This window comes from Cololabis saira, chromosome 15, assembly GCF_033807715.1.
Source record: "Cololabis saira isolate AMF1-May2022 chromosome 15, fColSai1.1, whole genome shotgun sequence".
Taxonomy (NCBI): domain Eukaryota; kingdom Metazoa; phylum Chordata; class Actinopteri; order Beloniformes; family Belonidae; genus Cololabis; species Cololabis saira.
The window spans coordinates 26,132,011-26,395,126 of record NC_084601.1 but is presented as its reverse complement, the minus strand read 5'-3'; the positions used below and the strand labels follow the sequence as shown (position 1 = coordinate 26,395,126).

The 263,116-nt window shown below is 40.8% G+C and overlaps 4 protein-coding genes across 9 annotated transcripts; 2 read left to right on the top strand and 2 right to left on the bottom strand.

Annotated features, from left to right (window-relative positions):
- Positions 1-1,409: 1,409 nt before the first annotated feature.
- On the bottom strand, positions 1,410-6,155 carry nkiras1 (NFKB inhibitor interacting Ras-like 1). The gene is made up of 4 exons (XM_061742103.1): positions 6,054-6,155; positions 5,558-5,657; positions 3,957-4,198; positions 1,410-2,320 (listed from the first exon to the last, which is right to left on the bottom strand). Exons 2-4 carry the CDS (start codon positions 5,649-5,651, stop codon positions 2,078-2,080), a joined length of 579 nt encoding a protein of 192 aa, XP_061598087.1. The 5' UTR covers positions 5,652-5,657; positions 6,054-6,155; the 3' UTR covers positions 1,410-2,077.
- A 7,993-nt stretch (positions 6,156-14,148) lies between these two features.
- rpl15 (ribosomal protein L15) lies at positions 14,149-21,306 on the top strand. Its single transcript, XM_061742102.1, has 4 exons — positions 14,149-14,192; positions 16,642-16,823; positions 16,906-17,042; positions 20,946-21,306. Exons 2-4 carry the CDS (start codon positions 16,652-16,654, stop codon positions 21,249-21,251), a joined length of 615 nt encoding a protein of 204 aa, XP_061598086.1. The 5' UTR covers positions 14,149-14,192; positions 16,642-16,651; the 3' UTR covers positions 21,252-21,306.
- Positions 21,307-32,459: 11,153 nt separating this feature from the next.
- Positions 32,460-44,048, top strand: nr1d2b (nuclear receptor subfamily 1, group D, member 2b). Its single transcript, XM_061741176.1, has 8 exons — positions 32,460-32,718; positions 37,423-37,629; positions 38,347-38,435; positions 39,106-39,250; positions 40,179-40,879; positions 41,080-41,265; positions 41,365-41,575; positions 42,734-44,048. The coding sequence occupies exons 1-8, from the start codon at positions 32,700-32,702 to the stop codon at positions 42,928-42,930; spliced, it is 1,755 nt and encodes a 584-aa protein (XP_061597160.1). The 5' UTR covers positions 32,460-32,699; the 3' UTR covers positions 42,931-44,048.
- Positions 44,049-56,981: 12,933 nt separating this feature from the next.
- Positions 56,982-213,307, bottom strand: thrb (thyroid hormone receptor beta). Of its 6 annotated transcripts, XM_061741182.1 has the most exons (12): positions 212,971-213,307; positions 160,440-160,451; positions 114,697-114,754; positions 94,233-94,317; positions 92,197-92,247; positions 69,293-69,393; positions 69,061-69,208; positions 67,444-67,649; positions 66,559-66,645; positions 64,622-64,768; positions 63,078-63,336; positions 56,982-58,669 (listed from the first exon to the last, which is right to left on the bottom strand). In XM_061741182.1, the coding sequence occupies exons 4-12, from the start codon at positions 94,249-94,251 to the stop codon at positions 58,428-58,430; spliced, it is 1,260 nt and encodes a 419-aa protein (XP_061597166.1). In that variant the 5' UTR covers positions 94,252-94,317; positions 114,697-114,754; positions 160,440-160,451; positions 212,971-213,307; the 3' UTR covers positions 56,982-58,427. The 6 variants fall into 6 exon arrangements, with proteins under 6 accessions (XP_061597166.1, XP_061597163.1, XP_061597168.1 ...); XM_061741179.1 differs by lacking the exon at positions 160,440-160,451; XM_061741184.1 differs by lacking the exon at positions 160,440-160,451 and having other exon boundaries at positions 66,559-66,585.
- Positions 213,308-263,116: the final 49,809 nt, after the last annotated feature.

Here is a 263,116-nt window from a genome sequence, read left to right as displayed (position 1 = left end):
TTGTCTGATCATTTCACAGGCTTTAATGTGAAGACGCTACATTTGATTTAGTGCAGACAATCAGGGTAAACAGGGCAGATCATATCCTGCTGTTCAACTAGCAGCACGAGGAAACACTAGTCAGCCTTCACCTGCCTACAAGGAAAGGAATGTGGTTCGCTAAAGTGACAAAAATAAATTAGTTAAAAAATATTCCCTGTCAACACTGATTATTTCTGTCAACAGCTGACAAACAAAGCTTTTATAAAGCAGCCTTGTTGGATTATACAGGCTGGACAACACAAGTGCAATTAAACACCTCTCACACTCTCTCTGTCTCTCTCACTCTCTCTCTCACACACACACACACCAGTACCATAACTGAGATGACGTGGACGGAGTGGCTCTGTCCTGCCAGAGGCTCTCGGACCGGGGGATGCTGCGTTCAGGTACCAGGACCGGGGGATGCTGCGTTCAGGTACCAGGACCGGGGGATGCTGCGTTCAGGTACCAGCAGAGGTTCTCGGACCGGGGGATGTTGCGTTCAGGTACCAGTAGAGGTTCTCGGACCGGGGGATGCTGCGTTCAGGTACCAGCAGAGGTTCTTGGACCGGGGGGATGATGCGTTCAGGTACACGCAGAGGCTCTTGGACCGGGGGGATGATGCGTTCAGGTACACGCAGAGGCTCTCGGACCGGGGGGATGATGCGTTCAGGTACACGCAGAGGCTCTCGGACCGGGGGGATGATGCGTTCAGGTACCAGCAGAGGCTCTCGGACCGGGGGATGCTGCGTTCAGGTACCAGCTGAGGTTCTTGGACCGGGGGATGCTGCGTTCAGGTACCAGGACCAGGGGGATGCTGCGTTCAGGTACCAGCAGAGGTTCTTGGACCGGGGGATGATGCGTTCAGGTACCAGCAGAGGTTCTCTGCAGTCACTGCTACATCAGTGCACCAGTTCCACCAGCTGTTCTATCTAGGCTGCTTCTTCACTCCCTCCATGCTGACCTGGTTCTTCAGCTGCCAGTTCCTCCACCCCTTAGCTTTAATCTAGGACTTTGTAAAATGTCATCTTGATTACAGGTAGGTTTTAGTAGGAACGTGGTAAAATAAATCAAAAACAGCTGGACTAGGCTCCAGCAGACCCCTGGGACCCTGCACAGGACCAAACGGCTGGAGAAGATGGATGGATGGATGAAAATAAAACATGAGCCTGGAGATTTCTGGATGTGAGATTTGGATTTTTGGTTTCTGCTTGCAGCCACAGAATGAACCAGTGAACCCCTCTTCTTTTGTTCAGTGCAACATTTTTCTCCCCCCTCTTCCGTTGGGTGGGGGGTGAGGGTTCTGGCCTCAGCATGGATACGGGTTGGAGGTGAAGCCGGTGGCAGCTCCCCCCAGTGAAGGCTGAGGCAGGGACAAACAGCTGAAACAAGTTAAATAAATACAAAACCCACCTCACTAATACGTTGGTAGTACCACACTTTTACCTCGAGTAGAAACTTTTAAGACTACCGTATAAATGTTGTAACCATCATACATGGACAACCAGGAACATGAGTGCAGCACGGTCTGCTACGGGCCGGGATGTCTGAATCTGCACACCTCAATCAGACTGCAGGAAGTACACAGAACCACAACTTCCCGGCGTTGTCTCCAGCTGCTGCAACGCCCACAGTTCCCCACAGCGGTCCCCGACAAAAATAGCAACTCAAACTCAACCCAGCATTTGACATCACCAGGCTCACAGAGGCTTGTGTGAGGACCTGTGTCCGACATAAAACTTGTGTCAAATCAATCCGTGGATGTGATGGTCGACTCTGGGGACCTAAAAAAGCAAGAAGCGATAAGTGTTTTTGTTCGCCTGTAAACTACAAAGATATAATTAGCTTGACATCTGCGTTGAGTCGTTTCTGCTGCTTTTCCAGTCTTTAATGCCGACCTAAACTACGCCGGGTCCTTACTGAACACGCTCATCAACTTGGTATTAGTCAGACATCTCTGTCCTCTCAGTAAACTGAGCTTTTAAACAATGTTAACACTGGGAGTAAACAGATGCGTCGGTCCTGCTGGTGGAGGCAGGGAGGAGGGACGGCCGCCTCACATGTCGTTGGACGAGGTGCCCTTGCTCTTGCGTCCGGGCAGGGGGAAGGCAGACTTGCTCTGAGGTTGCGTGAGGCGGCTGGTCAGCTGCGTGAACGGCTCGATGAGCGAGGTGCGCTCGGCGACGCTCACCTCCCACAGCTTTACCTTCTCCCCTCTCGCCCACTGCTGCGCTGCATCCTGCTCCACCTGCCGGTGCTCCTGCAGGTCCGTTTTATTCCCCAGCACGATGACCGTCACCTGGGGAGACAGCAGCCACAGCTCAGACAAATGCATAATAATAATAATAATAATAATAATAATAATACATTTTATTTATAATGCACTTTACATTTCTGAAAATCTCAAAGTGCAACAGTTTGATAATTAAAAGGAAACAGAAATAATAAAATCAAGAGGAGAGACAAAAGTAGTGATGCACCGATTGTTTGGTAACCGAAATTGTTCGGCCGAAAATGGCAAAAAAACACTTTCGGTGTTCGGTGGAATAAGTGGGGAAAAACCGAACAATTAATAACGGCGTTGTAATATAAGGAAATAGACTGGCCGCTCCGTAATGGTTGCGCACCACATAAATCGTTGGCCAACCAAAAACTAACCACATAAGAATTTAACTAACATTCACCAGCAGGTGGAACCAAAACAACATAAATCATCAATAAAGGTGCGTTTAGATGACGAAATCAAACAGCGAAGAGCGTGGAGTGAAGTGGTGCGGTGCAAACATGTCAGCAGTGTGGAAGTATTTTAGAGTGGCAAAGAATAATACAAGAATGGCTGTTTGCAATGAATGTTCGGCTCAAATATTTAGAGGGGGCACATCTGCAAAGTCTTTCAGCACTACAAGTTTGATTTATCATTTGAAATGATAAAAAACCCTGAGCGCTTTAATGCATTTTTATTGTTTTAAGGCCTATGTTACAATGTTCAGTCAGTTAAGCCTAACGTAAGCTCAAAGATGGCCAAAAAATGTATTTTGCTAATTTTTTTATTTTAATTTATTGTTCTTTGCTGGTATAATGTCTGCTGGAATATTTAAGAAATGCTGGGAAATTAAAAAATTTCAGTTTTTTATGTTCAACAAATGTTTTCTAACTTGTAATTTTGTAAAAGATTTTGTGGCAGGGTGCAGGATTGGGGCGTGGTCTGCAGGGGAGAGAGGGAGTGCGGGGGAGTGGCGCACAGATGTAGCAGGGTGGATGCTACGGGGGCCCGACCGAAGGATGGAGAGGACACAGCGTTTCGTGCAGACCCTTCTTTATTTAATCCAGTTTCACCCAACACGTGCAGAAACACACACAGCTCCTCAGCAGCAGCTTCACAGTCTCCCACCTTATCAAGGCTGGCAGAGTGGAGAGGCTGATGGGACACACCTGTTTCCCATCCACCTGAGTGGCTGCAGCTACTCCACTCTGCCACAGATTTTTTTCTTTTAAAAGCATGCCTAAATCACATTTATTTGATTTATGCAATGGTGAAAAAATTGGCAAAATAAATGAAAAACTGCGAAGGACCATGTTCGGTATTGTTCGGTATTCGGCCAAGTGTTTATTATTTTCGGTTTCGGTTTCGGCCACAAATTTTCATTTCGATGCATCACTAGACAAAAGGGATAAAAAGTCAAGACATGGCAGAAAAGACAATACCGTCTGTCTACTAAACTGGATGATTTTTCATCATTACTTGTAAGCACACAGTACCGCCATCCTGAGGAGAGGGAAATCACTCATATTCATTTCCTTCAATCACTTAACAAAAAGGAATCTGATCTCCAACTGACCTGAGACTATTTATACTGGGTGGATCTTTGTCAAAATAACAGATACCAATGTAAGAGTCTCTGTAGTACAGATTTAACATTCTGAAGCATCCTTACCTCTTTTTTATCTCTAGACTTGTCAATTTCCTTCTTCAAGATGTCCACTTTCTTGAAGGACTCCAAGCTGTCGACACTGTAAACAAGTACGAATCCGTCTGCCACCGTGTAGTAGTGTTTAGGGAGGTCTTGTCCATCACGAAGTCCCTTGGTGTCGTACAGTCTCAGCTGTTCCTTCACGCCTCGGTCAGTTTCCACTGAGGCCACGTACACGTCCTCCTGGGTCTCACTGGACTCGGAGCCTGGAGAGTACAAGCACCACAGATTCTTAGCAAGCTCTGACCTCTGATCAAGTAGAAATGTGAGAATAAACCTGTGCCCTCATAAACTTATGCCATCAAGTAAAAAATGTATTGAACAATCAAGATCAACTGGCAACACGAAAACACTGACTTTGTTATGATGTTGGTCAATGATTCATCTCTGAGCTCTTGATAAGGACCTTATGAGTGTATATATTCCTGTAGATATTTTACCCCAGCGATAAGGTGCTTGAATATTTTGAAAATGACCCTTGAAAGTGCTTGAATTTGACCTTGAAAAATGTGTAGGAACCCTGCTTGGAATAACTAAACTATACAGTCCGATTCCAATTTTGTGAAAGACACAGTTATTATTTCAAGCACTTAAAACTAAAATTCAAGCAATTTCAAGGATGTCAAGCACCTGTAGGAACATATACATTGTATCATGCTGTAAACATCTAGTTATGTTTCATCTTACTGATATTATTTTTCCTTGTAAAACCTAAACTATACAGTCTGATCCCAATTTTGTGAAAGACACTTTCAAGTTCTTTCAAGCACTTAAAACTAAAATTCAAGCACTTTTCAGGGCTTGAAAACACAACATTGAAATTCAAGCACTTTCAAGGATTTCAAGCCCCCGTAGGCAGGGGTGCAGATCCGATGTCAGGATTTGGGGGGGACACCAACGTGATTTTAATTTTAAATTTTTTTCCAATATGCAACTCATACCATGCCATAAATGGGTAAAGGCTCGCCAAAAAATACTGCACAGGGAATCATTTATTGTGCTTACCTTTCTTGTTTGTCCTAAACAGCCAACAGTGTGTGTCACTGCTTACTTAACTGTTATATTTGTAAATCATAATTTTAAGGGTTTTGGGCATGTAGTGTCTACTCATCTCAAATTCTTCTGACCATCTTCCTTTTATCCTATGGGACTACTTTATGCACGATCAACTGATATATGGATGAAATATGGAGCCCTAAACAAGTTGTTTAAACTAACTGATCATGTTTTAACACAGTTGGTGGTAAACAGTTCTAAAAAAAAAAAAAAAAAGGAACCATTGCTTTCATTCTGTACACCTCAGAACGCACAGTGGATGTATTATTTTTTTAGAAATATATTTTTAATAAATATTCTACATATTCAACCTTCAAGTCTGAAAATACATTTATTCAATTTTGAATAATTTAGGGTATTTTTATTGGGGGGGACAATTCATGTTTTTCAGAAATTGGAGGGGGACATGTCCCCCCCGTCCCCCCCGGGATCTGCACCCATGCCCGTAAGAACCCTGCTGTTTGGTATGTACAGTGTAAACAGGTTGTGTTGAGCTGCAGCAGACGCACCGACGCAGTGGCTCCCGTACAGCAGCTGCTCCAGGATGGCCGTCTTCCCCACCGCCGTCTGGCCGCACACCACCACCTTACAGCCCTTACCCATCTCACACTGCAATGCATGGAGACACAAACGTCATCTCGGTCACACCTGGGACATTTTCAACGCGGAATACCAAACATTATAATGGCAAAAAGGAAAAAGAAAAAGAAAAGCGTAAAAATAGTAAAGGCTGATTTATGGTTCCGCGTTACACCGACGCAGAGCCTACGCCGTAGGGTACGCGGCGACGCGCACCGTACGGCGTAGGCTCTGCGTCGATTTAACGCGGAACCATAATTCAGGCCTAACTCTAAATCTAATAGAGGCTGCACCGACAGAGGTTTGTTATTTAGCTGACCGGCTAACATGTTAGCACTTAACAAGTCACCCCGCTTCATCAATAAGCAATAAGCGTACTCCTGAAACACAATTTAAACTACTGGCACGTTAAACAATGTTACTGACTTGAATAAGGTGGACGGCTAGCCGTCTGTTGAAGCCATAGATGCGGTTTCCAGAGCCGGAGCGTCCATCCTGAAGACGGAGACTCGCTCCTCACAGCGCATGCGCAACTCTTCTTCTTCTTCTTCTCTTAGTTTTATTGGCGGTTGGCAAACAGCTTTCGGGTGCATTACCGCCACCCACTGATCTGGAATATGGACTAGGTATCTAACCGATCTCTAAAAATGAATGTATGTCAAACACTACAAACAAAACAAAATAATAAATAAATAAATAAATAAATCAAAACAAACAAAACAAACAAACAAAACAAAACAACCAAATTCACTTAAATCAAATAACCCGGCCTTATATCCTATTCATTAATCTAGTTGATTTTAAAAAATGTATTAGCTTTTTCCAGCACTCATCACCTGAAGATTTCCGTAATATATTTATGATATTGACTTCCCCTAGCTTTCTTATTTCCTGCTTTAACACATCTCTCTCTGTTATATATTTGTTGCAGTCTAATAGAACATGGTCCACTGTTTCCTCCTCTCCACAATGTTCACACTTTCCTGTATTATGTTTTTTAATTAAAAATAGAGATCTATTCAGCCCAGTATGCCCATTCCTCAATCTTGTCATTACTCTTTCCTCGGTCCTGTTCCGCCCGCCTGATCCTGCATTCCCAACTAATGGTTTATTCTTAAAAAGATACCGCCCTTTACTTTCTTTGTTCCACTCATTTTGCCACTTTTTCCTGATTTGTCTCTTTATCACCCCTTTGACTTCTGATTTGCTGATGTTCACATGGAGTTGATGTTCACTCCTCAAAGCCCCTTTGGCTGCTCCATCTGCCCTCTCATTCCCTTCAATCCCGATGTGTGCAGGAACCCACACAAAAATGACGGACAATTGCATATGCTTAAATCTAAATAATTGCATCATTATTTCAAATAATAGGTCTTCTCTGCATGTGGTGTTGCAATACAATAAGCTCTTTAATGCTGCTGCTGAATCTGATAGTATAACCACTCTTTCTGGCCTGCTGTCCTCTACCCACTGCAATGCAATTATTATAGCCATCATTTCGCTTGTAAACACTGATAATTCATCCGATAGTCTCTTCCTGCATACGATGTTCACTTCAGGGATGACTACTGCTGCTGCTGTTCTGCCTGTCTCTGGATCTTTTGAACCATCTGTGTATATATGTAAATGACCATAGTAATTCCTTCTAATGTATGAATTTACACTGTTACTATTTCTCTCTTGTTCTTTTTCCCAGTCCAGGAGGCTCAGATCTACCTCTGCCTGTGGCAGTAGCCAAGGTGGAACAGCCGGCAACACAACAGTTGGCGAAAAACTCAACTCCAGTATTCCCATCTCCCTTGCTCTCCTCTCAACCACCCATCCAAAGCTCTTCATTTGCTTTTTCCCGTGTTCCCAGCATGGCTCAGTTGTACTTATTGTCGGATGATTATTGTGACCTTGCAAATTTGCCCAGTATGTCATCATGAGTTGCTGTCTTCTAAATTCCAGTGGCATCTCCCCCATTTCCACCTGCAATGCAGGTACAGATGTAGTTTTGAAAGCCCCACAACATACCCTCAGTGCTTGAGCCTGAATCCTGTCCAACCTCCCCAACAAAGATTTACATGCCGACCCATATGCAACACACCCATAGTCCAGTACTGATCTTATTAAACCTGTATATATAGCTTTCAAAGAAGACCTGTCAGCTCCCCACTCTGTACCCATTAAACACCTCATGACATTTATAACCTTTTTACATTTCTCACCAATTTTATCAATATGTACTTTCCAGGTGAGCCTTGAATCAAACCATATTCCCAGTAATTTGAATGATTCCACCCTTTTCAGCTCCTTGCCATACAGATATAGTTTGACTTCTGATCCAATTTTCTTCCTTGTAAAGAAAAGGGTGTTTGTTTTCTCTACGGAAAATTTAAATCCCCATTTCAATGACCACTGCTCCACTCTTTTAATTGTTTCCTGTAACTGTTTGACTACATATTTCACATTTCTTCCTGTATTCCATATTGCTCCATCATCAGCAAACAGAGATTTCCCTATAGTTTGTCCAATATCTTCATATACATCATCAATCATTATTGAAAATAACAAGGGACTTATTATGCTTCCTTGCGGTGTTCCGTTATCCACACCATACCTTGCTGAAAATGTTTTCCCCACCCTCACCTCTATAGAACGTTCATACAAAAATTCCTTCACCCATCTGAACATTTTACCTGTTATACCTAAACTTTTCATTTTAATCAATAAACCTTCTTTCCACAATAAATCATATGCTTTTTCTACATCAAAAAATACTGCTACCACCACCTCCTTATTGACTTGTGCCTTCCTCACCTCTGTTTCTAGACATAGTATTGGATCCATTGTTCCCCTTCCTTTTCTAAACCCACTTTGATGTTGTGATCTAAGATTTCTTATTTCCAAATAATATGTTAGCCTTTCAGTGATCATACGCTCCATGACTTTACACATATGAGACGTCAATGCGATTGGTCTATAGTTGCTTGGATTAGTAGGATCTTTTCCTGGTTTCCTGATTGGTACTATGACTGCATGTTTCCAACTTTGTGGTAATTTCCCTTCCTGCCAAATTTTGTTGTAAAAGTGTAATATGACCTCTAATGAATTATCAGACAGATGTCTCAACATGATATAGCATATCTGATCTTTTCCCGGAGCAGTTAGTCCTGCTTTACCTAGCGCCCTTTTCATTTCTTCTAATGTGAAGGGGGTGTTAATTACATCATCCTTCTCTTCCTCTCTTTCCAGCAACTCTTTATTTCTTTCACTTGTTTCCTGTCTTCCTTTTCTCCCCTCTTCAGACATATTTCCAGAGCTATGTACCTCAACCAAAGCCTTTCCTAACATATCTGCTTTTTCTTGATCTTCAATAGCCAGGACCCCAGCATGCGCAACTCATTTCCAGCTCAGCCAAAAATAGATACATAAATAAATAGTGGCAATATCTATTTTAATATATTTGTATGAAAACATGAACTAAATGATTAATTATTAAATAGAAATTAACTTAATGTAAATGCATATAAAATATGATATATATATATATAATGTTGATATATATATATATATATATATATATATATATATCAACATTATATATATATATATTAAACTCTAAATGATTGACTGAGTGATAGCACTTTTATTTCAATGGAATTATTAGAATAGAATAAAACTGTATTACTGTAATCCCACAGAGGAGAAATTTGCTTGTGCAGCAGCAAACATACACACTCTCAACAATTTTACAAAAGGTATATAAAAAAGTATATAATATAATATAAAGTATATAAGAAAAAAAAGAAAAATAACCAATAAATAGCTAAATAATTAAAAAAAAAAGAGCAATATAAATGAGCAATGTACAAAAGAAGTACTAAACAGAAATACTAAACTTGAAAAAAAACGAATAATATATACATGTGCAAAAATACCAGTGAGGTATTTAGAGGCAGAAGATTATTATTATTATTATTATTATTATTATTATTATTATTATTATCAGAAAAACAGTTTATTGCACTCATCATGTTGGTGTCCCCCTGCAGCATAGCTAGCGTATCTAGTATGAAGCTCTGCTTAAGACCAGCTGCTCTAGTCTGGTCCTGCAGCTATGACTACTGACTCTAACACACTAGAGTTTACACTAACTAGAGGTTTACTGATACTAACTAGAGGTTTACTAACACTAACTAGAGGTTTACTAACACTAACTAGAGGTTTACTAAACACTAACTAGAGGTTTACTAACACTAACTTTAGGCTTTACAAAACAGAAAGGTTTTCAGTTTGGTTTTAAAGGTGGAGGTGGTGTCAGCCTCCTTAACCCAGATTGGAAGTTGGTTCCATAGTAATGGTGCCTGATAGCAGAACGCCCGCCCAAATCTACATTTGGATACTCTAGGAACTACTAGTAAACCTGCACTCTGAGAACGGAGAGCTCTGTTAGGAACATAAGGTACTATCAGATCCAGCAAATAATGCAGAGTTTGTTTTATTAGGACTTTATATGCAAGTACAAGAATAATACATTGGGACATAATAGTACAGGAGTAGATTTTGTGACTACAGATGTGAGGGTAATAGGTCTGTAGTCATTGAGGCTTAGCCAGTCAACCAATCATATGGCAGCAAATCAATTTATCTAGGCATGTGGACCCTAGACTTGTTGAGGTTCCAGCCCAGCATCAAAATGGGTTGAAAGGGAATTTGTGACTTTGAATGTGAGGTTGTGGCTGGTGCCAGATGGCTGGTCTACTGGTCTACAGTATGTATCTCAGAAGCTGCTGATCTACTAGGATTATCACACACAACCACATCTTGGGTTTACTGAGGATGGTCCAAACTGAAAATATTCAGTAGCCTGCAGTTGTCTGAATGAAATAGTTGTGTTGAGATCAGAGATCAGAGAGAATGGGGACTGATTTGAGATGACATGCCAGAGTAACTAAACAAACCACTCAGGCAAACCAAGGTACACAACACTAAATATGTAGAACCTGGAGGAGATGATATATGTGCTGCTGGGTCTGTGGCTTGTGCTTTATATCAAGTTAGAAAATGAGAGTGAGAGAAGCTTCAAGCGGCTACGCTTTTTTTTTTTTTGTTTGTTTGTCTCTGCGCTGCTGAAAAGTCAGCTGGAGCCGTGAGCAGCTATGAAGTGACAGAGCTCCTGGTAGATCTGGTCGTTCCTTATCGCCCGTCTAGATCTCTTTTTAATTCTCTCCTCAGCCACCAGGTTTATGAACATCTGCACCTCAGAGTTGGATCATGAAACAGACTTTTGTGCAGCCATTGTCTGTCGAATAAAATGAACAAGAAGCCGTCAGAGTCGCTCTTTCTCTGATTTCCTCCTCCTGACCTAGACGTCTGACTCCAACCCCCCGACCAATCGGTGGCTTGTAGTGAGATGATGTCAGATGCAGCCGACTCAGCCGCTTAGAACCTCGGCAGAATAGTTACAGAAAAAGTATCTACTCAGCACGTTAGACCCCTAGTTGAAATGCGCAAAACCGGGGCGAGTCGAGTCGAGTCGGGCTGAGTAGGTTCTAGTGGAAAAGCGCCATTAGATTCATCATTTAACCTAGTATGCATGTGTTTGGACTGTGGGAGACATTTGCTGACGACACCACCGTGGTTGTACTGATGTCAGGACAGAGGAGCGTTGGCTGTCCTCTCCCCTCCCTGATGGACATCTACTCCCCCCGGGGCATCAGCAGAGCTCACAGCTCACATCCCAGTTATCAGCTGGTTGAGCTGTGGCCGTCTGGCAGGAGCTACAGAAACTTCAAAACAAGGACTGAGAAAAAGTTTCTTTCCAAGAGCAACATCCTGAACAAATACAAGACAAAGGATGTACAGTTACCATACACTTTGAAATACTTTATAATTTTTATTCTTATATCATTATTTTGCATATCTGGACTTTTTTTTCCCTTACTTGTTTTTACTTTAATTGTTTTGCACTGAGTACAGAAGCTCTAGATTATAGTTGTACATTGTATAATGACAATAAAAGGCATTCAATTCAGTTCAGTTAAATTAAATTAAATTCAATCGGAACAAAGTCAAAACGCTTATATATGTATGGTCCATAAACTGCACGCTAATAGTAGTAAGTCTTCTTTTCAACCAGTGCTTTCAACCTCAGAGTGTTTATTTCATGACTAAACACCCCTTTTCTGTTCGGTCAGTATGATTACACTGTATTATTAATTAAATCATTTTAAAGTGGTGCGTTATGCTCTAAATCAGGGGCTTGCAACATAAGGCTCTGGAGCCGCATGCGGCTCTTCAACCTCATTGTAGCTACTCCTTTTGGCCTTGAAAAAAACCCTGAACATAAATAAATGATATTTCTGAATTCATTTTTATTCATATTATTCGTTTATTTTGTTGGGCAGTTATCTTCGAGTTTGAGTTGATGCCATCTCATTTTAAAATAACTATTTTTAAAATCTCTATATTTCTATATTTATTTTTAAAGCTGCTAAGCTGCAGCTAAATGTTTTAATTATATTAAAGTGTGGTAGTTTTTATTTAAATTTTACACAAATAGAATAGAATAGAATACTTTATTGTCATTATACATGGGTACAGTGAGATTAAAAGCAGCATCACCTCTCCAGTGCAAGACAGTGCAAACAGATAAGAAATATAAGAAATATAAATAATATAAAAAGGTTAAGGTGCATTTTGAATAGTGAAATCAAGACCTGAGATCCTATCTTCAGATAATAACATATAACTACACATGTGGTGGAAAATTGCACAGATAGGCCGGGAAAAAGTATTGCACGGTAAAAAACAGTAATGAAGTCATTCACATATTGTTCAGGGCGATTATGGCTTTGGGGAAAAAGCTGTTTTTCAAATATAGACTGAAATAGGCCTACAGTTCACAATTTAATTTATTTCAAAGTACGCCTACAAATGCACACTGCACTTCTGTTGTTATATTTAGTAGTTGTGTTATATTTAGTGGTTGTAATGTAGTGGTTGTAACAGCTAAAATATATAAAGAATTAAAACGTTTAAAATCTCTATTTTTTGCAGCTCCCGACAATTTTTGTGAGGGCAAATTGGCTCTTTTGATAATTAAGCTTGCAGACCCCTGCTCTAAATTGTGTCAAAAGGTCTGTTTATGGTTCCGTACACTGAAAAAAATAAATCTAAGCGCATGTAAATATAACATATTTAAATCTTTGATGTTAACAATTAAAAATGAAGTTTGTTGCTTTACATGAATACATCTAGTTTTGAACTTAATCTGCATTTGTTCAAAAAACAAGACATTGTGCATTTTGTCTTTAACAAGCAGTATTTATGTAATCCCAGGCAATCTTTTCATTTACACACAAACAACAAGCAATGATCTTGTTGTATTTACTTTTCCTTTTAACAATTTGAATCTATTGGGCAGATTGACCAACGTTTAGATGAAACATGCTTTATTTGTTTAAGTAGAACACCACAGTAAAAAATATCTTGCTTGATCTACTTAAAAAAAATTAAAGCGACTTTTTCGCATGAGATTTTTATGTAGATCAAGAAAGACTAGTCTTTGTATAAACTACTTAATTTTTAGTATGTACAAAATTCATTTGCAAGTAAAGTCAACTTAATTTTGGTAAATAAAGTCAACTTGATTTTGATAAATAAAGTAAACTTAACACATTTAAGTTGACTGTATGTGCAAAATGTATTATTCACATACATAAAATTAAGTAGTTTATATAAAGACTAGTCTTTCTTGATTTACATAATAATCTCTTGCAAAAAGTTGAATTATTTTTTTAAGTAGATCAAGCACAATATATATATATATATATATTTTTATAATAAACACAAAATTCCTTTGAGGAAACATTTGTTTGCATCTGAAACATAAGTTCACAACACACAAGCGAATATGTATACCTATACATTTTTTTTCTAAGATAATCTTCTAAGATTAAATAAAAAAATAAAAAATAAAATAATCACTAAATAAAATAATCACAGGGGTTGACATTTCAACAAAGGTGTTTAAGCGTAGCAAGATTGTAACTGAAAGAGCAAGAGACTTTGACATGGTTTCACATAAATCATTCATAGACTGATTTTCTTTTGATAGTACCTTTATGGATGTTATATCATTTTTTATTTCCTTTTTAAAACAGACTATGGAGGGTTTGCTGTTTTTCCATTTATTTTTATGTATATGATATTTAGCCAAAATGAGAATTATGTTCACCATCTTGGATACCTTCTTTGGCAGACCATCCATATAAATTATGACCTGAAGCTTGCTAAACAAACAGTTGTTGATCCCAATATTTAACCACCGATAAACATCTTGCCAAAAAAGCTTTGTGACCAAACAAGAAAAGAATAAGTGTTAAATTGTTTCGTGTTCTGTTTTACAAAATACACAAGGATCTACATCAAAATTGAACCTTCTCAAGCACAATATTTGTATCAGTGTAGGACAAAACTTTCGAGAAGACTCCATTTCCCATCAGCCCCCGCGGACCGGTGTTTCCTTAAAGCATGCTGGGTAATAGACCTCCCTCTTTCCGGCTGGTACGCCATCATGTAAGCGAGATTTTCATACTTCTGAATTGAAGAGAATCCATAAAAATCCTCGTTTTATATTCATCCGTCTGTACATTTGGTTCAGGATGTAACTAAAAGCCTCACCGATGAGCTACTTTGCTGAGTTATTTCTTGTAAAGATGTTGAATCCATAGATTAGAGTGGTATTGTGTCGGTGCGGAGCCGCTGGCTGTGGATGCAGCTGCTGCGGCGGCGCTTTAACGCGCTTTAGCCGGTTCTAGGGACATAATGGTCAAACCAAGAACCTTTAATCCTCGGTTAATTTCTCACCATGCACTCGGGTGTCTATTCCAGTGATTATTTGAGTGGTTTCAGTGTTGTGGTGAGGCAGGGAGATGGGAGCTAGGCGGCTAATGGCAGCATGTGAGCCTGGCCGGATCTTTCATCAATATTAACAGTAAAACACATCTGGACTCTGGATTTAACTGTGTTTGTCCCTCCAGAGTGGATGCCTGTCTATGTCTATTCTGTTCAGGCTTCTGAGGAAATAACTGAGCTGAAGAGATTGACTGAATGTGTAGTTGTAGTTTACTGTAACAGCAGTTTGGGATCAGTGTATAGTTTAGTTATTACAAGGAGAAATACAATCGGTAAGATCAAACACAACTAATGTTTACAGCACAATACAATGTACATAATTCAGGGTTCCTACGGGTGCTTGAAATCCTTGAAATTGCTTGAATTTCAATGTTTTCAAGGCCTGAAAAGTGCTTGAATTTTAGTTTTGAGTGCTTGAAATTACAACTCTTTCACAAAATTGGGATCAAGACTGTATAGTTTAGTTATTACAAGGAGAAATACAATCAGTAAGATAAAACACAACTAGATGTTCACAGCACAATACAATATACATAATTCAGGGTTCCTACGGGTGCTTGAAATCCTTGAAAGTGCTTGAATTGCAATGTTGTGTTCAAGGCCTGAAAAGTACTTGAATTTTAGTTTTAAGTGCTTGAAATTATAACTCACAAAATTGGGATCAAGACTGTATAGTTTAGTACGGTGGCCGAGACCCACCATTGCTGAAAATAAAAGTAACGCTGCAAATAAAAGAAACGCTGCAAACAAAAAAGCCACAACGGAAGTGAATTACTGGGGACTATTTTTGCCGATGCACCGGTGTTTCACATTAAAAATTACACTAGTGACGTTGAACACTAACCTTTTCACTTATTTTCTCGTTCGTTCTTCTTATTCCTCGCTCTTCTTATTTCTTCCTTTTCACTTACGTCTTCTTCTCCTCTCACATAAAAACACCGGTGCATCAGCAAAAATAATCCCCGGTAATTCACTTCCGTTGTGCCTTTTTTATTTGCGTTTTTTTTAAATTTGCGTTTCTTTATATTTCCAAAGCGTTTCTTTTATTTGCAGCAGCGTTTTATTTTTATTTGCAGCGTTTCTTTCATTTTCAGCAATGGTGGGTCTCGGCCACCGTAGTTTAGGTATTATAAGGAGAAATAAAATCAGTAAGACGAAACATAACTACATGTTTACAGCACGATACAATGTACATAATTGTGCTAAAAAGCGGGGGAGAAATAATTGAGTGTATATATTCCTGTAGATATTTTACCCCAGTGATACGGTGCTTGAAGATTTTGAAAATCACCCTTGAAAGTGCTTGAATTTGACCTTAAAATGTGTAGGAACCCTGTTCTCGGGAACAATATTAACAGGAATCCACATCTGGACCCTGGATTTGATTGCGTTTTTCCCTCCAAAGTGGATGCCTGTCTATTCTCTTCAGGCTTTTGAGGAAATAACGTTTGTTGGAGCTGAAGAGATTGACTGAGTGTAGTTGTAGTTTACAAACGACTGTAACAGAGCGGTCAAACCTCCAGACCAAAGTAATGTGTGTTCGCTTTATTCAAGGCTGAACTGTGTTGATGTGTCGACGTCTTGGCAGCATTATGGATTTAATGGAGGAGGATCATCTTCCTGAGATGTTAGGATTTTATGAAATTGTTAAAATGTTTGAAGGGTTTTTCTATAAGATTCTGCACTGGTGGTTTTTCTCTATTTGCAGGTTCAACTCTTGTTTTATGACTAGGCTGTTAAATAGTGTTTCTTTAGGTGAAGAAAATGAAGAGAAACTTAGGTTTTAACACTGATGGGTCTCATTCATTATCTGGGTTGACATCTTAAGTAGGAAACAATAAACAGGGACATAAGGCTGAAGATGATATGTTTGGCAGATGGGGTTCACGTACAAAACACCACTTTTAGTATAAATAGGACTGGATCCATGACCATGGTGTGCATTTCTCTTACCTCTGGTTTGAGAAGTGTACCTCCGGCTGGAAAACATTGTGCATGATATAATAAAGCTTGTAATAACTTTGATTCTGTTAACTGGTTTTCTTATGGTGCACCAGATAAACGAAGACGAGGATCTTTCAGCTGTAATAACAGATGTTTTCTTGTACAGATAAGTCAACATGGGAGCATACAGGTATATGCAGGAGTTATGGCGCAAGAAGCAGTCTGATGTGATGCGCTTCTTGCTGCGGGTCCGCTGCTGGCAGTACCGGCAGCTGTCCAACCTGCACCGGGCCCCCAGACCCACCCGGCCCGACAAGGCTCGCAGGCTGGGCTACAAGGCCAAGCAGGGTGAGTGTCTGCCCCGTCCTCTGATCCCGTCCTCTGTGCTGTTCCTTGTACTCACGTGTTCTTTGTCTTCTGATGAAAACAGGCTACGTTGTGTACCGTATCCGTGTGCGCCGTGGAGGACGTAAACGCCCCGTTCCCAAGGGTGCCACCTACGGCAAGCCAGTGCACCATGGTGTTAACCAGCTCAAATTCGCCCGCAGTCTGCAGTCCGTTGCTGAGGTACGTCAGTCTTTACCTTCAGCCACTGAATGTAATGTATGGCTGCTAGATGGCACTACTTGATTTGTACGACAATCGGGTGGATTGTGTGGCTTTATTGGTAAAATATTAAACATCAGTCGTTGGTTGTTAATATGAGGAATAAAGGTTGGATAGTAGTGATGCACCGAAATGAAAATTTGTGACCGAAAATAATAACTTGGCCGAATACCGAACATGGTTCTTCAGCAGTTTTTCATTTATTTTGCCAATTTTTTCACCATTGCATAAATCAAATTTGATTTAGGCATGCTTTTCAAAGAAAAAAATCTTTTACAAAATTACAAGGTAGAAAATATTTATTGAACATAAAAAAATTTAATTTCCCAGCATTATGTTGTTTTGGTTCCACCTCCTGGTGAATGTTAGGTAAAATTCTTATGGGGTTAGTTTTTGGTTGGCCAACGATTTATGTAGTGCGCAACGGGACGGAGCGGCCAGTCTCTTTCCTTATTTTACAACGCCGTTATTAATTGTTCGTTTTTTTTCCCACTTATTCCACCGAACACTGAAAGTGTTTTTTTTGCCATTTTCGGCCGAACAATTTCGGTTACCGAACAATCGGTGCATCGCTATTGGAGAGAGTTGCAGAGAAGAAAAGTTGAGTAATTTACTGTAATCAGACCCCTGATGCACAGGTATCCCGTAAAGAAGTGGGAAGCCTAGTAGTTACAGAGGTGGGCTTGGGTCTGGAGGACCCAGGTTCAAGGCCCCGGGATAATACCACTTTGGGCCCCTGAGCAAGACCCTTCATCCTAATTGCTCCCCGGGAGCCAGAATAATAGCAGCCCACTGCTCCTAGTGTAACTAGTGATGGGTTAAAAGCAGAGGACAAATTTCGGTGTATTTCCATGTATACTGACAAATAAAGAGATCATTATAAAGAAAAACTTCCCTGGTAGATAATTGGGTTTTTTCCCTGGAAATGAACTTACAGCCGTGTATGCTTGTGGCAGAGCACCGTCCAATCAAGCAGGTCTGTCATCTTGTTACAAATCATCCATTGGCCCCTTTCTCATTTTTACAGCACTTATTCTTTATTGTGAAAAGTGCTGCATTTGTCCTCTGGTATATTTCACTATCAACACGTAACGCTGCTAGCAGCAGATGTAGTGAGGGTCTTCTCATTCCTCAGTCGTGTCAGTAGACGTGTCCTGTGGTTCTGGAATAGGTGGGGAGTCTTAAAATGATCTGTCTGCATTAAGCAACACATCATAGGTGATTATAGTATCTACTCAAAGTGCAGGGAGGTTGGGAGTGATCATCCAAAATCCAGATCCATGTTTGAAAAGCAAACATGGATCAATCAAAGGAAATGTACTTTAAATAGCTGTGTGGTCATAAACTGAGCTTTTCACGAGGTTACAACCAATCTCCCTGGTGGCTTTGTGCTCATCAGGGACAGTTCCAATCATAAGAGGTTGAGGGAGCAGGAGATAATTTTCACACATGGATTGTCCTCCACGGAGTCCAGAACTTAAACCGTACACAATATGTAGAAGACCTCACTGTGCTGCCTGACTGTCCAATACAAGATATGAAAGAAAATATTGACATTACTGGTTTTTATCAAACCAATGCAACCCATTTTTTTGTCAAACAATACTTTAATTGGAGCAGGCATGAGCTGAGGTGGAAACGCTCCAATTGATTGATGCTGTTAATGGACCCACAGGAGTCTGTTTATCTGAGTTAACTGGGTGCTGAAAGAGCAGGGGTGTTTCAGTGTGACTGAAGGAGCTGCTCCGTGCACCCACGGGCTCCTGCAGTGGCTGATGTGGATCTTCCTCCACCACCACAGATATGAAAATGTTATTCGTGTAAATGGCTCTGATAAGGTAGAGCACCATTTCTAAAGACTAATCAGGCCCGTCCTGCAAAAACCAAAAATATTGCGTTTGTGTGACATGATGGGAACGTGAAGGTCTTCTGTGCTTATTTTGTGGGTTACATAAGCGGGGCATTTGAGATGGTACCTGATCAGTGATGTTGAAGACGACTGAGCAGGTCAACAGTGGGAAGAGTTCAGACTTAGACGCGTGAAACTGTGGACCATGGTGCTACTTTTTTTCCCAAATTCTGTTTATTGATTTTCCCCACAAGGTCCTCAGCAAAAGTGCTCGACAGAAAATACGTGAATACATAAAAGAAATAGTAATAATAATCAAAAGTAAAGAAAATAAAAGGACTTAACTCAAGGGGGAAAAAATAATACATTTCCTGTATAAGAACAGCAAAGTCACAAGAAAAGGGGCATTGAAAAAATAAACAGCAAATAACTGTCATCTAATCTTTGCTCATGAGAATCATTGGGCAGATTGTCCATAAAATGTAAAAAGGGTGACCACATGTCATTAAATTCTTCAACTTTACCTCTTAGAATGTATGTTATTTTTTCTAACACTTGGTGTGAAGACATCTCTTTTAACCACTGAGTGGAATTAGGACTCTGAACATTCTTCAACTTCAAGGCTATTACTCTTTTGACTTGTAAAAAGCAAATCTACTAGCTTTCTTTGCAAAGTCTTCAGGGTATATATGTAATAATCAGGGCTGCACATAATTGGGCCGCCAGAGCGCATGCGCCGTCAAAATCCACAGTGCGCTGCCAATCTTGTGCTGCGAAGCGCTTTTGCGTACCAACAGCTGGGGCTCATATTATTGGTTGTGGCCAGACCAGAATACTAATATTAAAAAATCTATTGGGAGAGCTTTTCCCCAGAACTGCCACTCAAAGTTGGTACTGGGCTGGCCAATCACAGCGCGTCCGTTGCTGCGGTGGGTTGCGCAGGGAGAGAGGTAAGGATCAGTTTTACTGAACAAACCTAGACCCCGACAAGTCTCGTCAAAATGTCCAAGAAGCAAGCGCCATTAAGTAATTATTTTGGCGTTCCACCACCACCAACTACAAAGAGACGCCAAACTGGACCACTACCCCCGAATCAAACAGAAAACGTGTGTTCCGCCGAGAAGTGGCTGCATGATGTTACGCGGCGACGCGCACCGTACGTTCGCGCTCCCGCGTATCCTACCCCTTAAGCTCTGCGTTGGTGCAACGCGGAACCATAAATCAGCCAGTGTCCGTCACTGCGTGCAGCAGTTACCTGCAAGACGCTGCTCTGATTATGGCTCACAGTTTATGAAAACCCCAAATAAAAAATAAATTAGAGAATATTTTATGAAATCAATAAACAATTCCATCATCAAAATTATAACAAATAAAGGTTTAACATATCTTGCTTTGCATGTAATAAGACTAGGTAATATATTAGTTTTACCTTTTAAGTTGAATTATTGAAATAGATTAACTTTTACACCATATTCTAGTTGAATTATTGAAATAAATTAACTTTTACACCATATTCTAGTTGAATTATTGAAATAAATTAACTTTGTAAAGGACCGTATTGAGCCATTCATCTTTATAAGTGAATAAATATTGTTTTGCCTATAACTTATTCCTGCATCCCTCTTTTATCGATCCGGCGAGACGGGTCACCGCGTTTTTGGAGGCCCAAGTCACATATCCAGGGGCTCCTCTGAGCACCAGACCAAAATAATTATGTGCAGCCCTGGTAATAATCATCTAGGTTCAACAGGAATTGTACATTCTGTTCATCTTGGAATCAGGCAAAGGGTATTTCCAAAATTCCTGGAGTTTCTTACATTCCCATATAGAATGAATTAAAGTGCCTCTTTCTATGTTACACTTAGGGCTATTGTCTGGAATGTTGGGATTAAAATGATTTAGCTTAACAGGAATAATATAGGTTCTAAGGGCCATTTGTATTGTGGTAATCTGCCTCTTGTGTTAAATGGTGCTACGTTTGATTCTGACCTCCCGCCCTTTTGTTTTTCCTCCAGGAGCGCGCTGGGCGTCACTGTGGAGCCCTGCGAGTGCTGAACTCCTACTGGGTGGGTGAAGACTCCACCTACAAGTTCTTTGAGGTGATTCTGGTCGATCCCTTCCACAAGGCTGTCAGACGCAACCCAGACACCCAATGGATCACGAAGGCTGTGCACAAGCACAGGGAGATGCGCGGGCTGACGTCTGCAGGGAAGAAGAGCCGCGGCCTGGGCAAGGGCCACAAGTTCCACCTGACCATCGGAGGCTCCCGCCGCGCCGCCTGGAAGAGGCGCAACACCCTGCAGCTGCACCGTTACCGCTAGGCCTCGCCACACATGTCTGTACATTTAAAAAAATAAACAGCCCTTTTTATGGTGACTGGTGCATTTTATTTTTTGTTTCATAAAAGCAGCAAGGTTCTAGACTTGTGCTCAGTCCTCCAGCTTGGTTGAGTCCTGCTGACCACGGAGAAAAAGGAAAACCAAGTCAGTTGTTTAGCTGTTCTCTTGTCAGGAAGAAATGACAGCTGCTGCTGTGTTAATATTTCCTTCTTTATTCAGGAAGAGTAATTTATGGACTCTGCTTTGAAAAAGGAATCCCTGTAATTTACTTTTTAAAGCTACACCTCCACAAATAGATATTCAGATAAGCCTGCACTTGGGTTCTTGCAGACGAGTATGAGCTTTCAGCTGAGACGATGGAGATGATTATTAAACTACTTGGAATAATTCAACACTTAGGAAAGCCTGTTCCAATTCACACACCTACGTTTAAAACTCTTGAACAAAATTAAAACCTTTTTAGAGCAGGGGTAGGGAACCCTGGTCCTAGAGAGCCACAGTCCTGCATGTTTTAATTGTTGCCTTGAATCAACACCTGATTCTAATTAAAGGTCTTCATCATTCAGGTCTTCAAAAGTCTGTTAATGAAAGTCATTTGTGTCATGGTGTATCAGATTTAACTGAACAAGTTCTGTTGACAGAGACTAGATTCAATTCAATTTTATTTATATAGCGTCTATTCTATTACAACAGAAGTTGTCTCTAGGATCTTTCCAGACACCCAGAACATGACCCCCGAGCAATTATTACATAAACACAGAGGTGTCAAATGTATTCACATTCATTACTCAGAAGTATAGATACTAAAGTTTTAAAATACTCCTGTTGAAGTATCAACTCAAGTTTTTTACTCAAGTAAAAGTATAAAAGTACTGGTTCTTAAAACTACTTAAAGTATAAAAGTAAAAGTAATGTAAGGGGGAAAAAGCCATTAAGGACAAAAGCCATTGAAAATGAATGCATCTTAGTATAATGCACATATATTAAAGAACCATATATGTGTACTATTGAGCATTAACATGTGTTTCAGAGAGCAGGAGATATGATGACTAGTTGCCTATAAGTATTGTAATGGTGCAAAAAGTCAAACTTCAGAGGCATGTTATCATTTATACTAACCTTTATTGGAATGTACATCCAAGTTTAGTTGCAGGAATCTGAGGGAACGGATGTAAGAACAAAACTGGACAAGAACATCTGAAACAACCACAACCAAATTCACTCTATCCGGATGGAGCAATTTAACTGGATAGTTTTTTTTTTAAAGGCCGAAATGAAATAGAGTAACGAGGCTGTTTTTAAAATGTAAGGAGTAAAAAGTACAGATAATTGTGTGAAAATGTAAGGAATAATAAGTAAAAAATCGTCTGAAAAATAATTACTCCAGTGAAGTATAGATAACCAAAATGTCTACTTAAGTAAGGTAACAAAGTATTTGTACTTCGTTACTTGACACCTCTGCATAAACATATAAACAATGGCAGGTGGATGACTGGCTGACTGAGATCTGGTGGTGAGCCCGCCTCCAGTCTGGTCCTGCTCCAGTCAGACAGAAGCAGCAGGTTGATAACGGCCCGGTGCCCGGTACCGGAGGAGACTGATGCCCCGACCAGTGGTCTCCAACCCTGGTCCTATGGACCCCTGTCCTGCATGTTTTACATGTTTCCTTGCATCATCACACCTGATTCTAATTAATGGTCGCCATCAGCTTGTCATCCAGGTCTGGACAGGTCTGTTAATGACACAGTCCTTTGTATCATGGTGTGGTGAAGCAGGGAAACATGTAAAACATGCAGGACCAGGGTTGGAGACCCCTGACCTGGACCCTCAACGCTTAGATGGTTCCTGTGACTGTCGCCTAACACAGAGGAAGGAACATTAAAACATCCCTTCAGGAAAGATCTTCATCCAAGTGATAATTTCTGACAGTTGGTCCATGACAAAGCTGATGAATTAAGATAAGGTAAGGTAACTTTACTGATACCCGAAGGTAGATTTTTTTTCCAAGTAAAAAGTACAAATTTACAACAACACAAGACAAACGGGAGAATAACAAAACAAAACATTGACGGACAAACAAAACAAATGCTCCAGATTGAATAAGCAATACAATAGATACATAAATAAATAAATAGACCTAGATGGAGGATGGGAAATCATGTCCTATTTAGGGCATTAATAGCTGAGGGGACAAAAGTACATTTAGTTTAGTCCCCAGTTAAAGATAAAACCTGAGTGCAGCAGAACATCATTCTCATCTGTGAAATCCACCAAAAAATAACTGTAAATCAAATAAAAATCATGTTCTGGTTAAGGCTGGTAGAGGTGTAGGAAAGTACAAACTTTGTTTTATAATTCATATTTGTTTCCTCTGTTTGATATGAAAAATGAGCAATAATAAGTAATTGTGTAAGGTGATGTAGTTTTTGTGAGAGCTGCATCAGGAGTGGTGAGCTTTTATGCAGCTGGACCAGTCTGGATGTTTGTGTGCCTAAAACTGATTTATATTTCATGTAAAAGGCAAAAACCCCTTTATCCAATAACCTGCCAAAGATGCTCGTGACGCTCATTTTCTGTGGCGAAATGTGGTTGGAGATCTTTTCAGACAAGTAGCTCGGGGAAGTCAAGCTAGTGAAAGAATCTTCCAGGTCACGATGACAAGACATCTCGTACTTGTGTAGAACATTTTCCACCTTTCCTTGTCAATTAGAAGTGAACATGAGAGAACAAATAATAGTGATACATTTTGAGTTTTTAACACTAGGAATATAGAGAGGTTTAAGAGTTTGATGTGTAATATCTCCTGGGACGATGTTTATGAATGTACTGATGTGCAACTTACTTATCAAACACTCATCAACTTGTTGACTTCTGCCTTTCAGCGCTGCTTTCCCTTGGTTAAATCTAGGAAGAAAGCTGGTAAAGGTCTTTGGAAACCATGGTTTACAACAGGTCTCCATAAATCCTCTATTAAAAAAAAATTATTATATAAAAAATTCCTCACAAATCCCACTCCACTTACCGGTAATTCTCTGATTTATAAAAAATATAAAAATAAATTTAATCATCTACTGAGGATATCCAAGAAAAAATATTTCTCCAATAAATTCAGTGAATCATCACACATCAAGTCCACTTGGAGAATTATTAATGAACTTCTTAACAAAACAAAATCTACTGTTCCCCTACCATCTCAGTTTAAAGATGGGGAAAATTTTCTTAATGATCCTGTGATTATTGCAAACGAATTCAATGTGTTTTTCGCTAACGTCGGTTCTTCTCTATCCAAAGAGCTGGGAAAACCCAATAGTAATCATTTAGATTACATTATGGGTAACTTCCCCACTATCTTGCAGTTTGAAGACACAAATGAAACAGAGGTGTTGGAATTAATTTCCAATTTGAAGATATCAGCAGCTGGTCATGATGGTTTAAGTGCATCTGTGATCAAACCAGTATCTTCCTTTATTTGTAAACCAATTACCCACATCTTCAACCTATCACTGCAATCTGGGGAGGTTCCAAATGATTTAAAAATAGCCAAAGTTATTCCTTTACACAAATCAGGAGACCCAAGACTTTTTAATAATTATCGGCCAATATCGATATTGCCATGTTTCTCGAAGATTTTGGAGAAACTGGTTTACAAAAGAATGTTCAACCATTTAAACAATCACAATATTTTATACGAACATCAGTATGGTTTTAGGAAAAATCATTCCACCGATATGGCCCTTTTACTGCTGGTGGACAAAATGTACTCGGCCATCAATAACAATGAATTTGCTCTTGGCATATTCTTAGATCTTTCTAAAGCTTTTGATACCGTTGATTACAGTATATTACTGGATAAGTTACATATATATGGATTTCAAGATTTAACACTAAAGTGGCTGAATAGTTATGTTTATAACCGTGAGCAATATGTATATGCCAATGGTTGTTCCTCATCCAAAGTCAAGATGTCTTCTGGCGTCCCGCAGGGATCTATTCTTGGTCCCTTATTATTTCTTATTTACATCAATGACCTGGCTGCTGTATCATCATCCTTTACCCCAATTCTGTTTGCTGATGATACAAATTTGATTTTAACTCACAAAGATTTTGAATCTCTTATTAAGGAAGCTAATTCTGGCGTAGCTCTGCTATCTGAATGGTTTCTTGCAAACAAATTATCTCTAAACGTAAACAAATCTAATTTTATAGTTTTTGTAAGTAAAAACAAAAAATACTGGCATCATAGAGCTAAGATTTATATTGGTGGTATTGAAATCAGTCAAGTCTCATCCTCCAAGTTGCTAGGAATTCTGGTGGATGAAAACTTGTCCTGGAAAGAACACATACATACAGTAACCAACAAAGTTTCAAGATCATTTGGTATCATCAGAAGAATTAGGGGCTTGGTTCATCAAGCTTCCCTCTTAATCCTTTATTACAGTTTGATTTATCCATATCTCATGTATTGCAATATTGTCTGGGCAAGTACATATCCATCAAATTTAAACAAATTATTAATTATTCAAAAGAAATTTGTAAGATCTATATATTATATTTATATTTATATGTATATATTTATATATAATTAAGAAAAGAGTAATGTAAAAATAAGAAGGACATAAATAAATATTGTTAATATTTTATGGAGAAGGGGCGGGATTAAATAAGTTATACTTCTTCCCACCCCTTTTCGGACATGCAAGTGAAATTACTGTGCTGTTTTTTTGTTTTATTTTGTTTTGTTTTGTAAAATTGTCTTGATCGGCCATTTTGTATTATTATTTCTGTTTTACTTGTTCATATTTACGTTATATATCATTTGCATGTTCGGAATAAATCACTAACTAACTAACTAACTAACTAACTAACTAACTAACTAACTAACTAACTAACTAACTAACTAACTAACTAACTAACTAACTAACTAACTAACTAACTAAGATCAGCTACGTCTTCTCACTATTTGGCTCCATCTGCTCCCCTCTTCAAAGCTCTAAATGTATTGTCTATTTACGACATTAACATAGTTCAGTCCTGTTCTTTTATCTATAAATGTACTCACTGTCAAAATATCCTACCTACAACTTTCAAAGATTACTTCCAGACTAACTCTCAAGTTCATGATTATAATACTAGACAATCAGACAATATTCATCCTCCCTTCAGGCGTACCACTCTTAGGGCCCGATTTACTAAAGGTTTGCGTGCGTAAAAACCTGTGCAAACTTGACAGCACCCGCAAACCAAAGTGCGAGCTGATCTACTAACGGCGTGCAAAGACGACTGCGTCTCTGAAATGCGCAAAATTGTACACGCAATTCAGTTAGTACTTTTGCCCTGATGAATAATCAATATGGGGCGTAACCGCCAGAGAGCGCTAAATACTGGGAGGGGAAGATGCAAATTGCTCCATTTACCACGCGCAATGAGATTTACCAAGCCTGAAAGTAATTGCGCGTATTGTGATTGCGTCTGTATTTAATACGTTCGAAAGGAAGATGCTAATCTGCTGCTGCCGTTATTGTGGCAAGGAGGCGACATCCAAAATCAAAGAATACGCAGAGAGAGAGTCTTTATTCTGCTGCATGCTATTTTAAAAATGGTTGCACAAGTTTTATTAAAGGCCACTTTTTCTTTAGTTCTCCGCCTTATATCTTGCCACCTTCTCTTATTGTGCCCCCCTCCACTCGCCCACAAGCAGGCCAAGCCTTTGTGCCAAAACTTTGTATTTTATTGATTATTTATCTTATTGAACGTGAAATCATCCTTCTTAAATTACATTTAATTAAAACCCGTGCTTATTAATCACAAAACACAGGTTAAACATCATGACCAAATCCGCTCCGACCCGCTGTGTCAGGATCAGCGCAGAGACTGCAGCTTCGCCTGAATTATGCTTCTGCGTTAAATCGACGGCCATATGATGGTCCCGTCTGTCACACATTTACTGTCAGTGTTTGCTATATAATATATAATATTTGCAATATACTGTGGACATCTGAATAAAAACTTAACTCATAAATAGATGAATCAAAGCGCTCTCCAGCTCTGTGTCTGATTGTCTTTTTCTCCTCAGATCATGCCGAGCACCGCCGGGTCACGCAAACCCGACCAATTAAATATTAAAATCAAATTCAGTCCTGTGGCCCGTTTTTCTGTGCCTAAAATTTAAATATGAAAAACCAGAAGTTTTTCCGTTTTTTGTGTTACCAACTGCATTTATTCTATTGCAGGTTTTCTCCGGTATAAAAGAGAATTTATACCTATTGCTATTGGCCTTGGGAAGCCTATAGCGCCGCCCAGAAGGGAGAGGGACAAACTCTTTTGACAGAGGGTGATCAGGACTGGTCAAGATGTCTTGTGCCTTATTCAGGACTTGACCTTCGTAGATGTCAGTCAGGGAGAGCTGCTGAGTGCCAATGATTTTACTGGCTGCTCTGACAATGTCCTGCATCCTCTTTTTGTTCTGCACTGTCAAGTTGCCATACCACAATACAATACAGAAAGTTAAAATTGATTCAATAAAAGACTTATAAAATAACACCATTAGTGTTTTCTCCACATTAAAAGTGTTCAATCTGCGCAGAAAATAAAGTCTTTGCAGGCCCTTTTTGCAAATGGCAGATGTATTGGGGTCATACTTCAGGTCCTTATCGATGATGGTGCCCAGATATTTATAACATATTGTCTGTCTCCATGGCAGCAGGAACCTCTCACCTGTTCTCGAACATCCTCCAAGGACAGAAAGTTGATAATACCTCTTCAAGGTTTCAGGAAACATGAACTGAGGTTGAAATGCATCAATGTGTGGGGGTGCACCCGAACCATGATTTCTGTTTGGATGAAGACAAGAATGCTGAAGTCCTTCCAGGTCATAGTAACTCTGAAGTACAGCGTGTCTGCGTGGGGGTAGCCCGGACAAGCCCATCCACCAGTCTCAGCTGTGCTCCTTTAAACTTCACCCAAATACTTTGCAAAGACGTCAACAAGGTTCAGAGAGAAATATAGTATGTTTGTTGTAATGCAGTAAATCTACTTTAGTAGTAAACAGTGGGGGGCCGTCAGGGCCAGCAAGGCCTTCTCTGCTGGCCTAACATAACCAGAAATCAGGATCATAATGAGTGCAGTCAAACGATTAAAAAAAGTGAGCGATTAATTAATGAAGATCTTTAATTAATTAATCTGATTAATCTCTTTTTTAATCTCACCTAAAAATTGCTTAGATAAGCCCTCAACTTGAGGTGTATTCCTTTATATTCATTACATTATTGTGGCAGATCAAAAGATTGATATATAACAAATAAAAGTGGCTTTATATTTTTTAACAGACTTGAGCAGATGCAGTCCTAACCATTTACATCCACTTGACAAGATCATTCGCTCTTGGTCGCAGACGTGCACATCTGCGGTGCTCTCCTCGAGTTTAGTTGCTGTGGCAACATCGTTGCTGTGGTAACATTGTTGCTGTGGCAATGTCGTTGCTGTGGTAACATCGTTGCCGCTAACGTTAGCTGTGGTTGCGCTCGCGACCGGGCGCTCTGCGTTTATGTGGCTAAACTTGAGCTGCTTCGGTGGTGAGCAAAGTCCTTTCTACAAAGACACATTCCACTACCTTTATCAAAGTTGCCATCGGGGTGTTTTAGAAATATAAATTCTCCGTTCACTGTACCGACAACTTTCACCTGCTCCTCCATACTCACCTCTCTCCTCCGCTACTCATGTTTAATTTGTTTTTATAATTTATTTCGTTCATATCAAATCCATAATAATGAACTAAAATGACAAATATACTGAAAATGGAACAAAAAAATGTTCTGCAGTGTATGTAATTAATCTGCCGCATCGGCGCGGCTGTGTGCTTGTACTCAAAGCAGCAGGTCACAGAAAGCCACGATACGTCACGTTTTTGACATGAAAAAGTTTTTTCACAAAGACACTTGTTTATTGTGTCGCTGTCGCCAAAGTTTGGCCGTCTTGTTAGTGTCTTTCTGATATTAAACTGCGATTTTGCAATTTATTGTACAATCTTGTTAAAACTTGGATATTCTTTTGTGGACTCATTTAATAAAACTTTTTAGAAAGATTATTTATGTATTTTTTTTATAGCTCAAATGTACCAGCAACAACAGGCCAAAAGCCTATAAGCCAGTTTTCTCATCTTTGTTTGAAGCTTTTTTTTCCAGATATGTTTTAATTGCTGATGCGGGCTTGTTGATTTTTAAAAGGCGCCGGATAACAGCCCATTTTGTACACAACTGAGGTGATGCAATGCCTAGTAGTGCTTAAGTGTGTTTCTAACTTCTCTCCAGTCCTGTTATAAACACTGGCATAATGAAAGGTATTTATTGACTGAGTTGGACATTACTGAAGGCCTAAGTGTGAAATGCAACGACTGCCACTGGTAAATCCACTTTAATTCGGGGGTCATCAGGATATCATTTCTGGCTGTTAGGTTTACAAGAAGTGGCTTTTTTTCCTCAATTTAGTTTTGAAGCTGGGAGACAAATAACTTTGCTCTGACACAAACACATGCAATTAAACAGAACCCATTTCAGAACAAGCATTTCCGCCTCCTCCTCCCAGACTGAGCTGGAAAATGGCTGTTCTGGTGGGGATGAGGTGCTGGAGGGGTTCTGAGGGGGGTGAGGGGGGTTAGGGGGGGCTGGGGCCCGGAGAACCCGCCAAACCCCCGGGGGGGGCCAATGTCAGACCCCCCAGGACCCAAACACCAGGTTACAGGGGGAGAGGAACCAGGACCGGATCTGGACCAGGTCTAAAGGTTTCTGGGGTCTGGAGGTTTCAGGGGTCCAGGACCGGGTCTGCAGGTTTTTAGGGGGCCGGGTCTGGAGGTTTCAGGAGGTTTCAAGGGACTGGGTCTGCAGGTTTTTAGGGGACCGGGTCTGCAGGTTTCAGGAGGTTTCAAGGGACCGGGTCTCCAGGTTTCAGGGGACTAGGACCGGGTCTCCAGGTTTCAGGGGACTAGGACCGGGGTCTGCAGGTTTCAACAAGTTTCAACCCCAGGCCTGGCTCCAGGGAGGGACCCCGGTGACGCCGATCGGGGCGACGTAACGGTCCTTTGGTTTTCTCCTCCATGATTGGCGTTGTGAACCCCTCTTAGTCTGGCCCGTCACCTAGGACCTGTTTGCCATGGGAGACCCTACCAGGGGCGTAATGCCCCAGACAACATAGCTCCTAGGATCACTCGGGCAACACAAACCCCTCCACCACAGTAAGGTGGTGGTTCAAGGAGGGGTTTTGACTCATTCACCTTAATTGGTGCAAATTAGCCCTTCTTCTGATTGGTCGATATCTGATAGTTCCTACTTTCTGCCATAACCTTTGAATGGTTTGATATAGAGAGTCGTGGGTGGTGTCATCCACTAAATGTCCAGGCCTGAAGAATCTACATGCAAGTCATCCAAGCGCTTCCACTGCAGCACGCCTGAACGTGCACAAGGGTGCGAGGGCCCGTTCATCGCTGCTTGCAGCTCTAATTTATTATTTTGTTATTCATATGCACCTTTTAATTCTTAGAGCACCTTGTTTTTTGTTTTTTGTATTCCTTACAAGAATCCCAATTTTTTATTTTTATTTTCCTTTCTTTTCATATTGCATTTAAATTGATATTTGTCCATTATCCTCTTTGAGAGTTTGTATATTTTTTTGTTAAAAAAATAAATAAAAAAAATAAACGGGGTCACGTGGTTGCACGCTGCAGAAGCGGGTCCTCCCCTCCATACACATATGAAAAATGGTTCAAATGTTATTTTGTTGTCTGAAAAATGGTTCAAATGTTATTTTATTGTCTGAAAAATTGTTCAAATATGTTATATTGTTATTTGAAAATTTTTAAATATGTTTTGTTGAAGAGAAAATATGTTTCTCTATTTTTCTTATTTTTGTGAAGGGGGGATATATATTGTTTTTCGGCACTACCTTGTTCTATATAGCTGATATAACATGAATTACTCCTATGTGGGATCAATAAAGTTCTTATTTTTGACATCTGAGAAAATTAAATATATTATATTTGGTGCTTAACTGTTTCCCAAGTATATTAATGCGCGTGTGAATGAATAAATGTACCAATGTATTGGTTTACAGCGCAGTCTTTCTAGGGATGGGAATCGAGAACCGGTTCTTGTTGAGAACCGGTTCTTGTTGAGAACCGGTTCCCAGTGTTTCAATTCCTTGGAATCGTTTGCCTTTTTCGCAAACGATTCCCTTATCGATCCCAATGGGCGCGAATGACGTCACCAAGCACGTTGCGCAACGTGCGCATTCGCGCCCAGCAGGAAAACACGGAGACAAAGTGGCATAAACGCTCGAAAGTTTGGTTACATTTTACCAAAAAGGACGACAACAGGGCGACAATTCTTGCAATGTGGACATTTCAATAAAGGGGGGAAACTGTTAGGACTCGGCCGGCTGATTCGCTGGGAGCGCAGAGTCAGCCGGCGTGTGGTAAGGCTGATTTATGGTTCTGCGTTACACCAACGCAGAGCCTACGGCGTAGGGTACGCGGCATCACGCACCGTACGGTGTACCCTACGCCGAGGGCTCTGCGTCGATTTAACGCGGAACCATAATTCATGCTTTAGAAGAGCTGCGCTCCGGCGGACAGCAGAGCTCTCCTGACAGCTGCAGCTCGTCAGCTCATCTATGGAGAAGTTAAAGAGCATCTACCGCTAGATTCTCCTTTCATCAAGGCAGGGAAGAGTATCAGGCCAGAATAGATGAATGTCACCAAGCAGGGACGAAGTTTGTTGTATTTTATTATTATTATTTTATATTAAATACATATTTTATATTACAAATAATTTTGTGGGGACCCCCTGGCACACCATCGAGGAGCCCAAGGCTGGGGGCGTCTTAAGACCTCACTTATATTTTTTTGTTCAAAGATATAAAACAAAGTTGATACTAAAATTGTTTGTTCTCATTTTTTCCAAATGAGAATCGATAAGAGAATCGATAAAGAATCGAATCGTTAAGCAAAAAAAAATCTTATCAATTCCCATCCCTCTTGCCTCATCCAATATGGCGGCGATGTTGACGTACGTCTCCATGGGGCGTCTATGCTCCCCTCCTCCCTTCTCCTCCCCTCCTCCTCGCATGAATGTTTTCCCGGTGGCCGCTGGTCGCAGACTAAAACTCACTGAGCCTCCGGCAGAGACAAAAGGAAGCCGCGCTTTTGGCGTTTCGTTGTCCGTTTGATACATTATTCTACATGTTTATTTAACCCCTGCAAAGTTAGTTACAGGTAGACTGTTTTTTTCCCAGTTTCCTTTAACCTGCCGTCATTGACAGTCTGCTTTGGCTGCAACGGCGGGTGTCTCAACAACCATCTCCAGTCAGCGACTCTTCAGTTGCTGAACCCTCACAAAACACGGCTTTAGCAGCGAGGTAGCAGCGGAGGACCGTCGACGGGACATGGAGTCGCACAAAGCTGGTAAGTGGGACTTAATAGGGGTGGGTTTAATGGTGTGCTCTCATCTAGCTAAGGCTTATGCCGCGTTCCATTTACCTCAGAAATCGGAACTGGGAACTGGGAAGGGCAGCCTTCTTGGAATGGTAACTCGGGGGTGGTGAAGCTTCTCCCACTTTCCCAGTAGGAAATCCCACTTCGAGGGGCGTTCCAGTTGAAAATTCCGACTGGGAACTAAGAAATTCCGACTTCCGAGGACAAATGGAACGCGGCATTAGAACACTATGTTTTATTTGAATACCACATAACAATAACCCATGGCTAGTTGCAATAAACAAGATGTCAAGTTTTAAAAGGAGACTGAAGCAGGCTGTAGTTCAGAAGGAAGTCATGATCGGTCATAGGTATATATTGTGATTATTGTGCAAATTGTATGTATATTATATATATTATAAATGTAATAGTAAATATATTCTAAATCACTGTAGGCTATGAGTGTATAGTTTAGAAGTATGAGTATATTATAATGGATGAGTATATTATGATATGTAATATATTTATACTACTATAAATAGAGGTATGGGTATATTATAAATTATAAAGTCGTTGCAAACTATTTTGCTCAAAAGTGGATACAGATCTGGTGATAGTAGCAAATATTTCTACTTAAGATGTGGATGCTTGTTTACTTAATCTTTTATTTTTGGTTCAATTTATTATTTCAGGAATTGTAGTGCATGTTTTTCACCCTCTTTTAGTTGGATTATTGTCATCTTTTGTATGTCTATGTGTGGACCCCAGGAAGAATAGTCTTCCCATGGTGAAGACTAATGGGGATCCTTTTTAATAAACACATAATAAACTAAAGGTGGGGTTATGATACTATGCTTATTATTTGAACCGTAGCTGAAACATACACGCGATGTGGGTTAGAGCTGCCCGCTCACATGGCCCGTCCTCACTAGCCATGTGCGCCTGTGTTTACGCTCCCCGCACGTCCTCGCTGATTGGCTGACGCTCCCCGCACGGCGCCGCTGATTGGCCGAGCGGCGCGGTGACGTAGTGGTTGCATAATTTGGCCCAGCAGGAGGACGCGGGTGTCGCCGCGGAGACACGTGAGGACGAGGTGACCCAGTTTCCCGGGAAAAACCCGCTCAACCACGTGGGGGCGCTTTTAAAAAAGATGTGCATTTTCATTAAAAAAAAAAAAAGAAAATATTTGATTCTAAAAAGAGGAATATATTAATTCAAGATCTTTTTATTGAAATTTTCACAAAGTAACAAAGGTGAAATGCTGAATGTTAATTACAAAGATTTTGAGTAGGCATGGGCATGTTGATCATAGCATACACCAGTCAGTGTACAAAATATAAAAAAACAATTAAACAGTATGAAAAGAAATAGAACAATAACAAAAACAAACTGCAGACCACACTAATCCCACATTCAATAATGTGAATACTAATCACAATATGAGGTCATTCTAACATCAAGATCAAAAGCCTGCACTAGGAATACGAAAGAAATATGAAGTATAGTTCACAGGGTCTGGAATGCTTCTAGAAAAGGTCCGCACACTTTCTGGAACTTATTTGATTGCTGAAGCGAGTATATAATTTTCTCCAGTTTTAAGCAGGACATGATGTCTTCCAGCCATTGTGCACGAGTAGGAGGGAAGGGATCCTTCCAAAGAGGAATATATTAACTTTAGATATTGATTTAGACACCTTTTTTGTTTTAGAACATAAGTATTAAAAATAATGATATACTTCCGTGTTACATTTGAGGAAAAAAAGCTGACAGGACAATCATAAGCATTTGATCACAAGCAACAATCATATTAAAACATTTCCCAGAAAGTGATAAAACCAAATATAATTTAATAACAAGATGTGCAATATCATATGTGCAAAATCTGCCAGTCTACCTCACACACACTCTACCTGCTTTTTTGCACTGTTTCTTTCAATCTACTGTACATACTGCTCATATTTCTGTAATTATACATATTTTATATATATTTTTTGTATTTTTTTATATATTTTTTACTTTTTAGTCTTTTTACCCCTCCCTTGCATGTGTGTGCTAAGTGTACTGCTGCCAACAAAATAAGTTTCCCCACTGAGGGAGAAAATAAAGGATTATATTATCTTATCTTAATTTGAACCGACTTTTCACCGCATCAAAAGATACATTAATATATGTTGTACTTATTTTATAGCCATGTTTAAAAAAAAAAAAAAAAAGGCAACAAAATTGTTAATTCCACATATTCAACATTTATTTTCATTTCATCTCAGTTGGACATTTCATAAATAACATGTACAACAATGCAGGGGATTTTTAACTTCATTTCGTGCCTCTTTTTTTCTCATCGTATTTATAACAGGATGCGTTCTTGACGGGCGTGTGAGATGATTACAATTGATGTTTTCTACCTCCTGTTACATCTGATTTGGTCTGCATGTAATGTGGAAATATGTGGAAAACAAAAGTTAAAACCAAGATGTATGTTGAATTATAACTAAGCCTGAACTCTGCCTTTTTATAATGGGATTCAGCTTAAGATCCACTGGTGGGAGGGCTGTAAATGTGAGTGGGATGGGCCGGCCTACACATACCACACACGCCCATGTCAAGCTGACATTATGTAATGGCTGTTACTTAATCATTGAAACTGCCAAAGAAAGAAATCAGGTCAGCCTGTGTGGAAGGAGTCAGCGGTAGCGACGGCAGCTCGGCTGTTCGCCTCTCACTTACCCATGAAGATGCTGCGTTTGCATCACTGGGGCTTTGCTCCCCACCGGCGACGGCCTGCAGCCGCTGCAGGAGTTTAATGTGGATGAAGGCAGTAGAGATTGCAGGGACACGGCTCCAGTTATGATGGTCTGACTGCGAGAAGAGCGCCACCCACAGAAAGGGTGGAGGCTTCACAGCAGAGACTGTAAATTAATGATTTAGAAAAGCTGTCATGGATAAGAAGAAAATGATTTTTTTCTCTAAGACATGCCTACAACAGCTGATGTGCTATTAAATACACTTCATCCATTACAATGATCTGGATTTTAACACATATTCATTTTAGGGCTGGGCGATTTTGGACAAAAATAAAATCCCGATTTTTTTTTTTCTCTGAAAACCCGATTTTCGAATTTTTTTTGTAAAACTACAAAAGACAATGGAATAAATTGTTTCAAATATTTTATCTTTATTTTAAAGAAAAATAGCAAACAAATTTCCCTATTGGGAATGAAGTGCAATTGAAAGATACTGTAAATCCTCCTTGAGTTTAGTAGTGACAACATTTACAATTTTCTTGACCAAACAAAGATGAGTAGACGAGCTCTGTCTGTAATGCAGCCAGCTTTTCCTTTTTTTAACATCGATTGTGATTAATAAATCCGATTTAGATTTAAAATCGATTAATCGCACAGCCCTAATTCATTTGGATTTCAAAAGAGTTAAATGTTGGCCGTTTTTGGTGGAGATGTAGGAGGCTGGGGATTGGAGTTGGCTGGTGCCGGTGTAGACTTTGAAAAATCAAAATGAGATAAATAACATTGATTAAAGTGAATTACAGTTAATATTGTACTTATAAATAAGACATTGAATGCAGCAGACTGGTTCTGAGCTAGTTTCAGTCTGCAGCGGTAGCTCGGGCCTTGTCCTTTTCTCCTACATTGGTTTGGATGCTTTCGTACTTGAAGAATTTCTGCTTGTAATTTAGCTGCTGGTAGATCTTGTTAACGACAGATGATGTGATCCTGGATGTTGCTATGAAGACACGTGTCTCTGCAGCTGTACATCAATCTGTTAGCTGCAGGTTCATGTGCTTTGAGACCCGTGTCACGTGCTGATGTTGCACGAGGAGCTGTCATCAGTTCGTTTGTCTCAACAGCACATTCATGATCTCTGCAGGTTCAGCCACATCTTTCTCTGCCACAGAACAGTTTAACCAGCTTCAACTTCTGATTTATTCTTGACTCACGTGGCAGCAATATAATTTCACTTTGAAGATTAATGCTCTGCTTAATTAAATATGGAGCAGGAAGCGGTGAGTGCACCAGTTTAGAATATCGTGGAAGGCTTTTCCCGCAGCCACTAAAGAACCAAGAAATGGATTTGTCCAATCCATGGTTAGAATAACTGGAGGAAGAATAACCAGGATGTTTGAGACCAGAAACACTTAATCCAACACCTCAAACAGCATCACCTTGCTGAACAGTGTTATGAAGCGATCAAAGACTGAAAGCAGCCTGCAGCCTCCGCCATAATTCATGGTGATTAAGTTGAAGTCTGCAGCTGATTAGAGTTCTAAGAAAGAAAATCAGAAACAGACTGAAGGGGGCGCTAATGTCAAGGAAGAAAAATAAATATTGAAAGTCTGGGTCTCTGGAAAGTGCCTAAAGACAACTTATGTGTAACAGACATTATATGAATAAAAATAAAGTAATTTTGAATCGAACAATTGATAAATCATTGGCATCAATACTGAAACCAGAAACGACCTAAAGTTAATTATGCTAAGATAGATTTAAAAATGCCAGTTCTTATATTTTTGCCGGACTGTGGAACCCTGGGGGGGAAGAAGGAAGGTAGCATGGGTGGGAGATGCATTACTTTGTGAGAAGAAAGATAAGAAATCTGGGGAATATCAGCGTCTGCATCTTGCCAAGTTTTGAGTTTTGCTCATGGAGCTCATGGTTCCTCCCCTCTCTTTCCCACCAGGGGGCGTCATAGCCTACATCCGCTCATCCAGCTCCTCCTCCAGCCCCGAGTCCTGCCACAGCGAATCCTCCAACGGCAGCTACCAGTCGTCCTCTCCTCCCCGCGGCTCCTCGCCCAGCGGGAACCCGCCGGCCGAGCCCTCGCTGGCCGTCAGCAGCACGCAGAAGAGCGGGCTCTCCTCGTCCTCGGGGAGATGCAGCATCACAAGTAATACAGACGCTCTCACACGCTTCAGCACGGTGCTGATAAAGTTCTGTTTCTGTGCAGCTCCTTGGAGAACGCTAGCTTTAAGAATTAGAAGCAGACCTAAAGAAATAATTAAATACACATCAAATGTATTATTCTGATTATTATTATTTGTAATTATTTTTGTTGTTTGCCTCCAATTTGCATTTTTTTATTTTTTTTATTTTAATATATCTTTTTATTTCACAATCATTTTCAAAATTCACATTTTCACATTCACGATTTCTATTCTACCCACATTCCTACCCCCTCCATAATTGCCCTAGGGGAAAAATAAAACAACAAAACAAAACCATACAAACATACATATAAGGCACAAGTTGGAAAATAGAGATACTCATTGGTCCCCTTTGGAAAAATTATCCAGTTTTGAAAATAATGGAAACCAAAATTCTTGAAAAATATGACCACGGTTGTTTTTTTCCAAAGTTAATTTTTCCAATGATAAAAAAACTGAAATTTGATTAAAAAAAAACTTGAAAGTTGGAGGGGAATCATCTTTCCAAAGTAAAAGTATGCATTTCTTAGCGAAGTATGTGATCATAATTAATATCCTGCAACTGCCAAGTTGCATTTTTAACCTTATTTTGGTTAAAGGTTCCTTAAAGTTGATGTTGATAGCTTCCATACGCAGAACAGCGTGCTGAGCTGCATGGATGTTTTTCTTCTGCCCATCAGAACTCAACGGCCTGGTGCTCCTGTGTAAGGTGTGCGGTGACGTGGCCTCCGGCTTCCACTACGGCGTGCACGCCTGCGAGGGCTGCAAGGTGAGAACCACACTCGCCCACCCAGGGCACTGAGGGAACGTCACACTCCCCCACATCTTACCTCATGTTGCTCTGTGGCCTAATTATGTATGGCCTAAAAATGCAAATAATATGGTCCCAAGCACTCGAACAGACTTGGTAAATCGGCCTTTTCCTTTTATGCACCGCAAGCTTGGAATGAGCTACAACACATACTCAACTTGAAATATTTACCTTCTCTTAATATGTTCAAACATATGTTAAAATCAGTTTTCACAGAACAATATCATTGTTTTTAATCAAGTGTCATTATTTGTCATGAATTCATGAATTTAGCTTTCTGATCCTTGTATGTTTTATGTTTTTTTGTTTCTTGTTTTGATATTTTTTTATTTTTTTGTAAAGTTACTTGTCCTTGTATGTATTTTCTTTTATATGAAACTGAATTTATTTTTCTGCTGCCATCTTGACCAGGACTCCCTGGCAGAAGAGATATTGTATCTCAATGGGACTTTCCTGGATAAATAAAGGATCAATAAAAATAAAATAAAAATTAACAGTGGGGAGCAGCTCAGACACGCAAACACACGTGTCCGGCTGACATGACTATGATGTTTTAGTGACCTATAGAGCTGCAAAGGGCTGTTGACACCCCGGAGTAACATGCCCCTCCCTCTGTGCCGGCCCACAGGGCTTCTTCAGGAGGAGCATCCAGCAGAACATCCAGTACAAGAAGTGCCTTAAGAATGAGACTTGTCCCATCATGAGAATCAACCGCAACCGCTGCCAGCAGTGTCGCTTCAAGAAATGCCTCCTGGTGGGGATGTCCCGGGACTGTGAGTATCTGCACCCAAAGTGTCCTTCCAATAGCACAGTTATGAAGAAAGCTTATTAGTTTTCCTTTCTTAAGGACACTTTCAATTTAGTCCTATATTTATCTGTTGAGAAACGTGCACAAAGCCTTAGTGTCGGGTTCATCAACCACATTTTTTTGCTGGGAGAAACTTGCTCTGCCAAAAAATGAATGAGGAAGAATGACTGAGGTTCTGAAAACTGCATCTGAACAGACCACAAGATCTCTGGAACAATGTCTGATGGACATCAAGCCTTCTGTCCGTGTGAAGGCAGTTCAGGGCCGGTAACAGGACCTGAGCTCTGAGTCAACCGGGAGGAACCGGCCAGGTGTGACACCAGCTGTCCAACAGCTGTGGTTGAAATTAGGTCATGCAGCGGGACAGTGTCCCCACTACACTAATAAATCTACATTAGAAATCCTGAAACGTTAATGAATCAAGGTTTTGGAACGACTTGGTCGAAGTCCAGACCTCTACCCGACTGAAATGCTGCGTTGGGAGCTGAAGACGCCCGTAAATATACGTGAGAACAAAACCCTCGGGGAACTGAAGCAGCAAGGATGGGACAGGCAACGCTAAAGTTAGCCTGCCAGATGCTCCAGTTTGAGCGTACTTAGTATTAGTTGTTTTTTGTTTCTTTTTGAGTTCATTTTTGTTGAGGAAAGTAAAGCCACAGTGGAAATATCAGTGTGGAGGTTAATCTGAGGTTATATCTTCCTAATATTGAGCTCAACTAGGATACGTTGATACCAACGTTTGCACATGGTTGTATGTGGTTTCTTTATTGAAACAAATCAACATCACTGTGATGCAGTCAGGGAATGAGGTAGAAATGAAAGATTTGCCTTCGTTTCCAACATCCCAGTAAAGGTGACTTCTGCTGAAACGGTTCTCTCTATTTTCTGCTCAGCTGTGCGCTTCGGTCGCATTCCAAAGCGGGAGAAGCAGCGCATGCTGCTGGAGATGCAGAGTGCCATGAACAACATGATGAACAACGAGCACCTGCAGAATCAGTCCCTGTCCGTGGGGGCGGCCCCGCCGCCCGGCCCCGCCCAACCTACCTCTGAGGAGGCCGGCTCCGGCTCCGGCTCCGCCTCCTCGCCCTCGTCTTCGCCACACTCCAGCCAGTCGGACTCCAGCTCGGACCCCCGGCCCGGCACGTCCATGGACACCAGCTCCAGCTCTGGTTCCCCCAGCGCCTCGGACAGCAGCGAGGAGGAGGTGATCGGCTCGGTGACCCGGGCCCACCAGGAGACATTCATGTACAACCAGGAGCAGATTAGCCTCACCGCTGAGCATCCACGCACCCCCCCTCTGAACAACGGGGCCACAAACCCCCCCACTCACTTCCTGACAGAGCAGGGCCAGGACTCCTGGAACCGCCACAACAACCTGGTCACCGAGACGCTGCACAAACCCCCCTCCATCCTCGGCCCTCAGCACCGGGAGGACAACGGCCCCGACCAGTGTCCGTTCAGACATTTCCAGAACCCGTCGGCCAGCCACTGTCCCACCTACATCCACGGAGCTGCCGGAGCGCCGTGCGCAAAGGGCGGGGCCCCCCGAGCCCACGGTGGCCCCGGGTGGAGAGGAGGGAACAGGATGCACCTGGTAAGACGCGCGCTGATGTTCAGCATGAATCTCCAAGAAGAGGCTGCACTCTTTCACTGTTTTGCTGTTAATAACAATGATCGTGTGAGCCTGACAGCGTAATGTTTGAGTTTAGTCATTGAAATGCCAGAAAAAGAAGCGGGCTGATGTCCGTTTAAAGCTTGTACTGTCCTGAGCGCCGTCTGGACGTCTGTGCCTAGGTCTGCCCCATGAACACGTGTCCCTACGTGGACCCGCAGAAGTCCGGCCACCAGGTGTGGGAGGAGTTCTCCCACAGCTTCACCCCGGCCGTCCGGGAGGTGGTGGAGTTTGCCAAAAAGATCCCCGGCTTCAGAGACCTGTCGCAGCACGACCAGGTCAGCCTCCTGAAGGCGGGCACCTTCGAGGTACGTGCTCTTTCTTTCCCTTTTGTAAATGTATTTCTGCATGAAGCTGACGCCTGAGATCTGGTGTGGGAGTGTAAGCGGCACTGCTGTGTCTCGCAGGTGCTCGTCGTTCGCTTCGCCTCTCTGTTTGACGTGAAGGACCGCGCCGTCACTTTTCTTGGAGGGAAGAAGTACAGCGTGGACTCTCTGAGGGCCATGGGCTCCGGGGACCTCCTCAACTCCATGTTTGACTTCAGCGAAAAGCTGATGAATCTGGGCCTCAGCGACGAGGAGATGAGCCTCTTCACTGCCGTGGTTCTGGTCTCTGCAGGTGGGTCAGCACGTAGTTATCTAAATATTCCTGTTGGTGGTTTCAACTGTGGACTCAGCGCTTCATGCTGGAGGAGTGGGAGGAGTCTCAGACTGTATCAGCCCTGTTTGGGACTAGGCCTGTGTTGAAAAAAATCGATTCTTTCCGAATCTAAGATTCTAAATCGATTCTCATTATAATTCCTAAAAATATTTATTTTTTTTTTGTTTTTTTTTTTTTCATCATTACGTTACAACTTTGGTATTTTTTTTTGTTTATGCCCTAAAAAGGAATGTTTTGTTGGACACTGCAATAACTGGTGCCATGTTCTTGCCTTTAAATATGTTTAAAGGTATGAAAACATTAAAGTTTTCAGTTATAATTGCATTATTGTCTATATTTCTTTGCTTCTTGGGGTTACACTTGAAAAAAAGCCTAAAAACCAAATTCTCATAAATGGGGGAAAAATAAAACCGATTTCATCCGTCTCTGTTTGCTGCCCTGGATCTGTTTGATAATTCTGCCCCATGATGTTTCTGAAAGCAGTTCTATCAGCATTCTGGGAGGTGATTGGTCCTTACAGCATCATTAGCTGCCAATACTTGCTGTTGAATCTCAATATAATACTAGTATTAATATGTTGTATAACTACAGTCATATAATTCATGCAACAGCTCAAAAAACATTTTTAATAACACTAACCCAAATCGATATCGGAATCAAATCAAATCTTGATAATCAATTCTAAATCTTAAGAATCGGAATGGAATCGATTCTTGACATTTGAATCCATCCCCAGCCCTAATTGGGACCCATGCCAGACTTGGTCCATAGAAAGCTTTTTCAATAACATCAATTTCACACAGAGTCATCCATTTTTATATTAAAAAAAATTTATAGAATTATATTTATATTAAACGCCCATCCCAAATAAAGGCCGGGTCAAACATTGGTTTTCTGGTGGCCCAAAAAAATATTCTACCGCATTCAAATATGGCCTACCTAAACACAAACAAATAACTTTAAATGATTTGAAAAGTGTGGGACTATTTATTTAGTTTTAGAGGGACCTCACTGATGAGGTGCGTGGGAGCTGCTCGGAGCCGTCCTCCTGCAGAGCTCATGTTCCTTGTGCTTTCCTCCTGTCCTAACGCTGCGTCCCACCTCTGTCCCTGGCAGATCGCTCCGGGATCGAGAACGTGAACTCCGTGGAGGCCCTGCAGGAGACCCTGATCCGGGCCCTGCGGAGCCTCATCACCAGGAACCACCCCAACGAGTCGGCCATCTTCACCAAGCTGCTGCTCAAGCTGCCCGACCTGCGCTCGCTCAACAACATGCACTCGGAGCAGCTGCTGGGCTTCAACGTCCATTCCTGAACTCTCCACGCTCCAGTATTTTCCAGAACTTCAGACGGACCAAAATGAAAATCTGGAGGCTCCGTGAAGCGGCAGATCTGCTTTCCCCCCCCGCTCGACACCTGTGCACGTCACCACTCCACCCCCGGGTGTTTCAGGCCGTGCGTGTGCATGTGCAGAGCGGGGCGGGCTGTGAAATGTTCCCGTACTGTAAGGCGTGCCAGCCACCGTGATAGTGATGCGTACATGCAGACACATGTTGTACAGGTTTCTAGTGTTTGTGTGTAGCAGCTGTGCAAATGTTAGAAGCACTTTTCCGTCAAATGTGTACTTGTAGTGCAATACGTGACTTTGTTTTAGTTTTTAAAGCTGCTTTTCCCAGTGGCTTACATAAATCTTAATGACTGAATCTAAAGATAGCGGTGAGGAAAAGAAACAACAGAAGATGGCGAGTGTGAGCTCCCTCGCAGAAGAATCTTTAAGCAGTTTCACTTGAATTATCTGGGAAGCAAGTTCTTATTTTATACTTATGCAGTAGTACATACATACTCTGTGTTCTCGCCGCATTCTCTCCTGTTCCGGCGAATGGTTTAGGCGTTGCCATAAATTAGCTGTACCAATGCCAGATTTCCTCCCTCAATAAGATCAGCAGAGATCAGGACTGGCACTGAAACGTTGGACCTGTTTGAACTGCCGTCTTAACTGTTTCAGGTGGTGCAGTTGTCTGGACGTCCACTGAAGCTCCGCCCTGCGTGAACACTTTCTGTTTTACAATACTGTACATACAAGCTGAGTGTTGAGGCTAGTTGCTACGACGATTCCACATAACGTATGATTGTAATATCATGGAAGTGATTGTAATATAAAAATGTAAGCTGAGTTGAAGTTGCTGTCATTCAAGCTTATTTTGCGGTGTATATTTTCTTTCTTTCTTTTCTTGAGTCCAGACTTTCTGGCCTTTTAATAATCGGAGCTTCTGTTATTGTGTTAACAGTTGTGACGTGTGGGTCTATTCTCTGAAAAGATTGCTTGTTTTCTCTCTATAGACAAAGAGAAGGATTAAATACAAAAATACTATGATAGCTGTATAGATGAACATCTATATAAATAAATTTTATAAATGCAGCGGTTTCAATTCAGTGTGTGTGTGTGTGTGTGTGTGTGTGTGTGTGTGTGTATATATATATATATATATATATATATATATAATTTCAGCAAGAATATACCAGACATCCACACAGACAGGTGGAAGCAGCAGTGGGATGATCAGAGGGGGGACTGCAGGTCAACATGCAGCTCCTGAAACTCCGGCCTGCAAACATACACAAAAGAGAAAAAAATAGGGGGGGGGGGCAGACCAGCACAACAAACTACAAGAACATCAGAAGAGCTTGGTTTTCTGGTGGTGAGTTGGGTGTTACTTCTCTATTCCTCTCATTCTCTCCTACCAATCCCCCCCCACACACACACACTCTTATCTCAAAGTTCCTCCAGTTACCACTGGGTAGAGGAAACCTCCCCCCGCAATTTTGAAAAGCACGTGTATCTCTCTTTATCTTTGAGATCTTACGTGACGTCCGCCATTTTCATTTTGGTTTACGCAACGTGACGTTGTCCTGACACACACACACACACACACACACACACACACACACACACACTGACACCCCCCCACACAAACATAGATGATCGGAAGTTTGTTCTCAAGGTTTAGTTAGTTGTTGTTTGTGTATTTTAGGCATCGGAATTGATCTCGTGTTGTTTCACTATCTTTTAACACTTATGTAAATAAATTCTGATTCATTTGAATGAGAGAAGTCGTTTGTGTTTATTTTATACATATTTAGCACAGCTGCTGGTTGCAAACGTCTGTGCTCTGACTCCTTCCTTCACTGTTATTCTCTAACTGTAGGGAATAACAGCTACTTTGAGACTGATTTTGCTGTTCAGTTATTTTCCTGATAAGTCAGGTGGTGCCCCGTTTTGATTGATTAATTTTGATAAGTCATCTTTTTTATTAATTATTATTAAAGGAGCCGTCTGTAAGAAATGTCCAAAACTGGTACTGCAGTCACTTTCAAAATATTGTTGAGCGGCGTGTACCCTCCCCCTCCTCCCCCCGACCAGAGGTTGCCAGGTAGGCTGCAGAATGCAGCAGGAACGTAGGCTGCCATGGCAATTAAAAAAACAAATCCTTGTTTTATTTCAGACCTTGTCACGACGTAACTCAGATTCATAACGAGGTCTTTTAGTTTTTGGAAAGCTAGACATTTTTTCATCCAACACGTTCGTAGCGGCTGCTGCGATAATTAGAGCCGAGCTGGCAACCCGGATGCCGAAACAATGCTGACTTGGTGAATGGGAGATAGGTGGAGGGTGGAGCTTCAGAAACAATACTGACTTGGTGAATGGGAGATAGGTGGAGGGTGGAGCTTCAGGCCAAAACAAAAAATGACAACATAAACATCAGTTGAGGGCTGCAACTCCTCTTTTTAAACTGGAATATCCTGGCTTGAGTTCTGTTGTCAGTGACATAAGTATTTGAAATGAACATGATTTTTAAATGTCTATTGACATATCGGGGTCATTTTATGATTTGTTTTATTATTGCTCTTACATACAGCTCCTTTAACTATCGTAAGGCAATTAGTAATAACTCTCTAATAACTGAATCAGCACTTCCTTTGTGGCACATAACCAGTGTGCACTTTCACATAGAATCACAGCTTTAGGCGATCCAAAAACAGTCCCTTTTTGTCAGCAACCAGTCCCTACCGTCTGTGGTTATGGGCTGATTCATGCAGCTGCTTCATGCAGCTGGTGCGAGACTCCCTGTTGATGCTGGAGTTCCTGCACCAGATGCTGGACGCTCCTTCAGGTCGCCTGTACAACTGCCTCACAAATAACGCGCTAATTTGACACCCCTTTTATATATATATATATATATATATATATATATATATATATATATATATATATATATATATATATATATATATATATATATATATATATATACAGTATGTATATATATATATATATATATATATATACAGTATGTATATATATATATATATATATATATATATATATATATATATATATACAGGTGCACAATTCCTCAAATTTCTTCATATTATACTTTTAATTTGGTCGTCTAGTCAATATTGTTTCAATTTTTCTCAGTTCTTCAATTATAAATCATCTTATTGATTGCGCTCAGTAAGCTAACGTCTGGAATGGTTGGATGGTAGCAACTCTTCATCACGCAGCCCCTCTGTATCCTGTAGAAGGATATGATGAGAGGCATGTGTACTGTCTTCCCATGCTCGTGTGAGACAACCATGATCTGTGCATCAGCCCGGTTTGCTCTGAAACTCAGAGAGGCTGGCTGAAATCAAAACGCTCGTACTTTACACACAACTTTTGGATCAGACTCACAAGAACTTGCAGATCCACCAGGATGGGAAACTCTCAGCCCTTGCTGTGCTTTTAAAATAATTACCAGAAGTGGGGCGGCTGGTGGGTCTTCCTTGTCGGCTTCTGGTCTCTCGGGTGGCGGGGTTGTGCCCTCCCTCCTCCACTAGAGTTACAGTTCAGGTAGAGCATCGTTTTGACTTTACACACACACACAGCTACACAGACATACACACCTGCTCACTCACCTACACTCACTCCACAGTTTTGGGGGACAGATAATCGCAGGGACCTGAAATGGTTGCCGTTTGTGTCTCTGCCTGTTCTCGTGTCTGTTTGTTTTTTCTCTTACAGATCTCCAAGGCTTGTGTTCCCGTTGTGCGTTTCCCTGTGTTTTTCTCCTTTCAGACTAGCAGCGGATGCACATGGAGCACATGGCCACATGTAAGATGATCATTCATCGCAATAACCCCATGAATACATCAGAAAACACAGAAAAGCAATAAAAAGGCCCCCTTAAGGAAACCTGATGAAAGACACTGATCTGCTCTGGCTGCTGACCTGGAAATAACAGATCCAGGTTATCAGTGGAATCTGCATAATGAGGTGGAGGAGCAGGTCAAGTCTTATATAGCACAGGCATCATGTTACACAGCTGGAGACAAAAAGAAAATAGGTAGCGAAAATAAATAAATGCAAGTTAAAGCAGGAAATAGTCTTCCAAAACCATCTTTATTCTCAAAAACTAATTCACATTGGCTGCAGTCACGGTCCATCATGTGCAAGAGCTTCCCCAGGAAGTCCTTCATGCTCACATCAAAACACTCATCAGTGGACCAGAGTCCCAGAATCAGGAATTAGTGCCACACCTGCGTCCGCCACCTCGGCCTCTCTGTCTCGGACAGTTTTCAGTGTGTGCAGAACAAAGGTTGAACAAGAAGACATTCAAACACACAAGGAGAGGAATCCGTGTTGACAGTGACTGACTGCTGCCTCTGCTCTTGGACCGTCCTCCCGATGTGTTCTGGTGTAGTTGTACTGCTTCGTACTGACGGTGAAAACCAGCTGTAGGTCTGTAATCGATGTTTGGAACCAAAAAACCTATGCAGCCCTGATTTTTTGTTTTTTTTTAATGATTTATTTAGTTTTGCTCAGATTTTTTGCACAAATGTCAAAACAGACTTGAGAGCAGGATACTGAATTTCTTAATACTATGCAAAAAAAAAAATCATGTTCTATCAAGCAAACATCTGTAGAAAAAAAATTTGCAGTCTGAAAATATACATCCTTTTATTCCTTTGTACTGTAAAATAGGTTTTCTATGGTGCAACTTCTGTTATTGTTTTGTAACTGAGTCACCTTCAGAGTAACAACTCATGGGAGAGAGAGCAGCGGACTGGTTCCTGTTCAGGATCAGGGAGGCGGCTCTGAGCCAGCGGTGGCCCTGACCAGGTTTACATGCACCACGGCGGCGTACGCCTGCACGCTCACGAACACCCACACTGGAAAAAAAGCCACGTCCTAGCATGCCTGCCATGCCCTGTGTATACTCCAATTTGCATTTTGATGTAATGTGGGCACAAATAACTTCTTTGGTATCTCAGGTTAAATCCGCACTATTCCCGTATTTTCTTGAGAACGATTCAATGTCTTTTTACCTTTGTTTGTATCGCACCAATCCCCAACAAAAGTAATCTTAGAGGAACTTTACAGTAAACAAATCCAATACACATCCAATTCAATTTTGTCCAATACGGATGACTAAAGCCTGATTTATGGTTCTGCGTTAAACCAACGCAGAGCCTACGCTGTTGCCGTGACGCCGTCGTGAACCCTTCGGACTTCTCCGTCACTCCATTTCACCGCGGTGCAATACCCCCCCAGAGCGCTAGGGGGTTGAGTTCTTTTCCGGAGAAAAGAAAAGGCGATTCATGCTCGAAAACCCTCTAATGTGGCTGAATTACAAAAATGTTATTGTTATCGTCGTCTCTAATTGATTCTTTGTTTAGCTTCCGGCTTTTCCGGTCACAGTGAACAATGGCGACCGAGAGAGAACCAAAACCGGAAATGTGTTGCTACCAAGCAAACCAATCACAGCCCTCTCGGTCTGCGTTGGGTCTGCGTCGCCTCGACGCGTAGTTACATTTTTTGGGAGGTGCACGTCAGGCTACGGCGTGTGCTACGGAGAGACTCCCACGTAGCCGCGTACCCTACGGCTTAGGTTTAACGCAGAACCATAATTCAGCCGTAATAGTTCATTTATATTACTAAAATATTTATGAAGTAATTGCTTCAAATTCAAGAACAACGGGTCTGGTCTGAATATGGGTCTGGGACCAGCCAACTCACTTCAGTACACTAAGTTGGAGCAGGGAAATGTCTAAAGCAGGGGTCCCCCACTCCTGAATCTGGACCATGCAGGGACAGCAGAGGACTGGGGTTCCCCGTCCCTGAATCCTCCAGGACGTGGACTGAGAAACACCGTTAAACAAAACTAACATGGAGGACAATGAATTTTCTGTGAAATGTGTAAATAGAAAACGGACTGATAGCTTAGTTAGTAGGTGCAAATTTTTAAGACAGTTACTTTCCTTATAAACCTGAAGAAATGTATTTATTCATAAAAAACAAGACTTTTCTAAAAAAAAATGTACAAACATGCACTACTTCCAGTGATCTGAAGAAACATTTGGCTTATCTTCGTCTTCTTGGAGTCGGAAATTACGATATGTAGGTCAAACCTCCAACTACAGAAATATCCATGAATGTCCATTTACCAATAGTTGGATGCTCTCTGAGTTGGAAACATCACCCAGTCACAACAGAACAGAATCATGCAGCGACCTGGAGGAAGCCGAGCGACCGGGTCGGAGCCCACTCATCAGTTTAACCCAGGGGTCGGCAACCCAAAATGTTGAAAGAGCCATATTGGACCAAAAACACAAAAAAAATATGTCTGGAGCCGCAAAAAATGAAAAGTCTTGTATAAGCCTTAGAATGAAGGAAACACATACTGCATGTTTCTATATTAGTTAGAACTGGGGGAAGATTTTTTTTTTATTAGGTATGCACTTCGAGAAAAAAGTCGAAATGTGGAGAAAAAAGTCAAAATGTCGACAAAAAAGTCGAAATGTCAAGAAAAAAGTCAAATGTAGAGAAAAAAGTCGAAATGTCAAGATTAATGTTGAAGTACAATCTTGACAAAAAAGTCAAAATTTAGAGAAAAAAGTCAAAATTTAGAGAAAAAAGTCAAAATGTCGAGATTAAAAATGAAAGGAAAAAGGAAGAAAAAAAGAGAAAAAAAGGAAAAGATAAGAAGAAAAAAAGGAAAAAAAAGAGAAAAAAGAAAGAAAAAAAATAAAGGAAAAAAAAAGGTCAAACATTTCTGAAAACGCTCCAGGGAGCCACTAGGGCGGCGCTAAAGAGCCGCATGCGGCTCTGGAGCCGCGGGTTGCCGACCCCTGGTTTAACCACACTGAACTGAACTCAATGGAATTGGATTATAAATGGATCATCACCCACAGGAGTGAGTTGGAACATTATCGGTAATACGGTAATCGGACTGGACTGAACTTCTAAGGTTCTGTGTACAGTGGGTCGAGATGACTTTCACTGTGGATGGGAACTGTATGGTATTGATGATTGATTGATTACTGAAAAAGGAAAACTTGACATCGTGCAGCAGGATTTTCTTGGTAGAGGCAGGTTTAAAGAGATGATTCATCATTCATTTGTCCGGCTGTTTGGTTTTTCTGTTGTTGGGTTGAACTTTATGTTTATGTTTCACAGCTTTATGTAAAAAAAGTATTTTAATGGGACACTATATTTTCTTTTCAGACAGTGGAATACAAGAACCAGAACCTGAGCCGACGATCTGGTCCCAGAGCGTGATGACCCTGCTAGTCCCCCGGACGAACACGTCTGCTGGGAATCACATCCCACATTGCTTTAGCTCTAGAAGCCCAGCGGACAGCCAGTACTCAAGGCTGAACTGCTGTATTTGTTTCTTGTAGGTTAAGACCGGCCTTTCACCCGCTTCTCATGTTCCTGTGCCTTGTTTTGTCTTGGTTTGTTGAGGCCAATACTGAGGGCTGAAGTCTACACGGAAAGTGTTGAAGCATTTATTTACCGTATTTTCTGGACTATAAGCCGCTACTTTTTTCATAGGTTTTGAACCATGCGGCTTATACAAAGGTGCGGCTATTCTGTGGATTTTTCTTCCACCGCTAGGGGGAGTGCTAGCCGGAATTAGAATAAAAACTAAGACAAAATAAATGCAAAGAAGAATACGCTACTTCTTCTTTAGCAGATAGAAGTAGGTAGAAGCAGATTTCAAACAGATAAACAGATGAATAAATACCGGTTATTTTCTCTTGGTTCTGTCCAGTTTTAATCAGCAAAGTTGCTGCTGTGTTAAAAGACACTGTTAGGAAATTATCTATTTAGGTACAAACATGTACATCATTTACAGTTCAAAATCCTTCTGTACATGTAGTAAATATCTAATCTAACAACATAAATATCTGCGGCTTGCATATCTTTTTTTCTAAATAGAGTGGATGCGGCTTATATACGGGTGCGGCTTATATATCTTTTTTATTGTTTTTTTAAAAATAGAGCTGATGCGGCTTATATACAGGTGCGGCTTATAGTCCAGAAAATACGGTACTTTGTTTCCTTGTAGTGGTGGCTGCTAACGCTGCATTCCTGTCCGATCGATCAACCCACTTCTAATATGACAGGTCCCATCACTTCTGCTTCTCTTGGCAGTGCCTACTTTGAGGTAGGAGCTTCAAGCCTGAAAAAGTGATACCACTAAGTATGATTGTCATTTCTGGGCTGCAGAGGTTTGCCGCTGAGAACACAGGCCTCCAAAAGCTACGTAGACGTACAGCTTTATTTAGATTCAAAAAGAAAACACAGTAGTTCTTACTGGCATACCATGGTTTAGCACTGAACATGATTGTAATGATGGTATTCAAAAAGTTATCCAGCCAAATTCCTGAGACTAAACAGAAGAGTTCTGCACCATTTTGTATCTGGACAGGATCACATGACACTGCATGATGACATCAAGCGTCCACTGCCTTTTCAGTTGATTCAGATCACCTGTAAACCGTCACACTTCATCAAATGCAACAGCACTGCAAATGTGGGAAAAGGAACCTTTGCCAGGAACCAAGATCTTTTGAAGGGCCCCTGTCATGACCCCCTCCATACAGCAGGAACTAGGAACTCACCAGAGTTACGGGAGAACTTCAGCTGGACATGACCCTGAGGGGAGGTAGTGCTTTTGAGGTTATGTCGAGTTTCGGACGTTTCTGACTGTACCAGGACATCTCAGTCATCTCAGGTTTAATAATCCCATAATATCCAGCTGCAGGCTGAGGCATCAGAGCAGGGAAAATAAACGTCCGTATTCTAAGGCACAAATAAAAACACCTCCAATCTCGTACAAATCTATGATCTTAACGAGCTAAGTCAGTGCAGATGATCCACATCCTACTAGAGATGTCTGTAAACCACAAATCCAGCACTAAGAGAGAACAGACAGAGAGAATGAAGAACAGAGAAAGGAGAGACACGGACACAATGGCTAACTGGTGCCCTACAGGGATGACTATATAAGCAGATGTGGACAGCAGACACTGAGGTGGTCAGAGGGGGGGACTGCAGGTCACGATGTCAGCAGGCATCTACTTTAAAACTGCTGAGATTTTTTGCAGAGCCGTCTGATTAACCGAGAGGAATCACGCAGGAAAAAAACGTTTCATACGGGTGGACAGCTGTGGGGATGTCAGTCTGCAGGGAGAGCGCCCCCGACCACTCATGTTAGCGGATTTTGGGCGCAGGGCACGCCCCGCAGGGCACAATTCAATTCATCCATCCGTCCATTCATTTTCTATACCCGCTATATCCTTTGCAGGGTCACGGGGGTCTGCTGGAGTCTATCCCAGCTCATTTTCAGGTGAGAGAGTGGACAGGTCGCCAGTCCAACACAGGGACACATATAGAGACTGACTCACGCCTACGGGCAATTTAGAATCACCAATTAACCTACTAGCATGTTTTTGGACTGTGGGAGGAAGCCGGAGTACCCGGAGGGAACCCACGCAAGCACGGGGAGAACATGCAAACTCCACACAGAAAGACCCCGCCGGGCCAGGGAGTCGAACCAGGAACCTTCTTGCTGTTAGGCAACAGTGCTAACCACCAAGCCACCGTGCTGACCGGGCACAATTCAATTCAATTTTATTTATATAGCGTCTATTACAGCAGAAGTTGTCTCTAGGTCTAGGATCTTTCCAGAGACCAGAACATGACCCATACAGAGCACATGTGACATGGGGGCAAGACGATGTATTCTGACCCAAACTGCTCTAGTCCTGCAGCTCTGGGAGCAGGCTGGACGTGAACCCGGGAAGAAGAGTCATATGAGAGGAGCGGCTTCAGGTTTAAGAAGAGCCCAGATGTTCTTGGATGTCCCATTTAGCACAAGCACATCTTAAAGGGGACCTATTATGGCATCTAATACCTATTTTAAACAGGCCTTGAATGTCTTAAAAACAAGCTTTTGATTTTTTTTGCAAAATAAATGAGAAATTCAGCCTCTGAGCCATGTCTTTATCTTCTTATTCTCTAACCTCATTATCTATGCAGGATTCTGAGTGGGCGGGGAGGCTATGATAATGAGGCTCTTTGCTGATTGGCTGCCTGAATAACGCGTAGTTGTTGTTGTTCCGGCCAGAGTTAGTTGTGGGCGTGGTTTCATGCATCAGAGGTCAACGTCTGTAAATCGAATCTGAACGGCTCGTAGAAGCCACATGACACTGGATGGCTCATCCGGGCGGCTGTACAGACACTGCAGAATTTGGTTGCTTTCCTCCTTTTCTGAGTTGGCAGGCTGAGGGGAGACCCCTTTATATATGTTAAAGAAAGAAAAAACCTATTTTTCATAATAGGTCCCCTTTAAAGACTGAATGGTAAGCGTTTTACCCTCCTGGCAGGTGTTTCGTAAGCTGACACTCTTCACTGATCTATTCAGCATCTTCAACCACATCCAGCTGAGCAGTGTGGAGCAGCTCCGTTCACTAGTGTTGACCTGCTTTTTTGTTAAAAGTTGGAAGAATGGATCCATACATCCCACTTTGTGGCACCCCTATGGTGGTCTATGGTATGCTAACAGTGTCACTTTTAGCACAAATGACACCATGAAAAAGGCAATTACCATTTTTGAACACAGTCTTGTTAGGTGAAGACTCAAGACTGATTTTTACTTTCTCTTGTAATGAACAGCCATGCCAGGAAAACCCAGCCATGCTGTTCCTCTGCTGTCCTATCGTCAGCGTTGGCAGATGCTCACGTGGCTCAACTCATCACTGCCTTGTAATGGGGAGTCCTGATCTACAGTAGCATTGACACAAACATGACTGATGGACCGTCACACACACCACACACACTTTTCCTCTTCTGTGCATGTTTGCAGGCCAGAGCTTCAGGAGCTGATCATCCCACTGCTGCTTCCACCTGTCTGTATAGATTTGTGGTAGATGCTCGCTGACATCCTGGCCTGCCCCCTCTCCTTCTCTGTTCTTCATTCTCTCTGTCTGTTCTCTCTTTTCCTGCTCTACCTCTACCGTATGATCCAGGTCCTGGTCCAGGTTTCTTCCCTTCTAAAGGGGAGTTTTTCTTGCCACTGTTTGGCTTAAGGTTTTTCTCCCACTAGGGGAGTTTTTACCTGCCATTGTTTATGTTATGTTTATGTAATAATTGCTCGGGGTCATGTTCTGGGTCTCTGGAAAGATCCTAGAGACAACTTCTGTTGTAATAGACGCTATATAAATACAAAAAAATTGAAAAAAACACCACACACCCCTCACACACCTCACACACTACACCAGTGGTTCCCAAACTGTGTGCCGTGGGATTTTGTGACAACCATAGCCTATTGCAATATAGTATACAACTAGACAAAAATAATTATTTTAATTTACTATATACTACTTTGAATGCACTCATTCCATAATACAGAGGCAAACTCTTTATCTAAAAACTATTTTAAAAAATCCTCAAAGAGGATCCCACATTTCGCTGTTCGCGCAGTTGCGCAGGTGGGAATTTTAGACTGTGACACATCAAAGGCAGTAGGTCAACACAACATTAAAACATAAACAAGAGGGAAAATGGAGCGCTTTCTCGTGCGGAGCAAACCACCAATCTGGTTGAAATGGGTGTGTTTGATGAAGCCCAATTTGATAAAGTTTAAATATTTTTGTGAAGTATTTTGTTAATAAATATTTCACGAGTAGAATAGTTGTCTTTGTCATATCTTATTTGGCATTAGTAAATAATAAACTTAACAGATAAAGAGATGATATTAGTGATAACACGTGTTATAAGGCTATTTTGCACAATAGGTGTGCCTTGAAATTTTTATTTGTCCTTTGGTGTGCCTTGGGCACAGAAAGTTTGGGAACCACTGCACTACACACACCACACACATCTAGCTCCCCGACAGCGACTCTTCCGCTACACCGGTTGTCGTCAATGAAACACACGTGAGGAAAATGAGGACCATTGAGTTTATTTGAAAATTGCCTTGGGGAAAATCCGAGTGGTGCAAAGAATTGTTCAGGATGCAGCGATACAGAAGACGGAAGGGTGCAGGCAACAGGGGCTCTGCTACAGAGAGGGTGTAAAAATATGTCTTACTACAGCAAACTCATTGCCTGCTCATACGTGGTCTGTATTCCCACCATCTCCTTCTCTTCTGCCTCTTTTTCCTCACAGTGACCTAAATCCATGTCTTACTCTACACAATCTAGCACCCGGACATCACTCAGCTCAGGTATGACACCTGAATGCGTTTACACGGATCGTCTGATCGGCATTTTATTGACCAAACACTGTGTTGCATTGGTGATATCACTTCGTCACGGAGCCGGAGCACCACCTGGCAGGGGCAGGGTTTCCCTTCTATAACCCGCATGGCACCGGCCCCAGATGGGCTGGATCGCACCTCCAGATCCCCATTCACTTCCTGAGTTTAGTTCCTGGAACTATTAGGTTTACAAGGGCCATTAGACAGTTTCTGCCTGAGACTTATGTTCGGCGTACAGTGTGCTCAGGTATTTCTTTATCTTCAGTCCCTTTCATTGTTTTAGATTGACTTGTGCGGCATCTGTTCAGCCGCGGGTGCATGTATACCTGGTTAGTATTCACAGCTCAGCATGGTTCAGCCCGACACACCTACGGGGAGGTGTGGGGGCTGAGCTCAGGCGCCTCCTTGTGCTCACCAGTCCGTCTCTCTCCCTCTGATTGTCTGTGCATTTGCTTGAGTTTGTACAGTCTGCGAGGTGTGTGTGTGTGAGGTCTGGGTCATTCAAACACTGTAGCAAGTCTATTGCTTTGATAAAAAGGCATCACTTCACAGAAATGAGAGAAAATAATCACAAGCTGCTTTGAGGAGAAGAGTGGAGCTTGAGAAAGCAGAGACACAAAGCAGAGTTTTGTCACGTTGCAAAGGACCATACCATAGAGAGGCTTCCTGGAACAACAAGTACTCCCCCAGAACAAAAGAAAAAGGCTAAAACAAAAAGACAGGAAAAGACGCTGTGTTCACAAACTCACCAGCTTCAACAGTGTACCTTGCTGATGATGAATCATACTACGTTTTGGGGCCAGCCAACAGTCATGACCTCTTGGTCCCTGCAGGTGAGATCTGACCCATAAGCTGTCAACGCACATGCACATTTACGTGCACAGAAGTGCTGCACGTGTGCATGTTTGTGCTTTACTGTGTATGCATGCCGTTGTAAGAAGGGGTGGGGCTTCAAACATGGAAATGACGTAACAGTTCCCACCGTAGCACCATGACGCCACTGTGAGCAGGCAGCGCCCCCGTCCCAGAGAAGAGGAAAGAGGAACAACACCGATAAAACCTTCGTGTGTGGGACGGGACTGGGAGGCAGCATGCGCTGAGATGAAACACTAAAACACAAGTCAGAGGCATCAATTGTAGATCATTCCTACTATGAAATAATATATTTGACCAAATACTTATGTTCCTGACATAGTCCAGCGGGGGTCGGGGTGGGGGGGGGTGATACAGCTGATTCTGACTCTAGAAACTATGGCACTGTTTCATGTTTCCTGCCATAGGTGGCGCTATGTGCTTTTACTTATGGAAGCGTATTAGGGCCAGGCAGGAGAAAAATAAAAATAATATTTTAGAGGAGGAATTTTTTTTTCATTATGCACTTCGAGAAAAAAGTCGAAATGTCGAGATTAATGTTGAAGAACAATTTTGAGAAAAAGTCGAAATGTTGAGAAAAAAGTCAAAATTTCGTGAATAAAGTCGAAATGTTGAGAAAAAAGTCAAAATTTCGTGAATAAAGTCGAAATGTTGAGAAAAAAGTCAAAATTTCGTGAATAAAGTCGAAATGTTGAGAACAAAGGCGAAATCTCAACATTATTCTTGAAATTGAATTTCAACAAAAAAAAAAAAAAAGGGGACAATGTATAATGTATAATGCGTATCTTTGATAACATGTTTCCATGTTTTCATTGTATGTTGTTTCTTCTAAAAAGATCAATAAAAAAAAAAAAAAACAAAAAAAAAAAAAAAAGAAATTGTATTTCAACATTAATCTCGACATTTCGACTTTTTTCTCGACATTTCAACTTTTTTCTCGAAGTGCACAAATAAAAAAAATCTTCCCCTGTCAAATATTTTTTCTCCTGCATGGCCCGAATACTCTTCCATATTTGCTAGCCCGATCAGTGCCTGGCAGAGATCAGACGGGTTGCTGTAGCGTGCCTGGCTGCGTTCCTGCCGCTGTTGGGCAAGTATGAACCTCCAGCCTTTCTCTTGTTTTTTCACACATCCAATTTCCAACGATGTATAAGAGAAAATCAGGAAAGGTAATTTCATTTCATCCATCAGCTAACAGATTAGCTTCCTATTTGCTACAGACTTATCTGCTGAACGAAGGCCAGGACATACAGCATGTACTGCATGCTAGTAATGTTCCTGGAGTTCGCATTAACATACCATCCAGGTACTTTCGGCATAGTACAGATGTTTTGCATTCTAGGTGCTACCCTTTCACAAAATTACGACCAACTAGTAGTATATGGTTTGTAGGACATGTAAGGCAGCACCTCAGCAGTGTGAGCTTAACCAACACCTCACAGATGAATGAAACGGCAACGTCACAACACACTGATTCACAGTTAAACTACTATGCTAGTTTTCCACGTGCAGCTTCTGATTTGGCTGTTTTGCAAAATACCACAAAAAACTTTAGGGTAGTGAAGTATGCTACGATTTTAGCTGTTAGCTTGGAGGTGGTGTGTTTTAGTTTTACTAAGCAGGATAAGGCTGGAACCCGATGGGAGGTCCAGAGTTCTTGGAGCACGGGGTGCTAGGCTCATTTTCGTCGCTGCTCTGAAATGACGCGCTACACTGCTGCATAATTCAGACGAACGCAGCGTTCTGCCTGGACCGTAAAGGTTTCAGGCCCAGGCAGAGCCCCCCCCGGACCTCCGGGCTGCTGTCTGCCAGAGTGGGGGTGGGTGCCGAGCCTGGTCACAGTGCGATGGCGAGGGTCCCGCTCACGTCAGCCGCCAGGCGGAGGACGGTTCACATCAACCAGCTAACAGATCCAGTGAGGCGAAGATGGCAACACTGTAGTTCAGGTGAGCAGCCACAGATTTGTTGTTTTTTTTTTAAACAAAGGAAGGAAAGTAGAACATTTTCATGGTTTCTAACAAATGAACACGTGTTGGTATGGTCACTGTTGTGTGAACTGTACAATCATCAAGAACAAAACCCTCCCAGAAACCTAATGCAAAATACGAGGTGAGAGGTTATATACACAAAAATAACCAAACGAGACGGGATGCTGTTCACATGTACCCACAACGCGAGGAATGGTTCCACTGGGAGCGGAGAGCTCCTCCACCATGGAATGAAGTGACACTCAGTAGTGCTGTTCAGAAAGTTCATGAGACGGGCTTTTGCTGGTTCCACCCCTGAGATCACCGGGGCTTCCAGGCTTTGACACACACTCACACGCAACACACACTCAATCCATCGGTCAGTCTTCAAAGACCTCCAGGAAGAGAGGAGGGAATAGCTCTGTAGGACACTCTACTTTCATGTGGAGGAAGCGGCTGGCGTGGCAGGCGCCGATCATCCGCAGGTCCGTCACCTTCATTAGCAGCTTGGGCCAGAAATGTGCCACTTTGTGTTTGCGGTAGTTGATGTAATGTTCAAACGCCAGCAGGAAGTCCTCTTGGCAATGCTCGATTCGCTCCACGCTACTCAGGCCGGGACGATCTGGACACAGAAACACACCCACAGCGGTGAAGACACAGGGCAGTCTTCCTACGCAGCACATTTGCAGGTCTGTGTGATTTGAATTTACAGTTTAGAGTTAGGGTAAGTTCCTACTATTGACATGATACGAATGATTGACACGCATCCAACCAGTCAAAACATCTGTCCCCCCCTCTGGAGCCAGCGGCTCCTAGGAACCATGTGGCTTATTTTATAGACTGAGACATTTTCTTCCTCTTGAAGCTCTCCTAACGCTGTACCGGTCTCTATTTGAGCCTCATTTAAATTATTGTAATGTTTTATGGTGTAATACATATCCAAGTTATGTGGACAAACTACAGATTTTACAAAAGAAAGTGATTCGCGTTATATCATGGCGCAAATTTAATGCTCCCTCTGATCCTCTTTTTTATGGTTTTAAGCTTCTGAAACTTACTGAGTGTAACATTTTCCACAATGCCTGTGTAATGTATACTGTAGTTTTTAGACTCAATGATAGACTCTGTCATCTCATCCCCATTTCTGTTCCCACTCATGAACACACCACAAGGGGAAAACAACTTTTAAAGGGAAAGAAAAGGAAACTAAAATGTACAAGTTTTAGTGTAACCTGCAAAGGTCCAAAAATTTGGAATGAGCTTGGTAGTGCTATAAAAGAGTCTGGATCTCTCTCAATTTAAAAAAAAAGATTAAAACAAAAATTATTATTAAATTATGTTTCTTGTTAAATTTTTTATGTACTAATACCTGATGTATTATTTTTATAAGAATATAATTGTATCTAGGAGATCTTTTTTTTTTTTTTTTTTTTTTTTTCTTATTTAGGTTATAGGGATATAAGGTTATTATACTGTATGTATATGTATTATATGTGTAATTTATAGTCGTTCTGCTGTGTGTGACTGGGCCCCTATTCATAAGCTACAGCAGCTTCTGGGGAGTCCCATTTTACAAACCTCGATTATTATCTGTATTTGTGTTTTTTAATTATTTGTAAATAAACTCAATTCAAATTCAAAATTCAAATGTGATAGGCTGCAGCATCAGCATCAGCATCAGCATCAGCATCAGCATCAGCATCAGCAACAGCAGCATCAACAGCATCAGATTTAATTTTTTACTTTTTTTTTTACCCCTCCCCTGCATGTGTGTGTTAAGTGTACTGCTGCTAAACAAAGTGAGGGAGAAATAAAGGATTATCTTATCTTATCAGCAGCATCAGCAGCATCAGCAGTCTTCTCTAAACCCTTAGATGCCCCTGAGACACTCACACCCTCAGCTGATGAAGGGCAAATAATCTTTTCTCGCATCTTTATTGAGCACACGTCTTGATCTAACGCTCACAGAGCTGGAGCGGAGGGTAAGTGAACCCCAGGAGTAAATACACCCGATATTTGTTCGGTATGTGGACGTCTGGATTTCCATTTTTCAGTATCATTTTTATTGTAATTATTGGACTCAGTCAGTAACCCTCTGGTTCATCCGGGCTGTTCACCGCGACGGCGTGCCAGACCTCTTCTGTGCTCTTCAAAGGAACTAAGCAGCTGAATGATAAAACCAGATTTTTTTCCCTAAAGAGGAAGATTTCTTCTTCTTTCTGAGCCTCACAAGTTACATTTTCTTGGAAAGTTTCAGATGATATTGCAGCTCTGCCGCTCCCCAGCATGGAGCGCATGCGCGCTGGATTTGATTTGATAAACAGGGTTCATTGGTGAGTTGTTTTATTTTATATTTTTGACCCTGTTTGGTGGAGCTTTTTGTCTCATTGGATAACCGCGCTGCGTTGTTTCAACTTTATTTAACGTTTGTTGTGTCAACTGTGCCTAAACCACCGGTTATACTATAAACATGTGATCATATTAGTGAGCAGCATAATACACTTGTGCCAACTAGCAGTTATCACGTGATCTGGCCCTAATTAAACACCACTGATTGCTTGTAATCACCAGATTTAAGTAAAGCCTTCCATGGTAACGTAATTAACTGTCACAAGGACATTTGGATTTAAATCCATTAACTTTCAATAATTATTTCCCTGTTTTTTTATCTGAACAGATTAACAGCAGTGAGGCAACAATACTGGTTACCATGGACACGACAAGTTCATTAGTTCTCAGGCCATTTTTCTTCCGTATAGGCTGGAATGTTGTGTTTTTGAAAAAGATTACAAATACACTTGTAAAAGTAGATGTAAGAACTTTTTGTTGTAGTTATATTGTAATCCACAGTGATTAAGACCATGGAAGCAGACAACAGATTAACAAATTTGCAGAAAAATCTTTCAATTAATATTTAACAAAGTCAGCAACTGCCCCTACTGTCCACACAGAGAAGCAATAGATAAAAGGTCAAAGAGCTGCACAGTTGCAGCAGTGTTATTTCCATCATCCTATCGTCAGCCTGGCATGTTTTTAACCATCTATGGTTTTTAATCTGAAATGGGAGCAAATTCAGCTCCAAGAGCGGCCTGGGGTTGATTTACATGTAATATTTAAAGTGATATAGTACTAAGTGTGATACTGAGTGTCATCTACAGTGTAGGCCTATTAAAAGAAACAAAATAATCAAATAGATAATTTATAAACCATTTACTGTAAACGTGTTATCTACTTTATTTTTGGTTTTAAATAAACTGCAACAGCAATGTGCAACAACAATTTGAAGTGGAACAACAACAATTAAGTGCAACAACAGAGTACTACAAAAACTAGAACTATAATTAAAATCACTCAACTCAGATAAACAGTACCTCGTACCTCGGGCCTTCAACCTTCTCCTCAGAGGCAAAGTGTCTCGGTTGCACGGTTGAATGAACACATTACCAGCAGGGCTGGGGATCAATTCAAATGTCAAGAATCGATTCGATTCTAATTCTTTTTTTTTTTTTTCAAATACTGCAGATATACCTTATTAAGTTTACTATTATCCCTCAAAAATATAAGTACTACTTTGAATGAGGACACCGAAGCAGAGAAAAAGCAAAACACTATGGAGATGCCGGGGATTGAACTTATCCTGGGCATTGATTCAAATGAAGAAGGGATTCGATTCTAATTCTTAAGATTCAGAATCAATTATCAAGATTTGATTCGATCCGATTCGATTCTGATATTGATTTGGGTTAGTGTTATTAAAACTGTTTTTTGAGCTGTTGCCTGAATTATATGACTGTGCAGTTATGCAACATATGAATACTAGTATTATATTGAGATTCAACAGCAAGTATTGGCACCTAATGATGCTGTAAGGACCAATCACCTCCCAGAATGCTGATACAGTATAACTGCTTTCAAAAACATCGTGGGTCAGAATTATCAAACAGATCCAGGGCAGCAAACAGAGTCCGTATGAAATCGTTTACGTTTTTTCCCACATTCAGTTTAAATTTTTTCCTTTTTCTGTGTTTTTCGGTTTTTAATTTTTGAGAATTTGGTTTTTAGCATTTTATGCAAATGTAACCCCAATACAGTATATAATAATGAAATATAGACAATTTATGCAATTATAACTTAAACTTTAATGCTTTCATACCTTTTAAACATATTTAAAGGCAGAAACATGGCATTAGTTATTCTCGTGACCAACAAAACATTCCCTTTTTTGAGCATAAACAAAAAAATACCAAAAGTTGTAATTTAATGATGTAAAAAATTGATCTTTAGACATACAAATCGATTTTTAGGAATTAATATGAGAATCGATGTAGAATCGGAAAATCAATTTTTTCAACACAGGCCTAATTACCAGTGGAGCTCTGGAGCCGAGTGGCAGTAGTCAATATCTAGTCTGTTAACATAATATTGTTTATATAATCATATTAATTATTGTGTTTTTTTTTACAATAACATACCTCTGATGTATGAATCATATCTCACACATAAAAAAATAATTTAATTTAGATTTAAATTTTTTTTATCTCTTGGGCGCCCCCTAGTGGTCACGGGGCCCTAAGCAGCCGCGTAGTTCGCTCATGCCTTGGGCCGGCTCTGGTCGGAGCGAAGGGCGGCCTGGAGGCAGAACAGAAGGCCGTGCACGTCTGCCTGCGCGCCTCAGCCGAGCTGTATTGATCTTCAGGGACATCGCAGTGGAGCCAAACCCAAGCTGGACAAAGCTCCTCATGATTACGCTGATTCATTGATTGAATCGCAGTTTGATATAGATTTAATGTCAAAAGCAAGCAGGCCAGAACAAAGCAGGACGACAGGAAGAGCGTTGCCTTGGAGACAGAAGGACCCGGGCCCTTTAATGAGCACACACTGCTTCGTCTGCACAGAGTCATTTACCGGCCAGAAAATATCGCCAATATAGCCAGCAGTAATTAAAATATTATTAATTGACGGCAGTAAGAAAGAGGGAGGGAGGATGAGAGACAAGGCCTCGTCAGCAGCCAATGGCGGCAGCTTCTTACCAGACGACAGCAGGATGACGGCCTGCAGCAGAGCCACCTCAGAGTCGTCCAAGTCGAAGGAGGACAGCGACACGCCAAGGTCGAAGATGGCATCGGAAACCACGCCCAGGCCGCCATTTTTAAGCTGCTCCCGCGTAACCGCCATTTCGCCGTTGAGCGTGAGAGTCTCGCTCTCCGGATCGTAGCGGACAGCCGCTCGCAGCGACATGATCTCCATGCAGCAGCCTTTCAGCAGGATGATCTGGTCTTCACAAGGCAGCTGGGGGAGCAAAGACACGGCCGCGTTAATCCGGCAGGACGTCACTTTTATCCTGGGAAATCTACGTGTTGGTGGAAAATGTACATGTAGACGGTAACAAGGGCAAAAAACCTGAACACGTCACAATGACACGTTTCTGCTGAGAGTCCATTTAAGGGATGAAGTGGTTGATTCTGATGCCTATTACCAAAGTTTTACTAACGTCTAGATCAGGGGTCGGCAACCCGCGGCTCTAGAGCCGCATGCGGCTCTTTAGCGCCACCCTAGTGGCTCCTGGAGCTTTTTCAAAAATGTTTCACCTTTTTTTCATTTTTTTCCCCTTTTTCTTCTTTTTTTCTTCTTTCTTTCTCTTTCTTTTCTCTTTTTTTTTCCTTTTTTTCTTTCTTTTCTTGTTTTTTTTTGCTTTTTTCTTCTTTTTTTCTTCCTTTTTTTCTCTTTCTTTGTCTTTATTTTCTCTTTTTTCTCTTTTTTTCCTTTTTTTCTTTCTTTTCTTGTTTTTTTTTCTTCTTTCTTTCCTTTTTTCCTCTTTTTTTCTTCCTTTTTCCTTTCCTTTTTAATCTCGACATTTCGGCTTTTTTCTCGACATTTCGACTTTTTTCTCAACATTTCGACTTTTTTTCTCAACATTTGAACTTTTTTCTCGAGATTGTACTTCAACATTAATCTCAACATTTTGACTTTTTTCTCAAAATTTTGACTTTTTTCTCCACATTTTGACTTTTTTTCGACATTTCTCCTTTCACCATTTGTCTTCATTCTAAGGTTTATACAAGACCTTTCATTTTTTGCGGCTCCAGACATATTAGTTTTTTTGTGTTTTTGGTCCAATATGGCTCTTTCAACATTTTGGGTTGCCGACCCCTGGTCTAGATTAAGAACAATCCCAACATGACAATCGTTTTATTTATTTGAAGCACATTTTAAAGAGTTTCTCCTGTTTTTATTGTACTCTATCGTTGATAAATAGAAGAACATTTGTTTAGGGGTCATTATGGATCCGAACCTCCTTGCACGGATCAATGAGCTGCACTTTCTTATTAAAAATATCCTTAAATTAGTCATGAAAAAGTGTTTAAAAAAAACAAAACATTTCATGTGAGGGCCATCAAATAAACACGTCATCCACTTTCTGGCGTGACTCACACGGGTCCATATCTCATGTTAACAACCTATTGCAACCAAATAAGACGTCACGCCTCTGCTCAGGCTAGGATCATTAACTTTTCCAGCTTACATTTATTTTCTCTCTCCAGATTTGAAAAAGGATCCAAAGTGCTAAACTTACCTCACAAAACATAGGCAGTTTTTTGGCAAAGTCCACCACTCTTGTTATGGCAGGGGTGATAATTTTTGTAAACTGACTGAAGGCTTCTATATCCACTTTGTTTCCTTCAGGGGCATTGGTCATGGACGCTTGACCCAGATCCTCGGGCTGAGAGGAAGGAGAGCAGGGTTACTGTCAGACGCCACGGCTGAGTGGGAATCAAACACACATGAGCAGAACAACCATGAGCAGCGACGGGCACGCAGGGGCGCCTCCAAAAATGTCTTATAGGGGGGGCCAGATGGGGCCACTTAAATTCTTGGGGTGGACACCAAAACTTAAAGCCATCATTACAGGATTTTATTATACTGTTGTAGTTTACAGGCTCAGAAATACTTAAAGAAACGCCTACTGATGTACATTTGGCCCAAATGATTTGGGATGAAACACATAACTGACGATAGAATCTATGTGACCAGCAAGTGTTTTTTTTTTTTTATTGAGACAAGTGGGATGGCCAGCAAATTTGAAGGGGGGGCCGTGGCCCCCCCTGGCCACCGCGTGGTGACGCCACTACGGTTACTGGAGTAGCTGGAGTAGCGATCGCGGGGGTCTGCTCCAAGCACATTCAGAGCAAGGACTGGCGGACGCTTGAGCGTCTTTAACAATGACCCCACCCGGGAAACTGACCAACTGAGTTCAGTTTCTAGAAATTATAACGTATGTCAGAAGATATTGACCGTGGAGCCTTCATTGTTTTGGGTCTGTGACTTTGAAAAAGTTGGACAAATCATGAGCCCTTTTTTAACTTCTCATCAGTGCTGAAGATGATGCCCAGCAAGGGCCTGGACAACTGGGGGCGGGGCCTTAACCTTTGTTTTAGCACCTTTTCATGACATTGGCCACGGTTACATGATGGAATTAATTATTCCCAATTAAATCATTCTGAATTAAACTATTTTCCTTCAAGTTTACATGGAAATAGTAATTCCGAATTAAGATTTACATGGAAAACATGTTTGATCGGCTTTATCCAATTCCGCTTAAGGTCTGGGGGTTGGGAAGGTTCTGATTGGATAGGGGGGCGGACCGGAAGTTACATCTACCGGAAGAAAAACAAACTTAGCCGCTACAATTTTGAAAAGCTCACAATTTTTATGTTTCCTGCTATATGTTCTTTTAATTATTTCCAGTTCCTCCAAGCTATTTATTAAATAAATCGTCTCTGCTTTTGACCACCGTTTACTGCGTGCTGCCATCTTGAAACTTTGTTTGGAAAACAAGCCCAGCGCGGAATATAAGCGTCATGGCGACAGACGGGCAAGGGAACGAGCAGCGCAGAAAGACCGGAATTAATTTAAAGCGGAATGAGTGTATACATGATCGCAGAATTATTCTATTCGGATTTAAAATTGGAATAAACCAGCCACTTTTTTCGGAATTAAGTTTAATTCGGAATGGTCATTTTCATTCGGAAATAGGTGTTTACATTGTAATTTTTAATCATTTTAAATCTGATTTAATTTTAATTCTGAATTAAAGAGGAATTAAACTTCCCACGTAAACGCACTCATTGTTACAGTGAGAAACACTATAAGAATAGAAATGGGATTAAAAAGTCTTTTCATGTGAAAAAATAGACTGAATTTGATACTCAAATTCAAATTTGAAGGAATACTTGATTATCGGTACTTTAAGTGTTGGAACTGTGCACACACATCAATAATGATGGAGTGGTTCCCAGAGCTACAGGGGGCGTCATGGACGCAACAATGGAGGAGAAAACGAGCGAGTGAGCGCCTGAACCAGAGCCGTAGAAGCTACGTTACTGCCAAGTTTCATTTGAAAAGGATAGATGATCAACTCGGGGATTTAACGGCTCCTTTTTTCATGGAAAACATCAAGTTAAAACGACTCATGATAAAGATTAACAATATAAAAAGTGTGCTGCATCTTACCTTAGTTTCCTTCACCCCCGCTGCACTCTGGTCAGAAGTATAGAATAAATTACATGTTATTTCATTAAGAAGCATTGCTTCCTCGACCTGTTGGATAGTCAACAGGAATCGTGAAGTTTCAATGAAGAACCCGTGTCAAGCCAACTAAAACAAAACATGTCAAGACTGAAGACAGATGAAAGAAGGCACAGATGGAAACAAGCAAAAGCAGGCATTCCAGGTGGGTTTCTGTGGTGGGATTTGAACTCAGGTCCACAGATTTAAGTTGCTCAGAAACACTCAGATGGCAGAAAAAACGTTTTTTTAAAATGTGTTCAAATACACAGTTCTTGCAAATTCTACATCCAAAACATTGTGCATGAACATGAAACCCATCTCAACACGGGTTAGACCCGTTTGGCTCGATGGGTTTTCTCTCAAATCCGACCACAGCGACCCTAAACAGAGCTCACAGCTGACAGACGGTCAAACCTGGAGCGATTACACTGAACAGGAAAGAAAAGAATCTGTTAAAAGAAGGGTGAGGCATGAAATCAGAAGCTACAAACGGAAAGAAAAGAAAAGCCAAACAGTCTGTTAAATCAAAAAGTCCAGGGACGAGTAGAAGCAGTGAAAGGTTGTTGCTTTGAGAAGAGAACAAGACAAGAGTCAGATGTTCCAGTTTAAACTATAGTGCTGCGGCGCTCGGGAACACTTTTCTCCAGCGTCCAGCTAACTCTCCTCTCTCTACAGAGAAATACAGAAACACACATGGACATTAACGTGGGGGTCAGTGGAGCTGCTGGTGGACGAGGAGGAGACGGCTGTGGGGGGGGGGGCTGTGAGTGTAAGGCACTGACGGCTGTGGTGAGGAGAGACGGACGGACGAGGAGGATGGTGTCTCACCAGGAATTTTCGCTTCTGCTTCCAGTGGTTGCCCTGGGCGTTGGTGGCCATGTGGGCCTCGGTCACCAGGCGGATCAGGTCCCACTCCTCCTGGGTGGGCTCCAGTCGGTCCCACACCGTCTTCTGCAGCTCCTCCTTCCGCCGCCGCTCCCGGTTCTCCTCAATCAACTTCCGCTTGGCCAGCCTCTTGTTGTCGTCCAACACCACTGGAGGGAAACGGGAGAGACGGCAGGCAGAGGGAGGGCGAGGTTAACCGGAGGGAGAGGAGGTGGAGGTGGATGGACAGACCCCGGGTGCTCCACCGTCAACCCACACACTCACAGACCTCACCTCAGGCCCTCTGAAGCATTGCTACTGCCATGAAGTGGAACTGATGTGGTCCTTCCTTCAGGGAGAGATAGTGACTGGACTGGGCTCAGGTTTATTTAACTGCTCTGCTTCTAATCAGCAACACTCATCATCACTGATGCTGTTTTAGTCTACACACTGCAAAAACTCAAAATCTTAACAAGAATATTTGTCTTATTTCTAGTTAAAATGTCTCATTTTTAGTCAAAAAAATCTCAATACACTTAAAACAAGACTCATCACTGGAAAAAACAACAATTTTCACGTGTTTCAAGTAGATCTTCACTTAAAATACCATATTTTCTGGACTATAAGCCGCACCTGTATATAAGCCGCATCCGCTCTATTTAAAAAAAAAAAAGATATGCAAGCCGCAGATATTTATGTTGTTAGATTAGATATTTACTACATGTACAGAAGGATTTTGAACTGTAAATGATGTACATGTTTGTACCTAAATAGATCCTTTCCTAACATTGTCTTTTAACACGGCAGCAACTTTGCTGATTAAAACGGGACAGAACCAAGAGAAAATAACCAGTATTTATTTATCTATTTATCTGTTTGAAATCTGCTTCTACCTACTTCTATCTGCTAAAGAAGAAGTAGCGTATTCTTCTTTGCATTTATTTTGTCTTAATTTTTATTCTAATTGCGGTTAGAGCGCCCTGCAGTGGAAGAAAAATCCACAGAATAGCCGCACCTTTGTATAAGCCGCATGGTTGAAAACCTATGAAAAAAAGTAGCAGCTTATAGTCCAGAAGTAGAAAAATCTGCCAGTGGAACAAGATTTTTTTGCTTGTAATAAGAAGATAAATCTTGTCCCACTGGCAGATTTTTCTACTTATTTCAAGGGGAAATTTACTTGAAACAGGTGAAAATTGTCAAATAAGTTATTTTTCTGGTGATGACTCTTGTTTTAAGTGTAATGAGATTTTTTTTTACTAAAAATTAGACATTTTAACTAGAAATAAGACAAATATTCCTGGTAAGATTTTGAGTTTTTGCAGTGCAGCCACATGAGTGTATCTCTCAAAGCCCAAGCTAAAGCTATCAAGTGCTTCCTCACTGATGAAGACAAGCATTCTTATCAATTACAAGGAAGCCCTCGTGAATACTTTGCTTGATGGACTAAAACATAATAAATAATAATCAAAATGGCTTTAAATCAAAGTCAATAATGGATTCCATTCGGTCAATTTTAGTCAAATGGTTCATCTGAAAATGGGACACTGTCCCGGACAATGAAGGACGTCTGCATTTACTTACAGTCTGTTGCCATTCCCACCGCAATGCACTTCTTGAAGCGACATTCTTGGCACTGATTTCTGGTCACTTTGTCAATAACGCACTTCCCCTCGTATTTACAGGCATAGGTTGGGTTAAGATTCTTCTGGATTGTCCGCCTGAAGAATCCCTGAAGAGTAAGGGGTCAAAGGATCAGTCATCTGAACGGGCTGAAAGGCTGATTGAAACTGTTGCTAGGAATGGTTTGTGTTACCTTGCAACCTTCACAGGTGATGCAGCGATAGTGGTAGCCTGTGGCCTTGTCCCCACACACTACACACAGCTCATCCTTGTCCAGGTAACTCGGTATGTAGCCTGGAGAGAACAACACAGAGCCAACATCCTCCATGACTGCATGACCGCGTGGTCAACGTTGGGATGAACAAATCAAAATTATAAATCAAACAAGTCACAAGTTTGGACACAAAGTGTGTTCAAACTTTAGTTTGTGCATCTCTCTCTCTCATTTTTCTATGTATATATATATATATATATATATATATATATGTATATGTGTGTGTGTGTGTATTAGGGATGGGCGGTATGGTCTAAAAAATGTATCACGATCATTTCTGGCATTTATCCCGATAACGATAAAAAAACCTAGACTAACAAAACTACACCAATTAAATTGAATTAATAAAAACCAATTAAATTAGTACACCTGTACTGCAAAACTTCTTTCTTTCTTTCTTTCTTTCTTTCTTTCTTTCTTTCTTTCTTTCTTTCTTTCTTTCTTTCTTTCTTTCTTTCTTTCTTTCTTTCTTTCTTTCTTTCTTTCTTTCTTTCTTTCTTTCTTTCTTTCTTTCTTTCTTTCTTTCTTTCTTTATTTCTTTCTCATATCTTTCTTTCTTTCAGGCTCCTTCCTTCCTTCCTTCCTTCCTTCCTTCCTTCCTTCCTTCCTTCCTTCCTTCCTTCCTTCCTTCCTTCCTTCCTTCCTTCCTTCCTTCCTTCCTTCCTTCCTTCCTTCCTTCCTTCCTTCCTTAAATCCAGCTTAACACAAAAACGTCATCAACGGGAATTTATCATTTTTACCGTGAGATGACAAATTCTTACCGTGGGGAATTTTTTGGACGGTATATCGTGAACGGTAAAATATCACCTATTCCTAGTGTGTATATGTACATACAAACACACACAATTATTCCATTTAATACATTTTTAAGTTCAATATGGGAAGTCATGTTAAATCTCCAGATATTCAGAGTGATGATGTTAGATTTTTTTTTTTAAAACAAGGCAGAAAAGAACTTTCTCAAATAGTTGTGTGACTTTTAGTGAACTCCTGTAATGAGCACCTGACCCAGTCTTTGGTCCCCAGCTTAATGGGATCAGAGCTCTGAGCTCCGGAGGCCTCCATGGCCGGAGGTGGCCAAAATGATCAATATCCTTTTTCAAAAAACCAATAAAACATTTTGCATCAGCCTTCTGTTGCTTTGCTATCAATCAATATGAAGCCCACCTCAGTCAAACAATCCGAGGTTGGACGCAGAGACCTGCCTCCACATGACGCCTTAAATCTTGGCTTGACGATTAGCAGACTTAATTTGAAGAATCCGGCTATCATTGATTCATTGATCACAGAGGAGTCATCACTAATTGGAGGGGAGTCACCACCAGTAACCAAATATAAGCAGGAATTCAAGAAAATAATACTAATAATAATAAAAATAACCACAGAATTATTCCTCACATAAAATCCAGAGTTCAGCAAATATACAAACTTTAAATTCATTTAAATATTAACAAGTAGCCACTAAGTCCTAGGGCTGGGCGATATATCGAGATTTTAATATATATCGATATATTTTCAAACACGATATGGTACGAGATAATATCGTTTATATCGATTTAAAAAAAAAAAAATATATATATTTTTTTTTTTACATTTTTTTTTTAATGATTTTGATATAGCTTATTTTGTGACAAATTGACTTGAATGTTTTATTTGAGATTTGCACAAATGTTTTGTTATTTGCACAACTGTCAACCTCAGTGGAAAAGTCTGCCTGTTACTGTCTACATTGTACTAATTGCACAGTGTATTTTAATTTAATTGTTATGCAGGAAAGGGATATTTGTTTTATTTTATTCAAGAAGCATTTTTATTTTATATATGCAGGCAGTTTATTTTTATTTCATTTGTTTTATACATTTTGATATTGTGCAGACCTCTGTTAATAAAGGAACCTGTGTGACATTTGGCACGAGGCTTTGTATTAAAACTGACTGTTTTTTTAAGGGTTTGCCTCAGAAAAAAATGAAGCTAACAGAGATGCTATGCTATAATGCTTTGGGGGAAACCCCAATTATGGCACAGAAAAAATATCGAGATATATATTGAGTATCGCCATTCAGCTAGAAAATATCGAGATATGACTTTTGGTCCATATCGCCCAGCCCTACTAAGTCCACGTCCAAATTCTGTCCTAACAAAGACGATGCAAAACAATGAGACTGCCGGCGTCATACCTTTCCTGTGAGCCCCCTGCATCCACTGGAGATGGGCAAAGTCAGGTTTGATCTCGGGGAAATACTCAGGCTGGTAATGGAAATGGCTAAGAGGGACGTCAGAGTTGCATATTTCGCTCTTAAAAGAGGACGGGCCGGCGGGGTAGGGACAGGAGTAGTGCTGGCCGGGGGGCCAGGGCTGCTCCATGCAGGGGGGGTGGTGGTGCAGGGGCTGGGGCTCGTAGTGTCCGTAGCCGCTGCCCTCGCCGGGGTACATGCAGTGCTCCCCGCCACTCTGCACGCCGTAGCCTCCGACCCCGGGGTGAGGCATCTCGTACATGTCTGGTATGCAGAAGTTCATCACGTAGAACCACCAAGCACCATCAAAGGTTTGGGGTCCCCCCCTTTTCTCAAAAATCAAAAATTCTTTGAAGGATATGCACCAAACATTAAATGACCATAGGCTTCGTCCTTGTCAGAAGAAAAACTTCATGAAGTTGACCACAAACATTTTATCCGGCAAATCCACGGACTGCATGAGGCGACTGCCCCACCCGCCACCACCCGGCCAAATTGGGAAGCAGAGATTTATGACGACGCAGACCTCTAATCTGACACTCCACAAATCCTGAATGTGCCACTTCTCCTGGCAATGTCACAGATTAAGATCCTTGTGTGTCGCACCTACAGGAACGGCCGTCCGCAGAGCGAAAACACCCCCCGAAAGAGACAGAATAAATGTTACTAAAATAAAGAAGATATGGAGAAGGGGATGAAGGCTCTGGCGAGGGTCCGGTTCTGCAGTCGTCTGAACCCGGACACCTCTCCTGACACCTGCACGCTCTAACCCCCGATGCTTATCCCGTGGATATTTTAAACAAAATCCGCAAATGAGCTTCCGTAGGACAGTGCCATGTAATTATTCTTGTTAACAATCCAGAGAAGGCTCAAGCACTGGGAGGGCTTTGGGAAAAGTAATTACTATAGTAGCAGGTGTACTTGTGAGAACTGATTACGTTTCACATTTTTGTTCTTATTTTGAGCGTGTTGACAGCACAGAAGGACACACACCCGTCTCTGGCCATGTCATACATTATTAATATTCATTTTTGGTAACTTTTTCATCCCATACATTTCAAAATATCCCTGTTTTTCTGCGAGTAAGTGATGTTACGGGCAGTATGAGGGCCACGTTGCGTGATGCGTTTTAGATAATATGCTTATTAACCTAGACACAAGCTATCCTCAGCCATATTGATCAGGCTTCCTGTTCAATAATGAGGGGATAAGCCTTATGGCGGGTGCTGTTCCTGTTGAGATTCACTGTGAGCCATCACAGAGAAAAACATTTAATTTATATTGAATAAGGACTGATCTAATGTACATGTTTATTGTGATTTCTTTTGAGGAAGTACTGTCACATTTATTCAAAATATACTAATTCTTAAATTAAGTAAAGTTGTCATGACTTGTCATGACATGTCTCATGTTTGAGATGACGACAGCAAGAACTAATATTAAAAAGAGATGTACATCAGTTAAGGCTAGAGAAATTTGGAATAGTTGTAATAACAACCTAAAAATGTGTCGCTCTATCGTCAAGTTTAAGAAATTGTTTAAAGAAAATATTGTAAATAAATATAAAACACTATAATTATAAAGTATACTATCAAAAACATTCTAGGATGTGAAACGTCAATTTTATATTTTGTCTTACTTATTTTTTTTTTCTTCTTTATGTATTGTTTGTTTTCACTGAGTAAAAGCTAATGTCTCATATTTTTGCTGATCATAAGAAAAAAAGGGTAGGCACTATAAGCTACGGCTTCAGCCTACACCTTTTCGGCAAAAGAAATGTTTTTTTTTTCTTTTTTTTCTTCCTTTTCATCTTGTTCTGTACAAGCCGAAATAAAGATTCATAACTAACTAACTAACTAACTAACTTGAGCGGTGGCATATTTTCTAAAGAAGTTACAGTAGAGACTTTGTTTGCTTTCAATTGATTACAAACTCCTACAACTAGTTATAAAAAACAAGCTACTGGTGCTTTGTTGCAAACATGTACTCGTGTGTTAAAAGTATGTGTTGAAGAATAAGAAACCTTCATCATCAAATGACAAGAAGATTGTGGTTCTTCTAGAAGATCAGTACTGGGGGGGCACAGGATTCCCACTTGGACTTTAAAAGTCTCCATTTTCTCATATTGTTCTGAGGACAGGAGCTGTTTGTAGATCCTGGCTTTCCCCTCAGCTCATAGTTGCTTTTTTAAAAAGGTTTTTGGAGTACTTCCTCCTGATTACTCCAACTAGATGACAGACTTAATGCCGACATCGTCTCTGTCCCTGGCAAGCTTCAGCACCTAATTAAAGTCAGAGCTACTTTTGTTCTTCTGGGTTTCACTCTACATACAGACTAAACGCGACCAAACATTTTAAGAGTCAAGAAAAAACAAGAAAATAACAGATAATGCTTAATTTTTATGGCACGCATGAGGTCAAATAGAAAAACCTTGATAGTCTACAGCCATGCGTTTAAAAGTATTCATTTACTCTTAGTTTCAGGCAAATACTACCTAAGCGATGGTCTAAGGGAGGAAATAATAGTGGCACATCAAGCTAACAAAAGTATTGGTGTTGAGTGTAGGGTTGCCACCCGTCCCGTAAAATACGGAATTGTCCTTTATTTGAGAAAAAAATGTTGCGTCCCGTATTGAACTAATACGGGACACGATTTGTACCGTATTTTCATTAACTTTTACACCATATTCTAGTTGAATTATTGAAATAAATTAACTTTTACACCATATTCTAGTTGAATTATTGAAATAAATTAACCTTTACACCATATTCTAGTTGAATTATTGAAATAAATTAACCTTTACACCATATTCTAGTTGAATTATTGAAATAAATTAACTTTTACACCATATTCTTGTTGAATTATTGAAATAAATTAACTTTTACACCATATTCTAGTTGAATTATTGAAATAAGTTAACTTTTACACCACATTCTAGTTGAATTATTGAAATAAATTAACTTTTACACCATATTATTCACCTGTAGGCTATATTACATCTTGGCTGATGTGAACATACAGAGCATAGGAGGCTATTTCAGTTACTAGTATGGTTGTCTGTCTGTACAGTCATGAAAATGCAATGCTATTAAAGCACTTTAAACTTTAAATCAAAGCATTTTGTTTTTTCATATAAAATAAACACATTTTTATTCAGTTTAGAAGTTTTGGGGCTTTTTTTTTGGCTCCTGCGCTGCTGAAATCAGGGCGTCCCTTATTTCTATTTCTGAAAGGTGGCAACCCTAGTTGAGTGGTCTACAGTCAGAAAGATGATTCAAAAGGAGAACGTTTCAGGACAGTGTACAGTCTTCTGAGTGGTGAATATTCCAGCAAACGTCCCCGAGGTCAGACCAGGCATCGCACCAAATTCCACGAACGACGTCGCAGACATTCCTCACTGAGCGTGTTAGCAGAAGAAGAAGAAAACCTCCTCTTTTGTACCTCTGACAGTATATATCTGTGTCTCTCCTCTCTCTGTTCTTCATCCTCTCTTCCCTATCTCTCTTTCCCTGCTCTACCCGGCTGGTCTTCAGCAGGAGGGTCCCCCCTTATGATCCAGGTCCTGGGGAGTATTAATGTTGGTTTTGCAACCAGGGAACCCAGGAACATCAACTGGGTCAACCGTGATGTCCTCTGGATTCTACCATCTGTCCACCAGCTAAAGCTGGGTGAAAACTGGGTCATGCAACAGGACAATGATCTGGACATCTACACCAGAACTGCTAAAAAACCCAAGTGAAGACCTCAATCAGGTTGAAATGTTGTGCCGGGACCTTAGGAGAACTATGGTAGATGCAGGAGGTTTGTTTTTAGTTAAAACTGCTCTCCATTTCTTTTTCCCCTCTCTGCGCCGAAGCGTAATGCTTGCTCAGGATGGGGGATGGACTAACTCACTGAGAACACCTTTAGAAAGGTAACAACTACGGTACATATGTGAGTTTCTGATACCGAAGAAGGCGTTTTGACATACTCTCTTAGACTCCTTAGCTAAGCCGTCTATTAAAAGAAAAAAAATGAATTAGCCTTATTTGCATTTGAAATTAAATCAATTACAATGAGATGGAGTGAACGGGAATACAAGTAATAACAATAATAATAATAATAATCAATTGTATTTATAGAGCGTTTTTAAAAGATCTCAAAGACGCTTCACAGACATAAAGATAAAACCTCGGGATCAAGAAAATTAAAATGAAAAATAACAGGATAGAAAAGATAAGAGATAAAAGACAAGATAAAGGATAAGAAACAAATCACACATTAAAAGCTGTTCTGAAGAGGTGAGTTTTGAGTTGCCAGTAATTGTACTGTAATAAACTTGTTTTCTGTGTTAAGTGCACTGAAATTACTTTTGTTTTGAATTTACTGATCTGATGAAACAGCAGATTGTTCACGGACGTCTAAAAACTGATTAAAACAGTACTCACTAAAGAATATATAATATTACAGTGGGTTCTGGGAATACAACGTGGAAGCATGGGAGGGTCTTAATCAGGCAAATATTGAGGTACAAGTCAACTATAGCATTTATATGAAAGAAAAAAAGAAGAAAAATCAATTATTGCTGTCCAACATAAATAAAACCCAACAAAAACCAAAAACGTCAGACTTTTCTTTCTTTTAAGGGGATCATTGTCAATTACATCACGGTAATTTGAAATGCCACTGTTATATGCTTTGTTCTAGTTACAGATCCTTTAAAACATCCATCTGTTGCACTTTTCTACTTTCTTGTTTAGATCATATTCTCCACCGGTGCTGATAATCTGCTGTAATGCAGCTTAAACGTTCAGACAGAAAGCCTGACAGAGTGATTATGTGTCTATAATATGATGCTTAAAGCACCTTAAACGTCTTGACTTGTGTTGAAGTAATAACTGGGACTTCAGAGTGCTTCCTAAGCTCATTACGTGCAGAGACAGGACCTGCGAGACAACACTTCATGTGTGTTGTACCTGTAAAAGCAAGAAGCCTGTAAACATGATACGTGATGAACAAGCAGCTAAATGAGGTTTGGTGTTAAAACTGCTTCAAGGTAAGCCCTAAACTGTGTGTTTTGAGTGCCTACCCGGACAATTGCGCTTTGTCCAATAAGGAAAAAAAATGGTTGACCTATGCTTACTACAAGCTAGACGATCAATAGCCTTGTGGCGGAAAAGTGTTAAGGGTCCAACCTTAGGCCTCTGGCTGGACTAATGTCATGTCTGGCTCTAGAAAAACTCACCTACTGTGTCAAGAAAAAGCCCTTTGAATTTGATGATATATGGGGAAAGTTCTTAGCTTTTCTTAAAAATAGTGATATTGATGAGGCCTTGTAAGCATGAATATATGGTGAGGTGACCTGAAGAGGCATCGTGGAGATTATTTATACTTTATATAAATACTTACATTTTAATTATGCCTCATATTCTTATTTTATTTATTTATTTATTCTATTTAGTTTGTTATTATCATGATTTCTGTTATGAGCTTGTTTTCATTTTGTTAATGTGTTTCTTTTCATTTTAATGTCCTTGCCCTTGTCTTGTTTTTGGTTGTGTGTTTTTGCGTTGTGCTGCCAAATGGGGTTTCTGTATTGTTATGTATTATTTGGAAAATCTAATAAAGACATGTTTAAAAAAAAGAAACTGCTTTAAGGTTGTTCACGGGTGAAATAACCACATCCACAGTATTGTGATGTGAAAGCAACCCAAATGTAGCCCATCACCATGCCAACAGGATTAACATTTCATTATCGAGGCTCCTGACAAAAGTTAAATTGATTGAAAATTGAGCACTTAAAATTTCCTTCACACACAAAAACCACCTCAGAAATATTGTAACGCTATAAGAAATACAACAATCAGATTGAGGAAAACATCTATTTTGATTCATATATTCCCCCAAGTCATGAAAGAACTGATATGGAAAGTGTATGAGGCAGCATGATGGCCGGCGGTCAGGACCGTTGCCCCGCTGCCTCTACTGGTTCACGTCCTGACGGGGTCTCTCTCAGTGGACTCTGTCGTTGGGATTGGGTCGGTTCTCTCCAGTACTCGTTATGTTGCCTGAAAATTGTTGATCAATTTAAAGACTAAATCAAAAAGCATGTCACAACTACAAGCTGGTGATAGCATCAGCTATGTATCCTGTTAATGATTTGTTACACAGAAGGTTTACATTGGAAGTTGATCCCTGCATATTTTGTTCTTCTGAGGCCGAGACCATTGAACATCTTTTGTTCAATTGCTCTTTTACAAAGTCCTTTTGGTCTGACATTCATAATTGGTTATCTTTAAAAATTGATGAAATTCCTGTTTTTACTGACAATGATATTATCTATTATATGGATAACTTGGATCCTAAATATTCAAACATTATCAACCTGGTGATTATTTTGAGTAAATATCATATTCACACTTGTAAGTGGAGTGGAAATACTCCCTCCTTTACTATATTTTAATTTTTTTTTACCAACTACTTTAAATCTATGAAAAAGATTGATAATATGAATAGGGTTGCCAAGAAACTGTACTCATCCATAACTCAGTCCTTGCTCCTTTGATTTTATTCTACCTTGCTGCCCTTGTGCGTTTTGTTTGTTTTTGTTTCTTGTGTGAATCTGTTATCTTCACCATTGTTGCTATAATTATTTCCTAATTTTATACCTTTTTCACCCTGCCTTGATCTGCACGTTCTTTGTGTTAAATAAAGTTTAAAACAAAGCAAAAAAAACCCCAAAAACTACAAGCTGGTGGCAGATTTTTTCTTCCCTGTTGCTAGCGTCTGCGTTAAGTGATGTATGATACTGCCACAGCAACGTACACCAAGAGCCACTATTCAACAATATTTGAAATTGAATGCATCTTACATGCCAGTTTTATTGAGAAACCTACGGCAGGTGAAGCAAAATACTGTTACCGCTGTTGTAGCTGAGCCAGGAGAAGTAAGCACAGAAAACTGGGTCCACCCTTCCTTTGGTGGTTTGTTTCAACGTGCTCTTTTGCCTTTTCCTTGGAAGCCAACACAGTGCCTGTTTAATCAAAAGAAGGTCTGGGACACTGATTTAGCAGAACATTTCTTGTAATTTCTGCTGCTTGGTGGTCCATCCCAGATACTGCTGCGTCCAATGACATGGCCTCTGTACGATTTCACCATGAGGGTTCTCACTTGAACAGCACAGGGGCTCCGAAGCATTTGTAGCTGCAGCTCTGTGTTTTAGTGCTTGAACAAAGGTTTCCCGCAGTAATCCTTCACCCATTTAGAACGTTTTCAGACAAAAGGTGGACCACAATAATTCAGTGTTAAAGGAGCATGAGGCTCCTTTTAAGAAATGAGACTCTCTAGCGCCACCCTTCACCACGACGGCCGTTGGGGGTACTGCAGCCAACAGGGAAGCCGGCACGGGAGAACGGGGAGAACGTGCATGCAGCGTCATGTGACGTCACATCTGCATGACAGCGCGGGAAATTCGGACTCCGAATTGCAGCACATTTTGCAGCACACAGCCTGTTCAAGGCAACGGAGAGATACGCTAGAGGGCTCATTCGTTTTGGTTTGGAACGCTTCATCTGACATTATTACTAGAAAACTTAAAACGTATACGAATTTTTTTCATAAATCCTGCCTCAAGCTCCTTTAAGTAGGTCTGTGTTAGTGCCTTCAAGTGCTAAAGTGAGTGAGGGTTTTGACACGCTAGCCCAGTAGTAGTATGATTGCCAGTTGAATCACAGTGTTCACTCAGTACATTTACAAGCAACAGAAAGTCGAATTGTTGCCTCAATCCGACCAATATCGAATTTTTAAAAGCCATGTAAACACCTTAGTGCTGTAGTTGAACCTAACTGAAGCTCTTGAGATCGAGCTTTTAGTGCCAGATAATGTGGCCCTAATCCGAGTTATTCCGGCACTCCCCACTTCCAGAAGTGAAGACACTGCGAAAGCCAGAATATCATCACAGTAGGAGAAGAAGAAGATGAACAACAAAGAAGGAACCGGAAGAACGCCAATACAAAAGTGTGTGTGGCGCCACCTAGCATCGCGGAGTCGAACGCACCTCACTCAATAATTGAGTAAAGATAAAAAAAATAAAATTGTCTTCTCGCGCATGTATACTTGGATTTCTCTGAAACTCCAGTTTAATCCTTAGCTGGATTGTTGCCAATAGCTTGATTTAGACGTGCATGAAACCGCACTGTGTGTTGTGAGTGGGTGGCCAACTTCAGGACAAAGAGGCTAGATGCTGTTATTATTGGTATTTATTAGTGTGGTTGGTCACACGCTCGCCCTCCTGCTGTGATGCTAAATAAACTGTTTTATTTAGTTGGACCAGTTACTGATGATGGTCTGAGGATCAGACGTCCTGCCACTCAGTCGTACACAGATACTTTTTCTGCATCAAATCATCCTTACAATCGGCCGTTGACCCCCGCTTCACATGACATGCTCGGGTTCTTGGGATCTTACTATCGGCATTCTTTAGAATTTATAAATCATTGTTAAAACCAGAGCTTGCTTATTCTAAGACATTTCCAAAATTTAAATTTTGATGTTGTGTTTTTGGACCTTCAGATTTTTTTTCTTTTTTCTTTTAATACTTAATTCATAGTTTACAAGTTGTTTTTTTAAAACAACAACAAACAATTACTACCAAGAAACAGAAAAAAAGACAATAAAAAAAAGAAGCTATTTTGTTCAGACATAGTTGTCGCTAATATCAATATCTCCAGATCAAGGTAAAATGACATGAATAAGAGAATCCAATCCAACACCATACAACACAGTTATATAGCCAGACAAGACAGAGTTCCCGTAGTTATTGGGTGATATGACTGTCAAGGTTTGGTTATTTAGTTCCTGTTTTATTTTGAAACCTGTGTCTTTGTGTTTCAGTTCTGTTTTGACTTCCCTGGTTCCCATCTGCCTTTATTGTCTGCACCTGTGTCTCGTCAACCCTTCTGTGTTTATCTGGTCTTGTCTTTCCCTTGCTCCCTGCTGTTCCGTACTGTTTTGATCCTTCATGTATCCTGTCGGGTTTCTGGTACACTTTTGTGTTTGTTAACCCTGCTCTGCAGCGCTTTTGGTTTGTTTTTACTTAATAAATCACCTGTTTTCTGGAACTCCTGCCTTCTGGTCTTCTGCATCTGGGTCCTATCCACCGCATTCGTGATAATGACACTGTGTTAAGAAAGGTCCCCACGTTCTCTCAAATTTGTTTTGTGTGTTGGATATGTGGAGACTAGGAATGGGCGATATTTTACCGTTCATGATAAACCGTCAAAAAAATCCCTCACAGTAAGAATTTGTCATCTCACGGTAAAAACGATAAATTCCTGTTGATGACGTTTTTGTGTAAAACTGATTTATGGTTCTGTGTTAAATCCACGCACAACGTACAGGAAGGAAGGAAGGAAGGAAGGAAGGAAGGAAGGAAGGAAGGAAGGAAGGAAGGAAGGAAGGAAGGAAGGAAGGAAGGAAGGAAGGAAGGAAGGAAGGAAGGAAGGAAGGAAGGAAGGAAGGAGAGAGCAGGAGGAAGGGATAAAGGGAAAAAAGAAGGAAGGAAAGGGGAGAAGGAAGGGAAAAAAGAAGGAAGGAAGGAAGGAAAGGGGAGAAGGAAGGGAAAAAAGAAGGAAGGAAGGAAGGAAAGGGGAGAAGGAAGGAAGGAAGGAACGAAGGAAGGAAAGGGGAGAAGGAAGGAAGGAAGGAAGGAAGGAAAGGGGAGAAAGAAGGAAGGAAGAAGAAAGAAAGAAAGAAAGAAAGAAAGAAAGAAAGAAAGAAGGATAAATTCCCGTTGATGACGTTTTTGTGTAACAAACATGGCGGATCTGAGAGCGAGATAGATTTATAGTTAAAAAGATGGAGTTGAATTGGTATTTTTTTTATCGTCATTTTTATCTTTATCAGGATAAATGCCAGAAATTATCGTGATACATTTTTTAGTCCATACCGCCCATCCCTAGTGGAGACAGAGTTTTTTCCCCTGTATCATGGACATTTCTTTCAGCCAGTGCACAAAACAAAGTGGAGTAGTGGACTTCCGCGTCAGAAGAATACGTTTCTTAGCCGCCACCACCATTCCTATCTGCAAAGACACGTTGCGTGGTAGCGCAATCGTCACTGGGGAGCATCCAAAGATCGCCAAGTCATGGTTAGGCTGACTGTTTTTGGCATAGGCTAGTGAAAGCCACTCAACAATTGCAGTCCAAAAACTACAGTCGGGCAGAACCAGAATAGATGGGCTGGTGAACCCTCAGCTGAATTTGTCAGATGGAAAAATACGGTTTAATTTCGTTTTTGAATATTGTAGTAAGGAGCAAGAAAATCATAGAAGACTTTTTAAAACTCCTGCCCAAACCCATCTGGTCAAGCTTTTTTTCCCATAGGAAATGCTTTGATGGCTTCCTGTAACTCCAACTGTGTAAAATCCAAGTCCAAGTTTTCCCTAAAAAACTTCATCCAGCTGTGGGAGCTGAAGCGAATCAAAAAACTGGTCAAAATCTTCCTGTTTGGCTGTTGATTTAGAAGTGTAAATTTCAGAGTATAACTCACTAAATTGTTGATATCCTTTAAGGCAGTCAGCATCAGACCAGATTCAGATTGAATGTTATAGATGGCTCTTTTCGCTAGTTCTCCGTTTAACTGCCTAGCCAATAACTTCTGTGGTTTGTCACCAAGCTCAGAATGCCCCTGTTTAAGTTTTAGAAGTGTGTTGCCAATCTGTTCCCCTAGAATGGAGTTGTATTCATATTTTAACCTAAGGATGTTATAATAATCTGTTTAGAATAGAATAGAATAGAATACTTTATTGTCTGTCCCAATGGTGACAGAAATTCTTCTTGGACAGGGCTCACAACCACATTCATACATTCCCATAAGGACACGTTACAATATAAAAAGAATAAATACGTTAAAAACAGTAAATAAGTTAAAACAGACATGACAGTGCCTGTTAAAAGTGCAATAATCTTTTTAATTTTTTAATTTTTTGAAGCAAAGAGGTTTTATAAACCTGTTCTGTAGCTAGATATTCCTTCTCAATTGAAGCTTAAGGGTGACCGGGCTGTGGTCTGATATTATTATGGTACTTAGTGTTGTCAATATTTGAGATTAATCTAGAATCCACTAAGAAGTGATCGATTTGTGTGTACGATTTGTGTACACGAGAGTAGAAAGAATAATCACGATCAGATGGGTGTTGTAATCTCCAAATATCCACCACCTTGTTTGACTTCATCAAATTGTTAAGAGTTTGTACAGAAAGGAGTTTGGATGGAGGGGCAGAGGAGAGCCTAAACAGATACTGTATGGTTCCAGATAACAATTGAAGTCACTCCCAATCAGTATGTGACTCGTATCATTATTCAGGATCAAATCAAACACCTCGCGAAAAAAAGCTGGGTCATCTGTGCTTGGTCCATAGATCCAGTATAATGGGAAATGAATTGATATAACCAGCTAAAATTATAAACCTGCCATTTGGATCAGTTATGAAAGAGTGGCACAAGAAAGGCACAAGTTTAGGGAAAAGAATGGCAGCACCTCTAGCCCTGGATGTAAAAGTTGACTGGTAAACCTGTGAAATCCAGTTAGCTCTAAGTTTACCACGCTGAGTAGCTTTGACATGCGTTTCTTGTAAGATTATGTCAGATTTCAGTGACTTCAAATGTGCAAAAACTTTACCTCGCTTACCGGTAATTGGGTGGCCTAAACCACGGACATTCCAAGAAACCAAGAACATAGAATCAAGTGTGTTATTCATTTGTGATACCAAGAAGGAGTGACAAGATTAAACAATAAGCAACAAAAGGTAACAGGGTGTAATAAAATACTCAACATTACAGTAAGTTTGGCAGCCAAAAACAATCAAACAAACAAAAAGTCAAGTAAACAGTTGACACATGAACAAAACCCCAACCATAGCTTCCCCAAACGAAGTAAAGTTACTCTATGAAAAAAAGTCAATTTTTTCATGCAAAAATTTACTTTTAATTAGTATAATTCAATGTGCCACGAGGACCACAGGAAAACACGTCTATTCCATACCTTCAGATTTCTAACCTAGTTAATACACCTAATGAAATTCCCATTTTCCCCAGTTAGTGTTCCAGCCATTCTGCTTCATCTTGCACCAGGAATCTATTCCTTGTGACATTCACAGGAAAGCGAGACATTCATTGCGTGTAAAAGGGCTAATGCAGAGACAGAGCCATGTCTGCTCGTATTAACACCCCACTGGCACGCTTCGCTTAACAACATGCTCACACACCCACACAGGAAGTGCAAGATGACATCGTCAGTTCAAACTCAAAAACCATCTTACTGTGAGGTTGTGCTGTCATGGTAACCCTGGTAATGTGAACTGTATTTCAGCTGTTTATCTGCAAATATCTCCAACCGAACCAACTCCAAACACACACACAAGACAAGTCTGATGAGAGAGATGCTCGTTAAAGTAACAAATTATATCAAACTTTATGGTCAGTATCTACCGCCCCATTACTATACTCCCAGCAGCCTCAAAGGTCTTGGAAAAAGCAGTAGCAGAACAACTCATTGCCCACCTTGAATCGAAGGCACTTTTTACACACTCTACAGTTTGGATTCAATGAAAAACACTCCACTGACTCGGCCTGCTACTACTTCCTTGAGGAAATTAAAATGAACTTAGACCAAGGAGGAGTGGTTGGTGCTGTTTTTCTAGAGCTGCGTAAGGCCTTTGATATTGTCAATCATAACAAACTGTTGAAAAAACTTGGTAATTATAATATTTCATCACACACTCTAAGCTGAACCAAATCATACCTAAGTGACCGTCACCAGTGTGTGCGTGTAAGTAATACACTCTCTCTCCACTCAAAGCCTGCACACTGGGTGTACCCCAAGGATCAATCTTGGGGATTTACTTTTTAGCATATATATAAATGACCTGCCTTCCATGTGTGACGATGTCAGCATATTAATGTATACAGACGACACTGTTATATACACTCATGGTAAAAGCCCTATAGAGGTTGCGAAGATATTAACAAAGGCAATGCAAAATGTTGCTCTCTGGCTACACAACTCTTGCCTCATCCTAAATTAAAAAAAAAACTGTCACCATGTTTTTCACCAACAGGCTCACACTGAAAGAATGCCTCGATGTCTCAGTAAATGGGCAAATACTCAACAATGTGGATAAATTCCAGTATTTGGGCGTAATCCTGACCGAACTTTTAGCTTTAAATAGCATGTTAAAAAACTGAGAAACACATTGACAATTTTCCTAGTTAACTTCAAATGCATTAGGAATTCACTCACAGTTGAGGTTTCCAGTGTGTATCTGAATGCTATGATTATACCACATTTTTAATATTGTATTGCAACCTGGTCTCAGTCAAACAAAACAGTTCTAAAACCATTTGAATCATTTTACAACAGTGCTCTCAAAATCCATGATAAAAAGCCACAGCACTAACATCACTGTCATATACCGGTACTCACTTAATATGGAATTTTAAACTTTGAGAATCTGATAAAGCACTCAAATTTCTGCTTACTTTTTAAAGTTATTCACAATGCTGCAGCTCCCCCTTGAAAAAATATGTTGAAATCAGTCATCATTTTCATAATTTCATGTAGAATTTCGCAAAGTGTTGGTTACTGTCAAGACAAGGGTGTACACATTTATGAATTGTTCAATTTGTGTGTGTGTGTGTGTGTGTGTGTGTGTGTGTGTGTGTGTGTGTGTGTGTGTGTGTGTGTGTGTGTGTGTGTGTTCCATGTTTTTATTTATTTATTTTATATATTCTCTCTATTACATTATTGGCATTGTTCTGTTATTTTACTTAATATTTTTTTTCTTTTTCTCTTTTTATTTGTATTCACTTTTTCCTATACTAATGTTCTATGTGCCATTCCATCAACTATAGGTGGAAAATAGCCATCTGCTACAACCTGGCACAATGCATATTCTCCTGTTGTACAAGATTAATGTTTTATTGTGCACTGTCCATGTCTTGAAATCAATAAATAAATTACAAATTAGTTCTGATGAACTGAAGTGAAGCCTCTATATTACCATGACAACCAAAGATCATGAGGAATAAAAAAACGACAAATAAATAATCATAGCTAATATAGAATATACACAAACAAACACAAGTAAAGCACAAAAGGAAATGCTCAAATTGACTAAGTTGTGGATTTTAAGTATCTGAAAATACAAAGTAGTGGTCAGTTTTACTCTAAACTGTAAAAATGTTTTATACAGTTGTTGTGTTTCTATTTCCTCATGTAGTGAGGCTTAACTGTGGAGTTTTAGACCAAACATTTGACTGAAGCAGGTGTCCAAACTGAAGCATTAAACTCAGGGTAAAGTTAATGCTCAATGTTGAATTCATGCGAGGGAGCTGAGCGAACAGTTAAAAAGGCTAACGGTGGGATTAGTGGCTCCACCCGTCTAATAAGTGTGAGTGTGTCACGGTTGGATTCAGTCAACATGCAACAGCTGCTAACACGCAGGTCCTATGAGGCAAATCAGCTTGCAAAGAGGGCTTGATACCAGTTTAACTTTTTGATGAGGTGACGTCCTTGACTCGGACTAATCTTGTTTGGTGTTTCTTGAGCAACTGTCGACAAACTGTTAAGCATTCATCAGACAAGAGTTTAGGTCAATACTGACACAATCTGTTGTCTGAGTGGAAACTGTTCACGCCTCCCATGTTTCCATGCCAGCGCTCGCTTCCTAATGATTTCTGCCACGGTTGCCACTAATTATTTCCATATCCATCAAACAGTCTTCATTTTAGTGTAGAATATTCAGCTGAATCTTTGTCATAATACTTTATTTACTAAGTTTGGAATACATGAATGTGCCACTCAAAAACTTTTCATGCATCAGCACTGATTCAGGATAAAAGGCTGCAGCGCAACATTCTGGCTGAATCATAAAAAGGGGCCACAAATGTCCACAAAAATGTGGGAGCATTTTCACATGTATTTACTAAATTAGTAGTAAAATATAAAAGGGGCATTTGGGAATTATTTGTTTAAGTGCTGTTTTATGCTGGCGTCTGTTATTTTAAAAGAATCACATCATCTAAGGCTCAGAAAAAATGCAAGGGAGGACCAAGATTAAAATCTAATCACAGCACTTCCTTTGATATAAAAAAATAATAATACAAAAATAAAATAAAAACAATAATAATAGTTTTTACTTCTTCCTACTGCTTTTCGAGCATGTTAATTTATGATGGATGCATGTTTTTATTTATATTTTTGTTTATTTTGTTTTCTTATTTACATTTGCTTATTATTGATTAATATTGTTTTGTTTTGTATTCACTACTGTTTCATGTTCGAAATAAAATGTCAATTCAATTCAATTCAATTCAATTCAATTTTATTTATATAGCATCTATTACAACATAAGTTGTCTCTAGGCGCTTTCCAGAGACCCAGAACATGATAATAATAATAATAATAATAATAATAATAATAATAATAATAATAATAATAATAATAATAATAATAATAATAATAATAATAATAATAATAATAATAATAATAATAACAACAATGATAACAATGATAAAAAAGAGATGGCATTTTTCAGAAAATGGTCCTGGAAGCATCAGCAAAATGAATGAAAAACAACAATAGGTGCACATAAATGTTGCTGCTTTCCGGTCAACACAGCCTACAGTTTTTTTTAGCTTTGACTTCATCAGAATGAACTTACCCCGACTGACTGAATATCAGCTGCATCTTTTTCTTACAAAACATATTCTGATAAAGTTGTATGTCCACATGAGTCATTCACATGGTCCTGCTTAGAATAAACACCTGCACTGATTCAAAATGAAAGCTTGATATCAGTCCTCCAGCGGCTTGTTCCAGGTATTCCAAACAAAAACATGAAGCACACACTTCCTCTGTCCACACACAGGTACACAACCTCCACCCGGTGGCGCCTCGCTGCTGTGGCCTGCCGCTCGGCTTTTGCACAAATATATTCCCACTCTGATTGATAAGTTCACGACTCGGGGTTCAAAGCCGGACATGAACAATTTTTGGATGAGAGGAATCTCTTCTACCCAGGGGCCCTCAATTAATACAATGGCTTGTGCCAGATGTCCCCGGCTACTCTGTGTTACCTGAGGAGGCCACATTAGCTGAACCTTTGCCCTTAAAGTTCAGGGTAAGCTCAGGGGAACAACAGACACAAGGCTCCCAGGTTCAAAGTTGAACTTTGAGAAGATTATCCAACCCTTTACAATGCAGGGCATGAATCACTTTAAGACACCTTTTTTTTTTCTCTGGTCACTTTAATAGCGTCAGAGTCTGAAAATCCAAGCTTGCACAGCTTTTGCTCCCGACATGCCCTCCTGAAGCAGACGAGAGAGAAGCTGCTGTCAAGGGCAACGTACAGAATCATGCAGACACATTTATGGATGACTTGATTTCCAATTCTCTGCGTCTTATTCAGGAGAAACAGTATTTCACTCAGGCTATGCAAGTAAAACAGAGGCGAAAAAAAAGTGCATGAAGTATAACATTCTGCAGCCAGAGTTAGTGAATGTGGGATGACCCAGCATCTATGATTCAGACTGTTGTGATGTCATGTAGAGAGAAGCGGCAGGTCCGCAGACGTGGAAAACACGCAAACCTCCAAGTTACCTGGATTTACACACCCTTGATTCCCACAGAGTCCCATATCTCAAACAACAGACTCAAGAAAGTCCCTGCAACATCACTAGTGAAGGCTTTTCATGATATACAAGAGCTGTGTTCACATAGGATCTTGACGTTTTCACGTGCTAAAGTCTGATTAATTAATTACTTACAGGCATATTTAGCGCATTATGTTTTTTAATCGCTTAATCTATTTTTAAATCTCTAACTTTACTTTTTCTGTTGGCGAGTTGCCTTAATTTTGAAAGGGGGGTAAAACAACGGTCGGTCCCACCTTGAAGTGGACATTGATTAGCTGTCCTTGTGTTTGGACGTGTTTAGCTATGCTTGTAGACTCCCATTGTAGCTGGACAGGTGGTAGCAGAGAAGAGAGGTGAGAATGGAGGAACATGGGAAAGTTGTCGGTCCAGTTAATGGGGGAGTTTACATTTCTAAAACGCCCCAACGGCACCTTTGATAAAGGTAGTGAAATGTCTTTGTGGAAAGGACTTTGCTCACCACCGAAGCAGCTCAAGTTTAGCCACATTTAGCCAACGCAGAGCACCCGGTCGCTAGCGCAGCCACAGCTAACGTTAGCAGCAACGATGTTGCCACAGCAACTGAACTCGAGGAGAGCACTCCCCACATGTGCACGTCTTGCGACCGAGAGGCTAGCGGATGTTCCTGCCAAGTTGTATGTAAACAGCTAGGACTGCATCTGTTCAAATCGGTTAAAAAATAAATAAATTACTTTATAAAGCCACTTTTTTGTAATATATCAATTCAGATCAATATATTTTGATCTGCGATAATAATGTAATGAATTTATAGGAAAACACCTCAAGTTGAGGGCTTTTCTAAGCAATATTTAGGTGGGATTAAAAAAGAGATTAATTACAGATACAGATTAATTAATTAATTGCTCAATTTTTTTCATCTCTTGACACCACTAGTCAATAGTTCACTTCACTTGGATTTAGTTTTATAGCACTATTTCACAACTAAAGTCAACCCGAAGCACTTTACACAGAAGCTAAACTAGTTACACCGTGTAACTGCATGCGAGCGTCCGACTATCGCGTCGCACTGCGTGACATCGGACGCTCTCTGTCCACACTGAAACCGTTAATATGCAGTTCTGTTACGTCACGTACTTATCAGCTGTGCACTCGACAACATCAGACTGGACGACAGTTAAAGAGTAAAGAGAAAAGTAAAAGATGGGTGAGTACTTGTAATCTTCCTACGTTTGTACTTTCTAAACAGAAAACATGCTTGATATTGTGATATTTAGATGTTTCTTTACCGGAAATTACATACAATGTAGCCAACAGCAAGTCGGTTACTAGCAATGTCAGAAGCGCTACACTGTTACCAGAGACATCAAGCTCCCTGACGATCTCCCTCCAGCAGCTGCCACTTTATTGAGGTTTTTGTAGTGAAATGAGGAGGAATCATAGAGATAACTTCTCATTTCAACTAACTGGATCAGCCGTTCCTCATCCATGACCGTTTCCTACAGTGCTTTCAACGCGGGTGGCAGGAAGAAAATAGAAGCAGGGCGTCCGACAAATGTTCAGCTCAAAACGCTGCATTGCGCTGGAATTGATTTTGTCGCTGACGCTCGCTCGCATCGCATGCAGTTAGGACACGGTGTTAGTCTCCAAAATTGTTGGAATATTTTGATAAAAAAAGAAAAAAAGAAATAAGCTGATTATGCGTTTTGCTTGACCTTTTTAGGTCACTGTAAGAACACGTTTAGCCAAAGAAATGTAGCAGTTGGACTGAAAATCAGATGTCAGGATGAAGGCAGAAAAAAGTTCTCACAAAATGTGTAGGATATTTGTTCAAACAGCTGTGTCGTGAAAGTTATTTAAAAACAAAGAACAAAAAAAAAAAAATCTTAAAAAAAAAATGAAATTAAAAAAATACAGAAACAGAACCGATGCTGGTTTTCTGGCGCATCTTTGAAAAAGGAACTTTAAGTTTCTTTTTCTGTCAGAAAAAAAGGAAGGATCAAACTAAACAAATATGGTTCCTACGAGCAGAAGTTCTTCACCTCTCGATGCCTATAATTTAAAATAATACACAGAAAATTTTATTTTTATTTTTTTTATTGTTATATATTTAAAAAGAAAACTCCCGCACACCTTCTACTCACCGTACACTTGTTTATTTGGCCAACGTTTCGGTCATAGACCTTTTTCAAGGCATCAAATTGTTATATATTGAAAATAAAAACACTCCCAATTCTGTCTTGAACAATTTTCTTCTAAATATCTTTTTTGTATTTTTTTTAGTGAATACGTTAGGTAATTTTTTCATTTACTTTTCTATTCATTGTTTTTATTTTTTAATTGCATAAATCCATTGTTTGGGTTCATGGGGTGCTGCAGAGGTCTGGGAGAGGTGTCGTCAGGCATCAAGGGGTTTAAAGTTATCAAATCAACGTCCCATGTGACCAAAATCCAGAAGGGATTATCAGGAACCAGCAAGACAGCACCAGAGCCATCAGAAGAGTTTCACAGGAGCACGGAGCAACTGCAGCCGTGGTTTCAACATTCAAGACCACCTCTGTGGCGATGCACCACATCCGTTTGTTTGGGTGACAAAACCCTAACCCTAACCCTAACCTTAACCCTAAGTCTTCAAGAGAAGGAGGCCTCAAGCTCAAACCTAAGAGACATTTGTTAGGATTTTATGAAATTGTTAAAGGTATGAGGGGTTTTCTATATAAGATTGTACACTGATGGTTGCTCTCAGTGCAGGACTACCTCCTGTTTTTATGATCAGACTGATTAGCTAAGTGAGGACGGTGAAGAGGAACGGCTGTTTAAGATTGATGGTTCTCCTCCTGTATTTCTCTGAGTTTTGGTGGTCTAGGTCTTTGTTGGGTTGGCATGTCAGATTAGAGATAGACAACAGAAAATATATGGCTGAAAGTGTGACACGTTTAAGTTTCTTTCACTGCAGTTGGCCTCCCCGATAAGGTTCAACAGATAAGGTTCAACATCGGCTCCTACAATGTACAAAACACCTCCCTTTTTCATTATAAATATGACTGGATTGATGACAACAGTGTGCATTTCTCTCCTACCTATGTGGTTTGAGAAAAGTGTACCTGCGGCTGGAAAACATTGTGCATGATTTAATAAAAGCTTGTATTGTCTTTGATTATTTTCCCTGGTTTTCTTATGGTGCACCAGACAAACGAACACGAGGATCTTTCACATTCAAAAGTTGTGTGGGCTGCTGTCATCCGACCCCGAGACGGTCAAAGAATCACACCAGCACCAGGGCCAAATGTGTTTCCCAGTCGGAGAAAACCGACTCACAAGTCTACAAAAAACCACAACCATTTATGAAAAAAATGGCCTGCAAAAAGTAGTGACCTAACTGCAACCAATACTGCTGGGAGGCCCACATGGTGTTTTGCAGTAGGGTGTGCTAGGAGCCGGGGGCATGCAGACGGCCAGCAGTGGCTGATCAAACATCCGCAGGTTGCCAGAGGTTTCAAGTATTGTAAAGATTCATAATGTCAGAAGTTGGCTTATAGCGAAGTTCAGTAAATCGATATTTTATCAGAGTATTTTGCAATAAATCAGCAGCAGGAATAAACCCAAATATAATAGTCTGTGACGACAGCATCAGTCCTAGGAACAAAAGGAGGTGGTAAAGAGAGGTGCCCTGGTGATTAAACATCACAATCAATAAAATGTTCACTGAAAAGAAGTTGAACTACTACATTTCCAAAGTCTCCAAATGACTAACAAACAAACCACCCCCATCAGATCCAAAACAAGATTTAAGGCAAGATGTGGAACGTGTGCTCAAACACTGGAGGACTGGGTCAGGATTTGAAAAGTTTGATGTTTCATTTGAGCTCTGCTGATTAGAGCTCACCCAGACAGGCGGAGAGGAGGAAACACAAAGCAGTGAGAGGGAGGTGGACATTACCATTCTGAGCAGCTTCATCTTTCCAGCGGGGGGAGCATTTTTCTGCTGGCTCTAAAACAGATGAGAAGAGGCACTTTAAAAAAAGCTTGTGGCTCAGTGAAAGAGGAGAGAAGAGGAGAGTGGCAGTTTGAGGCTAGAAGGCTTTCAATGTCAAATCAAAAGCTTAAAGAAGGTGAACACACCTGGCCACCAATTTACCCTAAGCATAATAATAATAATAATAATAATAATAATAATAATAATAATAATAATAATAATAATAATAATAATAATAATAATAATACATTTTATTGATAATGGACTTTACATTGCTGAAAATCTCAAAGTGCTACAATTTGATGATTAATAGGAAACAGAAATAATAAAATCAAGATAATAGATAAAGGGGATAAAAAGTCAAGACATGGCAGAAAAGAGAATAAAACAATTAAAAACAGCAACTAGGGAAAAAAACAACAGCATTGTTTAGGGATAAAATGCTTTGCTAAAAAGAAAGGTTTTTAGTCCTCTTTTAAAATTGTCCGTAGTTTGTGCCCTTAGGTTGTCAGGGAGGGCATTCCAAAGACGTGGGGCAGCGACATTAAAGGCCCTGTCACCCATGGGTGCAGAGTCTGGTCCTGGGAACATGAAGGTGGTTAGCGTGAAAAGAGTGGAGGGAGCGTGTAGTGGGTTGTGGGAGGAGTAGTACTTGGAGTTAGGGGGGAGCATTTCCCTGGACACTCTGGTGAGTGAGGAGGGAGACCTTATATTCAATCCTGGTGGAGACACGAAGCCAGTGGAGTGGGTGAAGAATGGGGGTGATATGGTCGTGTTTCCGCACTCTCATCAGGATCCTAGCTGCTAGCTAGAATCATCTCTGGTGGGAGTACGCAGAGAGCCATCTTTTCAGTTTCCAGTTTCAGTTTTCATTGTACATATTAAGCTAGTATGTTGATATGTGTCGAGATGTGCTGCAAAAAGGAGTTAAGAAGGTTCCAATTAAAAAAAAGTGAAACTTTTTTCCATGAAGCTGAAGTCTCCTGTCCAAGACAATCTAAAAATAACACAGTAACCCTTTCATAAGAACAAGTTTGTTCGTCACACTCGGCTAGGATAAAAAGAAAAGAAATGACACACTTCACCTAAAGGTCACAGTAAAGTCAGAGGAGGTGGTTCATTCAGAGAAGTGACTAAACGTTTCTCAACCTGAGACCCATAAATGAAATATTAAACTTGTGCTGTGAGTCACTGATGACATCACAGTCCTGGTTTTCTCCGCGCGACGACCGTCAATCATAGAGTTGACCAGTCACTGTTCATGTGCACAAGGAGGTTTTCATATCCAAACAAGAAAAGAAAAAGTAAATGATGTCTCGTGCGCTTTGACGTCAGAACTTTGGTAGCTAGATTGTGTCTGGTGGTCTTAGACGTGTCCACCACTGTCTTCCTTACACATCTGCCGACCCACCATTAAAGGAGAAAAGACTAATGATGCTCCTGCTACGGTGGAATCCTTTCAGGATCATCGGGGATTGTTTTACTTTTAGACTGTAAGTACCGCTTTAGATGTTACCTGCAGTTCGGTATTTGGACAATGACTCAGTAGCTGAACCTTCGCCTTCACACACCAACAAATACAACTACCAGGATATATGGCAGGGCTTTGACGGGAGCTACCAGTATAAGGTCTAAGGAGCCTAAAGAAAAATGCTTTCAGGTACTGAAGACAGAACTGGACTGGGAAAGGCCCACGACTTAGCGGCAAGTGACGGTGGCTGCAGGGAAGACCAGTCCACTGGCTCCAGTCTTCAGATTGTGATGGACTGCAAACAATTTTCACCAAAGTAGAATGGATGGATGGTTATATGTTGACACGTCAAAGTTTTTCATTTTCTGCCTTTGAGAATTTCAGAAATCATAACTGCAAAAATATTGAAAATAATTTAATTCTCCAGATACTTTTGGACGTAAGTGCATGTGAACCCATCACTGATTTATCTGTATGAGGACAGCCTTTCATAACGCTCCGAACAGCTCCAGGACTTACCTCTCCTTACCGAAATTCTCACCTGACATACTGGTGGGGTTTAAGGCCTAGATGTCATCCTCAGAGCCTCCGCAGACATCTGGATACTGACAAACCTGCACACAGAGCCGGGACATCGTCAGTCATTATGAGACGTCAACTCTTAGCAAAAGTACCACTAATATCTGGTCATCAGATGTTTCTGCTTGATAAAAACAGTTCAGAATAGATGTGCTTTTTGTTTCTGTTTTTCTTCTCAGTGGAAGTTTCAGGGTGCAGGTGTTGTTGAACAGCTCTCCTAGCTGTAGCAACACATTTTCCTCTGTGCAGGGCGCCATCTAGTGGCTAAAGATTAAACATCTGTTCACAAAACCTCAAAAATGGTGGTTTAGTGCACAGATTTACCTCAAAACACCAAGTTATTTTTTGCTCCTTTGACCTTTGCACAACTGATTTAGCACTGACATTTTTACATTTGATTTCTTAGGAAAAAGGGACAGATAAAATAAGCTAAGTCTTCTTTCTGTTCCCTTTCATTCAAGGAAAGAGATTTGTTGTAATTATATTGAACTGTTTTGTTTTTATTCTAATGAATGGAATAAGGAATAATAATAAAAAAAAGGTTTTCTTTCTGTCTGAGCAAAAAGAGCCCTAAAAAGATCTGGAGCTGCAACTTTCATTCCTTCAAGCTATGAGCAAAGGCTCCAAAAACAGACGCTCCATTACCCACAATGTGACTATGTTTCATTGAAAGAGTAGAAGAAGGACAGGCGGCGCTAACGTCATTGTTATCATGCACCGCTCTTGCATGCACCGTTATAATGTGAACTGAACGGAAAACGTTCATTTAGTTATAGTATTTTGCTTTTATGCTCTAATTCATGAGTGTGGAAATGTTTCTCCTTATTCAACAAGGCCGTTTGGGCTATAAGTATTAATAAAGGAAACAAATCAACAGCAGTAGGGGAACAAAGGCCACAGCAGCGCACACAGTATGTACAGCAGTTTCTATTACAGGATGGAGTCCCGAGGGCCCCTCTGCAATGTCTCCTCTTCAGTTTGAATGTGACGGTATGATCCAGCAGCAGCAAGCTTCTCCACCAAGTCACTGTGCACATCTGTCTGTAACTTTAACTGGGCCGCGTAAGCTGAAACCAGGAAGCTAAGTGTCCTTGACTGCTTGTCCTTTCCAGTCTTCATCAACACACAGAAACAGCCCACTTTCCTGCAGCAGAAGCCGCAGCACGAGTCCATGTGACTGAGGAGGAAGTGGGGGCGGAGCCACAGTTCACACAGACAGGAATCCTCTCAATGTGCTAATTAAGCCTTAGCTTGTTGTGACAGTTAAGTGTTGTGACCTCTGCCTAAACCTTTACGGAGAAACTTTCTAAGTATTAGTTGCGGAGTTAAAGTAAACAGTATTTAATAATCAGTATTTGGCAAGGCTTCCTTTGGTTCACACTCACAAATAACTAACTATCTAAAGAAATAAATAGAAACAATTTTGAGCACGGAGATTAGTCCTGATTATCTGAATCTTTTAGATGATACTCTGTTGATGGTGGGGTTTGAATTGAATTTTGAACTGAATTGAAATTTTATTTCGAACATGAAACAGTAGTGAATATAAAAAAAAACAATAATAATCAATAATATAATATAATTATTTATTTATTATATAATAATAAATACATGTAAATAAGAAAACAAAATAAACAAAAATATAAATAAAAACATGCATCCATCATAATTAACATGCTCGAAAAGGAGTAGGAAGAAGTAAAAACTTATTAAATCCTACCCCCTAAACTCTTTCATTATAATCAAAATTAACTAAATTTCTATACAAAAAACAAAAGATATCTATATTTATATATATCTATCTATATATACATATAACACACACACACACACACACACACACACACACACACACACACACACACACACACACACACTTGGATGGAGTTAATATAGAGATAGTATGGTGTAAATAAGTATATTTATATAAATATTTATATGGGCATGTGTGTACAAATATATAGAAATATTCAACTATGTGTATGTGTATAGGTAAGTGTGTGAGTATAATTATACTATAGTTAGTTATTATAAATACTTGTTAATAAATGAGGGTAGGATTAAATAAGTTTACACTTCTTACTCCTTTTTGCACCTTTTTGTTTTCTCATCTTCTCTTTTAATTGTTGTCTTTTTACATGTACAAAATCAATCAATCAATCAATCAATCAATCAATCAATCAATCAATCAATCAATCAATCAATCAATCAATCAATCAATCAATCAATCAATCAATCAATCAATCAATCAATCAATCAATCAATCAATCAATCCATCAATCAATCAATCAATCAATCAATCAATCAATCAATCAATCAATTAATCAACACAGGGTGGCGTGTTGAGCAGGCCCCGCCAGTAAGTGGCCTCTACGGGAACGCAGCATCTCCGTATGTGGCAGGAGACAAGGATGGAGCAGTTGCTGGTAGAATACAAGGCAGGATGGATCCATAAGACTCTTCAGACCACGCAACGTTGTCCAATCCTTGATTGTTCAATTTTGGTGACCCTGTTTGACTCGTAGGCTCAGTTTCCTGTTCCTAGCTGGCAGGAGTGGCACCACGGTGTGGGATTCTGCTGCTGTCCAGTGTGTGTTCAGAGATGGTGATGATTACTTTCGTTGTAGCGAGTGGTTATTTGAGTTAATGTTGCCTTTCTATCCTCTCAAACAAGCCTGACGATTTTCCTCTGACATTATGGACATGACCTTACTTACTTACTTAGGCCTGTCGCTCCCAGTGGAGCATAGGCCACCGACGACTCTTCTCCATTTAGCAACGTTTTGGGCTGTCCTTTCTGCCTCCTCCCAGCTGATTCCATGGCTCTTGAGTTCTGCCTCAGTGTCCCGTCTCCAGCTGTTTTTGGGCCGTGCTCTCTTTCTCTTCCCCTGGGGGTTCCAAGTCAGGGCCTGGCGTGTAGTAGTAGCTGCCGGTTTCCTCAGGGTGTGTCCGATCCATCCCCACTTTCGCCTCAGTATTTGTTTCTCTACTGGCTCCTGTTTTCCTCTCTGCCGCAGTTCCTCGTTTCTGATTTTGTCTGGCCACCTGATTCTGAAGATGCGCCTCAGACTGCAGATGATGAAGGTTTGTATCCCTGAGAGCTATGCCGGAGGGAGTCTATACCCCTGGCAGGTTCAACCAAACCGGACAGGTCAAGGGGTAGGAGGCAGACGAAGCGCAGTCCCTGGTCCCCCAGGTTGATTTTTTTTATTTTGATTTGTTTATTTGCACAACATAAAAAAACGGTACAAAAGTTTAAATGAACATAAAAGCATGAAAATATGTGCAGGTGAGAAAGGAAGCCCTAAATGGGCTTATTCAAAGTTCTCACCAAGAAAATACATTATATTGAAATAATAGCAAGAACAAAAAACAAAAAACAAAAAAAAACAGCGTTCCAAAAAGATGGATATAAACAGACAATTTCTCGGTGTGCACGTGCAGAAGTGAGTCCACAATTAAGTGGAAGCACTTCTAGACGCTTGATCAATAAGGCTGGTCTTCAATCTCTGTTTAAAACTATTAATAGACAGTGAAGATTTTGCGATAAGTATATGAGAGTTCCAGAGTGAGGCACCTCTGTCTTTGATGGAGAACTGACTGCTATTGGTACGACTGAATGAAGAATGGAGATCCTCAGATTGTCTGGTATTATAGTTATGAATTTGTGAATTGGTCTTAAAAAAATCTTTGAAAGTACTTGGAAGCATATTTGCAAGATAAGTGCATTTGTAAATGAAAGCACATGATTAGAGTATGTTAATATCATAGATGGATAATAAATTGAATTTTTTAAACAAAGGGGCAGATGGGGCCAAATAGGAGGCAGAAGTAGCTATTCTTACAAATTTCTTTTGAGTAATGAGTAATTTGTGTAAATTTGATGAATATGTACTTGCCCAAACAATGTTGCCATAAATGAGATAAGGATAAATTAAACTGTAATAAAGTTGGGGGTGGGGCGTGGGGCCAACATCCCCATCCCGTAAAAAAAAAGGTTTGTTACAGAAACACTGACGACAAAAACTCGATGGACATGACCTACTGAAGTTCAAACCTACAGGTGCATCCAATGATGTGGCTGGTGAAGGTACACTGCAGAGCAGCATGCGCTTTCCAAACTGGCAATTGTTTTTGGTATTGTCTCTAGCACCTTTAGTAGGGATAACATAGTCTGGTTGTTTCTTCTATGACATTATCGGTATCTCACATGGTTGTGGAGGAATTTTGGACTATTTGTCTTTACAAAACTGCTTGATGTCATTGGTTTTGGGGCATTTGCCCATGTGCAAACACAAACCATTTTAATTGGGATGCGGTCTGGACTTTGACCAAGCCCCTCCAAAGCCTGGATTCTTTTCTTTTTCTGCCATTCTGATGTAGAGCGTTTCAGATCATGGATCTAATGATCTTTATTGGACAGATGCCCTGATTAATCTAGAATCACTGGTGTGCAGATGACTTCATAATCAACTCCATAACTGGCAGCTGCTCAGGCTCTGTGGCTGCAAAAAAACTACAAATAACCACCTTTCCATTATTGTGTTTGACAGCAAGTAAACAGTGTTTCTGCTGAAATGCTGTGTTTGGTCAAACATGCATTTCAGCAGACTCTCAAAATGCAAGCTGTCATTGATCTCTGCACATCTACTGATGATCACTTCATCAAGCGCTGACGATTAGCAGCACTTGGCTGCTTCCTACACTCTTCAGTCCTGCGGGGCCTGGGCCAGTAACAGGGGACCTACTGCTGCTCACATGATTTTTCCCTTTTTGGCAAAATCTTTGTCAAAAAAATGTCATTGTAGAAAAGGTAATGTTGTTCTAACACACTAGTACTGAGATCAAATGACAACTATGTTTTCACATAAACAAACAAATGAAAAACATGCTTAAAAGAGGGGGTACATGGTGCCTCAAAGCTCAGTGGGTTGAGCAGGTGGACCATATTCAGGCTCTCCCCTACTGCAGGCAGTCCAGGTTTCCTATGATACTTCTTGCCCAGTGGCGTAGCCACAAAAGAGACTTTGGGTATGCACCAGCAGAGACTGGGTGTGCCAAATTTATTTTCAACAAAACTGGACTTTACACCTCTACAAACATTCAAAAGCATGTACAGGTATATCCAACATTATTAACAGTACAAAACATATCCACACGTGTCTGCTCTCATCAGTAATAAAAAACATCCATGATTGAGAGTACATATGACGTGCTCTCAAATAAAATCAATAATATATAACAAGTATAATAATATATATAATATATTAATAAGTAATAAATTTAAACACAAAAACATAACCACACACACACATTACGTGCCCAATGAAGCGAACATAGTGAGATATAACACTCATGCGCTCGGTCGCAGGTGCCGCGACACATCGCCTGACGGAAGTTTTTTCAATCGAAAATAAGATTTCATATTTTGAATCATGATTACATACTAATAGAGGGTATCCATTGACGTCACTTCTCCACGCCCCCTTACTCACACTGAGTGGCAAAAATGGCTGCAACTAGTGGAGAAGACGGGATAACAGCCGATTATGGGCTTAAATTAAAGGCAGTTGGACTTGACAGTGACCCGTACAGTTACCCCAAGAACCAGTGGTCCATGGACATTAATATTTGACCACGAATCCAGTTTCCTGATATTTATATGTACTTAATTTCTACGCTGGGGAAATGCATGAAGCAAAGCTTGAAGGCATACAAAAGTCTTGACGCTTGGTCCTACTTCAAGGCAGGATTTGTTGTAGAAATTAAAGTGATGAGGACACTGAACTTTATGATTTGACCGTTTAACGTTAGCTACCCAAAAATCCAACATTACCTGATACAAAATGGGAACCGCAAATCCACGTTTCGGTGCCTGGAATCCAGTTGTTTCTCTGAATTGTAGCGATCCATTTGTCTCTCTTAAGCTTATTTTTCGGCAGTCTGTAAAACATTTTAGATCTTTTCGAGTTGCTCAAACTGAAAGTTTACGCTGCCACTCAGTCTTTCTGCCACTAAGTCTTTCTGCCGCTCAGTGGACGTAACCCGCTGTGAAGTTGCATCTGTGACGTCATGCGCATTCCCTCTATAGCCTAAATTTAGAATACAACATGTTAGTAAAACTATAACAAAAAAAATGCATCAAATTTTTGGGTGTGCCAGCTGTCTCTATGGGTGGCACCGGCACACCCTGGCACACCCGTGGCTACGCCACTGGTATTAACCCCTCTCTCTGCCCCAGATTTCCGGTTGAGCAGCTTTCAATAAAGACCACTAGAGCCGCAAAAAAAGACAACTTTTGTATGAGATGTCTGCCCCATGGCTCCAGTCTCGGAAAGCAGACACTCGTAACGTCTGTGTCTGGATTTGGCTGTAGTGGCCCATTGCATTATGGGATAAATTATGGGCAGACTGGTTACTTCCCTACTGGAAATATTTCTGTGAGACATACACCACCTGCGTATTGCAGTTGCTCATACTACATACGTCGGCAAACTTAATATGCCGTAGTCCTGTATGTAGTACGTGTTTTGTAAAATTGCTCCGGACTGTAGGGACAGAGGGATAACACCCAGAGTGTCTGTCTGTCGTTCAAAAGAATAAGACACCGCAGGCAGCTTTCGTGGCACTGAATGTTATAGACAGTAGACTGTGAGTGCAGAAGCCCAATTATCCTGAAGTATCCTCTACGGAGCTCAAAATATTATGGGTAAAGATGAGACTAAAAACCTGCCATCGAGCTGTAAGTGATCTGCAAATATAAGGAATGATAATAGAAGAATACAATTGTTAACCTCAAAAGCAGTGTTAAAAGAAAGTGAAACAACAAAAAAAAGCGGGGCGGAGTGTGATCTATTAGATTCTTGAAGAAATTCCACAATAAGAGGAAACAGTAATCTAAGACATTACAAAAATGTTCAGATGGTTAAATATTCCAGGCCATTTATATAAGGATCTCATTTTAGAAAACACAAGAAACTGAGCTGCAAAGCTTTCCGTGGGATGCTGCAGCTGTCATCATAATCCACACACACGAGTTTCAACAGGTTTAATCTGATCGATTCACAGGAAGCATCACAACATTCATTTGATCCAAACAAATAAACATACCTTTCATTGAAAATGTAAACTATTAAGAAGAAGTAACTTCTAAGATTTGCATTATGTAACTTCACATGCTGTCACAACAACTCACTGTCAATGAACTCCAAAAAAAAAAACAAAAACAGAAAATGTAAAAGGCATTACCGCTTTCATAAATCCACTGCACTGGAAAAAAACAGCTGGCTTGAAAAGCATTATGGGAAACTGTGCTTGGTTTTACTGCCTTTTACCCCAGAGAGCATTTAACATCCAGACAACAGCTGGGGAAGGTCTGAAAGTGGGCTCATCCATACAGTAGTTTGTGCGGCTTTAATCAGGACATAGGCAGGAAGGTAGAAGCCTCAAGTATTTGGCTGGAATAAATATGAAGATAAAATGCTGGAAAAACAACAAACAGACCATAATGTCCATATAATACGTTAAAAACATATATGCACACCTCAACAACACGGAAACTCCTTATGCATGGCTTTTAAAAAAAAAATCTGCATCCTGTAAACAGACCTACATTCCATTAAAAGTGTACATTTACTGATCAATTATAGGCGTGTTGAGAAAAACTGTTGGCTCAGTGTGAAACCAGGATGTTCAGGAACAATGAATATTCCTAAATACTGGGTTCTCCATATACTGGATGAAGGATTTAGTTTCAAGTTGGTAAAATACACATTGGTTCAGCCTGGAATCTGCCATGACTATAATCTTACTGCCTCATAAATACTTCATCCCTCTTTTTTTGGATAATATGCTGTATTTAAACCACTGTAAAGTCTTACAATTTTAGTGCTTCTGAGAAACACAGGGAGCTTCAGAATAACTAAACACCCCTAAGGGTTTGTATGCGTCTGTAATGGCAGGAGGAACCCCCATACCCCCAACAAACGACTGTCATTAACAGACTTGAGCAGAACCTGTTGGCACGCTAACAATGATCACCCATTGAGATATGTGTATATTACGGCTGTCAAAGTTACTTAACCTCCTCTTAACGCCGAAAACTTTTTTAATGTACGATTAATGCGCAGGATAAACAAAAAACAAAAAACGCGCATTATATAATTTGTGGTGGTCGACAGCACCTGTAGCTTGAGGAAAAGTATGGTGGACTACTGTGTGAACTTTTTTGAAAAGCGAGGAAAGATGGAGAATGAAAAGGGACTTTTTAACAGCAAGTTCACTTTCAAAAAGATGCCAGATGGTTCGCTGGACAAGAATAAAGTTATTTGCATGTCGATTTGAAATGAATTACCATCCAAGTACGTCGAGTCTCAAATACCATTTGCAGCCAAACACACGACCGATGCAGAGAGCTCACCCCCCCCCCCCCTCGTCAAAAGCAGACAACGCTGGATAGCAGCTTGCAAAAGCAGTTTGGGATATTTTTTTAACCTTTTATTTTCCTTCATATGAGGTTAGACATAATTACATGGAAAATTTAACTGGCCAATGCACTTCTTGTACAATGTTTGTGATGCATATGGTTCATTGTTTTACATTGAGCTGCTTAAAAAAAACAAGGAATCTTAAGTGAGTCTTTACAAGTGTAAAGTTGGGGACTAAATTGTGTTTGTATTTATGAAGGAATGCTACATTCAGGTCAAAAGCTTTTTTTTGTGGAAAGTTGAATAAACATTGGTACGAAGCAAGTATAGTTGCCCTTTCTCATGTTGTTAACAGTATTAAAAACATTAAAAAAATACCTAAGGTAATTTAGAACAGCAAAAAATGTGTGAATAAACGTGCGATTAATATGCGATTAATCGCAAGTTAACTATGGACAACATGGATTAATCACGATTAAAAAAAATTAATCGTTTGACAGCCCTAATATATATATATATATATATATATATACACACAGTATATATACGTGTGTATGTGTGTCGGTGTGTAAGTTATGTATAAAGGAATGTGATGATCTACAAATCTCATAAATCTACATTTTATTCACACACACACACACACACACACACACACACACACACACACACACACACACACACACACACACACACACACACACACACACACACACACACACACACGCACGCGCACGCACACAAAAGTAAATAGTACAGAAAAAACAAAAACAAAAAAAACAAACAAGCACTAAAAACACCTGGTGAAGATGTTTTCAGCTCCTTAAGGCAGCTGGGAACACGTCAGTGATGCGTGTACAAATACAGATTTCAGAAGATAAACGGGCTGAGGTTCCCCAGTATGCACAAAAACTATCTTCAAAAGTATGAAATTCTTTTTAAGAATAACGTCTATCAGGGTAAAATTGTAAAGACTTTATTTTCTCATCATCAGCTGTATTTAAAATCATCGAAAGAGTCTAAGAATCTGAGGAAATCTCTGTACAGATTGGACAAGGTTAAAAATCAAGATTGTACGCCTGCAATGTTTCGGACACTCAGAACTGCATTTAATTAAGCTCAAAGACACTTCTGCACGTCAGTGGTAAAGTACACAGTTGCCTGTACGATCCACAAACGCAGCTTACAGCACTGTTATGCCGAGAAGAAGGCTTATTTGAACATGATACATAAATATAGCCATAGGCAAAAGCACACAAATTGTCTAGGGCAAAATGAAAAACTGCCCTTTGGTCAGAAAAATCTCATTTGAAAGTATTTTGGAAACCCCAGAGCCATCCTCCAGAATGAAGAGGAGAGAGACTCTGTGAACTGAAGTCTGAACTAGTATGAACTTGCACAACACTGATCGTAGGGTCATCGTAGGGTGGAGAACACACGGAGAACGCTATTCTGATAGCTGCATCGATAAAGTAATGATTCTGAGAGAGAAGAAAGTCAGACTTGTAAATCCAGTAAGCAAAAATCCGTCCGTATTAACAGTCCTTGGGAAATGGGGAATAAGCAGGAACTCAAAAATAAGCCAGACAAGGGAAATCCAACTCTTAATCCTGTAACCAGTCCTTTGTTGAAAACTGGGGAAGCTCAGGGATGCACACAGTTATACCCAGAAGGCTATGGCTGAGAATAATCCAACAACGAAAACCAGGTCATACACAGGGAAGCAGACCGCAAGGAACTCACAACAGCTGGAACAAACTGTGGAAACTCTGACGATCTGGAACTGAAGACAGGTAAGTGAGCTGCTTAAATAGAGGAGATAACAGGTAAGCAGATTACTCATTAAGGGCCCACAGCATGATTCCTTCACAGGAGCCTTGGAAAACAAAGTGTTGGAACATGACAGATAGTGTAACATCTTTTGGTGGAGGCAGTGTGATGGTGTGGGGCGGCATCTCCCTCACTGGAAAAAAGGAGGCTCGTCATCCATCCATTCATCCATCCATCCATCCATCAATCCATCCATCCATCCATCCATCCATCCATCCATCCATCCATCCATCCATCCATCCATCCATCCATCCATCCATCCATCCATCCATCCATCCATCCATCCATCCATCCATTTTCCACCGCTTATCCGGAACCGGGTCACGGGGGCAGCAGTCTCAACAGAGATGACCAGACTTCCTTCACCCCAGACACTTCCTCCAGCTCTTCCGAGGGGAGTCCGAGGCATCCTATACAGATGCCCAAGCCACCTCAGCTGACTCCTCTCAATGTGAAGGAGCAGCTCCTCCGAGTTCCTCCCGGGTGACCAAACTCCTCACCCTATTTCTAAGGGAGCGTCCAGCCACCCTGCGGAGGAAACTCATCTCGGCCGCTTGTATCTGCGATCTTATCCTTTCGGTCATTACCCAAAGTTCATGACCATAGGTGAGGGTAGGGGCGTAGATTGACCGGTAAATCGAGAGCTTCGCCTTTCGACTCAGCTCTTTCTTCACCACAACGGTCCAGTACATCGACCGCATAACTGCGGACGCTGCACCGATCCGTCTGTCAATCTCACGCTCCATCTTTCCCTCACTTGTGAACAAGACCCCGAGATACTTGAACTCTTCCACCCACCCGGAGAAAGAACGCCACCCTTTCCCGGTGGAGAACCATGGCCTCGGTTTTGGAGGTGCTGATTCTCATCCCTGCCGCATTGCACTCGGCCTCAAACCGCCCCAGCACATGCTGAAGGTCCCGGTGCGATGAAGCCAACAGGCTCGTCATCATTGGGGGCAATCTCAAAGTAAAGATATCGAGATGAGATTCAGCATCCAGTGGCAAATCCCATATCTCCACAGTCTAGTTCTTCCACACAATACAGAGACTCCTCCTGTTTGTCAAATGGATAAATTGCTAAATTGTCAATATGTGTTGTTTCTTCAAACTTCCATCATGAAATCCATCAAACACCAAACAAGAGTCAATGCTGCTTACCATTGGCAGAGAAGATTTGGCAAATTTCCTATGGCTGTAACCCACACGATCAGCTGCTCATCCCATAAATGCATGTTCCTTACAATTGTGGCACCATGTAGAAGGGAAATAAACAGGCTTTCCAACAGTATAAGATTTGCTAATGCCCCCGTGTAGATCCGCCCCTGGATCTTCTCGATTGGAGCTTTTCCACTAGTACCCACTCAGCCCGACTCGACACGACTCGCCTCGATTTTGCGCTTTTCCACCAGGGGTCTAAGCGGCTGAGTCGGCTGTATCTGACATCATCTCACTAGAGGCCACCGATTGGTCGGGGGGTTGGAGTCAGACGTCTGAGTCAGGAGGCGGAAATCAGAGAAAGAGCGACTCTGACGGTGGCTTATTGTTCATTTTATTCGACCAGCAACAGCAGCACAAAAGTCTGTTTGGTGATCCAACTCTGAGGTGCAGATGTTCATAAACCTGGTGGCTGAGGAGAGAATTAAAAAGGGATCTAGACGGGCGATAAGGAACGACCAGATCCACCAGGAGCTCTGTCACTTCATAGCTGCTCGCGGCTCCAGCTGACTTTTCAGCAGCCCCGAGACAAACAAACAAAAAAAAAAAAAGCGTTGCCGCTTGAAGCTTCTCTTACTCTCATTTTTAACTTGATATCGAACACAAGCCACAGACCAAGCAGCACATATATCATCGCAGTAGCACATACACAATGAATGGGAAAGCCGGCGGCTGTCTGAGCTTTGCATGTTCTATGTGAAAGGGGCTTAGGGGCCTCTCTCTACATGACGGTCCCTCCTCCACATCGTATTCTGCACTGGACTTTTGGTGTCTGAGACATTGACTTAGCAGCTTAAACTTCAGGGCCACCTCCTTGATGTATTCCTGGATCTTTGTTGTTTCATCCTGGATGGTAGCCTTGATGCTCACTTATCCACAGCCTCCCTCTTTCCACTTCGTGCAGAGTCTCACGGTATTGGACTTGGGATGAAGTCTTCTACGCGTCAATTCCTTGTTTTGATTTTACCGGCTTCCATTTCTTCCTGTGGCCAGTTTACAAGCCCAGTGGGGTACCTTATTACTGATAGGGCATAAGCGTTGAGACTTCCCATTCAGGTCGCTGTTCAGGGTCTGCCTTAAGGCTGATTTATGCTTCTGCATAGCAGCGATGCATGGGGGATATGCACACACATTTTAATGAATTGCATTTACTAATCTGTTCTTATAATATGATCTTATGATATTTAAAATAAATACTGCTTCCATTTATTTTCCATAATAAGTACAAGCCGGTTAGCAGAAACACTTACTGACAGATCAAAGTTATTATTGTACCATATGAAATCCCATTACTGAGTAGTGTGCCAAAATGAGAATAAGGTTCCTTGAATATATTTGCATATAAGGTTGTTGAATTTTATTTTATAAATGTATTGTAAGATGTAAGATAATGTAAATGAGATGATCTTGGAGTTGTTTATTTTGTCACCTTTGAAATCTGCATTGTGTTCGGACGAAATCAGTTTTTCAGATTGTTCTTTTAAGACTACATGGAGTCTGAACCAAAGACACAAAGGACCATCCACACTGTTGTTAGCAACAAAGCCAAAAGCTACACCGTGTGAAGTTATTTGGTTACATCAGTGCCTCTGGCAAAGTACATTAACACTTCTGTGATGACAGCATTAAAGCAGAAAAGTATATTCAGATTTTAGAGTAACACATGGTGCCTTCAGTCTTTTCAAGGGACATCAAAGCCCCAAACTTTATGTTTTGCTTTCAAAGCTCAAATGCTACTGGCTAAATTACAGTTTGAAAATAACTTAAACAAACATTAACAACCTTTTTAGTGTGTGTTCAAATTCTTTTCATAAGCTGGAAAACACAACAAAAGGCTCTAATAGGGCTCATGATGCATTATCCTTGATTGCTAACATCCAAGAACTGAGCTAAACTAATTAGTGCTGGCCATATTTTATACTTACAGGAAACTGAGACAAGGCTTTCCACTAATGCCGAAAGCATTTTCATTCACACTGCTTCTACATTTCAATTTCCGTGCTACAGAAAAATTGAGTATTTTCCATAGATTTTTTTTAAGCTCTATGCATTTTCATCAAATGTCAGCATTACCCTGTAAAAATGTTTGCCAGCATGAAATGAGGGAAACAAATGTTTAGGGAAGAAGTGGTCAAAATAGGGGAGAGACTTGAGGCGTGGAAGACGGCAACATTCTTTATACCTGACGTGGTTAATGAAAAACACACATGCTTCTCATTGACATGCTCTATTCTGAAGCATTTTTCTGACTGTAATATTTAGCCGTCGTCACAGGGAAACCTCTAAATCCCATCTGACGGTGCCTGAGACCGAGACAGACAAGCTCCACGAGTTTAATGACTGGATCAAAGGTTTCCCCCTTACCCAGTTCAGACAACCCGAATCACAACTGAGATTCTCCGTGAAGGCTTTTCCCGCATACGCTCAACTTTGACAGTTTAAAGTCTAATTAGAAGGGAAGACAATGATGCAATGCAACAGCAAACCCCTCTATTCTTAAATAATGGATTCCCTCAGATTTACAAAGCCTCATACTGACGTGACAAATTCTACCTATCAGAAGCCCCGACGATTTCCAGTTACATTTCAAAATTGCTACATTTTATTTTTCCGAGTTTTCTGACTTGTTTCCAATGAATTAGGCTCCGTGTTTTAACGTAAAAAAATGAAACAAATATTTGGGGAGAACGTTTTTTTGACAGGTTTTTTAGACTTTGGTTCCTTAGCGAGACTGCTTTTATCAAATTTTATATGAATAGGAATCAAAGTGTAATGATCACATGTTTTCAGCGGCTAAAACAAACTCAACAGAATGTAAATCAAATAGAGCTGGATTATAACACTGATGAGCTGCATTTATTGGACTGCAACTAATCTGTTCAATTTCTATGTAAAGTACCTTAAGGTATGTTATGCTGTGATCTGCCATTGCACAAGTAAATTGGATTGATTTGAACTAAACTTGCGCTCATGCAAACCAACCACACCTATACAGTAATCCCTCGTTATAACGCGGTTCACCTTTCACGTCTCGCTGCTTCGCGGATTTGCATTGTGCATCGTGTTCTGCATTCTAATTGGCTAAATAGTCTTCCCGCTTCTTCACTTCCTGTGTTTTTACGCATGCGCATGCGGTGCGAGCGAGCGTCAGCGACAAAATCAATTCCATTGCTTTATTTTCTATTGGACTGTCCTAACTGGCCGCAGCGACGCAGCACATTGTGTTTGTATTTATGAAGGAATGTCAGGTCAAAAGCTTATTTTGTGGAAAGTTGAAGAAACACTGGCATAAAGCAAGCATATTTGCCCTTTCTCATGTTGTTAACAGTATTAAAAACATTTAAAAAATACCATAAGATAATTTAGAACAGCAAAAAATGCGTGAATAAATGCGCGATTAATCGCGAGTTAAGTATGGACAAGATGCGATTAATCGCGATTTAAAAAATTAATTGTTTGACAGCCCTAGTAAAAACTTTCACATCTGGGACTTATCTATACCTTATTTGAAATATCTAGAAATTCTCAAAACTCGTAAAACTGATGGCTCCAGTTTTGGAAACTCCCTCAACGGTACCAGAGCCTGAATGTAATTCCCCTCCGCCGTCAGTGTTTGATCACCAGGATCAACACAGCCAAGCATCTGTATGCGGTCAAAGTGTGGGCCACTACGCCTCGTATCGGAGCTAGCATTTAGATGAGAGTCAGGCTTGAGCTGCTGACCTTACACCTTGTGTTCTCATGTTCAGCCTTCTAAGCCACATCACGGCACACGCTACATGATACAGAGTGATCATGGCAACTGGTATCACAGAAAGAACAGCAGATGGTGTTTTCATTAAAGAATTCAAGCTAATAGAGAAAATAACCAAATCACTGTGTCCCTGCTGCACTTATCATGTTACATCAGGCTCTCTAGCCGATAGGAAACAAGCATGCATAAAAAAATGTTTTAAAAAAAGACTCAGATGGGATTGGTGATGCACAGGGCACACTCAGTATGTTTCAGTGTTGCTGTGTGCAATCATGAACATGATCCTTTAATGGAGGCTGAGAGCTCAGCAGGTTCAAATCATGGGCAAACAACACGGAAATCATCACTGCTGAGCTGTGAAAGATTTGATGTTTGAAGTCAAAAACTCATAAAATTTTACCTCCAAACTTTCACATCTTGTGTGCAAATGGGAGCCTAGTTGTTTTCACTCAGACATGCCATTAGTTTTTTTTTTTTTGTTTTTTTTTTTTATTAAAGAGGACCTATTATGGCATCTAATACCTATTTTAAACAGGTCTTGAATTTCTTAAAAACAAGCTTTTGATTTTTTTTTGCTAAATAAATTAGAAATTCAGCCTCTGAGCCATGTCTTTATCATCTCATTCTCTAACCTCATTATCTATGCAGGATTCTGAGTGGGCGGGGAGGCTATGATAATGAGGCTCTGTGCTGATTGGCTGCCTGAATGACATGATACACCGCTACGAAAAAATGGCGGAAGCTCCGGCCGGCGGAGTTAGTTGTGGGCGTGGTTTCACGCATCGGAGGCCAACCAATGCAAATCGCTCCTGTCGCTACGTAACGACGTGAGCAGAATCTGAACGGCTCGTAGAAGTCACATGACACTGGACGGCTCATCCGGCCGGCTGTACAGACACTGCAGAATTTGGTTACTTTCCTCCTTCTCTGAGTTGGCAGGCTGAGTGGAGACCCCTTTATATATGTTAGAGCAAGAAAAAATGTGTTTTTCATAATAGGTCCCCTTTAAGTATTCATATTTTTGCCCTTTGGTTTTACACCTAACTCAAACCATGTTTTGTTACAGCCTCAGTTGGGTTACAGAAACCTCTGCTGTGGTTTCAGTGTACAACCACAATTGGGTTGCACTGTAAAATACAGCGAAAATAATAATGACATTTTTCTTGCAAATCTCATAAACCTATATTTTATTCATAACAGAAAATAGAAAACATATCAAATGTTTAAACAGAAAAAATAAGATGGCATGTGGTAATTTTGAATGTGATGGTAGCAGCATATCTCTGAAATGTTAAGAGAAGACGTGTTCATCCCTGTGCAGCACCCTGGAGGAAAACTGCTGGAGTTCTAAGAGACCAAAGTTGTTCTCGTCTGACGTAGGATTCAACCTGTCATTAGTCCTGGCTCCTATTCATCATATCTTTTTTCTTTTTTTAAGGTGCAGGTCAAAGCAGGTCAAAAGTCTGGACTGCAAGCCAGCCAGTTCAGCAGCCAGACTCTTCTAGCATGAAGCCATACTTTCATAAAGGATGCAGTATGCGGTTTACTATTGTCTTGCCGAAAGACGCTAATCCTTCCCTGAAAAAGACACGAGGGTGGGAGCTTATGTTTCTCCAAAACCGGTATATACCTTTCAGCACTGGATCACCCTCACGCAGTCAGAGATACAGTAACCCCTCGTTTCTCGTGGGGGTTACGTTCCAAAAAGAACTCGTGATAAGTGAAATCCGTGAAGTAGCAACCTTTTTTTTTTTTTATTATACAAATTGCGGAGATCAGCACTCCACCGCGACCTGAGTAATTGGATTTGAACGGGAGAAAATGAAAAAGGATTATCAAAAAAAATACAATAAGTACAGTAGGACAAATTGTGACTGGTGCGTATTCCACTGCTCCTCTGACTGCCGCTGCATCCTGACTCGCTCTGTAGCGTCTTTTTCTTCTAAAGCCCGTGGTGCAGAAGTGTTTTTTCCAGAGAAGAACACAGTTATGGGTCGTTGTTGTCGCTCTTTTTTCTTCTGGGCAAAAAGATTCTAAAAAAACGACATGCCACCATGGATTATATCTGAGAACTGTAATGAACGATTCATCAAAGGGTCCCGTTCTTGAGCTGCTGCTGAAGCTCATTGGACATTCTCAGCATTGTTGCTAAGCGACCAACGTTATTGACACAGGAAGTGAAGACAGTTTAGCCAATCAGAATGCAGAACACGATGCACGATGCAAATCCGTGAAGCAGCGAGACGTGAAAGGTGAACCGTGTTATAGCCAGGGATTACTGTACCGGCCTTTGAGCTGATCGCAGTAAGGAGATGGATGAACTTTCCTGTTTAGTGTGGAGGACACGATTTGCAGTTTGCCTCAGACCATTTTAAAGAGCTTTGGCTCAGAGGGGCGAAGTGTTTTTGGATCATGTTCGCACAAGCTTTCTTCTTTACAAGATAGAGCCTTAATCTGTATTTGTGAATGCTTTCTTAATGAGATCTGGAAGTGCCCCTGCACGCATCCAGTGATTCCCTTTCCACAATCATTTCTGTTTTAATGCAGTGCTGCCAGAGGGCTTAAAAATTATTTCTGCTCTCTCTCACATGCACTTTTACACTGAGAAACAGTATTATTAAATTGTTTTACAGATTGAAGACTAGCTATTTTGCAGATTGCTAAACCTCTGCTCATCCTTACTTCTGAGAGACTGAGTCATGCCACTGACCTGCTGAAAATGACCCTAACAAGTCTCTTTTAGCACCACTTACCGCTCCAGTCTGATGTAGAGCCCTGTGCGGGACTGTTTTCTTCATCCCGCTCCCGCCCGCTGCTGCAGTGTTTATATCCACTCCCGCAAAACTCATTTCATGCCGCACACTAGATGCATTGATTTAGTTTGGTTCTCCCGTCCCGCAAGAGATATGTCCTGGACAAATCTATCTGATTTAATGTTAACATAATCATTGTGGAGCTTGATGGATAATTGACAGTTCATAGGTCACCTGACCGAAAGTTAGATGCAAATCCATCATTGTCATCATTGCACAAGCTATTTCGCCTTTCGCGCATGCATCAGTTATGTGATTGAGGTTTTAGCAACGAGAGTAGCTGTGAGCGGCTCAAATAACACTAATAAATAACATGAAATAAACAATGTTAATGAATGAGACGAATTAATTTAACAAATGAATCACTTGACAATTACATTGCTGTGGAGGAAGAGAATGTTGCTGACCGACTGCGTCCCAATCCCTGCATCTCTCTTCCAAGATGCTCCACAGACACTAAACTCAGTTTCTGACTTGCCTTGCTTTGTCTTTGTTTTGTAAAGACCTTGTTTGAGGTTCTTTTCCACGTCATTGATTTCCATCTTGTCACTAGACTACATCCCGACCCCGCAGTGTTTTTTTTTAGCAGCAAAGTTCAAATCACCCGCTCCTGCCAGATTTGCGTTGGAGAAAATTCTGTATTCTACATTTTAAGCAGCATCTGAACTATTTTGGAATTTAAGTTCTAATTGTATTTGTATTAAAAAATAAAAAAAAGGTCAAAATGTTTTGTTTCTATTAAATTAGCTGGTGCTGGCTAAGATTTAGCAGCTCTCTGTGGGATCAGCTGTTGCTTTCAGAGTGGACGTCCACCTGACGGTAGCAGGATATTCACTGCTCCTAGTAACCAGTTAAACAGTGGGGGAAATGGAGCGGTGGCATTTCTTAATAGCCTTTGTTCTGCCCTAATCCACTTGTGTGAGAGCCAAGCTGGAGTCCAAAAACATCCACTGTGAGGTCCATTTCTGGAGGGACACGGCAACTGTTCCAGTCAGAAGAATGTGAACGTTCTATTTAAATTCAGGACAAACTTATAAAAGTGTACTGTAAAGATTATGCCGACGTAAAACATACCACACTGGCACCTTATGGCAACTGGAAGAGTCAGAACATTATTACAGCAGAATGTATGCTGTGTCAACATTTTCACAAGTAAACAGCTGGACTCATTTCAGAATTATGTATCTCAAGTGTATAAAGTAGTAAATCTATTAAGGAAGCCAATATTAATTTGGATCAGGTTGGAATATTAATATGATTTTTTTAAATGTCTTTAAAATAACTTCAACATAGAAACTTGCAGTTTTTTGACTGTTGTTCATTTCTAACCAAACAAAGATGTATGCTATGGGCTTAATGGCGATTTGTGTGTTCATAGATGTAGATTATTGGGCTAAAAAATCTCACAAACTGTTGCTACTCATTAGGGTGGAAGTATGGGATTTCGGACGCAGCTCATGTCTTTGTGTTTGAGTTCTTGGTTGATATTCCTGTTTCCCATCTGCCCTGATTGCCTGCACCTGTGTCTCGTTAACCCTTGTGTATATCAGGTCTTTTCTTTCCCTTTCTCCCTGCTAGTCCGTATTGTTTTGTCCTCCTTGTGCCACGTCATGTTTTTCTGGTTTTGATTTTGGATCCTGCACTGCAGAGTTTTTAGTTTAAATAAATCCTCATTTTTGGAACTCCTGCCTTCTGGTCTCCTGCATCTGTGTCCTACTCCTACCTTGGACAGCTTGGCTCCAACTTTAACTAAAATCCCAGAAATGGCAGTCTCATTTGAACAACAGGCCGAAAATGACAACGACAAACGGGGGGTTTGAATGAAGTAAAACCCGGTCAAAAAAATACTCACCCCGATCTTCACTCATCCTCATTTTGAAAATTACACCTTTCTGACGGCGTATTAATTTTGCTGATGCAGAGATAATATGTAATTCTACGCGCCTACACATCATGTTCCATGGATAACGCCTTCTCAACTCAGCAGGCAAATAACACGCCTTGCATTTATATCCCCCAACGTGCGTTTAACGCGCGTTCATACAGCAATATTAGCGGGATCTAATCTAAAGACGTCTACTGGTCCAAACAAGGTACACGATTTAAAAAAAAATAAGTCCTAAGGAGGTGACAAAAACAAGCACACAGAGTCAACAGCTATAAAAAACAGGAAACAAGTGTGGAGTATTTGCCATCAGCAAGCAGATCACATCATTTAAAGTAAAGATTTCAACGTCATTGCATTAAGATCAGCGTGTATGTAAGTTTGCATGCGTGCACCGTTCACACCAGGGAGGTCCAGTGAAGTGAGACGCTGCATCGGTATTCTGCAGGCTGCTGGGATTTACCGTGTGGAACTGACGAAAGTGAAAGTCTTACCAGGGGAAGTGGTGAGCGCTGATTCCAGGCAGCGCTGTGAGCTCCCAGACACAAACGCCTGCAAACACAAACACAGCCCCGTCAGACTAATGAACAACAACCATCAACATCAGACTGAGGCACTAAGAACGTATCAGTCCCAGGAAAGGATCAGAGTGATTAAAAACATGTTTTCATGGCATTACATATTTACCCAAGGTTGCGGGTGGGTGTTAAATCTTAGAAAGTTTTCAAACTTGGTTAGAGATTACAAAAAAAAAAAAAAAAAGAAATCTCCTCAAATGAGCAACATGAGTTCTAACACATTTTTGTGTTTAGTCTGCATGTCAGGATGTGGTTAGACACTGTATCCGGCAAAGACAACCTGGCGGGGCACAATCTTCTACAAAACGCCGCCTGAAGCAGCTTGAAAAAGTACTTCACCTCTAATTGGAGAAACTAGGGCTGGGGATCAATTCAGATATCAAGAATCGATTTGATTCTTAAGATTCAAGATTGATCATCAGGATTTGATTCAATTCGATCCGATAGCGATTTGGGTAGTTATGCAACATATTAATTCTAGTATTATATTGAGATTCAACAGCAAGTATTGGCAGCTAATGATGCTGTAAGGACCAATCACCTCCCAGAATGCTGATATAACTGCTGTTAGAAACATCGTGGGGTAGAATTACCAAACAGATCCAGGGCAGCAAACAGAGGATGCCAGAGTGCACTGCTATCAGGACATTAACCTGGTACATTATAAAAAATATGACATTTAAAATTCACCCAAAAGCTGTTATGGTTGTAATACAAATGCACTTTTATTTTAAGTTTAACTTGAAAAAGACAGGCAGCACGGTGGCTTAGTGGTTAGCACTGTTGCCTCACAGCAAGAAGGGTCCTGGTTCGATTCCCTGGCCCGGCAGGGGTCTTTCTGTGTACTCCGGCTTCCTCCCACAGTCCAGAAACATGCATCCTAGGTTAATTGATGGTTCTAAAGGTGTGAGTCTGTCTCCATATGTGGCCCTGTGATAGACTGGCGACCTTACCAGGGTGGACCCCTGCCTCTCGCCTGTAATGAGCTGGGATTAGAGATGCACCCATCAGGATTTTGAGGGCTGATCACTGATCACAGCGTGAAATCCATAAATTCTTCAATATTGTTGTCTCATGTACATGAGACTGACATTGTATTATCAGGTATAAAAATTAGGAGATGAGAAAGTATCATGAATTGACTGTTTTATTGTAGGCTGAGGCAATGAGCAATATTTCACCCTCTAGAGACTCTTAGAGATGATTTAGACTCATGTAGTTTATTAACTCAAGTTTTCCTGTGGTAATAAATGTGCACCAACACAGACAGCAGTAGACATGTCACTCTCTTAGAGTTGATACAAGTTGTAAACTATAAACCTTAGTTTACCTGAGGAAAAAGGAATAAATATTACAATAAAAAATGAATTATGAATTATTAAAGGTGTATGTAAGAGCAATAATAAAACAAATCATAAAATGACCCCGATATGTCAACAGACATTTAAAAATCATGTTCATTTCAAATACTTATGTCACTGACAACAGCACTCAAGCCAGGATATTCCAGTTTAAAAAGAGGAGTTGCAGCCCTCAACTGATGTTTATGTTGTAATTTTTTGTTTTGGCCTGAAGCTCCACCCTCCACCTATCTCCCAATCACAAAGTCAGTATTGTTTCTGAAGCTCCACCCTCCACCTATCTCCCAATCACCAAGTCAGTATTGTTTCTGAAGCTCCACCCTCCACCTATCTCCCAATCACAAAGTCAGTATTGTTTCGGCATCCGGGTTGCCAGCTCGGCTCTAATTATCGCAGCAGCCGCTACGAACGTGTTGGATGAAAAACCTGGCAACCTCTGGTCGGGGGGAGGAGGGGGAGGGTACACGCCGCTCAACAATATTTTGAAAGTGACTGCAGTACCAGTTTCGGCCATTTCTTACAGACAGCTCCTTTAAGCTTTGTGAAAGCTTTAGCGATAGCATCCGCCGCGTGTGAGGAAACTCTTGTGAGTGAAGCAAAACTCTTCACACTAGAACTCCAAATGTCACTCGTGAAGCGACTGACACGACTGTTGTCCTGCGTGAGGCTTTGGCTTTGGAAATGTAAAACGGTTAACTTCAGAGCAAGAGCACTAAATCACAGACAATTTGTTGCACTTTTAGAAGAAAATGAGGTTGAACACAGTGACATAAGCTATCACTGTGCTGTCAGGTGGCTTCTATGGCTTGTCAGGGTTTGACATTTCCTGTTTTATTTTGAAGCCCATGTCTTTGTGTTTCAGTTCTGGGTTGACTTTCCTGTTTCCCATCTGCCCTGATCGTCTGCACCCTTGTGTATATCTGGTCTTGTCTTTCCCTTGCTCCCTGCTGGTCCGTACTGTTTCATCCCTCCATGTTTTCCTCGTCAGGTTTTTTGATTTGAGTTCTTGATTCATGTTTATATTCTGGTTTTTGGATCCTGCTCAGCAGCGTTTATGGTTTTGTTTGAGTTAATAAATCACAGTTTTTGAGAACTACTGCCTCCTGCTCTCCTGCATCTGGGTCCTACTACAACCTCTCTGACAGAACGGACCAGCCAGCATGGACCCAGCAGGAGAGCAGACAACCCTCTGGGAGTATTTCCACCGGGAGGCAGAGAGGAGCATGGCACAGTTCAGGGAGGAGGAGTGCCCCTTCTGGGGAACGCGCCTGGCTTTCGGTGGGCCCAAGAGCATTCAGGCTCAGTGCAGGCAGAAGACACGATGACGGCGGCGGCAATCCCCTCCTGTCCCAGTTTCGGGGGTGGTCCTGGACACACCCCAGCCTGTTCTTGTTCCTGAGGAGGTTCTGGACGCAGCCTGCCCCCGTTTCTCTGCTGCGCCTCAGCTCACACCCAGACCCCTGCCAAGGACCAGGTGTTCCCCCCCAGACAATGCCAAGGACCAGGTGTTCCCCCCCAGACAATGCCAAGGACCAGGTGTCCCCCACAGCCGGCGCCGAGGACCCGGTGTCCCCCCCAGCCGGCGCAGAGGACCCCCCCCCCCCCGCTGGCGCCTAGGTTTCTATGTCCCCCCAAGCCGAGGACAGCCTCCTACCTAAACGATCTTGCAGGTCTGCCCGGCCTCCAGGACGGCCCCCTGAGCTCTGACTATGCGCTGTTGTTTATAAATAAACTTGAATGAATGAAATATTCTTATTAAATACTTTGTTCTTTACATAGTTGAATGTGTTGACAACAAAATCACACAAATATTATCAATGGAAATCAAATGTATGTCTGGATTTGGAGTCACACTCAAAATCAAAGTGGAAAAACACTAATGGCTGATCCAGCTTTGATGTAATGTCCTTAAAACACATCAAATTGAGGCTCAGTGGTGTGCGTGCCCTCCACATGCCTCTGCAAATGAAGTGTGATTGACTTGGGGTTACATTATGTGGATTAAGTGTTGCCTTTATTTTTTTTTTAACAGTGTATATATATATATAAATACACACACACATGGTAGTAATGATAACTGAGGGAAACCAGAGTATGAAATAGTATTATAATAGCTGCCTTTTCTCCTTTGTCGGAACTCCTTGCCATAAACAGACAGCAGAGTGCAGGAATAATGCAGTGCATGCTGGGTAAGAGGACAACTCAGGACACATGGAGGGACTGTAAGGATACTGCAGTAAGCTGTTCACTAAAAAAAGAAAAAAAGAGGGGAAAGATGCAGCAGGAGGGATAGAGGCCAAGGGAGGACACGGAGACAATACTGGCATGATCACAGATGGCTGGAGGAATTTCATGTCTGTTCATTCTGGCTACTCTGACTGCCACATCTAAATTTTACATTTTATTATGTTATTGACTTGTGAGACATTATTGTTGCATTTCATTTACAATAAAGGCGATGAAATCATCCCAGTCTTTCAGAAAAGACACATCTTACAGTCTGTTATTAAGTCTATTTGTTCAGGGATGATTCCTGAACAAATAGAATGATGATTCATTTTTTCACAATTTCTTTTTCCCAAACAATGAATTCCATAATTATTCAAGCCGTAAAGCTTCCCAACTTTGGCCCCCACAATCGCGAACTATTTCATCTCAATTTAAGTTCTCTTACAGAAGTTCCAAGATGTGGAATTCACTTCCTCCCCACCTTGTCAAACTTTCTCATGAATGATTTAAAAAATCTGTTAAACATATTTTGCTATATCATTAGCTTAATAATATGATGTAAACTTCTACTTACTCACATTTGTCTTTTTTCCTCATTTTTATACAGTATTTAGTAGTTTTTTCTTTCTTTCCTTTGTCTTTTCTATTTTTTTGGGTATCTACTTTTTTCTTTTCTTTGTGTGAGCGTGTTGTGTGCGGGAGTGTATGTGTGTGTGAGTGTGTGTGCTGTGTATAATATGCATTTATGTCCATGATAATGTCCATTTTTATGCTCATTCAAGGAAGTCCTCTTGTCAAGCCCCTAAAGGGTTTTTTGGACCTCTTTGCATACATGCTGTCTATTGTTTTTTTTTATGGTAATTGTATTACTGATTTTTTAATATTTGCTAAATAAAAAAATCTAATCAAATTATGGCAAAAACATAGATGCTTGATGAGATGGTTTTGATAGGATTTGAAGATGGAGAATGCCTTGATTTTCTAGCTCAAATTCCCTCATGCTGCCCCTCATGCTTTCTGCCAATAACATACCGCGCTGGAGTACCTAGTCAGCACATTTACTTTATCCAATTATCTTCCTCCAAGTCTGCAGAGAGACATTAATACGATCCCTACAGTTATGTAACAAACTGCAACAATCATACAATGATCTCTTTACCGCAAAAGCACTGTGTCAAAAACAAGATGGAAGTGAAGTTTACACTAAAGGTTGGTTCATCCTTCACAAGTTGATGTTTAGAATTTTCTTTAGTGGTTTTCAGATATTTGGTTTTATATCTTTTTCTTTTTTTTAGGTATAGTTAGTACACTGCAACACTATTATTCTTTAGACTACCTTTCTCCAATCTAACCTTAAAATAGCAAATGTATTCAGCTGAACTAAAAACTGTTTTAGTATAATTGACCTATATTCGACCCTTTAGATACCTTCGCCAACTTGGACAATTGTTGTCTACAGTTTCATAATGGCGACTGCCTGTGTGAAAACCTTGTCCCAAGATCTTTTAGCAAATTATGGACACAAAAGGACCAACTTGTCCAGAAAAATACCAGTCCATGGACATTCCACATGGCTACTCATTTTTCTGACAACATTCTCAATAGCATTGTTCAAGATGAGACCAATTGCAGTTAACCGGGGTCATAGAGGGCCACTTCAGAATAGTCCAATGTTTTGTTCTTGACTATTCATGGGTGTTATTAGCTTGTGTATATTGATTTATTATCCAGTTGGAGGACCCACAACCTCTAACTGAGACCAAGCTTTCAGACACTGCACATCACATTTCACTCCAGAATGTCTTGAAAGTCTTGAAATTGATGAATGAATTGTACCTGGACAGATTCAACATACCCTGTACCAAATGCAGCAAAGCAGCTCTGGAACAAAATCTTCTCTCCTCTCCATGACTCAAAGTGCTTTCACACCTGTCCCGTTTGGAGCAGTCACCCATCAACCACGCCAGGCTAGACGATAGTCAAACCTACTGAGACGAATCACAGCGCAGTCGACCTGCTGGCAGATCGACCCCAATATCCCCGGGGAACGTCCATCGGGCCCCGGATCTCCCCACCGAGGCCGGCTGTTCGTCTTGTTGGCAGAATTCCACTTCGGCTCAACCAGTCTACGGCTCGGTAAGTTAGGTCATCTGGCGTGTGTTGGTGTCTCTTACAACTGAACCAAGGAGGTCAACCTTAATTCTTCTTTACAGTTAAACATCACATTTTTGGTTAATTAGCATTTTTAGTTACTCATTTTTACATAATTACTTTATTTTAGATCAATGTCTCTCCTTCATTTCTTATCATCTTTCATCGCTGACGTTAACCACATTAGTCAAATGGTCACTCCCACCTATATTAATATATATATATATATATATATATATATACGCATATATGTATCTTATAAGACATTATCTTTTTTCTGTAGTGTTCTCCTCCACTCCCACCTATATATATATATATATATATATATATATATATATATATATATATATATATATATATATATATATATATATACATATATATATATATATATACATATATATATATACATACATACATACACAAATAAGTGCACTGGTTGGACCTGCTCGGCTTTTATTTTCCTTGTTTGCTCTTGATGTGCATGTTACTTTGATCCATCTTACAATTTTTAGATTATTTTGGCTCAGTTCGACAAGCCACTGAGGCTTAACCCCCTGTACTTATTATTTTTAACCAAGTTTTGATCCTTCAGTCTCAGCGCAGCACATCAATAGAGGATTAAAACAGTGACCTGACGCTGTAACTCTTTTTTTTTAAAGCCTGTTGCATGGTTAAATCGGTTAATTTCGTAATACAAATAGTAATTTTCTCTCCCTTTTCTGTTAAAGAACTATGAGCTGAATATATGCGGAAGTAAACCATGTTAGTTCTTGTTGCTATCACACATCTGGCAGTGCAACATTCAACTTCAAATGACACCAGCAGGTGATCTCGCCAGATATGAATATCCTTGTCGACTTCTGGTCTCTCGGGTGGCGGGGTTGTGCCCTCCCTCCTCCACTATAGTTGCAGTTCAGGTAAAGCTTTGTTTTCACTTTGCACACAGACAGTTACACAGACATACACACCTGCTCACTCACCTACATACTCACCCCACAGTTTTGGGGGACAGATAATCGCAGTAGCCTAGTCCTGATTCAGTTTTAGAGACCTGAAATGGTTGCTGTTTGTGTCTCTGCCTGTTCCCGTCTCTGTTTGTTTTCTTTTTTGCAGATTTCAAAGGCTTGTGTGCCCGTTGTGTGTTTTCCTGTGTTTCTCTCATTTCAGACTTACAGTGGATGCCCCCTCCCCCCCAATCCCCCTCATATATATGTTTCAAAAAAAGAAAAAAAAAGAAGCTTCATAGCTAGCTTATAGGCTTCTGGCCCTCTGAGTTTAAAAAAAAAAATACATGAAAAGCATAATGAACAACACTGAGCTTCCCCTTCTCAATACAGTGATTCAACAAGTGTGTCTTCAGTCAGAGGCTTCCTCCGAGACGCTGCGACAGGAAATCCTTCCTGCCCACAGCAAAAATCTTCAAGAATTACTCTTTGAAGACACTTAAATAATCAAGCAAAAAAAGGTGAATGAGTTAAATACCTGAAGACCACTCTAAAACATTGTGCATGGCCGTGTACAAATCCATCCATAAGGCATGGCTGAGCATCAACACACATATGTGTGAAATCCACACAGGCATGTTTATTGTTGCATGAAACTTGACAAGTTCCTCTCTGCATTGATACCATTGCATATTTGAAAGCATTGCATATCCGGCATAGCTGGCCAGGTCACACCAGCTTTAAATAAAACATGTAGTGTGTTTCAATAAACCCTAAAGGACCCTCAACTTGATTTTCATTTATGGTCCTTGTTTCCCACCTTCTGAGCGTCTGAGTGTTTTTCAATGTACAAAGATGCTGCTATTATTTTGAAAGCACTGCAAGCTTTTCAACAATTTTTCAGACTCCTATGCTACATTTTCACAAGAAGCTATGTAACAATCGAACTGAGTGAACATGGTACAGACTGGGATTTTATGAATGATGCACACCCGAAGAAACAATTATCTATTTTAATGTAAAGATATTATTTCCATGGGACACATTCTGAATAGTGCACTTTGTTAATGTGTAAACCTGGGGTGAGTCTATAATACAACAAAACTTCTCTACATGAATCTCCATGTAATCTCCATTCAGGCCTGGATGAGACAAAAATTCGGCCCTGGACTTTTTTCGGTCCAGACTGGCCCACCACAATCTGCACGCAGATATTGACCGTTGATGTACATTAGTTTTAACTGTATAATGTGAAATGGGTCATTGTCTCTTTTGGCGCTTTTGCACTAGTACCTAATCGGCCCGACACGGCTCGGCGCGGCTCCACCCGTTTTGTCCTCGTTTGTTTTTCCACAGCCAGGTGAGGCAGGTTGGGGTGAAGCTGCTGTGACGTACTCGATTGCGCAACACCTTTGTTTGTGTCGGCGCTGATGAGAAATCAGCTGGAGCCGCGAGCGGCTGTGAGTAAAACAGCCCGTCTACATCCCTTTTTTAATTTTCTCGACAGCCCCCAGGTTTATGAACATCTGCACCTCAGAGTTGGATCACCAAACAGATGTTTGCGCTTTATAATAAAATCGCCGCGAGTCGCTCTCGCGTCGACTCCCGCTTCCTGATTCAAACGTCTGCCGCCCCGACCAATCAGGGGCGAGGAGGGTGTTGATGTCAGAAATAGTCCCTCTCAGCCTACCCGCCTCAGCCCCTAGTGCAAAAGCGCAAGACGGGGCCGTGGCGGGTAGAACCGAGCTGAGGTGGGACTAGTGCAAAAGCGCCATTAGTCTCTTATTTGATGTAATTTAATCTGAAGATTCTCTGGTGACCTGATTTGTAATTATAAACATTGTGAAAAAGCAGATTTGCATGCTCAAACCACACCACCATAAAATAATGGTTAATTAATCAGGATAGTATATCATTTTCCAACACTTTAGAACTAGATTTACACCACACACTATCTATTATGTCAATTAAAGTTCATAGACAACATTTTTGAACATTTAGTGAATGACTGTTTATCCGCAACATGTAAGCTAGCACACTCTGCTATCACCACTGTCCTCCTCCCCCTCCTGGACCACCATGGCAGCGGGAGCCTTACTTTCAGTGTCCGACGACACCTCCTGAGATCCAGAGGCTACACCACCACCGCTGGCCCCCGCAGCAGCAAACAAGTTTGTTATATTTCTGCTCTTAGCAACCAATCAGTTACGAGAACTTTTTTTTTTCTTTTCCCTCAGTTTTTCTGCACCGCCTTTTCGTTTTTTTCCTCAATTTTTGCTTTCTCTTCTCTCTGACAGATTGCTAATGACATGTCATTAGCTCATCATTAAAGGTGATTTAAAGGTGATTGGACGAAGGGGGGGGGGGGGCAAATGCATGGGCAGGACTACTGGGCCTATCTCTTTCAAGAGTGTCTAGCTGCAGACCAGCCACTGCCGGCCCATTACTGACTGGCCCACCGAGAAAACTCCCGGTACTCCCTACGGTACAATGACATAGCAAAATACTATTGTTTACACTTTCTCTTTGAGCAATCAATGAAAAACAAAACACACACACACACACACAAACACACATATATATTCATTTGTGGGATGATCAAATCTTATTTTGCCTTTGCCAAATAGCTTATTTTGCTGTTGCTATTGACTCTTCTGCTGGTGTCGGCAACACATACAGATAAATAACAACACTAGCCCCCACAGAGCTGGTTTATCAGAGACTACCTCCAGAATTTGGGAGTGTAGAGGCTGGACTAGTCTTCCAGCAGTCCTGACCTCAATCCCATTGAACGCTTGTGGGATCAGCTTGGGCGTGCTGTTCTTCCCAGAGTGACCAACATAACCCTGTTGGCTGACTTGTGACATGCTGGTTGAAGGATGGGATGCCATCCCACAGCAGTAAGTGAACAGGCTGGTGCCCAGCATGGGGAGGAGCCACACTATTGTGGCTGCGTATGGCTGGACCACATGCACTGAGGTTCTGTCTAGAACCTGTCTAAAATTAGACCAAGTGGAAGTAAACAGTGGAAAAGAAAAGTGAGGGTCCAGTGGAGAACCCTGGAGCACACCAGTGGTAACCGGTAGAAAGTGAGGTGAAGGATTTTTATTGGATGAACTGACTTTCAAATCAGTTGAAGTTTGTATGAGATACCAATAGCACAACGCCTATTGACTCAAACTCAGATTAAGCAGGATTTCATTTTCATTTCATTTATTTATTTATTTATTCAAACAGGTTAAAACAAAAACAAAATAATCAGAATGCATAAAATGTATATACCGAAAAAAACAAAAAAACGAAGAACAACAAAGAAGCAAAACAAAGCAAATTAAAGAGACAAATCTATATGTAAATAAATATTTCCTGTTTGAAAGGGTGTAGGATGAAGTTTCAAAAAACCTTTCTAGTCCTACCCCTTCTAATGTTCTGTTTTTACCATTTCTTCATTTCACACAACTTCAAAAGAAAAGCATAAAAGAAAAGAAAAAGTGGTTCAGCTGAGAAAGGCACTTTGGTCATTGGCTGTCAGTTCATGTGTCCATTTCCATTTTGTATCCATTAAGAGTAGTGTTTTTAAAGATTTGTTTAAACTTACTTAGTGATTTGCATGATTTCATTTCATCTTTACAGTTATTCCACAATTTGACTCCCTTCACTGATACACAATGGGTTTTGATGTTTGTTCGTATGTTGTTTTTTAAAATTACATATTCCCCTGAGATTGTGTTTATTTTCTTTTATTTGAAACAACTTCTGGATGTATTGTGGCAACTGATGATGATTTGCTTCGTGCATGATTTGTAAAGTTTTGAAGTCGATCAGATCCTTGAATTTGAGTGTTCTCAGTTTGATGAAGAGTGGGTTTGTTGATTCTCTAAAGGCCGCTTTATTTACAATTCTTATTGCTCTTTTTTGAAGTTTGAATATTGTATCCGTGTTTGTTTTATATGTGTTCCCCCATACTTCCACACACGTAGCTCATATATGGAAGTGAGCTACTGTGTGGAAGTATGGGGGAACACATATAAAGGATGATGATGGACAGGAGATCAGCTGCAAGAAGATTATCATTTGTTATTGTAATTAATGCTGTTTCAATTTAATAGAGAGGACGCATACCAGACTGGAATTGCTTATATTGATTATTGAAGATGAGTGTGGAGCTAAGAATCAACAGATGACCATCATTTAAACACCACAATCTACCATAGTCTACCCATGTTTACCCATATTTGACAATGTTTATCCTTTTATGACCAAAGTGTGACCATTTTCTGATAGCCAGTTTCAGCAGAATAATGTACCACTTTACAAAGTTCAAATAACCTGACAACTTAATATAGTTCATTGATAACATCACTGTACTCAGTCGGCCTCCGCAGTGACAGCATCTCAGACCGATAGAACACCCTTGGGGTGTGGTGGAATGGGGGAATTTGCATCATGTATGTGCAGCCGGCAAATCTGTAGCGGCTGTGTCATGCATTGATGTCAACATGGACTAATAAATTCTCTGATGAATGTTTCAAATTCAATGTTGAATCCTTGCCACAATAAATCAGGCACTTCTAAAGGCAAAACAGGGCCTACACAGAGTGAATGTACTCATTAAGTAAAATGCACTCAAATTACAATTGTAATGCTTCCAGCTGCAGCAGCAGTTTAATGATGCACAGGAGAAGAAGTGGGATTTGGCAATGTTATTGGGTTGTTGTGGTCACGTATTAGCCCTACTATTTACTGATCTACACATAAATCCACTTCAGATTTTTTTTTTTGTGGGACTGTGGTTTCTTACATGTGCAAGCAGCTCTAAAGAAGTAAAGCACTGCGATGAGGTCACAGTTTTATCCACATCTGGCAAGAACAACTGTGAAACTCCTGAAGATTCAACTTGTGGCAAAATACAGCCAATTAGGGCGAAACAAAGTTTGTGTCAGGGTTTGCCACTTAGTCAGGTTTTCAGTGTTAGACTTTTATACCACAAAAGGGAAGATCAAATGTGAGAAATCGAATGAAAAGACTTTTAGAGACACATCTATGTCTCATTGGTTTACCTGAAACTGCACTCTGTGGTTGCATTCACATGAAGTACAATGTTCCATGTCTGGATGCACTGAAAAAGGGTAAAAAGAGGGTTGCTGTGTTTACTATCTTCAATCTGGAAGAGCAGTACACTTCCCCTCGCTGCAACAGAGTTTTAGTAACTGGCTGAGTAATGCTGAAACATGTGTGATCTATTTCTGAAATCTATTAAACAGCTTTTCCAGCCTTTTATCATATTTTCAAGACAGAAACTCGAGCTGTCATCACCATACGCTCATATATGTTTTTGTGCTACGTGGCACTATGGGGATATTTTCTCATACAACAACAGGAAAAGCAAAGCAGTGACTGAAATCTGAGAAAGAGGGGTTCAGAAGAGGGGGGTTTAAAGGCAAATCCAAAAGAAGCTTAACAGAGGATTTACTTTAGAGTGGGAAGGAAAAAAAAGAATATATATCAGCAGCACATACTAGACACAGAAATACATTCCAGAGGAGTAGAAATGTTCTCAGAATGTGGAGACACTGACAACAGGACCACCCCAAAACCTTTACAGGCTCCAGAGCTCCAATTGAGGGTTGCAACAAATATTCGGGCCTCACACGTATACGTATTTACACAATGCTACAAGGACTCCAGAGCCCTACTTGCTCTGAACGGCATGCTAGCTAAGTTAAAGCACCCTGCAATGTACAGTAGTATTACATGAAGTCAAAGTTACAGGTTTAGTTTTAACATTTTAAGTCTTGTACCACTCTTTTACATTACTCTTTTACCTTTGCCAACTAATGTAAGAGGTAAGAACTCAAATCAAAACCAACCTGACAGTCACCCTTTAAATCAGCAAATAAACCTCTTCATCTCTGGCACAACCTAAATAAAGATTTTATTCATCAATTTGTGCTTTTCCTTTTTTTTGTAACTGAAGACTGTTTATCATTCTATGAGGCAAAACCTGGAACTATGCTGACTTCAGAAAAGATAGGCATGCATGTTCATGCATACATGTTAGCCCAAAGAATGTAAACAGAGCAGACAGTATGAGGTACATGGAGGATGAGCGACTGTACTCTCCGGCAATAACATAAACAAACCAGTACATCATCACACATCAAATAGTAATAGTGACTGAATTGTGTAATGTAAGGTTAAGCGGATAGTACGAGAATCATTTTTTCAGCTGTTGCTATGCAGAGCTGCATAGATATCAACTGAAGTAATAACAGGTATCCCAAGTGTTCACAGATTCACCAACGTAATACACTTTGTTGTCAATTCATGCCTGCACTCTTGCATGACAGAATCTACCCTTTGAAGTTATACCAGTCATACCTGAGTTTGATAGTGTACGGTGTTGCACAGTGCATTGTAGGGAGGAGCCACCATATTGTGAGGCCACAACATCCATCCATCCAGCCATCCATTAGGGGTGGGTAATAATATCGAAAAATCGATGCATCGCAATTATCCCAACCCTAATTCAATATCGATTAAAGGGGACCTATTATGAAAAACACGTTTTTTTTGTTTTAACATATATAAAGTGGTCTCCCCTCACCCTGCCAGCACAGGGGAGACAAAATACCATGGAATTCTGCAGGGTCTGCTCCCCTCCCTGACTGAGTCTTCCAGTGTCACGTGACCTTTTTTTGAGCCATTCTGAATCTGCGCCTATGGTGACGTCACCATAGGCGCTCATTTCCATAGGTTCAGCCTCCGCTGCTGAAACCACGCCCACAACCAGCTCTCTACGCTGCTGGAGCGGTGCTTCCTTCAGCCAGTCGGACGGCGCCGCGGATCCAGGTTAAATCATCCAGGTTCCCGGGTGGTTTGGGAGCTGGGTCCTCGGGGGTCCGTCCCAGGTCGGACCAGCTTCATCCTCCGAGATTTTCAGCCAAATCTGTCGGTTTGATCCCCGGTAACGGGCGATGCGCCGCGGATGCGCTCCGGAGCCGATCTGTGCGCCCGCCGTGGGGTTGCGGCGCCCGTCGCGCAGCATCCGCCGGGCAGATCCGGCTGAAATTCCGCTGGTCGGTCCCCGGGAGTCCCTGCTACCAGTCCAGGCCGGTTCCTGCGGTCCCGGCCGGTCGGAACCGGTCAGATTTCCCGGTTAAAGCCGCGGTGATGCGCGCTGCTCCAGCTTACTTTCTGGTTCCCAAAGCGCGGTCCGTCCGACTAAATTGTCCAGGTTCCCAGCCGCTTTGGGAGCAGGGATTTCTGGGGTACGTCCCAGGCTGGATCAGCTTCACCATTCAAACAGACAGATTTTCATCGAAATCTGTCAGTTTGATCACCGGTAACGGGCGATGCGCCCCGGAGCCATGCCGGGCGCCCGGCGTGGCTCCGGGGCAGCGTTCACCATCCGCCGGGCAGATCCGGCTGAAATAGTGCATAAATGTTATTTATATACAACTCATATTTTATTTTTTTAACAATAAAGTTGCCATTTGTGAAAATTCAGTGTTGTGATAATTTACAGGCTCGGGCTGCTCTGGGGGAGCGAGGTTTATCCTCCTCCCCTGCTACACGTCATTCAGGGAGCCAATCAGCACAGAGCCTCATTATCATACCCCCCCCTTCCCTAAAAATGAGGCGCAGAAAAAGGGGTTAGGAGCGGTAAAACTAGTGACAGGGCCCGCAGGCTGGATTTCTGATTTATGTAGAAAAAACAAGCTTTAGATTGTTTTTAAGACATTCAAGGCCTGTTTAAAATATACATTAAATGCCATAATAGGTCTCCTTTAAGCAAAGCCTCTGAATCGATTCACCTCCTGGCCAGTGGAGGCGCTGTGCGCAACATTTTTTTATGATTCGCGTTTTGTGGATGATGGCTGCACGCGACCAAACAACAATAAAATTGCGACGATGGCGAGCGGAATCTTTCAGATCAGACGTTTGGACTCATTTTGAATTCCCATTTAAAGAAGGAACACGAGAAATGGACAAAAGTAGGGTGGTGTGTATGTTGTGCCAGGCAGAACTTAAAATACAACAGCAACACGACAAACCTGCGGAACCACTTAAGCCGACACCATGCGGATGCCCTGCAACAACCTACGGCTAAAACTGTGGATCCAAAACAGATGCAACTCGACAAAGCCTTTGTCTGCAAACTACCGCCAAGATCTGTCCGCGCACAGAAGATAACGGAGTCCATGGCCGTCTTCATTTGTAAGGTACAGTGTTGTGGAAAATCAAGATTTTAGGAAAATGGTACACACACTTGAACCACGATACGCGATCATGTTGACACAGAACTGTCATGTGTTTTTTTTTTTTTTTATTTTTTATTACTTAACTTTTGTACTACAGTACAAACGTACAAGTGAGCCATTATGGTGCTGCTAAGTTTATTGCTCAGTTCATTTCTATGTGAAGTAACATGCCACGTGTTATAGGCATGAAAATAAAAATAATGAAAAATTGCCAACAGGTATTTGTGTATTTCTACGTCTTACTGAATCGATATCGAAGCATTTAAATCAATATCAAATCGAATCAATATCGAATCGAAACCTTAAGAATCGAAATCGAATCTTGAGGTTCTTAACAATACCCAGTCCTACCACCCATCCATCCATCCATCCATCCATCCATCCATCCATCCACCCATCCATCCACCCATCCATCCACCCATCCACCCAGCCAGCCAGCCAGCCAGCAATTCCACACTTAAAAGCTGTCTAAAGCTCTTTCCGTTTTGTGTTTGCTTGTTTTTTAATTGTTCAAATGTCATCAGTATGCACACTTGTGTGTTATTGTTGTATGTTTTTTCACGGAAAAAGCAAATAAAGTTCAAGTCATAAATAAGAGTGGTCTAAATCTCATGAACAGTTCACAAATGGCTGGGTACATGACCTGGAAATGTACAAGCTAATAAACAGATGTAAATATGCTGTGAAGAAAACCGCTTAAGCTACTGTTTTGGAAACATCACAAGTAGTGAGGAAGATTCTGGGAGAAAGCCAATAATGAGGAGAAGGAGGTATGGGCGAGCATGTGGTGTCAGATCAAAAACAGACTTACCCCCCCCCCCCAAGGTGATCTGAGAGAATTAGGAACCGCAGAAGCTGCAAGGAGAAGGCTAGTATGAAATTCTTCTGGGGACACTTTTAAGTACTGAAATTTACTGGAGGAATAAGACCAAAGACCAGCTCAGAGACAGCCAAAAGGAGACCCCAAAGAAACCCCAGGGTATATATACAGTACTTCTTCCACCTGAGCCCTTCACTGATTTTAACACCACCCCCTCAAGTGTGTTTGAGGTTACTCAGGTGGTTAAGCATGCAAGGTCGACCAAAGCCTGGGACGTTCAAGGTCTTGATTGGACAAACTACCTTGAACTTCCCTCTGAAATGTATCAGTTGTACCAGTTGCTCCTATTTGTAGCATGGACTAAGGACAGGAGTCCACACTCCTGTCTCTAGACTGTTTTTTGTTCCCTGAGCTGACATCAGTCGTCAAACAAGCTAAATCATCCACATGTCTGTTAGACCCCATCCCAACTCGATCACACAAAAATGTTTTCTCCATTACTGGTACAACAATATTTGACCCGAGCAACCCATTCCTAAAATCAGGATATGTGCAGGTTTGTAAAGTCCCAGTAATTAAACCTTTACTCAAACAACCCTCTCTGACCCACACATTCTAATGAATTATAGATCTAAAAGATGTCCACAAATGTTTTGTCTTCAAATTCCAATAAAACAGAGGTTATTGTTTTTGCTGTTTGTTTGTTTTTGGATTTGTTTTTGTTGTGATGGCCCCCACTACAACTGTGATAAACCTTGGTGTTATTTTGATCAGGATTTGTCATTTAAACAATTTTAAAGATCAGGAACATCTTCTCCCAGAGTAATGCTGAAAAACTAATCCACGTGTTTGTATCTTCTAGGCCAGATTACTGTAATGTATTATCAGCAGGAGATCCTTCAGACCTCTACAGGAGAACCTTCGGACCTCTACAGGAGATCCTTCAGACCTCTACAGGAGATCCTTCAGACCTCTACAGGAGATCCGTCAGACCTCTACAGGAGATCCTTCAGACCGCTAGGGGAGATCCTTCAGACCCCTACAAGAGATCCTTCAGACCTCTACAAGAGATCCTTCAGACCTCTACACGAGATCCTTCAGACCTCAACAGGAGATCCTTCAGACCTCTAGAGGAGATCCTTCAGACCGCTACAGGACATCCTTCAGACTGCTGCAGGACATCCTTCAGACTGCTAGGGGAGATCCTTCAGACCCCTACAAGAGATCCTTCAGACCTCTACAAGAGATCCTTCAGACCTCTACACGAGATCCTTCAGACCTCAACAGGAGATCCTTCAGACCTCTAGGGGAGATCCTTCAGACCCCTACAAGAGATCCTTCAGACCTCTACAAGAGATCCTTCAGACCTCTACACGAGATCCTTCAGACCTCAACAGGAGATCCTTCAGACCTCTAGAGGAGATCCTTCAGACCGCTACAGGACATCCTTCAGACTGCTGCAGGACATCCTTCAGACTGCTAGGGGAGATCCTTCAGACCCCTACAGGGGATCCTTCCTGCTCACAGCAATTAACCTCTACAATGACTCTTTGAAGAAGACTACTGCAACAAATAATTTCCCTTCAGAGATTAATAAAGTATTTTGGAATTTGGACTGAATTGTAAGGTCCTACTGTACCAAGACAGATAATCTGAGCAACTGATGGTGATGGATCTCAATATAAACAGCTGTGTTTCAGAAAGAAAAAAAGGGTTCTCCAGTGGACCAAAAAGCTCCTGTTATTGGTCGAGTTTGACCATAAAAAAATATTTCAAACACTTCTTTTAAGATTCCACCACAATATTTTAGTTACTACAAAGTAGAAAATAATTTGTCATTGTGTGTCGTGAGTTAAATATATTACAAAATCAGGAACTTTTTTAAGACATGAATGCTAAAAGGTTAAATATTAAAATACTAGTAGAAAAACAGAGTTATCTGCAAAGCTGAAGTGAATTGAATTCTCTGCTGCTTTTACGCACTTTATAACATTTCCTAAAAAAGGGCCCATATGAATATAGTTTGACTGATCTGTAATATCTGTCAGAGTGTAACAGGTCAGATAAGTGGAGGGCTGGGAGGGAAGAGTCAGAGGTGACGGAGTTTGATCTACTGGGGCAGCATGGTCTAGATAAGGCATCCAGTGAGAGCAGAGGGCATCTTATTATTTTCTTTGAGTGCTTTCCTGTGGTCAGCTGTATAGCCAGCAAACCACATGCACAGTAAGAGACAGGAAGTGAGTAAACTCTGCACTGATAATTGCTAGAGAGCAGGTTCTTCTTCCAGAGTACTCAAAGGAAGTGTTGTTGCTGTGCCTTCTTGATTAGTGTCTCTTATCCATGACAACAATTGCTGGAATGATGAGACCTTTTTTTATGCAGTCTCTATTGATAAAGTTAAGGGGAGGGTGGAGGAGTCATGAGGGAGGTGGTACTGCGTAAAATGTCAAATTCGCTGTGTGTTTGGTTGGCCTCACCTACTGTACATAAGAAGACCTGCTGATGCAGCACAGGGTCCAGGAGATGGGGCGGGTGCCAAATCCATGCTACCCTGAACAGCAGCAGGATTTACAGTGTGGCTTCCCTCAAACTATATAACACAATTGACATGTAACCATTCTCATCTTCATTTTACACTCCTGCTCTTGTGGTCCTTTACTATATAGAACTTCTGTCACTCTGCCCTGTTGTCTCATGCTGTGGTGAGTTCACTCCCACACCCCCCTATCTGCTGTTTGGTCCCAGCTGCAGGTCCTCACTGCTCACCAGCCAGCCAGCATTTAAGCGTCACTGAGGCCTTGCTTTGTCTTCGCAGCATGCACTTTTTTCCAGCGCTCATTCTCGGATTGACATCTTGGGCTCGACTCTGGATTGCCCCAGATCACGGTTTCTTGTCTCTGCCCCGACCTTCTGCCCATCCACGACAAGTCTTTCGCCTGCTCCCTCTGGACTTTGTTTGTACCGTTGAAGTTCTGCACGGTTCTGATACTGCTTCTGCCTCGATCACTATTCCTCCACGGAGTTGTCGCCTTCATCAAAGATTCACAGGAATGGTGGGCCTGTTCCAGAGCACTGACTAGCCTGCCAGTCAGTACTGTTTTTGGTTCCTGGAGTCTTCCAAGGACTGTTACCTGCTTCACGCTGAAGAACCTTCCTGTTGATAATTCAAATACTTTCTAAACTCTACATGATGTTGTACTGCAATTGGTTCCTAAAATCCACCCCTGACAACTTCTTTCTAAGGGTCTTCAATTTTTTGATGACGTGACTTTTGTTTCTTGCAAGGCCACAGTCTCTCATTTTATTTAACTATATACCCAGCTCTTAAGATTAGGAGCTCATCTTATTATCAAAAAATCCCTTGTTAACCTTAACTTAAAATCATCGAGCAGGACTTGCATAGGTACTTTGAGCCCATCAATTGTTGGTAGTGGTGGTTTGAAGGGAAGGTTTTTTTTTCTAAGTCGAGCTAGCCGCCCTGCTCTGCACCCCCTCTTCTGCTTCCTCCCTCTCTCCACAATCTACACTGCTTCCAGGGTGAGACAATACTCCTCAGAGCTACTGGCGGTTTTTACTTTCTCAGGCGGGATGATTTGGGTGTCTGTGTGTGCGTGTGAATATGCTTTATATTGCACTATAAAACCTGAATTATGTTTACCAAGTCCTGACACATTAGACAGTGTTTGGGCTGAATACTATAGTCAACAAGACATATAAGGACATAAAAGTAGCAGAGGGTTTTGAACTACTTTGAGCGAACACACCACCATCTTGGTTTAAGTGGTAATGTATATAGGATACACGATCGTCTCAATAACTGCAAGTTGCCAGATCTTGTATATGTCATAGTGACTCAACTTCATCTGCAGTCTTCTCAGGGTAGCAGCATCAGAGCCAATAAAAAAACTGATTAAGAAGGGTGGAACTGTTTTGGATCTTGTAGAATCATTTGAAATGAGAAAGATGCCATAAAAAATGAAAATCGTAACTAACAACCCTGAACATCCCTCTCACAACACAGTGACTCATTCAGAGGCTTCTTCGAATCTGCTGCAACAGAGAGTACAGTATCCTTTCTGCCCACAGCTAAAACCATCCACAACAACACTTTGAAGAGACTTCATTAGTAAAAGATACTGCAAAATAGACTTTACATTTGGTGAAAGTAGAACTGAATTTAACTGGGGTGCAATTTAGCTCAATGTGATATACAGAGGCTTCGGTCCTCCTGCAGGTAGTGCAGGTTCGAGTCCCAGCATGTGACCCTTTGCAGCGTGTCTTCCTGCCACTCTTGCTCCCAATCCACCCCAAGCTCCATTCCACTGTCAATAAAGGCCACTAGAGCCACAAAACCAAAAAGAAAATAAGGGAAGTGAACTGAAAAATTTGACATTCATTTCTGTGTTATGTCACTTTGCTATAACCGGGAGAGCTTGCCCGCCAAACACTTTGATCTGCAGAAACTGAAACATGATACCCCGGTCGTTATGCAAGAGCTTATTTCCTGCCAGAGGCAAAATACTAACAATAGGCGCTTACATACTGGCATTTCTTTGCGGAACATTTCCCCCTTTTGCCGGTCTTGGTGCCTGTATGTAAGAGCCGCTTTCCGGAAAGGTGTGAAATTAAATCACCTCTTTTTTCCATCAACTGAGGTAGACCAAAAGGTGTGCAAAATTGAGACACTGGTTGTGTATGTAAGGGCCATCACCCAAATCTGTTATCTAGTGAGAAGTGTGAGAATTTAGCAACTTTCTGATCAAGTTGTTCAAGTGCTGACCATAGTTGTAAGAACCGAGCTTCCAGGGACGGGCAGCGCTCATAGATAAACCCTCTAGGGCTGGCCGATTTTGGACAAAAATAAAATCCCGATTTTTTTCTCTAAAAACCCGATTTTCGATTTCGATTTCGATTTTTTTGGTAAAACTACAAAAGACAATGGAATAAATTGTTTCAAATATTTTATCTTTATTTTTAAAGAAAAATAGCAAACAAATTTCCCTATTGGGAATGAAGTGCAATTGAAAGATACTGTAAATCCTCCTTGAGTTTAGTAAAGTGACAACATTTACAATTTTCTTGACCAAACAAAGATGACTAGACGAGCTCTGTCTGTAATGCAGCCAGCTGCAAAAAAGGAAAATCGATTTTCCGATTTTCCTTTTTTTAACATCGTCTTGATTAATAAATCCGATTTAGATTTAAAATCGATTAATCGCACAGCCCTACCACTCACAAATAAAACAGCAGTTTCTGAGGAACACCCAGACACTTCCAGCTGGTGAGGAAGACCCGGACACTTCCAACTGGTGAGGAAGACCCGGACACTTCCAACTGGTGAGGAAGACCCAGACACTTCCAGCCAGTAGGGAAGACCCAGACACTTGCAGCCGGTGAGGAAGCCCCGGACACTTCCAGCTGGTGAGGAAGACCCAGACACTTCCAGCCAGTAGGGAAGACCCAGACACTTGCAGCCGGTGAGGAAGCCCCGGACACTTCCAGCTGGTGAGGAAGACCCAGACACTTCCAACTGGTGAGGAAGACCCAGACACTTCCAGCCAGTAGGGAAGACCCAGACACTTGCAGCCGGTGAGGAAGCCCCGGACACTTCCAGCTGGTGAGGAAGACCCAGACACTTCCAACTGGTGAGGAAAACCCGGGCACTTCCAGCCAGTAGGGAAGACCCAGACACTTCCAGCTGGTGAGGAAGACCCAGACACTTCCAACTGGTGAGGAAAACCCGGACACTTCCAGCCAGTAGGGAAGACCCAGACACTTGCAGCCGGTGAGGAAGCCCCGGACACTTGCAGCCGGTGAGGAAGCCCCGGACACTTGCAGTCGGTGAGGAAACCCCGGACACTTCCAGCCGGTGGGGAAGGCCCAGACACTTGCAGCCAGTAGGGAAGACCCAGACACTTGCAGCCGGTGAGGAAGCCCCGGACACTTCCAGCTGGTGAGGAAGACCCAGACACTTCCAACTGGTGAGGAAAACCCGGACACTTCCAGCCAGTAGGGAAGACCCAGACACTTGCAGCCGGTGAGGAAGCCCCGGACACTTGCAGCCGGTGAGGAAGCCCCGGACACTTGCAGCCGGTGAGGAAGCCCCGGACACTTGCAGCCGGTGAGGAAGCCCCGGACACTTGCAGTCGGTGAGGAAGCCCCGGACACTTGCAGCCGGTGAGGAAGCCCCGGACACTTGCAGCCGGTGAGGAAGGCCCAGACACTTCCAGTCGGTGGGGAAGGCCCAGACACTTGCAGCCGGTGAGGAAGCCCCGGACACTTGCAGCCGGTGAGGAAGCCCCAGACATTTGCAGTCAGTGAGGAAACCCCGGACACTTGCAGCCGGTGAGGAAGCCCCGGACACTTCCAGCCGGTGGGGAAGGCCCAGACACTTGCAGCCAGTAGGGAAGACCCAGACACTTGCAGCCGGTGAGGAAGCCCCGGACACTTCCAGCTGGTGAGGAAGACCCAGACACTTCCAACTGGTGAGGAAAACCCGGACACTTCCAGCCAGTAGGGAAGACCCAGACACTTGCAGCCGGTGAGGAAGCCCCGGACACTTGCAGTCGGTGAGGAAGCCCCGGACACTTGCAGCCGGTGAGGAAGCCCCGGACACTTGCAGCCGGTGAGGAAGCCCCAGACACTTGCAGCCTAGGTTACCTCTGTTTCATTTCCTGTTCATTCAGAGCAATTGATATTGTATTTTTCACTCATTTCTTCCTGACTATTAAACATTTTAGGCTGAAGTATGTTAGATGTTAAACTTTTTTTACAGCATTTGATGCTCATTCTCAGTACAGAGCCATTATGATGATTATGTTACATAACAGTGAGAACACTCCAATCAAGTAAAATAAATATTAAACTCAACAAAGAATCTCCATGAATTTCCCTTTTGCTCTGTCATGATTGAATACTTGCTGCAGAAAACTGATCTTATAGAGGCAATTCCATTTCCCCATCCTCCGAGAAGAAAACACAGATGGCTGAACTCAGTCACTGAAGCAAGATTTAATTGATACGACAAATCAAACCACTGACGGAACCACAACATTCTTAAGCTGACTATACGACCTCAGTGTACAATGCTGTACTTCTAAACACAGCATTCAGTTATGAAAATCTGTAACAGATCACAGCAAGTAAAATGAGTTTGGCATCCTTTTCTTTTAGTCCATGTGACCATTTTGGTCGGGTCCATGAAGGCATTTTGTTTTGTCTGCAATGTCTCATGTGCCCTTAAAGCTTCCTTGACTCTATGCACAGGAAGTCAAAGCTCCAGTGCATACTGAAGTGAATTTGAGTCTAGAAAAGGCCCGTTGTATAGAGGGTATGCATTGACGTCACTTCCCCACTGGACCATGCCCCCTTACTTGCACTGAGTGGCAAAACATCAGCAAAAATGGCTGCAACTAGTAGGGGAAACTGTGGAGAAGACGGGATAACAGCCGATTATCGGCTTAAATTAAAGGCAGTTGGACTTGACAGTGACCCGTACAGTTACCCGAAGAACCAGTGGTCCATGGACATTAATATTTGGCCACGAATCCAGTTTCCTGATATTTATATGCACTTAATTTCTACGCTGGGGAAATACACAAAGCAAAGCTTGAAGGCATACAAAAGTCTTGACACCTGGTCCTACTTCAAGGCAGGATTTGTTGGCGAAATTAAAGTGATGAGGACACCAAACTTTATGATTTGACTGTTTAACGTTAGCTACCCAAAAATCCAACATTACCTGATACAAAATGGGAACTGCAAATCCACGTTTTGGTGCCTGAATTCCAGTTGTTTCTGCGAATTGCAGTGATCCATTTGTCTCTCTTAAGCTTATTTTTCAACATTCTGTAAAATGATAACTCCGATTTCTGGCTAAATCTATGAGTACAGTCGATCGCACAACAGCTCTTTTCCATTTTAGATGTTTTCCAGTTGCTCAAACTGAAAGTTTACGCTGCCACTGAGTCTTTCTGTCACTCAGTCTTTCTGCCACTCAGTGGGCGTAACACGCTGTGAAGTCACATCTGTGACGTCATGCGCATTCCCTCTATAGGGATGTATTCATGTCCCTAAAGGGAGAGAAAAATCGAAGTCACTGTGTAAGAAAGAGGGCGATATGATTCAGAGTAATGGATATATTCTGGATGTGTACAGCTACAGAGTGCACCACTGCTCTTCTCTCTAATTAATACTGCTGTCATTGTGAGACTCTTGACTCTCTCGTTCTATGTTAGAGCTGCAACGACTCGTCGATGTAATCGATTACGTCGATTACATAAATACGTTGACTTGCATGAAGTGTGTCTATGCGTGTGGGGGATACATGCGCAGCTTCTTCATAAAGAAATACACTGTTTTATTTATTCTATAACAAAGAAAAACACCATTGTGGCCATCGTCCCTTCACAATACTAAATCATTTGTCTTAGTGATGTATAAGAATAACAATAAAAAATTAAATTAATAACTGAAACCAAACCCCTTCAATGGTGGTAGTTAATCTGTCCCTGCGTGTGTGTGTGTTTAAGAGTGATGTGTGTTGTAACTTAAGTTACCGACACTACGCATTCATGGAACGCTTGCAGCTGAAACTTAGACCGTACCTGGCAACAAAGAATTCTATTTTCTGATTGGCTGATAGGTTGGTAACTCCAGACAGCTGTTCTGAGCTGAGAGCTGAGATTTCAATCAGTGCATTAAATGTGTCAGCATGTCATCCAAGAGGTTAAGAGAAACTATCTCCTTTCTATTAAGTTTCTTATTTTATCATTTTGAATTTAAATTAAATGTTATAATTCCAGCAGTGATGGTGTACTGGTTATGGAGCCAAAAGTGTGGTTGGCAGTGTAGTCTGAGTGATGAAATTTGTGTTGTTTACGATACTTTCCCCATGCACCTCAGTTACTGACTGAAACAGGATGAGTCGTTACATTTTGCTTTTCCTGAGTCTGGTTCTGTCACAGGTTTCTTCTTATTAAAGGGGAGGTTTTTCTTCCTACATTCACCTGATACTTGCTATGGAAAGAGAATTGTATCAAAGGCAATTATTATTATTATTAATAATAATAATAATAATAATAATAATAATAATAATAATAATAATAATAATAATAATAATAATAATATTGTTGTTGCTTTTATTGCCTTTGTATTTATTTGACCAATTTTTATCCACAAAGTGTCTTGAAATGACCTTTATTTGTGATTTGGTGAGAGAGATAAAGCTGAATTGAATTATAGCCTAGGGTATCAAGCATAAATCACCTATTAGGCTCAAAATCAAAAGACCATTGACATTGATGATGTAAATTTTACACATAACCATCAAACTGAACACTGTTGAAGACAAAGGTCACTGCTTCCACAACATTGGGGAACTAAAATTGCAGGCTTGCAAAATACATGGTATCACTTTCTCTGGTGTGGAAAAGAGTTAGGACTCCTAACTACCGTATTTTGCAGACCATTCGGTGCACCGCATTATAAGGAGCAATATCAATGAACAGGTCTATTTTCATACATACGGTGCACCGGGTTATAAGGCGCATGATAAAACATAGTGAAACTAAAAAGTCTGGTAAGTCGAACTTTATTCAACTCATTCACAACAACTCAGAATATCGTTCAGTTGTAACTAATCCAGAAATCATTCGTCTTCCACAAATCTACCAATAAAAAGTGGAGGAGGCAAGCGTAGTACTACGTACTGTTCTCTGATTGGTTCATCATTTCCAGCGATAGCAGACACCTGAAGTTAGTGTGAGGTTGGAACAACGTTGTATTCCAACATTTGATAATTGGATTATGATATAGATTTGAAAACGTTGGCTTGACGTCTAAGTATAGTAAGGTAACACTGACTAGATGATGGTTGCTTGCCAGCACTACATAATTAATTATCTACCGTTGTTTGAGGTGCAACCCGTATCCAACCAAGGACCCACGTTAATGTATCAGCTGAGAACGGTCCGACAATCAATCAAGCGGAGCGGCTTCGTCGCTACAAAAGCAGCACTAAAATATTTTGACGGATTTTTGAGCGCACTGTACCACATAAAACTGGTTTGAGGTCAGTAAGCACAACAATTAATACATAAGGCACCCCGGATTATAAGGCACACTGCTGATTTGTGAGAAAATGTCGCGCCTTATAGTGCGGAAAATACAGTAAGCCTCCAAACTGCTTCAGCATTTCCAGGATGCCACTGTTCTGATTCAGTTTTAAAAGAAATCCCCATTACAACTCACAAGTTCTGCTGCCAACCTTCTAATGAAAGACACCACAGAACTTTCCTAGAGTGCCTCGCAACGATATTTAACTTCCATGCTATTTCTTTTCCTATTTTGTTGCACTATGTTTGGCCACAGTCTGATGTAAACAGGGGAAGACTTTATTTCAACGTTAAGGCCCAGCTCTGAGGCCTCACTCTGAGACCAGCCCCCTATTACAGCTGACCGCTGTAATAGGGGGCTGGTTTTGGTTTTGGAACAAAGGAATTAAGCCCAGTGGGCTTTGTAGTTCATCGCCGGAGAGGTGTCAAAAGGGGGCGGGATTGAGGTCACGCGTGTACAGTAAAGACAGTGAATTGGTTCACAGGCGCTGCTGATGCAAAGCGCGTCCCCGCTGGTGGTTAAATAGCAGCAGGTTTCCAAACCTCGCTCTCTCAGAGTTTCTCAAGCGCAAGTGAAACGTCGAATTTCCTTACATTTTGTAAGCACTACCTCATCTCCGATCAACGTGACCAGCATCAGCCGAGGAGCATCCCGCCAGCTGTGCTCGTGAAAGCGTTAAATCAGTAACCTGCGGTCTCTAATGCAGTTGTGTTTCCCGTGAAAAGCTTAGAGCGGGTGTGGTGGGTTCAACCCCAGACACTGGCTCCTGAATGGGAAACAGCAGAACGATAAAGGTACCGGCGGTGAGAGATCACGTCAGTTTTCAAAGTGATTAGCGTGATTATGTTGTTTTTGCTTATTCTTGTGTAGCGTGCCGACGGTCTCTCATGCAGACCGGCGGTCGTTACGTGTGTATTATATTGTGACCGTTTTCCTTTCCTTCTTACTAACCCACACGGACAAGTGAGTACCTCGACCATCAGGCCTGCAATACTTTCAGTATCTGGGTAGAGAAACCTCCCGTAGTTTTTAAAAGCGTGCAACTCAATCATCAGCTATCTTTTCTTTTGCCTCACCACGTGTATGAACAGCCATCGTGACGTTGTTCGCCATTTTGTTTTCGTCCATGTGACGTGAAGTTGTTCTGACACACACACACACACACACACACACACACACACACACACACACACACACACACACACACACACACACACACACACACACACACACACACACACACACACACACACACACACACACACACACACACACACACACACACTTCTTTAACTTCTTTCCTAGTGGGAAAGAAATCAACTTCTTTTTACCTTTTTACCTAGGTTACATCTGTTTCATTTCCTGTTCATTCAGAGCAATTCATATTGTATTTTCCACTAATTTCTTCGTGACTATTAAAACATTTTAGGCTGAAGTATGTTAGATGTTTTTTTTATAGCATTTGATGCTCATTCTCAGTACAGAGCCATTATGATGATTGACACGGGCGCTGACACCCACACACATGTGGATGATCTGAAGTTTGTGTTTACTGTTAGTTAGTTGTTGTTTATGTGTAGTTTAGACATCGGAATTGATCCTAAGTGTTGTTTTATTATCTTTTAACACTTGTGTAAATAAATTCTGAGAGAAGTTGTTTGTGTTTATTTTATACATATTTGTCACATCTGTCTGTGCTCGGACTCCTTCCATCACTGTTATTCTGTAACGCCCCCCCTGGCAACAGGCTGGCACGTACTGTAGGGAATAACAGCTACTTTGAGACTGATTTTGCTGTTTAGTTATAATTTTCCTGATAAGTCAGGTGGTGCCCCGTTTTGATTAATTCATTTTGATAATTAATTTTGATAAGTAATCAACTTTATGAATTATTAAAAATTATCGAAGGACAATTATTAACAACTCTTTGATAACTGAACCAGCACCCCCTTTGTGGCACAACAACGACAACCTCAATCCATCCATTTTCTAGACCTGCATAATCCTGTACAGGGTCAAGGGGGTCTGCTGGAGCCTGCAGCTTATTCCAGGCAAAAGGCAGCGGTACACCCTGGACAGGTCGTCAGTCCATCCTGCAGTTATTATGGATTCTTGTGGGATACGTATCATTAGATTTACACAGCACTCCTATAATTGTAGTAGTACTAGTAGTAGTAGAAGTTTATTGCAGACTCGTGGTCCATACAAAAACATAACATAGGACAAAATACATACAATACATAAAACCTGTCCAGCAGGAAGAATTACAAATACAGGCTTTTAAGCCAATGTCTCCTGAGACAAGAGGAGTATCTGACACAGCTCTTCCCAGGGTCATTTATATTAACAATGATGCCATTCACAGACTCATCCAAACGGCACATGAAACTGTGCATTACATTTCTAAGAACTGCTTGGAGAGTATTGACTCTTGCAGCTACAAACATCTCACTTGCACTGCACCATCTAGGCCTTTTGAGTAAGATTCTCATAGCGTCATGCAACTTGAAGTTTGTGGAAGCTTACTTTTTTATAGCTTGACCACAAGTGAGCAGTGTAGAGTGGTGAACAATAAGCTCTAAAGAGTTGAAATTGTGAAGAAGTATGTTTTATTATGAAGCCTAAAAGAGAACACACACACATCCAGCATTAGTATCTATCTATTCCCAACCATTACGTTTTTATAAAGCTGCTTTTGCAGCAATCACAGCTGCGAGTTTCTTGTGGACATTCAATTGGTTTGAATCCAGATGACTCTTTTTTTAAGGAAATCCCCAACACAGTGCTCTTTAATTAAACTTTATTGAAAGCTTGTTTAAAGTTAGAAATTTAAAAGTCTGACTTTAAAAGACAATACTCAGCTTAATTACTTTATCATCAGTCAAGGTGAAAGCCTTTTGCACTGTCTTTAAAAAAATGTCTTTTATTGAAAAATAATTTGTCTGGATGGGACATACAGTATGTAGCTCTAAAACCTTTATAGACCTTTTGAGCATTATTGATTCAGTTCATGATGTGCGTGATGCTTTTCCATAAGTACTAATGCACCTCCATACCTTGGATACCATGGAAGACAGGCTTGTGAACTGAGCACTAATATTGATTCCTCTCTTCTTCAAGTCATTTCTTTCTGTTTTCAATTTATATTTTACACAGTATCCTAACTTTTTGGAACTGAGGTTATAAAAGCAAAACACTTTCGTAACATATGGTCTCAGTGTAGTGGAGAAGCAGAGAGAGAGTGAGATTTTGGTGCACTATAATTTCCCAGAGTGGAGAGAGTCCGCAAGAGGAAAGGATGATGATGAGGGGAAGCACAGAAGCTTTGAAGGAGGGAGATGGCAGATGGTGGTGCAGAAAAGAAATGAGGATACTACAGCACAGGCCTAAACAGTATCCAGAGTCCAGAAGGCCCTTTGAAACAGCAGGGTGATGAAACCAGCAGTACTAGTTGGCAGCCACACAGGGCAGGGGCCACACAGCTCCGAGCACCAGCGCCAGAGTCTTACATAACAGGCTGCGGAGGCCAGTGCTCCCACTGCAGCACCCATTAAAGGTGAAGGCACTCCAGGCGCAAGGCTTGATGACATGCTTTAAAAGAAAGCTTTGCTTGCAGTCCACAAGTACAACATTGTCTGATGGAATTTCAAAAAAGAGAGAAAATAAAAGTGCTACATCCTGGCTATGCCCCTCCAAATACAGTCTCTGGTCCCACACACAATAAAACATACTGAAGTCTAAATGCGTGGTAAAGCTTTATCAAACCTTTGCCATACACATGGTAGCTGGAACAGAAAAGAAACAAAAGGAAAGAAAGATAGTGATGAAATGTACCTGAACCAGAGATTTTGCATCTAGATGACAGATGTGCTTAATGCTGTATACTTTTCAATTATAATTAGTCTTTGTAGATTCATTTCAAGTCCCTCAGAGACACTTATTCGTGTAACAATCAAAATTCCACGAAAGTGCTTTCCAACAGTTACGTTGATCTGTTCAACTGTATTTTTCTATTATCTGCCATTTAAATCTAGAACATCAACATCATATTATGATTTTAGTGGGTATGTAAAATGCAAACATGGCTAAAGCAAAGGCTTGGGTGTGTCAGTGACTGCATGCTATTCCACTAGTGTTAGGTAGTGGAGGCAGTTTGTCTGGTGCTACGAAACCACTGCAGAAGTGGAGGACGCAGAGAAGCAAGCTGGGCGAAGTCATCTGAATAAGAAATCATGACATGAATATATTTACCTTGAAGAGGCTTCCAGTTTCGGAATATAATGGTTTTGTCTGCTGCTTGTTTTTACTTCAACAGTTAAGCAGCTTCAGATTGGAAAACTGACAGTTCCACTAAAAGCTTAGCGTAAAAGAAAAGTGGATACAAATATAACGTTTTTTAAAGAGCCCCCTACAGCTACACAGCAAACACTACCTGTCTTCTTGTAGAGATCTCAGTCATTTCACTAATACAAAAGACATCTTGTGCATATCTGAGATACCAATGAGGTGGTCTTGGCTCGCTTTCATTCCAGACCTGGAGCGGTTTGTTTGCAGTGAGAACATAATCGATACAGCAACCGACACAACTCCCTCATAAGCTGCTTTCACATAGAGCGCGGTTTGCGCCACGCCCACCGTGGGGTAGGGTGCAGAGTTGGCGCAGAGTCAGCGCAGAGCCTCCACCACCTTCTCTGCTATTGGACGCGCCGAGATGTCGTCACAGCGCGGCCGGTGAAATAAAAAAATGTTCAATTCGGGCAGGCAGGCGCGGCACAACGCCACAGCATGCACCCTCTCGCGCACTGCCGAGCTCTGCGACAGAGCGGTCCGCTCTTGCGCCGCGGTAGCACATACACAATGAATGGGAAAGCCGGCGGCGGTCTGCGCTTTGCGCCCTCTATGTGAAAGGGGCTTAACCATTGTTGTTTTTCCCGGGGTACGGAAGAGAAAACTCCTTCCGCGTTCATTTCTGATCAATGACAGAACAGTTGGTTCGCGCATGGCATTTGTTAACAGCTTTGAACCGCTACAGACGGTTGCCTTGTGAACACAAACGCCACCAGAGGTGGACAGAGTACTCGACCCCAGTACTTGAGTAAGAGTACAAATACTACTGGTCAAAATTTACTCCGTTACAAGTAAAAGTAGCTCAGTCAAAATATTACTCGAGTAAGAGTAGAAAAGTACTTGCTTTTAAAGGTACTTAAGTATCCAAAAGTAAATGCTTTTAAATTTACTTTAAGTAAAAGTAAGAGTACGAGTAAGAGTAAATTTCTTATTTGCGACTATGTCTTGACTTGTTGCGGCCCTGTCTTGACAAACGCAGGCTACTTTGGCGGTATCATTTTGAGGAGGCTTGACGTATTTCCGCTTTACGTACATCCCAGTGGAGAGCGTGCACTGTGAAAGGTCTCCTCCTTTGACAAAAACACCTTGTGTCCAATAGGATTTTAGGGAAGAAGAAAAAAGAGCAGACCTGAAAGTAACGAGTACTTTTCAGCCTTCCTAGAAATGTACTCGAGTAAAAGTAAAAATATTTGTCTTGGAAATGTATTCAAGTAAGAGTAATAAGTACCAAAGAAATCTAATACTCAAGTAAAGTACAAATCCTCTGGATATGTACTTAAGTACAGTACTCAAGTAAATTTACTTTACTTTACGTTACTGTCCACCACTGAACGCCACAAACAAAAAAACAAAAACAAAAAACGAAACAACTGTTTTGATTTAGCCCCTGAATCAGAACAAAACAAATGGGCCACAGGTCTGAAAGCACCCTAAGATTTGACTTTTTTTCCGCTAATGTTACAAATAATTGTATTTTCGGTTGTGATGGAAAGCTGACAGACGATTGCTCATCGTGTTGGTGACTGGTGCTAGTGTGTGTGTGTGTGTGTGTGTATTTTTCACTGCAAAAACTGTGGGGACAGTGATCATAGTAGCTGAGTTTCACTTTTATTCTCTCTCATGCTAGCAAGAAATAACATAAATTCCCTTAACTGCATCTCACAAAAAAAGCAATCAATTTCACTGATGATCACACCAGGGTGGACAAAATTGTGAATTGCAACTTCAGAGTCAAAAGTATTCAGCAGGCAACGGCATTATTAGCTCTTTTATTTCTTGGCCGCAGATGCTTTCTCAGTCATTCTTTTACTGCACTTCCCACATCTGTATCTATTAACATGGGCGTGTACAGAAAAGAATATGAATAGATGGGGAGTGATTGAGAGATGACGTAATCTCTAATGTTACATAACAGCAGGTAAAGGGCATAGTATTTAGCAAGCTGCAATGTCTCTAGGTGCAGTTCAGTGTGCTACATCTCTGCATCAATTGAAGTAATTTGCAGGAAATGTCAACATTTTGACGCTGTTGGTAAAGTGTTGATATGTGGAAAACTTCAGAACTCAGAACTTCAGCCAATCAGCAAGCTTCCAGGAATCTAACCAATCAAAAAACACTTGAGCCCTAATGCTCGTTTTCAAGAGGATCCTGTTTTGGTGATTCTCTCTCTTTCTCATATTGAAATGATTACAGGCTTTTGGAGTTATGTTTGGGAGCAAAGCTACTGTAGAGACAACAGAGATTAGAGCTAGATAGCAGGAAAAAGCACAATATGGTCAATTTAACTATAACCTTACAAACAATGTTTTACACATGAGACGGAAAATAATGTAAACCATTACCAATAACTTTTGGCATTTTATTCCTCATTTATTTTATGAGAGAAGATAAAAATGTTTTATTCCAACTTCATGTACAACAGTGTTGATTTACAACATTATCATAATTTGCACATGAAACAAAATATCCACAATTTTAATCACAGCATATAAGCTACTCATCTTCTAAGTGTCACTTAAAGGGGACCTATTATGAAAAACATGTTTTTTCTTGCTTTAACATATACAAAGTGGTCTCCCCTCAGCCTGCCAACTCAGAGAAGGAAGAAAGCAACCAAATTCTGCAGTGTCTGTACAGCCGCCCGGATGAGCCATGCAGTGTGATTTGGCTTCTACGAGCCGTTCAGATTCTGCTCCCTTTCGTTACGTAACAAAAATGCGATTTACATAGGTTGGCCTCCGATGTGTGAGAAACCACGCCCACAACTAACTCCGCCGGCCGGAGCTTCCGCCATTTTTCCGTAGCGGTGTATCGCATCATTCAGGCAGCCAATCAGCACAGAGCCTCATTATCATAGCCCCGCCCACTCAGAATCCCGCATAGATAATGAGGTTAGAGAATGGGAAGATAAAGACATGGCTCAGAGGCTGAATTTCTAATTTATTTAGCAAAAACAATCAAAAGCTTGTTTTTAAGACATTCAAGGCCTGTTTAAAATAGGATTAGATGCCATAATAGGTCACCTTTAAGTTTTTTGCCTAATTCAGAGTCTGACATGAAAAATTTCCCCAGGACAATAAATAGGGAAATATTTGGCTAATCAAACGAAATAAAGAAAAAACAAGGATTCCAACCATTAAGGAATCAGTAGGGAATATTACCAATGCAATGCAAGAAATTAATAAAATATTAAGAGAATTATATGCCATATTATACTCATCTGAGAATGACCCAAGACAGGAAGCCATCAACTTTTTTTGATAGCGTTCAGCTCCCTCAACTTAACAAAGAACAAATTGACAAACTGGATGCACCGTAAACAGAAAATGAACTGTTAAAGTTAATTTTCTGTTAAACAAAGTTCCAGGACCTGAAGGCTTCCCTGCCAAATTCTTCAAACATTTTTTGAATATTTTGTCGCCACTATTCATTAGAGTAAGAAATGATTTGAAACAGAACTCAAGATTTCCAACATGAACACAGCAGTTATTGCACTTCTCCCTAAACCCAGCAAAGATCCAACATTTCCATCAAATTATCATCCAATCTGTCTTCTAAATTGTATTCAAGTCAATTCAATTTTATTTATATAGCGTCCATTACAAAATAAGTTGTCTCTAGGTGCTTTCCAAAGACCAAGCTTGACATTATTACATAAACATAACATAAACACTGGCAGGTAAAAACTCCCCACGTGGGAAAAAAAACCTTAAGCCAAACGTGGACTTAAAATCATTGGCAAGGCTCTAGCTCATAGGATTGAAAATGTAACCCCTTACATAATCCATCCAGACCAAACTGGTTTTTATTAAGGAACGACAAGCCTCCTTTAACACACACAGGCTATTTGACATAATCCATTATTCATCTCTGCAACAGTAAGGTACTATCATAGTCACTGTAGATGCAGTCCAAATCAATTCGATTTTTTTTCTTCCCTACATTGAAAATATTGGCTTGGGGAGTAATTTATTGACCTTATATAATGCACATTAAGCCACAGTGACTACCAATGGTTCATTCACAAAGCTTTTGGCAGTTGGTCTGGGTCCTCCCGCCCCACGCCAAATGCGGGAAACATGGGTGTAAAAAGACCTCACTCCTGCCCCCTGGTGATGAGTGTGTGTGGGTGTGACTAATGCGGTTAAAATAGGGAGGGTGAAGTCAGGCCAGTAGCCACATTTGACAGTGCCCCCTCCCCCCCCGAAGACCCTATGTGCAAGTGTGCTTGTGAAGTGTACATCTGTTGAGTGTAGAGATGTCTAAGATGTTTTTAAAATAACAGGAGGAGCAGGCAGTCATGGGACATGGGAGACAGCGTCCCCCACGCCCCGGACCCCCCCGACCTAAGTGAATGTGTGGGTGAATCAAGTAGAGGAGCAGCAGGAGGAGAAGCAGAGCACAAGGACAGGAGGCAGGGCCAGCAGTACTGGCCCTGATAGGCACCCACGTTCCCCACAGGCCACACCGGTCCACCAAGCCCAGACAGGGCCACGCAGCACCCCCAGGAGGAAGAGTAGTACATCATCAGCTAAAGTTTTGCATTGTATGCCTTTAATATTTTGTTTTTGCTTAATAGCAGCTGCTAAAGGTGCAATAAATATTGCAAATGGTGAAGGAGAAAGAGGACAACCCTGCCTGGTACCTCTTTGCAAATTAAAGCTTGTAGAAATTTGATCGTTTGTCCTTACACATGCTTTGGGAGAGCTATATAATATCTTTATCCAATCAATAAAAGATTTGCCAAATCCGAATTTGTGCAAAGTTATAATATATTAGATCAGACTTTGAAAGAGGGCTGGTGAAAGACGCACATATCCATTACCTTAAGCAAACTAACATCGGGTGCAAGATAAAAATGCAAATATATCTCATCGATAAAGGCTTTACTAATCATTAAAATCTTTGCACACAGCTGTTTAAAAAAAAAAAGGTTTTGTCTTAATCAACAGCAGCTTATTTTCAGGACATTAGACTGTCATAAAGGCAACATTACAAACTTTTTTTAAAAACATGGTGACAGCTGTGACAGTGTGGGTAAATATTGGAATGCTGAAATGAATACCAACATGATGATGAACAAACAAAAATTAGAGAAAGTAAGAAAAAAATGTTTAGATGTGGATCAGCGATATCTGGAGAATTTGTGGTTAGAACGGGAACCTACAGTGCATTTGGTCTAACGCGTCAGTCCAAACCCTCTTCCTGCTCTCACCATGCCAGCTAGAATGGTTTTGGTCGTCTTGAGGAATAAGCAGCTGCCTCCTTTCCTCACCACATTCATCCATCACAGAGCAGCACAAAAAGAGACAGCAAAAGGAAAATTAAGGCCTTTACTTCTCCTCTGTCCATCTCTATAAATAATTAAAACCACTCAAAGTCACAGAGAGGTTTCCAACCTGCTATGATGCAAAAAAACACAGGACAGATCCAAAAATGCCTGCCCCAGGGGGCAGAAGCGCCTGTAATAGAAACCCATCCCGATTATAACAGGGAAGAAAAGAAGAGAAAAAAAAGCTTCTGTCATAAAACAGAGATGTTAAACAGATCTGCATTTATGCTTACTACATGGACAAGAGACAAGGGAAGACCCAGGACACGCTGGAGAGACTATGTCTCTCGGCTGGCCTGGGAATGCCTCAGACTCCCCTCGGAAGAGCTGGAGGAAGTGTCTGGGGTGAAAGAAGTCTGGGCATCCCTGCTGCCCCCGCGACCCGGTTCCGGATAAGCGGTGGAAAATGGATGGATGGATGGAATTTGTTTTCTGGACAGTTTGACTTTTTGACAACCGTTTAATTCGTAACTCCCCTTTCATTCGGCTTGGCACTACCTCTATAAAACCACTAGCCACTCAAGTGGTTGGCTATTTAGGGTTCAGTGACACTTAATGGGGCTAGGGATTGATGATTGATTGATGAAAAGATTGATCTCATGTTTTTGCCTAAAATGGCATATTGCAAGTTGATTTGTAATTCTGAAGTTAAATTAGAACAAGTATTTGATACACTGCCGAGTTTTCCCACTTGAAAAGCATGTAGAAGTCTGTCATTTTTATCATAGGTACTCTTCAACTGTGAGTGATGGAATCTAAAAAAAAATCCAGAAAATCACATTGTATGATTTTTAAGTAATTCATTTGCATTTTATTGCATGACATAAGTATTTGATCACCTGTCAACCAGTAAGACTTCCGGCTCTCACAGACCTGTTAGTTCTTCTTTAAGAAGCCCTCCTGTTCTCCACTCATTACCTGTATTAACTGCACCTGTTTGAACTCGTTACCTGTATGAAAGACACCTGTCCACACACTCAATCAAACTAACTCCAACCTCTCCACAATGGCCAACACCAGAGAGCTGTGTAAGGACATCAGGGATAAAATTGTAGACCTGCACAAGGCTGGGATGGGCTACAGGACAATAGGCAAGCAGCTTGGTGAGAAGGCAACAACTGTTGGCGCAATTATTAGAAAATGGAAGAAGTTCAAGATGACGGTCAATCTCCCTCGGTCTGGGGCTCCATGCAAAATCTCACCTCGTGGGGCATCAATGATCATGAGGAAGGTGAGGGATCAGCCCAGAACTACACGGCAGGACCTGGTCAATGACCTGAAGAGAGCTGGGACCACAGTCTCAAAGAAAACCATTAGTAACACACTACGCCGTCATGGATTAAAATCCTGCAGCGCACGCAAGGTCCCCCTGCTCAAGCCAGTGCATGTCAAGGCCCGTCTGAAGTTTGCCAATGACCATCTGGATGATCCAGAGGAGGAATGGGAGAAGGTCATGTGGTCTGATGAGACTAAAATAGAGCTTTTTGGTCTAAACTTCATTCGCCGTGTTTGGAGGAAGAAGAAGGATGAGTACAACCCCGAGAACACCATCCCAACCGTGAAGCATGGAGGTGGAAACATCATTCTTTGGGGATGCTTTTCTGCAAAGGGGACAGGACGACTGCACCGTATTGAGGGGAGGATGGATGGGGCCATGTATCGCGAGATCTTGGCCAACAACCTCCTTCCCTCAGTAAGAGCATTGAAGATGGGTCGTGGCTGGGTCTTCCAGCATGACAACGACCCGAAACACACAGCCAGGGCAACTAAGGAGTGGCTCCGTAAGAAGCATTTCAAGGTCCTGGAGTGGCCTAGCCAGTCTCCAGACCTGAACCCAATAGAAAATCTTTGGAGGGAGCTGAAAGTCCGTATTGCCCAGCGACAGCCCCGAAACCTGAAGGATCTGGAGAAGATCTGTATGGAGGAGTGGGCCAAAATCCCTGCTGCAGCGTGTGCAAACCTGGTCAAGAACTACAGGAAACGTCTGATCTCTGTAATTGCAAACAAAGGTTTCTGTACCAAATATTAAGTTCTGTTTTTCTGATGTATCAAATACTTATGCCATGCAATAAAATGCAAATTAATTACTTAAAAATCATACAATGTGATTTTCTGGATTTTTTTTTTTTAGATTCTGTCACTCACAGTTGAAGAGTACCTATGATAAAAATTACAGACTTCTACATGCTTTTCAAGTGGGAAAACCTGCAAAATCGGCAGTGTATCAAATACTTGTTCTCCCCACTGTAATTCAAATATGGAAGCCACATGGTTTTCAAAGTAATGCACCACTTCAGCACACAGTCGAGCCTCAGTTTCACGTTCCAATAATTCCACAAGCTTTTCTCTCAGAAATGATGTGTTTTTGTATTGTTTGATGACATTCGTATGGCCTCAGATAAGGGATTAGTCTCCATACTGGTTCTACTGGACCTCAGTGCTGCTTTTGACACTGTAGATCAGCATCTTACTGCACAGGTTAGAGCATGTTGTTGGGATTAATGGGACAGCTCTACGTTGGTTTAAATCAGTTTGTCCATGTACATGAGGTTTCTTCAGAACAGTCGAGGGTCTGCTATGGTGTTCCGCAGGGTTCAGTGCTAGGACAAATCCTATTCAGTTTATACATGCAACCATTGGGAAGTATAATCCAGAATCACGGCATACACTTTCATTGCTATGCTGATGATACGCAGCTCTATTTGTCTATGAAGTCAGATGAAACAGAACCGTTAGTTAAACTTCAGGCATGTCTTAGGGACATCGGATGTCCGGTAATCAGGTTTGTAAAATGGCATTTTTCCATCTCCATTGCAAAGATTAGGAAAATCCTCTCGCAGAGTGATGCAGAAAAACTAGTTCATGCGTTTGTATCTTCTAGACTAGATTACTGGAATGTGTTATTAGCAGGATGTCCAAATAATTAGCTGAATAGGCTCCAGCTGATCCAAAATGCAGCAGCGTGAGTGCTGACAGGAATCAGCAGGAGAGACCACATCTCTCCAGTGTTAGCTTCACTCAATTGGCTACCCAAAAAATTCAAAATCCGATTCAAAATTTTATTGCTTGCGTATAAAGCCCAACAATTCTTAGCTCTGCAATATTTGCAAGACCTGATAGTACCGTATGTTCCTAACAGAGCTCTCCGTTCTCAGAGTGCAGGTTTACTTGTAGTTCCTAGAATATCCAAATGTAGATTTGGAGGGCGGGTCTTCTGCTATCAGGAACTATAACTATGGAACCAACTTCCAATCTGGGTTAAGAAGGCTGACACTACCTCCACCTTTAAAAACAAACTTAAAACCTTTCTGTTTAGTAAAGCCTCTATTTAGTGTAAACTTTAGTGTATTAGGGTCCATAGTCATAGCTGCAGCTATAGAACAAGACTATAATAGTTAGTCTCAAACATAGCTTTGTGGTAGATATGCTGCTATAGGCCTATGCTGCAGGGGGGTACCTACATGATCCACTGGGCGGTGCCCATCACCCTTCTTCTTTTCTCCTCTTCCATTTTTTTTTAATTATAAGTATCTCATAGCCATCGTTGTTGTCCATCATTCTTGTAGTTTGTTGTGCTGGTCTGCCCCCCCACCCCCCCTTCTGACCACCTCAGTGTCTGCTGTCTACATCTGTTTATATAGTCATCCCTGTACTGCACCAGTTAGCCTTTGTGTCTGTCTCTCCTGTCTCTGTTATTCATTCTCTCTGTCTGTTTTCTCTTTTCCTGCTCTGTCCACCTGATCTTCAGCAGGAGGGTCCCCCCTTATGATCCAGGTCCTGGTCCAGGTTTCTTCCCTCCTAAAGGGGAGTTAGCCTTAAGGTTTTTATCCCACTAGGGGAGTTTTTACCTGCCATTGTTTATGTTATTTTTATGTAATAATTGCTCAGGGGTCATGTTCTGGTCTCTGGAAAGTGCCTAGAGACAACTTCTGTTGTAATAGATGCTATATAAATAAAATGTTATTGAATTGAATATTAAGAACGACTTTCAAGCTTTAGTGTAGAAATCCTGTCCTAAACATAAGTCAAAACATCTTTCAAAAACTTTTTAGGTCATGTCATAGCACTGAAACTGCTCTAATATAGACTTTGAACAACATGCCCCTGAACAATGATTCAGCGAACTGAACATTCCTACTCTATTAGATCAACACCATGATCTTTGCATTTCCTTCCAGTTAAACAAATAATTCACTTTAACACTATTAATCTCTGAATAGTCAGAGCCCAAATTATATCGGAGACATGTTTTCTGCACCTGAATTTGTCATGTTGGCCTCTGCTGAAATCAACTCCCCATTGCGCTTTAGTTTGACCTAAATGTAGGAATGTTTAAGACCAAATGAAAGACGTTGCTTTTTCAAATGTTCTTATTGAAACACCTTTAATTATTAACTTAACAATACTTTTATACCCTTTTCTCTTTGTACATTTCCAAGGGTTTAAATGTATGTTTTCTCCTGATACTTTTAATCAACAATATTATCCTGCATTTATTAATTTAATTCTGTTTTTTTTTCTTAATGCTCTTCTAAAGCACTTTGACCTAACTTTGGAAAGCTATGATCCGCACTATGATCTCTTTCTCTTGTGGACGCACGCTAACTGGACAGTAGGAGCAAAGGTCCAAACATTGCCTGTCCAGTTCTACTCCTGAGATCAAGAATCCACCTGAAACCTTAGAGAATCATGACACCTTAAGTTAATATTCACCTTCCACATCATACACTGTAGCTATTTTCTGTAATGTCTTGACCTTTGGCAATTATCCTGAGGAAAAGGGTGGTTGGTTTGATTTGATCTAAGACTCATCTTGCCTTACCCTGGATTCACACTGAAAGCGTCGCGGGCGTCGCGGGCGTCACGGGCGTCACAGGCGTCCGGCTGCTTCATTTTCTATGAAAGCTCGCTATGAGAGGCCACGGAGGCGTCGGGAGTGTCAATTTCAAGTTGAAAAATCTCAACTTTATGCAAATGAGCAGTGGCGACGCCGAGGCAGCGTCTAATCACAGACCAGGATTCCCGAAGCGAGAAGCCTCAATGCAGATTGTACTTTCATGTACACACAAACTTACACTCATTCACATGCACACATGAGCATAACTGTGGACTAACAAACTTATTTTATCAGGAATTAATATATTTCATCCAGCAAACTGACATTTTTTCTGATTTGACGGCCGTTTTTACCTGAACTGCTCATGTGATGGGCTAGATGGTCTGAACGATTTTATTTGCTACATGGATCCAATGCAAAATAATTAAAACCCGTGCTTATTAATCACAAAACACAGTTTAAACATCATGACCAAGTCCACTCCAAACCGGTGTGTCAGTGTTCACTGCAGACAGACTGCAGCTTCACCGAGACCAACGGCTCTGATGGTTGATGTTGATCCAGGACCAACCTTGTTAAGGAGCATCAAACTCACTCTTATCTACGCGGAAATAACTGAAATAACTGAAAATGTGCAGCTATATATAGATATATGTAGGCTATATGCACTTTGTTCCCTCCAGGTCTGCAGCTTGAAAGCCCCGCCCACTGCAGGTGTCGACAGACTTTCAGTGTGAATCTACCAAGCAGTGATGCAGGCGATTTTTGACGGTTTCAGTGTGAATCCACCATTATCGCTGAATTGTTTGCCTGTGGCCCCTACTCTATAACCTGTGGGGTTAGACACAGGCCCCGTAGCCATCTTATCCTCTGTCTTATACTTAGAGCCACTGTACGACTGATGACGGAGCTGCCTCTGAAGATATTCTCAAGTTAATGATCATCTACAATGGTTTATGACCATGACAACCGTTGGGAAAGTAAGTTCAAACTACATTCCTGTAGCGCTTTGAATTACAGCCATGTCCTGTGCACCTACACATGCCAACAAATGTGTTGCCATATTTCCATTAAAGAAAGAAAACCCACAATGGTCACTGATATAACTTGACACAGACAAAAGTAAAAATGAATAATTATGTAATGAACATTAATGAAAAGTAGACATAGGTTTTGAATTGTAGTTCCACATGACCATTTAAAAAATAAAAATGTATAAAACTGGCCTAATAAGATGGGTCCCACGTCTTGATATTTGGTTGCACAATCTTTTGAGGTGATGACTGCATTCAAGCGATCACTGCAGCCCTTAACAAGACTCCTGATGAACTGCTCAAACTGTCTTACCCTTGAAGGGTTTCTTCAGATCTCTCCACAAATGTTCAATAAAATCTAGATCAGGACTCATAGGAGCACGGAAGAGTATAAGCGCCAGGCAGGAGAAAAATAAAAATAATATTTTATAGGAGGAAGATTTTTCTTTCATTATGCACTTCGAGAAAAAAGTTGAAATGTTGAGAAAAAAAAGTCAAAATGTCGAGATTAATGTTGAAGTAAAATTTCGAGAAAAAAGTCGAAATGTAGGGAACCTGCCGTGGGGCGGCTCAACATCTCCCCCTAGAGTCACTAATCAGTAACTACAACAACAATGAAGTGGTATCGGTGCGTGGTATCGGAGAATTTTTGCGAGTATATGAGAGCAGTATCGGCCCCGATACCGATACCAGTATCGGTATCGCGGCATCCCTACCTGTGATACTAATTACAGTACTAATTAAATTTTGTCACTTTCAAGTTGAGTGACCATTGTGGGTTTACTTATGCACTGAAAGGGTATCAACAAATGTGTTCCTGTGTAGCTGAAGTTCTTCTTCAGCTAGAGGCATCAGCTCACATTTCGGTTTGTATAAACAGAGAAGGGCAAAGTATCGTGAGCAGTGCATCACAAACAAGTAAAGGGTCAGTGAACTAATGGGGCAGCAAGTGTATCTGAGGTCATGTAAATACGTTAATAGTATGTTTTGCAGTAGTGCTGCTCAAAGAGTTTATGTCAAGAGGTAATGACGATTTCAGCAAATGGGACTTTCCACTTGGTGGACTTCATTTTGGCTGGTGGTATTAGCGGGATAATGTCATTATCCCGCTTATACCACGGTCACTTACCAAAAAACATAAATATTAAATGAGTTATTCATGCTTTAATGTGTTTTCAGTTGAAATTATTAGTTTTAAAACAAGCCATAGCTGAGCGGACTATTTAATCTCTCGTCTGCAGCTGTTGTAACCTGGTAAATTAGTTTACCAGTGTGATAAAGTAAAATAAAGTTTTTTACAAGCCATAACTCAGTTTCCTTGGTAACACCTGAGGGTCTGACTAATACCTGGAACAATCACTACCGTCCCATAAGGTCCTTATGCAATGGACACAGTGTTGACTTCTCCAGTAAGAAGAAAGTAGTAGTAGTAGAAAGAAATGACAAAATCACTCATGTCGCCGTCCTGCGGTAGCCGGCTCTTCTTCTCTGAATCTCCGTTGCCATGGTTATCACCTGGCAGTTGATCCAGCGCAATGATATGAAAGATAACAGGCACAGATATCAGACCAAACTTGTTTTCTAGGTGTCCATTAACACTTTTAATGGACACCTGCCAGCCAATCAGAATCGAGTTTTCACACAGACCGTGGTATAATAACATGTATGACGGTCAGGTGTGGACCAAAACAACTGGACTGAGTGGTCTTGATTCAAATCATGTGGTGAACTCTGGTGCAGTCTTTGTGGTGAGAAACCTACAGAACTAAAGCAGGACCAAAAGCCTAGCTTTGGGGTATTCAATTGAATGCATACTTTTGATTTCTGCAAGACCAACGCATAGTTAAAAGATGTGTAGGAGTTATCCGAAAAGGTCCTGTTCCGTTTCACCGTATACCTTCAGTAACTGCAGTTCCTCTCCAACCATGGTTGGGCTTCATTCTCAACTGACCTATTTGGCAAGAGTGACTAAGGGTGCTTTCACACCTGTCCCGTTTGGAGCAGTTGCTCCGAAACAGGGAGCGTTTCCCCCCAAAAGATCAGTTTGTTTGGTATATGTGAACAGAGCAATCGGGCTCGGATGCGGGACAAAACAAGCGAACCGAGATCTCCTAGGAGAAGTGGTCTCGGCTCGCTTCCATTCCAGACCTGGAGCGGTTCGTTTGCAGTGAGAACATCATCCACACAGCAAACAGAAACACACAGAAACAAACTAGCCACACTCGCTTACGATGCTCCATAGTTGTTGTTTTTCCCGGGGTACGGAAGAGGAAACTCCTTCCGCGTTCATTTCTGACCAATGAGAGAACAGTTGGTTCGCGCATGGCATTTGTTAACAGCTTTGAACCGCTACAGACGGTTGCCTTTTGAACACAAACACCACAAACGAAAAACTAAACAACTGTATCGATGAACAAAACAAACCGGCCTCAGGTCTGAAAGCAACCTAATATAAAACATTTATAAAGAATCACAAGGATGATGACACGTCCACGAAGATTAATCCTGTCACAAATCAAGCAGTACATCGGTATGATCCACAGCAGACACAGGATCGTTGTCCCACATTTTACTTTTTCCAAACATCTGACCAATAAGTGGTGAGGATATTCTCCCATGCTCTGCAGTGATGCATTCAGGCTCACCTGGATTTCTATCAGCATCCATGATTATGAGGGCCGGAGAAGATATATTATACCATCTTTTTAGAACTATTGATGCATTTCAGCAACAACCCAAAGGAGAAACTGAGGCTCAACATTCAGACTTACTAGAGAAATAAACAATCCTATACCCGAAAAGCACATACTGATTCTGATTTAATGTAGTTTCATTCAAGTTGTCCAAAAAACAGAAAAACACAGTATCACAATGAGTGCGTTTACATGGGAAGTTTAATTCCTCTTTAATTCAGAATTAAAATTAAATCCGATTTAAAATGAGTAAAAATTACCATGTAAACATCTAATTCCGAATGAAAATGGCCATTCCGAATTAAACTTAGACCCTGTCCACACGTAGCCGGATATCTGCGGATATCTGCTAAACCGGAGATATTTTCCTACGTTTTGACCTGTCATCCACACTAAAACGCAAATAAACGAAGCTTTAAAAAAACTCCGGGCAAAGTGAAGATTTTTGAAAACTCCGTTTATGTAGATGCGTGTAGACACACACAACCGGAGTTTTGCGTTTTCGAACGTCACATTATGCGCCAAAACAACAACAAATCTGCTCTGACGTGCGCCTTTTGTTTACTACAGAACTACAGATGATCCAGCATCTGTTCTCCAAGCTATTAAATAAATGGTCTCTGGTCTTGACCACCGCTTACTGCGTTACACCGACACAGAGCCTACAACCGTAGGTTACGCGGCAACGCGCACCCTACGGTGCCCGCGGAGCCGCCGCGGAGCCCGCGGAGGTGCAGCTTCCCGGGAGCCGCAGATGATCTACAGGTTATGAATGTGGTCGAAAACGCAGATCTTCGGTTATGTGTGGATGCAAATTTTTTTATAAACGGAGGGGGGAAATATTCGTTTTTAAAAATACCCGGCTACGTGTGGACGGGGTCTTAATTCTGAAGTAAGTGGCTGGTTTATTCCGATTTTAAATCCAAATAGAATAATTCTGCGATCATGTATACACTCATTCTGCTTTAAATTAATTCTGGTCTTTCTGCGCTGCTCGTTCCCTTGCCCGTCTGTCGCGTTGATGTTTATATTCCGCGCTGGGCTTGTTTTCCAAACAAAGTTTCAAGATGGCAGCACGCAGTAAATGGTGGTCAAGAGCAGAGATTATTTATTTAATAAATAGCTTGGAGGACCTGGAAATAATTAAAAAAACAGGTGGCAGGAAACATCAAAATTATGAGCTTTTCAAAGTTGTAGCGGCTAAGCGGCTAATTTGTTTCTCTTCCGGTAGACGTAATTTCCGATAGATGTAACTTCCGGTCCGCCCCCCTTATCCAATCAGAACCTTCCCAACCCCCAGACATTAAGCAGAATTGGATAAAGCCCATCAAATTTGTTTTCCATGTAAACCTTAATTCGGAATTACTATTTGCATGTAAACTCGAAGGAAAATAGTTTAATTCGGAATAATTAATTCTGAATTAAAAAACATTGTAACCGTGGCCACTGTGAAACACAGACAAGAAGAGGAAAAACAGTAAAGAAAGAATTCTGACTGAGCAGGGAATAAAAATGAAATGTTCCTTACCTGTATTGGTGCCTTTGGTTGTTTGAAATGATCCAGTCACATGAAAGAGAAAAACAGGGACAAAATGAATGTATTGTCATTTAGATGACAGCATAGTTAAACTCAGTTTGAGACAGATATAAACCTATTCACGGTGAGCTCCCTAGAAACTGAAAGTTAGCTGCTGGTGAGGATGATCAACTCTCATGGACAAGCCAAGATGGTTTAAGAAGTCTGGGGGTTCAGGTGTACTGTACTTTAATTTACACAAAGTTGTTTTTAAAGTCCTTGACGCTGTGTCTTTTGTGCCTGCACATCAGCATAAAAATAACCAGTCTGCCTCACTCAAAAAATGTGCAGCTGCTTAGAAACATATGCTGGCACAGGCAGACACTGAACAGATGATACATGTGTGATAAACCGCTGCTTCTGTTCACTGCCTGTGTTTCATGGTGAAGGAAGTAACTGTCACCAGAGGGATGGCATCAAAGGTTATCTGCTTCAGAAACAACAGATCAAAGTATGCACTTTGTGCCTTAAAGTCGAAACTCAAATCTCTGAATCCAAAATGATGTGATGCACACAGTACATACAGTACATAAAAACCGCAAAAAACACTAACAACTGCAACAATCTGTAGATTAGAAACTCTGCACTACTTTATCAGTCTCGTGCTTAAAAATCAGACTCAGTGGGCACATATTCAAAGCAGCCAAAGATAAATGATGCAAATAGGTCAAGTGGTGATTGTTTCAACAAAAGTATCTCTATTTAATGATGCTTATCTTAGTTATGGCGCGTGACAAAGAGTACTGTGAATGCAGGTGAGAGTCTGTTAAGTTCTGCCAGTCTTTAATTTTAAATCACAAAGAAAGTCTGTCCTTCCACATAGATATTATAATCAGCCCAGTTTGTTCAACTCGCTCATGTTCTGCATTTGACATTATTTGCATAATCCCCTCATACAACCTCAATTCAAACGAAAATTGGGAACACGGCATTCTGGTTTTATTAGAAACGATCTAAGAAACCCATATTTTATTCCCAACAATGCTGCCACTCAGTCTTTCTGCCACTCAGTGGGCGTAACCCGCTGTGAAGTCGCATCTGTGACGTCATGCACATTCCCTCTATACCCATAGCCCAATTAATGAAATGAGTTTGGAGGTATGGTTTGGAACTACTTTGACTCATTAAAGACACTGAAGCATTTTAAGTTTGACATCCATCTCAAAAACTACATCTCTAAAATGCCTGATCAAGAGCAGCAAAGGCTAGAGTATTTAGGCATCCATCAGTGCACAGTTTGACAAACACAGTTTGTCTACAAATAGACACAGTTTATATCTGTGGCTTCTCTTTCAGAAAGTGGCCCTAAGCCAAGATGACTGAAATGACACAACACAGAAACTTAAAAGGGGAACGGAAGAACCACAACAAACAGCTAAAGGCTTGGAGAAATCTCTGAAACTGGCAAACATGTCAGTTTAATGATTCAACAATCTGAAAGGAATTCGATATGGAGGACCTCCATGACAGCATGCCAACGAGGAAAGCTAGTTTCCTTTAATTAACCAGGTAAAGACTCATTGAGATTAAAATCTCTTTTCCAAGAGTGACCTGACCAAGAGGGCAGCAGAAACAGTGTTACAACAGCGAACAAAAAAAACAACAAACAGCAGTCACACACTATAGTCAGGGACACAAATAACATACAACATAAACTCAGGAACACGACAGGTCCGTATAATATAAAACCTATCAGTACTATTCGATTAAAAACAATCATATTGGCCAAGAGAACTAGTTTCTCGATCCTTTAAAATGGAATGAAATTCCCCCAGAGTATCAGTTCAGGTGACCTCAGATCATTCTGAAGGTCAGGGAGCAGCATATCTGAAGGCTTTTTTTCCAAGTTCAGTGTCGGCTCGAGGAACCAACATGCGGAGGACATCCTGTGAGCGTAGGTTGTAAGGATTAGCGTCTCTACACATGTATGAACATAGATAAGTAGGAACCAGCCCAAGAAGAGATTTATATATAAAAACTAACCATGGAGAAAGTCTGCGGGCAGATAAAGATGGGCAATTTGCAGTTGCATACAAAGTGCAGTGGTGAACAAGATTGCCACATCCTGTAATAAAACGTAAGGCCCTATGATAAACAGTGTCCAGCTGTAGCACTGGAGGTGGTGGGGTGTGGGTTGGGGGCTGCCACGGACGAGCGGTTCAGGTGATGGCGGCTTAGCATCCGCTCTGCTGCTGCCATCACAGGGCCGCTGCTTCACAGCTCCCCCTGCAGCCGAAACCAGAGCCCACCACACCACTGCTCTTACAAACAAACACAGCACCTTGGTGATCTGCAATTCTATTTGAAAAGGGTTTTGTGGAATGACAAGAAAAAAGTTGAGATGTTATGAATCATACAGAGTATTATGTATGGCAGAGCCGGCCCAAGGCATAAGCGAACTAAGCGGCTGCTTAGGGCTCCGTGACCACTAGGGGGCGCCCAAGAGTTAAAAAAAAAAAAATTATGTGTGAGTGATGATTCATACATTATCAAAGTTATGTTATTGTACAAAAACACAGTAATTAATATTATTACATAAACAATAGTATGTTAACAGATTAGAGTAGACGACTGGTGGCATATTGACTGCTGCCTCTCGGCTCCAGAGCTCCACTGCTAATGTGTTCATTTAGCCGTGCATTGTTGCGCACAGCACTTCGCATCTGGGGAGTCGGTTGAAGGCCCACCATGTCACAAAAACTGACTTATCCGTCAGGAGCAGAGTAAAGAAAGAGGATGAAAGATGAAGAGGAGAAAAAACCGAAGTATGTTTGCATGTCTTAGTGTAGTGTAACGTTTGGTGTCAAGGGAATTGTGAAAAGTTTCCTCAAGTTAGTAAGTTAGCCTTGACGTTGTGTGCGCGTGCAGCCTATAGTAGCGAATGAGCTAACGTTAGCTAGTTAAAAACGAGAGAGATTTCTCATTTGGAGAATGATGTAAACAACACTGCTGCAACTGTGCAGCTCTTTGACCTTTAATTGCTTCTCTGTGTGGCCAGTAGGGGCAGTTGCTGACTTATTAATTGAAAGATTAAGAAAGCCATCCACCGCTGCCACGCAATCCGCGTGGCTGATAGCCTTGAATTTGAACTTTGCGTCGTAAACGTGTCTCTTTAAAGGGGGTCTTTACACAAGTGATATGGGACTGTAATAAATTACAGCTTTTTAGGGCCGTTTTTAGCGCCGTTATTCCGGAGACATCAACTACAGTACCCAAAATCCCCCAGACTACAATAACAGAAATTACCGTAATGATCCTATATACGGCGCACCGCATTATAAGGCGCACTGCCGGGTTTTGAGAAATTAAAGGCTTTTAGGTACGCCTTATAGTGCAGAAAATATGGTAAGCAGATCCAAGTCGTTCAGTGTGGGATGTAATGATTTTATAAGACTGCAGAAACTGGTCTAACTGGTATCTAATGCCGCTTTTGCACTAGGACTTACTTGGCCCGACTCGGCTCGGCGCGGCTTTACACGGTTCCACTGTGTGTTTTCGCACTGCCAGGGGAGAAGCGGGCAGGTTTGGGTGAAGCTGCTGTGACGTACTCGATTGCGCAACACCTTTGTTCATGTCAGCGCTGATCAGAAATCAGCTGGAGCCGGAGCGGCTGAGAGTAAAACAGCCCGTCTACATCGCTTTTTTATTTTTTTCTCGACAGCCACCAGGTTTATGAACATCTGCACCTCAGAGTTGGATCACCAAACAGACGTTTTGTGCTTTATAATAAAATCGCCGCGAGCCGCGGGTCGCCTCCGTTTTATATAATACATCCATGGTCGCCTCGCTCTGACTCCCGCTTCCTGATTCAAACGTCTGACGGCCCCGCCCCCCGACCAATCAGAGGCGCGGAGGGTGGTGACGTCCCCGCCCCCTGACCAATCAGTGGCGAGGAGGGTGGTGACCTCAGAAATAGTCCCTTCTCAGCCCGCTAAGAACCTGGCTGAAATGGTTACAGAAAAAAGTACCGACTTGGACCGGCTTTACCCGTCTCAGCCCTAGTGCGAAAGCGCAAAACGGGGCCATAGCGGGTAGAACCGGGGAGAAGTGAGACTAATGCAAAAGCGCCATAACAGGACACTGAGATGGCTGTCCTCAACCTCATGCTCATACAGATGGTGTGGACATCACACAAAGATGTCTGAGCTGCAGGGCTCCAGACTGCGACCAAATGCTCGCATTTTGCGACCAAAATTTGAGTATGTGCGACTGAATTTCATGTCCACTCGCACACGTGCGACCAGTAAATTTGCCAGTGTTTTTTTTTTTTTTTTTACACGTTAAATGTGGAAGGGGTGCGTCAATGAACCCGCATATTTGCAGGCCAATGAGTGTGAAAGGGAATGAGTCGGGGGAAGGGCCTACGGCCTACACATAATTAAGTGTGGACTTCCGTAAAGTAGTCGAGAGGAGAGGTGCCGCGTTTGAACGATGAAGCGAACAATTGACACATTTTTCCGGCCTGCTGCTAGTGTGCCAGTGCAAACGGCACAGCCACAGTCGGATGATGATTCCGAGTCAGAGGCACAGGCTACAGTGGCAAAAAAGTTTTGAACTCCCTCATTTCGACAAGACTGGCTGCGAGAATTCTCCTGGTTGAGGTACTGTAAGGAGACGAACACCATGAACTGCGAATGTTGCAGTCGGTACCCCAAAGCTGCGGGGAACACGAAGTTTGCCGACAGTGAAGGCACTTCGCAGTTTAAACACGATACCATAATTAAACACAATCAAAGCCTCAAGCATAGAGTACGTCGAGATATGCTAATAACTGAAAAAGCAACCCCACTGTCGGCTGCTTTTAGAAGGCAAGAGGCTGTAAATCATGCAGAAGAATTGTTTAATTTATCTATTTATTTATTTATTTTTTTTGTTTAATTTCACCAGCTCAAAGCAGGTATTACGCCCGGACTACATTTAATGTGACACAACGCGCTGCCGCCGCGCACATAAAGTTAGAAGAAAGAGATGGCGGGTATGTTTGGTTTTAGTAACATCTTGCTCAGGCAATGAGTCTGCAATGGCCCAGACGGGAGACACATGTAGCTCAGTGCTTAACTTTTATTTTGAATCCACTCTATATTCTTCTGGTTGTTCTCCGATATGTTCCCCTAAAGCCTGAATTATGGTTCCGCCCCTAAATCGACGCAGAGCCTACGCCGTAGCCTACGGCGTAAGCTCTGCGTTGTTGTAACGCGGAACCATAAATCCGCTTTCACCCGGTACATACATAGGTTCCTCTAAACATCTGTCCCCGCTACAGTTTTAACTAAAAGAAAATGTGCTCCAATACAGCAGGTCTCATAATTTTATTTTGAACACTCAAAACTCTAACTTAAAACGTAACTAGAACTTAAAATTAGCTTGACACAAATGAAAGTTCAATTTTAACACGTGGGAAAAACACCTAACCTTTTAAGTGATGTGTGTTATCAGGTGTAATGGCATTTTTAGGTTAGAAATAAGAATATTTCTTGGTAAGATCCTTAGTTATTTGAGTGAAGGCAGTGAATTTGGTCAACTGGTGTAAGTTCAGGGTTTTTAAATGCACAGCCATGAACCTACTGTATTATATAATTTAGTCTTAGTGATGTCAATTAACATCTAACATCTTATGTATATTTATAATCTCTCTTTAACTAAACAAAAATATGTTTTATCCGATTACTCGATTAATCGATGGAATTTTCAGTAGAATACTCGATTACTAAAATATTCAATAGCTGCAGCCCCTAGTTCAGATAACTGGTGTTTATGTCCAGTGAATGTAATATAGATTAATGTTATTCCATAGTCATAACATGTGCTTTCATTTTAAGGTGTATATGATGCCACCAAAGAGGCCTTCCAGCATCTAGGGACAGACACAGAGTGGTTAGAGAACACAGTTGCCATGGGGGCTGATGGTGCAGCTGTCAATCTTGGGCACAAAGGAGGGGTCATAGCCCTCCTCCAAGCTGAGGCAGGGGCTTACGTTGTCCCATTTCATTGCATGCCACATAGGTAGGTTACATGTGAACCTTCAGGATAAAAGTAGGGTAGTAGCCTTAACAATGCATCTTTACATTTAAGTTCTATTCATTGTAATTGTAGATTGGAGCTGGCAATGCTATCTGTGCAAAGGAAAAATTCCATGGTGGATCATGTCTACAATCTCGCGGCATCTTTAAAAGTGCACAATAAAATGCAACACTGCATTTGAAACAGCACATTGTGGTAATTCATTAATCTATTATGAAATACGTATTACTAATACACTGAAATGTAGTAGAAATGTAAAAATTTGGTTAGCGTGTCGATAAACGATGTGCGCTCCTAAAATTTCTGATTGTGCCCCTAAAAATTTTCAGTTAGGGGCTACTGTGCTTCTAGTGAAAAAAGTTAGTCTGGAGCCCTGAGCTGAAGAATTTAGTAACTGCCAAACGAACTTTGATCAGCTATTAACTTCAAGACTCGGCTTACGTTTTTTTCTCCAGCACTGTGAATGTGTAATCATTTCTGTGTTTGTGCCTCTGTTTGTCTATTCATCTGGGTTCACACATTTAGGCCCGGTTTCACAGACAAGGCTTAAGCCTAGTCTCAGACTAAAATGCTGTTTGAGCTGGCTTAACTTTAAGTCACTTGCACAGACATATCTTAAAATAGTCATAGATTTAGTCTGTTCTGGATTAAACAAAACCAATTGCAAGAGGGTGGATTAGAGCTACTCTAGGACTAAATTGAAGTTTATATTAATCCTGCAAAGAGGAAGGTTTAACTTCAGCTTAGTACTGTTTGTGAAAGGGAGCACAGATGGTTTGGGAGCATGGAGTATTTGGAATATCTAAATGAAGACCAATATTCGCTACAGAGGCCAGCCAGACAAATACTTGTGGATAGGAGTCATCCATTGAATCAGTTTGATGAAATAACTTTCCGAGACCGCTTTCGTATGTACAAAGAAGATGTACTGGAGATAATTACTTTGCTTGAGCCTAGACTTTCCTCCATGTCTCAAAGAGGAAGGCCTGTACCCAGTTCTCTCCAAGTTCTGATCACTTTGAGATTCTTGGCATCTGGAACCTTTCATCATGAAACTGGTGATTTGTGTGGTGTCAGCAAAGCAACAGTGTGTAGCAATAGTTCACAGTGTCTGCAGTGCCATTTGTGAACTGAGAAATCTGTACATTAAGTTCCCTGATGCTGCTGAGCTATACTATAAAGTGCGATTCTACGAATTTGGGAACTTCCCAGGAGTGATTGGCTGTTTTGATGGATGTCATGTTGAAATCAAGTGTCCATCAACTCCTGATGCCGAGGAGTACAGGAACCGTAAGAACTGGTTTTCCATCAATGTTCAGGCTGTTTGCACTCCAAATTTAGAGTTTTCAAACATTGTTGCCCGTTGGAAAGGAGCAACACATGATTCAAGGATTTTTCACAACTCTTCATTGTGTGCTCAGTTTGAGAGAGGGCAACATATTGGAATACTACTTGGTGACAGTGGATATGCTCCTATTTATTCACACCTTGGCCACATCCTACAACAACTGAGCAGCAAAGATACAACAGAGCTCATATTCGCACTAGAGGGATGATCGAGCGTATGTTTGGAGTGTGGAAAAATCGATTCCAGTGTTTACGCAATACACTTCGTTTTGAGCCAAGAAGATGCTGCAAGGTGATCATTGCTACAACTGTGCTGCACAACTACCTGAAGCAGCATAATTGTCCTGACCCTCCAGTGGAAGACCAGAATGATCCAGATGTGCCCATGCCGGTGGCAGAAAATAACCAACGAGGACTTGCACTCAGAGCTGCTTTCACATTGCAGCACTTCAGTTAGAAAAAAGATACATTTAACCATGGAATGCATTGATTATGGCTTGTTTTTGCCTTAATAGTGTTGGTTGTGTACAACATATATAAATAGTGTGCTGAAAAATTAAATGAGAAACTCAACCAAGGCTGTTCTAAAATGTAGGTTGTTGTGACTACAATACTCACACTCTTGTCAAGTGAGAAAACATTTATTTTCATAACATATTTCATTACATTACATAGCTATCTCTTGCATCTTTATTTGAACAGCTCTCTCTTCTAATTTCATTAGATTTTCATTTTCATTTGAGTTGAATTCACTGCAAATGGCAGCCCAAGCACTCCTCTTCTTATGTTCAATAGCAGCACTATGACCTTTACTTTCAATAACAGCATGATTTCCCACAATTTGTTTAAGTAGAGTTTTTTCATACTCAGTATAGTTCTTTGAGCGTGTTCTTTTAGCTTCAGCCATGTTTGGTGTCAAAATTCCCTCCAGCAAAACTGTCCTGAATTCCATTCCAGGTTTTTGTGAGCACCATTAAGCTAACAGACTGTGCTCCCACTTAAGCTAATGAGGCGTTCTCATTTAAGCTTACTCCAGGACTCCACAGTCTGGGACTAACTAAGACAAATGTAAGCCACGCTCATGCAAGCCACTTAAATTACCTAGCTTTACTAGTCTGACTTAGGCCTAATCCTGGCTTGATATAAGCCTTGTCTGTGAAACCGGGCCTAGTGTTTAACAGTTGTGTTATGCTGGTTTACGAAGGGCCCTTCTAGCTTTTCTGCTCATTTTTAGTGTTGATGCCAACATGATTAATTGGATTTGAACGGGGAAAAAATGAAAAATTATTGTGAAAAAAATTACAGTAAGTACAGTAGAACAAATTGTGACTGGCGCATATTTCACTGCTCTTCTGAGCCACTGCATCCTGACTTGTTGCTCTGTAGCGTCTTTTTCTTCTAAAGCCCGCGGTGCAGGTGTGTTTTTTCCAGAGAAGAACATAGTTATGGGTCGTTGTTGTCGCTCTTTTTTCTTCTGGGCAAAAAGATTCTTATAAACCGACATGCCACCATGGATTACATCTGAGAACTGTAATGAACAATTCATCAAAGGATCCCGTTCTTGAGCTGCTCGCTGAAGGTCATTGACCGTTCTCAGCATTGTTGCTAAGCGACCAACGTTATTGACACAGGAAGTGAAGAAGCGGGGAGACTGTTTAGCCAATCAGAATGCAGAACACGATGCACAATGCAAATCTGTGAAGCAGCAAGACGTGAAAAGTGAACCGCGTTATAGCCAGGGGTTACTGTATTTCAAATAAACAATCAGTGCGTTTACATGGGAAGTTTAATTCCTCTTTTATTCAGAATTAAAATTAAATCCGATTTAAAATGAGTAAAAACTACCATGTAAACACCTAATTCCGAATGAAAATGGCCATTCCGAATTAAACTTCTTCTTCTTCTCCCCACTGTAATTCCGAAGTAAGTGCCTGGTTTATTTGGTTTATTTATTCCGGTCTTTCTGCGCTGCTCGTTCCCTTGCCCGTCTGTCGCCATGACGCTTATATTCCGCACTGGGCTTGTTTTCGAAACAAAGTTTCAAGATGGCAGCACGCAGTAAACGGTGGTCAAGAGCAGAGACCATTTATTTAAGAAATAGTTTGGAGGAGCTGGAAATAATTAAAAGAACAGATGACAAGAAACATAAAAATTGTGAATTTTTCAAAGTTGTAGCGGCTAAGTTTGTTTTTCTTCCGGTAGACGTAACATCCGGTCCGCCCCCCTATCCAATCAGAACCTTCCCAACCCCCAGACCTAAAGCGGAATTGGATAAAGCCGAACAAATGTGTTTTACATGTAAACCTCAATTCGGAATTACTATTTCCATGTAAACTCGAAAGAAAGTAGTTTAATTCAGAATAATTAATTCTGAATTAAAAAACATCATGTAACCGTGGCCAATGACTGCATGCCTGTGATGAAGCGGCCACCTGTTCAATGGTGTACCACTTCCTTTCGCCCAAAGACAGCTAAGAGCTCCAGCGGATGCCCCAAAACCCAGCACTGGAATCAGTCAAGCTCATTCAATTTAATTGATATAGCGTCTATCACAATACACGTTGTCACGATGCTCATTCCAGAGACCCAGAGCATGACCTCTCAGCAAAAAAATACAAATGTCCTGTTTTCATTTGTTTTCTGAGAAATATTTCAATAACCCAACAAGGTCCCCAATTTTATATTTACATTCCTAGTAATGGGCCATTTTTAAATGGCTCACATGTTTGAAATGCAGACAGGCCCATTTAGCATGTAGACTCTTAGGAGACGTGCAGAGTGTGGTTTGGCCTGGACTTCTTGAAAAAAGGAAGACGATACAGCATTTGAGGCAACATTACACAGGCATCAAACTGAAAAGGATTATAGTGGTTTCAAATGCAACAGCATCCTCTGGTTGAAGATTTGTATAAAAAAATATAAAGAATCCATAAGCAGAGATAATGGCCAGACATACGTTTGTTTCTAATAAAAGTAAATTCTGTTGTAGTTGCAGTCTTTGCACACAAAAACCACAACAAAGCAGCATGTGCTGTTGAAATTGAAAATGTTCCCGAAAAGATGTTTCAGGCAAAACAAAACAGAAATAGGGCATTGTGTTGAAACATGTGGAATTCTATTTTTAGGCCCCATTGCCAAGCTCAGGTTCACACAACTGCCTGCTGTCCAAATTAGGTTATAGCTACCTTTCTATATCCTACAGGTAACACTGCCACGTCTAATGGCGCTTTTCCACTAGTACCTACTCAGCCCGACTCGACTCGCCTTGCCCTCATTTATTTTCAATACCCAGATCAGAAGTAGGAGGTTGGAGTGAAGCTGCTGTGACGTATTTGATTGTGTGATCTAAACGGAGAAGACACCAACACTAAAGATGTAGAACCTGGAGGAGATGATTTATGTGCTGCTGGGTCTGTGGCTTGTGTTCGATATCAAGTTAAAAAATTAGAGTGAGAGAAGCTTCAAGCGGCGATGCTTTTTAGTTGTTTGTTTGTCTCGGCGCTGCTGAAAAGTCAGAGCTCCTGGTGGATCTGGTCGTTCCTTATCGCCCGTCTAGATCCCTTTTTAATTCTCTCCTCAGCCACCAGGTTTATGAACATCTGCACCTCAGAGTTGGATCATGAAACAGATTTTTGCTGCTATTGCCTGTTGAACAAAATACAAGAAGCCGTCAGAGTCTCTCTTTCACTGATTTCCACATCCTGACTCAGACGTCTGACTCCAACCCCCCGACCAATCAGTGGCCTGTAGTGTGATGACGTCAGATACAGCCGACTCAGCCGCTTAGAACCTCGGCAGAATAGTTACAGATAAAGTTTCTACTCAGCACGCCTCGACCAGTGGCGCCACCAGGGGGTGGCCACGGCCCGTCCTACAAATTTGCTGGCCACCCCACTGACCACTCCACTTGCCTCAATAAAAAAATTAAAAATAAATAAAAACACTAGCTGGTCACATAGATTCTACCCTCAGTTATGCGTTTCATCCCAAATCATTTGGGCCAAATGCACAGCCAGCCAAGTCCAGGAAGCTGCTCTTGATCTGCCATCACTCACACTAGTACTATTAGTCTATGCACATTAGACCATTAGTAACATTAAATGTAACACAATAAACCTAAGTATATCAGTAGGTGTTTCTTTAAGCATTTCTCAGCCTGTATACTACAACAGTATAATAAAATCCTGTAATGATGGCTTTTAGTTTTGGTGTCCACCCCAAGATTTTAAGTGACCCCATCTGGCTCTATGAAACATTTTTGGAGGTGCCCCTGGCCTTGACCCGCCTCGACCCCTAGTGGAAAAGCACAAAACCGAGGCGAGTTGAGTCAGGCTGAGTAGGTACTAGTGGAAAAGCGCCTTAAATGAATGCTGCTGTAGCTGGCAGAACACACCACTCCCGCAGGGTATCTCACGGTGGCTCCTGAGATCTGCTGGCATTTATATGGCATCATATTAGCAACATTGCGTAACTGATACCTTTCCCCATACTTTCAATCTTTAACTTGTCTCAACTGAATAGTAATCAGCTAAATGTAAAGACTTTAACCTCAAAGATTAAATAGGGGAAGATTAAATCCTGAAGTTTTTCTCGTATATTAGCCAGCGAATCCTCACAAAAAAGACATTGGTATCCACACCCCAAAAAGAAACACTAGGCAACATGCCAATATTGAGAACAAGTCATGCTACAAATGTGCAAATATAACAGCTTCTTGGGAAAAAAAACAAGCCTTTAATCTCATAAATAACTTTGTCTCAGAGCAAACTCCACAGCGCTTGAAGTCAATTTGCCCATCGGCTCACAGTAGAGGCACAAGTCAGGTCTACTCAGTCCAGTTCAACTTGTTTGAAGCTGGTGAGAACTGGTCAGCTCCGGATATTTAATGCGTAATGCAAGGAGGAAACATGCCAGAATGATGCTCAACCAACCATGCTTGGTGGGTGAGTTTCTACACGGACATGTCAATTATTATAGAGCTGTTTAGGACACTTTGAAGTGACGGACCATCACTTTTTAGGTGCTATCAAATCAATTCAGTTCAGTTGTAGTTAATTAATCCTTTCCTCCAAAAGGAAATTAATTGCCAGTATTGAGGTCTGTCCAAGTAAGTTGTTTGTTATATCATCCGTCAGAAATGATGATCTCTAATTCAAACATAATTTTGCATATGCTAACTAAGAATAATTGATTTTGATCCCAGAACCTTTTTAGTTACCATCCATAGTTTTTTTGTAATCCCAAGAACACAGAACAATAGCAGCTGAAAGGACATTGCGTGCATGGAAATGAGCACGTGGGGAGAAAGGAAATACAAAAACATGTCCACAGTGACATTATAAAATCACTGGCAACTCAGCACGATCATACGACGGAGTATTAGGGCCAAACTAAGACAAAAAAAAGGAAATTATGAGAATAAAGTCATAATATTATGAGAATAAAGTCGTAATATTACGAGAATAAAGTCGTAATTTATCTGTAACAGGAAGAGCACATATGTCTTTTGTGGAAGAGGAGCTGTCTGGTATAGTATAGTATAGTATAGTATAGTATAGTATAGTATAGTATAGTATAGTATAGTATAGTATAGTATAGTATAGTAGTGGTCGACTGCAAGGCTATCGGTGGTTACATCTGCTGCCATTCAGCAGATGTTTTGTTGTTTCTTAGGAAACAATGAGGATGATCATAAAGATTTTCCTCTTCCACAAAAGACGCAATTTCTTCCAAGTCTGTGTGGTTCCTTCTTCGAAATAGACGCAGTTGTTTGCGCAATAGTTTTAAAGTCCTTATACTGATAATAATTCAATGCTGATGTGCCAAAAGATTAAGTATTTCCTTATTTGTGAAACCGATACAAAAATATAACTTCACAAGATGCTCAATATTCCTCATTTTAACACAGGGAGAAGACTGCTCTTCCTGTTAGAGTTCTCATAAATTACCACTTTATTCTCGTAATATTACAACTTTATTCTCGTAATATTACGACTTTATTCTCATAATATTATGACTTTATTCTTGTAATATTACGACTTTATTCTCATAATATTATGACTTTATTCTTGTAATTTTACGACTTTATTCTCATAATATTATGACTTTATTCTCGTAATATTAAGACTTTATTCTTGTAATTTCCAATTTTTTTTTTTTTTTGTAGTTTGGCCCTAATACTCCATCGTACGACCAGGCTCTCTTTAAGGTTTCTGACTAATTTCTGTGTATTTAAATAACTGCTAGCAAGTGGAGAAAGAGGTCTTTGCCCTGATACATCGCTGGATACATCAAAGGCCCTGACGTCGTATGTGCTTTTGGCTCAAAAGCCTCAGTCAGCTGGGGATAACTGATGGTTTCTCACTTTTCTACCACCATTATGTTACACGAGGCACTTCCAGACAGTTTTTATTCAAATTTGCAACTTAACCAGTCAAAGTGTGACGAGTTTAGATGAGCTTTAAAGTATGTATTTTGACGACAAAGTAAGATCAAAATCAAATACATTAGCCAGCTCATTTATAACCTTTGAGAACCACTATATATCTCTGACGACTAACACTGCTGACTCAACCCGAGCTAGAAGAGGATTAGACTACTAAAGAAGATTACAGCTGGTGTAGCCTAATTAATGCGTAAGATAATGATCTTACCAATGCCTGGTAATTAGGATACAGTGGGAATACTCTCCAATGATACAGCAGTTCCTCAGTCTATTTTACAGACATTTATGGGGAAAAAAAGAAGAAAAAAAAGAGAATAGTTGCATTGACAAATTCTCTTTTGGATCTCTCTGGTTTGCTCTCTTAATATCTTCTTGCCTTCTGTTTCAGACTCAGGTCACAGTGTAAGGAGGAATAAAAACTAGGCCTGTGTTGAAAAAAATCGATTTTCCGATTCTAAATCTATTCTCATATTAATTCCTAAAAATTGATGCGTATGTCTAAAGATCGATTTTTTTTCCATCATTACATTACAACTTTTGGTATTTTTGTGTTTATGCGCAAAAAAAGGATGTTTTGTATTGTTGTTTTGCCTTTAAATATGTTTAAATGTATGAAAACATTAAAGTTTTCAGTTATAATTGCATGAATTGTCTATATTTAAGTACTTTATATACTGTCTTGGGGTTACATTTGCATAAAATGCTAAAAACCAAATTCTCAGAAATTAAAAACCCGAAAAAGACAGAAAATGGAAAAAATCGGAAAAACGGAATGTGGGAAAAAAATAAAAAACCATTTCATCCGTCTGTTTGTTGCCCTGGATCTGTTTGATAATTCTGACCCACACAATGTTTCTGAAAGCAGTTATATCAGCATTCTGGGAGGTGATTGGTCCTTACAGAATTATTAGCTGACAAAACTTGCTGCTGAATCTCAATATAATAACTACAGTCATATAATTCATGCAACAGCTCAAAAAACAGTTTTAATAACACTAACCCAAATCAATATCGGAATCGAATTGAATCGGATTCAACCAAATCTTGATAATCGATTCTGAATCTTAAGAATCAGAATCAAATCGATTCTTGTCATTTAAATTAATCCCCAGCCCTGATAAAAACCCAGCTAAGAGCTTCACGAAATCACTGTTACTGTCTAAAATCTCTGCTCACGAGTTAAGCATACGCATGTCACTGAACATGAAGTGCCCATGGCAGAACACTCTACATCTGGACCTGAACCCATTGCGATAATGGAGGGGGAAATGAATTCCTAAGTTTACCAAGACAGGGTGGCTGTAAATTAGCTGAGTCCTAGTAGATGATGAGAGGACCATGAGCCTAAATATGTGAGTGAATCCGCCACAGAAAGAGACGCTGAGAGCACATATGAATGACATCAAGAGAAGCATTCACAGCAGGAATCCCCCAGATGTTTCTGATCCAGAGCTACTGAAAGCTTTTACTTAAAGTCATTACTGCCAAAGGAGTTCTGAGCGGCTATACACTCACTTTTTCCAACAGCGCTGTAATTCTTTAATGGATGTGTTTGCTAAAGATAGTAAGTGGTGATTGTGTCTCATCAGCCCAAGTATGTTCGGGTGCTCTATAATTGTGACTTAGATGAAATTCCCATCACATTTTATGCCAAATTAAAGCAAAAAACACATATTTCCAAGGGGCTCTCATACTTCTACCTACCCTTATACATAAACACATAAAACCATGAAATAAAAAGCTTTTATAAATTTGTCACATCACAATTTTATTTACATTTCATTTTTCATTTTTCATCAGTTCATTCATATTTGTAAGTTTTTGATGTCCATTTCCTCAGAATTGCTGTTTTTTTGTTTTGTTTTTAGTTGTTGCATCCTCCTGACCCTCACCTTTCAGCTGATCACTCATCCATGATCACTATTCAGGAAGTCAGGCCAACAACTACATCCAGACTTAGCAACTGAGAAACAATGACGAACATAAACATAAACATAGAGGCAAAAGAAAATTGCCAAAGGCATTGTTGTAGCTTTCATATATTAAACTAAAAAATAACAATGAAAAGGAATAAAGTTATTGGACTCAAAAGAGCAAACATCTAAACTGAAGGTGCAAGGCTAAGCGTTTTGTCAGTTATCTCTACACTGGCTCATTTTACATTTTTTTAGAAGCAATGCATCTCGAAAAAGTCGAGACAGGCAAAAAAATGCTGAAAAAGAAAATGTTTCTTAAAGAAAATAAATTGTTAAAGGAACATCTTGCAACTAATAAAGTTATTTGGCAAAAGGGCAGCGAGATGATAAGACATAAAAACAGCATCTTTAGAGTCCAAATCTCTCAGCATCGGATTCACCAATATGCAAGAACCACATTCACGACCTGCTAAACTATTTCTGAATAATGTTCCGCTGAAGTTAACGACTGGCCACACCCACATATTAAACCACACTCCTTCATTTGAATATAACGACATAAAATAAAAAGAGCCATGAAATAAATAGGTGTCATGAAATATGTAAACGTGGTATTAAAATATAAGTCTCACTAATAAAAAAATATAACATTATGAAATAAAAATGATGAGAAATAAATAAATATACCAATATGAAATAAATAAGTTGGCATTTCAAAAAAATATAGATTTCATTAATTCATTTTGTATTATCTTATTATCATATTTATTTCTTATTTCTCTGTGTGGGGGCCCACGCAAAAGGCAACACACATACTGTAAATAGTTCAGATTTGAAATTAAAGTTTTTGCATTTTGGATCGTTCAATGTGATTTTTTGCCGTGGTTCTCTGCTCACCGCTGGATGAAACCATGGTAAGCTGTCATAATATTAATTATTTCTGATAACATTGTCATAATGTTGAATATATGGCCTTTCCTATATTGTTTGTTGCTGTTTGACCGCCGTGTGGCTCGGCCATTGTGTTAAATACATGCCGTCGCACATTGTGAACTGTTGTCGTGTAGGTTGAACACGTGTGTCAGAATTGTGCTACTCGGCTGTATTGAATCCAACATCACTGGATGTCATTAGATTTTTATCTCCGGTTTGATACCTATGTCTTAAAGTCTGATCTGTGGCATTTTATTTTTTAGCGATTATGTTTTATCAGGGATTTTTAGCCCACAAGGGCCCACCAAGAACGCTTGGTTAGTGGGCTGGGACACCTGCTCCGCCCCTGATGCCAAGAGTGAGTGTGGTTCTCTGAAAATGTGTGGCCCTGTGATTGACTAGACACTCGGCAGAGACCTGGCCTGGGTCCAGCAGACCCTTCTGACCCGGGATAGAACGTAATGGATCGAGCTGCATCCTCCAAACTAAAAATGAAGACTCATCTGGCTTGTTAATAATAGGGACAGGAACCAAGTTCAGGTGATTTCAGATAACGGTACATAACTGGGTCAGTACCAGAGTATCCTTAAGCTACTACAAAAATAGTTAAAACTGTCACCAGCATTTGCAATGTTTTGAGATTGTTTAACTAAAAGACTTTGCTTAATTGTTACTGCCTTTGAATGATAACGTAGCGTCGTATTTGTGTGTCGTATTTGTGTGTCGTATTTGTGCGTCCTCTCGTAGAAATTAATTGGAAAAGGTTTTCTGACCTTCACTTCACTAGAATCTAGTTGGTTTAGTAACAGTAAGCATCACCCAGAAACACATGTTTTTGGTATCTTGTGTTATCCTTCATTTTCAAGCAGTTTCAAGAGTCTTATGGGATGCTGTGACCTTCTCCTTGTCTACAGGACGCAGCGACTTGAATATCAGCTCATTTCACTCTGTATGGAATGCAAACTTAGTAGATTTTGTTAAATAAAAACTGTAAGGGTATTTTTGGTTGGGCCAAAGAAGACTATAGAGAGATGTCAGGATTTTCAGCTACATGCTGATCCCAGTGTTTCACACTCACATGTTCACTAATGATCATTGCCAGAGAAAGTTTCCATATCTTCCCTCTATCTCTCCCTCATTTTTTTATCTGTTCTCTTAGCGTCTGACAACCAAAAAGCAAAACAAAAGCAGGTTTTTATTTTTTTTTATTTTAACATCTCACATCTTTTGTTTCAAATTTTAGCATCAATAATCCGAGTATTGATAAGCCTGCATTTCTGATACTGTACGGGTGCATTTGAGCCTATGGAAGAATGAATTAAGAGCCTTGAACTTCAGTGCTGTGGCATATATTCATGCTTTACAGCAACGTTTCCCCCCACAGACAACGACTTGGGTCTGTCAGTAAGACCATGTCAAATCCCATGCTGTATACAACAACAAAAATGATAATACATACCAAGAGATAACGTTTTGAAAAAGGAAATGTACATTCAATAAAAAAAGCATTTTTAAAAGGCTGCATTTTTCATTAATTTACTTTTTAGTTTTAAAAAATGTATTTCCTAATATATTCTCCGAGTTTTTCCCAGTTATTGAGAAAAAATAAATACATTCTATATTTATTGTTTGAATGCAAAACCAACCTAATTAATAACGCAGAAGACCAGACAAAAGTCGGTTGGGCCTTCAAACATTCACTAGCCACGATTACATGATGTTTTTTAATTCGGAATTAATTATTCCGAATTAAATAATTCATAATTAAACTATTTTCCTTCGAGTTTACATGGAAGTAGTAATTCTGAATTGAGGTTTACATGGAAAACACGTTTGATCGGCTTTATCCAATTCCGCTTAATGTCTGGGGGTTGGAAAGGGTTCTGATTGGATAGGGGGCCGGAAGTCTTTACGTATTTACGTAAAGACTACCGGAAAAAAACAAACTTACTCGATTAGCAACAACATGGAGGACCACATTATTGCCATCCTATCTGCAAAACCTCCTTCATTTAACCTAGCCACTACAACTTTGAAAAGCTCACAATTTTTATGTTTCCTGCCATCTGTTCTTTTAATTATTTCCAGGTCCTCCAAGCTATTTATTAAATAAATTGTCTCTGCTCTTGACCACCGTTTACTGCGTGCTGCCATCTTGAAACTTTGTTTGGAAAACAAGCCCAGCGCGGAATATAAGCGTCATGGAGACAGACGGGCAAGGGAACGAGCAGCGCAGAAAGACCGGAATTATTTTAAACGGAGTGAGTGTATACTGTACATGGTCGCGGAATTATTGTATTCGGATTTAAAATTGGAATAAACCAGCCACTTAGTTCGGAATTAGGTTTAATTCCGAATGGCCATTTTCATTCGGAATTAGGTGTCTACATGGTAATTTTTACTCATTTTAAATCGGATTTAATTTTAATTCTGAATTAATGAGGAATTAAACTTCCCATGTAAACGCACTGACTGTGATTTTAAAGCCCACTGCACTTGAATAGAGAGCCAATCACTTAACATGCAACCAAAGACTTTTCCCTTTACTTTACAACTAATAGATGTATTCATGGCTGCAGAAGTTTGGTTTACAAATAGGCACATATGTGTTTAAGCCTCCATTTATTTCTGGCACCAAAGCAGATTTAAAAGAGTTTGGAGTGCACAAATCCGCAGTAAGCTTATGACTAATTTCAGTTAAAAGGTTCAGGTACAAGATAAAATCAGCTTACGGTAACCTCCAATCCTACACCGAGAGCAGAAGCCATGCTCTTCGTCTTCATCCGTTCCCTCCAAATCAGGGTGAATCATCTGATTACTTTGGTGTCTGACAATCTATTTAGTCTGGCATCTCGTCAGAAATCCTTCTGCCAAGACACAAACGTCACATTATCTTGCAGTAATTTAGGGGGAAAAACATCATGATTTCCCTTTCAAAATATTGTATCTATATTTAGGTAGGTTTTTTTTTTGTAATTGAAGCTTGCAAGGGAAATGTATGAATTTGTCCTCTGCAGCCCTGATCTTTTGTACATTTTAGATTAGGTTATCTACAAAGCACACGCTGGTATAAGTCATCCTGACATAGTGCTTTTGACAAGTAAATCTTGGGGTTTAAAAAATAAACAATCAAAGAATTTAGACTGTTGTCCTTTTTCATACTCAAATTTACGTTTGTTACAACATATGAGGAACAGGAAGTGAAAGAGGAAGTGTCACAGGAAAAGAAACTCAAAGAGAAAAGGCAGCCAGGAATGGATATAATTACATCATAGTGTTTTTCAAAATAAAAAAGCAGACACCCCATTTATGTAGAATAAAATACTTAAGTCTCTTAATACTTACAATATGTTCCCAGGGGAGTTTCTAAAGCCAAAAAGGTGTAATTTTGGCATGAATCTGACCAGACATAAAACTAATACAACCAGAAAACGAATTAGGACAAGTTTCTGAACAATGACATATTTTTTAAAAGGAAAGTTTAGTCCGGCCCAGGTCTTCCCTGGAATCTCCTGCCAGTGGCCCGTGCCTGGAAGACCTGACCAGAGAGGCGTCCAGGAGGCATCCGGCCCAGACGCCCCGGGCCTCACCTGGGTCCTCTCAGTGTGGAGGAGCAGCAGCTTGACTCTGAGCCCCTCCTGGATGACTGAGCTTCTCGCCGTACCTCTAAGGGAGAGCCCGGCCACGCTGCAGAGGAAACTCATTTCAGCCACTTCTATATAAGTCCTGGGTACGCCCAGTACAGGAGTTGAGGGGGGATGAGGGGGGATGGCATCCCCCCTGAAATAAAAACGGTCAAAATCATCCCCCTTTCCATCCCTTATGTCATTTCATCAATGAATGTGGTTTTACTGCTATTTCAACTTTAGAGTCATCACCAGAAATTAACTTATTTGACCATTTTTACCCGTTTCAAGTAAATTTTCACTTGAAATAAGTAGAAAAATCTGCCAGTGGGACAAGATTTATCTTCTCATTACAAGCAAAAAAATCTTGTTCCACTGGCAGATTTTTCTACTTATTTTAAGTGAAAATCTACTTGAAACAGGTGAAAATTGTTGTTTTTTCCAGTGATGAGTCTTGTTTTAAGTGTAATGAGATTTTTTTACTAAAATGAGACATTTTAACTAGAAAAAAGACAAATATTCTTGTTAATATTTTGAGTTTTTGCAGTGATCCATTTTACTTATCCTGTGAAGGACAGGGTCATATTGATAAGTTCAGAAAACTGTTTTTTATTGTTGTGTTTTGATGTATTTGATGTAAGCCCAGTGGATATTTAAAGCTTACAGAAGGCTGCATTTAACTGCTGCTATGTCATTCCTGCAGTATTTCTGCAAGCGTTTTGGTCAGTGCTATTATTTGTAATATATTATATTATTTGTAATCAGCACAAATTATCTGTCCCCATATGATAAAATCCACCATCCCCCCTGATTTTATTTTACAACTCGAGTACTGGGTACGCCTAATGCTGGATTCACACTGAAAGCGTCAAAAATGGCCTGTGGAGGCTCGGGACGCCTGCATCACGCTGCTTGCCAAAGTCTGTCGACGCCTGCAGTGGGCAGGGCTTGAAGCTGCGCTGCAGAACTGGAGGGAACAAAGTGCATATAGTCTACATATATTTATATATAGCGTGCACATCTTCAGTTTCCTATTTCATCATGGATCACAGTTTAGGAAGCCTTCTTTATATTTCAGCGTTATTTCCGCATAGATAAGAGTGAGTTTTTTGCTTCTTAACAAGTTTGGTCCGCGGATCAACACCAAACATCAGCGAGCTGTTGGTCCCGGTGAAGCTGCAGTCTGTCTGCGGTGAGCACTGACACACCGGGTCGTGGCGGATTTGGTCATAATGTTTAAACTGTGTTTTGTGATTAATAAGCACGGTTTTTAATTATTTTGCATTGGATCGATGTAGCAAATAAAATCGTTTGGACTAGGGATGCCCCAATACCATTTTTTTTCACACCGAGTACGAGTATGAGTATTTTAATTTGTGTACTCGCCGATACCGAGTACCGATCCGATAATTCTACCACAAAAATAAGTCTGGTCTCATCCAACGTTCCTGGTTGAAGCCAATAATAATAATAATAATAATAATGACTTGGATTTATATAGCGCCCTTCTAGGCACCCAGAGCGCTTTACAGAAATCATTATTCATTCATACACATTCTCACCAGTGGTGGTAAACTACATCTGTAGCCACAGCTGCCCTGGGGAAGACTGACGGAAGCGTGGCTGCCATATCGCGCCTAACGGCCCAATAGAAAAAATGTTCCAGTTCATCAACGAATTGATGGGGTCTGGCTCCCCAAAAAAGTGAATCTGCATTGGTCTTGATGTTAAAAAGTTCAACTTTGTAACAGAAATTAAGATATTAACAGCCTGGTTAAAAACCAAATACATTTTTGGTCTCCATAGCTGCATTTCACATCCATGACAGCTGTACAAGGCGTGACATTTTTTGTACCATACACATTTTTTGTATAATTAGGGGTCTGGCCGTTTGCTTGGTGGCCAACCTAGGCAATGGATAGCTGTCATCACTTTTACTACTTAGTGCTTAGATCAGAGGCTAGCTGCCCAGGATAACCTATATTCATAAATGATGCTACTATGACAACTGCTGTAAACGATGTTAGGGTCACAAAATGCTGGTTGCATATTACACCCGTTCAATTCCCATATCTACCTCCTGTGATTACCAGCATTTCTCCTACGTATCTAAAACTCCCCTCCTTCACGATGGTCCAATCTCCACCTCCAATGTTGTTATGACTTACAAAGTAGACATATGGCGCTTTTCCACTAGTACCTACTCAGCCCGACTCGACTCGACTCGACTCGCCTTGCCCTTGTTTCTTTTCAATACCCAGATGAGAAGTAGGCGGGTTGGAGCGAAGCTGCTGTGACGAATTTGATTGTGTGATCTAAACGAAGAAGACAACAACACTAAAGATGTAGGACCTGGAGGAGATGATATATGTGCTGCTGGGTCTGTGGCTTGTGTTCAGTATCAAGTTAAAAAATGAGAATGAAAGAAGCTTCAAGCGGCAACGCTTTTTTGTTGTTTGTTTGTCTCGGCGCTCGGCAGCTATGAAGTGACAGAGCTCCTGGTAGATCTGGTCGTTCCTTATCGCCCGTCTAGATCCCTTTTTAATTCTCTCTTCAGCCACCAGGTTTATGAACATCTGCACCTCAGAGTTGGATCATGAAACAGACTTTTGCGCTGCCCGACCAATCGGTGGCCTGTAGTGTGATAACGTCAGATACAGCCGACTCAGCCGCTTAGAACCTCGGCAGAGAAGTTACAGAAAAGTATCTACAGCACGTTAGACCCCTAGTGGAAAAGCGCAAAACCTCGGCGAGGCGAGTCGAGCTGAGTAGGTACTAGTAGAAAAGCGACAATAGTGACCTTCAAGCATCCATTTTTAAGATTGTTTAAGATCCCGACTTTTGTACTATAGCAGACTCCTTTACCAGCTGGTGGACAGCTTTACCTACTCTGGTCAAGGCCTTGAGGCAGAAAAGCAAGCCAAATAATGATGCATAGAATTAGGATGACTACTTAGTCAAATGAAAATGAAATTGCTTTTTGAAATAATGCAATTAATAAATTGCAAGGGGCTGCTGCTACTTTATATTATACTGCGCATTTTGCACAACACAAACACTTACAACATAGCCATTAACTGAGTCACAATGTTCTGTATGGAAGCCCATAGGGGACTTTATTCAAATGCAAATGTAATTCCACAATAGCATTATAATTTTCCACATATGCATGAGTTATTTGGGACAAAAATGAAATTAAAATGCAATAATTCAATTAGAATTTTCATTTTCACATACTTGTATGGGCATTCTATGACAATATTAAAATGAAAATGGAAAAGCTGTTTCACATTTCATTTTGAAAGATTTAACCTGATTTACAGAGGACAATATTCAAATGCAATAAGAGAAACAGCGCCCCCAGGCTATTGCATTTACATTTAAATGTCACCAAGCTCTTTGTTGGACAAAATTCAAATTAAAATGCAATTTTCTAACAACTTGAATGTTTAAATGACAAGGGCATTTCACATTTCATTTTCAAAGACTGAAACTGCTGCACAAAGGACAATTTTCAAATGCAATAGGAGAAACAACGCCCCCCAGTCTATTCCATTTTACATTTACATATTACAACGCACTTTTAGGGACAATATACACCGGTCCGGTGAAGCCAACAGGAAAACATCATCCGCAAAAAGCAGCGATGAAATCATGAGGTTCCCAAACCGGATCCCCTCCGGCCCCTGGCTACGCCTAGAAATCCAGTCCATAAAAATTATGAACAGGACCGGTGACAAAGGGTAGCCCTGCCAGAGTCCAACACGCACCGGGAACAAGTCTGACTTACTGCCGACAATGCGAACCAAACTCCTGCTCCGATCATATAGAGACCGGACAGCCTTTAACAGAAGGCCCCAGACCCCATACTCACTCAGCACCCCCCACAGAATGACACGAGGGACACGGTCAAATCCCTTCTCCAGATCCACCAAACACATGTAGACTGGTTGGGCAAATTCCCATGAACCCTCGAGCACCCTGCAGAGGGTATAGAGCTGGTCTAGTGTTCCACAACCGTGACGAAAACCGCATTGTTCCTCCTGAATCCAAGGTTCAACTATCGGTCGTATTCTCCTCTCCAGTACCCTGGCGTAGACTTTCCTGGGGAGGCTGAGAAGTGTGATCCCCCTATAGTTGGAACACACTCTCCAGTACCCCTTTTTAAAAAGAGGCCACTCCAGCGGTACTGTCCCCTTCCTCCATGCAATGTCGCAGAGGCGTGTCAACCAAGACAGCCCTACGACATCCAGAGACTTGAGGTACTCAGGGCGAATCTCATCCACCCCTGGTGCCCTGCCACTGAGGGGCTTACGAACCACCCCAGTGACTTCGGCTTGGGTGATGGATGAGCACATCCCTGAGTCCACACTCTCTGCTTCCTCAATGGAAGGCATGTCAGTCGGATTGAGGAGATCCTCGAAGTAATCCTTCCACCGTCCGACGATGTCCCCAGTCGAGGTCAACAGTTCCCCACCCGCCAATCATGCCTCTCCAGGTATCACTGTCATTGCCCATGTGAGCGTTGAAATCCCCCAGTAGAACAATAGAGTCCCCAGTTGGAGCACCATCAAGTACCCCTCCCCGGATACTCCGTACTGCTGTTCGGCCCGTAGGAAAAAACAACAATGAGAGACCTTTTCCCGACCCAAAAGCGCAGGGAAGCGACCCTCTCGTTCACTGGGGTAAACTCCAACACATGGCGATAGAACTGAGGGGTTATAAACAAGCCCACACCAGCTCGCCGCCTCTGACCCTGGGCAACTCCAGAGTAGTGGAAGGTCTAGCCTCTTTCAAGGAGCTGGGTTCCAGAGCCCAAGCTATGTGTGGAGGTGAGCCCGACTATCTCTAGCCGGTATCTCTTAACCTCACGCACAAGCTCTGGCTCCAGCTTATAACGGTCCTTCCTGCGGGTGGTGAGCCTACAGGAAGGCGGGCCCACGTCGCCATTTCGTGCTGAGCCCGGCCGGGTCCCATGGGCAAAGACGCGGCCACCAGGCGCTCGCCTTCGAGCCCCAACCCCAGGCCTGGCTCCAGGGAGGGGCCTCGGTGACGCCGATCCGGGCGACGTGACGGTCCTCGATTTTTCCTCCTCCATGATATGCTTGTGAACCGCTCTTAGTCTGGCCCGTCACCTAGGACCTGTTTGCCATGGGAGACCCTACTAGGGGCGTAATGCCCAGGGCTCCAGAGTGCGACCTATTAGGTCGCATATGCGACCTAATTTATTAAGGTGCGAGTTAAAATTTAATGAGGTCGCTCCGTGCTACTTGCAAGAGGACTAGTGGAAAAAAAAAATAAAAATATATATTTTTTCTCACTCGGCTGTATTAATGGAGTGGTTGATAATACAATCTTACTTTCTGGCTCATTCCTGCGAGTCCTATTTCTCCTCTCTCTCTGCCTGCCTGCCTGTCTGACTGCACCTGGTACGGTCTGCGCACTGTGCACGTAACGTGCGCACACGCAGCGCGCGCAAAAAGGTAAACAAAGCAGATGCAGTATGAAGCGGTCTATAGTCGATTATTTTAAGAAGAAACTTGGAGGCAACAAACAAGGCTGGTGGTGGTGGAGGAGGAGGAGAAGGGTTAGCAGAGGGAACGACAAGAATCATGGATTCTTCTGATGAAGAGAGTGACAGGTTGGCGGGGGAGAGTGGGGAGAAGAAAAAAAAGTACAGCTTTCAACAACAATGGCACGGTTCCCGTGGTTAAGATACGAGGGACAGGCCCAGGGTTCTGCGAGGGTGCATTAGCATTGCACCCTCAGTTTATGTGTTTGCTCAGTTGAAAAGACGGAGAAAAAAAAGACAAATGCGCGCGCGTTAAGCCTTATGTATGGTTCCGCGTTAAATCCACGGCGTAGCCTACGCCGTAGGGTACGCGGCGACGCGCACCGTACGTTCGCGTCCCCGCGTATCTACGCCGTAAGTTCTGCGTTGGTGCAACGCGGAACCATAAATCAGCCAGTGTCCGTCACTGATCTGCTTCCTGCAGCAGCAAGACGCTGCTCTCTGCTGCTTCGTTAACACAAAGTAACGATGGATATTCAGAAGTGGTTCAAACACAACCACGCCAGCAAGTTTACAGGACTGTCTCTGAAAATTAGAATATTGTGATAAAGTCCTTTATTTTCTGTAATGCAATTTAAAAAAAACTAAAATGTCATACATTCTGGATTCATTACAAATCAACTGAAATATTGCAAGCCTTTTATTATTTTAATATTGCTGATTATGGCTTACAGTTTAAGATTAAGATTCCCAGAATATTCTAATTTTTTGAGATAGGATATTTGAGTTTTCTTAAGCTGTAAGCCATGATCAGCAATATTAAAATAATAAAAGGCTTGCAATATTTCAGTTGATTTGTAATGAATCCAGAATGTATGACATTTTTGCATTACAGAAAATAAAGGACTTTATCACAATATTCAAATTTTCTGAGACAGTCCTGTATATTTATGGTTATATTTATTTTTGTTGCTATGTTTTATTTTCTGTTGCTAGATTGTCTGATGGGCGAGGTAGCCCAGACTAAATGTAGCATTTTCTTTGTTCTGCAGCGATATTGCTGCAAAAATGCACTTGAAAGACACTTTAAATATTATTGTTTGACTGGTATCATTCCACTTGAAATGACAGTCATGTTTAGTGATGGTTTTGAGCTGTATAGATAAAATTAGTTTGAATTTCTATGTTTTATCTTCAGGGTAAGAAACATCTGTTGCTAGATTGTCTGATGGGTGAGGTAGCCCAGACTAAATGTAGCATTTTCTTTGTTCTGCAGCGATATTGCTGCAAAAATGCACTTGAAATACACTTTAAATATTCTTGTTTTGCTAGTATCATTCCGCTTGAAATTATGGGAAAATGCATAATTTAGTGTTGAATAAGGTGCCAGGCATGTAGTAAACATTAATTAGCCTAACTGTAGGCTATATGTGTTTCCTATACATAATGATTGTTAATCTGTAAACAGTTAATTAATGCTTAATAATGTAACTAATGTTAGCAATGAAAAATATGGTGCTACCTAATTTGTTTTGGTGCTACTAAATAAAAAACTAGGTGGCACCAGTGCTACCTGTGAAAAAGTTAGTCTGGAGCCCTGGTAATGCCCCAGACAACATAGCTTCTAGGATCACTCGGGCAACACAAACCCCTCCACCACAGTAAGGTGGCGGTTCAAGGAGGGGGAAAAAACGAATTATTGTTAACAGTTAGCAGTGGGCCCATAGCCACATTAAAAGTAGTTTAGTAAAACTGGCATTTAATTTACTAACAATGACCCGTCTGAATGTGGGATCAGTGACGAGTAATTTCACTAACTTCACATTTTAACGTACAGTATGTGAAGTTAAAAATAAGGTTGTGGCTTGGTTTGGCTAATGATAAAATCTTCAAATTCAGAGCATGTAATTAGCTCATCAGGACTCATTTGAAACTCAAGAAGCTCACTGAGAAGCATACGGACAAGCTTGTTTCAAATTACAAAGTGCATTCAATATGGTGAGGCCACATCAATAGTCATACATTGAATGTAAACTGTTTCATGGTGACTTGCAAAGGTCCAAAACACTTCAGCCATTTTTGAAGTTTTTGAAGCTGAAATACTGCTTTCACAAACATATAAATACACACTTGTTAAGACATCAGATATGTTATAAGTTCAGTATCTTGCACCAAGACGAGCCAAGGCCAAGAAATGACCCAACAACCTCACAGTTGGCAGCTACAGTCCATTATATATTTTAACGCACTAGCCAGCATGCTAAAATAAGAGTTTGTGGTATTTTTCAACAGTTTGAGATTGTTGAGTGCTGCCCTGCCTACGGTGTGTTGAGCCCAACTCTGTGACTTGTCACATGGCTTGCAGCAGTTCCTTAACAGAGCCGATGATGCAGAGATCCTTCAAGCCTTCTTTGAATTGAATTGAAATGTTTTTATTTTGAACATGAAACAGTAGTGAATACAAAACAAAACAATAATAATCAATAATAAATAAATGTAAATAAGAAAAAAAAACATATATATATAAATAAAAACATGCATCCATCATAATTAACATGCTCGAAAAGGAGTAGGAAGAAGTAAAAACGTATTAAATCCTACCCCCTAAATTATATTTCATTATGATCAAAATTAATTTAATTTCTATATAGAAAAACAAAATATATCTATACATATATAACACACACACACACACACACACACACACACACACACACACACACACACACACACACACTGGATATGACATACACACACACACACACACACACACACACACACACACACACACACACATATATATATATATATACACTATATATATATATATATATATATATATATATATATATATATATATATATATATATATATATATATATATATATATATATATATATACACACACACACACAAATGTTATATATAAATAATAACACATCCTCACACCTATATACACTGATATAAATATACCCATTTATAAATTAATATATCAGTATCAATATGCAAAAAAGAAAAGAAAAGAAACAAACAAACAACTCATAGCGGCAAAGCCCCCCACCAAAAGCATCAAAACCCCTTCAAGCCCCCTCCTTTGATCAAAAGCCCTAATACAATATACTACAAGCACACACACCACAAAAATAGGGAACGAGCTCGGCTTCAATCCTGAAAACACAATTTCCACTCCTACGCCAAGTGTAAAATGTAAAAAATAAAAGAATGAATGTGGTGTAGCCCAGAAAACCATAACTAGAAACCAGCCACTACATGCTGCATACTGATAATAGGCTGCCAAAACTCTTCAGAGTGCAACACTATAAGGAATCACCACTCTGCCACAAAAACCCACTGCCAGTAGTCGCAGAACAAAAACATAATAAACATTGATGTCTCTTTCTACAGCCAGCTCTGAATTCAGCCTCGGCCTTGGTGTTTCACTATTGTTATTATATTCCAGTGTAAAACTCCACCAAATTCATAAAATCTGGAATCTCTGTGACAAATCAAAAGCATTTTTGATATCTCGCTCACTGTGTCTGTAAAAAGCAACACTTTAAACAAGAAGACGTGCCAAGCTGGGGTCTCAGAAAACTCATCTTTGTCCGGGCACAATGTTTTTGTTTTTGCATTTACTCCAGACTCTGTATTCAATTACACCTACAAGGTGTAGTACAAGTACACCTTGTAGCTGCTGAGACACTCTTTTTTCAATTAGGAATGTCATTCAAGTAGGACTAAAAAAATAAAAACCTACAAAGCCTTGCAAAGAAGCTGTGAGGGGTTATTGAGTGCAATTTATGTCCACATTTGTTTATACATAGTGCTTAAAGCTGCAGCACAAATGTCAAATAAGGTGTTCCCAGCAGGGACAAGAGAGATGAGGCAGAGACAAGGGCTTAGTCTGGAGAGTACTTGGACTATCCTCCTGTTTTGTGTCTTAAATTGGGGATGCACCTTATCTGACATATTATTTAATCAGCCAATATATACATGATGCAAATTATTATGCTTTATTCTCATAATTAAATTTCATTTGATGAATAGAACTGTTGAGCCTGATGCACCTGAAGGAGGCGGTAGAGCGCACTGTGCCTTTTATGGTTGCAGAAGAAGAGATTTCTCATTAGCGACAGACCAAAGCAGGGTCCGAAATTAACTGCGGGATTGCGGGTACCACACACAATGTCATGGATTCCCGTAAATCTAGCTCTTATAATGCACAACATTCCCACATATAATTACAATGAAGTGTAATAACGCTCAGTGAATGTCTTTACGGGAAACAGGAAATGTTTCAATTGAAAAAGTTCCTGTTTTTCAGCTTAAGTCAGCTTTGATTTAGTATATAGTATAAAATATTGGTGTATACTTTAATTATAGTACAAATGACTGGTTGCATTAATACTTTATTTGTACTGTATACAACTGGATGAGAATCGATAAGAGAACTGATAAGGAACCAATTCCATAAGCGATATCGATAATGGAACTGGAATTGCTAAATTCTTAACAATTCCCATCCTACTGATGATGTGTGGTCATTTAGATTTTATGATCATTTTAAAAGTTGCCCTCGAAAGAGATGAAGCTGAGATAGAGGACAGGGAAATAAGACATGAGAAGAAGGAGGCACTAAAAAGATTAAGGACATTGATGTCGCCTAAAGAGATGATGAAGAAAGAGACGACCAATAACAGCAATGTTGACTGATGTGTGAGCAGTGTGATTTATTTATTTTGTTATACTATTTCAACAAAGTTGGTATTGTAAAGACAATTACAGTAAAGGAGACTAAGGACAGGGCAGGGGTAAACATGGAAAAAAAGAGAAGAGAAAACCACTAATGTTGTTCAAATGCCCAGTAGAGGAGAGGGGGAAAGCGGCAGCAATGAATGTATCAATTCGAAGTAAGAACAGATAATGTTAAAACCTATCCATCCATCCATTCTCCACCACTTATCTGGAACCGGGTCACGGGAGCAGCAGCCTCAACAGAGATGCCCTCTGCTTCCTCCAGCTCTTCCAAGGGGAGTCCGAGACGTTCCAAGGCCCTCCTGGTTCCAACGTCTCCTCCTGCCTGGAACACCTCCCTAGGGAGGCGTCCAGGAGGCATCCGATACAGATGCCCAAGCCACCTCAGCTGACTCACTGTGAAGGAGCAGCGGCTCGACTCCGAGCTCCTCCCGGGTGACCGAACTCCTCACCCTATCTCTAAGGGAGCGTCCAGCCACCCTGCAGAGGAAACTCATCTCGGCCGCTTGTATCCGCGATCTTATCCTTTGGGTCACTACCCAAAGTTCATGACCATTGGTGAGGGTGGGAGCATAGATTGACCGGTAAATCGAGAGCTTCACCTTTCGACTCAGCTCTTTCTTCACCGCGACGGTCCGGTACACTGACCGCATAACTGCAGTGAATAGTTATGCGGTTAATAGTTAATCTCACATGTAGTATTATTTCCTCCTGGACGGCTCTTCATGCTTACATGTTGTCATTACGTTATGAACCACGAGATGAGAGACTAACTTCTAATAGGGAACATGAGCTGGGTTTAGACTGTCCTGAGACAGGTTCGTTTTACCCTACTGATGACTTGTTGTTGCAATAGTAATCCTGTATTAAAGACCTGTATTATAGCTTACGAGTAATATCCCCCCCCAAAACTCTGATTTCTTGCTAAATCTATGAGTGCAGTCGATCGCACAACAGCTCTTTCCAATTTTAGATGCCCAAAAACAGCTTAGATGGACTGGCCATGTAGTCCGAATGCCTGACTCTCGCCTCCCAAAACAAGTCCTTTATTCCCAGCTTGCTGAAGGGAAACAGGCCCCGGGAGGTCAAAAGAAGAGGTTCAAGGACAACATAAAGGCAAACCTGAAGAAGTGTCACATAAACCTTAAATCCTGGGAAGACAAGGCAACAGACAGGACGACCTGGAGAAACCTTGTCCGTGAGGGTGCTGCACAATATAACGACGACCTGCACCATGCTGCACAAGACAAGCGCAGACGCAGAAAGGAGAGAGCCTCCACCAAACAGGCCCAACCCAGACCCACCACCACCACATTCCCCTGTTCACACTGCACCAGAGTAATCGGGTCCAGGATCGGCCTCTACGCCCACCTGAAGACCCACAAGGACCAGGAAGGAGGACAGTCATACTCGACTACGAGTGACCGCCGATGATGATGATGAATCCTGTATTAAAGACCTGTATTATAGCTCACGAGTAATATCCCCCCCAAAACTCTGATTTCTTGCTAAATCTATGAGTGCAGTCGATCGCACAACAGCTCTTTCCCATTTTAGATGTTTTCCAGTTGCTCAAACTGAAAGTTTACACTGCCACTCAGTCTTTCTGCCACTCAGTGGGCGTAACCCGCTGTGAAGTCGCATCTGTGACGTCATGCGCATTCCCTCTATAGTCTCTTAAACAAGAGTGCTGCTACAGAGCACGGGCTGAAAACACCTAACAGCACTTTCTTGCAAGAAGTGTGCCAGCAATTCAACCACAGTCATGGAGTGCACCTGTAAAGTGAAAAGGTATTATGAATTATGTCAACTATATAATGTTTTTTTTTTTTTTTTTTTTTTAATCATTCAAAGTGCATGATGCATGATGTCTTTTTATTCCACTTTCAAATACAAAGATATTTCTCTGAGCCCCTGATTCCCAGGACCAAGAGCCCGTGGGGTTACTGGAGGGGCTACAAATATTGGAAAGCATTTCTGTAGACTTTTCTAATCTGGTTGTCAAATGTTCAGTTTTGCAAACTTACTTTGGAATGGAGGAAATTACTTTTAATTTGTTGAATAGTTCACCTGACTGATTTGACTTTTCCTCACACAGAATTTACTTGAATTGTTATAGAAACTGTTCAATGGACTAATTGTGCATGAAGGTCAGTGATGCAACTATCAACTTTTTTATTTTTTGTAATATGTAGAACAATTGATAAAATGTTAAAATTATGTAACCTGAACTTCAGCTCTTATGCCTTCAGCCTAGACACCCCTCTCATTCTGATACTCACAGTCTGCACTTCATAGGCATCTTGTGTTAGAATTTTAGTTCCATTCCTGATATTTATATACATATATATATTATATATATTTATTTATTTTTTACTAATACGATTAAATATTCTCCCATTTTTTATTGATTATGTATACTCTCTGCACTATTTCACAGTTGCAACCTATTTTTTTCGTTAAGAAGGATAACATGGTGGAGGAGAGCTGCAGCTGATGTTTCAGTTCTTCCAGTTTTGTTCTCTGAAGGCATGAAATTTGACTGAGGTGGCTGCTTTGCATATATCTTTGCAGGAAAAACCCTGGCATCTCATTGACATTAAGCTCATGATTGCATGACAATTAGTGGGGGAAAAAAGGCATGTCTCCTTTAAACAACCCGACACGCATGTTGCACAATATCTTTGGCCACAAGTCCAGTTGTTTATTCTTGGAATCACCATGTACCATTCTGCATCTGGATAACACTTCCCTTGCTGTGGACCAGGGTACATTTTAGGTATAAATCTCTCTGAGATACTGGGAGTCCTGACAAGACTAAGGGCACGACACATGGAGTCGAATACAGCCAGATCCTAGAAGCTAAACCCTGCTGCAGAGCGCACTCTGCTTCACAGATGACGTGCATGAGTTCCTGAGGCACTGGGCCAAAATAAATCTGGAGTCATTTCAAATCCACGTCCTTACATAACCCCACTCAAGTCTGAACTTCAGCTGCAGCACAACAAACTACATACTGACCTAAAGATCAGACTGAACCTGAAATGTGTCCTTTCTATCCATCCATTCATCCCCGCTTCTTCCTATTCGGGGTCACGAGGGTCTGCTGGAGCCGGTCCCAGCTGTCTCTATTGTCGCTTTTCCACTAGTACCTACTCAGCCTGACTCGACTCAGTTTGGTTCTTTCCCACTAGGAGTCTAACCGTGCAGAGTAGATACTTTTTCTGTAACTACTCTGCCGAGGTTCCAAGCGGCTGAGTCGGGCTGTATCTGACTCATCACACTACACGCCGCTGATTGGTCGGGGGAAATCAGCAAAAGAGAGACTCTGACGGCGGCTTCTTGTTCATTTTATTCGACCAGCAATGGCAGCAAAAGTCTGTTTCTGATCCAACTCTGAGGTAGGGATGCAAATTATCGATTATTTCATTAATTGACAGTTGATAACCTTATCGATCGATCATCGATTAGTTGATAAGCGGCGTTTTTCCCCCATCTGAGATACAAACATAATTTTTTTTGCTTATATAAAATACAAAGGACATTTTAATGTATTCCTTAATCAAATATTTATTTGATACAAAAGTAACAAAAATACATTTTTGTACCACAAGGAATATAAAGTGCACTTCAAGGCTATTAGTAGTAGCAGCAGCCATAATAGTGTCATTTGTGTCAAGCAAATTTTAAGTTCTAGTTACGTTTTAAGAGTTTTGGCAGTGTTCAAAATAAAATGATGAGCCCTGCTGTATTGGAGCACATTTTCTTTTAGTTAAAACTGTAGCGGGGACAGATGTTTAGAGAAACCTATGTACGTACCGGGTGAAGGCTGATTTATGGTTCCGCGTTACAACAACGCAGAGCCCACGCCGTAGCCTACGGCGTGGGCTACGGCGTGGGCTCTGCGTCGATTTAAGGCGGAACCATAATTCAGGCTTTAGGGGAGCATATCGGAGAACAACCAGAAGAATATAGAGTGGATTAAAAATAAAAGTTAAGCACTGAGTTACATGTGTCTCCCGTCTGGGCCATTGCAGACTCATTGCCTGAGCATGTTACTAAAACCAAACATATCCGCCGTCTCTTTCTTCTAACTTTATGTGCGCGACGCAGCGCGTTGTGTCGCATTAAATGTGGTCTGGGCGTAATACCAGCTGGTGAAATTAAACGAAAAAAAAAAAAAAAAAAAATAGATTAATTGTAATCGTTAATTTTAATCGGGTAATTTCATAACGGCAATTAATCGAAAATCGATTAATTATTAACATCCCTACTCTGAGGTGCAGATGTTCATAAACCTGGTGGCTGAGGAGAGAATTAAAAAGGGATCTAGACGGGCGATAAGGAACAACCAGATCTTGCAAGAGCTCTGTCACTTCATAGCTGCTCGCGGCTCCCAGCTGACTTTTCAGCAGCGCAGAGACAAACAAACAAAAAAAAGCATCCCTGCTTGAAGCTTCTTTCACTCTCATTTTTTAACTTGATATCGAACACAAGCCACAGACCCAGCAGCACATATATCATCTCCTCCAGGTTCTACATCTTTAGTGTTGTTGTCTTCTCCGTTTAGATCACACAATCAAATACCTCACAGCAGTTTCACTCCAACCTCCTACTTCTGATCTGGGTATTGAAAATTAACAAGGGCAAGGCGAGTCGAGTCGGGCTGAGTAGGTACTAGTGGAAAAGCGCCAAATGTGTAAGGGAGGGTGCACCAGGAACAAGTCACCAGTCTGAATGATCAAACTTCTTACAGAGCACATCACTCTTAGGCCGCGTTCAGACTGCAGGCAAATCTGATATATATCTGATTCCTTCTCATATCCGATTTTCAGGGCTGACTGTCCACACTGTTTTTAGCAAGTGTCCATATCGGATCTGGCTCTGTTCAGACTGGGCCACATCATTGACTGATCTGACGGGTTGCCGTAGCAACGACGTCGGAGCGGAGGCGTCACCCAGCGCGTGTATTTTGTGAAGTCATGTATTTTTTTTATATATAAAAAAATCCCAAAATATCTGTACCGTTCCTGATTGGGTCGGCACTGCGCATCATTTTTAGACATAACAATGAACGCATACCGCAAAAGTTGTGTCTCGGTGGAGGGACCCGACGTCACAGAGAAGAGTGTTCAGAACAAAACCACCAGCAAACTAACAAACCAACCAACAAAGCTCAGAGTTAACAAAACGAACCAGCAATGAATAACTGGCAGCCCCGCTCCATAACCTCCTCCTAGGAGGAGAGGGGCTGACGGGCTGCAGGTTCAGGCTCACAGCGCGACTGAAGGCTGATTTATGGTTCCGCGTTACACCAACGCAGAGCCTTCGGCGTAGGGTACGCGGCGACGCACACCGTACGTGGAAATGCAGTCTTTTTTTCTGCTATTAAAACATGACTTGTAATGTGAATTTGCAACACTTAAACTACAAATAATAGTTTTTGACGTGACATCAGAGATTGTACATGCTCTCTGTGAAAGGTGTAGCTCCACAACTGGAAATGGGCGGGTGGTTTGGAGCGTCTGGGACAGTCATATCCGATCTGAGTGTTTGGAGCTGTTCAGACTGCACGCATCTGCCCAAATGCGATATGGATCGGATATGAAACTACCTCCTGGAGGTGGTTTCGATCTGGTTTGCAAAAATCGGATATTTGCCTGCAGTCTGAACGCGGCCTTAGACCGCTGGCTTACCAGAGGCTCTTAGAGTTTCGAAAGATACAGTAGATGAAAAGGCAGACCCTTCCTCTACCAGGTCCCTGTCTTGAGGAATCAGCTCCTGATTTTGTTGAAGTAGAGTAAAGATTATTGTGCAAAAGTGAATACCCACTGTCTTCATGAATGTATCTGTGTTTTTATATGAATAAAAATAAAAGCTTCCGAATATAATGGGTTTTAGCATTAACAAAATAGTGCTGGGCGGTATGACCAAAAATTGATATCAAGGTATTTTTCAAAATTATATCGGTTTCACGGTATATCACAGTATTTTTTTTTTCATGCACAACTGGGTGTTAACCACATTTTCTAATGATTTGGAAAGGAATTGCTGCAGTTCCACCTCCTGGTGAATGTTAGGTAAAATTCTTATGTGGTTACTTTTTGGTTGGCCAACGATTTATGTTTGTGGTGCGCAACCGGTACGGGAGCGGCCAGTCTATTTCCTTATATTACAACAATGGAACAATTTCGGTTACCGAACAATCGGTGCATCACTACTGCTAAACAGTCCCCTCACAAACAATGTCCAGCGGCGCTACGTTCCCAACGTTGTGTACGCTACTGTACATACTCACTGGTATTACGGTATATGAAAAATTCATATCATAAGAAAAATAAACACCGGTATTCGGTATGAACCGGTATACCGCCCAGCACTATAACAAAATACAACTTTGGATGGACAACAACTAGTGACGCACCGAATGTTCGGTAACCGAAATTGTTCGGCCGAAAATAGCAAAAAAAACACTTTCGGTGTTCGGTGGAATAAGTGGGATGATGCAATCAAACAGCGAACAGCGTGGAGTGAGGAGCGTGCGGTGTTAAATGCAGCAAACATGTCAGCATGTCAGATCATTACTTGGATGCGGGGAAAAAGCAGAGGACACGAGAAATGATCCAGGCTGAGTTGGATTTGGGAAAGCCGTTTGGTGATGGAGACGGTCACGGGACGCACGGCGCAGGACATAGAGGAGAGAGCAGAGAAAAGGGCCCGTACTACAGATGCGGTGCGTGAACCCTCACCGTCTGATATGTTTGACGAGATCCTCCAAGAAAATAACCCAGATGCCGGGCAGAGGACAAGCGCAACCGCTAAACAGTTAGATGGTTATCTGTTAGAAGTCTCCATCCCCAGGAGCGATAACCCTCTCGCATATTGGAGGACCAATCAAGGCCGCTTTCCTGACTTGGCACAGATGGCACGCAGGTAATAATAATAATAATAATAATAATAAGCTGTATTTAACATAAAAGCAATAAAACAAATAAAAGCACTGACGAGTGCATAAGAGAAATGGAGATATGATACTGTAATATAAATAATTAGGTAGACTACTTTCCCCCTAGAATTTTTTTCAGGCCCGGTGGTACCACCGAAAAAATCCTAAACAGACGAGGCGCGTGGGACGGCATATTGGACATGTAGCAATATAACAAAGTTTTACATTAAAAATCATTGTAGGCCTATATTGCTGAATGATATCACTTCAATGAAATAATAATATTTAATCTCACCTTTAACCAAAGTGTCATGGGCCTGAAAGGTCTGACCCATATGAGCATTGATCTTTTCTATATATTTCAGAGGGATCTCTATGAAAACCCTCTGGGATGGTCCTCTTTTAACGGCTGCTTGTGCTGATGGCATATGTGACAAAACATCCCTATTCACAATTGAGATTATATCAGTTATAAATAATTTAAACATTGTAGAAGATTTTTTTTCCCGTTTGGTTATACCAGAGTTACATGCATTTGACTGGGGAAAAAATGAACCTTTAGTGGTTCTAGTGGAAAGACAATCTATTGTCTGTGTTATTTTCATCATTATTGCTTACCAAAAAAAGAAGCTCAATCAGAACAAAAATGTAAGCCAAACAACAAATTGGAAATTTACCATGGGGAGTGTGGTACAACCAAGGGCTGTATTTATGGTTATTAAAGGTATTGTGACATCATTTTTAACATGCTTTTAACACTATTAAAAGTCTTGGCCAACATCCTTCAAATGTGTCTAAAAGAGTGTAACAAGAAAAACTTCACTCTAGTACTCCATTCCTGGCTTTTTATTACAGTGTTTTTTTGCGCCGTGAAAAACGGGTCCTTTTTTCCCTTTCCTGTCAATCATTGCTCCGCTCCTCCTCCAAACCTCCTCCAACCAACCGCTACACACTTCTGCCGTCTTCACACACACGCGCGCACACCGACCACAAACACCGACACACAGCCCAGACAGGGCGACTACAGCCCGGGGATGAAGTCCAACCGGGACCAGAGGACCGGGACCGCAGCTCCCCGCGAGCAATACGCTCACAGCGGCGTCGGAGAGTTATGCCGCGTTCCATTTGTCCTCGGAAGTCGGAATTTCCCAGTTCCCAGTCGGAATTTTCAACTGGAACGCCCCTCGACGTGGGATCTCCTACTGGTAAAGTGGGAGAATCTTCCCCACCCCCGAGTTCCCAGTTCCCAGTTCCGAGGTAAATGGAACGCCACGAAGCATGCGACAGGCGAAGCATGCACGGAAAAGCAGCACGGCGAAGCAGACAGTCCACAGCAAACAATCATAAAAATAAAGTCATGCAAGCAGCAGTGTCTCCTTATCTTAAGTCCAGTCAGTGGCCGTGGGTCTTCTTAACAGTTCTCCTCCGGTGATTAGAACAGAAGAGGCTCTAAACAGCTCCGTGTTAAGCCTGACTTATGGTTCCGCGTTAAATCGACGCAGATCCTACGCCTTAGGTTCAGCGTACGGTGCGCGTCGCCGCGTAACCCTACGCCGTAGGCTCTGCGTCGGTGTAACGCGGAACCATAAATCAGCCTTTATGGTGCGCTGGAGAGGAGAGGAGGCAGGGAGCTGGGTGGAGGGGGCGGTGATTTAGCGGGCCCTGACGTCACGGCCCGCCACCAAACCAGATGAGCCGTTTTTGCGCAGTTATGCGGAAAATCCCAGAAAGCACACAATACACTGAATGTTAAAAGTTTGTTGTTTTTTGGGTGTAATTGATGTCAAGACACCCAACAAAACACAAAAAATCAAGAAAAATTTGTTTTTCATGTCACAATACCTTTAAGCCATTCAGGATCCCAGCCAGATGTTCTGTGTTTAGATGCGTTGTTTTTTACTGGGTCACCAGTCGGACCGGTGTCAGCGACGGTAAAGGCTGATTTATGGTCCGCGGTACACCAACGCAGAGCCTACGGCGTAGGGTACACGGCGACGCGCACGTACGCTCATACATGGCTGGCGCGAGGACCCTGCGGACGCCTGGTGTGTCGTCGGGCTGTGTTTTCCTTCATGCTTCCCTGCAGCGTCACATGCAAACACAAACACACGGACCTGGCAGAAACATTTCTTTATATCATGTTGTCTGTCGCCCGCGATATTTTTTCTCTTTTTTTTGGCTAGCTACAAACTCTATACATCCCATAATATATAATAATATGCCCGCGCTCTCAGCAGCGTTACTAGGCAACGAAGCAGGTTGACTCCCGTTGCAGAACAGCGCTGCGCAGAGGCTCCTAAACGTAAATGATCATTGATTTTTGTATTTTTTTTAGGCCTGGCGGGGGGTCTCGTTGGCCTGGCGGCCCCGCCAGGCCTATATAATGGTAGGGGAAACACTGACTTGTATGGGAAAGGGATTGAGATTTTTTGATTTATACAATGGTGAAAAAATTGGCAAAATAAATGAAAAACTGCGAAGATCCATTGTTCGGTATGTTATTCGGTATTCGGCCAAGTGTTTATTATTATTTTCGGTTTCGGCCTCAAATTTTCATTTCGGTGCATCACTAACAGCAACACAAGTTTTTTTTCAATGTGCTATTATTTATCAAAAAAATAAAGACAAAGGAAAGCTCACATAGGAAATACTAAGTATCCCCTTACTGCTTCTATAGGATTTAAGGGGACAGGTTTCAGCCTGGAGTGTCGTGATTCTACTCCATTCATCCATCCATCCATCCATCCATCCATCCATCCATCCATCCATCCATCCATCCATCCATCTTCTATACCCGATTTATCCTTTGCAGGCTCACGGGGGTCTGCTGGAGTCTATCCCAGCTAATTTTCAGGTGAGAGGCAGGGGTTCACCCTCGACAGGTCGCCAGGTCGTCTATCGTAGGGCCACATATAGAGACTGACTCACACCTACGGACCATTTATAATCATCAGTTAACCTACTACGCATGTTTTTGGACTGGGGGAAGAAGCCGGAGTACCCAGGCACGGGGAGAACATGCAAACTCCACACAGAAAGAGCCCTGCCGGCCAGGGAGTCGAACCGGGAACCTTCTTGCCTTCAGACAACACTGCTAACCACCAAGCCACCCGGCTCGAGTAATTGGGTATTATTCCACCACACTCTGCCTGCTGCCACCCTCCTCACAATCACTGCCACCTGCGTCTGGTTACCAGCTGCTCTGTGTGGGTATTTAAGGCCCAGGTCTCCAGACATTCAGTGTCAGTTTGTCTGCGATTCAGCATGTTCCTGTTCGTTGGCTTCTCTCAACTGATCCCAGTGCTTGATCCAGCCTGTCTGACCCGACAACTACTGCTCTCCTGCCCCAGAACATTGTGTCTGTACCTGCCAGCACCGGCTCCAGCCTGTGCCGGTGTGTGCCGCTGCTCGCTCCACTCAGCCTCTGACAGACACACTCCAACCACTGGAACCACACTCTCCACTCAGGCCACGTTTACACATTGCTGGGTATTTAAAAAAACGAATATTTCCCCCTCTACGTTTTGAAAAATACCATCACTTACACAAACCCGCATAAATACGCTGTTAAGGAGTGCTATGAGCAGCCAAACCTACAGGGGGCAGTGTAACAAGAAGCATAAAGTCATGCTAGCCAATCCTGGAAAAAAACATCAACAAATGACACGAGTAACTTCCAGTTACTTCCAAGATGGAACAAGAGTCTTTTGTTTGGAGTGACAGAGAAGTGGAATTACTTTTAAGTTTGACGTCAGAATATAAAATGAGTAAAATACAAGAAAATATTGACGGTGGCCAAACAAATTGTAAACACAGGTCGCACACATGACGCTGGTGACGTTTCTGTCGCATAATGTGACGTTCTGAAGCCTAAATGTCTGTTTCCCTCTGTTTAAGGCCGCGTTCAGACTGCAGGCAAATATCCGATTTTTAGCCCATCCAGATTGAAACTGGATGACTCTTTTGAAGTCTGAACAGTCCCAAACCGCATGATATCCGATTTTTGCAAACCAGATGGAAACCACCACCGGGAGGTAGTTTCATATCCGATCCATATCTCATTTGGGCAGATGCGTCTCAGTGTGAACAGCTCCAAACACTCAGATCGGATATGACTGTCCCAGACGCTCCAAACCACCCGCCCATTTCCAGTTGTGGAGCTACTCATCCTTTCACAGAGAGCATGTACAATCTCTGATGTCACGTCAAAAACTATTATTTGTAGTTTGAGTGTTGCAAATTCACATTACAAATCATGTTTTAATAGCAGAAAAAAAGACTGCATTTCCACGTAGGTGCGGGTCGCCGCGTACCCTACGCCGTAGGCTCTGCGTCGGTGTAACGCGGAACCATAAATCAGCCTTCAGTCGCGCTGAGAGCCTGAACCTGCAGCCCGTCAGCCCCTCTCCTCCTAGGAGGAGGTTATGGAGCGGGGCTGCCAGTTATTCATTGCTGGTTCGTTTTGTTAACTCTGAGCTTTGTTGGTTGGTTTGTTAGTTTGCTGGTGGTTTTGTTCTGAACACCTTTCTCTGTTTCTCATTTTGCTGGGACGCCAGGTCCCTCCGCCGATCACACAACTTTTGCGGTATGCGTTCATTTTTATGTCTAAAAATGATGCGCAGTGCCGACCCAATCAGAAACGGTACAGATTTTTTGGGATTTTTTATATATATAAAAGAAATACATGACTTCACACAATACACGCGCTGGGTGACGCCTCCGCTCCGACGTCGTTGCTACGGCAACCCGTCAGATCAGTCAATGATGTGGCCCAGTCTGAACAGAGCCATATCCGATATGGACACTTGCTAAAAACAGTGTGGACAGTCAGCCCTGAAAATCGGATATGAGAAGGAATCAGATATGAATCAGATTTGCCTGCAGTCTGAAGGCGGCCTAAAAAAGAAAACGTGAAGACGGAGTTTCTTCCGTCTTCACGGAAAACATTCCGGAAAACACCACTGTTTTTGCTACATGTAAACGGGGTCTCAGACTCTCACTCCCCCCATCCCCTTTCCCCTTAATCAATAAAGAACCTCGTGGGTTTCCTGTACGCATCTGGTTCTCCTGTCTCATATTTGACATGGAGATGCTTATCATCAGCCCTTTATGAACTGACCAGCTCAAGTGGAGATGCTTAATTGACCAGAAGCAGAGTTTGGATTGGGTCAGTACTGCAGCTATGACAGTACGTTCCACAACAACACAAGGACTGACAACAATTCTGAGACTGTCTTACAAGAACAGGGGGACGGGGCTGTATGGCTGCACTGTGAATGAGGAAAAATGCTTAGTCCGGCAGCACTTTAGTGAGTAAACAGGTTATTAAATATACAGTAATCCCTCGCTATAACGTGGTTCACCTTTCACATGTCGCTGCTTCACAGATTTGCATTGTGCATCGTGTTCTGCATTCTGATTGGCTAAACAGTCTCCCCGCTTCACTTCCTGTGTCAAAGACGTTGGTTGCTTAGGAACAATGCTGAGAATATCCAATGAGCTTCAGCGAGCAGCTCAAGAACGGGACCCTTTGATGAATTGTTCATTACAGTTCTCAGATATAATCCATGGTGGCAGGTCGGTTTATAAGAATTTTTTTGCCCAGAAGAAAAAAGAGCGACAACAACGACACATAACTATGTTCTTCTCACACACCTGCACCGCGAACTTTAGAAAAAAAAGACGCTACAAAGCGAGTCAGGATGCAGCGGCAGTCAGAAAAGCAGTGGAATACGCACCAGTCACAGTTTGTCTTGTTGTACTTATTGTATTTTTTTTCATAATCATTTTTCATTTTCCCCCTTTCAAATCCAATTAATCAGGTCGCGGTGGGGTGGGGCTGATCTCCGCAATTTGAAGCCTTGTATAATAATTGTAAAAAAAAAAAAAGTTGCTACTTCGTGGATTTCACTTATCACAGGTTTTTTTTGGAACCCCTGTAAAAACCAGGGATTACTGTAGTGTGAGAATACTGGTGACCCTAATATCTATGATGCACCAGACATGGACAGTAGCTTGTTACGATAACAGCTAATGAGCTAATAGTTGTTAGCTACTATTTGTGAAGCGGCCAACGCAGACGAAAAGCAGTAAATCACAACTGGTCCTTTTTCAAATATCAGGCAATTGTTTTGCCATTTTGTCGAGCAGACATGATATTCACAACCTCAGAGAGCACAACCTTGCATTTGTTACTTAGGAAAACTAGGAATCCATGTTCACACAAGAGTAACGCATCACTCATGGCTTCCTGTTAGAGTAATGACACTTGGACTTTTTCGTTAACGGAAACAAGCACAGTACAAGCACAATATTTACCACACCAGTACTCCCAAAACGTCTTATTTTTACAATAATATCACTTAAATCATCATGAAGTCAGTTTTGTCACAACATCATGTCAGTGCAACAGTCGTAAACTTCAACTTCTCCACGGTCATCCATGTTTGTCAGATGACACATCACAGAATCACATAAATGACATAAAAATGGATATGAAGCTAAAAACTATGCAGGATTAAGAAGAATAACTGAAAATACTTAAGATAATCAAACAGAGATCAGACCTTGCATCTGCAGCTCAAACTGTTTTCTCATTCAGATACTGAGCCCAACGTGGTGCTGCTGTTAATTATCATAAAACCACGAAGGAAGAAACTTTTGACAAAGGTCTTATTTATTTGACGAAGCAGTGTGGCAGATTTCCCCCCGACAGCAGCTGATCATGTGCCAAACGTGTCCCTGCAGCTGCTCAGACTTGTGCTGCTGTGGAAGTGATGTGCACATGCTACAATGTCAGACCAGTCAGGCTGGCTTCACAAAATGTAGAAATCAGGGGGGGCATATATGTAAGGGATTTCGATTTAAGAAGGCAGTTCTTGTCTGGGAGGAAAGTTTCAGTGGAACATAACAGTTTAATGTTCATTGGCCAAAAGTTTTTTTTTTAAAGAAGGGGGATACCAATTTCTTCCTATTTTGGTCAATGGCACTATCCATGAGAAAAGAGGAGATACATTCACAGTGCATCTCATCTTGTGATAAAATGCACAATAACAGTGAATATTTTTGATGTTTGATAGTAAAACAGGTTTTGAAACTAGTCACAAACTAACTGGAACACTTTTTGTTTTAAACAAGCCAGAAAGGGGGGTTTAATAATGTACTTGCAAAAACATCCATAGCAACCGCTTGTTGTAACCCTTCTTCTAAACACATTAGCCCATGCAAAGTCTTGCCTTTTCTTTTCAAACCACATTTCCACAGATAAAAGCCATCTTGGATCTTTTATGATACTGCTCTTTGTCTGTGCTTAATGAGCTTCCCTTGCCAAAGGCCCGTTATTTCTGTGGCCAGATGTGATACTGACCAGCCTTGCTGGAGAGGTTTTAGAGGAAAATTAAAAATATAAAACAGGATGGAGTTTTATGTAACAGTTAGTAGCCCCAATCTATTTGTGTAAAAACATAACAACAATCATTTGATCACAGTATCTTAGTATTTGGTACCTGCTTTCCTAAAGTTCCTAAAGTTTACAAAGAGTAAAATAAAAATCTAACAGGCAACACTGTGACTCCCATAAATAAACAGCTGGAGATACACCTTGAGCAGCAATGACTTCAGGTATTTGTCTCCTATATCGCTGTGGAGGACTAAAGGTCCATTATGCACTCTAATATTCATCCAGTTCATTGAGGGTTTGGGGCAAAGGGTCCTGCCAAGGGTCCAGCCAAAGCATTCAGATTGTTAGTTAGTTAGTTAGTTAGTTAATTTGTCCACAAGTGGAGATTTGTCTTTTGTCTCATAATACAAAAACAACAGTAACATGACACAGCAACAATCACTTGACATTTACACGCAAAGCATCTTAGCGGCAAAAAAGGAGGAACAACAAGGGCATGTACATAAAAGACAGGTCTACCGAGACGTGCCCTCATTTAGTGCCTTAATGGCGTTGGGAATGAATTAGTTTTTAAATATGTTACAGTTAGCCTTTGGTACACTACCGTCTACCTGAGGGAAGTAATTTAAACTCGCTGCAGAGTGGGTGAGTAGAATCATTTGCTATCCTAGCAGCTTTTTTCCCAATCACTTCCTTATAAATACCACTTAAGTTTCTCTGTGTCTTCCCTATTATTTTTGAGGCTAGATTCACTATTCTTTGTAGCTTGCATCTATTTTTTGTGTTAAGGTTGCCGTACCACATTGCCATGAGGTTCTTATAGACAGTCTCCATAATCTGCTTGCTCACACTAAAAGAGTTGAGCTTGCGTAGTAAATGTAGCCGTTGATTACAAGATTTAAAGATGTGATCAGTGTTGTTACTAAAGTTAAGATTGCTGTCAATAAAGGTACTACCTAAATATTTAAAGTCTCCTACTACCTCTACAGTGTGATCCTTGATTGTAAGGGGCTGCACAGGATCTTTTTCCAACTTTTGGACTAAGCTCTGAATTTTGACAACACTATTTAAATACATTGATTCATTTTGATGTCATAAGAAAATGTAAAAAATATATTATTTATACTGTTCATCTGTTATGTTATCGTATACAAGGATACAATTAAGTCATAACAACAACACCTTGCCACTCCTTCTCCCCTCCCGATCCCCCTGATCTCTTGGACATCCTGGTTTAAAGTCCTCCTATTCCTACTACTACTACTACTACTACTACTACTACTACTACTACTGTCATTTGGCAGATGCTTTTATCCAAAGCGACTTACATCTGAGAGAACGCCACAAGCAAGAAATCACATAGGAGGGCCTAGCTAGATAAGTGCTGGTCAGACTGCTGAGAGTCCAGTTGGACACAGGTGCTGCCATGCCAGTCCTAGAATCTTTTTTTTTTGTTCCCTTCCTGCCCAACATAACATCTCTTTATACAAGAAAGCTATGTGTTAAAAGACACCATCATGCTATCATCTTGTCATAAGTGCATGCAGCTTTCTCAGTGCTGGGTCCTGCAAAGAGCTGGATCTTCTAACTAATTCTGATGAGCAGAGAGGTTTACTAGCTGCAGACATGCTTGCTAGCTTGTTAGCTTGCTCTTAAAAGTAGGTACAGACCCTGCAGATCGGACAGAGTTTCTGTCAAACCCTGGTGTGTAGCACTAACTGCTTCTCTAAAGACCACTTCTGTCTTTCTCTGTCTGTTCTGTGTTATACACCAAAACGCTCTGGACCAGCAAAATGCCAAAATATCTGCTTTTAGAGCTGACTGAACACCTGAACAGCACCTGGCTGTCTTGTACTGTACATATATCATTTTTTGGGCTTCGCTTTTGTTGAATAAATAATGCAATGTCAAAAGAAAAGAAAGAAAAAAAAGGTTGTACTATTTTTTTCTGGGGTTGTATGCCTTACAATAGCCAATATGTTTTTTATCATGTTTACACACACACACACAGACACACACACACAGACACACACACACATGCACGCAAAAAAACAAAAAAGAGGACTGAAAGAGGAGGTAACAACTTTCGCACGTGACTGAACACCACAAGCCTGTTTCCACTAACTGGGCTCAGACGTGTTAAGTTTTAAGGTTTAGGCTAACGGTTTACATTTAGTGAGTGCCACAACAAAACACAGAATACACCTAAGACACTCGGGGGATTTATCTTGAAGGTGCAAAGTGATATACACAACCTGTCAATACAAAGCAATTTAATTACTGGCAAAGGTAAAATTGTACCGTATTCAGTGTTTGTGTTAAACGTGATGCCTCGATTGCTGAGAAAACATAAACACAAGGGCAATTGTTTCCCCCTCAGTAAAGCCGTTCATGCTGCCTCACTCTTGTCTAAGTGCCATCTGAGCAGTTGTCTCTTACAGCTGCCGAGTACAGTATGTACAGCCAGCCAAACATCACACCACCAAAGCTCGTCAAAACTGCTGGCTCCTTCTATTATCATGTTTTTGCAGACTGTAGCAGCAGGATGTGCAAGTCAAAGACTTTCTGACTTGCCCTTGTTGACACACTTTACCAACAAATGTTTCAACACTCTTGGTCCTTTCAAATGTTTCTTTTCATGAACATGGGAAAAAAAATGTATTCATGTACAAGTAACTTTCTTAGGGTGCTTTCAGACCTGTGGCCCTTTTGTTTTGTTCCGATTCAGGGGCTAAATCGTTTCTTTTTTCGTTTGTGGTGTTTGTGTCCACAAGGAAACCATCTGTAGCGGTTCAAAGCTGTTAACAAATGCCATGCGCGAACCAACTGTTCTCTCATTGGTCAGAAAAGAACGCGGAAGGAGTTTCCTCTTCCGTACCCCGGGAAAAACAACAAGTTTTCACATTTTATGAGTGAGTTGTGTCGGTTACTGTGTGGATTATGTTCTCACTGCAAACGAACCGCTCCAGGTCTGGAATGGAAGCGAGCCGAGACCACCTCTCCTAGGCGATCTCGGCTCGCTTGTTTTGTCCCGCATCCGAGCGCGATTGCTGTGTTCACATATACCAAACGAACCGATCTTTAGGGGGAAACGCTCCCTGTTTCGGAATAACTGCTCCAAACGGTACAGGTGAGAAAGCACCCTTAGATACCAGGCAAAGGTACATGCCCCCGCCCCCCTTCTCTTTGGTCCACTGTGTAAGGTCATGAAGTCACGACTGCAACAAATGACATACAAAGCACTTGTGCTCCAGTGCAAAACACAAGACAGCTTCACAAATAATTCTGAACTTGAATTCACCACCTTGTTTATTTAAGAAGGTAATGGTTCAGATGGATATCAGCACCACAGCTTGGAATGTCAGGGAGGATGTTGTAAGTTTTGTATGCTTTTGAGCCACAGAATTTTTTATTTTTTTTACAATACATCTAATTTTAAATAAATGCGAAATCTAAAGTCCTTAATGATGTAGCATATGTGCCCTGGAGACCCCTGACCCAACCAAGCTAATTTCCAACCGGGAGTTAGCTCAGCGGTGTTGCAGGTACAAAGGAAACCTGGATCCAGCAGGTGTAGCAACAAATGACAAAAGGGCTGCCGCTTCACATACCGCCTCTGTTTAATGCAGGAGACTTTTCGTAGCTGGTTTGCCGACTTCTGTAATTCACTCATTTTTTGTTTGACTTCACAGCATTTGATAATATGTTTATTTTCTATTTATTTGAAGTACATCTCAGTCATTGGGTGATTTGCTGGCAGGTATCTTTTGAAAAAAATATTTTGGTCACCTTTACTGTCGCCTCTTGCCCAGCAGATGCAGTACGTTATATTACATTATCTACCACATATAAGCTCATAAACGTAAAGAATTTTACCAACATTAATCTGCACACTGGGATGTTTAAAACAAGAAGTCCAAATCAGCAGAAGAGTGACAATGAGATGATGACATGCATGGCTGCATCACAGTTTCGTCAAGCTCAAAGACTCTCTGACAGCACAAAAGCATCTAGGGTGATAATAAAGGCTCCAGTTACATTTACAGTTGGGCTGGAGTCTATCCAGCTCATTACAGGCGAGAGGCAGGGGTCCACACTGCACAGGCCGCCAGTCTACTACAGGGACACATATAGAGGCAGACTCACACCTCAGGGCAATTTAGATTCATCAATTAACCTACTAGCATGTTTTTGGACTGTGGGAGGAAGCCAGAGTACCGGGAGGGAACCCACGCAAGCACAGGGAGAACATGCACACTCCCAAATAAATGTCAAAAATCCTTTATAATATAGTTTATTAAACAACAGTTTTGCACAGCAAAATAAACACTTAGATTAAAATTACACAAAATAAAAAGACAAGCCTGTTGACTCTTACAGTCCAACAAAAATCTCTCCTGTACAAAATTACAAAAGATTTTAAAAATGCAGTGCAATGCAAAACAGTGTGCCGTGCAGTGTTTTGGATTGCACTGCATATTATCCAAAAAAATTTGACTTGACATATTTGGATAAAACGGCACTGTTTCACACTAAATAACTTATTTTTATTACATAAAAAAAGTCTAACCACGTGCGTCATCAAAAGGCAATTATGCAACATACGAACGTTTCTATGGCAGATGGAACAAAAAAAATATTGAATTTCTTTCAATAGGAATTATTTTCCAGTGACACTTTAGTTTTTGCTAACTGATAAAAAAAAAAGAAAAAGATTTTTCATGCCGGTAAACAGAGTTCTGACCTGTACCATGTACTCCAATTGCAGCTACAGTTATTTAACCTGGACCTGTTCTAAGAACTTGTTGCTCTAAACTGCATCGGAATGGTCCTTCAGTCAAAATCAGAAACTGACTTAATCGCCATATTAACCTACTAGTTGAGATCTCTGCTGCTCTTTCATGAAGAGGAAAAGTTAAACTCACCAAAACACTCAGGATATTTAGTATGTTGTAACTGGTTGTAGAAACTTTTGCAACGTTACACACCTTATCATAATCTTCTTGTTGTTACTGTAACGGACTGAGCCATGACATCTCTGACCAGCTCAAATATTATTCATATAATCATCCATTAATTATTCAGAACCAAAAATCATGAGTAACGTTTACTGCTATGAATGCGCCTGATCATGCAGCACTGGCTTAAGAGCCGGGTTCAGCCCCAGATAGCCCTGGCCCACTTTTACAAGCTGTTGAACTTTTCTTCTGTAAATAAATACTGGCATGGATTTCCTTTTTTTTTTTCTTGTTTATTTGTTTAGTTTTTTTTGTCTGATCTTGCATTTGATCCAGGCTTGCAACTTTCAGATTCTATGACTTTAAAAAATAATATTGCATTTTTCTTCATTGTATTGCTCTATTTATCAAACTTAACACAATAAGAGTTAACAAATGACAATAAAAATCACTGTTCTTTCTTTCATGCAACAGAGAAGTTGGAGCTCTGTCAAGAGGATCTGCCTTGCACCTACCAAACCAGGTGCAAATTAGCTGACAGAAATACCCTCAGCTGATGCTGCTCTCACTAGCTCCTGCATGTCTGGATATTAAGTGAATTCATTTTAAAGCATTTATGCCACGACTGAAAAAGAAGCAACTTTTCATTTTGCGCCAAAAAGAACCTGTAATATTCTTTTGCAGTTTTGCTGTTACTTTCAACTCAGTTGCGCTATACACTGCACCCTACAAACAGCTATATGCATTTATTTAACACAGCCGTAGCTGCAATGCTCATTGCTTTTTATACTTCCGATCAAATGAATTAAAACATAATAATAATAATAATAATAATAATAATAATAATAATAATAATAATAATAATAATAATAATAATAACTCCGGATGTAAATGTGAAAGTGCATGGACGCCTATATATTTACTTTAATTAATCCGTGGAACAACTGCAAAGATGAAATGAGATCATGCAAATCACCAAGTAAGTTTAAACAAATCTTTAAAATCAATACTCTTAATGGATACAAAATGGAAATGGACACATCAACTGACAGCCAATGATCAAAGTGCCTTTCTCAGCTGAACCACCTTTTCTTTCTCTTTTATGCTTTTCTTTTGGAGTTCTGTGAAATGAAGAAATTGTAAAAACAGAACATTAGAAGGGGTAGGACTAGAAAAGTTTTTTGAAACTTCATCCTACCTCCTTTCAAACAGGAAATATTTATCTAAATATAGATTTGCCTCTTTAATTATCTTTTTTTTTACTTATGTTTTTTTTGTATATACATTTGATGTATTCTGATTATTCTTTGTTTTAACCTGTTTGAATAAAAAAAAAAAAAAAAAAAAAAAAAAAAACTTGCAGCCCTGCAGGCATCACTTGGCAACATGTTACTGCCATACTAACAACTATGGTAACAAGTATGTGGCAGCTTACAGTTACTATCCTTGTACTTGAAGAATTACTCTCCAGACTTAATGAAACACATAGTACACAGTATAACAAGGAAAAAAACTAACTGAGATGTCTATTTGTGCAAAGCTAGTACACTGCCATGCAATGTTCAACCTTTAAGGTCACTAATGCACTAAGTAGTTTATTTTGTAAACCAGATGTTACAGGAGAACTTCTGTGAAGTCCCAGCTTTCCAAACCTAAATGCCATTTCAAAACGTAAACATACGGTGCGCCATAATCATTACGTTAGCTAATTAATAATGAGGCATGTTAGAGCAAGTGTTATTTAAAACTGGTTGCTTTTGGCGTTACGAAGTAAGCGATCATGAGCTAAAACTCTCACTAGTCTCCACACAGCAACCCAGGGACGTCTTGTTCTGTTACACTAACAGAACCTCGTGCCAATTATCTGTTATTTAAAAGCTCTTTCGCTTTTTGAAACATTTAACTATCCATGTTACCAACTGTGATGAAATCGTCTGGATTGATATGAGTCTGTGTACAATTCGGCTACAATAAAACATAACAGAAACTGAATTAGACCTTTTATTTTTACCAAATGCTCCCTTTTTATCCTGCTATCTCTTCCCGGGTAGACGGACAGCCGTGCGTTAAAAACAGCAGTGTTAAACAGTAATGATGTGTAATTGTGGCCGTTATAAAGTATTAGTTAATTTAAAAAACACGCCGAACTTTGTCAAACATCAGACTTATTATTTCATGGATATAAGCTATCTTGGTTCAGGTGTGGACCTTGGACTATCTAGCGAGGCAACGTTAAATCGCAAAAAATCTGAATGTAGTCTGGTCTAAAAACGTTTCCTGTATAGGAAACAACATACAATGTTACGGCTGATTTATGGTTCCGCGTTACACCAACGCAGAACCTACGGCGTAGAGTACGCGGCGACGCGCAACATACGGCGCGCGTCGCCGCGTGCCCTACGCCGTAGGCTACGCCGTAACCCTACGGCGTATGGCTCTGCGTCGATTTAACGCGGAACCATAATTGAGGCTTTAGTTGTTAGGATTAACATGAAAACGTAAATTAAGAGTTGCAATCCACCTGGATGCAATCCCGGCCAGCAAGCAGGTCCTGTTAGAACAGACTGTCAATGGCTGTCAAAAGATATACACACACACCCCACACCCCTCTTAAAAAAAACGTACCGCACATGCAAGACGAAGCTGGTTTTCCAGGTCTCAGTCCCGGTGCCTGCGCATTCCCAGCTCTCAGCTGGATCCGGGCTCGGTCTCCGTCCGTTCAGCTGCACACAGGCACACAGCGCCAGGGTTTAACCTGAAATGACCCGCCGCTGAGGCAAATCAGGCGAGGTTTCTGCAGCCCGGGTGCGTGTGTGTGTGTTGCTGGAGAGAGCAGGGCTGAACGCTGAAGTCTGCGGCTCCGACACAGCCAGGCTCTGCTCTCCGGACGCTGCAAAACTTCAACATGGAACCGAAAACAAACCCAGGAAAAAAAAAAAAAAGGGGGTTCAAATACCACGACAGTTATCAGACTGACAATTGCAGCAGCAGCGAAGATTTTCAGAGTAGAATCAGGGGCAGGAAGAGAGCAAATTAAGCCTCGCCCTTATTACAAATTCCTAAGTAGTTTTTTTTTTCCTTCTTTTTTTTTCTTAATTCGACATTTCTTGGCTGCTGTTATAGCAGGCCAGGCACATGCTGGCAGGCCAGAACACTGCTCCAGATGGGTGTGTGTGTTGTCTGACATAAATAGCTTTTTTTTCCCCCTTTTTCTATATACAGGGTTTCTACACATTTTTCAAGGTCAAATTCAAGCACTTTTCAAGCACTTTCAAGGGTAATTTTCAAAATCTTTAAGCACATTATCGCTGGGGTAAAATATCTACAGGAATATATATAGTCATAATTATTTTTTCTGCTTTTTATCACAATTATGTACATTGTATCGTGCTGTAAACACCTAGTTATCAGGGTTCCTACGGGTGCTTGAAATCCTTGAAAGTCAATGTTGTGTTTTCAAGGCCTGAAAAGTGCTTGAATTTTAGTTTTAAGTGCTTGAAATTATAACTGTCTTTCACAAAATTGGGATCAGACTGTATAGTTTAGTTATATTACACAGAAAAATAAAATCAGTCAGATGAAACATAACTCAGGGTTCCTACACATTTTTCAACGTCAAATTCAAGCACTTTTCAAGCACTTTCAATGGTCATTTTCAAAATGTTCAAGCACCTTATCGCTGGGGTAAAATATCTACAGGAATATATATACTCATAATTATTTTTTCCGCTTTTTATCACAATTATGTACATTGTATCGTGCTGTAAACACCTAGTTTTCAGGGTTCCTCCGGGTGCTTGAAATCCTTGAAAGTCAATGTTGTGTTTTCAAGGCCTGAAAAGTGCTTGAATTTTAGTTTTAAGTGCTTGAAAGTGCTTGAAATTATAACAGTTTTTCACAAAATTGGAATCAGACTGTATAATTTAGTTATTACACAGAAGAAACATAACTCAGGGTTCTTACACATCTTTCAAGGTCAAATTCAAGCACTTTTCAAGCGCTTTCAAGGGTCATTTGTTTTGAACAAAATGTTCAAGCACCTTATCGCTGAGGTAAAATATCTACAGGAATATTTATACTCATAATTATTCTTTCCGCTTTTTATCACAATTATGTACATATATCATGCTGTAAACATCTAGTTATGTTTCATCTTACTGATTTTATTTCTCCTTGTAATAACTAAACTATACAGTCTGATCCAAATTTTATGAAAGACACAGAGATATAATTTCAAGCACTTAAAACTAAAATTCAAGCACTTTTCAGGCCTTAAAAACACACCATGAAATTCAAGCACTTTCAAGGATTTCAAGCACCCGTAGGAACCCTGTATATATTGTTAGGATTTTATGATATTGTTAAAAGTATTAGGCTTTTTTTTTCTATAAGATTGTACTCTGATGGTTGCTCTCAGCGCAGATCCACCTCCTGTTTTCATGATTAGACTGATTAGCTGAGTTCTTCTTTAGGTGAGGACGGTGAAGAGGAACGGATGTTTAAGATTGATGGGTCCCCACTTGTTTTTCTCTGGGTTTTGGTTGTCGTAGATCTTTGCTGGGTTGGCATGTCTGATTAGAGATAGACAACAGGAAAATATATGGCTGAAAGTGTGACATGTTTAAGTTTCTTTCACTGCAGTTGGCCTCCTAGAAAAGGTTCAACAAATAAGGTTCAACATCCGCACCTACAACGTACAAAACACCTCCCTTTTTCAGTATAAATAGGACTGGATTGATGACCACAGTGTGCATTTCTCTCCTACCTATGTGGTTTGAGAAAAGTGTACCTCCGGCTGGAAAACATTGTGCATGATATAATAAAAGCTTTTATTAACTTTGATTCTGCTCCCTGGTTTTCTTATGGTTCACCAGACAAACGAACACGAGGATCTTTCAATATGTTCTTTTTCTTTCTTTTTTGGGTTTGTTTTTTTCCACAAACACAGACACTTATATATGTATACAAACCTGCCACTGCTCAACGTTAATATGTGTGTTGCCTGATTTGGCACCAGAAAACCTATGACTCAATGCTGCACACATGAATCCTGGAAAGCCTGGAGCTGTAAAACGTCAACAGGGCATCATCAGCCTTCATTAAGTACTCAATGGGATTGTGAAAGACAACACTGAAGGCCATGTGCAGAAGATATTATCAAGTGTTACAGTATATACCAATGATCATCAACTGGCGGCCCACGGGCCGAATCCGGCCCGCCGAACCGTCCAATCCGGCCCGTGACTGGATTCAATAATTATGAAAATCAAAGAGAAAATATCATGTGGTCCACACTATTAAGGTAACTGAAAGCAGCAACAACTGAGGCCACGTTTACACATATTTACACGTATTTACAAAAATGGATATTTCTCCCTCTACGTTTCGAAAAATACCATCATTTACACGAACCCGCATAAATACGCTGTTAAGATGCTATGAGCAGCCAAACCTACAGGGGGCAGTGTAGCAAGAAGCATAAAGTCATGCTAGCCAATCCTGGAAAAAAACATCAACAAATGACACAAGTAACTTCCAGTTACTTCCAAGATTGAACAAGAGTCTTTCGTTTGGAGTGACAGAGAAGTGGAGTTACTTTTAAGTGTGACATTAGAATATAAAACAAGTAAAATACAAGAAAATATTGACGGTGGCCAAACAAATTGTAAACACAGGTCGCACACATGACGTTGGTGACGTTTCTGATGCATAATGTGACGTTCTGAAGCCTAAATGTCAATTTCCCTCTGTTTACAAGCAAACGTGAAGTCAGAGTTTTTGCAAATCTCCACTTTGGCCGGAGTTTTCAGAAATTATCGTTTTTGGTGACTTTGAGCTTCGTTTTCATGTAAACGAACTGCCAAAACGCATGAAAACACCACCGTTTTCGCTACGTTTAAACGGGTCCTAAGACTCTTAACTATCAGTAATCCCCACTATTTGTGACTATATAGACAGTTTTACGTGCCAAAACTTGGGCGCTGCCATTACTCTACACAAATGCACATCATTTCCGGCGGGAGTGGTTTGCGCAGCGTCTACCGGTGTAAACACAGCGGCATGGATACTAACCTAAAGCAAAGACTCGCTGCTCATGAGCTTTTAATGTCGACAACTATGTCTTTGCCATGGGAACACGGTTCTACTTCTCTGACTGGAGATGGCGTTACTCTCCCCACCCGAATTCAGTGAAGAACTGGGAGGATAAAGTGATGACAAAAAAACCTCAAGAAAGCCTCTGAGGCTTATCAATATCTGCACAGCAACAAAGTCGGGTGTGTCATGTCATACAAACATGATCATTTTGTTTTTTTGAAAGCAAATGTAGAGCCTAGCCAGTGTTTGAACGATGCGTGGCATAGAGCTTGGGTGCTGTAACTGAAGCTGGAGAAGTCAAAACTGCAGGATGTTCGTGTGTTGCTGGACCAGGGAGATTGTGTTCCCATTCAGCTGCAATCCTATGGAAGGTAACAAGATTATTTGACCTATATGTCTTTATTTTTGGTATCCGAACTACATCATAGTCTACTTGGCTAGAGTGCAAAGTGTGTGTGTGCAATGATGATAATAATAATAACGCATTTTCTTCATAAAGTGGATTTCTGCAAGTCCAATGTTATTTTTATTCTCTCTATTAAATATATTATATTATATATATTTTACTTTACTGTATTTATTTCTCAGGACAATGCATATTGATGAACATACATATGTAAATGTGCCAGATTGTAGCACAAGGCTAGTTTCCATCTGTAGTCCAATATAGACAGGTAAGGTGTTAAAAGCAGAAAAGGTAAAAATGCAATAAGAAAAAGAAAACAGAAACAAAGACAAGTACAATTAGTAAAATTAAATGATAAATATAAATTTGTTGATATAAATGATATATTTGAATGATATATATAATATACATATTATACAATATATATATATATATTGTAGATATATATATATATATATATATATATATATATATATATATATATATATATATATATATATATATATATATATATATATATATATATATGTATATATATATATATATGTAGATATATATATATATCTACAATATATATATATATATATATATATATATATATATATATATATATATATATATATATATATATTTATTGTAGGCTATGTGTACAATGTATTATATTATATCATATCATATTATCTCATTCACAATGAAGAAAACTCACCCATAAAACTGCAATCTGTATTCATAGTCTTGTAAAATTGTAACTTTGAGTGGTATTCGCACATAGAAAATACACACTACATATTATATGTATGATTTGACTTAAACAAATGTTTACATTTTAATTTATTTATGCACAACTGTAGAATAATATGCACACATTTGATTTATGTGCACAAATTCAATTGACAGTTCCCTTACCCAATATCTTACTTTTTAATACCTGTTAGGATTAAATCAAATGTGTGCATATTCTTCTACAGTTGTGCATAAATAAATAAAAATTTAAACATTTGTTAAAGTCAAATTATACATATATGTAGTGTGTATTTTCTCTGTGCGTACAACTTTACAAGATTATGGACACGGATTGCAGTTTTATGGGTGAGTTTTCTTCATTGTGAATACGAATCTGAAAGCCGTTATGTGGTGCTTTCAATCTTGTAAAGTTGTAACTTTGAGTGGTATTCGCACAGAGAAAATACACACTACATATTATATGTATGATTTGACTTAAATGTTGAAATTTTTATTTATTTATGCACAACTGTAAAATATGCACACATTTGATTTATGTGCACAAGTTCAATTGACAGTTCGCTTACCTCATAGTAAAATAAAAAAGCAGCCCACACAATTACATCACTATAAAATATTCATATATAATATTAAAAAATACAATGCACACAGTATTTGTTGTTTATCTTTATTTAATGAAACTTGTGGTGTAGCAGGCTCGGCCTCACAGGCAGGCTGGTTTCAGGAGCATCTAAAAAGGGGAAGAGAAAACACGGATGGAGCAAAATTAATGCAGGCACACACACACACACACACACACACACACACACACACACACACACACACACACACACACACACACAATCATCATCACAACAGCCTGGCAAATTGTATTGTATTTATGATGCACTGCAAAAACTCAAAATCTTACCAGGAATATTTTTCTTATTTCTAGTTAAAATGTCTCATTTTTAGTCAAAAAATCTCATTACACTTAAAACAAGTCATTATCAGAAAAATAACTTATTTGACAATTTTCACCTATTTCAAGTACATTTTCACTTGAAATACAGTAAGTAGAAAAATCAGCCAGTGGAACAAGATTTATATTCTCAAATCTTGTTCCACTGGCAGATTTTCTTCTACTTATTTTAAGTGAGAATCTACTTGAAACAGGTGAAAATTGTTGTTTTTTCCAGTGATGAGTCTTGTTTTAAGTGTTATTAGATTTTTTCGACTAAAAATGAGACATTTTAACTAGAAATAAGACCAATATTTTTGTTAAGATTTTGAGTTTTTGCAGTGTGTAGATTAACACACGCAGGCACACACACACTCTGGCTAAAGTTGCTGAACTTTTTACAGCCATTACTCCTAAACATAAAAAAGCCAGAAATAGGGTTTGCAAAAAGACACCAAAACAAAGACCTTAACTTCTGAAGACATGTCCTGTAAATTAAATTAAAATGATGTTTGGCCATAGTGACTAACGTTGCATTTGGAGGAAAAAGGGGCGAAGCTTGTAGACCTGAGAGCACCATACCAACTGTGAAGCACAGAGGTGGCAGCATCATGTTGTGGAGACTGTTTTGTAGCAGAAGGAACTGGAGCTCTTCATAAAATAGAAGGCATCCTGAAGAAAGAACTTTACATGGAAATATTAAGGCAACATCTCAAGACATAACCCAGGAAGCTAAAACATGGGTGCAAATGGGTCTTCCAAATGGACAATGACCCCAAGCATACTGCCAAAATAGTTAAAAACTGGCTTTAGGACAACAAAGTCAATGTCTTGGAGTGACCATCACAAAGCCCTGATCTGAATCCCATCAGAAATTCATGGGCAGATCGGAAAAGGCTGTGTGAGCAAGGCGAGCGACAAACTTGACTCAGTAATACCAGTTCTGTCAGAAGCTTGTGGAAGGTTTTGACCCAAGTCATGCAGTTCAAAGGTAACGCTACTAAATACTAAGGAAACGTATGTAAACTTTTGACGTTGAAGAAAGTAAAATAAAATTCTCTAAGAAATTCTCTCTCTCATTACTGTGGCATTTAGCAAAATGAAATACTTTCGGTAATTCTGACTGACATTGAAACAGGAAAGTTTTATTCTGATTTAACTTCAGACAGTGAGACCAAAAATGTTATGTCTTTTTGCACAGGGTATGTAAACTTCTGGTTTGAACTGTTGCAGATTTTACAGCTGTCTGGAATTCCAAAAGACAGTTCCTCTGAATTTCACAGTGGATTTGCAACCTCTCTCAGCGTGCCTACTTGAGTGTCTGAGACAGCGAAGCAAATCAGTTAATTCATGGTTCAGCATGCATTTTTTTAGAGTTAACCTTAAAAGAGCAATGGGATCTAAAATAGTAGTATGTGTATTTAAAGTACCGTAATTTCACGACCATAAGGCGCATATAAGCGTCTTATTTTTTTTTTTCAAAATGTGCGGCGCGCCCTATAGCGCAGTGTGCCCTATGTGTGTTGATACTTACTAGTTTGAGCCAGGGCAGTGCGATGCAGATCAATAGAGTTTTTGGGACAAGGCCGTTTTTGTGAGTGCAAACATTTACATTTTTTTTTTTCATGTTTAATATGTTTTTATAATGTATTTCGTTCATATCAAATCCATAATAACGAACTAAAATGACAAATATACTGAAAATGGAACAAAAAAATCTTGCCCTTCTGCAGTGTATCTAAATAATCTACCGCATTGGTGCGGCTGTGTGGTTGTACTCAAAGCAACAGAGAATCGCTGCATTGGCTCCCTGTACGGTTCAGCATCGATTTTAAGGTTCTGTTACTTGTTTTTAAGTGTCTTAATGGCCTTGGCCCTTCTTATCTGTCAGACCTGCTTTTACCATATCGGTCCTCGCGGACCCTGAGATCCTCCGGTACTGGTCTCTTCTCTGTTCCCAACGTTAGAACCAAAACCTTTGGTGAAGCCTCATTCCACTTTCGCACGACTGAATTTCTCCTCTGGGAGATCAATAAAGTCTACTATTCTATTCTATTCTATTCTATTCTATTCTATTCTATTCTATTCTATTTTTTTATGGCCCACGCCTGTGGAACAGCCTGCCGGAGCCTCAGGGCCGCAGAGTCTGTCGATGCTTTTAAAGGCCGGCTCAAGACTCACCTTTTTAAATTAGATTTTAACTGAGTACTTATTCTTTTATGTAATTTTATTGTTCTTAATTTCGTCTTGAAGGTTTCATTATTTATTTATTTATTTTATTACTTATCTACTTTTTATGCTGCTTCTACTGCCTTAGTGCCCATAAGTTATCTTTTATATTAACATTCATTTATGCTGTTTTTAGTATGTTTTACACTCCTTTTAGTTCTTTTTTTTTTTTTTTTTTTTTCATTTTATTAGTTTGCACACAATAAAAGTAACACTTACAATCAAAATAGTACAACAAATGTGACAGGAGAGGTCAAAAAGCCAACAGGCTTATGCAGCGGACCTCCCCTCAATTTAGGAAGTAAAACAGTAATTAAAAAAAAACAAAAACAAAAAAAAAACACAACAAGACGAAAACTATAAACAAAAAACAAAGAAGGTTAGTTCGTTAATTAATTACAAAAATCAACAAGGAAAACTTGTGACAATTTTTAAATGTGAATTAAATGAGATGATACATTTCTTTTAAAAATCTCTAGAGAAACAGAGCTTTTGATAATGTGAGATTTGGATTTTGCAATTTATTGTACATCTTGTTGAAGCTTGCATATTCTTTATGGACTCATTTAATAAAACCTTTTGGAAAGATAATTTTAAAGACCCTTTTATCTTTAACTTTTGACAGTAGCATACCAGATATGTTTTAATTGCTGATGCGGGTTTGTTGATTTTTAAAATATGCCGGATAATAGCCCAATTTGTACACAACTGAAGTGATGCAATGCCTAGTAGTGCTTAAGTGTGTTTCTAACTACTCTCCAGTCCTGGTGTTATAAATGCTGCAAAATGAAAGGTATTTATTGACTAAGTTAGACATTACTGAAGGCCTAAGTGTGAAATGCACCGCCTGCCACTGCCTTATACCCTTTGGAGGTCTTGTGCTTGCAAATGATAGCATTTTTGGGGTCCTCAGACAGCTCACACACATGAAGAGGGAATCAACAGATGGCTTTTTAAAACACCAAAATGATCATTCATTGACTGTTTCATGTCACATGGGTGGAGGCATTTCATCACAGGTGATCCTTATTTGTGATTTGCAACATTGAGCCAAATTGGGTTACCATACTGATTTGCAAAGGGTGGCGATACCATTGATAAAGCAAGCATTATGTTTTTCTATGTTTTCCTCATAATGTTTATCATTTTAAATGTTATTTGTCATTTGCTGGTTTGTATCAAACACAGGCTATCTGTACAATCTATATCTACAATTTGCGTACCGCTCCGACCGCTCCACTGAAGATGCTGTCTCCCATGCACTTCACCTGATCCTGAAACATCTGGAGAAACCCAGCTCGGGTTTACGCATGTCGTTAGTGGATTATAGCAGTGCTTTTAACAACAGTAATTCCACAGAACCTGGTCAACAAACTGGCCTTATTGGGTCATGGCCCTTCCATGTGCAATTGGATTTTGGACCTTCTCACCAACACAGGCCCCAGTTTGTACGCCTGGGCAACAACACCTCTGACACCATCTGCCTGAGCACGGGCTCCCCCCAGGGCTGTGTATTAAGCCCACTGCTCTACACACTGATGACACATGACTGTGTTGCACGCACCGCTACTAACCACATCATCAAGTACGCGGACGATACAACTGTGGTGGGCCTCATCCGGAATGACGACGAGGAGTCATACAGAAGGGAGGTAGACCATCTGGTGAGCTGGAGCAGTGGGAGTAACCTGGATCTGAATGTCAACAAGACCATAGAGGTCATCATGGACCCCAGAAAGAACCAGCCTCCTCATAGGTGGAGCTGCTGTGGAGATCGCCCAGAGTACAAAGTTTCTGGGGGTTCACATTTCCAGTGACTTATCCTGGTCCACACATACAGCCTCACTGTCAAAGAAAGCCAACCAGAGGCTGCACTTCCTACGTCGGCTGAGGAAAGCACACCTACCACCGCCCATCCTCACCACCTTCTATAGGGGCATGATCGAGAGCATACTGACCAACTGCATCTCCATCTGGCATGAAAGCTGTACGGCAGCACGATCGAAAAGCCCTGCAGAGAGTGGTGGATTCTGCAGCCAAAGTCACAGGCAATTCCCTCACATCCATCAAAGACATCGCACACAGTCTTTGCCTATCAAGGGCAAACAAAATCCTGGCAGATCCCACTTATCCTGACCATGGAAAGTTCCCCCTCCTGCTCTCAGCCAGAAGGTTTTTGGGCGACAGATGCAGAACAGCCAGACTCCATGACAGTTTTTCCCCCCACTCCATAAGACTTTTAAATAAACAGAACCCTTTCCCTGTCTACCCTTGACAATGACTGTCTACAGTACAGCACCAAGCACTGTGAAGCATTGTTTAGGGTGAGTAATGCAGCGTTTTAGTTTTTATCCTAGTGTCCTTATCTTTTATTGTTTAGAGTTTTTAGTGTTTTAATTTCGTTCCACTTGTAGTTGGACTTTCGGAATGACAATAAAGTGAACCTTGAACCTTGAACCTTGAACCTGTAGTAAAATGTTGTTTCAGTTGATGCATTTCCTTCAGTAGATATTCCACAATATATACTTAAACGGGTGCCTATAATGGTGAGCAAGACTGTAAATCGGTCAGACTGGAGAATAACAGTTTGCCAAAGTTAGCAATACGAGTCCAAGTGTGAAAATGTGAGGGTAAATCAGCAACATTGAACTGCAGGTTAAAACTACTCTTCTTAAAATCAACCTGTATGAGGTTTGAGCAAACATACCAAAGAGGTTGTGATATGTCATTTTTGATATCAAGTTAACCTTCAGCTGCATTAATGACAGAGCGTAAAATCTCCAACCTCATAACTTCAGGTAAGTTATACCAATAATGCACCTTATTTACATTTTTTGATTTGATTTGATTTGATTTTGTACATGTAAAAGACAACAATTAAACAGAAGATAAGAAAACAAAACAAAACAACACAAACAAAAAAAACAAACAAAGAATTTCATCCTTTAACACTTAATATCTTAATTTACATTTGCAAAAAGGAGTAGGAAGAAGTGTTAACTTATTTAATCCTACCCCCATTCACTAATCATTTATTAACAAGTATTTATAATAATTAACTATACTATAATTATACTCACACACTTACTGTACCTATACATACATACACATAGTTGAGTATTTCTATATATTTGTACACACATGCCCATATAAATATTTATATAAATATACTTATTTACACCATACTATCTCTATATTAACTCCATCTGCTCTATATCTATATATATCTACATAAACACATACACAAACATATTCACACACATACACACATATATACATATACATACACATATACCCATACAAAGATACATACATACATGTATATATACGAATACACATATATATACACATGAGTACATACATTTATTACATGGATCCATACCACACAGTGTGTGTGTGTGTGTGTGTGTGTGTGTGTGTGTGTGTGTGTGTGTGTGTGTGTGTGTGTGTGTGTGTGTGTGTGTGTGTGTGTGTGTGTGTGTGTGTGTGTGTGTGTGTGTGTGTGTAGCTTAATTACATTTCTTATGAATGTTTGTTATCAAATGTGTCCTGTGGCACCATGGGGAATTGTGTCCCTTGTTTATCATATGGTATCTTGCATACAGTTGATCACATGGTGCAGAGCTGCTCCCTTGCCTCATTTCACCTTGGGCATTATGTTTAACTTGGACACCTTCCAAGTGTGCAATAAGTTGTGACTTTAACTACTTTTATGCAAGGATGTCTGTGCCATAAACTGCTGAATGAAAGAGAAATGTATAGGACCAAAGATTTATCCAACTGCAGCTCATATAACCTGAGTATTTGCAGACTTTGTAAGCCCTCCTTTTTAACAAATAAAAGTGTAAAGTGCTTTCTTTCAACATGAGAATCCGTCTAATCTGTATTGATACATATGGAAGAGTCAGGCAGGAGAAAAATAAAAATAATATTATAGAGGAGGAAGATATTTTTTTCATTATGCACTTCGATAAAAAAGTCGAAATGTTGAGATTAATGTTGAAGTACAATTTCGAGAAAAAAGTCAAAATTTCGTGAATAAAGTTAAAATGTTGAGATAAAAGGCGAAATTACTACTTTATTCACAATCAAATTTCGACTTTATTCTTTAAATTGTGTTTCAACATTAATTTCGACATTTCAACTTTTTTCTCGAAATTTTATTTCAACATTAATCTCAACATTTCGACTTTATTCTTTAAATTGTGTTTCAACATTAATTTCAACATTTCGACTTTTTTCTCGACATTTTGACTTTTTTCTCGAAGTGCACAATAAAAAAAAATCTTCCCCTCTCAAATATTTGTTCTCCTGCATGGCCCTAATACTCCATACATTTCAGCCATAATTTGTTAAATCACTTTAAATCCTGTAAAGTAAGATTAACATTTTTGAGCAGGTGAAGCTGCTGACGGTGATTCCAGCTGCTTCTCCTGTGTGTCATGTCGACTATGTTGTGGTATGTTGCGCTAATCAATCATATTATTAAGATGTTCTGGTATTTTCTGCCGTCTTTTGCTAAAAAGACTGTGGGACTTTTCAATATAGAATTTGTTGATATTTACTGGAACTTGTTGAAAACAGAGAACTGAGGCACTCATGAGGGTAAGGTTAATAAAATGCCTTTATTATTGCATGGCTAATCTCTTAAAAGCGTGTCTACGCGTTTCAGCCAAACTGGCCTTCGTCAGGACAAAAGAGAAATGTTTGTCAGACAGGCAAGAGGATATCAACATAAAACTATATCCAGAGCTTACAACAAAGCAAAATGTCTCCCTAGAGAACAACTGTTAGCCCCTAAACAGAAAGAACAACAGAATTCTGATCAGGTTTATTTTGTGACACAATACAGTGATCATGCAAATGCAATTAAACAAATTGTCAAAAGCAATTGGGACATTTTGAGAAGTGACAGTCTTCTTAGAGAAGCTCTTCCAGATTCTCCGACTATTAGCTTTAGAAGAGCTCCTACTCTGAAAGACAAACTTGTGAAGAGTCATCTCCCTCCTGTATCACAGAAAACCTGGCTTTCAACTTTAAAACGTAATCACAGGTGTGGACATTGCAATCACTGTAACAATATGATAAATGCCAATTATTTTACTGATGTGACATCTGGTCATACATTTGACATAAATACATTTATTAATTGCAATACCTCTAGACTTGAGTGCCCTTGTGGATGCTTTTACATTGGGAGAACAAAGCGTAAATTGAAGGCAAGATTGGCAGAACATAAGCATGCCATTAGAACTGGTAATCCACAGTACCCCATGGCTGTTCATTACAAAGATGTAAGTCACGGTAGTTGTGACTCCTTAAAAATATCCGGCATAGAACATATTGAAGACTCTATCAGGGGAGGAGATAGACTCAAAAGACTCCTGCAAAGAGAGTCATTCTGGATTTACACATTAAAGGCCACTCATTATCCAGGGTTGAATGGAGAACTTGACTTTTCTCCTTTTCTGTGAGTGTATTTTGTATTCTTTGACTATTAGTGTGTTTTGTTGGCCTTTAAGATTGACTCTGACGGTTCCTTAGTTTCTTTTTAGGCTCAATACTTATTTTGTATGCATTTTTGATTTATTGAATTGACTATAGGCAATGTTTAAATGTGCAATGTTGATTTATTTACTGTGATTTTGTTTTTTTTTCTTTCAGTACAGAGTCTCTCACCCTGTGCTTGTCATTGGCAGGTCTTGGTGTTCAGGTCATGTGACCTCCTACCTGCTCACACTGAGCAGATGTTTGAAATTATCTATTTAATTGTGAATTGAGCTGTCTGACAAACATTTCTCTTTTGTCCTGACGAAGGCCAGTTTGGCTGAAACGCGTAGACACGCTTTTAAGAGATTAGCCATGCAATAATAAAGGCATTTTATTAACCTTACCCTCATGAGTACCTCAGTTCTCTGTTTTCAACAATTTATGGATCTCCCTTGACTGAAGAGCACCTGAGGGATACTATTTTTGCTAATACCCAAGCAGCACTCCATGCACCGCGTTCCTGTCTAAAAATTTACTGGAACTTATTTATTATTTTATATCCATTCTTAACCTGAAGGACGACACCAGTTGCTTCTCTGCATTGTTGCGTCGTTTTTGTTGAATAGATAAATCAAATGGGTCAATATGTCATACACTGAAGTAATAGTTACCTAATTTTTAATAGGCTTGGGCTATTTATACCCGGGTGCAAGTACTGATGAGTCGGCTATTTACAACCTGCTACCAATATCAATGTATGCTATTTGCACCCATGTATTATTAGAAAAAAAAATTAAAAAATTTATAAAAAAAAAATCCATCAACTCAACAGTGATTGACAGGTATTCACACCTCTTTTGATAAACTTAATTTAATCTCTTCAAAATATCTTACAATGACATAAGAGCAAAAATTGTTCATACAGAAGGGTGAGAGTTTGCCTGGCTCTATTGTTTGACATGGTTCCAATTTTAGAGTGGTGCGCATGGGCAACGCATTTGTTTACATATGTCAACAGGGTGTGAATAGCTCAGCTGGTGGGGGGTTGCTATTTTCTACCCTGGTGCAAATAGTCACTCCATTTTTAATATTGCTAAGTGTCAGAATATTTTTTCTACAGTAAAAACATTTTTTCTTTTCTTACATGGCTGTAACTCTTCCAAAGCTTTCTAAAATGCCACAGTAGCAGCTCAGTAACTGTTTTGAATATGTTTTCTCTGTACACTCAACAAAATCACTTAGGTGCCCAAATTGTTGCATACAGAAATCCCTTGGTATTCACTTGAACGTAAACAACCTTTAACAAAGACAGCAGAACCTTATGTATTACAGTTTTTTTTAATTGTTTACACGCTATTTTGAAAACTGGGTTCTTTTTTTCAAAATATAATCACAATTATCCAAACACAACACTCAATTTGTATAAGTCCTAGATTGTTTGCAAAATGACACACTTCAGTCAAAACATACACACTTCAGTCAAAACATATACACATATTTGTGAAAATGTTATTCGTTTTCATTAAACCAACACAGTCCTCAATGATCAGACACTATTGCAGCCAGTTTCACACTGCTGTGATAAATAAAAAACACATTTGTAAAAAAAATAATTTTAAGAAATAGCATGTGCTAGATTTTTGGCCCGACATTGTTATGTAAGGGATAATTTAAATGTAAAAAGAAATAGTGACAAACCCACAACATTCTTCATGATTAGTTTGAGATATAGGGAGAATGTACACAAATAGGCCTACTATAAACTTACCAAGCACTGCACAACACTGATGCTGCAGACTGAATATTTCAAGTATTTATTTCAATACTTGCAGTATTTCTTACCATAATCAGTTACAGTAATCAACCAACAATGAAATCAATGAAACAAATAAAAATTACTGCATGAAGTACTGTACATACACTTTGACTCTGAAAAAAAAAACTACTGCAAAAGCAAAAAGAATACTGTAACTATTCATCATCTCTCCGTCTGGCTGGATGAGGCCATAAGATTTCATCCACATCACAGGCTATGTCTTCATTGGCAAGGCACCGTTGGAAGAATCGCCTCGTGTGACGAATCCACCCCTGCACAGAAGCTGCTTCGATATCATCACAGGCCTGCTCCATGGCCTGAATGATGGGCAAACGATCATAGGGCCGCAGGTCGTACACCTTCCACCGCCATGCTGAAAAAAACTCTTCTATTGGATTCAGGAAGGGGGAGTAAGGGGGAAGGTATAAGACTTCAAATTCAGGGTGCTCATGGAACCAATTCTGGACCAGAGCAGCCCGATGGAATGAGACATTGTCCCAAACGACAATGTACCGCATTTCGTCCACTTGGTTTAATGCTGTGACAATCTCGTGCAGTCTGTCAAGAAATACAAGTATTAGATTTGCATTATAGGGTCCCAGATTTGCATGGTGGTGGAGGACCCCATTTTGTGAAATAGCAGCGCAAAGGGTGATGTTACCCCCTCGCTGCCCTGGCACATTGGTGATTGCCCTGTGTCCAATTACATTTCTCCCTCTTCTTCTTGTTTTCGCAAGGTTAAATCCAGCCTCATCCACATATATAAATTCATGTTGAATTTCTTCCGCATCCGTTTGCAAGACTCTCTGAAACACAGTAAAAGACAATAGGATGCTATTCGATATGTATTGCACAGTATTTTTTGTGCCAGAACATTATGAGCAGTGCACAATACCACACCATAGTAAGATGAACAATACATACCTCCACATACTCATTGCGCAGATGTTTCACTCGCTCTGAATTTCTGTCAAATGGTACCCGATACAGTTGCTTCATGTTTATTAGATTTTTCTTGACGATTCGACCTAATGTTGACAGAGAGACTCGTTGGATGTTATTGAAAATATGGTCATCATTGATGATATTGGCTTGGATTTCTCGCAGCCTGATACAATTATTGGTCAAAACCATGTTCACAATGGCAGCCTCTTGTGCACGAGTGAACATAGGGCGCCTTCCACCTTGGTGTCCTCGACCCTCAATCCTATGTAAAAAAAATATATATATCTAAAAAAATACACATGCAGCCTACTGTCAAATGTCATAGTAAACAATTTTGATGATAAGTATAGCTGTTACAGTTATGGCTGTACCTCCCTCTTCCCCTGTGTTTCCCTGTGTTCTCCCCTCCCTTGTGTTTCCTTGGGCCTGTACTACGAAGCGGGATTTGGGGTTAGCGAGGTAACTTCAGGTTTAACCCTGGGTTTTCAGGACTACGACGGTGGTTCACTTCTTAGCGGGGCACATCGCCATGGTAACTTATGCTGAACCGCTAACCTGCTCCGGAGCAGGTTATGTTCGAGATACAGATCGCCGGGTGTAAAAGCACCGCCCACTGACCAATCAGCTCTCTTGGAAAATGACATGCCCTTTCGAAGAGAATCCAGTGGAGCTTGTTATATAATAGATCCATGAGCTTGGTGCGCGGATCGTGAGAGGATCCCTCCGAAGAGAACGCGTATTCAGGGACCACCAAAACCCCTTTGCTTTCCCTGATGAGTACCTGTATAAACGATCCAAAAAAAAAGGAAAAAAAGAAAAAAGAGGTGGAGGAGAAAATAAAAAATAAATCAATCAATGAATAAATAAAACAAATCATCACCCAAAATCCGATGTACAGTCAATCCAAAACTAATACCAATTAAATAAATCAAGAAGAAATGAAAAAGAAGATGCATTTGTAAGGGGATTGAAAAAAAGGGATTTTCAATTTCGTCCCTCGAACATTCTGAGAAGTCACTTTAAAATACTAAATACCCCCCTCCTGAAAAAATAAAAAATTAAATAAAATAAATAAAAAAACCCAATTCTTTGGTACAGCATCAGCACAAGTTATCGGTCAACAACAATAGTTATAGAACCAATATATACAGACTGTCTCAGAAAATTAGAATATTGTGATTTTCTGTAATGCAAACACAAAAACAAAAAAAATGTCATACATTCTGGATTCATTACAAATCAACTGAAATATTGCAAGCCTTTTATTATTTTAATATTGCTGATCATGGTTTACAGTTTAAGATTAAGATTCCCAGAATATTCAAATATATGTTTATATCCCTATGAACTTACGCATTTATACAGTCAGCGATCTTTTGCCAGCTGTCTTTCCTGCATTTTGCAGCTGCAACTGTGTTGCTTTTTGCCTGTATTATATGCCTATACTCATCATATTTCCGTAAAATTATTGTTTGCTCTTCGCTACTGAAATAAGCGGGTCTGACAGCGGACTTCTCCATGCTTGCGATTGGTCATGCGCTGAAAACACGGCCCCTTTTATGTGCACGCGCTCATATCCAGATTGGAGAAACCTGGGTTGATATACCGAGTTGATAACCACCGTCGTGTGACCGCTTAGCGTGATTGCAATTGTCCCGCTTAGTGAATCTGGATAAGGAAAAGATATCCTGGATATGTTGAACTTGCTTCGTAGTACAGGCCCCTTGTGTCACTCCCTGTGTTTTGTTTTGTGTGCTGGTGTGGGTGTGGTCATCTGCCACTCACACTCAGCTCCTGGATTCCTCCACACCTGTCTGCCATCAGCTCATCAGCTCCCTCAGTCTCCACACCTGCCATCCATCAACTCATCTCCACTGCAGTATATCTACACTGGCTTTTCCACCACTCCTCGCCAGATTGTTGTCAAACCTCTGTGGTGCGCACTTCAGGCCGATCCCAGTGAAAACCCTCGTGAAATCTTCTTGCTATTTTTTGATCTTGTTACTGACTGCCTTTTCTGCTGTTCCCCCAGGACCATTCTCATCTGCCAGTTACCAACCAGCCTGTTCTCCTATCCACCTTCCAGCTCCAAGCGACCCCTGGCTTCCACTTAGTCCTCCATCGTCCCCTCCTCCCCACGCCAGCCATTCCCCGTGCCAGCAACCACCTCAGCCCCCACCGGACCCCCTGGTTCCCCTTCCCTACAATAAATTCATTCTTCACTCCACCACTGTCTCGCGTTTGGGTTCCCCCTTGTGAGCCTGTCACAATGGCAAGATTCAGTTTCAATGTACAGTGTGGTTAGCTTACCTGTTTTCTCGACGAAATGTCCGAATTACTGACGCAACAGTATTTTTGCTGAGATTAGGTTAAACTCTTTGTCCAGCTTCCATCAGTGTCAGTCCATGGTTGATGACATGGTCAAGTGTTGCACGGATTTCTTGAGTCAAATTTGGTCCTCGTCTTCTTTGTTCAGGTTCTATCAACTCTTCAAGTCCTTCTTCTCCTCTTCCTCTACCTGGGCCTCCTCTACCTCCTTCTCCTCTACCTCCTTCTTCTCCTCTTCCTCTACCTGGGCCTCCTCTACCTCCTTCTTCTCCTCTTCCTCTACCTGGGCCTCTTCCTCTACCTCCTTCTTCTCCTCTTCCTCTACCTGGGCCTCTTCCTCTACCTCCTTCTTCTCCTCTTCCTCTACCTGGGCCTCTTCCTCTACCTCCTTCTCCTCTACCTGGGCCTCCTCCTCTACCTCCTTCTTCTCCTCTTCCTCTACCTGGGCCTCCTCCTCTACATCCTTCTCCTCTTCCTCTACCTGGGCCTCCTCCTCTACCTCCTTCTTCTCCTTCCTCTACCTGGGCCTCCTCCTCTACCTCCTTCTCCTCTTCCTCTACCTGGGCCTCCTCCTCTACCTCCTTCTCCTCTTCCTCTACCTCCATCTCCTCTTTGAGCTACCCCTCTCATTCTCACTCTTCTTCTTCTTATAGCTCCTTCCATTTTTGTAGGAGACAACTCACCTGCTGCCTTTTATAGCACACTTGAGTGCTGCGTTTTCAAATGAGCACATGTGTGCTTCCACACCTGGTGGATGTGATTATCCAATTTGTTCATGAGTGTGATCATTGGCAATCCGGGGCTTTGTAATGACAAGAAAGTAACCTCACAATCCTTATCTGTGTCTAAGGTGTGAAAATGTGTGTAGAGTTTTACAAATCACTGTGTGTAATGTTTTGCAAAAAGGGTGAAGCAGACATTGTGTGTAATGTTATTTATTAATGACATTGCACTAGTTCATAAAAGCTAACTTTTCTTTTGTGAAAAGGTTAGGCGTCATAAGATTAGGGTTCAGTCTACACCTTTTGGTCCTTGGTTTTTAGTTAAAATTGTATACCAAAAAAAATTCTATATATTTTTTTGTATAACACTGACGATTTACACCTCTACTTTGGGTTATTTGTGATGTGGAAATTGAAAGGACCAATAAACTAAACTAAATAAAAATAAATAAATAAAGAGAAAATGTAAATGAACTGAAGTTAAAGCAGAACAAAGGAACTTTCAATTTAAGGAATTTTAGCTCGGCAGGATGACTTTTATGACCAAGTCCAAGATCCACTGGTTGGGTTCTTGCTCAAGTGTTCTGTCACTTACTCTTAAGTTGAATCTCCTCCTCCCCTCTGTCCCTATGCTGTCTACACTATTGTTAATGTGTGACACAATTCTGTTAAGCAAGACACCGCTGTCGCAAGACATAAGTGGATTGAGTGGTTTTTGCCGCGTGACTGCCAGAGCTTGGCAACAGAACAATCAACCATTCCTTCAAATGAAATTAAAACTGATAATGGTATGGTAAATAACTTGTTCTGGTATGTGTGCCTCTGCAAAACTAGGTCTGGATTATCTTCTATCGGGATGGGCAGGGAAAAAAGACATGTTATAACTGATGTTTTTAGTAGCTGACAAATTTCAAGCTTTAAAACTACAGAGGCCTGGAAAATAACTCAACGCAAAGATGTCAAAGACAAGTGAAGAAAGTAACAAGTACAAGACAAACAGACCAAAGCAATGTAAATGTTTGTCCTCAATTCAACTCAAAAATATTTTAATATCTGAAGGGAAATTAATTGTAGTAGTTTTCATGACTTAAGTCTCTTTAAAGTCAAGTCACACTTGCAATGTAGAAACAAAAATAGCTGACTAAAGTGCTGGACAAGTGAAAGGAAAAACAAAAATAAAAACAAAACAGGGCAACCTAAAACACAGAACATATAAATAAAATAAAACAATCATGGCAAGTTAAATGCTAGTGAGCAAAAATTAGTTTTAAGATGAGATTTAAAAACAGCCATAGAAGGAGCCAGGCATATGTGCATTGGCAGCTCGTTCCAGAGTTTTGGGCCAGATACTGCAAAGGCCCGGTGTTCTGTCGACTTCTGCTGCTTTGTCAAAAAATGCTACCGCCGCATAAACTGATAGTGTCTGTGTATTGATTTTTGCTACCCTATCAAAAAATGCTACCTAATGGTTTTCTACCTTTGTAGAGCTACAATTTTACTGTATTTTACTCCCTAGCCCACTTCCTTTTCCCCCAAGTGGTCCTTGTCTCTTGCCAGGCCGTCATTGTAAATAAGAATATGTTCTTAATGACCTGCCTGGTTAAATAAAGGCGAATGACTGAATGAATATCAAATAAAGCGATAGAATTGGTTTTATTCTCTTTATCGTATAATGTTCACAAAGTGTAATGCAATTCATGTCATGGGTAGTGTATTTTGAAGGATCAAATACTCAACATCCCATATTATCAATTTTAAATCAATATTTCAGGGGTAGCAGAATTTGATAGTCCAGTAACATCCTATAATGCTCCCGTCACTTAATGCATTCACGTAAGACTACTAATCAACTCACTGCCACTGCAGGATGAATGTCAGCATAGGCTACTTATACCTCAATTTATCCATTTTAAATCAATATTTCAGGGGTAGCATAATTTGATAGTCCAATAACATCCTATCAAATAATGCTCCCGTCACTTAATGCATTCAGGCAGCGTGGACTTAAAGGGGACCTATTATGAAAAACACGTTTTTTCTTGTTTTAACATATATAAAGTGGTCTCCCCTCACCCTGCCAGCAGAGGGGAGATGATATCCCATGAATTTCTGCAAGGTCTGTGACCCCCGCCCGACAGAATCCCCCAGTGTCACGTGATTTTTTTTGAGCCGATTAGAATCTGCGCCTAGGGTGACGTCACCCGAGGCGCAGAAGTTCGGCCTCCGCTGCTGAAACCACGCCCACAACCAGCTCTCTCCGCCGGCTAGAGCTCCGCCATTGTTCAGCAGCGTGACTGTTTTCCACCGGTTTCCACAGCGAGGGAGAGTTAAAATGAGGTTTTGCATCGACATTCACCCTCATTAAAGGATCAGTTCCAACAGCACGGACCCGGCAACTGCACACGAGTCAGTGGTAAGTTCCTTTTTGTTAATGTTATTTATATTTGTATGATCTTTGCATGGGCTAAGTATTTAGCTTAGCTCCGGAGCACCGGAGCTGCTCACGGACCGGACCATCGAGGAGCCCTGGGTTCGGACCTCCGAACCCGGAGCTCCGGGGGGCCGGCTCCAGGGGGCCGGCTCCGGGGGAGCCGGCGGCTCAGTACCGTAATACATTTTTCTTCTGTGGTTTCAGATCTTCCAAGAAATGCAACTGGAGCTGTTCAATGACACATTCGGAAGACGCGCGGTCCTTCCTTGAGCCAGCAATAGTGCATAAATGTTATTTATATATTTTAACAATAAAGTTGTCATTTGTGAAAATTCAGTGTTGTGATTGCTTTACAGTTAACATGATTCATTTGTCTTGTAACATAAGAAGTGAAATGATGAGGAATTGGAGTAAATAACCGTGGTGTACCTGTTTAGAATTAAATTCAATCTTCCTGTGTGAATTAGTGTGAAGACGAGGTGACTAAAGGCTGATTTATGGTTCCGCGTTACACCAACGCAGAGCCTACGGCGTAGGGTACGTGTCGATTTAACGCAGAACCGTGGACACGCTTTGCTACGCAGCCGCTGCTATTCTCCCCGGAGCGACGCTTTGTCTCCTCCCCTGCTACACGTCATTCAAGCAGCCAATCAGCGCAGAGCCTCATTATCATAGCCCCCCCTTCCCTTAGAATGGAGCACAGAAAAAGGGGTTAGAAGCGGTAAAACTATAGACATGGCCTACAGGCTGAATTTCTGATTTATGTAGAAAAAAAAAGCTTTAGATTATTTTTAAGACATTCAAGGCCTGTTTAAAATATACATTAAATGCCATAATATGTCCCCTTTAAGGGATGCAAGAAGGGATGTATCTACTATTGTATTTGCCGGATACTCATGAATGGCTGTACGTGAGACACAGAGTATTTAATACAAATACCTAATTATTTACATGTAATACAAATACAGTACTGTTGTGCTGCCAAATTGAAATTTATCAAAAAATGCTTGCAAAATACATATGAACATTGATGTCTCACACAAACAAAATTAATCTACTCAGTGGAACCATCTGGTGTGTGTGTGTGTGTGTGTGTGTGTGTGTTGGTATTCCTATCTTTATGGGGACATTGATCTGTTTACACAGTCACGCCATGGGGACCTCCAACCTCATGGGGACCAAAATGCAGGTCCCCGCGAGACAATGCCTCTTAAATGAATGCTGGAGCCATTCTGAAGGTGCCTGTGAAGTTTTAAGCTTCGGCCCATAAGTCATGTTTTTCAGTCGGGAAACACACACACAGATTTCTCACTATCGCCCCCTATCGGCCCCCATGAAGTATTGCAGCCAGTTGATTCACACACATTCTTCCATATATGGTAAGTTCCGCCCCCTTCCTGGTCCCCATAAAGAATGTTAAAAGCATTCATAGTGTTATTAACACTAATATACACTAATTAACACTAACATGTATTAAATATGTATGTATATATATATATATATATATATATATATATATATATATATATATATATATATATATATATATATATATACTAATTGTCTGATATATGGTGAAATGAAGAAAGGTACTATGAGTGAGAGGCCTGTGGTCCTTTATGTAGTTGATGATTTACTGGAATGTGTAGGTGAAATGGAAAGGATGAGAAATATTCTTGTGACTTTGGTGAACAGAACACCGGGGTCAAATGTGGAATTATTTAATAATACTTAGGAAGTAAATAAACTATGATACTATCTCATAAGGGTCAAATGGAATGGAGTGTATATAGAAGACCTAAATGCTGCACATGAAACATTTTTAAACAGCTTTGGTATTATGTGATAAACATGTAAGGAATAACATAGAGTGGGCCGGTCACTATAGAGAAATAAATCCCTTCAGGGTGATGCACAAGCCTGACATGCATCCTTCAAAACCATGAAAAGACAACACCTATTCCATATCACTACATACTGTATTAAGAGTTAAGAAGGCTCTTGAGAAGAAGTACGCTAAAGGCCTCTACAGACAGACCGCGGTTTGCGCAGCGCATACCGCGGAGTAGGGCACAGTTGGGCGCAGAGCAAGCTGCACGCGTGCGCAGAGAAAGGTGCATGCACGTGTTGCCTAGTGTTTTTCACGGCTTTTCCTAACTTTTCCCTTTGGTTTTGGACATACCATACTGCATAGGGGAGAGTGGGGTGATTTGTGCAGGGGGGAAGATGTAGATGTAGTAGTCAGTACAGTCTCCAATAACACCAGTGCAGTCTCCAATAACACCAGTACAGTCTCAAATAACACCAGTACAGTCTCCAATAACACCAGTACAGTCTCCAATAACACCAGTACAGTCTCCAATAACACCAGTACAGTCTCCAATAACACCAGATAAGTCTCCAATAACACCAGGACAGTCTCCAATAACACCAGTACAGTCTGCACTAACACCAGTACAGTCTCCAAACACCAGTACAGTCTCCAATAACACCAGTACAGTCTCCAATAACACCAGTACAGTCTCCAAACACCAGTACAGTCTCCAATAACACCAGTACAGTCTCCAAACACCAGTACAGTCTCCAATAACACCAGTACAGTCTCCAAACACCAGTACAGTCTCCAATAACACCAGTACAGTCTCCAATAACACCAGAAACAAGCACACGCATTCCAGTTAACGCCTAGAGATCCTGGCGCTAACCCCTGGTGAGCTGTGCTTGACCGGAGAAAATTGAGCTAATAGTGGCTAACATATGGACGTAACTCCGATAAGAGGGGATGCGCCGAGCTCTGTGCACCGCCGGAGGATGTCATGTACCCAGAAACGACGGCGGCGTTTGGTCCTCTGTATTTCGGACTTCCAGAGCAGTACAGTGCAGTGATCGTTGTGATTTCAGCCATGAGAGAAGAAGCATGTTGTTGTTAGGGGATTAGGGGAAGCTTCGCTCGTTCGCTGCTCTCTTCCCTGCAGCTTCTCACTGTGGGCTGCGCATCCATGTTTGTGGGGGCGTGGACTTAGACAGATCCCTGATGTGAGGGGGAGGAGGGGGCTGGAACTTAGATGAGGTGCTACTTTCAAATCTTGCTAGCTCTCCAACATGACATACTATAGCTTTAAAGCCTGCAAATATATTCAGACGCCCAAAACGATGTCCTACCAGTAATCCAGTCTGCTCTGCTATGGTGTTTCGTTAGCACCACCTGTGACACGTGACTTGTGTTTTCTGATGAATAAAAGATGCAATATGTTGTTGTTTTGATAATAATAATATGACAATGATATATAGAGTAGATATTAATGGTGATAATAATAATAATAATAATAATAATAATAATAATAATAATAATAATAATAATAATAATAGAGCAAATGTCTGAGAAATGAATGTAGCCTACCTATTATGCAGACACACATAATAATAATGATAATGATAATGATAATAATAAAGACCCTAGAAACTAAAGTCTCTAGTGTTGAGTGTGAAATATAGCATGTTGCTTCAGCCTGCAATAAAACGGTTGTCAATTGAATTCATAATACTTTCTCATCTCCTAATTTTTATACTCAATATACAATGTCAATGCTGTGTAAGAAGAATGATTACATATTTAAATGCTGCTACACAATAAATAGGATAATATATGGATTATATTTATATATATATATATATATATATATATATATATATATATATATATATATATATATATATATATATATATATATATATATATACATATATATGAAACCCAGTAGAAAATTGGGACTGGTAATATTATTGTTTCTTTGAAAGTGTTTATTTTATTTATTAACTCTCATTTGGTTATTATTCTGTAATTATATTTATTTAGCACACACTCAGTCTTATTTGTGAGTGAAAGTAATTCCACCCTATTCTCGCGAGAGTTCCACCTATTCTCGCGAGAGTTAGAGCGAGAGAAATGCGGGCGGAACAGCAGAGTCAACGAGCAGATGAGAAATAGAGAATAGAGAAGAAAGTCACAATCTATTAAACAAATAGCGGTTGTTAACTCACTTAGGAGCACAGAAGAACTCTGGAAACTATACCTACCGGAAGCGGAGCAGTGTTTGAAGACCTGTGAGTTGTTTTCGGCAGAGACTGGTGAGTTACCTGAGCGAGCTAGCTCGCGCTAGCTAGCGAATGCTAACAGCAGTAGCCATGGTGCATGAAATGGCGGAGAACTTGTAAAAGACATGAACGTGACTTACGGCTACTTTTCACTGTGTGTGTTAAGAGCTAAAGCTATTATTTTGCTCGGATTATCTATTAGCTATTTATTTTGCTGCTCTGTGTGTGTATTTTCTGTTTTATTCTGAGATGCACTGTTATGAGGTGTGTGTTAAAGCCTGCTAAAGAAGTTAATTCATAACAAGGCAGATACTCTGAAGTCTTGAATGTATTATTTTAATGTGTGTTAAAGGTGCATTTTGTTATTTTCAGCTCATTTCATACATAACGTGTGCAATGGTTAAAAAGAGTGTTGAAATTCATTTTATTTCATCTGGTAAACGGATAAAAAAATACCATAATTCTTGGTAAAGGCTTAGAAATAATTCATGTTGATTAAATGTGTGAAAAATTTATGAAAATACTTACCTTGAGAAAAAAAGAGAACTGTACAGTTAAAAAGATAATTCATCTAATTATTACTGTGTCATTTTTTACGATGTTTCTGTTTTGCATGGGTATTTGTAAATAATTACGTATTACTAATAGGTGTAACCCTGTCAAGCTTCCCGGAGCCTCCAGCCAAGGTTCCTCCAAGGGGTGTTTCCAGGTATGCTTAATGACATGTTTGTGCCTTTTTAATACAGTTGAGTAACTTGCCTAATACACTGCGATCAGGGCTCTAAATTAACTTTTTTCATCACCAGTCAAAATGGCTAGTAGATTAATATTGACAATTTGGTTTTTTCTTTCCTGTGAAGTCTGGTGTTTTGGCATGTACTAAAGTTTAAAGATCCTTGAACATGTATTTTTTATCTACTTGAGTTTTATATGGTGGGCACATTAAGGTCTTAATTTTTCCATTGTTTTCTTTATACATCATTGCAGATGACATTGTGTGCCCTGGATATTCATCCTATAAAGACGTCCCATCCTCTTGCCGTGTCTGAGAAACAGATGGAAGCAGCTTCGTGTCCGCAGGACAGTCCTCAACAGGTACATTCACCTTTATCACTTGTTGTTTACTGCAACAGCCTCTCTTAGGTTTAAGTAACTAAATAAAGCAAATGGGCTCATTGTGCAGTTAATTTATTGTAGATCAGATCTACTAACAGTTAAATCTAATGCTACAATGTCACAATGTCATTTAGCAGACGCTTTTATCCAAAGCGACGTACATTTTAGAGTTATACATTCACATTCACACACCAATGGCACAGCCTTTGGGAGTAATTTTGGGTTAAGTGTCTTGCCCAAGGACACATCGACATGGAGAAGCCAAGAATCAAACCACTGATCTTCCTATTGGTGGACGACTGCTCTACCTCCGGACCACAGTCGCACTAAATAAAGTAAATGGGGTCATTGTGAGGGTAATCTATTGTCGATCAGATCTACTAACAGTTAAATCTAATGCCTCAATGAGGCAAAAGATAAAAGCACTTTGAAGATGGATCTGAACCTGTCTGGGCATTTTCTTTTGGCCTAAATATCAGTGTAATCCAACACATTTACGATGTCCCCACAATGTACTTATGATACTATTAGTGTTAAATAACATCCAGAGATGCTTAGTCTCCGTGAAGGATGATAACATGGTGTGTATTAAAGTCCCCATGAAGCTTGTTGTATTGAAGATGTGTTAAAGCAAACACAGGTTTACTCATTAGTCTGAAATATTACAATTTGGTGTTTTCTTTCCTGTGAAGTATGGTGTTTTGGCATGTACTAAAGTTTAAAGATCCTTGAACATGTATTTTTATCTACTTGAGTTTTATATGGTGGGCACATTAAGGTCTTAATTTTTCCATTGTTTTCTTTATACATCATTGCAGATGACATTGTGTGCCCTGGATATTCATCCTATAAAGACGTCCCATCCTCTTGCCGTGTCTGAGAAACAGATGGAAGCAGCTTCGTGTCCACAGGACAGTCCTCAACAGGTACATTCACCTTTATCACTTGTTGTTTACTGCAACAGCCTCTCCTAAGTTAGTTTTAAGTAACTAAATAAAGCAAATGGGGTCATTGTGCAGTTAATTTATTGTCGATCAGATCTACTAACAGTTAAATCTAATGCTACAATGTTACAGTGTCATTAAGCAGACGCTTTAGTACAAAGCGACGTACATTTTAGAGTTATACATTCACATTCACACACCAATGGCACAGCCTTTGGGAGTAATTTTGGGTTAAGTGTCTTGCCCAAGGACACATCGACATGGAGAAGCCAAGAATCAAACCACTGATCTTCCTATTGGTGGACGACTGCTCTACCTCCAGACCACAGTCGCACTAAATAAAGCAAATGGGGTCATTGTGAGGGTAATCTATTGTCGATCAGATCTACTAACAGTTAAATCTAATGCCTCAATGAGGCAAAAGATAAAAGCTCTTTTAAGATGGATCTGAACCTGTCTGGGCATTTTCTTTTGGCCTAAATATCAGTGTAATCCAACACATTTACGATGTCCCCACAATGTACTTATGATACTATTAGTGTTAAATAACATCCAGAGATGCTTAGTCCCCGTGAAGGATGATAACATGGTGTGTATTAAAGTCCCCATGAAGCTTGTTGTATTGAAGATGTGTTAAAGCAAACACAGGTTTACTCATTAGTCTGAAATATTACAATTTTCTTTCTGTTTTCTTTCCTGTGAAGTCTGGTGTTTTGGCATGTACTAAAGTTTAAAGATCCTTGAACATGTATTTTTATCTACTTGAGTTTTATATGGTGGGCACATTAAGGTCTTAATTTTTCCATTGTTTTCTTTATACATCATTGCATATGACATTGTGTGCCCTGGATATTCATCCTATAAAGACGTCCCATCCTCTTGCCGTGTCTGAGAAACAGATGGAAGCAGCTTCGTGTCCACAGGACAGTCCTCAACAGGTACATTCACCTTTATCACTTGTTGTTTACTGCAACAGCCTCTCTTAGGTTTAAGTAACTAAATAAAGCAAATGGGCTCATTGTGCAGTTAATTTATTGTCGATCAGATCTACTAACAGTTAAATCTAATGCTACAATTTCACAATGTCATTTAGCAGACGCTTTTATCCAAAGCGACGTACATTTTAGAGTTATACATTCACATTCACACACCAATGGCACAGCCTTTGGGAGTAATTTTGGGTTAAGTGTCTTGCCCAAGGACACATCGACATGGAGAAGCCAAGAATCAAACCACTGATCTTCCTATTGGTGGACGACTGCTCTACCTCCAGACCACAGTCGCACTAAATAAAGCAAATGGGGTCATTGTGAGGGTAATCTATTGTCGATCAGATCTACTAACAGTTAAATCTAATGCCTCAATGAGGCAAAAGATAAAAGCTCTTTTAAGATGGATCTGAACCTGTCTGGGCATTTTCTTTTGGCCTAAATATCAGTGTAATCCAACACATTTACGATGTCCCCACAATGTACTTATGATACTATTAGTGTTAAATAACATCCAGAGATGCTTAGTCCCCGTGAAGGATGATAACATGGTGTGTATTAAAGTCCCCATGAAGCTTGTTGTATTGAAGATGTGTTAAAGCAAACACAGGTTTACTCATTAGTCTGAAATATTACAATTTGGTTTTTTCTTTCCTGTGAAGTCTGGTGTTTTGGCATGTACTAAAGTTTAAAGATCCTTGAACATGTATTTTTATCTACTTGAGTTTTATATGGAGGGCACATTAAGGTCTTAATTTTTCCATTGTTTTCTTTATACATCATTGCAGATGACATTGTGTGCCCTGGATATTCATCCTATAAAGACGTCCCATCCTCTTGCCGTGTCTGAGAAACAGATGGAAGCAGCTTCGTGTCCACAGGACAGTCCTCAACAGGTACATTCACCTTTATCACTTGTTGTTTACTGCAACAGCCTCTCTTAGGTTTAAGTAACTAAATAAAGCAAATGGGCTCATTGTGCAGTTAATTTATTGTCGATCAGATCTACTAACAGTTAAATCTAATGCTACAATGTCACAATGTCATTTAGCAGACGCTTTTATCCAAAGCGACGTACATTTTAGAGTTATACATTCACATTCACACACCAATGGCACAGCCTTTGGGAGTAATTTTGGGTTAAGTGTCTTGCCCAAGGACACATCGACATGGAGAAGCCAAGAATCAAACCACTGATCTTCCGATTGGTGGACGACTGCTCTACCTCCAGACCACAGTCGCACTATATAAAGCAAATGGGGTCATTGTGAGGGTAATTTATTGTCGATCAGATCTACTAACAGTTAAATCTAATGCCTCAATGTGGCCAAAGATAAAAGCTCTTTTAAGATGGATCTGAACCTGTCTGGACATTTTCTTTTGGCCTAAATATCAGTGTAATCCAACACATTTACGATGTCCCCACAATGTACTTATGATACTATTAGTGTTAAATAACATCCAGAGATGCTTAGTCCCCGTGAAGGATGATAACATGGTGTGTATTAAAGTCCCCATGAAGCTTGTTGTATTGAAGATGTGTTAAAGCAAACACAGGTTTACTCATTAGTCTGAAATATTACAATTTTCTTTCTGTTTTCTTTCCTGTGAAGTCTGGTGTTTTGGCATGTACTAAAGTTTAAAGATCCTTGAACATGTATTTTTATCTACTTGATCTATCTTCATCCTTACATTGTCTTTACCTAACAAATCATTGCAGATGACATTGTGTGCCACGGATACTCATCCTGCAAAGAGCTCCCATCTTGCTGTCATGTCTGAGAAACAGATGTACCTGGTATGTCCACAGGACACACCAGGTACATTCACCTTCATCACTTGATGTTTACTTTTACAGCCTGTTTACGTTTGGTTTTATCAACTAAATAAAGCAAATAAGCTAATTGTAGGCGTAATGTATTGTCAATCAGGTCTACTAACAGTTAAGTCTAATGCCTCAATGAAGCAGAAGATAAGGGGATTTTTAAGATGGATGTGAACCTGTCTGGATATTTTCCATTGGCCCAATGATCACTGTAATCTGGCACACTTACGATGTCCCCACAGTGCACTTTTTATGTTACTATTAGTGTTAAATATGATCCAGACATGCTTTGTCCCCATAATGATGATAACATGGTGTGTAAAGATGTCCCCATTAAGCCTGTTGTATTGAAGATGTGTGAAAGCAAACACAGGTTGACTTATTAGTCTGAAATATTACAGTACAATTTGGTGATTTGTTTTCCTCTGAACCACTGAATCCACTAACAGACCAGCATTCTGGGAGCGGAGTTCTCTGGTAGGACAGTAGGAAATGATGGGGTCTTTCAAATAAAGTACATTATTTCAAAAACCAAAGCACTTTTGAGGGTCTTCCCTCTGGCCTAGAATGACATCTGATCACCAGTTGTGACTTTGTAGGTTTATGTCAGCTGTAAACCGATGGACTGAGTGCTGAAAACTGTGATCAAATCACTGAGAACAGATGCCTTTGATCAGCCTCATAATTTCACTTGTGCTGATGCAGGACTTGGAACTGTAGCTTCTCCCTTATACTGTTACTAAAACCTTTATTTTTGTTTCCCTACTTACAGGTAGAGAGCCACAGAAACGAAGACCCTGGCAGTCAGCAGAAATCAGGGCAGTAGAGAGACAAATGATTAAGTTCATTCGGTCTGCTACAGTACCAACAAAGGCAGATTATGAGAAATGTTTAAGAGCTGAAGCTGAAAGTCTCTGTAACCGAAACTGTCAGAATTTGAAATTCTATGTGTACAATAGAATCACAGCATTAAAAAGGACAATGCACTCTAAATAGCATTGTGGGAGCTTTTTTTTTGTTATATGTTCTGTTAATGGTCTTCTCTTCAAAATTTCACTTTGACCTTGTTACCTTTTAAAAAAGTTGGGTGGGGTGGTATTATGTGCTGACTGAGTAGTAGCAAAGTAATCATGGTATCAGGATCCTGCATGATTCTAGGTGCTGCTACAGTAGATGTGAAACTCGACATTATGTGTTGGGGTTTAACTCCAATTTTGTAATAGGGTTTCATCTCATCCCAAGTGCAACATGTTGGAGAATTTACTATTATTTGCCATTTAAATATAAGGTCCCCACTAGTCAAATATAAATCTGTGTGAATTATGCAAATGTATGCAAATGTATGCAAATGTTGTCCCCAGTAAACAGGTTAACTCGTTTGACAGGAAGTCCCCATATATCATGAATACAACACATCAAAAACAAAATATCAACTTTTCAAAGATTTAAAGGTGTGTTTAGGCTCAACAACCAATGGCTACTTTACCTAATTTTTTTCACACTTGTAGAACCTCTAGAAAGGGTGGTCCCCAAAAGTGATGATCGCAAACTTGGTCCCCATCAACCATGAAAACAAGTATGTGTGTGTGTGTGTGTGTGTGTGTGTGTGTGTGTGTGTGTGTGTGTGTGTGTGTGTGTGTGTGTGTGTGTGTGTGTGTGTGTGTGTGTGTGTGTGTGTGTGTGTGTGTGTGTGTGTGTGTTTTAAATATCCCCAGTTGTATCTTTATTTTCTATATTTATTTTACCTGCTTCAGTGACCCAAATTCATGGATTGCTAAAGTTCCTCTGATCCCATGTAATTTATACTCCTCTGATATTAGTGAATAAAAGCCCCTTTTAGCAGACCTTAATTAGTTTTGGCCTGTAGGATATGTCATCTCGACAGTACATTTGCACTTTTGAAGTCTTATCTTAATTACTATCCTGACAAGTATTTCACGGGGCAGGATTTCTTTCTTCTAGTTATTTTTATTCTCTATGTTCCCATGTGCTGTCTGAGAAAACACATCTCCCATGTCCGCTAAAAAGTATGTTAATAAATGAATAGATGAATTAAAAAATAGTCATTTTAACTGGTCTCTGATTAGTTTTTTTCTAGTTTGAGTTTAAATATTGCTCATTAAAATATATGAAGTAGTTCATGCTCACAACAAGAGCCAATGTGGGCTGATTGTTACTTGATAAGGGTTGTTATCATATATATATGTGTGTGTGTGTGTGTGTGTGTGTGTGTGTGTGTGTGTGTGTGTGTGTGTGTGTGTGTGTGTGTGTGTGTGTGTGTGTGTGTGTGTGTGTATAAATATAAATGCATATAAAGAATGTAAAAAAAAGGAGCCCAATTCGTTTTCATGGTAACTGGGAAACCAGTGATCAGCTTTATTTAACTGTTTTATATTTTACTTTATTAATACAGTAGTGACTCTGATACAGACATCAATTATAGGATGGTGGGAAAAAAAGGAGCTGAAAGAAAGGTGGTGTTGTAGGTGTAAAAAGGAACTCAGCAGGCTTCCTTACTTACACATAAATATACAGTTTACTGGAACTAGCAAACATCTATGTTCATGATTCTAGCAGACATACATCATTGAGGAGTGAGAAGATTGATGGCAGAACACCATGGAAGAAGTTGCTGCTTTTTAAAGAAGAAAAAATAATAGACTGGGTATAAATCAGGAGTTCTCCATCTACCAACAACAAACAGGCAAGTTTTAAGTTTTGAAAACTTGACCTTTTGTGTGTTAAGGGTGTCCATCAGTGCATGTGGCACCAGGACACCCTAGGCCGGAGGTCAATGATCGACTTTGTTGTCGTTTCGGCCGCATGTCTTGGACACTCGGGTGAAGAGAGGGGCTGAGCTGTCAACTGATCCCCACCTGGTGGTGAGTTGGATGCGCTGGTGGAGGAGGAAGTTGGACAGACCTGGCAGACCTAAACATATTGTGAGGGTCTGTTGGGAACGTCTGGCTGAGCCCTCTGTCAGGGAAGTCTTCAACACTCATCTCCGAGAGAACTTCTCACAGATTCCGAGGGAGGCTGTGGACATTGAGTCCGAGTGGACCATGTTCTCTGCCTCCATTATCGACGCGGCGGCTCGAAGTTGTTGACGCAAAACCTCTGGTACCTGTCATGGCGGCAATCCTAGAACCTGGTGGTGGACACCGGAAGTAAAGGATGCCGTCAGACTGTCCTACCAGGCCATGTTAGCCTGTGAGACTCCTGATGCAGTACCGGCAGGCCAAGCAAACCGAAGCTCGGGCAGTCCTGGAGGCAAAAACTCAGGTCTGGGAGGAGTTCGGCCATGGAAGAAGACTTTCGGTCGGCCCGAGGAAATTCTGGTGAACCGTACAGGGCCTCAGAAAGGGGAAGCAATACTCTGCCAACACCGTTTACGGTGCAGATGGGGAGCTGTTGACCTCGACTGGGGACATCGTTGGACGGTGGAAGGAATACTTCGAGGATCTTCTCAATTCGACTGACATGCCTTCCATTGAGGAAGCAGAGAGTGGGGACTCTGGGATGTACTTGTCCATCACCCAAGCTGAGGTCACTGAGGTAGTTCGTAAGCTCCTCAGTGGCAGGTCACCAGGGGTGGATGAGATTCCTCAAGTACCTCAAGTCTCTGGATGTCGTAGGGCTGTCTTGGTTGACACGCCTCTGCGACATGCATGGAAGAAGGAGACAGTGATGCTGGTGTGGCAAACCGGGGTGGTGATCCCTGTTTTTAAAAAGGGGGACCGGAGAATGTGTTCCAACTATAGGGGGATCACACTTCTCAGCCTGCCTGGGAAAGTCTACGCCGGAGGGGAGAATACGGCCGGTAGCCGAACCTCGGATTCAGGAGGAACAATGCAGTTTTCGTCCCGGCCGTGGAACACTGGACCAGCTTTACACCCTCCGCAGGGTGCTTGAGGGTTCATGGGAATTTGCCCAACCAGTCTACATGTGTTTTGTGGATCTGGAGAAGGCATTTGACCGTGTCCCTCGTGTCATTCTGGGGGGGCTCAGTGAATATGGGGTCCGGGGCCCTCTGTTAAGGGCTGTCCGGTCTCTGTATGATCGGAGCAGGAGTTTGATTTGCATCGCCGGCAGTAAGTCAGACTTGTTCCCGGTGCGTGTTGGACTCCGGCAGGGCTCCCCTTTGTCACCGGTTCTGTTCATCATTTTTCATGGACAGGATTTCTAGGCATAGCCAGGGGCCGGAGGGCATCCGGTTTGGGAGATTGCAGATTACATTGTCCTGTTGGCTTCATCGGACCGTGACCTTCATAATATGCTGGGGCGGTTTGAAGCTGAGTGCGACGCGGCAGGGATGAGAATCAGCACCTCCAAAACCAAGGCCATGGTTCTCCACTGGGAAAGGGTGGTGTGCCTTCTCCGGGTGGGTGGAGAAGTCCTGCCTCAGGTGGAGGAGTTCAAGTATCTCAGGGTCTTGTTCATGGTGCAGTGTCCACAGTTATGCGTTCGGTGTACCGGACCGTCGTGGTGAAGAAAAACCTGTGCCCCCGCGACCCGGTTCCAGATAAGCGGTGGAGAATGGATGGATGGATGAACCTTTTGTGTACTGCACTCTGTAACTCTATTCAGTACTACTACTGTATCCGTCGTTACAGCCGAGGCTGCAGAAGAAACTAAAGCTTGGAGGAAAGGGACAGTAGGAAAACTGAACAATAGTTTGAGCAGTGATTTTCCCCTTCCTTGTTTTCCATTTGCTTTTTCACTCACTATTTACTTTCAAGCCTCATAATGTTGGGCTTGTTTTTAAACATCAAACTGCAAATTCAGGCAACCAACTGTTTAAGCAATTAAACTTATCCTAAGTTAGGAAAGTTGGTTCTGACTCTATCATCAATAGGCCCCCAGTGCATGTGTGAAGTTGGCCGCTGTAGCTGGATGTCGGACGATTACCAACCCCTTACACACGTTCTGAATACTCTGATTCTCAAAACAGCTGCAGCATATAACCCCAAGTGAGGAGCAAAAGTACAGGATTGAATATTTTCAAAAAATTGAGATCCAACAGATAATGAAAGTCTCCTATTTGATTCTAAATGATATTTTGTATTAATTTCTATGTAATGCTTACCAAAATCACAAAAATAAGAAAGATGTGGGAACTAAATGCCAATATGAACAATGTGAAAAAAAGAAAGGACATGCCTGTGGATTTTAGGAGGACCAAGAAGAATTGAACTGTTCTCATCCTGGGAGAAAAAGAGGTGGATGTGATGGAGGATTCCACTTCTGGGTATTTACCTGGACTGAACTGGAGATGCAACACAGAGGTTGTTTACAAGACAACACACAGTAGACTGAACATCTTTACAAAGAACCTAAAGAAAGAAACGAAAAAGAAAACGGATAAAGAAAGCTGCCTCTGTGCTAGTGTTTGTTCTGGAGCCACCATAGCTTACTGCTCAAAGAAGAGTGCTGTATAAAATGAAAAACATCAAGGTGGATGGGTGTCTGCACAACATACTGATCAAACTACAGCCTGTCTTCAACCAGAGTTTATTCAGCTTGGCTGCTACAGCTACAGAGGATCATGTCTAGCAACAGCCACTGGCTTCAACGATTACTCCCAACAGCATCTTTACCCCCATATGAATTGAAATGTGCATAATACTACTACTACTACTGTCATTTAGCAGACGCTTTTATCCCAAGCGTCTTACATATGAGAGAACAACACAAGCACAAAAATCACATAGGATGGTCCAGCTGGGTAAGTGCTGTGGACTGCTGAGTCCAGTTGGACACAGGTGCTGTCACGCCAATGCTAGAATATACATGTTTTTTTTTTGTGTGTTTTTTTTTATAAATAAGAAAGCTACGTCTAAGAAGACACCATCTTGACGTAAGTGCATGCATCTTACTAGATGCAGAAGTGCTCCTTAAAGAGCTGGGTCTTTAACTTGCTCTTAAAAGTGGGTACAGACCCTGCAGATCGGAGAGAGTTTGGTAGGTCATTCCATCATCGGGGAACAATGGAGGAGAAGAGTCTGGCTACTGATTTCACGCCACGTGGTGGTGGAAGCACCAGGCGTCTTTCAATGGCTGAGCGGAGCTGTGGAGAGGAAGGCCCAATCCCAATTCAACTTCATACGCCCTTCTTTTCTCCACTCGCCCTTCTTTTCTTCCCTAACCCCTAAAAAAGAAGGGGGAGATTTTAGGGCACTTGAGATCCAGGGCACTTGGCCCAGGTGCCTGTGCCATTTCTCCTACTACCCCTCGTTTTCATCCCTAACCTGATCAGGAAGCTGAGAGCCAAAAGCTGTTTTAATTTCAGCTGTAGCACTGTTAATATGGCACTTTATTAAGTTTTAATATTTTTTCAGGCATAAAGGTAACCTTAAGATCCGCAACCGGGGCTCAGTTTATCCAAATAACGCCTGTTAAGAACGGCGTAGGTTACGTAAACTACGCCGTAGGCTCTGCGTTGGTGTAACGCAGAAACATAAATCCCTTTTTTCTGGCGTGATCTTCGGCAACTTTATCTGAAAGTGTGTAAATTACCCAGATAACAGCTGGATTACTTTGTGGTTTCTGAAGACTATTATATCAGAAACATCCAAAACAAATCTGACGAGTCACAGGATTATTTCTCTCTATTTCTCTGAGACGAGTCTGCCTGTTTGCCTTCGGTCGGCGAGTCAAATTGACGCAGAGCCGACGGCAAAATCATTCTGGGAAATTTTCATACCCCCTCGCTCGCCAAGTCAGCATCTGAAATCCCTCGATCCGTAGGGGCTATTCTCAGCCCCTAGCCCTCGTTATGCCCCCTCCCCCTAGGTGAAAAGAGGAATTGGGACACCACTACCTTCACGGGAACGCGCAAAAGTTAGGGTTAGTGAAGAAAACGAGGGCGAGGGGTTCAATTGGGACGCAGCCGAAGTGTAGCTCTGAATTAAGGAGTGAAGGTATTGAGGAGCCGTTTACGTAATTGTTTGGTAAGCCAAAAGCAGAGCTTTAAACTTGATGCGTGCTGCAACTGGAAGCCAGTGCAGAGAGATTAGCAGCGGAGTGACATGAGCTCTCTTAGGTTGATTGAAAACCAGACATTGAAAATATAAATAAAACCCATTCCTTTGTAATATAACATAGGAAGCAGATATTTAAACTGAGGAAATGTACCATATTGCATTTTCTTGCTGTGATGGCAGACGCTGTCACAGATCAGGGAACTCAGGACCCAGTCGCAGGAGACTGAGGTGGCAGGAAGACAAACACAAGTCCTTTATGGTATTAAAAGTGCTGCTCAGGCAGAAAAACTAAATACAAAAAGGCCTCCAGCAGAGACAAATGGACTTGCAGGGAGGAAAGAAATGACAAGATAATATATATAAAGGGACAAGACACAGGAACAAACAATCAGGATCATGGGATCACAGGAAGTCAAGAAATAAACACACACAGACACAAACTTTCAAGATAACAAAGGAAACAGGTCAGGAACATGTTACCAAAACTAAAATAGCAGTTACAACACAAGAAAACTCAAAACGCTACAGAAACCCCGGATCACGACAGAACCCCCGGATCACGACAGCAATCCCGGATCACGACAAAAACCCTGGATCACGACAGAAACCCCGGATCACGACAGAAACTCCGGATCACGACAGAAACCCCGGATCACGACAAAAACCCTGGATCACGACAGCAATCACGACAGAAACCCCGGATCACGACAGAAACACGTTTTAAAGAAGCTAGGCCAGAGTGACATTAACCACTTCATAACACCTCCCCATTCTTAGAAAAGGTGTACGTTATGTTGATTTCCATTTTAAATCTTTCCATAAACGCTATTAGGATACAAATTGGAAATAAAGTAATGACGTGCACCCAAAATAAAATCAAACAATGATCAGAACAGAGGGATTCTTTAAGTAAAAGTCAGTATTTAGTGTGACACCAACTACAGATTTAAATCTTTAAAACGAGACTGTCCCGTACTGATTTTTTCAATGGTATTAATAATGTTTCCTTTCTATTTAAGGTCTTGTTCTTCTCTTTTATGATATAGGATTGTAGATGCTCTATTCTGGGTCTTCTTTTTTTATATTACCATAACTGTCCCCATATACGACAGAGTATTAGGGCCAAAGTAAGACAAAAAAAAAAATTTGGAAATTACGAGAATAAAGTCAAAACCTAATATTACGAGAATAAAGTCGTAATATTACGAGAATAAAGTCGTAATATTACGAGAATAAAGTCAAAACCTAATGTTACGAGAATAAAGTCGTAATATTACGAGAATAAAGTCATAAAATTACGAGAATAAAGTCAAAACCTAATGTTACGAGAATAAAGTCGTAATATTACGAGAATAAAGTCATATTGTTGCAAGAATAAAGTCGTAATATTACGAGAATAAAGTCATATTGTTGCGAGAATAAAGTCGTAATATTACGAGAATAAAGTCATATTGTTGCGAGAATAAAGTCGTAATATTACGACTTTATTCTCGTAATTTTATGACTTTATTCTCGTAATTTTATGACTTTATTCTCGTAATTTTATGACTTTATTCTCGTAATTTCAATTTTTTTTTGTCTTGGTTTGGCCCTAATACTCCGTCGTACCCATAACCTCCATTTCTTACTTTTTTTTTGTTTTTGACCTACTAAACTTGTTCATGGGAATCTTTTACGCACACATGCAAAGCTTTACTGGGTTGAATTAATTCATGCCATTAAAAGGCTATATAAATATGAAAGAAAATGTTCATTTGTCTGTGGCGCAGTGTTCAAAACCAACAGAGGTGTGCTGGCTGCTGACCTTCTTTCTCATCTCTTCAACCTACAACTAAAGAACCTGTGTCCACATCTTCTGATCATTGCAGCATTTTTAATCTGGAAACTGTAATGTCAGTCTCCTCAACACAGAATCCACCAAGCCAGGGCATATACACATTCAGTAGATACACACAGCCTCACATCATGCAGGTGAAGTGATATCAACTACTCCTTCCAATATATTGGTCATTGTGTGGGAAAATTGTGTCATCAATAATTCAATTCAATTTTATTTATATAGCGTCTATTACAACAGAAGTTGTCTCTAGGATCTTTCTAGAGAACCAGAACATGACCCCCGAGCAATTATTACATAAACATAACATAAACAATAGCAGGTAAAAAACTCTCCTAGTGGGAGAAAAACTTTAAGCCAAACAGTGGCAAGAAAAAACTCCCCTTTAGGAGGGAAGAAACCTGGACCAGGAACTGGATCATAAGGGGAGACCCTCCTGCCGGAGGCCAGCTGGGCAGAGCAGGAAAAGAGAAAACAGACAGAGAGAATGAATAACAAAGAAAGGAGAGAGAAAGGAGAGACAGGAGAGACACGGACACATCACATTTATACTGGCTGTGTAGCTGTGGCTGTGTCCCATTGACTGTCATCTTTGTCCTAGACTGTAGGTGTCACTACTGAAAGAAATGACAGCATTTCACAATAGTTAAAACAGAGTGTGTTTCGTTTCTATGCACACTTTGTCATTAATTGCACCTGGTTTGGCTTTGATCATACATACCTAGCAACTTTTGGCACTTTTCCACTAGCACCTACTCAGCTCTACTCAACTCAGCTCGGCTCGACTCAACTCGGCCAAGTCTCTTTTCCATAACAATAACAAAGCATCTGGAGAAGTAGGCGGGTTGGAGCGAAGCTGCTGTGACATATTTGATTGTGTGATCTTAACGAAGAAGACAACAACACTAAAGATGTAGAACCTGGAGAAGATGATATATGAGCTGCTGGGTCTGTGACTTGTGTTCAATATCAAGTTAAAAAATGAGTGAGAGAAGCTTCAAGCGGCGACGCTTTTTCATTTTTTTTGTTTGTCTCGGCGCTGCTGAAAAGTCGGTTGGGAGCCGCGAGCAGCTATGAAGTGACAGAGCTCTTGCTAGATCTGGTTGTTCCTTATCGCCCGTTTAGATCCCTTTTTAATTCTCTCCTCAGCCACCAGGTTTATGAACATCTGCACCTCAGAGTTGGATCATGAAACAGACTTTTGCGCTGCCATTGCCTGTTGAATAAAATGAACAAGAAGCTGCGAGTCGCTCTTTTGCTGATTTCCGCCTCCTGACTCAGACGTCTGACTCCAACCCCCCAACCAATCGGTGGCCTGTAGTGTCATGACGTCAGATGCAGCCGACTCAGCCGCTTAGAACCTCGGCAGAATAGTTACAGAAAAAGTATCTACTCTGCACGTTAGACCCCTAGTGGAAAAGCACAAAACCAAGGCGAGTCAAATCGGGCTGAGTAGGTACTAGTGGAAAAGCGCTATTAAATTACACTGAGAAAAAAATGGGAAAGTACTCTGTTGTTTAGAACAAACCCAAACGATTTCTGGAAACCATGATGCTGTGAAATAAAGAGAATAGGGACCATCAGGCTTCATATCAGTGCTCTCTTCAAAGTCTGACATCTCTGTTTTTATGGGAATGGATATGGAGTGGACAATAATTTTGTATATTGGATCTTGCTGACAGGTACAAACAGGTTTTGGAACATATGCTGGCATGCAGACAACATCCTCTTATGGGAAGACCTGACATCTTAACTGCATTATGCATTTTTACAAAAGCATAGGTCCAATGTACAGCAACATAAAACATTTGGTGCATCACTAAACAAATAATTTGTCAGTGGAGACCCAGGTCCCATTTCAAATGATGAAAAAGATCATTGGAAACATCTGCACGGGATGTCTCCTTAAAGAGAGTTACAAATATTTGTGGTTCTGAGAGGTCCCCCCAAATTTTGACTTTTGCTTGGAAGGTGATTTTCTACTGAACATTGTGTAATGTTATGTTGTGTATATATTATCACTCACAAACTGTCTGCTCTCTGTTCTGGGCTAGTAAACACACTCAAAGTTTGTACCAAGTCTTTTGTCAATAAAATTAGATGTCTTTAAAAATTGAAATCAACAAAAGAAGAGTTACCCAGAGACTTGTCATTAAACAAAGAGGGGATTCTATAAATATAAAAGGCAGCATGGTGTTGCCTAACAGCAAGAAGGTTCCTGGTTTGAGTCCTGGGTAGGGATGGGAATCGAAAACCGGTTCTTGTTGAGAACCGGTTCCCAGTGTTTCAATTCCTTGGAATCGTTTGCCTTTTTTGCAAACGATTCCCTTATCGATCCCAGTGGGCACGAATGACGTCACCACGCACGTTGCGTAGTTACGCAACATGCACATTCGCGCCCAGCAGGAAAACATAGCGACAAAGCGGCATAAATGCTCAAAGTTTGGTTACATTTTACCAAAAAGGATGACAAGAGGGCGACTTGCAATACTTGCAATGTGGACATTTCAACAAAGGGAGGAAACACTAGCAACATGCAAAAACATTTGCATACACAGCGTGCAATAACTTTTAATGAATGTCGCGTGTTTGATCTGTTCCGAGTCCGGAGTGAATCTTCTCAACCTAGCAGCAGTGACAACGTTAGCCAGTCCTCTGCTGTTACAGTTTTTCTTGATTGCCTAAGCATGATTTTCAAAACAGGGCCCGTGGTTTCAAAACACTACACACAATTAGCACAACAACACACCAAATTAGCAAAACACTACAGATCCTTTGCAAAATTAAACACGCTTGTAAAAACTATACACTTCTTTTTAAAAACCACACTTTGTTACCATATGAAACAAACACGTTTCACATTACTATACTCTGTTTGCACGAGTTACACTCTGCTGTGATAAACCTAAAACACTTTTAGCACTTCTACGTCCCTATGATTAGAGTAGGCTACTATCAACAAAGTACAAATATACAGTTTTTCTTGATCGTTTTGGCCCATTTTTCCATTCACAGTTTACTTTTTCAAAACAGCTCACACAAAGCCCTTAACAGAAGCTGAAATAACCAAAACACTTTATGATGTTTGCAGAATGACACCACTTTCTCAAAACTTCTCACACATCCATCAAAACCAAACTTTTCCATCAAAACCTAGAATTTTTTCTCAATTGAACATGTGTGTTTTCTCATTTATTTACTGTAACGATGGATAACAAAATTGAAACCACAACTATCAATATCAACTTTTGTTCAACACCCTCATAGTATTGACTATTTTACAACTGACAACATACTACAATTTGGGTTTTGTATTGAGCACTCTAACTTAGTTATATAACTTAGAAATTACATTGTAAATTGTATTTACAGTAAAATCAGAAAATGTGTATACAGTAAAATATTGTAGATCTGTTTTTGTATTGCTGAAGTACCTGTCAACACCATTGATTTACATTTGTTCTACTGTGTACAAAATGTCAAGATTCTGACAGAAAAATATTTATTGCAGTACTTGTCACATGCACATACTGTAAGCAATCAAAATGACAGGGTTCAATATGCAGTACAACAAAGGTCAATTCTCAAAGAAAGTACTGTAAATGAAACACAATCAAATGAAACCCTGTAAATATGAAAAAAATAAAAATACAGGAAAATTACGCATTGTCGACACGGGCCTGACGATCAGGCCACATGTCCTCGTCCACGTCCTCCTCGATCTATGCTTGGTGTCAACTTCAAGCTATTGACCTCTTTGATAGGTTGAGGACTACTTGCTTTGTTTTGCAAAGAGAGTTCACACAGGTGCTGATATTTTTTTAGAATTGAGAGAGCAGTTCCAATTGGCTGCTACAAAGTGTCTGCAATGTGTTGCCATGGTAAATCAGTTATGTTTTGTGTCTCTTTGTGAGAAGTGTGTTACAGTAACTGTTTTGAAAAGTGTATTACAGTAAAAGTCAAAGAAAATTGTGTGAAAGCAATGAGAAATAATTAACCGATTCGCCAGAGAGGACTCTTGCTGTGCAAAGAAGGTGTGAGCATTAGATAAAGTTGACCCATGATGTGCAAAATGTGTCAAAGCAATCGAGAAAACTGTAGTCTTTCTCTGACTCTTGTGCTTGGAGACCAATGAGCTCACCTGCTGCTTTCTATAGTGTAGATACACCTGATTGGTGTGTCTACATTTAAGCAAACAAGTGTTTGCACACCTGATGACTGTGTTGAACCAACTGGTTGGACGGTGTGCTAATTTCTAATGTCAGTGCTTTGGTATTGCAAAGAAGTGACTTTATGATAGATTTTTGTGTCTAATGTACGTTTAGTGTGTTTAGTGTTTTGAAAATCACTGTGTGTAGAGTTTTGCAACAAGTGTGAGGTTGACAATGTGCTTATAGTTGTGCAAATATGGGCAGATGTTTTGCTTCTTGAGTGTAAGGTTTTGCTAATAGTGTACTACTTTTAATTTTAGTGTGTAAGCAATCGAAAAAAACTGTAATACTGCATGTAACTAACAAACTAACACAGCCTATCATTTAGCGCCATTTGCCTTATTTTAAAACCTGCTATTACTAACTACTAACGTTAAATGAATCCCTTCTCATGCATTACATTTAGATGACCATGACGAGAGACGTAGTCTGACTGTCTCAGAGGCTGGCAGTACTAGCTCCAGTCTACCGCTAGCTTCTCCTTTCATCAAGGCAGGGAAGAGTATGACCCAGGCCAGAATAGATGAATTTCACCAAGCAGTGACTAAGTTTGTGGTGAAAGGCTTGCACCCATTTGCACAGTAGATCCCCCCGATTTTTGGTAGGTGAACGTGTTAAATTGTAGGCAAAATTGATGATAATCGACCTGTTTGTTCTCCTTTTTTCCAAATGAGAATCAATAAAAGAATTGATAAAGAATCGAATTGTTAAACAAAATAAAAAATGGAATCGGAATTATAATAATAATAATAAAAATAATCTTTATTTGTATAGCACCTTTCCAAACACAGTTACAAGGTGCTTTTACAAAGCAGAATTAAAAGGCAGAATCCAATAAAATGACAAAAATATAAAAACATAAGAGCATAGAAATACAATAAAACATTAGAAAATAATAACATTGGATATTATAGAGTACATTATTAGATGTTAAGTAAAAGCACATTTAAAAAAGTGTGTTTTTAAAAGAGATTTAAAAATGGACAGAGATGTGGCTCGCCTGATCTCCTCCGGCAGGTCATTCCAAAATCGGGGTTATGTGTACTCTTTTATTTGAATTTGTGAGGAGTCTGGCAGCAGAATTTTGGATAAGCTGAAGTCTGGAGAGATTATGTTTACTTAGGCAGGAGTAGAGTGAGTTACAGTAATCTAAACGGGATGTGATGAATGCATGAATGACAATTTCCAGGTTCTTGGGAGACAGAAAGGACCGGATTTTGGAGATTCTGCGTAGTTGAATGAAACAAGACTGGACAGTTGCTTTAACATGCTGATTAAAGTTGAGATTACTGTCGAAGATGATACCAAGATTTCTGCAGCTGGGGGTAATACTGGTGGAGAATAAGCCAAGTTGTGGTGAGTTGTGGTGAGATGTGATTGTGTGTGGTGTCTATGGGCCTATGATAATGACTTCGGATTTGTCCGGGTTCAATTGAAGGAAGTTATTAGACAGCCAGGTTTGTACTTCATTTAGGCATACTTTGAGAGTGTGTAGTTGATGGTTGATGGTAGGGTCGAAAGAGAAATAAAGCTGTGTGTCATCTGCGTAAAAATGGAAACTAATATTGTGTCTGCGGATTATGTGACCTAGAGGTAACATGTAGAGTGAGAAGAGCAGCGGGCCAAGGACTGACCCCTGAGGTACTCCACAAGACAGAGATGCTGTGGAAGATCTGCAGTCACCAATAGCAACATTAAAAGTCCTATTGTGGAGATATGAGTAAAACCAGTCTAAAACAATGCCAGAGACGCCAACCCAGAATTGGAAAAATCTTACCAATTCCCATCCCTAGTCCTGGGCGTGCTTGTTCGCCCTTGTGTGGGTTCTCTCCAGGTACTCTGGCTTCCTCCCGCAGTTGGACCCCTGTCTCTCGCCTGTACTGAGCTGGGGAGGCTCCAGTAGACCCCCGTGACCCTGCACAGGATTAAACAGGTGTAGGAAAATGGGCGTATGGAATGGGATGCTATAAAGTGGTCAACGTCACCAACATTTATGAAATGTATTGCTGCCATTAAATTCAAAAATATTATTTTTCTCATGAGATGATACATTTCTTCAGTTTAAACATTTCGTTAGGCTCATAGCTTAATTGCCTAATTCTAAGGCATTCAAATACAACTTAGGCAATTATGCTATGAGGCTAACGATTTGCTTTATTGTCTAACTTCTATCAGGAAGGGATGGGTTTATGAGATTTGCAAATTATTGAATTCTATTATTTATACCTTATGGCACATTAATGTGAGATTTAAAGTGACACAACAGAGACTGAAATTTTTCAATTGTATTCAGATCAGTTCAATTCTTTATTGACCCTCAAAGAGAAGTTAAACATGTGTCCATTTACACTTCATATATGTACTTATGTATATATTTGTAAATCATATTGGTAGATTTGTCTTTTTTGTTGGACTTCCAGAGTGTGTAAGTGAGGATACCCAGTCCTTCATTTATCCAGTTCACTCATGCTCAATTGTGATGTGGAAACTTGGCATGTGTCCCAGGTATTTCCTAGACTCCTGATAAGTTCAAAGCATTTGCTATAAACACACTCTGAAACAAAAGCATGCATGGTGTTTTACAGTGTCATTTAGTCCAGGCCACAATAGTGAATGCTCCTCATACTCACACAACTCCCCAAGTGTTTGATTTCAAATAGGTTAAATATTATGAACAACACCCACGGGCTCTCCCAGTCTCAGCATAAAGCATGTCTCAGCTGCCATATTCAGCCATTTACCTTGATTTTGGACATTAAGCCACAGTACTGACAACAGCTTTGATTAAAAAAAATATATTTCAGTGTCTCTCATCAAAAAGTGCATAAACACATCAAACAAGAGATGTGGGGCAGTTATCTGATCTCATTTCCAGTCAATCCCAGTCTTAACTGAGTAACAGGAAGTCTCCAGCTCGCTGCTGCCATCATGTGGTTTTACAAAGGGAAAGCAGTTCTGGCAAATTTGGTTTGGAAAGTATGATTGTCAATTCAGAATAAGTAGATTTTTTATAATCATAAATAATAAAAGAAATGAAAGAGAACCTATAACCATGCTTTATTAGTATCAAATTCTGAATTAACAATAATGATGTTTCCCTTTATCATTGTTGCGTCAGACAATTCCTCTCTTCCCAGAAACATGATATTTATCATAGCTATATTAGTTAAATGGACACAGTATTTTTTTTTTTTTTTTTTTTATTACAGTTTACTTATACAATTTATTAATCTATTCTATGTATTGAAGAAACTGCCAAACTTAATCTAGTTGTGTGTGAAATATCCTAAAAATGTAATAATTTAAGCAGGTTTCAGTAAAATATTAAGTTAAGTCAAATATTTTTTCTTTTTTTCCTCAAATCTAAGCAAAATTGTAATATTAACAACAGATTGATATTATTCAGTAAGATATTTACAGTAAATAAGATCAATCGCGACTGTTTCACGCAACGTGTTTGTATCACAGTCTGTTAGACGAGGACAGCTTCGAATAACGTGAATGTAAATCGCATCTTATCAGATTTTTTGCAGCTGTTCTGAATAGGTGTAATAATTCAAAAAAAGAGAAAAAAAGTTTTCTGTTGGCCTAGCAATTATTGATAGAATATTGGTCATTTTGATCTTTTGTGTTTAGTTAATGTGTGTTTAATCTTAGAATTCTTGTATTTGTAAGCCTGTGTTTTTAAGTTAGTTTAATCTTTGCAGAATTTCCTGTTTTGTTTTAAAAGATCTTTTCCCCACTTTTAAATGACTTGTTACTCAACTTCCCCAGTCCTGTTCGTCCTTCCTTTCATTCAGCCCTGTAGCTCCATCACTATTGTGTCCCCGTGTTGCTCCTCATGTTGGTCCCTGTGCTGCTCCCTGTGTAGTTCCTTGTGTTGCTCTTTGTTTTGCTCCTCGTGTTGCTCCTCATGTCGCTCCCTGTGTTACTCCCTGTGTTGCTCCTCATGTTGCTTCTTGTGTTGCTCCGTATGTTGCTCTCTGTGTTGCTCCTCATGTTGCTCCTCATTTTACTCCCTGTGTTGCTCCCTGTGTTGCTCTTCATGTTGCTCCTCATTTTACTCCCTGCGTTGCTCCTTGTGTTACTTCTTGTGTTTCTCCTTGTGTTTCTCCTTGTGTTGCTCCCTGTGTTGCTCTCTGTGTTGCTCCTCATGTTGCTCCTCATTTTACTCCCTGCGTTGCTCCCTGTGTTGCTCCCATGTTGCTCCTTGTGTTGCTCCTCATGTTGCTCCTCATTTTACTCCCTGTGTTGCTCCCTGTGTTACTCCCCCTGTTGCTCCCCTGTTGTTCCCTGTGTTGCTCTTCATGATGCTCCCTGTGTTGCTCCTTGTGTTGCTCCTTGTGTTACTCCCCCTGTTGCTCCCTGTGTTGCTCCTCATGTTGCTTCTTGTGTTGCTCCTCATGTTGCTCCCTGTGTTGCTCCTCATGTTGCTCCTCATTTTACTCCCTGTGTTGCTCTCTGTGTTGCTCCCTGTGTTGCTCCCTGTGTTGCTCCTCATGTTGCTTCTTGTGTTGCTCCTCATGTTGCTCCTCATTTTACTCCCTGTGTTGCTCCTCATGTTGCTCCTCATTTTACTCCCTGTGTTGCTCCTTGTGTTGCTCCCTGTGTTGCTCCTCATGTTGCTCCTCATGTTGCTTCTTGTGTTGCTCCTCATGTTGCTCCTCATTTTACTCCCTGTGTTGCTCCTTGTGTTGCTCCCTGTGTTGCTCCTCATGTTGCTCATTGTGTTGCTCCTTGTGTTGCTCCTTGTGTTGCTCCCTGTGTTGCTCCTCATGTTGCTCCTCATTTTACTCCCTGTGTTACTCCTTGTGTTGCTCCTCATGTTGCTTCTTGTGTTGCTCCTCATGTTGCTCCTCATTTTACTCCCTGTGTTGCTCCTTGTGTTGCTCCCTGTGTTGCTCCTCATGTTGCTCCTCGTGTTGCTCATTGTGTTGCTCCCTGTGTTGCTCCTCATGTTGCTCCTCATGTTGCTCCTCGTGTTGCTCCTTGTGTTGCTCATTGTGTTGCTCCTTGTGTTGCTCCTTGTGTTGCTCCTTGTGTTGCTCCTTGTGTTGCTCCTTGTGTTGCTCCTTGTGTTGCTCCTTGTGTTGCTCCTTGTGTTGCTCCTTGTGTTGCTCCTCATGTTGCTCCTCGTGTTGCTCATTGTGTTGCTCCTTGTGTTGCTCATTGTGTTGCTCCTTGTGTTGCTCCTTGTGTTGCTCCTCATGTTGCTCCTCATGTTGCTCCTTGTGTTGCTCCTTGTGTTGCTCCTTGTGTTGCTCCTTGTGTTGCTCATTGTGTTGCTCCTTGTGTTGCTCCTTGTGTTGCTCCTTGTGTTGCTCCCTGTGTTGCTCCTTGTGTTGCTCCTTGTGTTGCTCCTTGTGTTGCTCCTTGTGTTGCTCCCTGTGTTGCTCTCCCTGTTGCTCCCTGTGTTGCTCCTCATGTTGCTCCCTGTGTTGCTCCCCCTGTTGCTCCCTGTGTTGCTCCTCATGTTGCTCCCTGTGTTGCTCCTCGTGTTGCTCCCTGTGTTGCTCCTTGTGTTGCTCCTCATGTTGCTTCTTGTGTTGCCCCCTGTGTTGCTCTTCTGCTCCCTGTGTTGCTCCCTGTGTTGCTCCTCATGTTAATCCCTGTGTTGCTCCTTGTGTTGCTCCTTGTGTTGTTCCCCCTGTTGCTCCTCATGTTGCTCCTTGTGTTGCTCTCTGTGTTGCTCTTCTGCTCCCTGTGTTGCTCCCTGTGTTGCTCCTCATGTTAATCCCTGTGTTGCTCCTCATGTTGCTTCTTGTGTTGCTCCTTGTGTTGTTCCCCCTGTTGCTCCTCATGTTGCTCCTTGTGTTGCTCTCTGTGTTGCTCTTCTGCTCCCTATGTTGCTCCTTGTGTTGCTCCTTGTGTTGCTCCTTGTGTTGCTCATTGTGTTGCTCCTTGTGTTGCTCCTTGTGTTGCTCCTTGTGTTGCTCCCTGTGTTGCTCCCTGTGTTGCTCATTGTGTTGCTCCTTGTGTTGCTCATTGTGTTGCTCCTTGTGTTGCTCATTGTGTTGCTTCTTGTGTTGCTCCTTGTGTTGCTCCTCGTGTTGCTCATTGTGTTGCTCCTTGTGTTGCTCCCTGTGTTGCTCCTCATGTTGCTCCTCGTGTTGCTCCTCGTGTTGCTCCTTGTGTTGCTCATTGTGTTGCTCCTTGTGTTGCTCCTTGTGTTGCTCCTTGTGTTGCTCATTGTGTTGCTCCTTGTGTTGCTCCTTGTGTTGCTCCTTGTGTTGCTCCCTGTGTTGCTCCCTGTGTTGCTCCTTGTGTTGCTCATTGTGTTGCTCCTTGTGTTGCTCCTTGTGTTGCTCCTCATGTTGCTCCTCGTGTTGCTCCTTGTGTTGCTCATTGTGTTGCTCCTTGTGTTGCTCCTTGTGTTGCTCCTTGTGTTGCTCATTGTGTTGCTCCTTGTGTTGCTCCTTGTGTTGCTCCTTGTGTTGCTCCCTGTGTTGCTCCTTGTGTTGCTCCTTGTGTTGCTCCTTGTGTTGCTCCTTGTGTTGCTCCCTGTGTTGCTCTCCCTGTTGCTCCCTGTGTTGCTCCTCATGTTGCTCCCTGTGTTGCTCCCCCTGTTGCTCCCTGTGTTGCTCCTCATGTTGCTCCCTGTGTTGCTCCTCGTGTTGCTCCCTG

Coding starts and splice junctions, on each gene's coding strand:
- nkiras1 (XM_061742103.1), bottom strand. CDS start 5,651: ATGGGTAAGGGCTGTAAGGTGGTGGTGTGCGGCCAGACGGCGGTGGGG. Junction 4,199..5,557: donor GTACGGGAGCCACTGCGTCG/GTGCGTCTGCTG, acceptor TGTACTCTCCAG/GCTCCGAGTCCAGTGAGACC. Junction 2,321..3,956: donor AGTCTAGAGATAAAAAAGAG/GTAAGGATGCTT, acceptor CTGTCTCCCCAG/GTGACGGTCATCGTGCTGGG.
- rpl15 (XM_061742102.1), top strand. CDS start 16,652: ATGGGAGCATACAGGTATATGCAGGAGTTATGGCGCAAGAAGCAGTCT. Junction 16,824..16,905: donor GGGCTACAAGGCCAAGCAGG/GTGAGTGTCTGC, acceptor TGATGAAAACAG/GCTACGTTGTGTACCGTATC. Junction 17,043..20,945: donor GTCTGCAGTCCGTTGCTGAG/GTACGTCAGTCT, acceptor TTTTTCCTCCAG/GAGCGCGCTGGGCGTCACTG.
- nr1d2b (XM_061741176.1), top strand. Junction 40,880..41,079: donor GAGGGAACAGGATGCACCTG/GTAAGACGCGCG, acceptor GTCTGTGCCTAG/GTCTGCCCCATGAACACGTG. Junction 41,266..41,364: donor TGAAGGCGGGCACCTTCGAG/GTACGTGCTCTT, acceptor TGTGTCTCGCAG/GTGCTCGTCGTTCGCTTCGC.
- thrb (XM_061741177.1), bottom strand. CDS start 71,890: ATGAACTTCTGCATACCAGACATGTACGAGATGCCTCACCCCGGGGTC. Junction 69,394..71,550: donor GCAGGGGGCTCACAGGAAAG/GTATGACGCCGG, acceptor TGTTCTCTCCAG/GCTACATACCGAGTTACCTG. Junction 63,337..64,621: donor AACTGCCTATGTTTTGTGAG/GTAAGTTTAGCA, acceptor TTGCTCCCCCAG/CTGCCTTGTGAAGACCAGAT.